General features: G+C 38.5%; 10 protein-coding genes and 2 long non-coding RNA genes across 14 annotated transcripts; 7 read left to right on the top strand and 5 right to left on the bottom strand.

The window, feature by feature from the left end:
- The first annotated feature begins 6,243 nt into the window (after positions 1 to 6,243).
- On the top strand, positions 6,244 to 13,425 carry cckar (cholecystokinin A receptor). Its single transcript, XM_056258921.1, has 5 exons — positions 6,244 to 6,594; positions 6,828 to 7,079; positions 8,701 to 8,959; positions 12,107 to 12,234; positions 12,793 to 13,425. Exons 1-5 carry the CDS (start codon positions 6,468 to 6,470, stop codon positions 13,368 to 13,370), a joined length of 1,344 nt encoding a protein of 447 aa, XP_056114896.1. The 5' UTR covers positions 6,244 to 6,467; the 3' UTR covers positions 13,371 to 13,425.
- A 20,168-nt stretch (positions 13,426 to 33,593) lies between these two features.
- Positions 33,594 to 86,796, bottom strand: rbpjb (recombination signal binding protein for immunoglobulin kappa J region b). The gene is made up of 11 exons (XM_056258916.1): positions 86,669 to 86,796; positions 56,676 to 56,714; positions 44,914 to 45,009; positions 40,812 to 40,977; positions 40,527 to 40,701; positions 40,182 to 40,319; positions 37,293 to 37,405; positions 36,929 to 37,069; positions 35,406 to 35,561; positions 35,197 to 35,300; positions 33,594 to 34,031 (listed from the first exon to the last, which is right to left on the bottom strand). Exons 1-11 carry the CDS (start codon positions 86,686 to 86,688, stop codon positions 33,695 to 33,697), a joined length of 1,485 nt encoding a protein of 494 aa, XP_056114891.1. The 5' UTR covers positions 86,689 to 86,796; the 3' UTR covers positions 33,594 to 33,694.
- An 850-nt stretch (positions 86,797 to 87,646) lies between these two features.
- LOC130091158 (uncharacterized) lies at positions 87,647 to 97,714 on the top strand. The gene is made up of 3 exons (XR_008807778.1): positions 87,647 to 87,696; positions 89,923 to 90,082; positions 97,439 to 97,714. It is a non-coding gene; the product is annotated as an uncharacterized LOC130091158 (long non-coding RNA).
- An 11,585-nt stretch (positions 97,715 to 109,299) lies between these two features.
- Positions 109,300 to 109,681, top strand: LOC130091164 (uncharacterized). The gene is made up of 2 exons (XR_008807781.1): positions 109,300 to 109,370; positions 109,514 to 109,681. It is a non-coding gene; the product is annotated as an uncharacterized LOC130091164 (long non-coding RNA).
- Positions 109,682 to 116,806: 7,125 nt separating this feature from the next.
- Positions 116,807 to 118,293, bottom strand: smim20 (small integral membrane protein 20). The gene is made up of 3 exons (XM_056258915.1): positions 118,107 to 118,293; positions 117,303 to 117,359; positions 116,807 to 117,029 (listed from the first exon to the last, which is right to left on the bottom strand). Exons 1-3 carry the CDS (start codon positions 118,213 to 118,215, stop codon positions 116,989 to 116,991), a joined length of 207 nt encoding a protein of 68 aa, XP_056114890.1. The 5' UTR covers positions 118,216 to 118,293; the 3' UTR covers positions 116,807 to 116,988.
- A 179-nt stretch (positions 118,294 to 118,472) lies between these two features.
- plaa (phospholipase A2-activating protein) lies at positions 118,473 to 132,359 on the top strand. The gene is made up of 14 exons (XM_056258914.1): positions 118,473 to 118,697; positions 119,847 to 120,040; positions 120,154 to 120,254; positions 125,026 to 125,146; positions 125,326 to 125,493; positions 125,584 to 125,719; positions 125,807 to 125,976; positions 128,540 to 128,691; positions 128,824 to 129,043; positions 129,159 to 129,224; positions 129,315 to 129,386; positions 129,472 to 129,579; positions 130,619 to 130,786; positions 131,598 to 132,359. The coding sequence occupies exons 1-14, from the start codon at positions 118,549 to 118,551 to the stop codon at positions 132,167 to 132,169; spliced, it is 2,397 nt and encodes a 798-aa protein (XP_056114889.1). The 5' UTR covers positions 118,473 to 118,548; the 3' UTR covers positions 132,170 to 132,359.
- A 1,404-nt stretch (positions 132,360 to 133,763) lies between these two features.
- tdrd7b (tudor domain containing 7 b) lies at positions 133,764 to 159,727 on the bottom strand. 2 transcript variants are annotated; one of them, XM_056258911.1, is made up of 17 exons: positions 159,583 to 159,726; positions 156,469 to 156,675; positions 156,239 to 156,383; positions 152,915 to 153,104; positions 146,937 to 147,019; positions 146,222 to 146,445; positions 144,564 to 145,132; positions 144,013 to 144,202; positions 143,371 to 143,482; positions 143,087 to 143,289; positions 142,227 to 142,361; positions 141,796 to 141,879; positions 140,488 to 140,622; positions 139,479 to 139,589; positions 137,688 to 138,187; positions 136,881 to 137,041; positions 133,764 to 135,536 (listed from the first exon to the last, which is right to left on the bottom strand). In XM_056258911.1, exons 2-17 carry the CDS (start codon positions 156,673 to 156,675, stop codon positions 135,316 to 135,318), a joined length of 3,270 nt encoding a protein of 1,089 aa, XP_056114886.1. In that variant the 5' UTR covers positions 159,583 to 159,726; the 3' UTR covers positions 133,764 to 135,315. The 2 variants fall into 2 exon arrangements, with proteins under 2 accessions (XP_056114886.1, XP_056114888.1); XM_056258913.1 differs by lacking the exons at positions 133,764 to 135,536; positions 136,881 to 137,041 and adding an exon at positions 137,534 to 137,611 and having other exon boundaries at positions 137,643 to 138,187; positions 159,583 to 159,727.
- Positions 159,728 to 164,899: 5,172 nt separating this feature from the next.
- LOC130091170 (SH3 domain and tetratricopeptide repeat-containing protein 1) lies at positions 164,900 to 185,847 on the top strand. 2 transcript variants are annotated; one of them, XM_056258908.1, is made up of 18 exons: positions 164,900 to 165,228; positions 165,963 to 166,028; positions 166,915 to 167,045; positions 167,130 to 167,235; positions 167,604 to 167,744; positions 167,836 to 168,034; positions 168,130 to 168,206; positions 169,452 to 169,644; positions 169,956 to 170,086; positions 176,189 to 176,221; positions 176,634 to 177,538; positions 178,276 to 179,035; positions 181,304 to 181,484; positions 181,938 to 182,088; positions 183,191 to 183,313; positions 183,502 to 183,652; positions 183,950 to 184,146; positions 185,409 to 185,847. In XM_056258908.1, exons 1-18 carry the CDS (start codon positions 165,087 to 165,089, stop codon positions 185,673 to 185,675), a joined length of 3,954 nt encoding a protein of 1,317 aa, XP_056114883.1. In that variant the 5' UTR covers positions 164,900 to 165,086; the 3' UTR covers positions 185,676 to 185,847. The 2 variants fall into 2 exon arrangements, with proteins under 2 accessions (XP_056114883.1, XP_056114882.1); XM_056258907.1 differs by having other exon boundaries at positions 169,449 to 169,644.
- On the bottom strand, positions 170,488 to 175,834 carry LOC130091172 (gametocyte-specific factor 1). Its single transcript, XM_056258910.1, is given in 6 exon segments — positions 170,488 to 170,584; positions 173,763 to 173,832; positions 174,191 to 174,274; positions 174,397 to 174,523; positions 175,472 to 175,569; positions 175,671 to 175,834. Coding segments are annotated over 6 exon segments (549 nt in total). The 5' UTR covers positions 175,744 to 175,834.
- Positions 185,848 to 187,486: 1,639 nt separating the features above from the next.
- htra3b (HtrA serine peptidase 3b) lies at positions 187,487 to 206,712 on the top strand. The gene is made up of 9 exons (XM_056258909.1): positions 187,487 to 188,198; positions 194,500 to 194,599; positions 196,327 to 196,549; positions 196,654 to 196,848; positions 197,699 to 197,731; positions 198,025 to 198,139; positions 198,275 to 198,332; positions 198,417 to 198,512; positions 206,439 to 206,712. Exons 1-9 carry the CDS (start codon positions 187,784 to 187,786, stop codon positions 206,605 to 206,607), a joined length of 1,404 nt encoding a protein of 467 aa, XP_056114884.1. The 5' UTR covers positions 187,487 to 187,783; the 3' UTR covers positions 206,608 to 206,712.
- Positions 206,713 to 214,217: 7,505 nt separating this feature from the next.
- On the bottom strand, positions 214,218 to 242,573 carry acox3 (acyl-CoA oxidase 3, pristanoyl). Its single transcript, XM_056258906.1, has 17 exons — positions 242,261 to 242,573; positions 241,091 to 241,324; positions 240,654 to 240,728; positions 239,993 to 240,082; positions 238,121 to 238,264; positions 237,943 to 238,031; positions 237,599 to 237,695; positions 234,625 to 234,807; positions 233,710 to 233,832; positions 233,474 to 233,594; positions 232,622 to 232,744; positions 232,292 to 232,405; positions 224,318 to 224,433; positions 218,571 to 218,745; positions 218,243 to 218,310; positions 218,048 to 218,134; positions 214,218 to 214,974 (listed from the first exon to the last, which is right to left on the bottom strand). Exons 1-17 carry the CDS (start codon positions 242,426 to 242,428, stop codon positions 214,855 to 214,857), a joined length of 2,127 nt encoding a protein of 708 aa, XP_056114881.1. The 5' UTR covers positions 242,429 to 242,573; the 3' UTR covers positions 214,218 to 214,854.
- A 4,938-nt stretch (positions 242,574 to 247,511) lies between these two features.
- On the top strand, positions 247,512 to 269,038 carry LOC130091157 (leucine-rich repeat and calponin homology domain-containing protein 4-like; the record flags this gene model as incomplete). Its single annotated transcript, XM_056258896.1, has 2 exons — positions 247,512 to 247,884; positions 268,894 to 269,038. Coding segments are annotated over exons 1-2 (317 nt in total), but the record flags the coding sequence as incomplete, so codon positions are not given.
- Positions 269,039 to 270,446: the final 1,408 nt, after the last annotated feature.

Below are 270,446 nucleotides of genomic sequence, written 5' to 3'. Positions count from 1 at the left end.
CCTTACTGAGGACAGAAGACAAAGATCAATTGGCAGAGGATCCACCCTCGGCCTCTACAGAAAGCAAAATATCTCTAAACTCTTAAAATCTATATTACCTTTTGGTTTACTTCTGTGGGAATGAGACATTTGTACCACTCGCACTGAGAGCGTTGTATGATAATTGTTCACATTAACCCATATCGATTTTTGGGTGAATTTCAGGTTATCTGCAGCATGGGGTGAAGGGGAAAGGACAATACTAAGGTGATTGACTCGAGGTGATTGACGATTGCATCTCTGGTGGGAATGCTCATTTTGTTAATTTCCAGAAATGTCGTTTGTTTTCTCTGAGAGCAGTCGTTCCTCAGTCCAGACGGCTCTGCATCTTCCAGTTTCTCCAGTCTTACAGATTAAACCTGAACATGTATAGACATGAACAAGCAAGCAGATTCTTTTTCTCTTTGCAGGAAGGCTGATAATGTCATGTGCACAAATATATCTGACAGCAGCTATCAGGAATAAAAGTTTTGGCCAGTGCTAGAGATTTTTAAGTTAACAAAACCTGCGTGTGGTCGCGTCTTCAAAACACTTACCTAGCCCTTTTATGTTTTACAACATATGTCTGAAAGCTGCATGTTATGTAGGCTACTAGCTTTACAGTCAGTAAGAAGTCTTAGATTACCAAATCATTAAAACACATTCTGTAAACTCCTTTTTACTAATTACCTATAGTCATCCAGAACAACAATTAAAGTCACCATGAAATAGACCATCTTACTTCATGGAATATTGCAGTATTTATTATAAATACAGTTGTACACAAAATTATTGAACCCCCATTGTAAATCAAGTTTAATTGTCAAATTTGGCGACATTCAGCTGTTTGCAATGAACAAATCAAACAAAATTGAAATAGCTCAACACAACAAATTTTTCAAGTGGATTCCCCAAATTCAACTGAAAATGCAACTTTTAATGACTTATGCAGTCTAAAATTATTCAGCCCCTTCATGACAAGCATCTTTAGTATTTAGTAAAACAGCCGTTTGCTGTTATGACCTTCTGCAAACGAAATGTATTAACCAGACACCAGCTTACGGCAGTGTTTCTGAGGAATCTTAGCCCATTCCTCATGAGCAATGGCCTCCAGTTCAGCAATGTTCTTGGGTTTGTGTGCTGTAACCACCTTCAAATCCCACTAGAGATTTTCTATAGGGTTCAAGTCAGGTGACTGTGATGGCAACTGTAGAATCATCCAGGACTTCTTCTGCAACCAGGCCTTGGTGGAATTTGAGGTATGCTTGGGATCATTGTCCTGTTGGAAGGTCCAATGACACCCAAGCTTCAGCTTCCTCACTGATGGCATGATGTTTTCTCCTAGAATTTCCTGATACTTCAATTAATCTATCTTGCCTTCCACACGCAGCAGGTTTCCAGTGCCAGAGGATGCAAAGCAGCCCCAGAGCATCACCGAGCCCCACCATACTTAACTGTAGACAAAGGTTTCTCTTCAGCATATGCTTCATTCTTCTTCCTCCAGATATACCGCTGATCCATAGGGCTAAAAATTTCCAGTTTTGTTTCATCGCTCCACAGAACAGAATCCCAAAACTTCTGTGACTTATTTTTATGATTTTGAACACTTTTCTTATGCTTTTGGGGTCAGTAGTGTTGTAGTCTTGGAGTTCTGGAACGTGTGTTTTTAGTACGCGCCTTACTGTGCAACCTGAAACCTCAGTGCCTGTTGCCACCAAGTCTGGCTGCAGGTCTTTTGTAGTCACTCGAGGGTTTTTCTGAACCTGCCTTCTCAGAAATCTGGTTGCAGCCATTGATAGCTTCCTTTTCTGCCCCGCCCAGGTAGTGTAACCACTGTTCCTTTAACTCTGAACTTGCAAACTATGTTTCCAATGGTGTCTCTAGGAACATTTAGTGCCTTCACTATCTTTTTGTACCCTGTTCCAATTGTTTGTGAAGGGCGATGATATCTTTTAATTTTCTGGACCTTCTTTTGACTTAGCCATATTTCTAACATTCAGTCCAATGTGACACTCAACAAACCTAGCCAGTTCAGATATTTAATGTGTTCTAGCTCAAGCACACCTGGTGCAACTAATGAAGCCCATGATAAGTTGCATCAGGTGTGCTTGAGACAACACCTCTTTTCCAGATTTGTGCTGTTGTGAAGGATTCTATTCAGGGGGGTGAAAAATTTTGAGATTGCAGAAGTCTTTAAAAGTTCCATTTCAGTTGAATTTGGGGAAACCACTTGAAACATGTGTTGTGTTGAGCTATTTCAATTAGTATAGCAGGCTCTTATAGTCAGTAGAATATCTGTTGGGGGACCATCAAAATAAAGTTTTAGCAGATATTAAGCATACAGTCTACTAACACTTTAATGACAGTTAGTTGAAATGTAGTTGCAAAGTACATGTATAGACCTGCGCCTAGACACAACCACAACGCATGATGTAGTCAGCCGGATCCGGGCCGTATCCAGACCAGATGGAGAACCAGCACCTAGACACAACCACAACGCATCCCTGAAGTGTTAGCAGAGATTGTGTCAACTAGACTCTCATCGAATGCCTCATCGACACGACAGCGACACTGATCAAACCCGTCTCCATCCCGGTGGGATGACTCTGATCTTAAAGTTGTCATATAATGGTACATGCACTTTTACAAGTTGATTGTACTTAAATGTGTGTTGGCAGTGCCTGTAACACAACCATCATATATTGATACAAATCTATCCAGTGTTTTTGTTTTAATCTCCTTATGTTTTTCCCTGCCTCAAATCGAGCAGTTCGACCGTGTGACGTCACACGGTCGGACGCCCCTCCCACGATTGTTGATTGACAGCAGCGTTTCAACACAGACCCGCCCTGAGCGAGCTGTCATCATAGTCCTCATTGTTGATACCTGGAGCAGAATGGCGTCTAAGCGATTGTGGTGTTCTGTTCTTGGGTGTAATAACGAACACAGCAGTCATTTTGATGTTCCTAAATCTGAACCGCTGAAGACGCAGTTTTTTTTATTTTAAATAAAGGATACTCTCATTCCTGCGTAATAATCAAGAAACTTTACTGCTGTACCATGAGCACAGCAGGCGCAGGCACTTAGTCCCGGTCACGTTGGAGGTTACCGAGCTGGGGACTATTTTCAGGCGCTGCGTCATATCATTACGCCTGCTGCACTCATGGTACGGCAGTAAAGTTTCTTGATTACGCAGGAATGAGAGTATAGTTCCTAGCCATATCAGCCTAGAAAATCGCAACTTTACATTTTCCGTCGGTCTTAGTGCACGATGTAACTACAGAAGAGTCGAGTTTTAAATAGGAAAAATATCGAAACACTTTGATCATTTATTTTTTAGAAATGCTAATGGTCTTGTCCACTTCAATGATGTATGCTAAGCTATGCTAAAAGTGGTATCGCCAGAACCGGAGATCGGCTGAATGGATTCAAAAATGGTAAAACTCAACAGTTTAACTCTGGGGAAGTTGTAAAATGAGCCTATTTCCAAAAAAAGTGGAGTATCCCTTTAAAGGCATATGCACTGAAACAGCGTGCTGAAAAGAGCTGTTTTTGACCAGGGAAAATTAGTGTTTTCGGTAACACTTTATTTTAAGGTGCTTGTAAAAAGCAGTAATTAACAGTTAATAAGACACTTATAAGACCTTATAAGATGCATATAAGATGCATATAAGCATTAACTAATGATAATAAATAAATTAAATAATAAGTTTCTCAAGGATCAATACATTGCACTTTTAGAACAGCCGAACAAACATAAATGGTAACACAAACTCCCAGTCACTTAAAAATGTACCTTCCCAAGAGGGAGTAGTTTCCCTGATCTCTTCAGGGCCTGGGACCTTTAATTGACCCTTATATGAAGTAGTTAATGCTTATATGCATCTTATATGCATCTTATAAGTGTCTTATTAACTGTTAATTACTGCTTATTACAAGCACCTTAAAATAAAGTGTTACCGTCTTGTCTTAATGAGAATTTTTAATAAAAGTATATTACAAAGTTTTCATTTAGACCCTAAACATTCATTTTAACTTGTACAAAAATAGCAATATATGACCCCTTTAAACCAGATGGAACTTGATAATATTCTGATTGTTCCAAACCAATCTGACTTCTGACTATAATGCTGCCTGAATCATAATCATACACTGTACGTTCATTGGCCAGAGGAGAACTTTTTTTGCATTATTTTCCTGTTATCTCTGTAAAGCTGCTTTAAAACAATCTGTATTGTAAAAAGCGCTATAAATAAATGTGGTTTGACTTGACTTTTGTTCGATTTTTTCATTGCAAATAGCTGAAAGTCTCAATTTTGCCAATAAACCTGATTTGCAATGGGGGTTAAAAAGTAATTTATCATTGTTTTCCATTTGGCCACGTAATCTTTCACCAAAGTAACTTCCATCTTCTCTTCTCTGATGATGTTAACTGGCACGAGGACGGGAGCAAACCACAACCATCCAAGAACCCAAACAATTCCCCATGGACAAAATCAAGTCCCGCCCTACATTTTTCTTGTTTGAGAAGCTGTTTCACTTGGATATACGTCACAATAGGGAAGAAAAGATAATCACAACTTCCATTTCATGCCGACTTTAAGAGTAGGCCTATGTCCATGCAGCTGACATTAACACAGCTGAATGACCGAAATCTGTTATTGCTGTTCTTTTGATATTTGACAGATTTTGGTCAATCAGAGTAAGCAACCCAAACACATTTAATCTGACATTGTAAATTCTGATTTGGACCATTTTCATATGTGAAAATAAATCATTGGCTATATTTTTAATTTTTTACAATGTGACGGCAGTGTGTGAACTGTCAGTATTAATAAGGTTTTTGCATCAACAAGGACAAAAGAAATAATTTAATCCACAACTACTCAACAAAGGTCTGAGGCATTAGATAGTTGTAGAATTGACAAGTTGTTGCAAACCTTTTGATATTATAAGCTATACACACACAGTACTCTAAAAGGGTTTAGCAATGTGTTGTAAAAGCTAAAATAAACCATTTAAAGTCTGTTAATTTTGCAGATCTCTTTCCAAAGCTATAAAGCATGTTCCAGGGTGTTTAAATTGTGTGAGAGCATGAGTGCTTTGTTCAGTGTGGAGAGGTCAGTGAATGACAGTAAAAGGGCCCTTAAAATCTCTTTCAGGATAATCAGAATAGTAAAACAGTATCCAAGAGAGAGTACCCAAACAACTTCACTTGTATAGTTGCTCGGTTATGTGAAAGAATAAGTTATAGCACATTTCATGACTTGTGTACAAAATAAATAAATCCATCCATCCATCTTCCAAACTCCTTGTCTTATTGCGTGTGTGTGTGTGTCTGTGGTGGTCCTGGTAATGTTATGGGGACCAAATGTCCCCACAAAGATAGTAATACCAGTAATTTTTGGCCTTGTGGGGACTTTTTTGTTTGTTTAACCCCTATGAGGAAAACAGCATTTAAATCATACGCAATAGATTTTTGAAAATGTAAAAAAGGGGGATAAAATGTAAAGGGGGATATAATATACAGTTTATGCAGTATAAAAGTCATTATGTCTATGGAAAGGCACCCATCATATATCACATAAATCAAAGTTTTTGGTGGCTTCAATATCTAGAGTTGTTTGTCAAACCGTCAAACAAAACTGACATTTGAATACAGTCAGCATAACAATTTGTGTACAAAAGAAAAAAAGATTTTACTTTTCTTATCAAGCTAAGGTTCCAAAATATGTTTTTTTCGTGTGGTGTCAAAGTAATGAATATTATTATTATTATATATTTTTTATAGGGGAAAATCTGAGTTGCATAGTTGCCGCAAACGCATCAAAATATTACATTTTTGGAGTTTATAACTAAAATAAATACAACAACAACAACAATATTATTAGCATTACAGCCTAAGTAAAAAATAAATTGGCTATTGTAGGCTACAGTATGTGTTTTTTTATGGTTCATTTTAGGTTATACAACAGTTTTACAATTTCTCAACAAAAAACAAAAGTTTTTTTCTTTAGCCTACTTCTAGTGTCATTGGGGTGTTGCCTACTATTCAAGGAAGGTGTTTTTTAAAAAGTGAAGGCGGGGTCTGCTGTTCTTTGGACGGCAGCACAGCACTGATCAACAGCATTACTTCACATCACAACTCATGAGCTGCAGCACTTAACGAAATACAGTCCTGGACGTACTTTAACTAACCTTTTTTATTTTTTATTACCTATTATTATTTTTTGTTTCTTGCTTTTGACATCTCAAAACTGTATCAGTTTTGTCTTGAATATATAGGCTACTTGTGTATTAAGATAAAACCATGTGCTTTACTATAGAGTGCAGCACTGTGGCATTATGGCAGAGCAAATGTTGCTGCACTTTTACCTCCAAGAGATGAAGAGACATTAATTTGGATATATATCTATATTGTGAAGGAAAGCGGGAAACAACAAACAAACATGGAGACATTTACAATTCAAGATATGCTCATCAATTCCACTGATATTTATAAAATATTATGTGGATTAGGAATCGGGAATTTGTCGGAATGTAAAAATGACAGTGACAGCACGTTCGAACCAAAAGGTAAAAAAAATTAACTTTTATATTTACATTTATATTTTATATAGACCTAAATAGATTTACATATATTCATATTGTAATTTTATTACCTTTAGTCTTTGCATTAGTGCAGGCATTTGTGTCGAGAGATGTGTGAACGAACCAGTTTCGTCTTGCCTGTTCAAAAGACAAAAACTGCTTGTTAAAACTTGTAAAATATGGTATTCTCATCTCGTGCTCTCGTGTTTGTTTGTCAGATATGAACCAGACCGTGCGGATCGTGCTGTATGTGTTGATCTTCCTCCTGAGCTTCATAGGGAACAGCCTCATCATCACTGTTCTGGTGCGGAACCGGCGCATGCGGACGGTCACCAATCTGTTCCTGCTGTCTTTGGCCGTCAGTGATCTGATGCTGTGTGTCTTCTGCATGCCCTTCACACTCATCCCCAACCTCATGAAGGACTTCATCTTCGGCAGCGGCATGTGTAAAGTGGCCACGTACTTCATGGGTGAGTCATTTTGATATGTGTAGTTCACAGCTTCCTCTGTCAGATAGTAAAAACACCGTAAACAATAGTGTTGGTTTAACTTAAAAAAGTAAGTCACATGGTTGCCTTAAAAATTTGAGTTCATTGAAATAAAATAAAAAATGAGATTTTAGTTTTTGGAGACTTTTACATTTTCAACAATTAGTCCAACTGAAAATGAACATGGGAACTTTCTCAAATAGTTGACCATTTTTTTCAGATTTTTTTTTTTATTATTTTTATTGTGAGTGGTGCCTGGTGATACAGGTTTAATTTTACTTGTGAGTTCTACACATTTGGTCTCTTTTTTTCTTTTTCTTTTAAAATATGATACTAATTATTCTCTTTGTAAATAAGGTAATTCAGATGACAGCAGATCATTTAACATACATTAATTTCATCTTGAATCAAACAATTAATTTTATTTTCTCCAAAAAAATATCTGAAGGCTACATGCTGTTAGGCTATATTGTAGCCCATAGTTCAAACAGGTTTTGCTATGGTACCAAAACTGGTTACACTTACATTTTTTTAACAGTATGTGTACTTACAATACTGGTAATATAAGGTCACTACATTCATTAAGGTTAGGTTTAGGGGTATGTTCTGGGTTAGTACCTAGTTATAACTCGGTTATTGTAATTCTTATACATGTACTTATTATATGCGGAACAAGACTGTAAAATAAAGTGCTACCATAGTAACTGTATTACTTTGAGTGTGAGTATCATGATACACTTCTGTATAAGAATGTCTAATATTCTCTGATCTGACAAGCATCTTTTTACCTTAAAAAAAAGGAAATCTGATAACATTAAACGCGAGAGAAGCAGACTATAAAGGGTCACTTAACAAAAGGAAATGCTTAATGTTCCACCTGCTTTTTTCTCGCATTTGGTTTGTAAAAAAGATTGATTTAGAGAAGTATTATTATTCATTAATGGGCTAAATGCAGACCACACACACAGTGAAGCTTGCACTAATAGAAATACAACGCTTTTTATTCTATTGTAAGCCTCAATTGTAACGACAAGAGTATTTTCTTTTTCCACCCTTGAGATTATAGTTTATTGGAAGGCACATTCATTTTAAATTCATGTTTATGACTTGTTGAATTGTGTAACAATTCTGAAAACTATTTATAGCCAGTTGGTTGCACACTTCCAGATGTTGCAAATGGGAAATGTAAACAATTTAGTAATTAGACAATGCCACTGTCTCTTTATTTGATGCATCAGCATGTTTTATGTGTTTGTTTTGTGGTATTCTGTAATACTTGTTCATGATAAAGCTGACGCAATTTATATGCTCTGTTGTTATTACTGCGTGTATGTTAACATTGCTGTCTAATTAACTGCTTTCTTACTATTTGCAAAGGGTGCAGTGTTACGCCATTAAGTTTATTAACAGTTCATGCCTTTGTTATCAGGGCTTAGAGATATTTGTTATGAAGTTTTCCTGTCTGTTCCCATTTTTGTGTTTACTGTTGTTTATAGACGCATATATATATATATATATATCAGACCTCCTGAGAATCAGTACTTTAACAAGCCCAGATTTATTTCTGTATGTGCAACTGAGTTCTGTGTGTCCAAACATACAGGTATTTCGGTGAGCGTATCCACATTTAACCTTGTGGCCATCTCTCTGGAGCGCTATAGTGCCATCTGCAACCCCTTTAAGTCCCGTACCTGGCAGACAAAGTCCCACGCTGCAAGAGTCATCACAGCCACTTGGGTCGTGTCTTTTCTGCTCATGCTGCCTTATCCGATAGGCAGCACCCTGGTGCCTTTCATGCGCAGTAACAACAGCACAGGCAACATGTGCCGCTTGGTTTGGCCCAGTGATGTCATGCAGACCTGGTAAGATTTATTAGGACTGTGTGTTTCTTATTCTTTTTGAGGATAAGGTGTTAAAGGGATAGTTGACCCAAAAATGAAAATTAGCCCATGATTTACTCACCCTCAAGCCATCCTAGTTGAATATGATATTCTTCTTTCAGACGAACACAATCAGAGTGATATTAAAAAATGTCCTGGCTCTTCCAAGCTTTATAATGCCATTGAATGGTCGTTTCCGTTTTGAAGTCCATAAAAGTGCATCAATCCATCATAAAAGTGCCCCACACGGCTCCGGGGGGGTTAATAAAGGCATTCTGAAGTGAAGTGATGCGTTTGTGTAAGAAAAATATTCATATTTAAACTCTATAAAGTAACATATAGCTTCCGGCCAAACGAACATATGGATTCTACTTAAGTGTAAGCGCAACTTCTGCGAGTTCTGCTGATATTTACGCTACGCCATGACGCACTTCGCTACTTCTGACGTCATAAGTTGCGCTTTAGGCGCAAGTAGACTGCGTATGGCTGTTGGCTGGAAGCTAGAATTTTACTTTGTAACATGTTAAATATGAATATGTTTCTTACACAAACGCATCGCTTCGCTTCAGAAGGCCTTTATTAACCCCCCAGAGCTGTGCACTTTTATGGACTTCAAAACAGAAACGGCCATTCACTGCCATTATAAAGCTTGGAAGAGCCAGGACATTTTTTAATAACTCTGATTGTGTTCGTCTGGAATAAGAATGTCATATATACACCTAGGATGACTTGAGGGTGAGTAATCATGGGCTAATTTTCCTTTTCGGGTGAACTATCCCTTTAAAGGAATAGGGACCAAAAAGAAAAAATTCTGTCATAATTTATCGTCATGTTGTTCCCACCCTGTATGCTGTTATGTTTTCAGCAGCAGTTATTTACACTAAGAGTAAAAAAGACTTGATTATATTTATACTGAGTGTAAATAGTGGTAGATACTGTTTGCACTATGTATAAATGCAAATAGGGACAGATATTCACACAAAGTGTAAATAGAACTAATATACAGTAATGTTTCTACTAAAGGTAAAACATCAGAGCATTGGAGTTAGTGAGAATTGCCGTTGCTAACATGATTATTTGCACTAACTGTAAAGACACTTTTTTCTATGGAATACAAAAGAAATTTCAAAAAACTTCATGCTTCTCTTTTATTCATTCAATAAGTTTTGTGTGACCATGCATGTTAAACCTTACAAAAAAATAAGTATACTTTTAAGTATACTTAAGTAAAGATCAAGTATATTTTTTAAGTATACTTATGTAGTAAGTATACTGATATCAATGTACAAGTAGTATACTTGTAAGTGTACTAGTACTACTTGGAATTAATTTGGCCCACCTTTTAGTGTATAAAAGTATACTTTAAATGTAAACGTTGAATACACAACTAGTTTACTATGTTTTAATTTCTACTGCAACTATACTACAAGTGAACTTATAGGTAAACTGGTAGTTTATTAGTTAATAGGTATTTTTTTTAGTTTATGAAAGTTCACTTTTAAGTATACTCTTAGTTAACTACTAGTTTAGTAGTTACTGCAAGTATACTTATAAGTTTTCTTTTAAGTGAACTTAACATCATACTAATAGTTGACCAATAGTTTTGCACTTTAAGTATGCTACTATGTTCCGATTGGTATTCATTTTTATACTTAATATAAACATTTAGCTTACTTTAATTCTTTCCCCGCCAGCGGGGTTTTTTTTTTAAGCTAAAAAAAAAATTCTTACCATCGCCAGCATTTTTGATAATTTTCACAAAGATTTTATGGTCCCAGAATATTTAGTTGTATGAATATATATCAAAAGAAAGAACAGAGACAAACAAACAAACAAAAAATTATAAAAACTTGAATGTGGGTAAGTAAAAAAATTTAAAAAGCAACATTTTGAACAAAGAGCTGAGAAAATCAGGTTTTTGTCAAAGACTTTGTCCGGATGGGATTCAGAACGATGATCAAAACACAGATGTAGTAGTTCGAGTCCATCAACACCCCCAAATCTTCACATTCGTTTCCTCTTCATGGGTTCGATATTTCATGCAGTAACGTTAGGCAGTTTTGATTTACATGCTGTTTAATGTTTGATGATCCCCTTATTTTACATGTGCACAAGCAATGCTTCTATCGCTGGTTTCTGCTTCTTCTTCATGTGCCTCATTGCTAAGATACGCATGACAAATTAAAACAATACTTGTTTTAAAATCGGCTCTGTTCATAGTCTGAAGGTACTAAAATTGGAGTGTGTGCCCAATCATGTAGTACCAGATTTTCATGGAAATCTGTTAACTCCCCAAAATCTGCAAATTGGCTCTGATTTTCAGCAAGTAGCATCAACAACTCCAGACTGCAAATCAGGGCAAACGCTGTCTAGTGTATTCCAGCCTTTAAGCTCCACTAAAATTGTGAATGTGGTCCAAAAACTCTACAAACCAATGAAGGTGGAAGTGAAATAGTGAATGGAAATCAGCTGTAAGATTCTTCAAAGATTCTACTTGACCAAAAAAAACAAAAAAAAACAAAAAAAAAAACAATTTGGAGAGGTTTGGAATGACTTGAGGATGAGTAAACCATTTTAATTTGAGGGTAATCTATCATGTAAATGTAAACATAGAAAGCTACCCAGCATTTGCCGTCTTAAAGGGATAGTTAACTTTGAAATTAATTTTTGGTATGTTTTAGCTTACCTCAAGGGCATCCAAGATGTAGGTGTCTTTGTTTCCGCAGTAGTTTCAATTCTGATATTTTTAGGTCAAACCGTTCTTGTCTGTCAGTCATATAATGCAGGTCTATGGTCACTTCCTCAAAGAGCATGCACAGAGAAGTCCAAATTAAACATGATTTAATGACTCGTAAATGCTAGTACACATTGATGGCCTAAGACACGAAACGAGCAGTTTGTGTGAGAAAACGAACAGTATTTATATCGTTTTTACCTCTTGTAAACACAGCCAGGTCCAAGTGATCTGAGGGCGCGGGCGCTTCGGTCTTTTCCGGCAAGCGCCGGAAGTGATCTCTCGCACGAACTATCCCTTTAAGGTTACTTTTCAGATAAAAAAAATACTGTCAACCCCATGTCTGACTTTGCAACTGACTTATCTCTCTCTCTCTCTCTCCCTCTCTTTTTAAGGTATGTTTTCCTGTTGCTGATACTCTTTCTCGTGCCTGGGATCATAATGATGACAGCTTATGGCCTCACCTCACTCGAACTCTACAGGGGAGTCAAATTTGAAATGGCTAATAGGAAGTCAAACAAAGGTATGGGAAAAAAAATCATAGACTTCCTGACCTTAATATTTCAAATGTGTAATTATCATATAAAAGCCTCTTAAATTGAGTTGTTCAGTCATGAAGTCAATTTGTAGGACAACCCAGAATGTGCCCTTCAATTGGAATCAGAATTATCATAAATTAGAGTTCTGAGCACCTAAACGACCAAGTGAAGTTGAATTTACAATGGAAAATTTGGATTCGGATATACTCTTTTTGCGCACTGTTTTTCGCGTACTATATAGTATGGAAATAGTCTATGAGAAAAGATGAGAATTCACAATATTTTCCCACTAAAACGTTATTCTATTTTTTAAACGTAATGTTATTTTGTAAAATGGGCGGTTATGAATAATGTGTGAAATAATTATTGAATAATTATTTACCTTGACTAGCCCTACTATGTTTTCCTTTTAGATCTATTGGCAGACATTTCTTTTGCATTCATTTATTTAAGCATAGTTGAGAAGCTGCTTTAGGATTACAAACAGAACAGCTTTATCTTGAATCAAATAATCACGGTTTCATCCTCACTTTGCTCACTAGAGAAAGAGTACGCCGCGTCCAATCTGAAAAATGGCGACAGCGACGGCTGCTACCTCCAGCCGTCTAAGAGGAAGCGCGCCGAACCCGTGACGCTCATCTTCAGCAACCCAAAATCCAAACTGAGAAGGGTTTGCAGCAACAGCCCCACAGCAAACCTCATGGCCAAGAAAAGGGTCATCCGCATGTTGCTGGTGATCGTGGCGCTGTTCTTCCTCTGCTGGACGCCGATCTTCGTCGTCAACGCCTGGAGAGCCTTCGACAGACGTTCGACCGATCGTCTCCTCTCAGGAGCGCCGATATCCTTCATCCACTTGCTGTCCTACACCTCCGCCTGCGTCAATCCTATAGTCTACTGTTTTATGAACAAACGCTTCAGACAGGGCATTCTGGCGACATTCACCTGCTGTAGGGATGATTTCGATGAAGTCAGCAGGAGCAGCAGCCGACGGAGCGCCAGAGGAGCTGGAGGGCTGGGAACGCGGTTTGGAGGAACCGGACAGACCGACGGTAACACGCAAACCTCAGGAACGCTTACCAGGCAGACTGACACCAGTATCCGTGGCTCGGCACAAGCGTAGCTGATACTCATCAAACCCTGAAAATTGCAGCGTAGGAAGCCATTTTGGTTTAACAAAGAGTTTATCTTGATATGATATCAAAATTGTTCAGACCTTGGCAGGGCTGTACACAGACATTTTGGGGGGAAGGTGCTCTAGTAAAAAAAAAAAAGTACCTCTTTTAAAATTATATATAAAAAGTAACGTTTCCTATTGTTGATCATCTTTTAAATAAATTACACTATTTAAAACTATTCCCTATAGGCCTTATACCAATGAACTGAAATCAGTATTATTATCGAAATCCATTTGACTGCAATTACAATTGCCTAAATAATGTAATGAGATTATTGTTTCTAATATAGAAATATGAAATGATACTATTATATATTAAATTAAAACCGACAGTAGATGGCAGCAAGTCGTAGTAAGTGAACCATCGTCCATTTAACCAATTCATTCAAACCGGCTGATTCATTCATGAAAGAAGTAACTGTCCGGTAAGTTTATGAATGGCTCATTGAATCATTGACTCCCCCGATGTGTTAATAAATGGTGAATCATTCAAGAACGAAACACCGCTGTGTGTTGCAGCTTCTCTGCTTTGTTTGGAACTTTTTTTGTTGGCAAAATAGAGGAAAAACATTCAAAATTGTCAATGTCAGTGTCTAAAAATAAACGTAATGTTTATCGAACGGCTAAATATTGCATTTTGCAATCGTGCTGATATTTGCGAAAATAGCCCTCCTGCTTGTGTGATATTGCTTAACTACATTATGTTATAAACACAAAATGCAAGGATTCGTACAAGGGCAATTGATATCTTGAATTTTGGGGGCATTTATGTTAATTTTGGTGGCATTTCCGAACACGATGGTTACCAGACTGTCACCAATGAAGGCAGGTCCGGGAGATGTGGATGCTGCTCGCCTTCCCTGCAGAGCCTATTAAGAATAAGTTGTTGGGCACATGCTGAGAATTGATTGAGAATGAATGCGACGGGCATAAATAAAGTAAAAAACAAATGTCGTGCAAAAAGGGCACTTACCTAGTCAGAGGCCAAAAGGGCAGGTGCTTGAACACCACTTGGGGTCTATCTGTGCACGTGCCTGGAGCTTGGTGATGTTTAGTAAAATGGCTGCTAGCTGAAAAGAGACTCTTTGGACTATTGATAAATGAGAGCACAAGCAATGGCTGCCAATAGCATCGAAATGCTGACAGAATCCAGTGCTTAAATTTAGTACGTCACTGTTAAACAAACAGCAGAATCAAACGGAGCAAGACTGTAGCGTCCTTATTAAGGCTATGACTTATAAATGTTGGGCTTTATATAAAACACAAGACTTTATAAATAAGTTTGTCAATTTGGCTCTCTAATTTTTTGGCTCACCTAGAAGACAAAGAGGAATTCCTTTGCTTTTCTTGGTATTTTACTTAATTTGTGTGTGTGTGTGTGTGTGTGTGTGTGTGTGTGCGTGTGCGTGTGCGTGTGCGTGCGTGTGTGTGTTAGTCAAAGCAATCATCCAGATGTTTTGAGAATAGTCTAATAGTGCTTTTACACAATACACTACCATTCAAAAGTTGGAAGATTTTTGAAAGAAGTCTTATGCTCACTATGGCTGTGTTTATTTTATCAGAAAAACAGTACAATTGTGAAATATTATTACCATTTAAAAGAAGTGTTTTCTGTTTTAATATGTTTTAAAATGTAACTTATTCCTGTGATGCAAAGCTGAATCTTCAGCATCATTACTCCAGGCTTCAGTCAGTGTCACATGATCTTTCAGAAATCATTTTAATATGCATATAATGCATTTTAATATGAAATCATAAAATATCTTACTGTCCCCAAGTATTTGAATGGTAGTGTATATATCAGACATCTGAGATTTTACAGATGCTTAAGAGTGTACACTGGGCTGTATTTTATATTTTGTTCATCATATCTGCTTCAGTAATGACCACACATATGATTCTCTGTTTTATAAATGTATGACACATACTTACACAATCAACAATAGCAAAACATCTTTGGATTCATTGCCAATACAACATGCAAAAATGTGAAAACTCTGTACAAAATGTACCATCTTGTGTCTATAGGTAGATGTGTAGCATTAACCATTTTCTTCTAGGAAAGTACACAGGCATGTCTTTATCTTGTGTTAGCAAAGCTGTACTGTTTGTACACTGTGACATAGAGTCTGTCCTTATCATTGCATGAGACTTTTAACACCTGTTGCGCACTTCAAAGAACCTACTCAAGGCTGCTTCTGACATCTGGGATATTTTCCCCAGGACACATGGTCATTGACTATATTTGTTTATAATATTTGTATATGCCAAAACTCACATTTTTTATTTCATCTCTCAATGAAATAAACAACTATTTCTTCCTTTTAATAGCATACTCATCAGCCAAGATGTTATAACGCACGTTCGCATGGTCCTTGATACTGGCAACACATTGTATGTCTATACTCACTGACATTGACACATTAAACCGTGTAACGTCTTAATCGTCTGTCAGATGTCTATATACCAGGAAATTGAACCACCCAAAATAATAAACATCTGTTTATTAAAGGAAACTTTTCAAAACCCTGAGGAGATTTGCATATGCCAGTTCACATATCATCTAATAATGAATATTTTAGGAGTGCTTTGTATGAAATGCAACCTGGGGGTCAGACCAAAATGTTCCTATTATTTCAGTTGCGTCATTGTATTCTTGTGAAGTGCATATATTATAAAAGTGACTTTTTTCATAGTTTTCATTGTTTTATTAGACAGAATGTAGGAAGTCAATAATTTTGAAAGCCATTGACAGAAAATAGCTAATGGGATGCTCTTGTATATACTATGATATTGTTTACATCAGTAGCATATGGTGGAGGCACCTGGTTAATGGGATGAAAATTCGGTCTTCGTTTTCTCACCCTCATGTGGTTCTAAACCTGTATGATTTTCCTTCTTCTGTGGAAGACACATAAAATAAGATATTTTAAAATATGTCTCAGTGTTTAGGGTTACACCTTTTGTGTTCGGGTCTGTTTTGACCCGAAAGTAAACTGGCTTTACACATGAATTATGTTTTTTTTTTTTTTTTTTACTTTTATTAGATTTGTCTCAAAATACTTCTGTAAAATCCATTTATTTTAAAATTAAAATAAAACGACAAAAACAAATGAATGTGTTAGTATAGAGCAAAAGTATACCAAACATTCTTAATTTGAAAGAGGGTTTGGAAAAGAAAAGGTTCACATTTCCCTTTGCTGCCACCTATTGATGAACCATTGCAGCATTGAAAAGGAGGTTCAAGCCATTTATCATCATCATCATCATCATCATTTTTTCATATGAAAGGAAACGTTTTTGCTGGTAAAATGAATATATATTTAGTTTGGAAACATTTCAGAGTAATATTGATGTGGTTTTGGTGTTGTTAATAGGTTTGCTAAATTTAAACTGTTATAAGTTTCAAAATGAATTTAATTAAATCTATTGAAATCCATTAGTTTGTACTGGTAGGGTTAGGGTTAACCCTACCAGTACAACCCTAACCCTAACCCCTAACCCTATCATCTAATGATATATTAAAATAAATGGTCTTTCTCATAAATATTGATAAAAAATATATTTCTTGCATCACATTGGATTTTGCTGTAGTTCTTGAAAAATTTGAAATTTCAAAGAATATTTCAATTTTTGAATCATATAAAGCGGTAAAAGTATATAGTAATAGCATGGTAAAAACATGGTAAAATTCCAAAGGTGTATGCCCATACAGTTTTTAATGCATGAGGAAGACACCACAACTGAGTGCAATAATATAAACAGTGCAATATAATTATATATATTTTGTATTTATTATAAATATTTTATATATAAAAAGTCTATTTACAAGCATATAATAACATACAATATTTAAACATCCCTAAGCAAGTAATATTGCAGATAATACAGCCTAGAGGGATGGTATAATAAATATTTTAAATATAAAAAAATTGAAACTATATACTACAGAGCCCCTAAAAGGACATGGTTTTGTTCTCTTACAAAAGTTTTTGTGTTCCTCCAATAAACAACGTAACATACAATATAACATCCCATAACAAGTAATTTTGCCAGTAATAAGGCCTATACTTTAAAACTATATTCAATATTTAAACATCCCTAAGTAATATCAGCAGTAATGATCTCTCTCTCTCTCTCTCTGACTGGGGAGAGAGAGAGAGAGAGAGAGAGAGAGAGAGAGAGAGAGAGAGAGAGAGAGAGAGAGAGAGAGAGAGAGAGAGAGAGAGAGAGAGAGAGAGAGAGAATTTTTGAATTTTGACAATCCTTTTTATTACACAAATATGACTATACAAAACATTCACAAAAAAAGGTCACATATTTTTCAATCTAATACAAAAAAACCTCACATCAACACTTCTGAAATAACCAGTTCATTATCAACTAATGAACACAGCACATTATCACAGCACCACTCAATTTCAAAAATATTCAATGTACTCATCAGTTTATAAAAATTAAACTCGATTACAAGTCGTGATTTTACCATTTTTTTAAAAGCTGATATAAGTTCTTGTTCTCCTTTCTGTTCAATTTTATTTCTCCTAGTTATATAAATGGCTAATTTTGCAATACCAACAATAAAATTAAGCAATTGACATTTGTATTTTTTCTTAATAGTATACATACAACCAAGAATAAAATCCTGCTTTGTAAAACATACCTCAAAAGATTCAAAAAGAAGCTCTAGAAGGCTAAACAAAAAAGAAAGTCTGTTACAAAACATAAAACAATGAAACACAGTCTCCCTTTCATTGCAAAAAGGACAATTCTCACTTACATTTGGGTTCAACATTGCCACAAAAGAATTTACTGCTATAGCCCCATGGAGTATCCTCCACTGAAGATCACCAACTCTCTTAGGTAAGGGAGGTTTGTACAGAATCCTCCACACTGGTTTTGTTGTTTCAGTAATCTCTAAAGTGTCTCTCCATACAGTATCACTTCTATTCTTTAACCATTTTATATTCATCACTTTCACAATACTTCTGTACAATGCTTTCCCTTTAGCTTCAAAAAAATCAATTTGCACATCAATTTCCTTTTTCAACCAGGGATTAATATCGTTAAATGAAATAAGATCAGGTACAATACTTATATCTGGAAAGAAATCTTCGCAGTCTGGGAATATACATTTCTTATTATACTCTTCAAGTAAAGTTATTTCTTGTACATTCAAAGCCCCCTGCAGTTTAACTAAAAACCGTTTAATGTATCGTGCAGATTTTACCTTTAAAAAGGCTGAAACTGCTTCTACATCTTTAAAATCAGGACCTGCATTATTTATAATGTGTTTCAACTGTAGAGATCCACTTCTGTACAACAAATATTTTAGACCTGGTATTTCGTCCCCAGATACATCGAGACGTGCTCCACACACAATGGGCTCTTCCAGGAGCCAGTACAGGGACATTAATGGTTCCATCCATTGAGGCTTAAACAGACTCCATATTTTAAAGAGACTTCGATAGAAAGCAGGAACTCCAAATCAAATTTTTTAGAATCCATTAAAAACAAAACATTGTCCAGGCCGAGTCCACTTATTCTGCGTAAAATGCATTGAGCCACTGGTCTCCATACAAGTCTTTCAGATCCCAGCATACATTTCTGCACAAACTGAAGACGATAAGCAGCACATCTACTTGCCAAATGCACTAGACCTTGGCCTCCATCCTCTTTAGCCAGAAACAAAACGCTTTGGGGGATCCAATGCAAATTGTCCCAAAAAAAGTTCACAGTTTCTGCTTGAATCTTTGGTAGGAGACCACTGAGGAAGCAGCCATTTCCATTTTTTCAAACGTCCTGTTACTTTATCTGCCATTCCTTCCCAGTTCTTCTGCATGAAAACTTCATTGCCCAAGAAAACACCAAGATATTTTAACCCATCTTTTTGCCATACTAAGCCTCCTGGTAGAATGGGATTTCCTCCTTCCCATTTTCCAATCAATAAAGCATCACTTTTTCCCCAATTTACAGTTGCTGAAGAAATATCTTTAAAAGCATTAACAACTTCTTGTAACATTTCAACATCATTACTATCATTTACAAAAGCAATAACGTCATCAGCATATGCAGATAAATAAAAAGCATTATTACACTGTGGCAATGTTAGACCCTTTAACTTGTTTCGTAACATAGAAAGCAGTGGTTCTATAGCCAGCACATATAATAGCCCAGACATGGCACAGCCTTGTCTAACCCCTCTCTGTACTGTAAAGGGGGCACACAAACTACCATTAATTTTGATCACACTCTCAATTTCACAATACATTGTTCTGATCATACCAATAAAACTTGAATTAAACCCAAAAGCTTGTAAAGTATGCCACAAATAATGGTGTTCAACCCGATCAAATGCCTTCTCTTGGTCTAGAGAAATAAGGCCAATATTTATACCAAACAACTTTGAAACTTCTAAAACATCTCTTATTAGAGTTATATTATCAGAAATTGATCTATTTGGTACACAATATGTTTGATCGTAGTGTATCACCTTCCCTATTATTTTACTCAATCTTGTAGCCAAAGTTTTGGACAGGATTTTGTACTCTGAGCACAAAAGAGAAACAGGCCTCCAATTTTTTATATTTTGAAGATTAACTTTTTTGGGCAATAGAGTGATAACTGCCCTTCTGCAACTGAGCGGAAGAAACCCATTAATAAGGCTTTCATCAAACACTAATAAGAGATCTTCTCTTAAAATGGGCCAGAAAGTTTTATAGAATTCAATGGGTAACCCATCGATCCCGGGGGATTTCCCATTCTCCATACTCATCATTGCTGTGTAAAGCTCTTGCTCTGTCAAAGGTTGTTGCAAACTTTCATTGCTCTCTTCATCAAGTTTTGGCAGACCTTCAAAAAAACTACTAAGTGTCATCTTTTCATTTATCAAATCAGCTGTATATAATTTTTTATAAAACTGTACAGCAACTTCTCTTATCTCAGAAGTTTTAGTTAATTCCTGTCCTGTGTCAGAGACCAAGGAATGAATTATTCTGCTTTGACTGTTTTTTTTTCTCCATACTGAAGAAAAATTTGGAAGGTGCATCCATTTGTGTGACTTTCTGGAAACGTGAGCGAACCAGCGCTCCCTGTGCCTTAATGTCCAACAGGTTTGCAAATAAAGTTTTCTTTGATTTCAGAGCTTCAATGTGTTCTTTTTTACCTGTAGATTCAGACAAACTGTACAAATCAACTATCTCAGTCTCTAAAATATTCAATGATCTAGTTATTCCTCTTGTTACATTAAGAGTGTATTGCTGGCAAAAAATTTTAATTTGTATTTTACCGCAATCCCACCATTGCTGTAAAGAGCTATATAAGTGCTTTTGTTGTTTAAAAACATCCCAGAAAAAAATAAAAGAATCTTTAAAATGTTGGTCATCAAGCAAAGATGCATTAAAATGCCAATAGGCACTGCTTGACTTCACATGGCTAACTAGGACAGAACAAAGAACTGCACTGTGGTCCGAAAAACCTACAGGATTAATTTGACAAGATTTAAAAATATTGAACTGGTGCTTAAAGCTATAAAACCGATCAAGACGTGCCAAAGACAATAAATTATCTTTACAATGAACCCATGTGTATTGTCTTAATTTGTTATGCATACATCTCCAAATATCACAAAGATCAAAAGTTTGAATGAGTTGCTTGATAACTCTTTGAGATGCAACATGTGGTTCTAAATGATTTCGATCTATTTTATCACTGTCGGTACAATTAAAATCTCCACCTAAAACTAAAACATCATCTGTATTTAGGCCTTTCAGAGTAGTGTTGACTAAATTTAAAAACAAAACTCTTTCCACTCCACTATTAGGAGCATAAATATAAAAAAAAAACCATAACAATTTTTTCAAATTTAACGATAACTTTTAAAAAACGACCTTTTTCAATTTCAACAAATTCATAAGATACTGGAGTCATATTTTTACTAAATAAAATTGCAACACCTCCACTAACAGAGGATTTATGACTAAGGAAAAGTTGTCCTCCCCACTCTCTTTTCCAATCCACCTCATTTCTTTGATCACTGTGCGTTTCTTGTACAAACATGACGTCAACAGACTTCTGATTTATAAATTCATACAACATCATCCTCTTACGAACTTCTCTAGCTCCGTTTAAATTGAGAGTTCCAATTTTTAGCTGACTCATTTTTTTATTTAGGTTCAACAAGAAACTAAGATGAGAAAAAACAGAGAGTGTGCATACGGTCAAAAAAACCAAGCTTAGGGGATTAAACCATGGCATTCTTCTCATCTCTAGGAATTTGTTTTTTTAACTTGTTTACAAACTTCCGTAAACGGTACACTTCGAGATCTGAGAAAGCCCCGTCCTTTATCAAATATCTGGTGTCTTTCACAAATTGTGCACGATTAGGAAAATAATCCTCAATCTGCACGCCTTTTAGCCCTTTCGTTTCCTGAAGAAAAACACTAATGTCTTCGGCTTTGTACAAAACATTTACCGCTTCATTTTGGGAACAAACAGAAATCTCTGAACACACAGAAACGCTAGAATCAGAATCATCATCATCCGAAGCTATGATTTCATCTTCAGCTGCGTCACTTTTTTTAATTTGTTTACTGATTTTATCGTTGCGACTCATTCTTCTTTTAATTGGAGTTTTGAAAGTAGATTCAACTTCCATATCCAATTCACAGTCATTCAATCTCAGATTTTCCTGTACAATTTCTCTGTTTTGTTCTACAAACACCGACGATAATGTACTCAACCCTACCGCGTTCTCGGCCGCCAGAGACTCCGCCACAACACCTCCATCATCCGCAGGAGAACAGGGCGCCCGCGCATCCGCGCTGCTCGCTCCCTCGAGCGGCTCGATCGGTGTAACCGCGGGAGTCGCCGCTGCACTAATCCCAGACGCGCAACTTTCATCGACAGCGCTCCCTGCTTTAGCTGCATCAATCAGCTCTGTGTTTTTGTTCACTTTATCTGGGCAATTACGACTGAGATGCCCAATTTTCGAACAACCAAAACATTTGATCGTCGTATCAGATGTTGCGAAGACAGCATAATCAAAGCCTTCTATTTTAAATTTAAAAACCAGGTCAAGTTCATCTTCGCCATTCTTCAGAATCATAAACACCTGTCTCCTAAAAGACACGAGATGTTTTACTAAAGGCGATTTACATCCGAGCGGAATTTTTTTGATGGGGGAAACTATCTTTCCATAACGGGACAATTCCTGCACAATTATCTCATCTTTCACAAAAGGAGGGACGTTTGAAATCAATATTTTCTTGGCGGGAGTACTCAGAGGAAACACCGGCGTGAGTGAACCTTTGATTACGACACCTTTTTGCACTATTTCGTTCGCTTTCTCAGTAGTGCTAAAAAAAAGCACAAACGCATTATTCATTCGCGAAGCGGACACAATGTTTTCATGACCCACAACATCTCCTACAGCCAAACAAACATCTTCCACGTTAGCGTTTGAATCAATCTTCACTCCATGACGCCGAGTTAAATTTTCAAAAGCCATTGTGTTTGGATTCGCCATGCTTCCCAGCAAATGCTGCAAGCAGACTATCCTCACAAAAACAAAACAAAATACCTCAACAACAAACAAAAAAAAACACAAACAGAAAACACTTACAAGAAAAAAGAAAAAGTTTGAAAAAAGCACTCTTACCAGCCACAGTCGGCTACCACTCACTTCCACACTCACCACGCTCCGCCCACTCACTCCCAGCATGCACGAGAGAGAGAGAGAGAGAGAGAGAGAGAGAGAGAGAGAGAGAGAGAGAGAGAGAGAGAGAGAGAGAGAGAGAGAGAGAAAAGGTGGTCATGATGGAGTTGTTTTTTCTGCCTGCATTCATATGTGATCTGTGCAAAAAGATGGGAGAGATATTTGATTATCCTCTTATACTTTACACCTGCTATCTTTGATCATTTGTTCTTTGATAAATATCTCACCCTGTGAGACGACATATTTGGACCAGTCGTTGTGGATGAGATACATATCGGCCAGTGGAAAATGTCCGTGCAGCATTGTGAACAGGAGCACCCTAGTGAAAACACTATTGGTTTGCGAGGTACCTGGCCCTTTCCAAATACTCTGGAGGCCAGTATGCTCCTGTGCCTAGAGGACAGAGATCGTCTCGGTTACGTATGTAACCCTCGTTCCCTGAAGGAGGGAACAGAGACGTAGTCGACGTGTCGACTGATTGGGATCATGCTTAGGGAGCCTGTCATCTTCGAGTATTGTTAAAACGAGCCAATGCACATTGGCGTGCGAGATTTGCATCTCACACTCTGCCCCGCGGCGCGTGTATAAATACGGAAGTGGATGCACGCACCAGTTGTTTTTCGCTGAGGAGCCGAGCGGAGGTTACGTATGTAACCCTCGTTCCCTGAAGGAGGGAACGGAGATGTAGTCGACTGATTGGGATCACCCTTAGGGAGCCTGTCATCTTTGAGTATTGTTAAAACGAGCCAATGCACATTGGCGTGCGAGATTTGTATCTCACACTCCGCCCCGCGGCACGGGTATAAATACGTAAGTGGATGCACGCACCAGTTGTTTTTCGCTGAGGAGCCGAGCGGAGCCCGGAGTCAGCGGTGGTCCAGCAATAGTGGCAACGGGACTACGTCTCCGTTCCCTCCTTCAGGGAACGAGGATTACATACGTAACCGAGACGTTCCCTTTCAGTCGCTTTCGTTCGACGTAGTCGACATGTCGACTGATTGGGATCCCAATTAAAACGCCACCTAGTGCTGCCACCTTCCAGTGCCTAGACAAAAGCCTTCTTATCCCCCTGCATATTGAGGAGGAGAAGGGATAGGGCTTCGGCCAGGAAAGTCACTGCTGTTCTGCAAGACCCACTCAGTTAGACTTGGAACACTGGGAAAGCGTGCCCTTTCGAAGGAAGGAGGGACGCTACGGTAGCCACGTCCTGCCCGAAGGGAGGTAACATGTGGAGAATACACATATGAACTGAGTGGCTCCAGCCTATAACAGAGGGGAGACTCAGCCGGACAGTGACGGCAGAAGAAGCTCTGCCAAGGGAAAGACACGAGCTCGCCGCAGGGAGCCGTACCGTGGAAGAATACACATATGGGATCGCTGTAGGGATTCCACCAGTGCATACGAGTGGTAGGCCTAGCATCGGACGCTCCAATGTCCAATGCCGAAGGGGTGTGGAGGAACTCAACAGGGTTCGGCTTAAGGGGAACTCAACTGGAGCAAGATAGGTCTCAAGAGGGTATAGAGGGGGTGCGAGGCGGATTCAGTCTCCTCGCTCCCCTCAGGAACCTGACGATCAGGTTGTGCTTTCCCACGGATCTCGGAGGGAGACAGCCCTCGCTCCAACCCATCTTGCAGGAAAGAAAGCACGGAACTGATCAAACACCTTCGGGGGTCTTCTCTGTGAGAAGAACACCACTCAACGAACAGGTTCAACTTCAGGGCGTAAGCATGCCTCGTAGAGGGTGCTCTCGCAGAAGAGATGGTGTCTACGACTGATTGAGGTAGAACACCTAAAACCTCTGCGTCCCATCCAGGGACCAGACATGGAGTTTCCAGAGGTCTGGACGTGGGTGCCATACGGTGCCCCATCCCTGAGAGAGAAGGTCCTCCCTCAGAGGAATGGGCCCAGGAGAGGCTGTCAAAAGGAGCACAAGTTCAGAGAACCAGGTCCGGTTGGGCCAATAAGGGGCAACTAGCAAGACCTGCTCCTCTTCCTCCCTGACTTTGCACATTAGCTGTGCAATAAGGCTCACTGGGGGAAACGCATACTTGCGAAGGCCCCGGGGCCAGCTGTGTGCCAGTGCATCCGAGCCGAGGGTGCCCTCGGTTCAGGGAGTAAAACAACTGGCAATGGGACGAGTCCGGAGAGGCAAACAAATCTATCTGTGGGCCCCCGAAGTAGTCCCAGATTAGCTGGACCACCTGGGGATGGAATCTCCACTCTCCCTGGGCCACAGGCTGTCGTGAAAGCTCGGCGGCGGCACGATTGAGCAGGCCGGGAATATAAGTGGCGCGAAGCGACCTCAGATGCTTCTGACTCCATAGGAGGAGGTGGCGGGCGAGTTGCGACATGCGACGGGAGCGTAGACCACCTTGGTGGTTGATGTACACAAGGATCACAATGTTGTCCGAACGGACCAGTACATGCTTGCCGAGCAGCGGCATTTTGAGGAGTCTCAAAGCAAGGTGTACTGCAAACAACTCGAGGCAATTGATGTGCCAATGCAGTTGGGGGCCCGTCCAGATCCCCACTACTGCATGCCCATTGTACGTGGCCCTCCAGCCGCTGTTGGAGGCATCTGTGGAGACCACAGCATTGCCTGGACACTTGTTCTAGGTGCAATCCGGCCCGGAGAAACGAAGGGTCTGACCACGGGCTGAGGGTTTGGCGGCAGGTCGGGGTGATTGTCACACGGAACGTGCCGCTCTGCCACGCCCACCTCGGGACTCGGCCCTGAAGCCAGTGCTGAAGTGGTCTCAAATGAAGCAAGCCGAGCGGTATTACTGCGGCTGCGGCTGCCATATGCCTCAGGAGCCTCTGAAAAAGTTTCAGTGGGACCACTGTTCTGCTCTTGACAGTCTTCAGGCAGTTCGGCACCGACTGGACACGTTCCTCTGTGAGGCGTGCCGTGAGTTGGACCGAATCCAGCTCCATACCGACAAAAGAGATCCTCTGCACGGGGTGAGTTTGCTCTTTTCAACTCGAAAAAGTTGACCTGAAGACCCAACTGGCTGATATGTTGGAGCAACAAATCCCTGTGTTTGCACAACTGATCTCGAGAGTGAGCTAGTATCAGCGAGTCATCGAGGTAGTTGAGGATACTAACACCCTGCTCTCTCATGGGAGTAATGGCAGCCTCCACGACTTTCGTAAAGACACGGGGCGACGGTATGACTGGTAAGACTGGTAATGGTAAGACTTTGTGCTGATACGCTCGACCATGGAACGCGAAGCACAGGAATGGCCTGTGTCGCCACAGGATGGAGACATGAAAGTACGCGTCCTTCAGGTCGGGGGACGGATGCATTCGAAAATGCGTCTCTGCGTTAGCATCTTGAACGGAAGCTTGTGAAGGGCCCGATTCAAAATTCGCAGGTCCAAGATTGGCCGTAACCCACCACCATTCTTGGGTACAATGAAGTACGGGCTGTAGAAGCAGATCTTCAAATCGGCTAGAGGAACCGGCTCTATCGCACCCTTCGCCAGTAGGACTGCGATCTCCGTGCGCATGACAGGGGCAGCGAGGTGGAGGACAGGGACCCGGCTCAGAAGGCCCGGGGGCGACCCGAAGCGGTGTCTGACTGTGCGGAGCAACACTCACCTGTCTCCACAAGGCAACAGGGGATGCGTGAGAAGGTGGATGACCGGGTCCTCGAACGCAGCGTGATGCCATTAGTACTTTGGCCTGATAGACCTGTAGCAACGCCATGGCAAGCAAAAAAGAGGCGGCTTGCCCACAAGCTTTGTAAGCTCTGTTCATAAGAACAGACGAAAGCTCACAGGCCTGTGGGGGGGGGGGGGGGACAAGTGTGCCGCGACAGCCCGCTCCACTGGAGGGATCACCTCGTAACCCTTCACCGCTCCTCCGTCAAGGGTAGTGAGGGAGGAGGGGCTCTCTAGGCAGTTTTCGGCAGTAAAAGGTGCCGTTCACGACCTAGTAAGCTCTCCATGCATTTCGGGAAAGAAAGGAACTGGGGCGGCGGGCTGAGAACCAGCGCGGCCTACCCCGAGAAACTAATCATCCAACCGAGACTGAGCGGGACACGGTGGAGGGTTCCACTGGAGCCAGACAGCCTCAGCGGCCCGTTTCAGCATAGCTGATAGCTGTGGATCTGGCTCGGGCAACGTTACACTCCCCGAAGGGGATAACGCAGCCAAGTCGTCATCTCCATAGATCAGCTCACCCTCCGATGCTGCAATCGACATCCTGTCCTCTGGAGAAACCCCTGATGAAACGTCTGGTCGGTCCATTACAGAGGGACCAGCGCGCTCAACAGAGGACTCCCATCAGCTGCGGTGTGATGGAGGAGTGAGGAGTCCACAGGGAATGGTTACCGGGCGAGACATCCATCACTATCCTTAGATCACCCATCCCACACGTCACCCAGGGGTGGGGCATGGTAATGGGGACTCGCACTTCGCGGACGAAGGCGAGTCTCGATCTCAACACAGAGACAGTCATATTCCCGCAATGAGAACATGAGCCATCCACAAAAGCTGCTTCAGCATGCTGTAAGCCCAAACACGTGATGCAACAATTGTGACAGTCAGAGGGGGACTGGGAACGACCGCATCCAGAAACGCACGGGTGGAATGACATCTTGAAAAAGTCGCAAACGCACCCGTGTTGCTCTTTCAGGATTTGAAAACCCTCACCAGTGCCGGAGCACACAGGGGAATGATTGCGGCAACACTGACAAGGATGGTGCAGCCTGTACCAGTGAAGCACTTACTCTCTTTGCCCTCAACCAGCCGTCAGACAAACAAACACACAAACAGAAATTTGATGCTGTTAAAACAGCAGTTGAGAGCTCAGAAAGCTCGCGACCACAGCTGTACTCGCGCTGTAAACCACCAGCACCGGGAGAGCCTTCCTGAAGAAGCACCGACACACTCACTTGTTGTAATAAACAACACTCTTCAGAGACATCAACATGAAGACCGATCGGCTCCGAAGCGAAAGACAACTGGTGCGTGCATCCTCTTCCATATTTATACCCGCGCCACGGGGCGGAGTGTGAGATGCAAATCTTGCACGCCAATGTGCATTGGCTTGTTTTAACAATACTCGAAGATGACAGGCTCCCTAAGCGTGATCCCAATCAGTCAACACGTCGACTACGTGAGCGTGAGCGACTGAAAGGGAACTAGCGGACTATATACTGGATGCATTTGAGTGAGCTAATTAATAAGCTAGCCTAGCAAAACGGTTAGTAGTGCATACCAGAGAAGTACTATGCAGAATCCTTCATGAGATCCCTTCATGATTGACAACCAAAGTCAATTATTTATTTTCCCCCTCCAGGTTTGGTTATTGATTATAAACTCAATTAAGAGTGTAAACAGTGAAAAAAAGCATAAATAAACACAATGTATACCAATATTAATAAAAAAAACTAAACAAACAAACCACAGTCAGAATAAAAAGTCATTTGTTCAAGCTGTTTATGACATATGTAATAAAACCATCAGAAACCAAATTTTACTCCCCTGCCAGGCCCAACTGTCCTAATTAGGACTGGATAAGAAATTACTCTCTTTAATATACTGAAAGAGTGGACTCCAAAACTTCCAAAACTTATTTGACCACTTCTTGAGGGAAACTTAATAAAATAAAGAACATCTGATAGCCAAAGAATGTGAGGGGGCATTTTGGACTTCCACTTCACCAATATTTGTCGCCAGCAGAGGGACAAAGGCAACATCTTGACCCTCTTTTTGACCCCTGGTCAAAAATGACTGCAATTTATTTCAATTAAATGAATGTACTATATTTTAGTTTGATAATGTTTTTTTTGTTTTTTATTTCATATTTTGTCATTTTAGGGGATTTTATGGTACTAAATTATTTTTACGCTGTATTTATAATCAACTTGATCACTTTTTGAGCATAGACCTGAAAATAAAATTTCCAACTTAAACTGTCGTAAATCTTGAATGCTTTAGAGCACAGACTGAAGTTTGATCTCTTTTCAAAGACGACACTTGGCAGATTATTGCTGAAGTGAAAAAAAAAGTAACAGAATTTTACGTTTATTGTTTTGAAAAATGTGCAAAAATACTATTTGCCCAATAATAGAACCTCAGGTTAGGTAATGCCTTGATGCCGAAAAATCTTGATAACATTATTAATAAGTGGACCTCAGAGAACATAGGTTATATATATAAAAAATGCAGTCCATGACCCTTTTAAGAAGTTGCAGTTGTAAAAAAAAAATAAAAAAAGGAAATAAATCTCACTTTTATTTCTAGATTTGTATGCCAATATTGCAGTTTTATTATTTAATGACATATGAACTGAGCAGGTGCAATATGTACAAAATCAAACATACAGACGAATGAAACGGAATTAATTCTCCTTGTTTCACATTGGGGCACATGATCCTAACATCAGCGGCCCATTAAGGGCTGAGATTGCTACCATACTGATACCTCTGAATATTATAACTAGAACAGACCAAGTAGGAAAAAAAAAGGGGGGGGAAAAGACACTGACAAACGTGAAGTGAAAGCGATGAGCTGCACACATAAAGCCTAGCACAGAGCATCAAATTAGGCACAGCAGGATTGCTTTACATGAAAAGTGACTATAAGCAACTAATCTAGACAAATGTGGTTTTCTCTAAGTGCAAAACCAGCAGAAAGGGTGAATTACCAAACTAAAACTGTCCTAGAGGCATAATAACTTGATACTATGCAGTACAACACTTAACTCTCCCGATGGCAAAAGAGAAAAAGTTGTGCCCTATTTAAGCCTTTGCTTAAATGTTCACGTCCAAAAGGCAAAGCAAGACAACGTTAGGACTGATTCAAGCTCTTTGTATGGAACTAGAGAACCGCTACTGTTTGTAAACAGTACATAATCATTTATTCCCATCCTTCTCTCGTAACTATTGAGATATCTTTGAAAAGCTGCCTCTGGTGCCATGTTTGAAAAGCAGTGCATGAAAATTTAACTATAAGACATTTGGCATATCACCTATACATTGATCGGAGCTCATTAAGCAAAAAAAAAAAAAGTTGTTTTTGGAAGAGCAAAGTTAATGGAGAATTATAAAACCAACATATAGACATAAATGACACCAACTGACTGACTATAAACATTTGTTCACTCAGATTTGCAATTAAATGTGTTTTTAAGGCTTGGCGCATGACCTCTGCATACATGCCTTGGACAATTACATGAAAAACATGTTTCGAGCTCTTCCATTGATTTATAACTGACAGAAAAATGATGTAATGCAGATGTATGGATTTTGTTATCCTCCAATTTTCTGTGCAACTTAAATACACAGCTCAACACGTCAGTTTGAACTTTGAACAAATCCTTCATTCTAAAGCTCAACACCTTCAAAAACTGTAAAAAACAGCAAGATTGTCAATTAGTTTGTTCAGAAAGAAACATAACGCACTTTACCACCATAACACCACGTTAAAATGGGGGTAGAGCTGAGCAAATCCACAATGTAAACAAAACGTGGAACAGAGGCAGCAATCAGAATGACGGAGCGGTTCAGAAATGTTCTCGCTATATAAATGAGTAAATGATGATATATTGTGCTGTGCTAACGAAAACATGATAAAATCAAACTGAATTTACGGTCTGAATTAATCGCTTTCTTTCGTTTGTGTAGGAAATGTTTCAATGATGCTGTATCATTTCAAGGCGGACTGGCTTAAAGCACTTGTTTTTGTCTTTTTTGGGTCGTGATCCCATATAAATCAAGGGAAGCACTTGAAAAAAAATGGGGGGGGGGGGGGGTCGGGGGCACATTGCTTGAATGGAAGCTCTCAAAATGACAATGACAAATAAAAAACCATCAAATATGTGAAATTAAATGGACTGCTAGTAAACGTTTAACAAGATATCTGTTAAAAAATGCATCCATGCTTTTGCCCAGTGCCATCTTCCCCCAAATGGAAGTGTGCGCTTATATGATTCTGAATAGCAAGAACACGGTAAAATGGAAGAAGACTGTGACGCGAGAATTCTGGGAAACCGAGTGCAAGAGCTTTAGGTTAAACTACCTCATGGAAGATTTTTGCAAAGTGTCCGTCAAGGACAGAATAAAGTCATTTTTAACAAAAAAATACGGATGATGATGATGATGATAATGATGAAAAGAAAAATTTTGTGGAGGCAACGAGTGATTTTTGTCTTTTTTTTTTTTTTTTTTTTTTTTGCAGAAACATTCAAGTTACAGTTTTTCCCGAAATAAACTACATTGTAGGCCTACAATGCTGGAGTATTGCCTTATTTGATGGGTTGCCTACTTGTACTACACTACAGATTTTCCAAGCAAGGAAGACAGTGCAGGATCCACGCAAAAGGTGTCGGATTAAATTAGTATGAAGGAGAGAAAGTAGAAGAAGGAGAAGTGTAAAAGAAAGTGAATATGACTCTAGTTGAGCCAGCTGTTCTTCATGACCACATATGTTGTGGATCAGGCTGGTGAAAAATCAGTGGCTATTTCCACAGACCAAGACACAAGTGACCAAGACCAAGTGACCTATACAGTATTGCTGTATGCTTACACATTTGAGAGACACACATTTAAAGGCCATTCATGTTTCTAGTCCCATGATGTCCATTTGCTATTCCGGACATTAGCATACAAGGTAAGGACAAACTCGGACACTAAACACCCAACCGTTTTGACGGGAAACACCAAGGACATAACTGGGGGTTAAGAGCCACAGACGCAAAAAAAAAAAAAAAAAAAAAAAATGGCTGAATGGTTTCTCTTTTTCGGTCTTTTTTTTCTTTACTTTTTTTTTTTTTTTTTTTTTTTTACAAATGGATGCATAAAATTCAAAAGTTAAATTACTGTACATAAAAAAAGAAAGTCACAAAACACTATTAGTGCTGGTTGATGGGTTCATTACAGCTTTTTTTTTTTTTTTTTTTTTTTTTGTCATTAATACTAGCTCAGACAGTAACATAGTGTTGGCCCAGATCCAGCTCACATCTGGGCCGCGTGGATGTGGGCCGGATCTGGGCCGACACTATGTTGCTGTCTGGGAGTCTACTAGTTGGTGAGACACCAAGGCCACGATAAACACATCAATGACCAACGAAGTAAAGCTTCCTACTTTTGGTGTGCGAGAGGCCACAATTCTCAACATACTCTTCAAATATTCAAAAAACAGAGACAACAATGCAATATAATATCTTTGGGTATGTTCGTATCTATTACACATTTAGATCTTCTAAATCCAAACGAAAAAATTGAAGTTTAGGGAGTTTAAATATCAAAAATCGCATGTAAAATGTTCAAAATGCAAGGCGTGGTTCCTCGGGTCGCGTTTGTTAACCTCCTTTTGAAGGGGTGAACTAAAGCGGGAACCTTTGTTCCAGTAAGGCCACATCTAATGGTAGAGCACGTCTCCAAATCATCCGTTTTTGAGAGCATTTCAAATTTTAGAAACTGCAAATGGATGTTCAGGAAGACAAACAAATTGATTTTTAGAAAGGAAACATTATAAAACGGCACTAAAACTGTAGGAGTCTAAACTCGGGTCAGAACTTGACCGTTACAAATATCCAACTACTGTGAACTTTCTGAAATTGATATGTGAGAACCGGATGTACGCCCTAGAGCAAATGAACTGCACTATGGCTACCGCATCGAAGAGACACGTTGCATCCAAAGCCTCTATATTGTGTTTTCTGGTTTATATTCCCAAATAAGACAGAAAGATGGCATTGTTCCTTTTTGTGAGATTTAGACGCATCGATCTATGATGAAATGCTTAAAGGAAGCGTAGCGCATATTGTAATGCAGGCAAGGCAGACGCATTGCTTAAAGCTCTTTTCTTTTTAAAGACTTCATAAAAAACGAATGATAAAAAAAACAGGCCCTCTGAGTTTCTCCCAAATGGAAAATGAAACTAAAGCCGAATGTAAAAGAAAAAGGACGGTATTACAAAACACAAAGTATCAAAACTGAAGGAGTCCAAGCGAACATATGTATATGGAACCATCTATATACAGAAAAACAAAAAATAAAAAGGTGAAGCTCAGAGGAGGAATAGAACCTATTTGGTAACAAAAGCGTACTATAATGTTTGATATAAAAAAGGTATGGAGGGAAACAAAAATGTACCTTTACTAAAGCTTATACAATATCCTTGGTCCATAAAAACTGTCAACTCACAATTTCAATGTGACCCTTTTCCTAAGAGTTTCGACCTCCCAGGGTATGATACATCTCACCCAATCGCACACACACAGAGCGGAAGGAAGAAACGTAGGAGACTAAACATGATTTTCAGTCGGCTGATGTATCATTGCTGTGGTCTTGTCTCCATGTCTTCTACACCCGTTGACAGGTGCTGGTGTTTCCTCTCAGGCATTGTCTATTGCTAGCACCAAACCGGCTCCTTAGAGAAAAACCACAAGAGGGCACAGGAGAACCATCTCTCAAATATGCTGTCCTCGCCACAATTTAGCCTTTTTTTTTGAAATTCAATACGCAGCACTTTTACAAACAGTTTATAGTCTTCTGTTTTCACGCATAGCTCGTAGTGAGTTTGTGAGCACTGCTGCGTGTGTTATAACACCACAGCCGCGGCTGCGTTAGAGGACGACGCTGTGACGGCGTTAGACGTGCTGTTGGAGCCGTAGGGTGTCGTTTCTCCGGTCACTCCCGCGATGTTGCCGGTCGTGGAAAGCAAGCTGGTGTTGCCCGTTCGTAGGATGGCGCCGGCCACGCTGCAGTGAGGACGGGGACCGGGTTCGGGAGTGTATGTGAACGTGAGCGTCGTGGAGTAGATGATGCCGTCGTTTCGGACCAGCGTCACGGGGACCTGCACCGGCTGCCGAACCCACCGCCAGCCCTCGCGGAACGCAGAGATGTCTGGGACGACGCACAGCATGCTCTCCCCGCACCTTCAGAGGAAATATAACGTCTATCAGTCTGTCACTGTTTTTACAATGTTTGTAATAAAAGTACATATTTTTCTTTAACTACTACATAAGGATTTAATACAGATTAAACAAAACATGTGGGGTCTTGTTCACTTCAAACTTTACAAGGCAGAGGCACTTCATTCAACCTACGACCTGTCAAATCTTAACATGTCTTTTACTGTTAGATTGAACAAGTTTGTAACGATTTATGAATGTCCATTTGTAGTGAACTTCAAATCTTCAAAGTATTTTTAGGAGATTTTATTTTGCAGTGTTCCTGTTGCACATTTTCATGTAATTATTAGAGTAATAACAGTAAATTATGTATAATTACAAGCAACTAAATCAAACCATAACCCTAATTTCGTTAATTAATATTACTCATACCTGCAGATAATATATTAATGACATAAAAGTTTAATGACTGTTTCTTAACATACTTAAGTACACTTTTAAAAAGTGCACTTTGTAATAGTGTCAAAGTTTTACTTTATTTTAAAGCAATTGGTTATACTTTCCTAAATTGCAATCATAATTACAAATGTACAATTGTTAATATATTTAAATACCAGACATACAAGTCTTGTATGACATTAAAGTATATTTTAGTTTACCATAAATTACTTATGGGTACAATTGGCAGTACATTTCAACCATATTTCAGGCATATGAAATGGCATTTAAAGTTGTAATTAAGTGGGTCAAAACATTACATTCAGTTTGCACTTATCACAGTATATACTATTAAAGTGTATTATTTCTGTAATAAGTACTTCTTTTGAAAGTATGCTAACGTGTACTTCTTTTTCACAAGTGACACACCGGATGTTAAACTGAAACTGAATTAATCCAAAGCCGATTTTACATTTTAGTAAAGGAATTAATTTTCACACTGATATGGATTTCAAATTTCTCAGATATAATAATGAAGTACAATATTTGAAGTATGTTACGGAAATCTAAATCAAATACAATAAATGTATTGTAAAGAACTTTAGATCCCGGTTTATAACTATTCAGCAAATAAAAATTCCCAGTATAAAATGATCTGCATCTGTAAAATTATACATAACCGACATTTCAAGTCCTCTTGGATTTATACTCCCTTTTCCTATATAGATATCTTTTCAAATAATATCCATACCTGTACATGGTTTCAGCCTCTACGTCACCGAACCACACGCGCAGACTTGGAGTGAAGTTCTGTCCTGTCAGCTCCAGCATCGCTACATCTCCTCCCCCATTTAACTGCTCACACACACACACATAGTGTACATACATTATCAACTGCAGGCAGAGACTTGTGAGTGTACACCAGTAAGAGATGCAAGCTTCTGTGTGTGTATGGGTTACCTGTAAGCTCTCGACCACAGGCACAGGTGTGACGGGGGTGTGTACAGGGCCCATGCCCTCATAGAACGTGTATTCTGCTTTATCAGTGCTGATGATTGTCCAGGAGGCACCATCATTTATCATCTCTTTATTTGGTTCCTTTGGGCATGGAGTAGCCTACACACACACACACATAAATACAGGGAACTCAAAAATAGCATTAAAAAAGGGATAATACACAATCAAATAGCCATTATCGCAAAATAAAAACCAACAATCAGGATACTTGTATCACCCTGAGAGGGTTTATTTTGTGATAATGACCGAATTACTTCATCCCCCCTATTAGATGGCTGATCTAAATACATAAACATGCCATCAATTTGATGTTTTATGGACTTGACTAGTTCGCTAACATTTACATCAAATGTATCATGTCCTCCTCTATTTTAAGTGCTCTCTCTCTCTTTGTGTCTCTTTCCGAATCTTTGTTTTTCTGGGTGATGGTTTTTTTTTTCTTACTTTACCTGAGACCTTCTAGCTATCAGTCAAAGGTTTTATGTCCACCATAAACTACCCTTCCAAAGTTTGGGGTAAGTAAGTTTTAGGGGTTGGGGGGAGAGTGTTTGAAGAAAGAAATTAATTTCTAATAAATAAATAAATAAATAAATTCAAATAAATTCATCAAAAGTGATAGTAAAGACATTTATAATGTCACAAACGATTTTTATGTAAAATAGATAAAATCTTAAATCTTATAAAATAAATCTTTTCATGAAAGAATACTGGAAAATGTATCAATTTCAACAAAAATATTAAGCAGTACAGCTGTTTTCAACATTGATAATAATAGTAATAAGAAATGTTTATTGACCACCAAATTATCATATTGGAATGATTTCTAAAAGGATCATTTGACACTGAAGACGGGAGTAATGATGCTGAAAATTCAGCTTTGCCATCACTGGAACAAATTATATTTTAAAAGATATTAAAATAAAAAAAAATAGTTATTTTATATTGTACTAATATTTCACAATAAAACTGTATTTTTAGAATAAAATAAATGCAGAGTTGGTGAGCATAAGTACGGAGCCCCGAAATGGACATGGTGATGGAAAAAAAATATCATATGGGAGGAAAAATTAAGTCTCAATGCTTTTGCGTTCGCTCGCAAATGTTTTGCGTTCCCCCAAGAAACTTTGCATTCCCTTGCAAAACGTTTGTGTTCGCTCACAAAGAGCAGAAAGTGTGCAAGGTGTCATTAATGTTGGAATGAAAAAAGAGAGACGCCACAGAGAGAAACCAAACGAACAGACAAATATAGTTTGGAGGTCATTATAAAAAAAATATTTCAAAAGCTTTCAATACACTTTCAATTTAAGAAAAACATCAGGTCTTGTGTACATATGTGATTTTAGAAGGATACATATTTCCAACAAAATCAAACTGCATCTCTTTAATAACATCACTGAAGTCATTATCAGCACATTGAACCAACGGTAAGAAATGCATTTCTCCAAAGTTTCCAGTGAGCTACTCACTTGAAATTGGATGATCCTCTCTTGAGAAAGGCACAGGTACATCCTCTCCGTATCCTTCAGGAAAAAGGCACACTTATGCAGCTGGGAGACGGGGTCATCTGCATCCAGCAAGGCGGTCTGCTTGTCCACTTTACGGATGATCTGTGTGTGCGGGGAGAAGGAAAGGGAGTTGATAAGAGTATCAGCAGAAGTATCATTAGGACGTCAACATTGTATTCTCTGCAGTGACTGATTGTGACCCCTAAAGATTTATAAACTGACTGTTAATTATATATACTGTCAGCAGATAGAAACAAAACAGAGGACAATAGAGAGAAATGATAACATGCTGAAAATCGTCAGATGAATAGAGACGGATTCTTACCAATCTAGGAAGAGCCATGCCAGTCACAGAGCACACGAGTTTGACAGTTTGGCCGTAGTGAATGTACCCGTCTCGCACAGTGAACTCCTCTCCCTCCGACTCTTCATCATCCACTGAAACATAATAAAAGAAGACTAAGCATATCCTCTGATCAGACCTCCATTATGGTTGTCAAAACACAGACAGTTCAGTGTCAATGGCATATACAGTATGCTTTTCCATTACACACAAATAGTTACGTTCAGTAATAAAGAAAAAAGAAATGAATCAAGAACACTGAGGAGTTTTATCTTTCTTTCTTGTCAATTTAATTGACATTGATGACTTAATAGACAGCAACGGGTCTATTAAGTTAATGCACAACAATGGCAATAGTTTACTCCGAATGACAAGCTCCAACGTGATTGGCTGGCTTTATGGAATTGAAGATAAGAGTTATTCCCTCTGCCAGGAGACAAAATCATGTCCAGTGTTAAAAAAGGCTGCTGCTTCTGAGAAAGAACTATTAGCTGGATTCGTAAATGTTTGCTTTTCTCTCTGTATCAAATCAATGAAATGCATAGCAAGTTTTGCTTAAAGTCCCAGTGAACCAGAAGCTGCAACTGACTATACTTCAGTGTTGTGACGTATTTCCAGGTGAAACGGAATATTGAATAGAGGGAAGGGTTTTATTTTAGCGCACCTCCTCTTCATCCTCATAGCAGACTGACAGAATGACTGTCATCATCAGAGAGGGAACGCCATTTCAGAGCGGAAGCAAAAGTTCAGATTTTGATTAAAGATTACCACGAAAAAAAAATCTTTTTCTGTGTATTAACTTGCACGGATGAATTGTTCACCACAAGACTAGTAATGTGCGCTAACAAAGTAAATAGGGTCAATTTTGATTTCACGACGACTTGACTAACCCTAACCTGTGTGGTCAGTTTTGCTCTCAGGGTTATATTTTATTTTATATCAGATTAACCTCTAGCCTGGTTAAAACCAGACCATTCTCAGTTGTAACTCAGGAATCATTTCCAGAGGGGCGTCACCAAGGGACGTCGCGGATAGACCTAAAACCAATCAGAGCGATGAAGGAGATGACGTATGCAAAGGGGCGGAGAAACATCTCCGAGTGTTGTTCTTTGCTCGGTTTTTAACAAAAAGGAAACGTTCAAATCGCTTAAAACAGACGCGATAGCTGATTCGAACGAGTGATGTTCGACGGCGGCATCCATCTTTGTAATGTAGGCTACAAAATCTGCTTCAAAATCCATAGACAGTAAAAGAAATGGACACAGCGACCCCGTTGATTTCAACGGAGAGAGTTGAAGCCCAACATGGGCACTCACTTCCTGATAGCCAAGCGTTCTGCGCAGGCTCAAACTGAGCTTGACGACGTAGTTGTCACGTGATCAACCGTTCTGACCTTCTAGTAGCTGTGCCGGGACAAATCTGAATTGAAATCAAACAAATCTGTTGTTGAAATATTTTGTCCCGTTGCTTTTATGAACTCTCTATCTATGGGCTTCTCCCTTGACTTTATGCCTCCATGTCCACCGATTGCCTCATAGACAGTAAACGATTGCCTACGAGCTTCTACTTCTGTCTATACGGTAATTTCTCTACTGTGCGACAGAGCGTCCCGTGGTTATGACGCAATTGTTAGCCTATTTTTACAAGAATGGCTTCTACGGGGCCATAACGTAAGATACAAAGTAATGGAGCCTTTTATACATTGTCGTGTTTCTTTAGAAATAAATAATGGACAAATGGAGTCTTTGGACGCCTCAGATGTAAAGTTATTCGCTGTCAAAGTGACGCCAAAATGAATGGGAGTCAATGGGATGCTAACAGCAGGTGATAGCCAGCTACAATGGCGGCCCCCGGAGGCAGCTTCAACTTCCGGCTGATGGATTACCCCCTTGTCAAAATCCCAGCGCTGTCGTCATCGTGTAAAGCCCGCCCCACCGTTTTTTTCCCAGGCTAATTAACCTCCTCTTAAACATCACAAACACCAAGTGAACTGTGGTTGGTCAGATTTCTAATAAGGCCAAAAAATAATATTAACAGAGAGTGTAATAGTTTAAAAACACTTTGTACTTTGAACTAAAGTGCCGCTCAAAAGTTTGGAGTCAGTACGTTGTTGTTGTTGTTTTTTTTATTTTTTATTAATTAGTTCTTTTCAGCAAGGATGCATTAAATTAAAAAAAGTGACAGTAAATACATAAAAAGACATATTGTTACAAAAACATTCTATTTCAAATAAATGCTGTTCTTTTGAACTTTCTATTCATCAAAGAATCCTGAAAATAATGTATCAGTTTCCATCAAAATATTAAGCAGTAAAACTGTTTTGTTTTGTTATTTTCAACTGTTTTTAACATTGATAATAATAAGAAATATTTCTTGAGCAGCAAATCAGCATATATTAGAATGATTCCTGAAAGATCATGTGACATTGAAGATGCTGAAAATTCAGCTTTACCAATCACAGGATTACATTACATTTAAAATAGAAAACAGTAATGTTAAATTGTACATCATAATACACAATATTATTTATTTTTTACTATCTTTTTGATCAAATAAATGCAGCATAAGAGACTTCTTTCCAAAAGAATCTTACCAATGGCAAACTTTTGAACAGTATTGTATATATCCAAGTTATGACAAGGATAGTGTCCCTTGAACAGTTCTTGCACAGACCGATCGTTTTGCTTTATTAGACCTTAATATATTGTCAGGAGCCTTTTTTGACTCTCAAAGACTTGGCTAAAAAAAAATCATCTTTAATGTTCTACTAATGAAAGAAAGTCACATTCAGCAAATGTTCATTTTTTGGTTATGTAGTCCTTTAACGATTTGACAATCAACATTACTCCACAGAATGTGTGTTGGACTTACAGAGGTGGATGAAGAAGGCTCCCCACTGCTGTGAGCTGGCGTGAAAGTTTCCTCCCTCTACGTGCAGGTAACGTGTGCTGACCGTTTGAGAGCGAAGCCGGTTAAATAACGCCACTTTCGTTCCTGATGCTATACAGACTGCACACGGGAGAGACACACAACTCTGTCAGAACACACCACAGAGACTTTAGAACGTGCTGTTTGAATCAATATCTCATTTCTATGTAAAGTTATTACACAACAGGATGTTATTATTATTTATCCCAGTTATGCTTTATTTTTAACAGTCTCAAAAGAATTGTAGGTGTTTCTATTGAGGGTGATATGGATGGTGAATACACTCACGGTCTGCATTTTTGAGGGACTGCTTTTTTTTCGAAGGTTTGGAGATGACCTTTATTCTCTTGCTGAGGAAGACGCCGATGTCTGCGCTGTTGCCGTAGAACATCTTTACTGACAGCATGAAGTGCTTCCTTTTGTCGGAGTCGGAGATGTATAATGTTTTGGCTGTGCAATAGTTCTGCGGGGAAGAGGCCAGATTTGCGTATTCAAGAGAAAAATAATGGTATGCTAATCATGTTGTTTTGGCTCTGTAGTAGCTCTTGCGGTTTGCATCTGTGCATGTGTTACCTTGCCCTCTAAGTTTAGCTGCTGCATCTCCTGATCGCTGTTGCCGATGCCAATGAAGGCGCAGGGCTGAGACTCCTGCTCCGAGCAGCCGTCTCGCTCCATCTGCTCTCTCTTCTTCTTCCATCCACAGCCCATCAGATACACGCATGGGGGAGGACAGAAAAACCTAGACAAACACAAAAATTAAGAGTGTTACTGTAAGATAGAGAAGTGTTTGCGGAGAACATACACTGTTCATTAAAGATATCAAAGCATGGCATATGGGCCATGCTCATTTATTTTTGGCCTTTTCAGAACAAAATGTGAGTCGTGCATCCATTGCTGGCACAAATTTAAAGTAGCCAATTTAGTATATTTAGATGTATTTAGACAGAATATCATACATACGCACGTACGGACGCAAACAATGGATGAGATGGAACACTTCATATATTGTGCGATGGATGGAAACAAACAGTGTATGAGATGGATGAAATACTTCATATATTGTGTGATATGATGGATGGATGGATGGAATACTTCATATTATGTGATGGATGGATGGATGGATGGATGGATGGATGGATGGATGGATGAAATACTTCATATATTATGCGATGGATAGATGTATGGAATACTTCATATTATGCGATGGATGTATGGATGGAATACTTCATATTATGCGATGGATAGATGTATGGAATACTTCATATTATGCGATGGATGTATGGATGGAATACTTCATATTATGCGGATGGACGGATGTGGAATACTTCATATTATCCGATGGATGGATGGATGGAATACTTCATATAATGCGGATGGATGGAATACTTCATATAATGAGGATGGATGGATGAAATACTTCATATTATGCGATGGATGGATGGATGGATGGATGGATGGAATACTTCATATTATCCGATGGATGGATGGATGGATGGAATACTTCATATTATGCGATGGATGGATGCATGGAATACTTCATATTATGCGGATGGATGGATGGAATACTTCATATTATCCGATGGATGGATGGATGGATGGAATACTTCATATAATGTGGATAGATGGATGGATGGAATACTTCATATAATGCGAATGAATGGATGGATGGAATACTTCAAATAATGCGGATGGATGTATGGAATACTTCATATTATGCGGATGGATGGATGGATGGAATACTTCATATTATGCGGATGGATGGATGGATGGATGGAATACTTCATATTATGCGGATGGATGGATGGATGGATGGAATACTTCATATTATGCGGATGGATGGATGGTGGATGGAAACAAACACTGCATGAGATGTATAGCTGGATACTTCATGTTATGTGATGGATGGATGGATGGATGGATGGATGGATGGATGGATGGATGGATGGATGGATGGATGGATGGATGGATCGATGGATGGATGGATGGATGGATGGATGGATGGAATACTTCATATATTTTGCGCTGGATGGATGATGGAAACAAACACTGCATGAGAGATGGATGGAATACTTTATATATTATGTGATGTGATGGATGATGGATGATGGATGATGGATGATGGATGATGGACGATAGATAGATAGATAGATAGATAGATAGATAGATAGATAGATAGATAGATAGATAGATAGATAGATAGATAGATAGATAGATAGATAGATAGATAGATAGATAGATAGATAGATAGATAGACAGACAGACAAAGTGGTAGATAGATAGATAGATAGATAGATAGATAGATAGATAGATAGATAGATAGATAGATAGATAGATAGATAGATAGATAGATAGATAGATAGATAGATAGATAGATAGATAGATAGATAGATAGATAGATAGATATTTAGAGCTACTTCTGGGCAGGATTAAAATGAAATAATGAATGAATATTTAAAACATAAACAAAAAAAAACAATCAAATAAATAAATAAAAGCTGCCATGGAACACAACTGTTCCATGAATGAATGAATAGCTGTACATTACGCATCAAGTGTACATGACCTATCAGAAGTACTTTAGATCAGCACTAGGTGGCAGCAGAACATGTGTAGTGTTGGTACAGCCTTCACTTGCAGGACAAACTCAAGAAACCACCATCAGATGGTCAATCTAAAACACTGAAAACCCGAACCTACGCAAAGCTGCACAGAAGGTACATTTCAGAACTCAGGAGCACGTCACGTCCTGCGCCCCACCAGAGTCTGGGGTCTATGTCATCTTTGCTCATCTCGTGCATATTGTGGCCTACATCATCAAAGGGATGTTAGAGCAAACAGATATCAATCAGCGTGACCTTGAATACGGAAGCACGGAATCTGCACTTGACATTAAACCTGTGATCTCTGTGGGTGACGTTATCAGCTCACCGCACATCTTGGAGAAACGCTTGTAAACGTCTAGACGTGAGGCGGGGGAATGCTCATGACACAAAACTGCAGCTGATATCTGAAAACTGGTGCAATAAAAGGGGAATAACAGCGGTTCCACATCCAGTCAGACTGAGAGATGCTGTAGATATGAGTTAGGGGACAGACCCAACCTCAAGAGTTGTTAAATCAATTTTTTTCTGTATTGGTGTCATTGAAATGAAAAAGGAAAAGACATGTCTGAAGTCTACTTTCACATCCTAATAGTGAAAGGCGCATGTCGTAGTCAGGACCAGTAGACGTACGAGTTTGATCTGTATCGATTAGTCATTGACAAGGCAGCAACGACGTGTTGGTTTAATCTACTGTATATAACATTTCTGATGTCATTTTAATGTTCACCACCATGTAAAACCACGACTTTACAACATACAGCTACAAAGACAACTTTGTAGTTTGACATTTTCTGATGGAAACAGTTGCACAAATCTGATCTCACCACCGAAATGCTAACCAAGCACGTACAAAATGACAAAATGCTGCTAACCAAGTACAACATGTTTGTTGATCCTGGAACAACAGTCCAATCAACCAATCAGATTTGAGGGACAAGTTTAAAGTTTGTTTACAAGTTTAGGCTTACAACCAGGGTTAGGTGCTTCTACATCCGTGTTATTCACATAGCATTTCCCTCTGATTTTAGAGATAAATTATGGGTAGGGTTATGTTTAGGGGTAGGGGTAAGATTAGGACTGTTTTTGGACAGGAATGTTGTTTCAGGATCAACAAAATATGTTGATCCAGGAACATGTCTTACAAAATCACAGTGACCCTAGGGTGTTTTGGGTGGTTGTTATGGCATTGGTTTGCAGGGAGTTGCTATGTGGTTGCTCTCCAGGGTGTAGCTATGGTGCCCTAAGTGTTAATTAGGGTGTACACAACAGTAATAGTAACCATTAGGAATTTTAAAAGAAGCAGAACTAGTGCAACAAGTCAAGTGCTTCACATTCATTTCCAATTGAAGCTAAGTGATACATTTCCTAGACATAAACCATCTCTGATTACAGAACACATGTATATGATTTCATGAAGCGCATAATTTTGCTCTCATCTGGCATTCTGTCGCTCTTGACAAGTGTCCAGGTTTTGGCTGTGCTGTTCACGAATAACAGTGCTGTCTCTCTGCCAAATGAGGCCGAGCGAGCTGTAACCGCGACATCAGTTCCCCAGACACTGTGTTTCTCTACAGTTATCATCTTGTCTCTCTTTCAGCTGACCTTCTCTTCTTCACTTCCCTGTCTCATATCACCTCACCTCCTTAATCATTTCTTTTCTCTTTCCTGTCATTATTTGGTTTCTTTACTTATCAGCTTCTCTCTCACTCCTTTTTTTCTTCTTAAAAATGTTCTTTCCTTCTCTTGTCCTTTCACCTCTTCATCTTACTCCAGTCTTCCCTAAAAACCCTAATTTTCCTAGTTTAAGCAAGAGATGGACAGCATAAGGGGTTTCACATGGGATACGTTTTTGTGCTCAAAAACACAGACGGAGAGCTTAGGAATGGAACAGGGGATAAAAGTGGAACTATTTTTAATGTGTCTTAAAATTGCAAAGCTCATGGCGTAAAAAATTGAAAAAAAAGTGAGACGCATTGCAACTACTAAAGATTTAATAATTATAAAAAAAAAAAAAAAAGTGATTTTCAAAATTTCATCCCGTGCATTTATCAAGATTCACAGTGGTCATTTACCTTTTTTCATTGCCGTATGATTTCTGTGCAACTTTAGCGTGGAGGATGAGCACAGTTTGGTCTCCTCGTTCCTTCAGGTAATTTCGCATGGCTTCTCTGAAATCACAGAAGGAAAAGAAACACATAAGACAGAAAATATTAGAGAGTAATGGGAATTGTGAGTAATTCTGTAGCCACACACTCGAACACATAATTAAAACCAACGTAATTGATTAAAGGTCAACTTAAAATATGCGTTCAAATTTAATATGGTGCAAAATCTCGACCAATTGATTACTTATGCACATCCAACAGACATCCACCTCTAACTAAAGTGGTATACGGCCCACACGTGAATATATGAATGGGAGAAAACGTAACCCTCAATGCAGTGGCTGTAGGAATGAAAGTGCTACCTTACATTTAAAAGTCATTCATTTCGGGGGTTTTTACACTAGAACGCACTTGCACATTAGCTGGAAAGGCACAAATGTTTTTAGCGTGATTTGAGTTCAAGCAGCAAAGTATATCATACTATCGATGTCAGATTTTAATCTTGATTTGATGTATGTTATTGAAATGTTCTTTCGACAAACCGATTTTGCTCTTTCCCCATTGCATGACAAGCTGCCCGATTCTGGCTGCCAAGTAACCTGACTTGGCTTAAATAAACTTTGATATAACATTATCATAGAAAAAAACTAAAATCCATTACTGAAACAGGCAAGATTACATTTTTGTTAAGTATTTTCATAAAAACGGCAGCTTTTCACTTTAAGTCCAATACCACGGTTTAATGTTTTTAAAACATGTCCTTGTGTTTCAGACCTGTAAATCTGCTTTAGAATTGCTATCGTAGACGGTTCTGGTAAAAGCATGTGTGCGTGTTTCTTTGAAGAGAAAGCTTTCTGAAGGCCTGTGTGTGCTTCAAAACCCAAATCTCCAGAGCTTGACTAGAAACACGGGCCCAAGTTTGATTAGCCAATTCTCTGGTGAGTGCAACTATGTGTTGCTTGCAGAAAGCATTGAAACACTGTGGCCAAAAACCTCAGCTTTCCAGCTGGGGGTCTTTAAAATAAAAAGAAGGGGAAGAGGGGGGGGTAAGAAAAAGGGCAAAAGGACAACAATGTGTGTGTGTGTGTACAAGTCAAACGCCACAAAAACTCTTAGCTCATAATCGAAGAATTCCGATTTCGTGTCAGTGTTCCGATTACCTCAGTTAACTAACGAAAAACATCCCAGCATGTGCAAACTTAAATTAGCTCTCTAAATGTGGAAACTCTGCAAGTGTGATGCATTTCAAAAAAATTAAAAATTGCTTCAAGGTTGTTGTTTAACGCAACAACATACGTGCTTTGAACAGAATCCCAAATGAAAACACTCTGATCTGTAACAGACCCTAAGTGTTGGATTAAAAAAAAAGGTTACGCACACAAAAAAAACGGCTCATTTGCACAGATGTCGGTGACACCTGACACGTCAAAATGCTCAGAGGGACACAGAGATGGGGTAATTGTGGGGGCAGCTTACACACACACACACAAGCAGCTTCCCTTTGCCACGCAAACGTCTCACACACGCTCAAGTTAGACAGGCTTTTGTTATGGAAAGCAAGGGGGCCCTGCGACATGAGGGTGGGAGGGGAAGAATGAGAGGGAAGAGAGGTGAAAGGGGTTGTGCTCTGAGACAAGACGAGAGACAGGCTCGCTGAAAACGTGCACCAAGACTAACAGGAGAAATAACGTTTAAAGGAGCTGTATGTAAGAAATTTATTTCAATTAATCATAAAATGGCCCTGATATGTCACTAGACATTAAGAAATCATGTTCATTTCAAATACTTATATCACTGACAACAGTAGTCCGGCCAGGATATTGTCATTTAAAAGTGCAGTTGCAGCCCTCAACTGATGTTGATGTTGTCATGTTGTGTTTTGGTCTGATGCTCCACCCTCCACCTATCTACCAATCACGAAGTCAGTAGTGTTGCGGGATCCGGGTTGCCAGCTCTGCTCTAGTTACCACTTCTTGGAGCAGACTACGTTCCTGCTGGATCCTGCAGCCTATCTGGCAACCTCGAGTCAGGGAGGAGGGGGAGGGGATACACCGCTCTACAGTAATTTGAAAGTGATTGCAGTACCAGTTTTGGCCACAATCTTACATACAGCTCCTTTAAGGTAAAAGTTACTTGGCCTAATTAAGTTTCCAGCATCAAATCCACCTCCCCACATTGAGGGCAACATGCTGTGTGAACCCACACAATCAGCACTGTTGTGTCAGCAAAAATTTAACTATCCGCTTTATATTAAAGGTGCATTGGGTAGTTTGGTGCTAATTTAAAAAGTATTACATATTAACAAATATATTGTGTGTTTTTTTTGTGAAGAGTTATTTGAATGGTGTACACTCACATGAGAAAATATTATATGGATAATACTATTGTGTTTTGCTATGTGGAAATGATGTGACCTGCAGTGTTTTACTAAATGTCGAAGAGAATCTTCACGCTCATTGGCTGCCTCTGTAGATACGCCAGTAGCATAGTGTTGTTTGGTGATGCAAAGCGTGCAAATTAGAATCTGTACCTGCCCAGATGAAAAAGCAGAAAAGGTATGAAGATAGAAAGACCAACATTAAGTTTTGCCTTGACCTGACCAACAAAAAAAACGAGCGTAAACATCGGCACATCATACTTAAGGTGGAAAGATTAGTGATGCCCAAGTTTCTTCTATTTTTGTTGGACGGTAAGGGAATTAATTGTGGTGTAGACCGCACTCCGAAACTCAAAACAGCAACTAACAGCATTGTGGTATCTGTATTAAAAGTACACGAAGAACAACGATGCTAACGCTAGCTAAAGAACGGAATGCTCCTTTAAATATTATGCACCTTTAAATAGCAAATCCATTCTGATTCCACAGACAATCAGAACATAATTGATATTGAATACAAAACATATCAAATTTCTGATTGGATGAGCTACATTTGAAGTTGTACACTACATACATATCAATACGCTAGGCTGCTATGTTGCCTGGCAACCATAAACAGTCTAACAGGCCGTTGACATAAAAAAAAGTTTTCACATTTTTCAAAGCTTTCCCATTGCTTTTCTATGTTAACATGCTTATTGAGTCCCGCACACGACGCAGTGATCTAAAAATGGAGCACTAAAGCTAAGAAAGTTCTAGACCTTAGGTGCATCGAAAAATCGCATACTGAGTAGATACTACATTTGAATTTACTTTACATCTGTTAAAAAAAAAGTATAGCTCTATATAAGTATATAAGTTCTATAAGGTATGAAATAGTATATTAAATTTGGACGTACTACATCTGGCATGTTGTTACTGTCATGTGACCTTCCAGCATCAGTTGCGTCGCTTCACTGCCATTCATAACGCTGCCTTCACATGATTTCCTACTTCCCATTTCTAAAGTCGTGATTACGAGCTTGACGCAATCAAGTGCTTTGTTGTCAGAAAGAATAGGAATTATGGAGAACACCAGGTTTATTCTTTCTTATTTCTTGGGGAAAGATTTAAGCCAAAATGTAGTGAAGATATTTCATTCTGAATAAAATGCAGCGTCCCATTCGTTTACATTTACCGCAAAATCGAAATGGTCAGCTTGCTGACGATTCTGGATTTTCTGTCAAATGCATGCTATTTTTCGCTGTGTATAAAACATTATGATATTCTTCAAATGGTTATGCACTACTTTATTGACAAGACAAAGTGATGTAGCAATCGTTCTCCCCTCTGTCATGTTTAAAGTTCATGGCATGTCCAACTTGAAAACTCAGGAATCAAAATTATCTCAGAAATTTCCAGTAGTAAATACACCTTGAGATGGCGTTCATGTCTAATTTCCGACTAGGAAACTTATTTTTTATTATAATTCCGGTAACACGTGTGAAGGCAAATCTTAAATCTTCTCTTCCTCATGGGAGAGTAAAGTCCATTGAAGTCGCACTCCAGAATCTCAGCGGAAGTAGTAAGTATTCGGACATACTACTCTTTTGGAATGCTGTTTATTGCATAATTTATGAGAAGTATTCGATTTCAGATGCAGAGCTTGCTCTTTTTTTCATTCCACTACCCTGCGTCTCTCATTTTTTGCATTTAAAAACGTAAGACACGTTGGAGCTGATAGCCTCGTGAGCAGTCATCCGATAATTTGGGACGTCCCGAGTTTGACCCTCCCCTCTCTCTCTCTCTCCTTCTCCCACTTCGCTTCGCTTCCCTTCGGTTCGGTCACCTACTATACTATCTAAGTAAAGGCCAAAAAAACAAGAAGCATGTTAGTGGGGGGAAAAATGTATCTTCCCAATTGCATATGCCATACTGATATTTACTCTAATTTTTGTCTTTGTTGTCAGTCACATTAATATAGTGCTTTAAATAATTCAGCACATGTTTCCGGCCCCAAAAGGGACTAAATATAAAAATAAAAAAATGAAATTATTTATTTTTATTACTATTGATTTCTGTTTATTGTTATTGTCAGCATTTTATAAAAGCAATAAGACTTGGGTCTAAGCGTACACAGTCAAATTTGTATTTTCCTTCATGCTAAATGATTTTACCGTCATAAAAGAACACTGAAAAAAAAATATCCTACCTGACAGGTTGCATACAGGTTTATCTATTATCTTGTATGTCAGTGAACCTTGTGAACCGAGTAAATACTAAACTGTGTTGAACCTCCCAGCCTCACAGGACACACACATACAGTGAATTCCTGCAAATCTGGTGATGTCATCTTCCTCAGGCCCATGTTATCTGAAACCTTTGATACTTCTAATAACCTTCCGTGTGTGTGTGTTCAGAAAAGGAAGACTCAGTGACCATCTCCGACATGGATTTGGATTGTGCGCTTCAGAAACGCGAGATCGAAATCTTTACTGAGCAGAGTCCTCCTCTCCTCTATCCCCGGATAAAATGTCCCCGTTTCCCCAAATGCTAGTGAATTCCCTCAACAGTGCAAAGACAAGCATGTGCAGAGCACATTAAATCAGCTGCACGTCTGAATCGTGATTACAGACAGCAAAAAGCAAGAACATTCAGAGACTTTCGACATTTCCGTCCAATGCTCAAGTGTTTTCAAATCAACAGGGTTCAGCTTTGATATCAGGCAACATGACCATTCACAAAAACACCAGCAGTGTTTACAAAGCATCTCAGAAGAGAGTTTATTGGTGGCCCTCGCCATTTACAGGGATGCTGGGAAAACCATAACACATCTTCTGTTCGCATTGTAATCAAAGATCTGACAGTATAGCTCTCAGATAAAATAGGTTGCCATTTGTTTCTTGAAAGTGAGGTCAACATGGTCAGTTCAGTACTAGTGACTGGTGAGGTCGACCAGTAAAATTGTACATTTGTCGCTTTAAAAAAAACTGTTTAGGCGACAATGCAAAAAGAGGCTTAAATTTAGGATGCAACTTATCAGAGAAAGGTTTAACGTGCCTATATTGTAACAGTAACTTCTAAAGAAGGTAAAACTCTTCAAATTCACCTCAGTCATCAAAGCACCAATTATATGACAAATTCACCACCTTCAACAATACATTTCAAGACCATTACTGTCAGACTTCAAACCACCCGCTGTGAGCAATGTGCATAATTTATACACCTCCATTTGTTTTCAAGGACTATTATAATGGTTTTGGTAATAGGTTAAAATCAGTTAGTCGTTCATAGTCATAGAAGGGTGCAAATACACTACAGTTTGAAAGATTGGGTTGAGTACGATTTTTTTTGACGATGAAGAAGAAGAAATTAACACAAGGATGCCGTCACGTAATCAGAGTAAAACGAGATTTCTATTTCGAATAAATACTGTTCTATTCATCAGAGAATCCTGAAAAAAAAAATAGATCACGGATACCACAAAAGCAAAACAGATTTCGACGTTGATAAGAAATGTTTCTGGAGCACCAAATCAGCCTATAAGAATGATTTCTGAAGGATCATGTGACACTGAAGACTGGGGTAATGATGCTGAAAATTCAGCTTTGCCATCACAGGAATAAATTTACATTTTAAAATCTATTAAAATAGAAAACTGTTCTTTTAAATTGCAATAATATTTCACAATATTACAGTTTTTACGGTATTTTACTGTATTTGATCAAAATACATGCAGCCTTGGTGAGCAAAAGTTTGTTTGTCCAAAAACATATCTGGAAGAAGTGTGTCTGGTGGACATTGAACTTTGTAATTATACAAAGCTTTCTAAAATGACTAGTTGTTTTGACAACCTACCGACAAGACGATTTTGAAAATATGCAGTTGTGTGTTCAGTTCAAAAATGTATTTAAAGATCATAGATCACTAAAAATACGCCACCCGAATGCTAAAGTGGAAATCATATGATATAGAAGTTGAGGTTTATTTCATTGGCCAACATATACGGGGAACATTTGAACCAAACTTGGCGTTATTCATGTCATGGTTTATTCCATCTTGCAGTGCTGGTAAAATAGGGTCATCAATAACATGCAACTCCATGCGAGCGGTCCTGAAGATCAATCAGAGTTTTCCTATACACACGCACATGCAAAGGTCTTGCACGCAAAGTCAAGCCGCTGGGCAATGTGACGTCATATGCTTAAGAGAAAAACCACACACAGATACACACGCACAAAGCCAGACACACATCGAGGGAAGAAGTGGATAAGCCTATGTGAGTCATCAGTTTTCAGCAACAGAATGACAAATATGGGCACTTCAACAGGAAGAGCTTCTGACACGCACACAAACACTGAACACGCACTGAAACACAAACACTGACACGCAACAGCGAACCCACAACACACGCCATAATAATCTACATACACATATTTTATTACGTTTCATAACCGCAGGACAAGACAGTCAAAACGCCACATAAGATACAATGACCAGAAAGATGAAAACAGTCAGACAGACCAAAGCTTTGCAATTGAATGTGGAAACCACAATCAGGAGTGGGCTACATAAGTCAAGAACCATATTTTCGGTGAGCTTTCTCTATTTGTGTCAGATGTGGAATTGAATCATTCAATTGTCTTTAAATGAATGGCTCCTAAGCTGAGGTTACTTACCATTTTAAAAAAAGAAGAAAAATAATTATTAGTAAAAAAGAAAAGAAAAGAAAAAGTAAGGTGAACCAGTGTAATGGCGCTGAACACTGACAACAAAAAGGTTTCAATATTGTTCAGATTTTAAACAATATTTCATATATTTTGGTATTTGTGAAATTGCACTGAAATGGCTTAAAAGAGCATTTTAATCAGGAAAAATCAACTGGATGAGAAAATGGTCCAAGTAATAGTTAAAATTGTTAAAAAGCAAAACATTATTCAGTACATTTTAAATGACTAAAAGACAATAAACTTATATTTCCAGTTCAAAACTGTTTTTCAAATAAATGAACAAGGACGAATGAGGTAATGTGCCAATATGGAACGTAATATATGTATAGAACCATAGACTTCCATGAACAATTGAGTTATTATGCTAGATTGCTGAATCAGTGTTTGGAACAGATTCATTTAAAAGGGATTGGTGGAAATAAATCAAACCTTCCAATGCTATCTGCATCTTTTACTACTGATGTACTCTTTCTTAAAGCTCCAACAGGTCATGATGCAAAGAGTTTTATGGTTTTGTCATTTATATCGATTTACTTTGAGGCCATCTAATACTACCCATCAAAAGTTTGGGGTTAAGATTGTGAATGTTTTTAAAAGTCTCTTATGCTCGCCAAGGCTGTATGTATTTGATCAAAATACAGTTAAAACAGTAATATTGAGAAAAATTATTACAATTTAAAATAGGGGTTTTCCATTTTTATATATTTTAAAACATAATTTATTTCTGTGATGGCAAAGCTGAATGTTCAGCTTTATAACCCCATGCTTCAGTGTCACATGATCCTTCAGAAATCATTCCAATATGCTCATTTGGTGTTAAGAAACATTCCTTATTGTATGACAAAAATTGTGCAGTGTAATATTGTTTTTTGAAAACCAAGATACGCTGTTTTCAAGATGCTTTCATGAACAGCATTTATTGAAATAGTAATCTTTTGTAACATTATGAATTCCGTTACTATCACTTTTGATTAATTTAATGCATTCTTGCTGCAGTATTAATTTCTTTTAAAAAATCTGACACCAAACTTTTGAATGGTAGTGTATGTGTTAATGTAAAAGCAAACTAATAAATGTTGGAATAACTATGCCAAATAAACGGGCATACACATTAACAGTTTTCTTTTCTCTTCAGATGAAAACTATTGGCGACTTATCTTGCGCTCAGGGACACATAAAAATATGTTTCTAATAAAATTCTGTCGAGAATTTGCATGTTCCCACTAGTAGCAACCATGGTTAATAGTTCACTAAAGAATATTTTAAAAAACACTATAGAGAGATAGACAGTCTTTGGACAACAACAACAAGACAAAAAAAATCAAATGACAGCTAGCAAACTATATAGGAGAAAAGGCTAGAAAATTGGAGAGAAAAGAGGGAAGATTGAACAACAAAATGCTCAAGTTAGTTCATGCCCACATTTTGCAGAATTAGTAATACTGCTTAAAACAGTTACTTGTGCCAAAGCTGCATGTTTGAATGTGCACGAGAAGAGAAGAAGATAGTTTGTATAATACTCTGCCAGTTAATTGAGACTGTAGAGGTTTAAAGAGGTTCATCTTCCTCTGGGCATGTCACATTATCTTTAGCAATTGGCTCACCGACACACACACACACTTCATCACTGTATCCCCTGTAGCCATCACACCATGCGGACATTTCATTAAAATAACTGACGTCCACAGAAAGCATCATCGAAATAAGTTTGACCCAAATGAATCTGACCTAATCTGCTCCTAACCTATGACTGAACAACACCTTAGTGAACCGTAAGGGACGGGGCCCAGCACAGACAGGGGCCGTGAAGCGGTGGCAATGTCCTGCCAGGGTGTGTGTCATCTGTGCCAGAATTCAGTCGTGCTGTGAGTTCACCGCAGGGCGTGTGGCACGGGTTGGGCGGGCAGCGCCAAACTCTCTCCTCTCTATCATTTTCCATGTCCCTCGCTTCTCCACTCAAAACAAAAACCGCTGACTGGAGCTGCTTCACAGAACGGATCGTCTGAAAATGTTTCGTTCCATATTTCTTGAGTGAATTTCTTGGCCTCTAATTTTGACTCTTCAAAAAAAAAAAAGTAAGTAGAGAAAGTAGAGCGAAACGATGGCGACAAAAAGGGACAGTAACTATGGAAAAACTCCACAGCAGGGTCGAGAGACACTAAAACCAAAGCTCAGTGGCCGTCCTGAGCCAACAGTGCTTTTATTTTCAGACCGGCCATTAAATAAACTGTAATGCCGCCAAAGATTAAATCTCAGACAAAAAGAATGTCTGATAACCAGGTTTATGTTGTCTGATACCCAATTTTAGAAATGACATTCAAATTTGCGAAGGGAAAACGGATTGCTTTTGCTTGATATACGGTTTTATGTTTTGTTTTTAGATACAGCAGTGTAGGAACTATTCGAAAACCTACATTGTAAATCTCAACAGTTTCACAGTTTTAAATGTCTTAGCCAATGATGCACTGACGTGGCATACCTTCTATAAGCTTAAACATAAGATTTTCGATAAATGTGCATACCTTTCTTTCACATTTTTGTCCACAACATTGTTGCAACAACGATGAATATATTTTTTTTGTTAAAATTGACTTGTATAATATAAGATTTTCCAAAAAAGGAAAATTTAATCCTTTCTACACTGTACAAAATCCTATTAAATGTACTGTAAAAAGGCTGTGGTTGGTAGAAATTAAATATAAACCGTAACAAAAAATGTACAGGATGGCATATTGGTGACTGAATATTTGATCAAATATAACCATATACTCACCGGACATTTTTTAGGTACACCTGTTCAACTGCTTGCTAATGCTAATGCACATATTTAATCAGCCAATCACATGGCAGCCACTTAATGCTTTTAGGCATGTAGACATGTAGACATGATCAAGACGATCTGGTGAAGTTCAAACTGAGCATCAGAATGGGGCAGAAAAGTGATACAAGTACATTTACATTTATTCATTTAGCTGACGCTTTTTATCCAAAGCGACTTACAATTGCTATATATGTCAGAGGTCGCACGCCTCTGGAGCAACTAGGGGTTAAGTGTCACAGTGGATTCGAACCCGGGTCTCTCACACCAAAGGCATGCGTCTTATCCACTGTGCCATCACCACCATATAAGTGACTTTGAACTTGTTGTTGGTGCCAGACGGGCTGGTCTGAGTATTTCAGAAACTGCAGATCTACTGGGATTTTCACGAATAGCCATCTCTCGGGTTTACAGAGAATGGTCCGAAAAAGAGAAAATAACCAATGAGCAGCAGTTCTGTGTGCGAAAATGCCTTCTTGATGCCAGAGGTCAGAGGAGAAATGGCCAGACTGGTTTGAGCTGATAGAAAGGCACAGTAACTCAAATTGTTAGAACTGAGGTCTGCAGAGGAGCATCTCTGAACTCACAACACTTCGAAATTTTGAAGCAGAAGAACACACCGGGTGCCACTCCTGTCAGCTAAGAACAAGAAACTGAGGCTAATTCACACGGCTCACCAAAATTGGACAATAGAAGATTGGAAAAACCTTGCCTGGTCTGATGAGTCTCGATTTCTGCCGCAACAGTCAGACGGTAGGGTCAGAATTTGGCATAAACAACATGAAAGCATCGATCCATCCTGCCTTGTATCAACGGTTCAGGCTGCTGGTGGTGGTGTAATGGTTTGTGGGATATTTTATTGGCACACGTTGGCCCCTTCGTACTATGTCAATCCCTTTATACCTTTATACAGTATACCCATCTTCTGTTGGCCACTTCCAACACTGGTTTCTTGAACATGACAATGAGTTCACTTATACTCAAATGACCTTCACAGTCACCAGATCTAAATCCAATATAGAGCACATTCGGGATGTGGTGGAACTGGAGATTCGCTTCATGGATGTGCAGCCGACAAATCTGCAGCAAATGTGTGATTCGATCATGTCAATATGGAAATCTCTGAGAAATGTTTCCAGCACCTTGATGAATCTATGGCACGAACAATTAAGGCAGTTCTAAAGGAAAAAGTGGGTCCAACCCGGTGCTAGCAAGGTGGTACTTAATAAAGTGGAAAGTGAGCATATATTTCATTAAATGATTTAATGTTAATATACCAAAATCTGCTTTTTAGCTTAAAATGTACTAATTACAACCATGATAATTCAGGTGATACAACAGAACGCCACATGACGAAACAGTTCATTGTAAGTCCATAAAACATGACCAATACTCATATAGACAGTGCACAGGGTCATTCAAACAAAAACAAAACACTAGGATAACACACAACGCTGAAATAATACAATAAACAAACTAATTAATACATACAAAACACTCTAGAGGGTTATTATTACTGATAGCAAAAAATAAGAAGAAACTAAACCGGGATTTGTGGAATATAATTAATAACTTTTACTTGCAAAAAACTTGCTAACATTTTATAGTAAAATTACATAGATGTGATGTTAAACAACTCTACATGGTTACGAATGGGTAACTGTAATAGTTAACCAATTTACAGATTAAAAAAAAGAAAAAATCTTTAAAAATGGCAAACATTTTCATGTAATCCACAAATGTAGGCCGTACCAGAGGGTGGAAAAGTTATTCATTTTTCTCATCTTGTTTGTTTGTTAATAGCACGTGAAGGTGATAAACGTACCTTGTCAGGCGCTGTGGTTGAGGGCGCTCCCCAAACTTCCTGTATAGAGAGAAAAACACTTTAGAAGAAATTCAACCACGATACAAACAAAAACATTTGAGAGCAAAAACACACAAATAATTGAGAGCAGTACTACTGTAAAAAACACAGTCCCGTTTCCCATCACTCAACGAGGGCCAAACACATTCACGCACTCAAATGTGCCGCAACGGGCAAACACACACACCTGTCCACTATTTGAGATTAGCAGGCTTGCAGCTGTTGTAGTGACCTTGTGAGAGCGCATTCACATGACCATGTGTACAAACACACACACAGGTGGCCGAAGTAAACCACTTTCCCATTCTGATTACATCCAACAGGCTAATTATCACAGGAAAGCCGTCTAAAGACACAGTTTAGTGATACCTGCTGTCAAACATACATCACTTAAACGAATGTTCCGGGTTAAACGCAAGTTTAGCTCTCGGCACAGACTTCACTTAGTGAAAACAAGCATAAATCACATTTACAGTAATGAACTTATAATGGAAGTCTATAGGGCAAGGCATTCTCTGGGATAAAGGTTAAAAAGTCCACAGTTTTGAAAGACGTCTTGTGTTAACATGAATATAGCATGATAAAATTGATAAATCTGTGATGTAATATCCAATATTTTAACCTTTATAGAAACCACAAATAACACATTGAATAAAAGATGACATTTTGAAGTATCAAGGCTGAAATAGTATTTAGGTTTCTGCAGGTTTTTTGAAGACCTTTTTAAGACCAACCAAAGAAATTTTAACGGATAAATTGTAGGGAACACAATATGTCAATATGTTCTTTAAATGTCTATAGGGAGAAACACAATAAGTTGTATTAGAAATATTCCATGAGATATCCATTTCTTTTTAATTCATTTTAGAAAAAAATAATCTTAATTCAAGATAGGCTACATTTAGTTTGTAATGCAAAGTCTCATCGGCCAATGAGCTCATAACTTAATTCAAATGGAAGTTTCCAACTCATTGATAGATACATTTGTCCTTGTTTTAAGCATAAACTTACTTAAAATTAAAACATCATTTTACATTCACATCTCAAGTAAATGTATTTTAATTTAAGAATGTTTAGATATTTGTATTGGAAAGCAAGACAAAAATACTGAAGATATAATTTTTTTCCAAGGCATGCAACATGCCATAACTTTATGAATGTAAGGCCTTTTTAAAGGGGTCATATAATGGTACATGCACTTTTACAAGTTGATTGTACTGAAATGTGTGTTGGCGGTGTCTGTACACAACCATTATATAATGATAAAAATCCATTAACTAATCCAAAAATCCATAAACCATGATTTTGTTTTAATCTCCTTATATGTTTTCCCCTGCCTCAAATCAAGCCGTTCGAGCCTGTGACGTCACACGCTCGGAAGCCCCTCCCACGATTGTTGATTGACAGGAGCGTTTCAACACAGACCCGCCCTCGCTCATGAGGGAGCTGTCAATCATAGTCTGCGCGGCGCGGACCGGCGCGCTCATTGTTGATATGCTGGAGCACTGTCTATGAGCAGAATGGCGTCTAAGCGATTGTGGTGTTCTGTTCTTGGGTGCAATAAGGAACACAGCAGTCATTTTAATGTTCCTAAATCCGAACCGCTTAAGACGCAGTGGCTGAGTTTGTTTTCGAAGGGAATATTCCCCACGAGCAACGTCAATGCTCTCATGTTTGCGCGAATCATTTCTCTCACCAGACTGCTTTATAAACGAGGATCAGTATAAAGCTGGATTTGCTAAGAAGCTGCTCATGAAAAAAGGATCGGTACTACCAGCTATTCGTGTTCCTGCTGAATCTCCAGAAGAACGGAAGTGAGTGTAACGTTTTATTAAACTTTATATTAACATATTAATCTTTGCAAATCGCTAGCTGCACGCTTCACAATGAATGCGTCTAAGGTTTACACTCAGGGTACATTACGGCATGTTTTCTATGTATGACGTTCTCAATATAATTCATAATCCCACGTTTATACTGAACAACGCGTTATGGTTATTGTGTTATTGAGTTACAAATGGTGTACGCACAGCACAGAGAGGCGGGGTGAGCAAAGCTCATTATGATTTAAAGGCATATGCACTGAAACGGCGTGCTGAAAACAGAGCTGTTCTTGACCAGGTAAAATAAGTGTTTTCTTACAATACTAATGAGAATTTTTAATTAAAGTATATTACACACTTTTAATTTAGACCCTAAAGAATCATATTAGCTTGTACAAAAATGGCATTATATGACCCCTTTAAGGCCTTTATTTGTGTAAGGGCGAATTAAGACTTTAAGACAAGCGGAAAGCCTGTTTCAAGTAAAACATACTCCAAAAATCGTAGTTTTATTTGCAACGTAATTTTTTTTTTTACTGTCAATACGTTTTGTTTTGTTTTTCAGTCCAAGTGCTAAAAGGACACATTCTTGAGTAAAAAAATAAAATAAATACAAGCTTCACACTTTTCTGCTTTTAAAACCTGCCGAATGTGTTCCTCCATAGACTAGAAGTAAATTCAGTTATTGTAAGTATTTTTTTTTTAACTGAATTATTTCCATGTCACTGATGCTGTCAATTAAGCTTATTTAGCTATAAATCCGGAACATTTCTATAAGTAGTAAAATGATCCCAATCAGAAAAGCAACACAGCAGTTTTAAGAAAAGCCCGATGATGGCCGCACATTCCGTGATATTTCACGTCAGGCAGACGAAAGCTTGTTTCTTCGAAATGTCACAGTGAATTGTAGAGTAACAGATCATCAGAGTACAGTAATGAGGAACATTGATTGTATTGTTTCACTTTTGCTTGTGACCTCATTTCAAAAGGACCTGAAGGCCTGTCGTGACCCCATCTGTTTGAAGCTGTAACTATAGAGACTCCACAACTGTTATTACTTCAAATCTAACCCAATGACTACCGTGCCCAAGACAATACTGGCCCCGTTCCAATCAGTTCCAATCCCAGAATCCAACGAAAAGAGCTTAGTGGAGATAATCCTCCAAATGAAATCAGAAAGAAAAAAAAAAAACGATGGTAACACTTTAGTTAGGAGTTCAATTCTCACTATTAACTAGATGCTTAATATCATGCATATTACTAAGATATTGGCTGTTTATTAGTACTCATTAAGCACATATTAATGCCTTACTCTACATGACCATATTCTACATCCCTTAATCCTACCCAATACATAAACTTAACAACTATCTTACTAACTATTAATAAGAATTAACTAGGAGTTTATTGAGACAAAAGTCGTAGTTAACTGTTCAGTTCCAAAGTGAGGCTCAGTGCATTTCATTATTATAATGATCAAATATTAGTTTTTTATTTAGCAGTACAATTGTGATTTACAATGATAAAATATTTCAGTCTTCATTTTTATACTACTACTATTGCTACTACTATTTTTAATATCGACATCAGAGAACAGTGAACATTGTGAATGTGTCAATAGTTTATTGAAATATTAACTTAAAATCTCTTAAGGTACTTCAATTAAATATTTTATGTCTAAAGGGGTTCAGCAGACAAAAAAAAAAAAAAGAAAGAAAGAAAGAAAAAGGGAAAAAGGGTTAGAAACTCCAGACCTATTGATGTAATATCATGAGAAAAAGAGTTCGAATGTATGAGTGTATCAGCACAGCTTAATAAAATCAGGTTCATTTCGGTTAGCAAGCTAGGTAACTTACTTGGAAAGTGAGGCAGCTACACACAGGTTTGAGCCAACATATGTTTCGCTTTGTAAATGACAACATGAGCATATTTGGAGCAAAATATACGTCAGTATTTTTGAGTAATTTCGCCATTCGCTTGTTTGACACTGTTTTAGTAAAGCAAAACACAGGGTCACAAGGAGCTCTGCTGAGGGTTGCGCCCGTGGCGTAGTCTTTACGGTACAGCTCATCCCAGGGGTCCGTGCTAAACTGACAGCAGCCTTGAGGCCAAAGCTGAGTGGAGACAGTGACTGTGGAGGGTTTAAAATAGAAGAAGAGAGAAAAATCAATGGCTGGAGCTTCCTGATCCAGCTCCACTGAACCTCAGGGACTTACAGGAAGATCTCAAATCAAGTCACGCAGCCACTGCCACGAGACCAGAGAAGACCACCGCAGACACAATGACAACAGCCGCATATGACAAAGTATTAAAGTACAAAAGTATAAAGTATTAAAAAAATATATGAATTGTATATTCCCCATTAATATTGCAATTGCACTTAATTTAGATTAATACATCACAAGATTTAGTATGTGTGTGTCAGCTGCATGCCATATTCTTTTATGAATATATCCAAAGAAAGTTGAGATGTGCATTCCTGAAATACACTACCATTCAAATGTTTGAGGTCAGTACAGTTTTTTTTAAGAATTAATACTTTTAATCAGCAAGGTTGCATTCAATTGACCAAAAGTGACAGTAAAGTCAATGATAATGTTACAAAAGTTTCTATTTAAAATAAATGCTGTTCTTCGAACATTCTATTCAAACTAATTCAGCATGATTTGTGAAGAATGACACTTAAGTAATGACTGCTGAAAACAGAAATAAATTACAGTTCAAAATATATTACATTGTTAAAAAAAACACTTATTTAAAACTCTAACAATATTTCACAATATTACAGTTGTTACTGATTTTTTTATCTAATAAATACAGCCTTGGTGGGCAGAAAGATTCTTTCAACAAAATCTTACTGACCCCAAACTCTTATAGTATTGTTCATACCAATATAAATTTAATACAGCAACTTTTAGCGACCAGTGGGAAGATATTATTTACTTTTACAGAAACTGAGTTAAAAACATGCAGAAATGGCAGCCTGAATCAAACATGACACATTATCTATCAAGTTTTCAAAAGCGATTCCTAAACTTGTCTGCTTTTGAAACATCTGTATGCACACCTCAAAATTGAACAAATGGTCGAGTCGACTTTAATTGCTTGAAGGATTAAATGTGTTAATCATGGCGGCCGTAATCATAATTTCATTTAACAGACAATCAATTGATCAGCCCTATTTTCTTGAGTTTCAACGTTTGAAACGGATCTTTGTAAAATTCTGAACTGAAGCCGACCTGCAAACTTGTTGCAACTTGACTGAATACCCGCATCCTGACTAGACAATTGCTCTGTTGTAATACATATTCAGAGAAATTAGCCATCTTATTTACTTGTAGACAAACAACAAAGCTTTTTCTCAAGTTTGGTAGAACACAAAAGGTCATTGCACTTTAATGAGTGAGGGAACATTGAAAAAGAAAGGGAGGGGAAGACGAGAAATGGGGCTGGAATTAGGGGAAGGGATGAGGCACGTGTGGGGGAGAAGAGGAACATAAGAGAGACAAAAAAGCAATTAAAAGGGAAGAAAAAAAAGAGCAAGAAAGAGGATCAGGAGCTCAGCAGAAAGATAAAATAAAAGAGTGAAGGAGAGAGTGAAGGAGAGAGAGAGAGAGAGAGAGAGAGAGAGAGAGAGAGAGAGAGAGAGAGAGAGAGAGAGAGAGAGAGAGAGAGAGAGAGAGAGAGAGAGAGAGAGAGAGAGAGAGAGAGAGAGAGAGAGAGAGAGAGAGAGAGAGAGTGCTAGTAGAATAATTATAGAGCTGTAGATCAATAAGGTTCCCACAGTGAAGTGCTGATGTTTGAGAGGATAATGGATACCAGCTCACTTCAAGCACATGCTGCTACTACCACAAACCCCACAATCAGGGGCCCATCTGGGGCCAACACCAGCCGCCTGCCCTGGATCTCCAGCACAGGGCTCAATTCATAGGGATTTGTCTTTTGGCCCCTTCTTCTTCCACATGCCTCACATATACACACACACACACATATATATATAAAATATTATGTTTTTTATTAAATATAAGCTTAAAAAACTTCAAGAACACTTTCTCTGGGAAAATGGCATACTGTGCAAAGACTTGTTCACAATACAAAAGCTCCTCCGTGTCCACCAGCTAAATAATGTTATCCTGGTGGCATTATCTTGTTTTACATCAGCACAATTCACAAAACAAACCTTCAAAACCAAATGTGACCCTGGATCACAAAACCAGTCACAAGTAGCACAGGTATATTTGTGGCAATAGCCAACAATTCATTGCATGGGTCAAAATTATCGACTTTTCTTTTATGCCAAACATCAGAAGGATATTAAAGGATTAGTTCATCTCAAAATGAAAATTTCCTGATAATTGACTTACCCCAATGCCATCCAAGATGTTCATGTCTTTCTTTCTTCAGTGGAAAAGAAATTAAGTTTTTTGAGGAAAACATTTCAGGATTTTTCTCCACACAGTGGACTTCAACGGTGAACGGTAACCAAATTGTTGAAGTCCAAATCAATGCAGTTTCAAAGGGCTTTGAAGTGCTTCAAACGGCTCTGTACGTTCCCAGCTAAGGAATAAGGTCTTATCTAGCGAAACAATCAATCATTTGCAAAAAAAATAAAAATGATGTATACTTTTTTAACCACAATTGTTCATCTTGTGCTGGTCTGTGATGCGCCAGGCATTACGTAATCACGTTGGGTCACGGTGGACGTAGGCAGATGTATATTGTGTCAGTTTATTGTTTAAAACGGTCCTTTCGTGTGCATATCCTGGAGCCGGTTGCACCAACAGGGCTTTACTAAGCCTGGTCCTAACTGCTAAGTAGGTCTTAGTTAAGACCAGTCTTTAGAGTTGACCTAACGTCGGTTGCACCAACCAAACTTAAGCCTAGGCTTAACTACGCCTGGTCTTAGCGTTGCGTGTTCATGTGAATGGCCATGGAACTCTAGTGGTTGCCTAGCAGCGTGTGTTGCTGGGTTACGCTGTAAACAATCTTCTGCTGTTTTGTTAACTTGTAGCCGTTTCAATGGAGGATCAAAGAAAAAGGAAAGGAAATTTAAAGTTAATAGAGCTGTACAGTCAGCACGTGACAATTCGCTTCATTCGCGGCAGCATTACGTCTGTCTCCTGCACGCGAGAGGAGAGGTAGAAGAACGTTGGTAATAAATGTCAGTTCAATTGTAAGTTCATTCTTTATGTGCTAAGGAGTGTGTGCTGTGTATCGTCTATGATGATATTGTAATCATTGTTTTAACTATGGACGAGGCACATTTGTTTCTCGTGCTTGTTTTCACTGCGTGATGTGTTACTGCAGTTATAGGTATGTCCCCAAATAAGTTTTTTGTCTTATATTTATATCATATTATGTTATTAAAGTGCCGTTTTCATGTGCACAATTGCAAATGTGATATTTATTTTTATACAACAGTTAAATTAAAAATAAGTTAACATTGTGAGTTACTTTTTAGACACAATATTGTGAATATTGTTTGTTTCCCCTTTATTTCGCTGACGAGAATTTCAAAATGAAACCATAGCAGTCTCCATGCAACAGACAGCGAAGATTGTTGACCGTTTTCAACGAATCATTTTAACGATTCAATGAACGATCACTTGCTTTTAGTGCAAAATCACTTCACTTTAACATTATCTGTCGGAAAACGGATAGGCCTATTAACGCCATTATATGCCTAGATTTTGACTTTACGCCTGCTACTGACTAGGCGTAAGATTTACGCCCGGTCTTAGCGAGAAGAGGACTTAAGCCTGGATGGTGCAACAGTCGTAACTATTAGGTCGGATTTAGAATGCTGAGTTAAGACCTACTTACCTTAAGACCAGGCGTAAGCCCTGTTGGTGCAACTGGCCCCTGGATGTTTAAAACAATGGGGCGGTACTTCCGCCAACGTCCAGCGTGACCTTTCCAACGTGATTACGTAATGCCTGGCGCGTCGCAGACCAGCACAAGACAATTTGGTTACCGTTGAAGTCCACTGTGTGGAGAAAAATCCTGAAATGTTTTCCTCAAAAAACTTAATTTCATTTCCACTGAAGAAAGAAAAACATGAACATCTTGGATGGCATTGGGGTGAGTAAATTATCAGGAAAATTTCATTTTGAGGTGAACTAATCCTTTAAGTAAACATCATGTTCCATGAAGATATTTTGTAAATTTCCTACCGTAAATATGCAGCTGCAGAGTGAATGCAGCACAATCGCGAACTTTAAACGTGATTTTCTCAATGTTTCATTTTTTTTGCACCCTCAGATTCCAGATTTTCAAATAGTCGTATCTCGGCCAAGTATTGTCATATCCTAACAAACCATACATCAATGGAAAGCATATTTATCTCAATTTTTTTTTTAAATTGACCAATGTGACTGGTTTTGTGGTCCAGGGTCACAAATGTTCAACTTTGCAAGCATAAAAAAATGATCAACAGGATGAATGTGTTCAATGGAACAGTAACATAAGAACTAGTTTGAATCTCTCTCTCACCAGCCCCAGTCCATCAGGCTGCTCTTAATCTGAAGTATCACAGTGACACGACTCTTCCCCTCTCATCAAATCATTTTAATGCAATGGTGCTAATTTGGTGCAATAAATCAAACTTGCACAATCCAAATACAAGTGAGGCGTTGATGCCAAGCAACTTTTATTCAAGTTTAACAGATTTTTCTACACCACTGCATTGTGCTCCGTTCACATTTTCCTTTAACAGTCCAGACATGCAGCTTTACAATCAACATGATACACTATTCACAACCCATTTCACTTTCACTGTAAACAAAATGTAAGGCATTGATGGATTGTATCCATTGGGAATCGATTGGATAGTGAAAAGTGGCCATTATGTTACAGAATAGATCCAGATCTGCATGAGGGACGTGGAGGCTGAAGGTCAAGTTCACCTTTGTGAGATCACCTTGATAATGTATCCCAGTGGAAATGTTTCTCAATAAATCTATCATTACTTGCTAAACTTTGTGACTTCCACGTATAGAGCAAGTTATTACATGTAAGATTGCTAAGAACACCTTTTTTTTTCTCTTTGGAATAACATGATGAATCATACACAATAAGACCAAAGCTGCATCCACAATGGCACAATCTTAAAAGTTGTGGAGTTTGACCATGTTTTTTTTACATGACCTTCATTTTACATCAAGAATTATTCAATATTTTATTGTTCAAATTTGAACAGATGGTATACTAAATTCAGCTCACTCTTACTGCAGTTGCTTTGGCATGAAAGTTCAGAGGACTGTTTGTTCAATCAGACAATTCAGGTTTCGAAATTCTACAAGAGAGAAAAAAAAGCTATTACGCTGAAGGGAAAACATACACTCACTTTCACAATTTTTCCACTTTAAATGAGTAACTCATTTTGCATATCAGCAAAGGATCGTTTCGAGTGCAGGCAAAGTTATGAGCCATCAGTAGAAGAATCAGGCATTGGCAGAGCTTTATATCTGAAGCACTGTGGTTAACGTGCACCTGTTACAAAAAAAACTGTTAAATTCTCCACAAATGCCAATATCAATATGTGCCACTTTGCTTAACTGACACATAGCAAGGCCTACTTCTGAGTCAAATCATGCACTTAGTTAAAAAATAACATAATTGAACAAAGTGTTTTTGGGTTATTCGTGTCTGTTGAACTCTACAGATGAAAAATAGACGTCAACATTTCTTCAAGCCAGAGAGACTTTAATTGGTTACAAGACCAAACATGAAGGCTGTGGAAGTCAATCAAATCGAGATCCCACCACATGTCAAGACGCTGGAAAAAGAGTTGTCACGAGAGAGGAGCGCAGAGAAAGAGCGAAGTGAAGTGTGAAGCAAGTGCGAGAGCGATAAAAAGAAACTATTTCGACGAAAAACCACCAGCATTTCCTTGAAGTCTTCCTACAGAGGAGTTAAAATGGGTGCGCCTTCAGAGGTGTTAGCATTGTCCACTGAGCAAAAGTGTGATGTCAAACAAATAAAGACTAAAAAAAAAAAACACTATCATACAACATACAACAATTCAACTTGCTGAAACTCTCCTCGACACGCCTCGTGAGATAATCAGAACACAAAACAATGACAGGACGCCCAGATTTTATTGTTTTGGAGCATATTTACGTTCATTTGATCCTGAGGAAAATATGAGGCTGAATGTGACTCAAGTGATGGCTATTCCATTTCACTGTCATTATGAGGAAATGTGTTTTTTTTTCCAGCTCGTAAAAAGTGATTAGAAAATGAAAAAAGGGCCCGGATTTTCAGCTGGAGTCTTATCCCTATTTACTCAGCGAGGTTATGCTGTAAGATAGCTCTCTCTCCAGCTCCCCCGCTATCTGTCCGACTCGACCCGTGGACGTTTCTTTGTGTCCGTCCTCATGGGAATGACTGACAGTTAAGAGCTTCACACAGTTCAGAACCAAGACAGTAACTGAGACTCAGGGTGCGCTAAGTACCAATTCAAATTATTTTCAGCTTTCTAAAGCCTTCCCCTGAGAGATGATGACCATTGGCCTCTCTGAAGATAAGATCACAACAAAACAGTGCCCAATTTTACTGGATCTTCAAAAAAAACTTTTTATGTCTTATGTAAACAGGCTATTGTAACTTTATGAAAAGTCCTCGTTTCAAGTCCAAACATATATTGACCATTTTTATGATACTTCTATGGTGAGTTTGTGTCCTTTTTGAGGCCTGGAAGCCCCATTCACGTGTTCCATGAAAAACAGAAGTTATACAGGTTTGGAACAACATGAAGGTGAATAAATAATGACCGAATGATCATTTTTCTGTAAGCTATTCCTATGAAAGCAGCTTGAAGTCATTCAATAGAAAGACAGCTGAGAAAATGAATGAATGGTGCTTCAGATGAGAAACTATGGACAGTTTGTATAGGCTGTGAGGACACATTACCACAGATATTAACATTACAAATCTAGTAAAGTTTTTCATATTTTAAAAATGTCAGTAAATGACCAAAAAAAAAAGAAGGAATTAACGCAAATGGAACTAGCAAATGGAAATACAAAAATGATATTTGCTGCCGTCTCCCGTTCACCGCTATAGAAGTTTACCCAACCATGACGACTTCCGCTTTTGAGAACCCCGGAAATGTGAAAAGTATCCATTGATGACTCCTTAGTTTAATTAGAACGTGGAAATGGTCATTTAACATTAAAATATGACTGTTTATGACAAAAAAAAACAAATAGACAGGACAATATTACCTCTTTAAAGTTGCATCGAAATGAAAGAAGCGACAGATCGTTTCCGTATTGTGACGTATGCACGGCTGAATCGCTCACAATAAAATCTATAACATTTATATAAAATAAAAAAAAATCATTTCATTGGGGGAATACAAGCAAAAAAAAAAAAAAAAAACTATTACGTTTAAGAAGAATGATGCCGGTGACATTTCCCCTTTCAAATGCCTGCAAGCTGGGCTCAATAGAGGAAAAGGAAGTGCTGTCAGAATTGTTTTTAATCTGTTTTTCTGCACATTATCCATTTTTTGCTTCCTTCCCTCCATCCTTCCGCTCCTTTCACTCCTGTATGTTCCATGACAGCACACAAGTAGAAGTTCCTCTATTGCTCAAGGTCGACTGAATCAATGAAGTATCACACTCGCTTCTGTGTTAGTCGACTTACAAACGCATATGACATTTCTTCAGTCTGTGGTTTAGTTTGCTTACTTTATTTGTGGAGTAAAAGTGATTCTGGTGTTAACCTACATAGATAAGCTCAAAGGTGACCTATATTTCATAACAGTGAACAGGGGTGTGGTCTATGTTTAAAGAGTAGGCACTTCGCATTACTTTGATGTAGGGATGTCAAAAGTAGTGATACTTCAGTACCAGTACTTCAGTAAGTTTTTCTAAAATAATGATAAAATAATTCTTCTTTATACATGAAGTGGCATGCCGCATGAATGATCAAAAAAATATATAATTGGATGGCCCTCCACTGTAAATGCAAATGCACACAACATTTTTTTTTTATCAAATAAATGCAGGACTTCCTTCAAGATGTTAAAAAAAAATCTTACAGATTCGGAACTTTCGAAAACACTGTCTGGCTGAAGAAAAAAAAAAATCACTGTTTGGATGTAAATTGATGCACCTCTTGATGGAAATAAATGTTTCCATCAAGAGGTGCATCCATTTTTGGTCAAGATCTTGACAATGCAAGAGTCCAGCACTCTGTAAAGTCTACTCCAGCACATCCCAAAGACTTTCAATGAATTTGAGGTCTGGATTCAGAGGTGCCAATTCATGTGTGAAAATCATTCTTCATGCTCCCTCCCAACCATTCTTTCACAGTTTGAGCGATGATGAATCTTTACATTGTCATCCTGGAATATGGCCATGATGTGTCTTCCTACATGGTTGTTAAAGAAATGAAAAGCAAGCAACACACTCCATCAATAAAGGTTAGAAGAACTGTTACCAAACATACATGCTAGAAACATAATAATCACAGCAATAATGATCCAGTCATAGACCCTTAAAAAAAGTATTTGCCTATTTAAATCCAAACAACGACTTTTTTTTTTTTTTGGTCAGGCGGTGTATATAAATAAAACTCATGCAGTGAAGAATATGCCAATAATATAACTAGGATGGCTGCATGCCATTGTTCTAACTTAATCTGTTGATTTTTTTTTATTATGCAATTTTCAAGGGTAAATTAGTTTGAAACGGTTGGTTCGAAGATTTAGTTTCTCTGAACCTCTTCCTTTCCGCAAACCTACTATGCTCTGATTGGTCAGATGGCCCAGTCAGATGTGATTGGTCTACGGCTTACAGCATGTCTCGGAAATGAAACGCCCATTTCCACATTTGAATTACAGCTCTGGAGGCTTCCTCAGCTCGATACAGTAACAGTATGATAATGGCGTCGGTTTTACCGTATCAATTCCAGCGCGAGTCCTCACCCTTTTGAAGTGCATTCAAAATGAATTTGAAGCGCTGAAAACAGCATCTTCTTGTCATGACAAAATGAACCAAACTCTTTTAGTCCTCAGCTACAACTACAGTGTTTGAGGGCGGGACAAAGTAGACATTATTCGTGGGCAGCCAATGAATGCCATAGGCTGGCATCATGCAAATTAGTTACATTGTTATGTAGGTATGTAAGAGGAAGTGAGATTGGAATTGCTGATGACTTGTTTCAACAGTTAGAAATCGATTCTTTCTTTTAGGAGTCAATAACTTTATTTGACGTGCACTTTTGAACTTTGCAGACCTTTTACATTCACAAACAGTTAGCCTATATTACGCTGCATGAAAGGTAATATTCAAAAAAGCATAATAGGGGCACTATAGTGTTAGCTTTAAAATCTAGAAAATATAAACTTAACCGGTAGGACATCCCTACTTTGATGGTATTTGACAGAGCCACTGACCTCAGTGCTGACTTCATATATCCCAAGGTCATTAACATCATAGAAAAGGCCTCCTGGAGTCATGATGGGTGCTGACGAACTAAATGTCTTTATTAAGTAGTGCAACAAGAAGTATTGACTCCCTGTTTTCCAAAAGGAAGTGTGGATGATGTAATGGTTTCATCAGCCAGAGCAGCAGGGAGGGTATTTCTTACATCAATAAAGAGTCAATCAGTCCTCAGTGGGGATTTTAATTTAGACTCTGCAGGCGGCCACAGATTTCACAGCAACATGATGGATGTGCCTGGAGCAAAGTTTTCAGAGAAAGAAATGATAATTGACCACTAGACACTAATATAAAAAAAGAGGACATTGTTCATCTGCTCACAACAGAATTTCTTTTTAAACTGACTAGATTTTAAAATTAGTCACTTCCCTTTTTCCAAAAGCATAATCCATTAAATGTGAAAAATGTCCCATAAACCTGTGGATTGTGCTGCCTGATGAAACATTGAGAGAGAAAACTTAAGATCAAGCTATTGCTTGGATACATCTCATTTAGTAGATTGTTTTTGGACTTCCCCAGACAGCCTCATGACAGCATGACTGACAGCTGAGCATATTTTCCCTTGTATTTGAAAAACCACACGCCACAGTGACAGAAATGGGAACTGTGATTCCTTAACCAACTGAAATCTACAGACGGGTGAATGTGTAAAACCTGAAGCAACAAATGCACGCACACCAACACGTCTATGAATAATACACAGTATTCTGTCCTAATAAAACATGAAGTGGTTGAAAATGGAAAATAAATCACTTTCAATCAGATTCTGTCATCATCAAAAGGGGAATTTACCCTTGCTCACCGCAGTTTTACTGAACTGTCACGAAAAGACCAAGTAAATACCCTCCAAGATGTGTTCAAAATGTGGAAATTAATGTGCAAACCCAATCAGATATGAATACGATCAATCAAGATACATGATGTTTCCTTACGCACGCATTCACATGTTAGCAGAATAAACCACCCTTTTCACAAGAACCAGTTCTGATAAATGCTATAAAAGCCACAACTGCTAAATGTTATCAAAAAACTAGCAGCATTTATAGCATTTCTCCGTTTTGACTACTGCATCACATATCATAATCCTACTGAAAACCAACAGAGATGTACGAGGAGCGACTAAAGCCAGAAGAAGACTCGTCCGCAGTTTTACATCATCAATCCGGGACACGTTCGGTGACTCTGAGCTGCATTTACATGTGGGATAGAAATGGTGGCCAGCAAACAAAAACAATCTCTAGCGCTAATTTTGATCAAGGCTTTTCTTGAAAAGAAAATGAAGAAGAAAAAGCGAAGACGTGTCGTGTGTGTGTGTCTGTGGAGCAAGTGGTGGTTTGTTGTTGTCCCACAAACTGCGTCATCAGGTTCGGTTCCCCCAATGGTCATCGTTGGAGAAGTCACACTGCAGGACTGTACCTCAAAACTTCTGACACCGCCAGAATTTCGTCTGAGGTCAAATTTGACAAACATGTCAAACTAGTGATCAAAGACTTCAGATTTTGACCCAGGATAAGAGGAATCTTTTAGGATTCTCAAAATGCGTCTCAGACGGCCGAATCATGGCCAAAATCGTACAGTGTGTACTCGGATTAACACGCTCAAACAAGCAAACTGTAAATCACAGAACATGATGTTGAAACCACATTTCTCAAGAGCAGCAAACTTCAACGGTTTGATTTTCTCTTTTTCTTCCTCCAAAAAACAAAAAAAAATTGTTTACTCAACTAACTTTGAGTGAAATTTGACTAAATATTATGTAAAAATAATATCTAATTTCAACAATTTTGTGTTCAGCCAAATTGTATTATATAAATTACATACAGATAAGTCTTGTCCATACTGTTTTCCAGATATTAGAGGCATCAGGTACTGAAAACCCCTTTCTGGGTTTGGACAAACGTAAACATCCCAAAAAAGAGAAAGAGCACAGCATATGACTGTGTTGACAGTATAAAAGTGTCTGGCACTCATCTCATCTCCCTAACATAACAACCAGCAACAACTGAACATCGGTATGGGTAGCTGTAGGGCCACAGGCAGTGACATCATCAAAAAACAGACAGGAGAGGATTAAAAGTGCAGATACCATTTCGACGCCTGTGGCGTTTTCTAACTGAGCTATCCACTGTTACCACTGCTCTATTCACAGCGTGGACGTGCATAGTTCAGGAAAACAGAGAAGTCCTGAAGTCATTCCAAAAGGAATGAGTCACAAGATGTGAAGGCTGCAGTCTTTTATTAAACGGTTGTGCAATATGTTGCACTGATAACAATAAAAACAAAATGTTTTCTTTGTGCACCTGAATTGGCTTCACAAACAGGGGGGGTGGGGAACACTTAACACTGAAATTAAGCTCTGAACCAGGAGCCCTTGAGGTCCACTGTCCTGCAGAGTTTTGCTCCAACCCTAATCAAACACACCTGAACAAGCTAATCAAGGTCTTCAGGATTACTAGAAAGTTAGGCTATAGGAAAGTGAGTTTGATCAATGTTGGAACTAAACTCTACAGGAAAGTGGACCGCATCACCTCGAGGGCCAGAGTTGAGAACCCCTGCTTCTGATCTATCAATGTCATGAACCTTTTTCACAGACTGTGATGACATTCATTGCAAATCTTGTAAAGATTTTTTTTTGTTTTTATAATACACATTTAAAACATTTATATAATGTGTTATATTACCTTTAGGGATGCACCGATATGAAAATTTAGGCCGATACCGATAGTTCTTTATATTTGAAAGCAGATAACCGATATATTGGCCCATAAATCTAATTTTTGAGAACCGGATTACAAAAACAAAAATTTCACCATTATAAATTATATCTCATTATAGTTTTATGTAGCCTGCCCTATATGACAGCACATGTTGCACTTAAAGGTGAACTAAGTAACTTTTTTACCTTAACCGAACAGCTTTGGAGTCATTGTAATGTTTATATTACTGATTTCGTGTTGAATGGTGGTCGTCTCGCACCCCCCTGGTGCCTGTGAGCCGCAAAACCACCCTTGCAACTTTGGGCTCGCCGGCCTCAGTGTTAGGAAGTATCGTGTGATATCAGGTCTCGCGAGGTAACGAATTGCTTTACGGCAAAAAACAGATCTGATAAAATTCTGATAAAATGAGCATCAAACAGAAATAACCTGGCGCCGTATACATGTGATGTTGGGCGCGCGCAGCTCTTAAAGGGGCCATACCTTATTTCCACTCGTTACAGCGTCCCTCCTACTGAACAGGTACCGGTGTGTACCGGTATCCGGCCGTGAGTGCGAGCCATCTCTGCGTGAGTGCTATTCACGACAGTACAAGTACTCCACAGCGACTCTAGGGGTCGCTGTTTGACAAAAATGGAATTCCTACTTAGTGCTGCTTTAACTGTATTTTCCTTTTTTGAAGTGATTCCAATCATATTTCAAGCAATTCAAAACCATCATGGCGAACAGTGCGCATCTGAAGTGCCTCAGCTGGAGGAAATAAAACATTATTTATCGCCTGTAATATATCGGCTAAATTTTCTTATTGGGCCGATAACAATAACATATCTTAACATATATCGGCTGATATGGTGGCCGATATATCATCCATCTTTAATTACCTTGTCAGTTAACGACAAAAAATGTATCAACACTGCTATGAGGATATATTGCCGTCTAACTGACGTAATCAATCTCTCTATATTGTTTCCCTAATTTGGAAAATCATCACTGATTTTTTTCTTTTTTTGCTATTGGAGCAAAATACAAATAATATATTTGCTGTCGTCTCCATTCACCGCTATAAAAGTTTACCCAACTATGATGACTTCTGCTTCTGAGAACCACAAAACAATATGAAAAGGGTCCACCTTCCTAATGAAATATTGCAGTCTTAAAGCTTAAGTGTGTAATTTCAACTGTTTTCAAATAGGTTTCCAAAAGCACTCCTCTCATGTGCAAATGTAGTCGCACCCAAAACTCACAGTATCAGTTGAGCTGCAAGTTCACAAAATGTCAGACTGCATTAAAAAAAAAAGTGTGTGATGTAAGTTTGATCATAAGCATAGCATGTACTGAACGCGCACAGACAGATTTTTCTAACAACTCGAACTCTGTACAGTCAGCTTGTATAATCGGCTGCACACACACGCATACAAGACCATTGGTTGCAATGATCATCAGTTAGGGGGAAAACGCTCTGAAAGTGATTCCAACAATATTGTTTTGTGTCGCTATCCACATTTTTTAACATAAAAGTGCACTGCTGACTATTTAATTCAATGTTTAAGACATTTGCTCTCACTCACTTCAAGATATTTTAGCTGCACGAAAATAATCCGTTGTGCTGCTTAATGTTGCATATTGTTATCATATTTTAATCAAAAACTGGTTCGTATGCAAATAGTTTTACAGTATTTTACTGCTCTTTGCTATTCTTCTAGTTAATGAATTTGAAGTCTCATACATTCACAGAAAATAGCTTACTTTCACATTGAAAATAAGGTGGATAGTTGTGATGTGGAATCTGTAATTGTCTTAAGAGTTGTTAGACGTTGTGGTTAGGAGGAACTATTTTAACATTAAAACAAAAATCGCACGTCATCTTTAAGAAAATGAATTCCTCTTTGAAAAAGCTAACAAGCACTAACCACAATGATGATTCATCTTTCACATTTAATTGTGTGTGTGTCCCGTCTATCATGAGTTCCCCGCAGGGCAGACAGATAGATTTCTGCGATCCCCACGACTACATTTACAGCGTCTTCTTATTGAGAAATACCATCTTCCTGAAGTCACAGCAACAATAGTCACACCACACCAGCACTACTGGACAACCTTGTGTGCCGGCAGGACCAGAGGCAAACAACCCCGTCTATAGAGCTCTGACACCTAATACTCTCACCTAAGAACCTGGATTAAAAAAGTTTACACACAATCACGTCTCGTTTGAATTCATTTCCACTCTTCCTTTTCAATTGAACACACACGCCACTACAATTTGATGCCGAGTGCTAAATATGACGGAGGCCGACGCATAACACCAGTGGTGTACCACAGCCCAAATGCAAGGCATTAGCCGAATCAGCAAAGCATGTTGTGAGTCATCTCCATTCAGTGTCTGCTTCGGTCCTTCCTCTACCAAGACCAGTTTGAACATATGGATTGACCTTACCTTTTATAGCGGCACCCAACCATTAGTTCATTCAGAAATAATGTACTGTTAACAGAGTTAGCCATGAGCAGCAGTTAGTTAACGCTCAATTGAGGTTTCCATTTCCTTCCTACAAAGTCATTACACGATACGGAGAGCTGAAAGATATTAACTTGTGGAAATCATCTGAGTCGAGTTAGCGGTTACCTCAAATTACGGAATTATGCTGACCTTTTGACAGCACCTAACAGCGAGCCGAGGGCTTTCCTAAATCTTTCAGTATGTGCTTCGTATACTAGACTACAACATTTGGCGAAACTTGTCGCTGGGAGAGGCCAGAGCTGTGCCAACATGTATCGGCCCGGGAGCCAACCATCACATTAGTGAGGATACGAGACTCTGAACAAACATTCTCACAACCCTCCCTGTTTGCCAAGCCTCCAAGGAAATCTGGATTGCACATAAAGAAAGAGAGGGAATAACAGGAGAAAACCAAGACTAAACGAGAAAGAGAGAGGAAATGATGGGAAAGGTCTAGAAAGGGGTTAATGGTGGTAAAACTGAACGACTAACTATGAGTGAGCCAAACCCGACCATATGCTTTCCTTCAGCCGTTCCATACGTACAGGAATAAAGTTCTTTTTGGTGGGACAAGTTCATCTGATTAATGTTATTCTGACTGGGCAAGGCTGGCTCATATTGGGCAGTGTGGCAAGTGCCATGACTGGATAATGTTTGACATGTGGCTGATCCGTTTGGAAGAATCTTGAGGTCAGCTCTGAAAACGGCCCATTAATTGATGGGTCAATAGTGTCCATGATGAAGAAATGGAAAAATCTTTTGAAAATCGATTTTAAAACATGTCAAGTTGACTTAATGATGTCATGTGGTGAGACCATTAAGTAAAAAGAGATTATATATTTTCTTACAGCTTTAATACATGCGAGTGAACATCTTTATGGTGGAAAAATGTTTTGAAATATATATGAAAAGTCTAGTTATTAGAAACATTCTTTGTGTTCATGTTTTATATGGTTCTGAAAAACTTCGTAATAAAAAAATAAAAAAAACGTTTTAATTTGTCATGTGGCTAAGTAAAAAGTAATGATATATTATCCTTCCAGCTTAATAATTAAAAAAAAAAGTTAAAATATTTGTTTTGAATATATTTTTTACAAATATCATAAATATATAATAAATATGAAGTTGTCTTGACCTTGACTCACATTAATGAGAGTCAAAATAGAATATCATGCCAAACTATTTTTCTTTTTTTAAATCATTGTGATATGAAGACATGGCCTTTATGCCCCCACCCAAAAATATTAATAGTAATTCAGAAATCATAACATGCTCAAAGAGGGGCATCCAAGTCATTTTATGTGTTACTATCCAATGCAGTTATGAATAAATGAAGAGAACATTATGTCATTGGACCATTATTTTGACATGTGGCTGATCTGTTTGGAATAATCCTGAGGTCAATCTGAAAACGGCGCATTAATGGTAAATCTCTGTCGTCACTCTTGTCAAAACTTTAAGAAGTTACATAAATCAAAGTAGCAAGTCAAGGAGATCAAGTCATAAGCAGGACCCTATTTTAAGAGAAGGGTGCTATTGAGACGTGGCCCTAATGCCTGCCCTTAAACGCCCCTGCCAACAGCACAAGGGAGGGGCTTTTTTTTTGGAAGAGGGACAGACAGGGCAGCTCTGGTTTGGTTGTTAGGTTGGGCCGAGTTGGGTCGCCTCGGGCAAGGCGCATATGGCTGAGCTCACAACGGCAGCTTTTTCTTTGACATGGGGATATTTTAATGACAGGGAAAGAGTCAAAGAAAACCTCCCTCTTTCTCGTTCTGACCACTTCCAACATCAAGCAGAGCCCATAGAATATCCATATGGGACTTTCTGGAGAGCAGTTTCGCAGCTGGTCGTTCGCCTAAAACAATCGTTCAAGCTCATGCGTTTACACACACAAACTCACTCATCTCTGAGTGTGTACACTTTTAGTTCAACTTAGACACACCAGAAGAGAAAAAAAAAACCCAGCATTCCCTTAAACGTCTGGAAGAAAGTCTTGTTTGCTTCATGCTTCAACCAGGGCTAAACCACACAAAGGGGAAGAAAAGAAAAGGACACTGACGTCCTATCGGTATTGGGTCACGGTGTATTTCACTGGTGGTTCTCTGACTGGCAGTCGTATGCTGGCGTTCACATTCAGGATGTGAGCTTCTGCAAATACTGAGCTTGCCTTGCGCTACCGGATTCATTTTAATCCAAGTCCCACAACTATAGCTGAAAGAAAATCACAGGCCTTACTCATCACTTAGTGGAAGCTTTTCAGCCAAAGAAACTTCAAGTACACTAATTGCAGGCCTAAAACCCCGGAACAACCTGAGGTTAAGTGTCTACCTCTACCTCCGAGGAACATTTACAATGCAGGAAACTAAAGAGCTTTCCAAAAGAAGGTTACCCTAACCTGGGACTGAACCTGTGACCTTTGTGTTGTGTTTCTTAATCATTGGGCCAACAGTTTCCCCTTTACAAAACATGGAAGTGCCTAAAATAACAGTTCTTCTTCATATAATATTTCTAGTTTTCATTCTGACTGATGGAAAGTGGACAGGATAGCGCATGAAGGGGAATAACAAGATTTGGGACAGGACACATAAAATTTGAAATTAATGCTTGTGGCACTGAAAGAATAACATGAATCTATATTCGTATAATGCATTTTTTTTTTTTTTCAACAAAACAGTTCGTCCTGGTAGTAAGCAAGTTATTACATGCCGTCACAATCAATAAAAAATAAATATGTCAAGACTACATCGTATTGTCATAAGCAATACACAAACATCCAACAGTTTGGGATTTTTTAAAAATCCAATAAAGAAGTCTCTTATCCTCACAAAGGATATGCATTTATTTGATTTCTTTTTTTTTTACAGACAGAAAAAAACTGTAATATTGTGAAATATTACAATTCAAAGTAACTGTTTTCTATTTTAGTATATTTTAAAATGCAATTTATTCCTGAGACGGCAATGCTAAATCGGAAATAGAAATCTTTTGTGACATTATTTATAAATGACTTTACTGTCACTTTTGATACATTTCATGCAACCTTGCTGAATAATTCATGAAAATAAAATGACCATGTGACCTCCAGCAATAGTCAAAGTCAATGTGATTATAAAAACACATAACCGCACTTTTTGTTTGAGGGACAAGTCCAAGCTATTTTTTGTGGGAATCTGTTATTCGGGAGTTAACGGGGGCTCGGGGCATCCAGTAAAGCACAAATGATGTCAGACTGTGCAGTAATATTCTGCAAGCTTTTCAAATCTTCAACTCAAGATGTGACTATTGTGTAGGCTGACCAACACAATAGTTGTTTCCACAGACAGATGAAAAAAAAAAAAAAAAAAAAAAAAAAAAAACTTTTCGTGACCGTAAGCTCATTTGCAATCTGAAGCTGGGTGAGGGGTTATAAGGTCCAATAGACAGGAAGGTGGTGATGTGTTGCCTACACATGTCAGCTCTAACTCACTGTCTGGTTTCTCTATGCGTGGTTGTATCAGCAGAGGAAACGCACACATTCAGAGCTACTCTTTGTTCCTCTTTCAGCTTCCTAACACTTTCTTTCCTTCACTCAAGTCAAATTCTGACTGAAGGAGCTCTTGAAGGGGAAAATCCTTCATCTATGAAATCCTCAAACAAATGAAGCCCTCAAGTTCATGTCCAAAAAAAGATAAAGACTGACATTATCTGACGTTTGATATCGAATAATTGTATTTTTGTTTTTAACACTTCACACTGAAAGTGGCAAGCTAATTAGAAAATTCACTTCCTTCACACAAAATAGCTCACAGGCTGATCTTTACAACGCATGGCATTCTGGCCAACGATGGCCTTTTCCTTTGCTGACAAATTTGAAGTATTTTGGAGCAATGAATCACCAAGGTCTATATATTATCGGCCTATATTTGGCATTTTTTTAAATATCGGTATCGGCCGACGTTTTTCTGTTTGGCCGAAGTGTCAGAAGCGGGACTTTTACTTTGACAGCGCTGAAAACGCAGTTTCTGAAGTGTGCATTTCTAGCCTTAATATTTAACACGTGCATTTTGTGATAAGGAATATAGATTATATATAAATAAAAAATATATAAATTAGATAATATATTTAAAAAATAGATAAAAATATGTTTCCTTGTCTTTATTTGAAGAAATACGATTCCCAGTGCGGCTTACCAGAAAAACACTGTGATAGGAGAATTAAGTCGTCTACATCATTCTTAAGCATAAATCTGTTTATTTTTTACAGATTAATTAATTTTCAAATTATTTAATTGTAACATATTAAATATTAAGTAAATGAATATGAATTATAAATATGTCGGCTTTGTATCGGCCACCCTGCTCTCTAAGATATCGGCATTGGCCACCAAAGAAAATCAATATCAAATATAATGAAAATCATAATCAAAAATAAAAATCATAAAGCTGTCAACTAATAGAAAACAACAAAACAAAACAGAGTGCAACAAGGGACGCAAGACCCAAAGTTACAACTTTAAACATAACACAGTCTCATAACAACACAGTATGGTGCAAGGTGGAAAAAAAACAAGGTGGAAAGAAGTCTGTCTGATGCATATGTAGAAACAACAATTAAAACATTTTAAAATAGCACAGAATGAGGGAAAGCAATCAAAGCATACGCTGTAAACTGCATTTGTTGCATTTTTGCTTATTACTTGACAAAAACAGGAAATGGCATATTTTCACTTACACCAGATGGTCCCAATTAAGTCTAACCACAACACAACACGGTGCAAAGATTTAAAAATAATCCTCAAAAACTGACATGATTTAGGCTTAGGTTTATAAATATATTACAAAACCGTTTGTTGTCAATAATAATAATTAGGCTATATGTTGGCAATTATCTGTGAATAACATATGCCAATATCATTATATTCATGTGTTTGGATTATATAAAGAATGATTATCAACATCTGGACGTACTGAAAAGCATATAAAAAAGACAAGACTGAGTTGCTGTTAGAATATTGCTAACAACCAAGAAATTGTCTCAAAGCAGTGAATTAAAATAATGACCTAGTAGTGAACTTATCAGCGAAGCACTTCCACTTGCTCATTTGATGACTCTGTCAAAGAAAGATTGTGTTTCTAAAGAACTGATTCCTCATGCAAGATGCAAGGTCATCCAGACCTTGCGATGTCATTCCTTTGCAGTCAACTCCCAAGTGCCAGCCACTTCAAGTGTCTCCTGTCATCCTTCTCAGATCTCTGAGGAACAGCGCTTAGCAGCCTAATAGATGTCCTTTTCCTGGAGAGATGCCGGCCAGGCTGCGCTCCACAGGCTCTCTAAATAGTGTCCTTCTCACTAAAAGTAAAGACCTGGTAGTAGCGGAATACAGAAATCCACACTGAAATTGGATGACAAGCTGATCAAATGGGGTTGTTGTTGTAGTTCTTTCAAATGTGGTTAGTGGCATGGAGGATCAAGATAACATTGTAGGGGAAATAAGAAGCTAAATATTAGGAATTCACACAAGCAGATACCAATTATTAGTGTCAGATTTTTTTTCCTTTTAAAATAAATTAATTATTTTATTAATTCTTGATCAAAGTGACACTAAAGACTTTTAAATTGTTACAAAAATAATTGATTTCAAATAAATGCTGTTCTTTTGATCTTTCTACTCAAAGAACGCTGAAAAATGCATCACAGTTTCCACAAAAGAAACATTAAGCAGCACCACTTTCTTCAGCACCATAATATTAGATTGATTTCTGAAGACTGAACAAATGGCAGCTGAAAATTTATCTTTGCCATCATATAGGAGTGAATTATACATTTTGAAATATACAAATAGAAAACATTGTACATTATTTCACAATATTATGTTTTTTTTACTGTATTTTTTACCGTATCAAATAAATGCATCCTTGGGTGAGTATAAGAGGCTTTAAAAAAAAAAACCATTAGAGATCTTAATTTAGTTAATTTAGACGAATATGCTTGCACACTGTCACTGACTAGATATATTTAAAATAATGTAAGCCGCTTTTGACTGGTAACATAAGACATTTGGCATTATCAGGACCCACAAATATTCTCCCATTATATTCAACATTATAGTATAGTTTAATGTAGTACTGACACTAAAACTTTTTCTCACACAGTAATTTTTATTTTGGGTGAACTATACACAATACTGTCACTATTCACGATACATGATATTGTTGCATTTTTTGTATTGTGATATATTGTGACACGATATATTGTTACACCCCTGGTACATATAGAATGATATCAGTTTCAATTAAAAAAACATGTTAATTTTACACTTCACATACTTAAACACTATTTTATGTGTTTTTATGTGTTATTTTACAAGCAAAACATTTATAAAAAAATGTATCAATTTATTTATCGATAAATTTTCCAAAAAAAACAACAATCAGTGAATAAACGATCGGTGCATCTCTAACTAAATAGCCCATTATTAGTCCATCAAACTGCTCTATTATTTTTGGGGGTTATAAGTTCCAACACATTCAAGAAATCTGAAATATATCAACAAAAAGTCACTGTCGCTGTGTTCAATTACAGGGCACACTCTTAAAAACAGCTGGACCACTAGAAAGTAAACACTGTCAATCAGTCACTCCACAGAGCTGAGGTCCTCCCCCAAGCCAAAACAAACAATTCATCAACGTGGGGCCATTTTCCTGTCATGGACAATCAGAGGCTTTTTTTCTGTCTAGCTTTGTTTCTTTTTCATAGAGAGGTTCATGAAGTCCTCAGACACGTTCATGCGTACCTCACAGGTGATAAAACCTATTTTACTCTAAACCAGGTTATCAAAATTCCAGATTAAGCATTTGTCCAACATTCGTAACTTCAGGGTAAATTAAGTCAGAAATCAAATACAAAACAGTCAAGGCAATCACTTCCATGTTTTCTGAATTAAACATCCTGGATGTTTGAAAAAAAAAAACTGCTGACAGTGAAGAAAGCAAAAGTTCCCTTGGCTATGCTGTAATCACAACCAACCGGCCAGTGCAAGAATGAGGAAATTCAAGAATAAAAGGGCACCACAAACACCGTAGCACTCGGGCTCTCTTTACCTCATACATTATCCATGCCAAGTCAAACACAATGGGGGATTGGGTTTTTTTTTTTACCCAGTTTTTCATCAAACCACAACAGCAATTCTTTGGCTCTGTATGATAATCCCATTCAGATCCCTACTGACAAAACTAAGACCATTTAAAACATTCCAAGCTCACACAAGTAAATAACATCTCTTGCCAATGAAATCAAGACCTTTTTGGCAAAGAGATAAACTTCTTACAAACAACATACATCCTTAAGGCAACTGACCAGTCAATAAAGAAAGAATGTTTCCAATGGTTTGAAACATTTCCAAAGTTTAATTCAGAGTGACAGCGGATCTTTTTCCACGATCATCAGACTGCACATAACAGTTACTGAATGCAACTCGTGGCAAAGGACCAGAACTGATGCTGGGTGCCATGCAGACTCTGAGCCAAGCTAAATGACTTCGAAATTTGCCGTTTCATCCTCTAAGCTCCTGGTGTGACCGTTGAGGAAAGCCCCAGCAGTCTTTGCCACCTCAAATGACCACATTTCAAACCGAGACCTTTGCAAATAGATGTGAGAACATGTGAAATTTACATGGGCAGCTGTCATAAAAAAAAAAAAAAAATCAGACAGAAATGATGCAACAGGCAAGTTTATTACACTTAGCAGAGAACTTCCCTTTTTTCCTTCCTTCATACACAAGCTCTTGACCGAGTCGGACCGACCACTCATTTAAAGTTAGACTTAGACCACAATAATGATGGCAACTCAAGGTGAGAAAAGCATCTGCCATCCAGCTAAAAACAACACGCCTTTCTTTTAATGGCTTACCTTTGCTCATTCTCAAGGCAGGAAGCAAGACAGCATGCATGCTCTCTTTTATGCAACACACCATCTCATTTCTCCTCAGCTCAGACAGGTCACAGAATGCCCCTCCGCTCTTCCCTCAAAACCCCTTTGCTTTCTCAGAGTGTCTTGCCTGCATAATGGGTATAAGGGAAGAAGAGAGGACGCCCCAGGGGAACAGGTCTTTCACGCACACACGCCTAGCCTACCTGTTTACCAAGGCACACACCTTTCATTGTCCCAAGCGGACAGACTTTATTGTGTCATTATACACTACAGAAAGTGGCTAAACTCCAAGTCTACATTGCATATGCTTTATCAAAGAAAGAATAGAGAGAGAAATTGGTCTGTGTAATGTTAAGTAAAATGTTCTTCCCTTGGAGCGTGATACAGGCTGCATTGTGCTGGAGGTGATTCATGCTTTCATCATTCAAGGTGATGCTGGGATTGTTTTTCCTCCACACACACGAAAGATCTTTCTTAAACCAAGGAATTGATAGTTTCCAATGAGCACCACAGCACATTTTCTGGCTAACCTTTCCAAAAGAAATAAAAACACAATGAAAGCACTATATAGCCTATATATCTATATAGATACACACACACACACGTACATATTTTGTGTGTGTGTGCATTTCTATATCTCTATAGCCTATATATATATATATATATATATATATATATATACATATACACACACCGCATATATATGTAGGCTGGGCGATATGGGCAAAAAAAATTATAATGATAAAAATGTATAAATGTCAAATCTTTATTTATTTCGAATTTAAAGGCAGATTTTTGCTGCTGAGTAAATGAAACCTGTGAGAACGAAACCTGAGAGAGTTAAACTGAGGTTTTAAACTATTTTATTTTTTTCTTGAAAAGTTTTTCAAAACCATATAAAACCCCAACATAAATACAAAAAGTACCTTTGAAGAAATAGGCACGTTTTAAACTAGATTTTCCCTTTTTATGTATTTATTTATTATTTTGAGTGAACAATTTTTAAGACCCATTAGTGACAGAGGATGGTGCAAAGTTCAAACATAAAATCTCTACATATACAGCAAACAGTGTCTTACTGACTGATGAATTATCTACACAATAGTGTGGCACTTCTCATATAGAAACTAAATCCACTACTATCGAAACGGTGATACACTAATACGTAAGTTAAGTTGGTACCAGGTGTAAACAAGGATTAAGAAGGATTACTCGTGCTTCACACTGAACGAGCAACCGACTGTGTAAGGCGCACACCAGACCCGTGGTCATTAGGCTAGCACCAGCCTCACGTGAGAAGCCCAAGCTTTATCAGGTCAAACAGGGAGCACCACACAAAAGGCTGTGTGCAGTGAACTGTAAAAGACTCGAATCGCTGCAGCCACTGGCACGATGACGATGCCCTCACACATGCCATCTCGAATTTCATTGGTGGACATCAGCTGGACAGGTGGCCAGTCAACCAGTCGTTGTCAAAACAGCGGCGGTTCAGGTCCGCTGGAAAGCCCCCAAACAAACAGTCTGCCACCACCTCCGCCCCTCGCTCTCTCGCCAAAAAAAGGAAGAGGAAAAAAAAAACCAGCCAGGGGATGTCTGTCACCTACTTGGCTGTCTACAAAGATGATGAAAGGTACCAGAGACTCTGTCTAAAGTATACACACACACACACACACACACATATTTACATACACATATATGTCTTTATAGATAAAATTCCCTGCGTGTCGTTCTAAATGTAGTTGACGGGTGCTTTGGTGAGTAGGCTATCTTTTTAACATGAACGTATCAACTTAAAAATACCTAAAAATTTCTACATCAACATTGCAGCATAAGATTACAGCATAATAACAACAACAATAATAATAAAGTGAATATAAAAAAACCTATAAACAACAATGACAATAATAATTGAATGGAAATTAGACACTGCAATATGTTACTTAACATGTCTAATTTCTCCCCTACTAGTGTCACGGAAAAGAATACCAAAAATGACTGTTTTCAAACAGGTTTCCCAAACGCTTCCCCCCTCTGTCATTGGTTGATCAAACAAATTGTCTCAAATGCACACCACTGAACCAATATCGCTGTGTCAGGCTCAAAAAAATGTTTTGAAAGCGCCACACATTTACAGGGAAATCAACAGAATAGCGTAAGGGCTGTTCCCACCAGGAAACTACAATGATATTGATAACTATAACGTTTAAATTAATCGTTCTAATTCTGTGAGAACAGGGAAGTCCACACCACAGCTATATCTACACAGGAAAACACTTTTTCAGGTGATGAAAGATAAAAACATTGACAGCCAGTCAGAATGGACCCGAGCTTGTGCATAGCAATTATAATAAACAGAACGTTGGTGTGGACGCTAAAATTATCTTTATTATTGTTCTATTGGATTATAGTTGACTAAGTGGGATAGGAGAAATATTTTGAAGTATTACGAAAAAAATACTTTCTACTAAGTTGTCATTCACAAACAAATGACTCCAATAAGCTTATTTTAAGGAACCGTTTAAACAACTCAAACGTTGGCAGTGTGAATCGGTCTAAGAATCGATTACTGAATCAGTCTGAAGACTACTTATCGATGCACTTATTGAACAACACGCTATTTCAAGTGATGTACATCTCGAAACGAAGCAACTTTTGTTTGTGAAATAAGTCTGTAATGCTGATTTCACAAGTCGACGCACAGTTAATATCTGCAACAAAAAAGTAAATATATTTTAATTAAAATATGTATTATATTTAATAATATATCTAGTGAAGGGTTGACGGGATGTCGTCCCCGCTACAGAAATACTGTCTGTCATTATCACAATATTGTTCACCGATGTCCCAAAGTGGCACAAGCGAAACACTGACATGCAAAAGGGACCTAAACGTTTCCATGCTTCTTTTTCCAGTCTGGGAGCTTCAATGTCCTTAGTTGCACTTGCCATTAAATAATCATTCGTCTGCACCGAGTGAGCGACAGCAGAGCCAGCGGCTCTGTTTAGTAAACAACACTTCACAATCGAGCACATTTCCCAGCAGACAATCAATAAAAACACATCTGACCAACGACAGAGCAACAAAAGCACACATTCAGAGGGGAGGTGTTTTCCACTCCAATCCCAAACGAAACCAAGCCTGAAACAAAGCCACTGTACTGCATTACTATAACCATACAATGTGACCATGTGTACTGGGGGCATTCCGTTAATGGGGATTTCCTTATACAGAGATGTATAAAAAAATTCCAATTATATTTCGGAACGTTGTGTGGTTAGAAAGACTGTACAAAACGGTCTGGCTGGCTCTCCATGCATTGCAAACGCACCGCGACGGGGCTCAATGCAACAACCCCACAACACACGCGCACTACACTCAAAATATAAAAACACACACTCTACATGCTCTTATAAATAGCCTGAGCACTATCATTCACAGTGGAAAGACAGTAAACGTCCATACCGGAAAAGAAAACCGCCATGCCTTCATTAAACCCGTTAATTTAAGAGAAAGTGTGTAAGAAGAGCTAAACTCCTGCAGCAGTCCTGAATCTCAGACTTACCCTGTCACAACAGGCGCCATCTTCCACAAACTCTCACCAAAACTCCAAGACTCGCGAGATCCTCTCTCCCAGACCCTACCAGCCGCCGAGACAACAGAAGCAGACTGGAGATTGAAGGAGCGAGGGAGAGAGAGAAAGGGGGCGGGTGACGAGGACAGTGGAAGGGAGGCAGGGTGAGTGAAAGAAAAGGGCAGACACCACAACAACAGGCGTGGGAAACTCTTCTGATCTCGCGAGAGGTGGAAAACTCTCATCATACAGCTCAGTGAGCGAGGCTCGTGTCATCGCGAGATTGGTGCGAGGCGCCGCGGATGGATGTTTTACAGCGCCGAAACACTGTTTACAAGCTCGTAAATAACCTCTTCGGGCGGAATTGGCAAGATATTTTGACGTGAAGGCTTGAGATTTCCCAGGCTCGGGGTCTGATAAGGTTTGCTCACAAGATAGTTGTTTAGTTATGGAGCTTGCTATCAAACCATGAAAATGACTAGTGTGCAGAATAGTCACATATAGGCTACAATGTTTTCCAAAGGGGGTGTCAATTATTAAATGTCCAGGAGAAGGATGCAAAAAGGAAATTACTAAATTCAAGTGTTAACGGCTCATTTGGTCAGCATGGTCACCAAAAAGTTGAGAAGAAACAAATATTAACTGCAAAAGACTTTTAAGAATTAAGGGGACCAATTAGGTGTGAAAGCATCAGGAAGCCTTTTGTCTCCAGTGCCACCATTTTCCAGAACTGCAACCTACTTGGAGTCTCCTGAAGCACAAGGTGTCAGGTTCTCAGAGATTTTGTTAAGGTAAAGAATCCTGAAACATGACCCCCCACTTAATAAGAATCTTGAGCTGAAGTGTTGTGAAATACGTGAAGACTGATTTTGTTTAAGGCTTTATAGACAGAAAGGTTGAGAGAGGCTTTTAAGGGACCAGCACCACTTCCTCTTGTACAACTGTTTGAAGAATGTATCTTCCAGAATCGAACAGTAAGTTTTGGGAGTTGATTTTGAGTCCATCTCCTACCCTGAAAGGTGCGTCTTGCTCATTGTTAGTAACAGCTCACAGCATGACTCCCTCGACACCCCTGCTGTTGTCTGACTTGAACTCGTGCCTCAAGAGTCACTCTCAACCTATCTGTCCATACAACTTTTTAAAAAATCAGTCTTTGTCTATTTCTTGACATATTTCAGCTTGTGATTCTTATAGGGTCATGTTTCAGGATTCCTTGGCCTAGCAAAGTCTCTGAGAACATGACACATTCTGAAAAATGGTGGCTCTGGAGACTGAAGAATTAAGGTGAAGAATTAAATCTGAAACCACCAGGACTTTTGCAGTTAACATGCATCTTTTCTTCTCAACCTGTTTTTTTTGTGATCATTCTGACACAATTGCTGAGCATTTCGCTGTTCAATGGTCACACCATAATTAAACAAATTCTATAGCATTTCTTCTCAAAAGTTCTTCTCATGGGCAATTTCATAAGTTGACTTGCCTAATAATTTTGCACATCTGAATATTAGGCGTTTTTCACTTTAAGCCCTCATCAACAATTACATCGCCTATTAATGATTATATTCAACCTTAATAGTAATTATTAAGATTGATGTGGTTTTCAATTGGTAAAATACTATTACAATATTAACTTGCCTAATAATTATATAGCCTTATGCACTGTAAATATATTACTGTGCTGTAATAGATGTATAATATGTTTAGATATATATTCATTTTAATTGATTCAATTCAGTTAATTTGCTTAATGTTGTATTTTATTTGATTTATTTAATTAATAGTTAGTTGAATTTTTTTTTTTTTTTTTTTTTTACGCTGTTTCTTTAGACTTTTCCACGGACCCCTTAGGACTCCCTTGCAGTGTTTTCAAGGAATAGTTTTGTCATCAGTTTCTCACCTTCTTATTTCCTGTACTGTCTTTCTTTCATGGCATAGCTAGCAGAATGTGCATACTGCTCTTTTACTAAGAATGAAAGAAAATGCTGACCATGGCTGTAAAGCAGGAAATTCATTGATTAGCCTGAATTTCTGTCCGTTCCACCCATAAACCTAACCATCACTGGAGCGCAAGATTGTATGAAAACGTGCAAAAAAAGATGAATCAAATGAATCACCAATTTGCCCAATCCTAAGCTATGCCTTTAAAATACTGTTTTTCAAACATCCCATCACCCATTCTTTATAATCCTGTTGTTCTGAAGCTAGAATTCCACTTTATCACCTGATTATTTCATGATCTCAAAACACACTTGACGGCTCATCTGATGCCTTTTGTGCTGCTTGGCTGTGAGATGCCTGAACTGTTCAGGAATATTAAATAGCAGTCTGACTCAAACTCAGGAATCTCACACCTGACCTCAAACTGACTTTAATCCACAGTTTTCCAATCTTTCAGAAGTATTATTGATTTTTATTTGTCTGACAAGACAGTGAGCGAGAGTGGAGGAGGACTGAGAGGAAAAGGAGCTTAAAGAAAGAAAATGTGAGAAGCAAGATAGTGGAAAAGAGCGACACGAGTACTATGGATAGGTCACAGCAGAGAAAAAGAGATTGGGGATTTAAAAAAAACAGGTTACACACAATCTGGCACTGAGCCTTCAGCCAAAGGATTCAAGGGAGGAAGCCTCATGCACCAAAGCCATTTTTCCATTCCTTTCCCCCGTCTTTTTTTATGATCTGAGTAAGTAACCTTCAGTTACTCTTAGAGTTTTTTATGAAAACTGTAAAGTTTCCGAAATCTTTTACAGATGAAACCAGTAAATGGCTGCAGAAGTGCAAGTGTTTGAGGGCCTCAACCATTGTAACAAAAGCCTCGAGATATGTGAAATTATGATAGGGAGTGAGTGTTTCCAAGTTTAACTATTGGTTTTAAACTTTGACCCCAACGTGCTATAAAACTAATAACATGTTTTATGGACACACACAAATATGATTTAACGTTTCCTTTAGGAATCCCCATAACTCTTTCCTCTTCCTGTGCACACCGTAGGCTGTCCAGCCTTGCCTGAGAGTTTGTTGGAAAAGTCTTTGAGACTTTGCCAAAGTTTGCCCTAAGTAACAACTATTATTTTTATCGCTTTTAAAACATCGTTCATTTTAATGTGTTTGAATAGCTCAACAGTTTCACCATCTCTTTTCTATTCTTTCTCAATCCATATGGTGTTGATTCATAATTTCACTTCACTTTTTTCTCCCTCGCTTTTTCTTCCTCCCTCTCCGGTATTGTTCTATCATCTGTCTTGCAGGTCCCAAGTGATTATTTTCAATGAAAGAGACCCATCTCAGGAGCTCGATGAAGCAGACAGCATGTGCCGCCAATTCAAGCAATCACGACTAAACCACAAGTGTGCCGCCCGTAAATCCAGTGTTGATGACTGCCTGTGTGTTTTGCCAAGAGAAAGACTGGTCTCCAAAGGCAAGTCTCACTCCAGCCCCCAACCAGATGATACCTTATAACCACAGACCTGTATAGTGTGTGGATTAAGGCCTAGGCCTTACGGATTTTCAATATTCACTTAGTACACACTCATCATAGTGGAAACAGCCCTCTGAGCAGTCACTGAGGAGGGAGAAACTTGATAGGAGAGACAAATTCAGCTTTCCCAATGTGGGTAATGTGGAGAGTCACATTCTTAATGCAGAGAGGGATATCATTTGCACACCAAAGTTATATTTTGCTTTCTTTTTGGGGTTATTTGAATTGTGGTGCTGACCCGATCTCTCTGCAATTCGTACGTATTTTACGAGGTGGCTAATTCGTATGAATTCGTACGAATGACCTACCCCTGACCCCGCCCCTAAACCTACCCATCACTGGGGTTTAGACAAATCGTACGAATTGGTCGTGATATGGTGTTGGATGGACCCACTTCTCCAAACACACACACACACACACATGGGTTTCCATGTTTTATAGTGACTTTCTATAGACGTAATGATTTTTATGCTGTACAAACTCTATATTCTATGCCCTAACCCTACTCCTACTCCTAAACACAACCCTTACAGAAAACCTTCTGCATTTTTACATTTTCAACAAACATCATTTACAAGCTGTTTTCCTCATGAGGACCCCAAAAAAAGTCCCAACAAGCTCAAAATTTACTATCCATACCATAACCTAAGGTTTACCAGGACCACACACACACACACACACCATGAGGAAAATCGGCAGCATTTCAAAAGTGAGGGTGCTTTGGGTAATCTGATAATATTTCCGTATCTGATAATGAATGCTAACGGGCATCACAAGACACCACTGACATTTTGCTGGGCTGGACTGACCTGTAGTTCAAGCAGTCAGCTGTATGAGTGTGTTCGCCTCGGGGGGCTCAAACACACATGCATACACCACAAAACACTAGGGAAAAACCCACAAGAAATAGGCAGTTTGACAAATGGAGAGTCATCTTCAAAAGAACCAGGCGTCGCTGGCTTCACAGGCAGCCATGGCCCAAATCAGTGCCTTTCTCTCTCTAAAGTAAGAGGCGAATGGAAAATCAATTGTAGTAGGTCCGAGAACAGCTTAAAAACAGTTTAGTGAGTCTCAAGTGAAATTAAAAGATGAGTTTAAGGCTCTGGGCTTTGAGTGTCATTCCCGAGTGCACATCCATGAATGTAAATTTGGAATATTACCTCTTTTAGTGGGAGTATATGAGCTAAGATGACAGCATCTGAGGAGAATTTTACACACACACATCATTATCCTATTTAATGGGTGCTCGACATTTTAAAAATATCTCATGAAACCAAAAATTTAATAAACTGACAAGTATTAAGCCCATAATTAGAAGTCTGGTTTTCCGTTTGTTGTTGTAGCAAATACGTATATTTTACTGTGTGAGAAAAACAGTTGATAAAAGTTAATGACTGAATGCGGTATCTCAGTGAGTTCAGGTTTAACCTTGAGCTTTTAGATCCACAAACCTGAGAAATTCATGGGATACTCCTCAAAATAACGTGGCGAAGAGGCAAGACACAAGGCCAATGTGCAACTTCAAACATATTTGATCCAAAAAAGATTATGTAAACACACAAGATTGCGATCAAGGAAACAAAATGTGAACACTTAGTAGCTGAGCTTTTTAATTAACACTGTCAAAAATATCATGTTAAATTTACTGTAAAAAAAAACAAAAAAAAAACAGCTACTGTGGTTGCCAGAAATTTACTATGAAAAAATATTGAGACAATGTTGCTGGTATGAAGGGAAGGCATATTAGTATGTTTTGCAACTTGTTATAACCGTATTTCATTAAGTGATATAATAGTAATAAGCCTACTTTTACCTTAAAACTACCAAAATCTACTTTGACCTTAAAATGTACAGATAACCAACATAATAATGCAGGTAATAAAATAGAAAGTCACACAATGAGTTCATAAGTGGCCTGTCCATAAAACATGACCAATACTGGTCGATGCACAGGGTCATGCAAACAAAGACCAAACACCCCCATTATGGTTTGCATTATTAAAATAATGCAATGAACATTAACTAACATGAAAATATAACACAAAACACTCTAATGTACATTACTGATAAAAAAAATAACTATTTAAATACAATATAATCATATGTAATGCGTCATACACGGAGTTCTGGGAATGTCCTTTTACTGTTTTTTACCGTAAATTATACAATAATTTCACTTGTAAAAATCATTAACTTGACATTACTTTAGAAATATTACATGCAACACTTAACGCCTTGTTAACCCATTTACAAATGTTCACTGCTGAGGTAACTTACGGCTAACCAATTAGGTTTTTTCTATAGCATTTATACAATTTTCTCTTTAAAAAATAACCAACTTGCATGGTTAGCAAATGTTGAATCTGACAAGAACTGAAAACTGGCTTGCCTAAAAATGTCATGGCATTTTATTAGTCTCCATCTGTAACATGCTTGGATTGGTTCTTCTTTCTATGGTGGATTCACCTGTTCTGCTTTTGTCCTTATCTTTAAATGATCTGTAAAACTTTCCACTTTAAATGAGGAAGCCAATAGCTTAAAGGACCTTTATTGTGGCCATGAAGAGTTGATGATCTGACTTCATTAACAGCCAATTCAGACATTCAAGAAGATCGGTTGTTTATTTAGGAAATCCCAGTTCTTCTCTGCCTCGCTGGAAATGTTTCTTTTAAAAACTCTAAAGGACCAATGCTGTTCAGATATCATTATAGTCTATGTAAAAGATTGTGCAGTCTATTCAACAATTTTTCTTTATAATTGTGACTACTAGCTGACTATTATTCCAAAATCATGAAGGAACTGAATCCAAACATGTGGTGACTTGTAAATTGATGTTCACTTTGGGTAACGTCATGCTCTAGAAAATACAAGCATGTGCAGGAATAATACAGTCTAACATTTAGATGTTTTCAATCTCATTTATTTATTTCTGAAAACCACTGTGAATGGAATTGTGTTTGTCATCAGGACGTGGTTTGAACATCAGGGCTGAATATGCAGTATTGTGGTCAATGCAGCTCAAATCTGTGTATTTGCATGGTTACTGTGTCAGTTAGATGAAATGAAAAAAATGTACGCCATAGAGCTGAACGATGTATCAGAACTGGCCTGTTTTTACATCTTGGAGATGCAGCGTCTCAGCATGTCTTGTTAAGGCTTGCACAGACGTCTTGAAACTCTGTCTGCTTTGCACAAACGTAACAATGGTGTGAACATATAACTGTGCACTGCAAGCTTTATTCTGTCGCGTTCCAGTAATTAAAACAGGCTCACACAGGCCTCTTGTCATCTGTTTAACTGTGCAACAAGGCCAGTGTCATATCAAGCTGTGAAGCACACGGATGCCTTTAACATTGACAGCATAATCACAGAGTCTACATGGAGATGAAACCCCGGATTTATGATACTTCATTAAAAGATATGTACTCAGTTATTATCCCCCTCATAAAGGCCCATCTATCTTTCTTTAAATGGAAAACATAAGTTAAAAACTCTATGTGATTTTAAAGTGAAAAGGTCTGTAATTTAATTAAAATGCTGGTCTGTAATACATACAATCACATGCAATACAGTAATACATATTATAATTAATTGACATATATGTAAATTAAAACAATGCAATCTACAAGCCTCACATTATAGAAAACTGAAGTTTTGCTTTATGAAATTAGCAATGGTGCATTGACTGTAAAAACTGTAAAGACGTATATTCATTTAGTTCATCAAAGAATACTGAAAAAATTGGTGGTAATAATTCAAAATGTTTCTTTAGCACCAATCATCATATTAAAATGATTTCTGAAAGGAAAATGTGACACCGAAGACTGGAGTAATGATGCTGAAAATTCCACTTTTTCATCACATGAATAAATTGGTAACACTTTACAATAACAGGGCATGAATAATCATGTAATACCTGAATTAATAGTTACTTCAACATGAACTCATGATTAGTGAAGATATTAACTGATCATGAACTAATGAAGAGCGATCCTTAAAGCTGCAGTCCGCAGTTGTTCCTCTTTGTCGCCATCTCTGTTCGAAATCTGCAATTGCAGTCATTCGCGTAATTATCAACTTTACGTGAGTTGTACTTCGCACGGCACAGTGCGGTGAACCAGCCCGTTCTCATCCTTTGGCGTCATACATGTGACGCTTTGTACATTTCGTTGAAATCTTACGCACATGGCATCCTTTAGCATCAATATGAGACGCAGAACCCAAGGCGTCATACAGGTGACGCTCGTCTAAATCCAACGCACATGGCGTCCTTTAGCATAAATATGAGACGCAGAACCCAAGGCGTCATACAGATGACGCGCGTCTAAATCCAATGCACATGGCATTGTTTAGCGTGAATATGAGAGGCAGATCCCAAGGCGTCATAACCGTACCCTACCCCAGACCTAAACCTACCCATAACAGTGCGTGTTATATTGATGCTAAAGGATGCCATGTGCGTAAGATTTCGACGAAATGTCATATGGCGTCACATGTATGACGCCAAAGGATGAGAATGCGTTGGATGAACACAATGTTTGAGGAGACTGTGAGGCTGTCAGTCACCGCGCCGATGTGGATCCTGTCCTTCAGAATCACAGATTATTCTTTTTGGAAGTATGACCAACATAATAATTTTCACCGGAAAATGTCATCTGAACAATTAAGAAATATCCACTTTTGTTCTGGTTCTGACATTGCAGTAAATCGCACTGATTAAATCTAACAATCGCTTATTGTATCGCTCAAAACTGTGCAAATTATACTTTGTTCTCAAATTGTTAATGTTAACAACGCCAGCATTGCGTGACTACATGTAATGTCCTTCCGATATGTATCCTTGTTTTCGCATGGGTCCGGTTGCAGTCTCTTTTTTTCTGAAGCCACTCCGAAGTCCGAACGAAGTCTTTTGCATTATACAGCGGGTGAGTCTCTAGTTGTCACTGGTGATTGTCGTTTGAACCTTTGTGGATCCGCCATCAAATTGATAAGTTTAATTATATCAAGTGCAGTGAGAAAAGGCTATAAATCTCCACCTCCAACATCCTCACACGCAATATAGTCTACTAGCCGAGACTCCTTCTTTATGTGTACAGATGTGACGTAATGATGCAAAGACATGCTGGAATCTCCCGCGGAAATCCACCAGTACCACTGGAATTAAAAACATTATTACAAGCTTACCGCTTTGAATCGAGCTAAGGCAAGCAGATAGTTTTGAACACTGGCTGGTTATGTATTTTCTCAAATCTGTATTTTGGATAATTTTTAACCCAAAAAAAGTTACGGGCTGCAGCTTTAACTACAATAGGGGTCATAATGAGTCATGCATTAAGAACAGCAGGCTTAAACATGTTAGTACATGTTTCATAGTTAATGCATTAATTAAACGTTTAGGGGTAAACTAAATCAATCAGTTCTACAGTACTAACATAAGGCTGCTGTTATTAATGCATGAATCATTATGACTCCTGTTGTAGTTAAGGATCGCTCTTCATTAGATCATGATTAGTTCATATCTTCACTAATCATGAGTTCATGTTGAAATAAGTATTAATTCAGGTATTAGTACAGGATTATTCATGCCCTGTTATTGTGAAGTGTTACCAATAAATTAAATGTAAAAATATATTAAAATATACATATTTTTAATAATATTTCACAAAATTACAGTTTTTGCTGCATTTTTGATCAGATAAATGCAGCCTTGGTGAGCATTAGAAAAATCTTTACCCCAAACTTCTGAACGGCAGTGAGTAGACGGCTTCAAAGCTAATGAACCACCAATTTTTTAATGACCAGTGCAGATAACATTTTTCAGATCATTATTAGGTGGCTGACTATACAGAGATGACAGAGAGGAGGATCCAAATTCAGTGACTTATTTATTAAAACAAAACAAGAAAAGGATATCCAGGTAACAAACAGGAGATTCCAAACACAAGATAAACAGAACTAAACAGAGCACACATACAGTAACATCCTAAAAGGACAACACTAGACTAAGGCCCTGTTTACACCTGGTATTACGATGCGTTTTGGATCACAAGTAGAGGAGTAAAAGATTCCCGTTTATACTTGGTGTTACCGTGTTTTAATTTCCTTAGTCCACTTTGACCACTTCTGCCCTGATTTCTTCGAGGGGAGGATCTATGGGTGGGCAATTTACAACACACCGAAGACAACGGAAAAACATACGGAGAGCAGCAGCTTTTACAGTTTTTACTGCTTCTTTCTACAGTTCACATTGACGCTGTGAGAACATTGTGCTTGGTTTTCGACTTCCTCTGGATGTGGTTGAAACTGGACAAGCTCAAAACGTTTTAGACTCTGTTTACACTTGTATTTAGCCTTGTCCACTTGTGAACCGATCAACCAAAATGCATCTTAATACCAGGTGTAAACAGGGCCCTAAGACCATGAAAAACATTGGGGATGGATACTGCGTTCACATCATGCTGTAATTACCGTATAAAGCTCTGAATGCTTTCGAATGGCTGTCGCGGTATATTTGATGTGATACATCGATCGGTCCGCGGTATATTTGATCATGTGATACATCGATCGGTCTGCACTGTGCCGAACACACAAATCTGCAGTGGTCAGATGCTACAGCTTCAAGTATTAGTATACAATACTTGTAGTATTACTACAAGTCATAGCTCTCAAAAAATTACGAGTTTACACATTGTGATTACAAGTTCTACAAGCATGTGAAGGCTTTTACAGTTCAAAATCATTACGGTAACTTTGACAAGGCGTGAAGGCAAACAAGGTAACATGGTATCAAGGGGCAAACAAGAGACATTGGAATTAACAATGTAGGCAATGAAACAAAGGTATATTAAGACAGAATACAGGATCAATGGGAACTCTACAAAACACAAATCCATAAAACAAAACCAGAACCACAAAACCAGGGCAACATGTAACAATCATAAAGAACCTATAATATTTTTGTTTTTTTCTACATAAAAAAAAAAATATTGCAGTGTTCTCTTCTGTCTTCGTTGTTTCGGGGAAGTAGAGTGTTTCCAAAGGCAGCATGAAATCGTTGACAGGCTCAGCAGCAGAATTTCCTCATGTAGGAGGTGGGGTGGGGAACGAGACGAGCCAAAAAGACTTGTCAAAACCCAGATATCCCTCCTTGAAATGCATATAACCAACATCTCAGTTATAGCAAGACCTATACTCAATTTACCACATTCTGTTACAATTTGCTTGTCTTTCACACTTGACATGCCATGTATTCGCATGTGCCTCATATTGCTCTGTTTTTCTCCCAGAAGTCACACACACACACACACACAGCACATACTGTGTGTGAAGACCTTGACCCTGCTGTTGGACAGGAAGAGCTGTAGTGATTATGATCGCTGTCCCTGTCTATGAGCTTTCTGGCTGAAGCTCTGCTGATCCTAAAAGAGGCCCCGGAAATTTCAACGGTGGGCACAAAACATCCCCTTTGCACGGAGAGGAAGAAGGGGAGATAGAAAAGAGGAACAGCCAACACAAATGAGAGGTGAAAATAAAAGTATATTTTGTGTGTTTTTTTAAAAAGAAAAAAAGTGGAAGGAAGTGGATAATTAAAATATATATATATATATATATATATATATATATCTTTTCAGAGGGCAAACTCCAAACAAAATGATTAATTAATTGTAGGTAATTATTTTGTTTTGTTGACTGGGCTGAGCTGGAGGTATCTCCATTCTCCTGATGAAGTTTAGGTTCCTTGCCACTGTCGCGTCTGGCTTGCTTATTTGGGCACACTTAATATTCAACAATATTATTGACTTGAATGCACCGACACTATCAAATGAGAACAGAACTGAGCTGGACGATGAAATCACTGTTTTCTCCAGAGCTGCTTTAGTTTAGATCAATTGAACACGTTCCATAATTTATTAACTTTACACAGTTACTAAACTCAACTGAATCAACACTGAACTGATTTCAGCTGAATAATGACTGTTAACTATTGTCTTTTTTAGAGCTGCTTTATAGCAGAATTGAATTGTGTTTGCATGAATCATTATTTTCTTTTCACTGTGTCTGCTTTGAAACAATCTGTATTGTATAAAGTGCTATACTCACTAACAAAACTATATCAGTTATGACAACATATGTTTTTACATTGGTTTTACATTGGCTTCGTTGTCGGTTAGGGACCTGGGTGTGCTCTTTGATACCAATCTTTCATTTGAAAGTCACGTGTCTAGTATCTGTAAAACTGCATTTTTCCATCTTAAAAACATATCTAAATTACGCCATATGCTCTCATTAACAAATGCAGAACAATTAGTTCATGCGTTCATGACATCAAGACTAGATTATTGTAATGCTCTACTGGGTGGTTGCCCTGCATGCTTAATAAACAAACTACAGCTAGTTCAAAACGCAGCAGCTCGAGTTCTTACCAGAACCAGGAAATATGAACATATTAGCCCGGTTCTGTCAACACTGCATTGTCTCCCTATTAAACATCGGATAAATTTTAAAATATTGTTGATTACTTACAAAGCACTAAATGGTTTAGCTCCTCAGTACTTGAGCGAGCTTTTAAAGCATTATAGTCCTTCACGTCTATTGCGATCTCAAAATTCCGGCCAGTTGATAATACCTAGAATATCAAAATCGACTGCTGGCGGTAGATCCTTTTCTTATTTAGCACCAAAACTTTGGAACAGTCTTCCTACCATTGACCGGGAAGCAGACACACTCTGTCAGTTCAAAGCTAGACTAAAAACACATCTCTTTGACCTAGCATACACATAATACATTATAGACTTCTATAATTCAATGTTAGGCTGCATAGATTAGGTCAGCCGGAACTGGGAACACTTCCCTTAAATCCTGATGTACTCGTTACATCATAAGAAGAATGGCATCTAAGCTAACTTTAGTGTCTTTGTTTATCCCGAGGTTTTCCCGCAGCCTGCTGGATCCAGATCTGACGAAGGACCTTCGCCTGGACCCGATGACAATGCAGTGCTGAAGTGTCAACTATCCTCTCCCTATGGAGGATCCCTTTCCCACTCTACAGATAAAGCGTTGTTGAAAATCCGGTTCGCGTACTCCGAAGTGATAAAATAAAACAAAATTCTTTATCAAATGTATAGGCAAGACAAGTAGTTTGTTTAGGCATGGTTTGTAGGTAAATTACAAACCTGCGCACACATATTCAAACGAATATAACTATAGAATCAATTTTTAATGCGCATGTGAACGCCATCAGGTCACAGGTTTGCGTTTAAAGTCTGTTTAGAGAGAACGCCGTCGTCTTAGTGGCCCCTAATGTAATATCTCCATTGTTAAAAGCGCTATATAAATGAAGATGACTTGACTTGACTTGACTTAACTCATCGCAATGTTTAATGTAATTTTAGTTGAAATGACACCCAAGTTGATTGTACTTAAAAATTTAAGGCTGCAACTTTTTTTTTTACAGTGAATAAAGGTGACTTGACTTTTTTACTCTTTTCAGAGAGAGATCTTCTCCAAACAAAATGTTTTGTAGTATTTCTTGTATATTCCATTATCGTTATTTTACTTTTTATGTAAACTGGATAAAAGATGTTGCAGCATGATAATGCACGGCCCCATGTTGCAAGGATCTGTACACAATTCCTGGAAGCTGAAAACATCTCAGTTCTTGCATGGCCAGCATACTCACCGGACATGTCACCCATCGAGCAAGTTTGGGATGCTCTGGATCGACGTATAGGACAGCGTGTTCCAGTTCCTGCCAATATCCAGCAACTTCGCACAGCCATTGAAGAGGAGTGGACCAACATTCCACAGGGCACTATCAACAACCTGATCAACTCTATGCGAAGCAGATGTGTTGCACTGCGTGAGGCAAATGGTGGTCACACCAGATACTGACTGGTATCCCCCCCCCCCCCCAATACAGTAAAACTGCACATTTTAGAGTGGCCTTTTATTGGGGCCAGCCTAAGGCACACCTGTGCATTAATCATGCTGTTTAATCAGCATCTTGATATGCCACACCTGTGAGGTGGGTGGATTATCTCGGCAAAGGAGAAGTGCTCACTAACACAGATTTAGACAGATTTGTGAACAATTTTTGAGAGAATAGGCCTTTTTGTACATAGTAAAAGTATTAGATCTTTGAGTTCAGTGAATTTTGTTGAGTTGAATTTTGTTCAGTGTATATATGACTGCTTTTGCAATCCAAATGTACAGGTTTGGTCTTGTCAATAAAATAAACTGAAATTGAGAGAGAGAGAGAGAGACAGAGAGAGAGAGACATGAACAGAGGTGGGGCGAGAGGGGGAACGTTTTCTCAGACAATGTGACATGGCACACGTTATTAATTCTGGCTGAGTGGACAGCCTGCCCCGCCATCTGCTTAGGTCACCCCCACTCGCTGGGGTCGGCGTCTCAACCCTCGCCTAACCCCCCCAACAGACAACGGACCATCGCTGCGTGCCTCTCTGCACACAATACACCCAACCTGCTCGAAAGGAAGAAAGAATGGAGGGAGGGAGGAGGCTGCCGGGTCGTGGAGAACAATGGCCTGTCAGGTGAATGACCGTCACAAGTTAATATACATTACAAAAGGCCATCCAGTCGCCTTTACATTTGAGCTTGGCGTTGCCGGCCGTGCTGTTATATTCTGAGGCACCTCCTCCCTCTCTTTCAAGCTCTCGCACACACACACGCTTCTATTCGCGTGGCAAGGCGTGTGTGTGGGCGGGGTGGGATGTCAAGGGGAAGGGTGTGTATGTGTGTGTGTCTGTGTGTGCAAAAACTCTCCACATTCATGACATCATCTGTTGTTCTCTCTCTTTCTTAATCACAATGATTTATGATACTGTTTGGGTGTCTATCTCAACCACATTTGAGGTTAATTAGGACTCTACTCTAAATTTTAATGACCCACCCATGTAGGTCAGACTGTCCTTATAAGCTTTTGGCTTGTCACTTCGGGTTGAGAAATTTCAAGGACACACAGGATAAGCTTTATTTATTGGGAACCTGCATGACAACATATGCCTCACAGGACTGATCCGCATACGCACACACACGCATCCGGACGCAAATCAACAATGTCGATGAAGCATTCGCCCCTGATGATTTAATGCCTCATTTTCTATATCGCAAGACATGCACTATCCATTGTTGAGATTTGAAAGGTTTTGGCAAAAGCCTTTGTTGTGGGCTTGTTTACAAACCACTTATTTGCTTATTTGATGGAGAGCGTTGATGGGACAGAGAATAATCTCGCACCAAATCTCTTAATCTTCTCAGCGGCCACGTCTGGGAAGGCAAAACAAAACAAAATGGCCAAATCATCCCCAGTCGGGTGCTGTTATTTTCTCCAGAAACATTTGCTTGTGAACCTTTTTGTCCTGATTTGATGTCTTGATCCATTAATGAGATTAATTGTTCACTGATCAATGTGATAATGAATTCTGGGATTTGTTTCAGATATAAAATATATGAGGACAATAACTCACTATGACATGAATGAAAAAAATAATCATGTTTGGAATGATGAACATTATATTCATTTTCTTGGAAGATGTTCCTGTTCTAAAGTGACTTTTCAACTGAAGTCTCCAAATGTGCTAGGCCAAGATACAGGTCTGAAATATTGAGCTTGCATGCGCACATGTTTGTGTTAACATGCTTTCATTCGACGTATGATTAGAAGAAACATCTCTGTCCAGTTTTAATGTATCAGAAGTGATGGTGTGTGTGTGTGTGTGTGTCTGTGTGTGTGTGTGTGTGTGTGTGTGTGTGTGTGTGTGTGTGTGTGTGTGTGTGTGTGTGTGTGTGTGTGTGTGTGTGTGTGTGTGTGTGTGTGTGTGTGTGTGTGTGTGTGTGTGTGTGTGTGTGTGTGTGTGTGTGTGTGTGTGTGTGTGTGTGTGTTGTGGCAACATGGGACAGTGTAGCCTGTGTTTTCAAGAACAGATAGCAGGTTGAAAGGTCATAGGGCAAAAGGTCAAAGACAGCTGGTGACACAAACAACAGCCGGTAAATCAGCTGAGCAACAAAAAAGAGAGGGAGGAAGACAGAGAGATAATCTTTATAACCTTGAAATTTTATTTGAACTTTACTGAATTATCAAAGAAATGAAGAGAAAGGTGATAAGTAAAACACCATACAAAGCTTGGTTGTCTAACACTTGCAAAATGATTGCCAAAATAAAAATAAATAAAAATAAAAATAAATTTGATTTATTGTCATCAATATCATTTTTCCAGTTCCTTTTAAAGGAAAAAATAAATGTGTGTAATATGTGCAAGTTATACACACATTAAAAAGTGTGGATATACAAAAAGAAACAAATAATATTATGAAACAATTGTGTGGAAAGACATTTTAATGCAATTAATATCCAATAAAGGTTTGGGTTACATTACAATAAGTTCTCATTTGTTAACAATAGTTAATGCATTAACATTAACTAGCAGTGAGCAATATATTCATACTGCATGTATTAACCTTTGCTAATGTTATATGAAAATTGTTATGTTCATGGTGTTCACAAACTGAACTAATACAACTTTTTATCTTAAATGCTGAGATTAACATTAACTATAATAGTGTAAACAAATGAAACCTTATTTAAACCTTATATAAAGCGTTACCACAATTTTACATAACCATTTTCGATTTTAAAATGGAATTTATTCCTTTGATGGCAAATCTGGATTTTCAGCATCATTACTCCAGTCTTCATTGTGACACGATCCTCCAGAAATCATTCTAATATGATGAATTGTTGCTTATGTCAGGGAACACCAGACTCTGAGACAGAGCTATTCAACCCAAACAGGTATTTATTGAAACAGGATAAACAACATAAGCAGGTAAATGAAGAAGTCTATGAAGACGTGAGAAGAGGATTGTGGAATAACCATAATTGTTTTCTTTACCAAGTTTTCAGAGATATTGACTGTGACTGGAGAGCAAACACCTCTTCAATGACACATGCCAGGTGAGTAAACAGGCGAGTAGGATTCACAGGATGAATAGAACATTTAAAAGAACTGAATTTGTTTGCAAAAGTCTATACTGTCAATTTAATGCACCCCTGCTAAATAAAATATAATGAAACATCTATAACTTCCTCCTCCTGTCATTCACCACTTTTCATCTCAAATTATGGATTTCCTTAAAGCTTCTCTTCATTTGAATATTCTACTCTAACTTTTGTTTTGTGAGCTCAATCGTGCTTGTACTTTTATTACTTCTTCCTCTCTGAAACAGTGATCTCATGAACCAACAACATGTGGAGTCCAACTGTCCACAGAGCATCGAGCATTTCTAAGATGTCGTTATTCTTCTTAATAGAAAAAATAAAAAAATTTAAAAGAGGAAAATGGAAGGGAAAAAGTATCTCTTAACATTTCATTTTTTCCTCTGAAAGTTTGTAAGAGAAGGGGTATTTGGGCGCATTAACCATAACATGGAAAAACTGAGATCGACATGTTGGATGGATGGTGCCAAATCCTGATACAGTCTGTTTGTTTTCCAGTGTTTTGATTCCTTTTTACATTTTCTCGGTCTCCCTGGATCTACTTAATGCAGTTTAGGGCTCAGTTCATATTGGCTTCCATTGAGTCTGGCTGGAGAGTATCTGAAATAGAATCGTTTAGCCTAATCAGGTTGTGAAATTGAAAACATCCTAGGTTGCATCATTCGGTGGATGTAATGTGCCAGCCGAAAGCCTGTAACATTCAGTGGACCCACTAATCTACGTCACTCCTCATTCCTTGCTCTCGTACATTGACACACACACTGGTAAATGAGTGTCAATCTGGTGGCAGTGTTGCAGGAAGAGGGCCTGACTGGAGATGTCTGGAAATTGAGCCAGTACTCACCTCACACCTAATATACAAACAGACATGGACACTGATCCAATAGACACATAAACCGTGTTTTGGCAATGTAGAAAAACAGTAGTTAAGTAGCAAAACCTGATTTCACCAAGTGCATCATGTTCCTGGATCAACATCTTTGTTGATCCTAGAACAACATTCCAATCAACCAATCGGATTTGAGGGACAAGTTTACAGTTTATTGCGTTTAGGCTTACAACCAGGGTTAGGTGCTTCTACATCAGTGTTATTCACATATCATTTTGCTTTTTAGGGATAAGTTATGAGTAGTGTTAGGTTTCGGGATAGGGATAAGGTTACAACAACATTTTCAGACTGGGATGTTGTTCCAGGATCAACAAAATATGTTGATCCATGAACGAGTCTAACTCAAAAATCAGGACATGCATGTTTGCACTAGGGTACTGCAAACTGTGCAGTGTATGTGCTTTCTAATATTTTTTATGAATAGTAGGCCTGTGAAATCGTACATATTGTGCAGCTTTTCCATTACAATGCACTCAAGTCAAATCAGCATTTATAGCAGATAAGCTGAATTAATACAATTCTTCAACTATCTGAGAAATCATCCGCTGTTAACGCAAATAAACCTCATACAGAGTTTAGAAGCAAGAAACAAAGTGACAGAACCTGTACTAAAGCTTGTACTAACATCATACTATACTTTTAAGCGATGGCGACATTTCAGAATTAAATCTTACACTGATGAGGACTTTTTCTTGCTTAAGATATGTAGTAAGCGTTATGTCGAATCCCAGCATTGGTTTACATTTTTTTTTATGTAATTTATTTTAAAACAATTGTTTTTAATGAGTCAAAACAGCAGTGGCAGTCAGTTAACTGCTCAAAATACATTATTCACGGATATTGCTCTATTTTTTCCTTACTTTTAGGAGGGGCAAATTGTGATGTAATTTGTGACATTCTCTCTGATAACAAAATCACCTGTAACCACAGGCCTCAAACCTCAGACCATTTGAAGACCAAAACAATGTTCGTCCACGAGTAACTTGGAGTTGAAGGCCTCAAACACTACACTGATTTTTTTATATATTTTTTCAAATGTACTTAAATTTTTCTTTGTCAAGTTTTTTCACGCATATTTTTTAAGTAAATTTCACATATGGAATTAAGTAAACTCTACTTAACTAAGTTAAGTAAAATTAACAAAGAAAATAAGTCATTTTAACTTGGCCAGTAAAAGGTTGAGTACCCTAATATCTATTTAGTTGAAGTTTCCTTTGCAATACACTTTACTCAAACAATATAACACTGAATTAAACCACACTTTTAAAGTGTATGCTTTACTTACTAAGTAAATAATACAATACATTTTGTGTAGATACCATATCAACATATTAGAAATTGCAGCACCTGAACACAGAGACCTCAATACTTGATACACAATACACAATGACGGTAACATTCGATGGATCGTTTTTCAGCAATGCATGTATCATTTTGAGTAGAAAATTAACTCCAAATGTCACAAAATGGCAATACTAAACCTAACAATGATAAAACAGTGTAAATACAACTGGAAAACAGTGAAAAATCAACCTTATTAATTATTAATGCCCCAGGATGGGAACACCAGTATTAGAAAAGTTGAGTAGTTTTACTTAATTTTATAACGTTGATATTTACGCATTAATATACAAGCTTGATTTGAATGTAGAATTTGCTTAGTTTTTTTTATTCTTGCCTAACTAATTTTTTCATGCAGAAATTACATTTGGGGTTTTTTTGTTTTGTTTTATGTAGTATTTACTGTAGTATCAGTTTAGGAAAAATATAGTCTAGCTTTATGTTAAAATCTTTTTACAGTTTCTTAAGAGGCAGGCACACTAGAATTTTAGACATAAAATTTTTCTTAAGACTCTGTAACAAACAAGATACCTTTTTAAAAGAAAAAAAAAACACACACACATAAATTTAACATAAAACAATAATGATTCCAAATGTAAAATACACAATTTCTCCATGTTTCTGCAGCAATGCAATTTCTGTGGTTCTGCAGCTTTAAAGTGGATGCTCTTTTCATCTGTGGTCACACGTCAAATTCACAGGTAAAGTTCACCTACCTTGAATATGGGAGGCAATGAAATGTGCATGAATTTCTTTGCATGAATATGCATTTCTGGTCTCCTGCATTCACATGCATATGGAATGCAAACTGTAGTGTGACCATCTTTTTAATCTAAATGGGTAATTTTTTTATAATTAGTAAGTAGATAAATTCAACTAAAATATTTATATTTTTAAACACCTAATTATTAACACTTGTGTCATTGTACTGTTTTTGCACATGTTGGTTCTTCCTCTTTTGTTTGCCGCTTGGCTCATCTCCTCACCCAGCCAGACTCCATTTGTGAATCATGGCAGTGAATTACAGCAGATTGGAGATTGGAAAAGCGGGCTGCGAACGCCCCCCGTGTTATTCCCCAACCACAGCTCACATTACAGTACCGGACCTCTCAGCCAACCGTCCTCCGCAAGTTTACATGGGCAAAGCCCTCTCTCCCCACAACAACCAAAAAGATTACCCAAGTACACTTATTCTGTGTTATTTTAACTGCTCTCTCATTCAGCCCCGATTCATCCAAACACTGCTGAAAGAAAGGATAACAAATAAAGTGGTATTGCTGTGTAAATTCTCTGCGTGCCCACATTTTTTAACAATGTCTCATAAAACAGTGCCTGCAAGTGGTCGTAAAAAATGTTGTCTTCACTCAGTTCCTCTAACTTCGGCTTGGCCTGTTTGTAGAGAGCATGAAAAAGTGCTGCGATCTGCGACTTTGTTTAACCCATTTGACATCTCTGTTTATTATCTTTGGGTGGGGGGGGGATGATACATAAAGACTAAACTAAACTGTTAAGTGTTATAAGCTTATGTTAGAGCTCGGTTATAATACGGCAGTTCATATCGTTCATACACACACACATACACATGCACAAACACATAAACCACCCTGATTATAAGCCCCATCAATTCAGTTGAGATCTATTTAAAGTGCACACACTCACGCCGTCCTTCTTTTCTCTCCGTCTCGTTCTCTCTCATCCTCAACGCAGCGCAGTAAGCCAACACCAGCGCTGTGATCCCAGTCTGTGCGGCTCTAAACCAGAGATGACATCACACACCCCACCAAACCTCCCTCCATTTTCTCAAACAAAGCAGAGTCCAAACCCAGATCTATAATTGCAGTCTTAATCTGTACGCTGCCAGAAGCAGTATAGACCTCGGGTTTGGGGCTCGGCCAGCCTCGCAAACACGCGCTCCCAGTTTGGGCCGAAAAAGGCCGAGGAGGATGGAGGATGGTCAGTCTCTGAAACCCACACTGAGAGCCAAGCATGCCATGGTGAGACCTGTTCAGAAAAAGTACAGATGCCATTTATTCGTCTGCATTTGTTCAGCCAAGAGTTTCGATAATCACAGCGAATTTCATATCACGCAATCTATTTGCCATTCAGTGCCCATGTAATCACCCTGTATGGACTGACATTTATAGCTATATATGGGGGGGAAGGCTGTCTCAAGACAGGAATTAAAGCCTCTAGCAAACATGACTGTAATTATACCCTTCCACTTGTGAGCGGCATTTCAAATGAAAATTTCTCTATAACGCGCTCAGGAATTTGCAGTGCTAGTGTTAGTGTCAATCTAGTAAAATTCCAAGGAAAACAAAAACGTTCTCAGACAAATATATCACAAAGTTGGTGTACGGATCCTCCAGTAAGAATAAAACACTATTCCAGCTACTGCTCTGAACTTCCTTAGAGACTGAAACAACATTCCAGCTATTAACCTGGAAAGCAACTTTTTGGTCAACGTGGACAACCCCTATTCCAATAGTGGGAAACTCATTTATGGTCCATCTCAGACAGTGTTTTGTGATGTTCTTCTCACCAATTCAAATTCACAAGTGCTCTGATGAGACGGAAGAGCATTATGCATGAGGATGCATCGATATGAAAATTGTGGCTGATCAGCTGTTTGTTAGGATTGTGTTTTGTTCTGCTTAGTTTCATTGTGTTTTGGTTCTGAGTTCCCTATTCTGGTTAGCCTGTGTTCCCTGTCATTGTAAGATGACAAAGGCTACGTTCAGACTGCCAGCCCAAATCCGATTTTTGTGCATATCTAATTGAAATTCGCTCAGATTTAGCAAGTGTGAACAACGACAACAACAAAAAAATCACATGAAATGATTTTTGAAATGAAATTCTGTTCAAATCGCATTTCTGGAAATCTTTTTCAGTCCGATTGCTCTGCGTTTCCCAAAAGTCCAAATCCGATTTTTGTGCATATCTGATTGAAATCCGATCAGATTTTTACGCCACATAAAACATAAACGTCAGATGTTGTTATAGGAAACATGCTGAAAGTCGCTGCAAACAAAGTTGTGTTACAAAGTGACGGACAAGCAGAAAATGACAATACTCATGTTTTGAAACCGGCGGAGGCGACAGCACGGAATAAAGCCGTATGCCTACCAATGCAACATCATCGCCAATGCAGATATTCCGGAAACCGAAAGAGCAGCATGAGCGGCACACGAATCGGATCTGAACAGTTGCAATACACAACTTTAAGCAAGCCATTAAATTGATCAAAAGTGACAATAAAGACTTTTCCAATGTTACAAAAATATTCTATTAAAATAAATACGTTCTTTTTGATAAATTAAATAATCCTGAAAAAAAAATCCACAAAAATATTAAGCGGCACAACTGTTTTTAACATTGATTTGATAATAAATGTTTCTTGAGCAGCAAATCATCATATTATAATGATTTCTGAAGGATCATGTGACACTGAAGACTGGAGTAATGATGCTGAAAATACTGCTATCACAGGAATAAATTACATTTTTTAAATATATTAAAACAGTTATTTTAAATTGTAATAAAATTGCACAATATTAAGGTTTTAAATGCATCATTGGAGAGCATGAATGTTTTCTTTCATTAAAAATGTTAAAATAAACTACTGAACCCAAACTTGTCACCGCCGATTGCAAGGAAGGGTGAAACAAACTCAAATCTTCACAAAACAGAATCTCAGGAACAAAACAACCAATGTATCACAACATAGAACTGACAATGAACTGAAAAACACAGGGCTTAAATAGACAGAAAACAAGAGAGGGCCAATTATTAACTAGACACACCTGAACAGAACTAACTCAATCAGTAACCATAGAAACAAACAGGGAGAGAACGGAGGTGAACAGAACTTAGGTTACGTTTACACGACAACGTTATGCTTAAAGGAGCTGTATGTAAGATTGGGGCCAAAACTGGTACTGCAATCACTTTCAAATTACTGTAGAGCGGTGTATCCCCTCCCCCTCCTCCCTGACTCGAGGTTGCCAGATCGGCTGCAGGATCCAGCAGGAACGTAGTCTGCTACAAGAAGTGGTAACTAGAGCAGAGCTGGCAACCCGGATGCCGCAACACTACTGACTTCGTGATTGGTAGATAGTGGAGGGCGGAGCATCAGACCAAAACACAACATGACCACATCAACATCAGTTGAGGGCTGCAACTTCACTTTTTAAATGACAATATCCTGGCCAGACTACTGTTGTCAGTGATATAAGTATTTGAAATGAACATGATTTCTTAATGTCTAGTGACATATCAGGGCCATTTTATGATTAACTGAAATAAATGTATTACATACAGCTCCTTTAAACCTGAGAAGTTTTTACTTAAAGGCACACTGTGGAACTTTTCAACCTTTATAATATATTACCAAAACCCATTGTGATGGTACATCGACTTACAATAGGTTGAATGACACGTCTGCCGTAGCCTGAAGGTGTCTGTATCGCTTTTACTAGCACTATGTAACTTCGGGTTTCGGGTAGGAACCCGAGCACAAAAAGAACTACAAAATTCGACCGCTTTACGGCATACGTCACTTCCCCCACCACCCCAACTTCCTCAAATTCTAACGTGAGAGCTCAACTCGCGTTTGATTGCCGGCGTCTGTATGTTGTCGTCATGGCTGAATCAACAGCTACTCGGAAGAAAGCGAAGAAAGCAAAGATTTTGTCAGAGGAGACCAAAAAAAAAAGGGAGAGTTTAAAATAAACATCGGCATAAAAGTGTATATAATGTAATATTTACTGCGAATTCGTGTAACAAAACTGATATACCGTAAGTCACAACATACTGCCGTATACAAATGTAAATGTAAATGTTTTTTTTCCTTTCAGCTCATATATGTTTGTATTTGTGTAAAAGGAAAAACAAACTGAAGACTACAAATAACGGAAATATGTAGTGAGTTATATCAGTTTTGTTACACGATTTCCCGACTACTCGATTTCATCTCCAACCCATTGCAAAGAGATCCTGAAGACGTTAATTGTTTGCTTCAGGTGTGTTTGATTAGGGTTGGAGATGAACTGTGCAGGACAGACGATCGGCAGGAGCAGGATTGGGCAACCCTTGTCAATGCGACTTACCTGATCAGACATTGTTTTCTACTTTTATTCAATTTGTTTTCTTTATAGGATTTATATTATTAATCTTATATTTATATTATTATTTTGGTCAGTAGTGAATCGATTAACTTTCTCCAACATACAAATCAAATGCCGTCTGCACACACATAAAGACACGGGAGGTTGACCGGTTGACTGTTTGTTGACTTTTGCGACAATGCTTGTGGCCTCTAGGGGCACTAGACGTGAAAATTACAGGTCGAGCGCACCCTAGTGGCCAAAAATTCCACAGTGTGCCTTTAAGGCGCTGTTTACACGACACCGTTTTCAACTAAAAATGTAAAGCTTTTTATGCGCTTTGGCCGTTCATTTACACTCCACAATGTGCCTGAAAACGCAAACTAAGTGCAAGTTTTTGAAAAAGGTGTAAACAAACAAAAAAAAAAGTTTTCCACGTAGCCTACAGACGACACCATTGTCAAAACGATCCCCAGTCACACGGATTCGCGAAAACGACTAAAAACGCTGTAGATTGCTGCCAAGCCATTAGATGGTGATGAAACACTATAGACTGAACACGTAATACGCATGTGCATGACATCATCGTTTTTAGAGATTTTTTTTGTTGTTTACATGGAAACTCGTTTTCGTTTTCAGGCATCCAAAACCCCACTGTTGTGTAGGCCTAATTGAACGGCCAAAACGCTTTTAAAAAGTTTAACGTTTTTAGTTGAATCCGGTGTCGTGTAAACAGCCCCTCAGACATTCACAGAACAGGAAAATAGATTCAGAAACAAACTCAAAACGTGACAAAACTTTTGGAATATTTAATGATTCCAATAAAAAAATATATCTTACATAATCTGTGATTATGAGATATGTTTTATGTGTTTCAGAATGATCTAAGAAATTGGGAAATTAAACATTTCTGAACAACCACTGAATCTCCAGTTACATGTGACCCCGAGGCAGGAAAAGCTTTGGGTCTAACTAATCACTAATTTTCATTTTTCAAAATGTCCTTCTTCCAATGGATAGGATCCTAAAAATTAACCTCCATCATTAATAAAATCTGAAAGGAAAACCCCCACCATAGGCTATTCAGTTTTTCTGACCACTACATAGCTTTTCGCAGTGCTTGTAGAGGTTAATTTCTCCACAGCAAACCTCATGATCGAGCACCATATTAAGGGTTCTTCCAAGGTCTTGCGAGCCAGCAGTGGACAGCATTGTGTTCCGTTACTTCTTCCAAAGTTCCACGACTTTTCCCAGAATCCTCGGTCCCTGCCAGGCCGTATATTGTGCTGTCATCTGTTGCACTCTAATGAAAAGTCATGGAAGACAGCGGTTGCATGTGTATACTTGTACTTTTAAAGGCTTAATTTATAGGCTGTGTTAGCGGACAATATGCAGCATTAATAAAGTCGCTACATATGCAGTCTGCTAATGTTCCTTCATATGTCTTACTCATATCTCCAGCATTATAATAAATACTGTGGGTCAGATTCTTCAGCTCTTAAACTGACAGGATTGTGTGGTTTGAATATTTACTTTCGACCGTGCATTGTGGGGGATCATATGTGCAGTAAAAACCAGTTCAGTAACTCAACAACCGACCAATGAAAACACACTGGTGTCCAAAGCAGAGATTTTAGAAATCAAAAATCTGATGTTGGGCATATTTTAAATAGCGTCTCAGAATATTTATTCACAATTCATATTGAGGTTAATTCTTTTTTTTTCCACGTCAAACATCCCCATTTTCACGTAGACACCTGATATATTGCCTGTTTATTGTTATTTAGCTCTTGAGGCCAATTTTGAAAATCCATGCCAGGATTTCTGAATTAAAGTCACTGAAACAACTTTACCCTTTGAAAAAAACCCTTTGATATGGATTTGATGTGTTTTCAAGGCTGAAATGGTCAGTTGTTAATGGGAGTTTGCTTACAAGGAGCACCTTGAGCCAGGCTGAAAAGAAATGTAGCCTGAGGCCCCTCACAGTTTATTACCCCACTGATACTAATCTGAAGGGCCTTATTAAATTCATATTGTGCTATTTAACTGACAGCCAGGTTATAGGAGAGGCAGTCAAGCCAAATATTTCTTTCTAAGACTACAGTCTGATTGGTCATCTTCCAATTTAAGATCACTAATTAAAGCAATATGACACAAATTTGTCATTTGCTATTGCTGTCTTCTGCACTGTAAAACATTATATGATCAATACGTTTAAAAAAAAAACAAATGTATAAGTTATACAAGATTCATCTTATTTAAAAGTCAGTTTAATGTAATTTAAGTTGAAATGACAAACATCCAAGTTGATTGTACTTAAAAATGTAAGGCAGCTACTTTTTTTTAACAGTGCATGTTTAGTAAATTAAAATTTAAAAATACATTTCTGGAAAACAGAGGTGCCACTTCCTTCCGACTGCAGCTTTGCTCAGTGATTCAGCACAGGTGGTAAACAGTTACACACACACACATTTACACCCCATTAGCTTTTCATTAATGAGTTGCACTTGTGTTTCTCATGCTGAAGATTCTCCTCCTGTTCCCAACAAGCCCCTCGATGGCTGGCCTGTGCCATCTGAGCTAGCAAAGCCTCCCAAAGCTCATTTTCCCAGACATTGCCAAATACTTATGCTGTCTGTTTCCACAAGGCTCCTTCAGCTGGTAACCCGAGAGTGAAACAATCGGTGCAATTATGTTGTTTTGAGAATAATATCATTGGGGATGAAGAATGTGAGTCATGCTTTGGTAAGTGTGTTTCTTTAACAGCGTGTGAGTACACGTTTACTCGAGGAGAGAGAAGTATGGTGAGCTGTAAATGTTTGGAAAACAAAAATACCTAACGAATAAGTAACTAAAGGGGTCATCGGATGCAAAATTCACTTGTATATGGTGTTTGCATATGTCTTTGCAGTGTGTGGACACAACCACCATAGACCATATAATGAAAAAAATCCATTCACTCCTTTATTTTTTTCTCCTCAAAAAGCCTAAACACTCTCAATAATCAAGCCGTTTGGGTTTTCTGAGCAATATGATGTCATATTGCTCATGCTCCGCCCACGACCACTGACGGACTGTCCCGTATTAGCATATTTCCGCCCTCAGCCATTTGTATTCTGTCAGCCAGGGCAGCACTTTACGTGTCTTGTGTCGACACACGGCCCATGGAAGAGAGGGGTGAGGTGAGCAGTTGCTCATTATCATTTAAAGAGACATGCACCGAAACAGGTCGCTGTGAACAGAGCTGTTTTTAAGGAGGTAAAAGGGGTGTTGTTTTACACAACCATTGAGGAATTTTAACCAATTTATGTTACAAACTTTACACAAAGACCCTAAAGAATCATACCAACTTGTGGAAAATGTATAAATAGAGTAATGGCATCACTGAAACTGAATCGAAGAGTGGTAGTGATTCAGTTTGATTCATTACAGCTGTTGACACTCCAACAGTAAAAACATGAGATGCAACTGTCTTTAAAAATGTTGCTTTCAGTTCCCCACACCATTGAATACTTACAAAAAATAAGTTTATTCAAGTGTGCTGTTAGTATACTTATTTTAAACTAATAATATGAGAGTATAGTTTCAACCTACTTATGTACTTCTGGACATACTTAAATTTATACTTAAACTTGGCTTATAAGTACAGAACAGTCTATTTTGTGTCAGATCCAGTCATTTCAATGTTGATTCAGTCCAGTTCAATAACAGTGTCGGTGTTGCAAAATTCATCAAATATGAAACAAAGTCGAATCAGCTAGAAGACAATAGTGTCATCATCCAGCTTAATTCAGTTCAAGTTTTGTTCTCATCCATCATTGTCAGTGTAGTCAAATCGATAATATTACTGAATATAAAGTGTACCTACAAGAATATGTAGAAAATACACTTGAGCTTTACTCAAGTTTACTTAATAAAATGAACTTAAAAGTATACTAGTCTTCTTATTTGTAAGGGAATACTTTCAAATACGAACACCAACTCATCCATGTCTATCCATGTCTGATTTTGGTTTCACTTATTTTTCCCAATGGAAATCCTTTCTGACATTTCCCAATAGCTTTGGCTGGAGCGTCGGTATGCGTCCCATTGCTGTTAAAAAAACTCTGACAAGTTAGAAAAGTGCAAAAGAGGCTTCAAGTTTGTCTCTTGAGTTCATATCAGCAGCACAATCTGTGGACAGCTGTACAAAAGAGCACCGCAACAGAGACAGTGACTTATGAAACAGCCATCTGACTCCCTGCTATGAGTGTTTAACTCTTTCACAACTAAACCCGATGAAAACCTCGATTCCTTAAGGAGGATGAAAGCCCACAAGCGCACTTAAAAAATGATTTTCCACGCACAGCCTGATGTGGAGGATTCCGTCGATCTTGTTTAGAGGCCTGGTTGTTGCTCTGGTCGATCTAGCACAGTATTTGAACATTTCCCCATTGTGTCGGCCTCTGCTCACATCCAAGGCCTTGTCGTCGTTTCAGGAATCTTTGAGGAATGAGAGGAATTTTGCGCTTTTCTCAGCCTCCGCTTCTCTTTACTTCGGGTTGTCCGAATGGCCGGGGCCCTTAAGTTTTTCTTTTGTTTTTTTTGAATGGCGACCAACAATAACAACATCCCATAAACAATGGAGTTGGTTGAGTTAATGGGGAGCGGGGGGGTGAAGTGTTATTGCGTTTGGCAGCTGCTGCGCTGGCAGGCTCTCGAGTGAGGGCTAGCAATGTGCTCTTTGTGGTAGTGAGGAGATATTATGTCAGTTCTTGGATATGCGGCAGGTCCCGCGGGACAGAGGACTCTGCATCCTTTAGTAAACCCCCTCTGTCTCTTCTCTGTTCCTTTCTCACATGCATTCATTTTAACAGACACAATGCCATTGACAAAGCACCTGAAGCACTAGGTCACTCACACATGGTTAAATAGCAAACTAACAACGCAAAGGTTAAACATTTTCCTGGTGTAGGCTACTTAATATTTCATTTGCTATATGTAAAGTGGCTGAGCATGATATCATCGTGTCATACTTAACGTTGTGTTTAGCCTGTGCAAGATCTCATTCATTGGACCCTCACACACAAAGCGCCTCGGTAAAAAGGGGCAGGGCCTTGGGCCTCGTCGATGCACAGGTGCTGTCCCGGTCCCGCTGCCATGACAACAGGTCTTGGTTGGCACAGGGTCCTGGCCGAGGTGTGCTGCTCTCAGGTTACAGATTTTGAAACTTTTGAGGGCCAAATGACTCTTCCAACTCTCAGTGCCAAAGTAACATAAGAAATCTAATCGGGAACAATAGCAACAGAACTATTACTAAAGCACAGTTTAGTGGTGAAAATGTCCCTAGTGAAAATTAAATGTACCCAAATGTATTTGAAATACATAAATGTTATGCTAAGTATACTACAAATACATTTACATATGTATCTACTTAATATAAATACCCTGCAATTGTACTTATGGTATATTTAAAGTCTGCTAAATTGGAACAACTAATTGTATAGGCTACTTAATGCACTTTAGTTACCGTAACCAGAAATAGAGCTGAGGTCCAACTAAAGATATACCTAAGTATATTTGATTGTGCTATAGTGGAACTATTGCAAGTATACTTTAGGTATACTTTAAATATCTTGCATTTAAAGACTGATTTTATACAGAGATCATACTATCCTTACTAATAGTGATATTAAAACACATTTTAGGCTTAATATTAAGAAATGTGCATTTGCATTGTGCAATAAAGAAGTACTTCACATAAAGTTTAATTATAATAGTTATTTCAGTAAGTCTCAAGAAATATGTCAGTATGTTAATAGGTTTGTAGTATAATTAGTATGAAATAAATACAATTTTACTAGGGGTATTAAAAAAGGTCTACTGTGTGCAAATAGCAATACTAACAGAAAACAAAGGTTTTGTGTCAGATTTCAGGTTTTTAATAGAGGTTTCTCACTTGTGTAATACATTTTCATGTAAAGCATGATGAACTATAACCAAAGGTCTGAAAATATTCTTCCCAGAAGGTGAAGTGTGACCGCCATCTAGTGGTCATATTTTTTCAAAACAAATAGGCAGGTTGAGGAACAGTTCCAAGATATTTTATTCATAATAGATATAGAATAATATTATGTCACTCTGTACATACACCAGAATTAATTAACACAACTCATTAAAGTGATTCATGAACATAATATTTTTAAGTGCTGACTAACAAAGCAAAAATTTTTTAGGTTGTTGATCAGTCATTCTAGTTTCAATCCTATTCCCACACAAAACACACACACACACACACACACACACACACACACACACACACACACACACACACACACACACACACACACACACACACACACACACACACTTAAAGCCTCATTTGCATGGTGGCAAATAGCTATTGTAAGTGTGTCACAAATACACAATCCTCCTCACTGAGTTACACATCAGTCCTCCTCATGTATATTCATTCAGTTTTCATCCACACATGTATCACTGGAATCATGATTTTGGCTTGTAGGGATCAGACCAGATCTTCACACCTAATTCAAATAGGACACATAACAGGACAATAATATAAAGAAACGATTGTCCGTTAAATAGCATTCATGTGGGCCTAATGCAAATAAACTGTAGTAGGCTATGTACTAGAATCTATATTCCTGCCAGTAAACAATCCTACTTAAAGCTTTAAACTACTAATCACATGTGTTATGTCAGGTATCACATTTATTTTTACAGCCCTACTTGCTAACAGTGTAATAAATCAAACTCACAACACTTAACAGATATCATGAAGAGTGAGCATGACTTACCAACAGGCTGCACATCTGCTTGATTGACTCCAGATCGATTCGTCTTCTGGACCTGCTCTGTAAACACAACAATTCAGACTCTAGAGAAACGCTGACGTTCAACTTTTTATTTGGTGAATCTTATAAAAACAAAACTTCCACTTTACTTTTGGGTTTCCTTTTTGTTTGTTTGAGCTCCCATTTTATTATTATTTTTTAAATGTTTAAAACAATTTTTAAAAAATGTGTTTTAATTTAATCTCAGTGTGGTATTTTGATGTATTATTTAAACATGTTAATATTTTGAATTATATAATATTTTTATAAATTTACTTTTATTTTAATTTGAGTATTTTTGTCATTTTTATTCGTTTTTGTTTTTATATGTCTGTATAGTTTTTATTAAGTTTTACTTTTTAGATTTAGTTTGTTATTGTAGTACTTCAACTTAAGCTAAAGAATGAGAAATGTTGTCTTGGCAGCTTGCAGAAATAAAATACGTTAAAAAAACCATTTAATTTTATTTTAGTACATGTTTATTTTATTTCAAGTAATTAATGTAATTTTTGTATGTTTTTTGTTTTAGTTAATTATAATATAAAGCATAGATTAAAGACGGCAAAACATTCTACAGTCAGTGACGTATAAATTCTTCACAAATAGTCTAATATTTGCATTAATGCTTTCCCTACCTAAACTGAAATAATGATTATAAGACTACGGGGTCAGAAAATGCAATATAATAGAACGTGATGTTATTTTAGATTACATAAATTTACAAACAACAACACATGTGCAGTGTCATAGTGAGTGATAAAGACTTACTGTAGTCTTCAGAGTGAGTGAGGGGATGGAAAAATATTGGATAAAAAGCCACAGCAACAGCTGCAATAAAGCCTCCAAATATAAGCGTTATCCTCTTATTTGTGGACATGATTTTGACAGATTCACCTCATCCGAGGACAAAAATCAACTCAATCTAGCTTTTCCGGGTTGAAGTTCACATATTAAAAACAAGTTCAAAGTCTTCTATTAATCGACAGTTGTTCTATATTAAAAGTCTGTATTCAAAATGATTATCGTTTTAAATATTATTTACACACATATTGATATTATACTCGTAAAATGTTAAATTTATGTGCTATCGGTATGGCAGAATAATAATTGATAGCGGGACTTTTATTCTGTCGAATGTTCTCCCGTCATGCAGTGTGTGTAGTGTTGCTGTGTCAGTGCGTGCAGTGATCGCTGTCTTTCATCAGTAATAATGTCCGGTAGTAACTCATACAGACTGCGCTGCTCTCTGCCCGCGCACGAGATGGATGTCAGGGGTCTCGCCGCTGCCGCCTTTCCGGACGGAGCCTTTGTGTCCGTGTCCAGAGACCGAACCGCTCGGCTCTGGGTACCGAACCCGAGGTACATCACCAACAGCTTCCTCCTCCTGCTACTGCTGTGTATAATATCGTTACCCGGTTTACTTTTGTTTCCGTTGTTTACTAAGCTAAGTGGTTTACAGTTTGTATAGTTAATGTATTGAGATGGGCTGCCTAATCAAGTGAAATTTGCCAACTCATGAGCATCATATCTGAAACGAAACTGACCGGTGTTGGTTTCCTGACATACAACACTCCACTAATGTAACGTTAACGTTAAAGGAATAGTTCACCCGAAATGAATAAGAAATTATTTACTCACTGTCTTATTATTCCAAACCTGTATGGATTTTCTTTCTTCCTGCATATTTTTTTTTCATATAATGGCCGTAAAGGGTGACTGAGGGTGTCATTTTGCCTTTTGTGATCCACCGAAGAAAGTCATACACATTGTTGACAGAATTGTCATTTTTGGGTGAACTGTCCCTTTAAACTTCTCCAAGCGTTCTCTGGATTCGATTCATATTAAATTAGACAAAAATTAAAAACAAAACATAGGTAAAACAAATAAATAAAATCATATATATACACTACAGCTCAAAAGTTTGGTGTCATTATTTTCTTTTCTTTCTTCAAAAAAAGGTGAAGAAAATAAGTTTTATTCTGCAAGGATGCATTAAATTGATCAAAAGTGACTGTAAAAACTTGTATCTGCTTACTTCAAATAAATGCTGTTCTTTTAAACGTTTTATTCATCAGATAATCCAGAAGAAAATATTTCACACACACACATATTAAGCAGAATACCTCTTTTCAATATTGATAACAATAATTTTTTTGAACAGCAAATTAGCATATTAGAAGGTTTTATGAAGGATCATTTGACACTCAGGACTGGAGTAATTATGCTGAAATTTCAGATTTGCTATCACAAGAATGAATTCTGTTTTAAATTGTATTAAAATAGAAAATGGTTGTTTTGTAATTCACAATATTGCTGTATTTTTGATCAAATAAATGCAGCCTTGCTGAATAAGATACTTCTTTAAAAAAACATTTAAAAATCTTACCAACCACAGACTTTTGAATAGTAGAGTATAAAGGATACATTTTAAAGGCATAATAAAAACAGTCCTATTAAAAATGACATAAACACTGTTAACATAGCTAACTCTTCTGTATTTTGTTGCAGTGAAAACCAGGCCTTTACTGAGATGCTCTGCATGAACGGCCACTCAAACTTTGTGTCTTGTGTGTGTATCATCGCTCCGAATGAAACATATCCCAGAGGGCTCATCGCCACTGGAGGACACGACAACAACATCTGTGTGTTTTCTCTAGACCGACCAGACCCTCTGTTCACCCTCAAGGGTCACAAAAACACAGGTACTGTCCACTGCTAATTATTTATTACAGTGGTTTAACTGCATGCAGATGTTCTTGAAATGCCCTGGAATGATTTCTGTACCCATTCCTGGTGTTTTTGTGTGTGTTTACAGTCTGCACACTCTCAGCTGGCAAATTTGGCACAATACTGAGTGGCTCATGGGACACTACAGCCAAAGTCTGGCTCGGAGAGAAGTGCATGATGACTTTACAGGTAAAATGCCAGGGTTCTTGTTCTTGCTATCACCACAGTAGGGCTGCACTATTAATCAAAATAAAACCGTAATCGCAATTTGGCTTAGTGTGATTATCATCAGGTCGCAAAGGATGCGATTTAATTCAATAAATATATGGCACTGTGTTCTTTTACACGTGAGCAGCTCATGATCTGATGTTTTCAGTGTTTTGGAGCAGCTCGGTTCGCAGTAAATGCTGCTTTACATGAACTCATCTTATCTATGCATTTGAGTTTTGGTCACTTATAATATCTATTGGGGAGCACAACATGTGCCGACTATCTTCCCAAATTGTGTTCATGAGCTCACACTTACTGTACATGCAATCGTATAGAGTTAAAGGGATAGTTCACCCAAAAATTAAAATTCTGTCGTCAATTTCTCACCTGATGTCGTACCAAACCCGTAAGACTTTCGTTCATCTTTGGAACACAAATGAAGATCTTTTTGATGAAATATGAGAGATTTCTGTCCCTCCATTGACAGCTACGCAACAACTACTTTGACGCTTCAAAATGTTCATAAAGAGACAGTAAAACTAATCCATATGAATTGAGCGGTTTAGTCCAAATTTTCTGAAGAGACACGATTGCCTTATATGATGAACAGATTGAATTTAGGCTTTTATTCACATATAAACATTCATCAACTCACACATCAGTTGTGGTAAACGGAAACTCAAGCATGTTCTCTTTGAGAACTTCAGCAAGAACGAATGACGTTCATCCTCGTGTTACGCAGCGTGTTTGAGCTTCGGCAAGAACCAATGAGGTTCATTCTCGTGATACGCAGCGTGTTTGAGCTTCGGCAAGAACCAATGAGGTTCATTCTCGTGATACGCAGCGTGTTTGAGCTTCGGCAAGAACCAATGAGGTTCATTCTCGTGATACGCAGCGTGTTTGAGCTTCGGCAAGAACCAATGAGGTTCATTCTCGTGATACGCAGCGTGTTTGAGCTTCGGCAAGAACCAATGAGGTTCATTCTCGTGATACGCAGCGCGTTTGAGCTTCGGCAAGAACCAATGAGGTTCATTCTCGTGATACGCAGCGTGTTTGAGCTTCGGCAAGAACCAATGAGGTTCATTCTCGTGATACGCAGCGTGTTTGAGCTTCGGCAAGAACCAATGAGGTTCATTCTCGTGATACGCAGCGTGTTTGAGCTTCGGCAAGAACCAATGAGGTTCATTCTCGTGATACGCAGCGTGTTTGAGCTTCGGCAAGAACCAATGAGGTTCATCCTCATGTTACGCAGCGTGTTTGAGCTTCGGCAAGAACCAATGAGGTTCATCCTCATGTTACGCAGCGTGTTTGAGCTTCGGCAAGAACCAATGAGGTTCATCCTCATGTTACGCAGCGTGTTTGAGCTTCGGCAAGAACCAATGAGGTTCATTCTCGTGATACGCAGCGTGTTTGAGCTTCGGCAAGAACCAATGAGGTTCATTCTCGTGATACGCAGCGTGTTTGAGCTTCGGCAAGAACCAATGAGGTTCATTCTCGTGATACGCAGCGTGTTTGAGCTTCGGCAAGAACCAATGAGGTTCATTCTCGTGTTACGCAGAGTGTTTGAGCTTCGGCAAGAACCAATGACGTTCATTCTTGTGATACGCAGCGTGTTTGAGCTTCGGCAAGAACCAATGAGGTTCATTCTTGTGATACGCAGCGTGTTTGAGCTTCGGCAAGAACCAATGAGGTTCATCCTCGTGTTACGCAGAGCGTTTGAGCTTCGGCAAGAACCAATGAGGTTCATTCTCATGTGTTACGCAGCTTGTTTGAGCTTCGGCAAGAACCAATGACGTTCATTCTTGTGATACGCAGCGTGTTTGAGCTTCGGCAAGAACCAATGAGGTTCATTCTTGTGATACGCAGCGTGTTTGAGCTTCGGCAAGAACCAATGAGGTTCATTCTCGTGATACGCAGCGTGTTTGAGCTTCGGCAAGAACCAATGAGGTTCATTCTTGTGATACGCAGCGTGTTTGAGCTTCGGCAAGAACCAATGAGGTTCATTCTCGTGTTACGCAGAGCGTTTGAGCTTCGGCAAGAACCAATGAGGTTCATTCTCGTGTTACGCAGAGCATTTGAGCTTCGGCAAGAACCAATGAGGTTCATTCTCGTGTTACGCAGAGCGTTTGAGCTTCGGCAAGAACCAATGAGGTTCATTCTCGTGTTACGCAGAGCATTTGAGCTTCGGCAAGAACCAATGAGGTTCATTCTCGTGTTACGCAGAGCGTTTGAGCTTCGGCAAGAACCAATGAGGTTCATTCTCGTGTTACGCAGAGCGTTTGAGCTTCGGCAAGAACCAATGAGGTTCATTCTCGTGTTACGCATCGCGTTTGAGCTTCGGCAAGAACCAATGAGGTTCATTCTCGTGTTACGCAGCGCGTTTGAGCTTCGGCAAGAACCAATGAGGTTCATTCTCGTGTTACGCATCGCGTTTGAGCTTCGGCAAGAACCAATGAGGTTCATTCTCGTGTTACGCAGCGCGTTTGAGCTTCGGCAAGAACCAATGAGGTTCATTCTCGTGTTACGCAGCGCGTTTGAGCTTCGGCAAGAACCAATGAGGTTCATTCTCGTGATACGCAGCGTGTTTGAGCTTCGGCAAGAACCAATGAGGTTCATTCTCGTGTTACGCAGAGTGTTTGAGCTTCGGCAAGAACCAATGACGTTCATTCTTGTGATACGCAGCGTGTTTGAGCTTCGGCAAGAACCAATGAGGTTCATTCTTGTGATACGCAGCGTGTTTGAGCTTCGGCAAGAACCAATGAGGTTCATCCTCGTGTTACGCAGAGCGTTTGAGCTTCGGCAAGAACCAATGAGGTTCATTCTCATGTGTTACGCAGCTTGTTTGAGCTTCGGCAAGAACCAATGACGTTCATTCTTGTGATACGCAGCGTGTTTGAGCTTCGGCAAGAACCAATGAGGTTCATTCTTGTGATACGCAGCGTGTTTGAGCTTCGGCAAGAACCAATGAGGTTCATTCTCGTGATACGCAGCGTGTTTGAGCTTCGGCAAGAACCAATGAGGTTCATTCTCGTGTTACGCAGAGCATTTGAGCTTCGGCAAGAACCAATGAGGTTCATTCTCGTGTTATGCAGAGCGTTTGAGCTTCGGCAAGAACCAATGAGGTTCATTCTCGTGTTACGCAGAGCGTTTGAGCTTCGGCAAGAACCAATGAGGTTCATTCTCGTGTTACGCATCGCGTTTGAGCTTCGGCAAGAACCAATGAGGTTCATTCTCGTGTTACGCAGCGCGTTTGAGCTTCGGCAAGAACCAATGAGGTTCATTCTCGTGTTACGCATCGCGTTTGAGCTTCGGCAAGAACCAATGAGGTTCATTCTCGTGTTACGCAGCGCGTTTGAGCTTCGGCAAGAACCAATGAGGTTCATTCTCGTGTTACGCAGCGCGTTTGAGCTTCGGCAAGAACCAATGAGGTTCATTCTCGTGATACGCAGCGTGTTTGAGCTTCGGCAAGAACCAATGAGGTTCATTCTCGTGTTACGCAGAGTGTTTGAGCTTCGGCAAGAACCAATGACGTTCATTCTTGTGATACGCAGCGTGTTTGAGCTTCGGCAAGAACCAATGAGGTTCATTCTTGTGATACGCAGCGTGTTTGAGCTTCGGCAAGAACCAATGAGGTTCATCCTCGTGTTACGCAGAGCGTTTGAGCTTCGGCAAGAACCAATGAGGTTCATTCTCATGTGTTACGCAGCTTGTTTGAGCTTCGGCAAGAACCAATGACGTTCATTCTTGTGATACGCAGCGTGTTTGAGCTTCGGCAAGAACCAATGAGGTTCATTCTTGTGATACGCAGCGTGTTTGAGCTTCGGCAAGAACCAATGAGGTTCATTCTCGTGATACGCAGCGTGTTTGAGCTTCGGCAAGAACCAATGAGGTTCATTCTTGTGATACGCAGCGTGTTTGAGCTTCGGCAAGAACCAATGAGGTTCATTCTCGTGTTACGCAGAGCGTTTGAGCTTCGGCAAGAACCAATGAGGTTCATTCTCGTGTTACGCAGAGCATTTGAGCTTCGGCAAGAACCAATGAGGTTCATTCTCGTGTTACGCAGAGCGTTTGAGCTTCGGCAAGAACCAATGAGGTTCATTCTCGTGTTACGCAGAGCATTTGAGCTTCGGCAAGAACCAATGAGGTTCATTCTCGTGTTACGCAGAGCGTTTGAGCTTCGGCAAGAACCAATGAGGTTCATTCTCGTGTTACGCAGAGCGTTTGAGCTTCGGCAAGAACCAATGAGGTTCATTCTCGTGTTACGCATCGCGTTTGAGCTTCGGCAAGAACCAATGAGGTTCATTCTCGTGTTACGCAGCGCGTTTGAGCTTCGGCAAGAACCAATGAGGTTCATTCTCGTGTTACGCAGCGCGTTTGAGCTTCGGCAAGAACCAATAAGGTTCATTCTCGTGTTACGCAGCGCGTTTGAGCTTCGGCAAGAACCAATGAGGTTCATTCTCGTGTTACGCAGCGCGTTTGAGCTTCGGCAAGAACCAATGACGTTCATTCTCGTGTTACGCAGCGCGTTTGAGGACAGAAAGCTCTCGGATATCATCAAAAAAAATCTTCATCTGTGTTCCGAAGATGAATGAAAGCCTCGTGCAGCCTTACAGCATAGCTTTTCTTAAATATGTCCCCCCCACACTGTCTCTTTAAGAGGGAGATCATATACGCTCATATTGCTTGAAATTGATTTCAGTACAGTGTGAATATGTGCTGACTGGTTTCCTCTGTTATTGCTGCTCCTCAGGGACACACGGCTGCTGTATGGGCCGTGCTCATTTTACCGGATCAGGGCTTAATGCTGTCTGGATCAGCTGACAAGACCATCAAGTTATGGAAAGCTGGTCGCTGTGAGAACACCTACACTGGTACATTGGCGCAACCGATACCTCTAATGCTTTTTACAAGACAACAGTGATGCTGAATATAGAAACTGTGGAGCTTGTTTAGTTTTTACAGCTCTCCAGAAGGGGTCACTATTTGTAAAGATTGTGGCATGGGTGAAATGCATTGTTTGACTGAGATATTTTAAATATGTGTCCTGCAGGTCATGAGGACTGTGTGCGAGGGCTCGCGGTGATAAACGACGTGGAGTTTTTCTCCTGCAGTAATGACGCCAGTATAAGACGGTGGATGGTGACGGGTGAATGCGTGCAGATTTACTACGGTCACACTAACTATATCTACAGCCTTGCTGTCTTTCCAAACGGACAAGGTGATTACCTTTAGTTTTGTCGTATGTTTGCTACATTTTTGTGCATAAAATCTCCCATATTGTCTTCTCTTTTTTTTTTTTCTGTCATAGACTTCATAAGCACAGGAGAGGACAGGACACTGAGGGTCTGGAGGAAAGGGGAATGTTCCCAGACTATCCGTCTTCCTGCCCAGTCAGTGTGGTGCTGCTGTATTCTGCCTAATGGAGACATTGCTGTGGGAGCAAGGTATACATACTATTTCTGTGTCATTTATTTAAACTAGTTGCAATTTATTAGCCTGCATGAGGCTGAGCGTTTCACATTTCTCTGAAGCGATGGCATTATCCGTGTGTTCACTGAGAGCGAAGATCGTGTAGCAAGTGCTCAGGACGTGCAGGCTTTTGAGGATGAGCTCTCCAAAGCCATCATCGATCCCAAGACTGGAGACTTGGGCGACATCAAGATCGAGGACTTACCTGGGAGAGAACACCTCAGTGAACCAGGTAAGCCTTGTACACATGCAGAGTTTTCAAGAACATTAAGCAGATGTGTTTGCTTAAAATGGATCTTTAGTTTGAATGAAGTATATAAACATAAAATAGACTACCATTCAAGATTATGGAGTTTTGAAAGAAATTCATACTTTTATTCACCAAGGCATTAATTAAAAGCGACAGTAAAGACATTTATGTAGTTACAAAAGATTTTTTAAATTCAAATAAATGTTGTTATTTTGAACTTTGTATTAATCACAGAATCCTGAAAAAAATGCCCATTTACACAAAAAATATTAAGCAGCACAACTGTTTTTAAAATTGGTAAAATTGATCTTGAGCAGCACATCAGCTTATTACAATGATTTCTGAAGGATCATGTGACTCTGAAGACTGGAGTAATGATGCTGAAAATTCAGCTTTACCATTTGCTGGAATAAATTACATTTTAAAATGTAATAATATTTCACAATATTACTGTTTTTACTGTATTCTTATTCAAATAAGTAGGATATCACATGCGTCTCATTCTCTCACTACTGTTACGATGCTACGTTAATTACGTTAAATATTTCTAACGCGTTAAACCCCAAAAAATTATTGCATGCGTTAACGCTGACAGCACTAGTTATGTTATATTATAAGCAGTGTTGGGGAAAGTTACTTTGAAAAGTAAGGCATTAAAATATTGCGTTACTCCTTTAAAAAGTAAATACGTGCTTTATTTAGTAACTTTTAAAGAAAAGTAATGCGTTACATTACTTTTGCGTTACTTCTCATCTGGGGTGGGCTTGTTTTGTTTTGTTTTTTTTACAAAAAAGTTCTAATTTTGTGCAAATGTTCTATATTTTGGCCACAATTTAAATAATAATGCTGAAGGAAATGCTAATTCACGCATACAGTAGAGGGCGCAGCTCAAACAATCCTTTCAGTTTAACTGAATCATCGAAGGTCAGCAGCAAGTACATTGGTCAATAAAGTGAGATTAAATGCATAAAAATATTTGTTTTATTTAACATAATTATTGGAGGTTTGCGTAGTATTCTGATTTTGCATTTCACTGATTTTATTCATTTTGAGGAATTCAGAATCAGTTTTTTTGCCAGTTAGATGCTCACATTTAGTCTAGAACTACAATAGCCATCAATTTAATCACGATTTCTCTCAAAATGAGGACAGGAAAGGTGTCTGTCATGAAATGGGAAAACAAAGTAACTTTCGTCACTTGTTTGAAAAAGTAACTCAGATATTTTGTTGCAAATTTAAAAGTAATGCATTACTTTTAGTGGTCCACGATATATCGGCCGCCGATATAATATCGGCCGATATGGTCAATTTTTTACACATCGGTATCGTTCCGATGTCAAAATAGGGCCGATGTGAACAGGCCGATAATCATTCCTGTGTATTGACGTGTGTGTAGATGTGAGTGTGGGGGCGGGGATGTTTGTTTTTGCATGAGCGCATATTACGAGCGCAAGTCCTGTCAGTTTAAACATCAAGCGGAAGAAGACTGGAACTTGCGCGCTGTTTTCTGTCAGCCTTACTAATGCATATTTTTGTCCCGCCAAAGCCTTATTTGACCGGTGAGTGATGTAGATGACTGACTGCTGCGCTTGTTTAACTGAGAGAACGAGCAGAGAGAGTGAAAGCCCCGGTCGCGCACGCGCCGTCTTTAAACTGTGTTGCTCTCTCTCTCTCCCTCCCTCGCGCATATTAATGAATTGAGTTGACTGAATATCTTTGAGAATACACGATGGTAAAAGGTCGGAAGACCGAAGTTTGTTTTTTTCTGAACTACCACTGATTGTGAATTGTGCTAAAATAACGTTGCCTTATCTTCTCTGAAAAGCTTTCCACACATTCAGATGACATAAACCACACTTTCAATAAACAAAAACAAAAAATCTATCTAGTGATGAAATGTTTTCTGTGTTGAGACAAATCTTGTGCGATGTCCTAAACTGCCTGGATAATCACACAACGTGTGCCGTGGTCCGTTGATGACACGTCCGATTCGCGAACTAATGACTCCTTTGAACCGATTCACTTTAATGAATGGTTAAATCAACTGATCTGTCCAACACTGACCTCAAGAGACATAAATCGGAAACACTTTACAATAAGGTTCCATTTATTAAAGTCTAGTTAACTACATTAGTTAACATTCTATTAATATCAGTTTCTATCAGGATTTACTCCATGACAAAACCAGTCATTCTAGAATGATTCATTCTTTCCAAATGGAGCTATTCAAGTCATCTGGTGAAATTGTTTTTATATCGCAGAAAAATAAAATATCGCGATGTCATTTTTTACCAATATCGTGCAAGCCCTAATCCTCGCTATGTGTTTTCTATACAGAGATATCGACATTGGTAAATATCGGTATCGGCCACAACAGCAATATTAATATCGGTTATCGGTATCGGCCACAAATTTTCACATCGGTGCATCACTAATTACTTTACTAGTGAAAAAAGTTACGTAACTCGAGTTACTGCGAGGTAATGCGTTACACCCAACACTCTAAATCTAAATGTTTGCTCCCTGTATTATGGTTTATTTTTAGGGAATCGTGATGGACAGACGCGGCTCATAAAGGAGGATTCTAATGTTGAAGCGTATCAGTGGAGCATGAGTGACGAACGCTGGGTGAAGATTGGAGATGTAGTGGGCGGGTCTTCTAAGCAAAGTTCAAAGCGAGTGATGTATGAAGGCAAGGTGAGACACTTGTAGATTTTGTCAGGTCTGTCAGTGGTTTGAAATTAATCTTTGTTTAATGTCGAACGTTGATACTGAACAGAGGTTAAACCATAGCTCATCAAGTAAGCTCTGTGCTTTCTCTGCCTAAAGGAGTACGACTTTGTCTTCACCATCGATGTGAATGAGGGCGGTCCACCCATGAAGCTGCCTTATAATGTGACCGATGACCCCTGGCTAGTAGCTCACAACTTTCTGGAGAAGAATGACCTGAGCCCCATGTTCTTGGATCAGGTGGCTAATTTCATAATCGAAAACACTAAAGGCCAGACTCTTGGGCCAGCCCCCGCCTCGGTCGCAGACCCCTTCACAGGTAACCGGATCACTTATAAATACCTGGTGTGGTATATATTCACGTACACAGACCTTGTTCGGTTGAAGGTAAAGACTGAAGTGTGTTTTATACTGTTTTCCTCCTGTGTTCTCAGGTGCAGGGCGGTACATCCCAGGTTCAGGAGACGGCAGCCAAGGATTTGGTGTTGATCCTTTCACAGGTAAGCTTTTTTAAATAGCACTTGTTATTTTCTAATATGAAACCAAAGGTTGTTGTAGATTATGAGAGATGTTTGTATTTGTTTGTGCAGGAGCTGGTCGATATATACCCGGGTCAGAATCCACAGGCACAGTGCCTTCAGGCGGAGCTGATCCTTTTACTGGTAAAATACATAGATATGTGGAAATACACAGCGTCACACTCACACATGGATCATCTGCACTAATGTACCTCTCGATCCTCTCCAGGTGGCAGTGCCTATTCCTCTTCCTCTCGCCAGAAAGCAACAACAAACATCTTTTTCCCCAATACCGATGGAGTTATGTTTGAACAGGCGAATATCACTCAGATTCTTGGTAAGTGACACTTTTACATCCGAATTTTACTTAATCAAAGTCTCGGCTTCAGCTCTAAGATGGGCCACAGACTTTTCAGGTTAGGCTAAAAAATGGCAAATAAGTGCTATAAAGTAACAAAAGTTTAGTTTTTTTAATTTTAAAGTCTCCCTGTCAATCATTTTATCCCTTAAAACTCATCTTTGATCACCAAAATGACATTTAAGCGTTTTTTCCTTGAAAAAAAATTATTCATGCCTTAAAAGCTTGAATGTAACTATACCCTTGTATCATTTAGTATACGCGGTTCTATGAATATGCAAATTATCCCTGCCTCCACTCACTCACACCAGCTCAGAGATCCACTCGTTGACGATCACACGTTGATGTGGTAGTTTGTGATGTCAGAAACACCAGCGACTTCAAACCACGTTTTTGAGACTGTATTTGGTTTTCATTTTATTTATTTTTTCATTTTATTGTTTATTTTTACAGGGACAATGCACAATTAAAAGTAATTGCACCAGAGTTAGCTAATAGCTAGTTTACATCTGCTGTCCTGGTTCACTGCAGTTTTAAGGTGAAAACACTTTTAATTTGGACATGGTTTGTCTCAAAGCATTTTAAAAACGCCATATAGACATATAAACAACATTAAAAATTGATTTTCACCACAGGGGGACTTTAAAGTTAGTAGTAGTAATTTTGTTGTATTTTTTTTTCCAAATATATCTATTTAGTTTTTAAGTTTAGTTATTTTTGCACTTCAAACTCAACCTAAACAAAAATGACAAAAAGCTGAAATAAAATAATTTTTATTTCAGGAAATTATTTTATGGTTTTAGTTTTTGTAAAACTTAATTATAGAAACCCTGCTATATATGTATTTATTCATGTATTCATGTGTATGCATTTAAAGTGTTTTTGACTTCATCTCCATGGGCGGCCCCTTATTAGTGTGCCCCTCTGGAGAGCCGGGGTGCTCAATCGATAATGTCATACTTGCTGACAATAACCTCTCCTGTTTTCCCACATAACATTTCCCCAATATTACGTATAGGTAAGCTTCGGGAGCTGAACAACGATGCTCCCGCCGACCATAAGCTGAGTGACGCAGCATTGGACTGTCTGGAGAAGTTGTTAATGCTAGTTTCAGACCTGAAGAGTCAGGAACAGCCCACAGCAGATCAGATCAGTGTTCTCTGGAGGACTAGCCACTGGCCAGAAGGCAAGACATTCAGATTACTTTAATAAAAACAATTCACTATACTACCAATGTGTAGGAAAGTATCACTGAGGGCAAGGGTGTCCAATCCTGCTCCTGGAGGGCCAAGGTCCAGCACAGTTTAGCTACCTACAACCCTAATGAAACCAATTATCAAGGTCTTCAGAATTACAAACAACTACTAGTCAGGTATGTTAGAGACTCTGCAGGAAGATGGCCCACCAGAAGCAGGATTGGACACCCCTGACTAGTTAGTTTGAAGCATTTGATTCTGAACCTGGGGCCAGTTGTATCTATACTTTTTTTGTGACCAGTCTTAAATAAAAAAAATTAGATACTTACTAAGGCTATGTCTACATTAATCCGGATACATTTGAAAATGGAGTTTTCGTTTAAAAGCGCTCTCCGTATGTTTTCAGTTCGTTTTCGTTAATAAAAACGCCATCTCAGTGTGGACGGAAGGCCAAAACAGAGAGAAAAAGATGCTTTTTCAAATGAAAACGTATTAGTGTGGACCAGGCCTAACTTGTAAGCTGTTTATGCAACTGGCCACTGGTTCGCTATCTCCTTTGAATTTGATTCGGTAAATAAGCTAAACTCCTAGTGTGCAAATGATTATAATTTTTTTTCAATAATCCATTACACTCTGATGTATGTCTTAATACAGAAGAAAAGATCTGTTGCTACTTCTGTTTCATCGTGAATTTAATCCAAGATTGTTTCTCTGTAAATCAAAATAGCCCATCAAACAGATTGTAGTAAGTACTAATAGTAAAGCTCAATCAAATTAATCAGTCATCATCTCCCTCCTCAGACATTGTCTTCCCTGTGTTGGACATCCTGCGCTTGGCTGTGCGCCATCCTGAAGTCAATGCCCAGCTTTGTGGCGGGACAGAGGGTGCCAGCCTTTGTAACCATCTCCTGGGTCTCATGACCCCCGAAGGCAGGCCTGCAAATCAAATGCTGGCGCTCCGCACTCTCTGCAACTGTTTCTCTGGGTCCCACGGCCGCGCTCTACTCTTGGGGCACCGTGACACAGTCCTGTCCCGGGCCGGAGACCTCCGTGCCGTCTGCAACAAGAACATCCACGTGGCACTGGCTACCCTGCTGCTCAACTACGCTGGAAGGTTGTACGGTCAACCCGCTGAGATCGAGGCCAAGGCACAGTGCTTGTCAGTGGCTAGCACTGCCTTGGAGGTCGTACAGGACAAAGAGGCCGTCTTCAGGCTGCTGGTGGCCCTGGGGACCACAGTGGCCGGGGACAACACCGCAAAGGACCTTGCACGATCTTTGGGTGTCAACTCTCAGATTTCTAAATACGCCAGGGTCTCTGAGCCGGCTAAAGTGGGCGAGTGCTGCCGACTAGTGCTCGATGAACTGCAGTGATGTCGGGAAGGTGTCAGGATGCAACCGTCTTCTCCTTCTATTACTACACCTCCATGATAAAACCACCATCTTTCAGATCTCTTAAACCTCAATCTCTATATCATTAGTTTGTATTTAAATTTTCACATTTTGATGCTGAATGGATATGAATGAATGCATGATGTGAATAAACACTGGTGATTAATCTAAATCGTTCTTAAAGCAAGACTCACGTTATTGATGTAGATTGGTGGTTCTCAACCTTTTTGACTCGAAGGCGCCCTCGTTGTCCAACACAATCTTTTTAGGCTAAAACCAAGTCTACACGCATGACGTAACAAAGTTAAAGAGAGCCCATTATAATCAGTGATACTGTCTACACTGGATGTGGCGCCACGTTACGACAGTAAACTGATGCCCTGTTCCATTTCTGATGTACTCCGTTCCATGCATTTGCACTACTTCCAACAACTGGACAAATGGATTTAGAACTTTCTCTTTTGACACGTATAGTAAGGACCTGGTGTAGACAAACTGTAAGATATTTCTGGTGTTTCTGCTTTAATTGACAAAGCTGCTTGTTTTCAAACTTTTTTTATTAACCGAAACTGATGTATTAAATGAATGAACCACGATCCATGTTGTGATTCCAGACGTTTCTAGAACTGTACAGTATGTTCTTGAATAAAGGCCAATAACTAAAATAGTTATTGTAGAAAAAAAAAGAAATGTCAGTTTACATTTAAATTTTATTTGAAAAGTTAAAATTATTTTAATAAAATCATCCTGTAACTTAATATTAATTAATAATATTAATAATCATCCCCTGGTTGAGAACCACTTACTGATATCTTTCATATCATTACTTGCAGTACTTAACATAAAGTCAAAATGAAACTAACTGCATTCAGATTTTATTTTCACAATGTGGCATATTTCTGAGTAAGTGGGCTTTTATTTGGACTGTGAGAAGTGATCTCTTTTTTTCAGGAGGTCAAAATAAGAGTATTTGGTCGCATCAGCTATGGGTGTGCGATATACCGATTTTGGATCGTGACCGATTAACGAAGAGAGATCGTAGTATCGTGCATTCTACCAGTTGCAGTTCTGGCAGCGGCCCCGTCCCAATTACAACGCCACGTACATCACGTTTAGCAACACAGCGTGACATTGCACTTCTTCATCATCACTAAAGTTTATTATTTGCATGCGGTTTAAAGCCTTGCCTGTTAAACTTTTTATTCACACTGTTCCAAGATACGCTTTTCTGAGCACATACCCAGAGCACACACACACTAAAAGCCTGTCACACAGCGAGTGAGTACTGGACTAGGTTCTCTTTCGCGTCTTATTGTGTTTAAACTGTTGAATACAAGGTAAACATCAACAGTCGTTTATTCTTAAGTGAATGTAAAAAGTTCGGATGCGAGTCAGTATATAGAATGTATTCGGTCTTAAAGTGACAGTAAGCCTAATAAACCTGCTGTCATCTGTGTCATTCATGTTAATCAAAGAACAAAAGACAACGAGAAAATCACTCACTGCTCTTGACTGGATAACTTTATCAGCTTTAATAAGAATCAGTGTATATTTCATTCATACAGTGAAGTCTATGTAGTGTTTTATTTGTATATTCAATTTCTTGAATGATACTGTCAAATACACCTACGGTAGCTGTAAAAAAAAATGAAGTACTGTTTATTTCATTTGTATCTTATATCTGTATTTGTCCTATTATTTGTAATTTGCATATTTATTCTTATTTTTAATAACAAATATAAAATAAAATAAAGTGAAATCATATTTTGGCCGCATCGCCCACCCCTAATTTGGCCTAAATGGTCTGGGATTTTGTTACCTTGTAAGGCTAAATTTTTTTAAATAGGGAAATTAGTTTGGCTGTACTGTTCAGTAACTTGCAAAACAGTCTTAAAACCAACATGAAAAAGAATCGTGATAAGATCGTCATCCTGCCTGAAAAATATATATTTTATACATAAATATATATATATACATGTATTTTTGCCATATCGCCCACCCCAAGCATCAGCTAAAGGAACAAGCTATTTAATTTTGATGAAAGATTACAAAGACATTTTTTTTTTCACAGTAAGACCAAAAAGGTATGTTAATAAAGAAAATTGGTTCAATTTTGATTCCATGTTGACTTTTAAGGTAAAGAAAATCTATTAAATTTAAATATAGGGCTACAACCAGTGATTTTTCCACCTTATCTCTAAAATATTAAGCATCTAGTTAAAACACAGGTGAAATTCTACATGCCAACAATGGTTTAGCTTTCAAGTCTAACTCATATTCAGGTAATAAAACAATGCCATTACTATTAAAATACCTTAAATACATTGGATGGTCACATTGTAGCAAACCCCAAACATCCCATGCCTTCACTATACTATTAGTAAGACGCAAATAAAATAAAAGCTTAATAAATAACGCTAAATCCAGAGCTCAAACACATACATCTAGAGCGTGGACGGCTTGTGCCGTTCCTCTTTTACACTATTATAGACTCCAAAAATCTTCTTCATGTAAACAGTTTTGAAATGACACTATCAGCTTTGTACATGTTAGAGCACTGTGTGTTGTTTACTCTCTTTTGGACCATAAAGTAGTAATATGTCAGCTTTGTAACATGCTATACTTAAAAGCATGAAGCATGCCTCGACATAACACATCATCTGGACAGTCAAACTAACATAATGTATTCACAGTTTTCAAATACATTATGGAAAATGATTGATCGCATCAGGGTTTGGTACAGCTGTAGTGATCATGATTTAACTTTAGGTCCCATAGAAGATGAAAGCATGAATTCACTGACGATGGATCTCCACAGCTATTTTGTGTTAAAGGCAATAGCCTATGGAGTGCATAACCTACTCTCTCGCCAAGAATATACCCCAGAGTTAACACTGCTAGCGAAGAGCATGAAAAGGTGCTGCTAGCCTGCTAGTTAAACATATAAATTGCTATAAATTGCAATACCTCTGTCTAAAAGTTGAACCTTTCAACTCTATGATTCACATTTGCTTGCGCAGATCTGCGTCCAAGTCACATTTTGGAAAAATAAACCTTTAATCTATAGCATACTAATGAACAACCTTACAAGAACCTTTCAAGAACACTCTAAAGTTTGACCAGGGTTTCTACGCTGCGTTGGTCATTTCATCAGTGAGTTCAGCCATAATGTCATGCAGCCAAATGTCCCGTTCTTCTTGTGAAGTGTCCACCAAGAAGATCACCACCTTCCGGTCCCAGGGCTGTGACGCCTCCTGCACCGATTCCAGCTGAGCTACCAGGGGCTTCTTCTCAACGTGGTTCCTGAACACAATGGAGGCTTCCTCGGACCACTGCCTGGGTTTCACACCTGGAAAGATCAGACACACTTTTAGATCTACTGCACTTTGGTTTTCGTTACATAACAGAATGCAAAAAGTCATAGTTGAAATCGATGCATGAAAACAAGGAGCAGTTCTGATGTGAGCTCTTTCAAGATTCACATCATGCATGCAGCCCATATGAGTCAGGGACTTTGACAAGGCTCTTTGGAAACGGGAGTGATAGTCCAAACAGCACACAGTCTGTTAAGTACTTTGAGTATTAATGTGTCTTTTCCAAATTCAGGTCACTAACCAGTCAACTCTCTACAAAAGCAATTCCAGTTCTCCTTCTAGTGTTGTTCTCCTTTGGCTTCTTTTGTCCTGCCAGGTATCTTTTATTTCACTCATTCAGTTTAAAAGAAACTAGCTTGATTACAATTTTGAAAACTAACTTTTTATTATTATTTATATAGTCTAGTTGAATAGGTTGGTAAGATCTTTGAATGTTTTTGAAGATGTCTCACAAAGACTCCATTTTTTTAAAATCTAGAATACAGTAAAAATTGTTATATTGTGAAATATTTTTCAATTTAAAATACATTTTAAAATATATTGAAATCATAAAAAGTTAATTTATTCCCGTGGTGGCAAAGTTGAATTTTCAGCAGCCATTACACATTTCTGTGTCACATGATTCCTTAGAAAACATAATAATATGCTGATTTGGTGATTTATTTCAGTTCAAAAGACAGCATTTTTTTTAAATGTGCTGTAACATAAATGTCTTTACTGAAATTAAATGTCTTTATGTGTCCTTGCAAAATATATAAATATATATATATATACATTTTAGGGATGCGAACGAGTCCGAAACGATACTTTCATTTTTGGTACTTGCCAATAACGATACCTGTATTTTCACTGCATTTGTAATTTTTTAAAAAATATTATTGGGTAGAGAAATCAAAAGAATATGAATCATTTTAGTTGGCTTAATTTGCTTAGTAAATATATATATTACCTTCAGTTATTTTCATGCTAAATTAAGCCTGCTAAAATGTATTGTATGAACTTCTGTTACTTTCACTGTTCATTCTATTGCTCTATCATATTTTATCTTTCATTTAATAGCACAGCACCTTTAGAGCTGCTCCAGCAGGGCTCAGAGCTAAGGATTGGGTCAGTGGTTCAAATGTTTAGATACCAGTGAAACATCACAATTCTCTATTACAATTTTGATACTACAGCAAAAACTACTAGCCTAAGTAGTTTTCAGGTACAGAAATTGAATGAAGTAATCAAATGTGAAATAATCCTGTATAATGAACAAGAAGTCTAAAACAGCCTTTTCAATAACTGAAAGAGCCTTTCTGACAGGAAATGAAGTGTACCAGCCAGCTGAGCAGTGATGGCCTGGAAGGGGAGCTGGCAGAACTCCTGGGTGAGGGGCCGGAGCTGGGTCCCGCTCACCAGCTCATGTTTGCCATAGTCCAGCTGAAACACTGAGACCAGACCATTGGTCAGAACTCCTTTCACCAACACACGGTACCAGCTGCAAAATAGAACAGAGGATGAGTGGTCAGTCACATGACCTCACAAAACACTTGAAATACCCCATGTCTCAGCGCAGGGTTTACATCAGACTTTATGCTGGTCGTCTACCTAGACCAGGGGTGTCCGGCCTAGCAGAGATCAGCTCTAGCCCAAATTAAAACAGTCCAAAACTGACAGGTCTTATGTTTTTATGTAATATTGCAGAATTTATTATAAATGATTTATCCATGCACATCATTATTTTTTTTTTATTCTTGTGCCCTAGTAATCGTTTAACAAAATAACTTCCCCTCCCCCGGCCCTTGCAACGACTTCTCTACTCTGATGATGTGTTTAACTACTGCCGTGAGGGCGGAAAAAACTGTCACTCACATGACATCACAGCAATAGCAAACCGCAATGGTCCAACAATCCAATCAATTCCCGATGGACAATATAAAACCCTGCCCTACATTTTTTCTAGTTTCGAGAAGCCGTTTAACGCGATAAAAGCTTCCATTTCATGCCAATTTAAATACACTTGAACCAGGATCACTAGAAACTTTCAGGCATATACTGTATGTAGGAACTCTGTAGGAAAGTTACCTCAGGAGCAGGACCGGACACCTCTGGCCTAGACACGCAAGCAAAATGCAGACACTTACTTGTTTTCCACCTTGGCAGCGCAAACCTGGTTCTTCTCCACTTTAAACGGTTTCTCCTCCATCTTATTATAATGCAGAATCATCTCCCCCATCAAAACCACCAGTTTGTACATATCCTGCCATGGCTGTAGCACAAAGTGGCCAGGATGGCACGCCACTGAAACAAACACATCCATATTCTGCCCAATCTCAGGCAACTCCAGCAGTGATGGAAGAGCCAGCTGTTTAGGCGGAGAGCCTGGAGGTGTGCCCTGGCTCCCCAGCGGTGATGACATCTTCTTGGGTGTGTGTGGGGCTTTATCAGTGCTGAGGCTGGAGGTCTGGATGGTGGCATGGACTGTCGGGGCGTTGAGGGCTTTCGAAGGCCCTCGGCTGCTTAAGAAAACATCCTTCTGGTGGTTCCACAGATCAGAGTCGGCCAGCTGTTGGTTTAAACTGAAGTTCTTGCTGGTGAAAAGATAAACATGAGCGAGACGTTTGTTCTCATCCACTTTAGTGATCTAGAAAAAAAAAGCATGAAGTGTTTTTAGTGCTTCTTTTCTGCAGCAATGCACATTACTTTGAGCGGCCGGATATATTATACAGTCCTAAACACTGCTAATCCTAAATTTAGTCAAGGTTCCTGGTTCATGAGCTGCTTGTTTCTGCCACTGAATAAAAAATTAAAAAGTCGTAATTGCGACTTTTCTCACAAATATCTTTTTTTTCTCGCAATTGCGAGTTATAAAGTCAGAAAAGCGAGATATTTTTATATATTTGTTAGATATCGCAATTGTTATAAAGTCCGATTCTGAGGAAAAAAGAATTGCGATTCTCAGAATTGCGAGTTTCTTAATTTTTTTTATTCTGTGGCTGAAGCTTCCATGCGTCATGAATGCAGTAACCCACTTACATATCTCTTCATGTCAGTGTTGTTATTGTTAACTAAAACCACTCAAAATATTTTTATGTAATTTAAAAAAAGCTGAAATAGAACTAAAATAGAAATATTAGATACTTAAAGTCCCCCTGTAGTCAATAATTGTATCCTTTAAAACTAATCTTTGATCATCAATATGACATATTAGCCCCGCCTCCAATCACTCGCACCAGTTCAGAGATCCACTCATTGATGATCACACATTGACTTGATTGGTTACAAGGTAGTTTGTGACGTCAGAAACACCAGCGGTTTCAAACCGCGATTTTGAGACTGACTTTGGTTCAGTTTTAAGGAGAAAATACTCCGCAATGGTGCTGACTTATGAATTTGCACATGGTTTGTCTTAAAGCATTTTAAAAACACCTCATAGACATATAAACAACATTAAAAACTGGATTTTCAAATTTTCACCACAGGGAGATTTTAAAATTAAAATATTAAACAAAAATTTGAAATGTTGCCATTGGGAACTAACTGAAATAAATATGTACAAGTTCAAGTACTAAAATGAAATAAAAATTATTATCAATTTGATATAAATTATTTAAAAAATGAAAAGCTAATAAAAATGACAAGTACATATAATTAATAAAATCTATGAAAATATGAAAAAAAGAAAAAAGACATTCAAATTAAATGCTATAATAGTATATATATATATTTGTTTTTTTCTATAATTGCTATACATCTTGTATCTTTTGTTTTGTGGGAAAGTACTTTGTAAAAGTAGCTTGAAACCTTTTCCCCCTTTTTTTAACACATTTTTTCTTTACAGGAATTTGCCTCAGTTTTATGCTTGTATCGTAAGTGCAAATAAAGTGAGATGAAATGTAAATGTGAAACCGGAGCAGCATTAGTATTTAACTGGCCTTCAAACTGCAGTCACTGCAGTGGAGAACCGTGTCTCTCAGCCACTGCACGGCATCAGGAGTCCATGAGCCTCCACCCACAGGCAGATCTGCCAAACAACACTTCAGTGCCTGCAGAGGGACAAACATAGACAAACAAGCTCACATATTAATCACCTAACAATTCAACTATACGTTCACTCACAAATTACCATTCTAATGTATTTAAGATTCTTCTTGTGGCTTGCAAAAAAACTATAACTAGGAACTGGCTTAAAGATACTACTTTGAAGTGTAAACAATGGTTTGGAATTATTGAAGAAATCCTGGTTATGGAGGAACTTACATATATTCTAAAGATGAAAAAAGTGCTTTTAAAATGGACTGGGAAAAGTGGTTGATATATAAAGAACGTAAAGACATCCTCAACTAAGTAAACAGTAATTGTTATAGGAATGGTAAACCTCCTGATTGGCTTTGTTGTTCTGTGTTTTTTTTCTTCTCTCGTTTGTATGTATGTATGTATGTATGTATATGTTCATTGATATTTAAGAATATGCGCTGATAATGTATTTACAAGTATACAGCCGTGTACGCTATGTAGCATATATTTGACATGTATTTTATCTAAAAAAAAAAAAAAAAACTATTCTGTCATCTTTCACTCACCCTCATTTTGCTCCAAACCAGTTTGACTTCTTTGTTCTCGTTATATTTATAGAAAAATGTCTATGCTGCTATTTTTCATACAATGAAAGTGAATGCTGTTCATGGACAGCTGTGGATAATATGAGAAAAAAAGCAGTCTGTACATTCAGCCGAACATAAAGTCATATTTAGGAACGACACGAGTAAACGAGAGTGTAAATGATGACATTTTGAGGCCAAATATCCTTTTAAAATACAAAATGACTGTTTACAAACAGGCTTCAGGCACTTAATTCAAATGTAACTAAAAATAACCCAAAACTGCTGGCACAAACCACTACACTTGTTAACTTCTCTTTGCCGTCATTAGCTGTTGTCTGACCTGGGTCGGGGTGGATATGAGGTCACGCAGTAAAGAAGGGGGGATCTCTCTCAACTCAATGACCTCTACCGACGCTTGGACGCCAACATCCACAAACAAGATGTCCAGCACCCGGCTGCCATGCAGGTTAGTTATCTAGGACAAAACCACAGTGGACACAGTTATAGTATGGATGAACACATCAGGAAGGATATTTGTGAGAAGTTTAAAGAGATCAGCTCAGATTATTTCAACAATAATTATTATTTTCAATAAAGCAACCAGACAATGATTTAGTGAATTTAAATTTGATCTCCGCTCACATTCACAATATGTTGGAATTACTATAATCAGGAGATCACTGACTTTGTCTTTGTCAAACTCATAATTACAGGTAGGAAACTCATAATTTTATGAACTTCTCTCGCTTGACCATTACGCCATCATGCAACAACTAACAAAATTATAGTGGCTTCAATAATTAAAAGATTAGTAGTTTGCTTTTTTTATGTTTGATATGTCATTTCTATAGTATATTATATATACAGAACTGCCCAAAAGTGTAGGGTCAGTAAGATGTTTTTATGTTTTTAAAAGAAGTCTCCTATGTTCATTAATCAAGGCTGCATTTATTTGATAAAAACTACAGTAAATAAGTAGTATTGTGAAATATTATTTAAAATAGATGCTTTCTATTTGAACAGTTTTGTGAAATATTTTTTACAATAATTATTTTTTTCTATTTTAATTTATTTTAAAATTAAATGTATTCCTGTGATCAAAGCTGTATTTTCAGCATCATTACTCCAGTCTTCAGCATCACATGATCCTTCAGAAATCGTTCTAATATGCTGATTCGGTGCAATAAGAAATTAAGAAACATTTCTTAGTATCAATGTTGATCAATGTTGTTTATTATCAATATTTTTGGGATAACCGTGATACATAATGTCAGGATTCTTTGATAATAGGAACATTTTAGTTGAATTTTGTATAATTTTCTTTCAAAAAATCGTACTTACCCCAAATATTTGAAAGGTAGTATAAGAGATTAATGTATGCACTAATGCAGCATTTTGATGTCATTACCAACAAAGCTACACACAGAACCATTTTGACATAAAAAATGTCTGAGTCAGCTAAATCTCTAAATTGTCATCTCACAATGTCAGTAATTCCGACACAATGTGAAGGCAGCATTCCTAATGCATGAGGGAACAATTCCATTTACAGTGAAATTTACTTACAGAATTTAATGTTTTAAACTCTGGTCCAGTAAAAAAAAAAAAAAAAAAAAATTCTTCACTCTGGAATTGATAGCAGACTCACCTCCACCCGGGACCATTTGCCTTTAAATCGAGCCAAACAGTTTTTGCCACAGAAAGGCCGTGAAACCAGTGACTCTGATGTGACCTTTCATAGGGAAAAAGATACGTGAGCATCTCCTGTCTGCCATACAACAGGAGGATACATATCATAAAAATGGGCATCACACCGCTCTACAGTGTGCTGATATGCAATATGCTGCAGTAAACAATGAACAATTACCATTTAAATCAATTTGATATATACATTGTTAGGCGTTCTTTCACACAATCTATGCCAGCAGGTAACTATTTACTAGGGATTATGTACTTGACGCCTGCTAATCCCATAATCCCAATCTGTCTATTTTGGCCTCCTCGCCTCCTCTGAAGAAGTCCCTAGCAACATATTTGAAGCTACACATATGGAGATTATGCTTGTTGCAATTGTGTTACCTGGGAATGGAAGTAGTTTTCAGTCTTCTCCAGAATTTCGTTGAGTTTAGTCAGGCCTCTGGAGGGCACCTGACAATAGATCGTCCCATCTGAACAAACACTGGTCACACTCACATTCATATAGGCACTGTTCACCTACGACAGAATACGAATACCGGTACATGTTATTTATATGTTAAAAGCCCAAAAATATAACTTAACATTTTTTTTGGCTTTAGTACGACTATGAAAGAAATGAATACTAATAAATATGAATGAATACTGAATAATTTATTCAGCAAAGTTGCATTGAATTGATCAAAAGTGACAGTATAGACATTTGTAATGTTACAAAAGTAGAATGTAAAAGAAAGAAAAAATGATCACGGTTTTCACAAAAATATTAAGCAGCACAAATGTTTTCAACATAGATAAATAATAAGAACTGTTTCTTGAGCACCACAACAGAATATTAAAATAATTTCTGAAGGATCATGTGACACTGAAGACTGGAGTAAGGATGCTGAAAATTCAGCTTACAAAGTACTTGGTAAAATGTCCACATGTACCAGACACACACACACACACACAGACACAGACACACCACACAATTTCCCCAAATTTCTGATTGGTAGTGTATTGATTATACAGCAGATCCAGTCCTCAAATTTGATTGGCCAAATGTCTTTCCAAAAGTGCTGATGTAATTGGTATAAGTACCATAGTAGTCTAAGTACTGTATGACGATATTTTCATGCTACCTTCGCACTACCATGGTACTCTTGAGGTACCCTGGCATCTGTCCCATGGTGCCAGCACAGTATATTTTGGATAAGAGGGTTTCATTTAATGTAATATCAAACACTTCTATTTTTGGTTACCTTTAAGGGACTCTCTAAGGATCTGTCTTGCAGAGCTTTCATACAGGCAGCATTGATGTTGATATCATCATCTTGTGATGTGTCATACAGCACCACCAGAGGCACTTCCTCGCGCTCTAATATTTCAGCCAATAAGATCTTGCCCGTGGCCATGGACTCAAACCTCTTCAGTACTGCCTGCTCATGACTGAATGACTCCAGGCCTGAAACATTAATATAAAGGCAACATTTGACATCAAATGTGAAACTATTTTGTCACAGGGAGTTCTGAATGCAAATCTTACCTGCCAGTTTACATTTGGTGGCTTGGAAAGGCAATCTATAAAACTTTTTATGTAACTCAAATAGTTTGCTCTTGCTGATGACTTCGGAAAAGCCATGATCCACGTAGTACACCTGTTTAAACATCAACATACAAGTGCAGTAATAATTATTAACAGAGCATTACCTTATTTATGATAAAGATATTTCACAAATTTCTCACAGATCAAAACAGTCTCAGTTCTTCACCAGAAAACCATAACAATTCACTGTAAACGGCACTAGACCAGTGGTTCTCAACCAGGGGACCGGGACCCACTAGGGGGGCTCAGCAAACTTTCAAGGGGGCCACTAGATAGCTTAAAATGATTTTTAATAAGACAAAAACTAATTTTTAAATGAGCTAAAACAGCTAAAAATCAAGATGAAATACCTCAACAACTGTCACTCAGAATTTTAAAAGTATGACTTCTAGACCTGGAAGTCATGGAAATTATTTGAAAACAAGCAGCTTTGTCATTACAGCAGAAATATCAAAAATATCTTATATGGGGGTCATTTGAATATTGTCTTGGACAATAGGAAGCCGTGGAGTTAAAAAGGTTGAGAACCACTACACTATACTACAATACTCATTTGTGATCTTAATAACGACAATAACGCACCTTGACCTTGTCGGCTATGACCTCACACACTTGTGCCCGGATGATCTCCTCCTCTTCCTCAGCACGTGCAGCAGTCAGCTGACCTGGTAATGGTGAGGTCAGAACCATCTTGGTGTTGTCCTGCCCATAGAACTCTCTCATTTCATCTTCTAACTTCTCCTGCGCCTTGGAGTAACCTTCCCCTATGTACCTACATATAAACACACACACACACACACACACACACACACACACACACTTTACAACAGTAGGTACAAAAGTGGCCGCCAACTTTTACAGTTACCTAACATTTTTTTTTCTCCCCAGGTTTTCCAAAAATTCTCTGATCCAATGCAACCTCTTCTGAGATTAATTGAAACATTATTATTTGATTTGAAGCAGAAAAGTGTTTTTTTTTTCTTGAGGAACCAAACTGTGCCACTCTGTTTACTGCCAAAATGCAAAATTTGTAACAATAGCATCTGTTTTCTAGTTCTATATCAGGTTTATCAAGGCATGAGAAGGGTCACACCTCTCATGAACTGCTTAAGGATTGTGACCTTAAAACGCACCTAAGAATGACGCTGTTTGTGTCACTTGCTTCAACCACCAGGACAGAAGGGTACTCCTCTCTAGGGATGACAAGAGGGGGAACAGTCTGGCTGCTCAAACGGAGCTCTGTTGTCTCTTTCGTCTCTGAGCCAGACAATCCCGACTGGTTACGGTTCTCATCCTCCACTACTTTTGCATACAGAATTGCTCTTTTGGGGTTGTCTGGCATGGGGTAGTCAATCGTGCATATATCTGAAAGCAGGGTGAGGTGGTCCAGCACAAACTCTGGTAGCTTACATTTATATGTGTCCTGATATAGTTTAGGCAGAGCGTGGGCCCACAGACCACTGCTGTATTTCAAGAGCAGCTCTCCAAGCTTCTGCTTGAGGTCCGAGGACAGAGCCTTGGGGGACGCCGGAGAGCTTGATTTGGAGGTGGAAGATGGTCTTTGAATCTGAGTTTTTTTGTGATGAGATGGGGATTTGTCATGTGTGGAGGGTGTAGCAGCACTAAGTGGTGTTATCTGGCTAGTTTCTTTAGCAGGGTACAGAAGCAACTCTTGAGGTTTGCTGCTGCATGGCTTCTCAACCTGTAAAACAAACAAAAAGACAGCATTATTATTCCGAGGACTAACTACACAGAGCTAATTTATTATAATAAATGTATCTTTTTTGGGGCCCTCTTATAGTTGAGCTTTTTGAGCCAAAATAGTCAATTTATTTTTCCTGACCTTTTTCCATTCTCTCTCCGACCCAAAATGTGTAGAGCTGTAAGTGCTAAACACAGCCAGGATCAACAACAGAACAAGGAAATGTGGGGTTTGGATTACTGGGTTTGGATTTCTGATTTCAAAATGATGTTTTTTTTGTCTCAGGACGTTTTCAGACCTGTAGATAGTTTGCTGTGCACTGTCTCCTTTATTCGGTTTACATGTTATGTTAAAGGCAACATTTCAGAGTGTCTCAAAATGTGTTTATGCATGTCACATGTAAGAAAAACTGTCCTAGACTGTCTAAGATGGACTGACATATTAGCTCAGACTAGCTGTCATTACATATGCACTAACAGTATAAATGTAAATAAGCCTTGATTCCCACTCTAATATTTATATCATATATAATTTATCAGTTAGAGCAGAAATTAGGGCTTTGTCGGGACAGCATTCTTCACCCGTATTGGACATTTTAAGATGAAGCAGTAATGTGCTCACCCACAGAATTAGACACTGCCGTTCTTTTACATAATGCATAAAGCTTGTTTGGTTAGTCTGTTGAGTTGGATTGCTATGTCACTACAAGAGAACTGCTCCAGAGTTTGTTTTAAATCAGAACGAGACTACCTTGTTCAGGTGATCTTGGACTGATTATTTTGGTGCGGATCCAAGTGTGATTGCCGCGTTAAATATTCCTAAACAAACCGAAGGGAAGGGAGAAAACATGCCAAGTTCTGAAACAAGCACTCCAAACGAGTCAGGTGTGAAAACGCCTTTAGTTTTAACATGGTCTTTTTGGTCTGGAGAGGACATTTTATGTTTTGAAAGTTACCATTTTTTACAATTTCATAAACAGATTCTCATGACTTGATCCCTTTAACTCCACAATTAATACATAATGCTAACTAATGTGTCCTAAAGGCATCAGACAGACTTGGGCTAATCAGGATATATCTATAAACTTACAGTACAAATGTGAGTCCAATTTTCCAGATCTTTAAGGGCTTCGCTGGGTAGATCTTGTTTATAATGCTCTCGATAAAGCTGAGGCAGCTTGGATACCCAGAGGCCATTGCTGTGCTTGTTAAGAACCTCTTTAAGACGGGACTGCACCAGCTTGGGACTGTAAGGCGCAGAATGAGGCAGTCTGGGTTTTGCTGGAGTTGTGTTTTCATTCAGGTTAGAAGGAGCTAGAAATATCAACAACATAAATGTTGCAGCTTAGTAACAATTCTGAATTGACAAACCATAAACTAAAAATATAAATAGATGCTTGAAATTTTTATTGCAGAATGAATTTGCAGTGAATCCCCCCAATAAAGTCTTATTCCTGTACATAAATGTGACAAATATGACTTTCTATTACTGACAATTTTCTGGGTGAACTATCGCTTTAAGATATAACTAACAGCAACATCAGAATTCAGAACTGAATGCATGTTGACCAGCGATGTCACTCTGTGTAACAGCAGGAGCTTTTTCATGCTTGAGGCAGAAGATGACTGTTTTCTTTTCATCCTTAATGAACATCCCATGCCTGGAATGTTTTCTGGGAGAGAAAGTTGCTATGGACTCCAGTATAATTGAATAACTCCAGAATAACCTTTAAAGGAGCTTCTTGTGAATAAGAATGTTTAGGCGGTCTGCATATCTAACACTTTTCCACCCAACGAATACTCACAATTGCTCTGCTGTGGATTTCGGGAGAGATGGGTATGGACTTCTTTCTGAAATCTGGAAGGAAGGGTCATCCTTTTGTCTGATCTAGAAAAAAAAAATCGTACTTGGTGTGAGCAGGTTTTTAGAATCTTTCCCCCAAGATTTCATTTGTTGATGGAGTGTATCCAATATTATAAAACAGCCAAGAACCAGACTCAGACCTATTAAGGTGTAAAAAAATAACCCAGTTCTGATTTTGGTCCAAAAGAAGGAACCTTGGTCCATATTTTTTACTCAGGCCACTAAAAATTATATTAATTATAATTAACTCTCTCTCTCTCTCTCTCTCTCTCTCTCTCTCTCTCTCTATATATATATATATATATATATATATATATATATATATATTAGGGCTATATATTTTTTATATCCAAAATAAAAGTTTTTTTTACATAATATATGTGGGTGCACTGTGTATAATTATTTTGTATACTGTATATATAAATACATACACATGCATGTATATTTAAGAAAAAATATTATTTATATATAAAATATTTATATTTATATATAATATAAATTATATATAAATCTATATACAGTATATACATGAAAATATTTCTTAAATATATACAAGCATGTGTGTCTATTAATATATATAAAATAATTATACACAGTTCACCCACATATATTATGTAAAAAAAACTTTTATTTTGGATGTGATTAATCACGATTAATCATTTGACAGCCCTAATATATATATATATATATATATACACACACACAATCTAAAAAAAGTTAATCAGAAAAATAATAGTTAACTACACCCGTTTCTGAATATTGCTTGATCAAGTATTGATATAAATAGTCTTTATAACGAAGTATGAAAACATGACAATTGTTAATAAAAATAATTTCATGTATAACATTTTATAATATATAATAAAGTTTTGTTTCAAAATGGATGAGGAAAATATAGTGCCTTGTAAATCTGCATCACGGTTTCATGGGCAAGATCTGGCTAATTGACAAATGAAAATCAAAAACATGACACTTGTTAATAAAATAATTTTATAAATACAATTTATTCATATGTAATATAATTTTATCTAAAAACAATGTAAGAAAAATAAAGTGGGTTGAATCCAAAAAGCTCTAAAGGATTTTTAGAATTGTTAAGACGGCAGCTCTATACCATTTAAAAAAGTTAAATATAGGCTTATAAAGTTAGGTTACAGCTGCATCTGTCTCTGAGGGGGGGAAAAATAGCAGCAATTTGATGTTTTTGATCGATTTGATGTTATTGAACTCTGAAACCAGAACGGATAAATTTTTTTGTCTTGAATGATTTGAATACATGTGTTTTCGGACACGTCAAAATGTGACTGGCTTGACTGCATATTCAAGGCTTACGTTCAAGATTGTTGCTATTTGACCGAACATTTTACTGTACCAATCTTTTTTATGGATCTTAAAGGGGTCATATAATGGTACATGCACTTTTACAAGTTGATTTTACTGAAATGTGTGTTGGCAGTGTCTGTACACAACCATCATAAAATGATAAAAATCCATCCAGTGGTTTTGTTCTAATCTCCTTTTGTTTTCCCCTGCCTCAAATCGAGCCGTTCGAGCCTGTGACGTCACAAGCTCGCACGCCCCTCCCACGATTGTTGATTGACAGCCGCGTTTCAACACAGACCCGCCCTCGCTCGTGAGCTAGCTGTCAATCATAGTCTGCGTGGACCGGCGCGGTCATTGTTGATACGCTGGAGCACTGTCTATGAGCAGAATGGCGTCTAAGCAATTGTGATGTTCTGTTCTTGGGTGCAATTAGGAACACAGCAGTCATTTTAATGTTCCTAAATCCGAACCGCCGAAGACGCAGTGGCTGAGTTTGTTTTCGAAGGGAATATTCCCCACAAGCAACGTCAATACTTTCATGTTTGCGCAAATCATTTCTCACACCAGACTGCTTTATAAACGAGGGTCAGTATGAGCTGGTTTTGCTAAGAAGCTGCTCCTGAAAGCCAGGATCGGTACCAGCTATTCGTGTTCCTGCTGAATCTCCAGAAGAATTGAAGTGAGTGTAATGTTTTATTAAACTTTATATTAATATTTATATTAATTCTTGTAAATCGCTAGCTGCACGCTTCACAATGAATGCGTCTAAGGTTCACACTCAGGGTACATTACGGCATGTTTTCTATGTATGACGTTCTCAATATAATGCATAATCCCACGTTTATACTGAACAACGTGTTATGGTTATTGTGTTATTGTGTTACAAACGGTGTACGCCAGAGCCGGCTCTTGTGTACGCATAGAACAGAGAGGCGGGGTGAGCAAAGCTCATTATCATTTAAAGTCATATGCACTGAAACGGCGTGCTGAAAACAGAGCTGTTCTTGACCAGGTAAAATAAGTGTTTTCTTACAATACTAATGAGAATTTTTAATTAAAGTATATTACAAACTTTTAATTTAGACCCTAAAGAATCATATTAGCTTGTACAAAAATGGCATTATATGACCCCTTTAAATTTTACATAGAGGACAAATGAGCTGCCCTGTGTACAAACCCATGGGCTTCGTCACATAAATGCATAAAATCGCCTTAATCTTCTGATTAACATTTTGTAATTTAATGTACTAGGCCTATTATTCGTGAAAATAGTAAGCGGTAAACTGGTGAATTTCAATTGTCTCATTACTCTCTGCATTTTACAAAATATTTGCGATGCGATTTACGCTTAATTATGTATGGAAATGACTCGAGGGCAGATTTTTTAGCGATACAAAAAAACTTATGCTACAATGCTTTTTTTTGGGATGACGTCATTACGCACACCATTTTATCGGTAAAGGGCCAATTGGATGGAAACAGGCTGGAGACAGCAAATTTAACAAAAATATTTTTTTACGCATATTAACTTTGTCGATAACAAAACTGGATGAAATCCAAAAGTGGATGGAAATTGGCTATTGTTAATGACTCATCCTTGTATGTTTAATTTTTTTTTTTAAATGACCTCCATTAGCTCCATTATTCCATTAGTTTAATGGAAATATCTTAACTCAATCTACCTTTGAAATGACAGATTTCTCTCTGATGATGTATACAAGACTTTCTATCTTCAAGATATATCAAGACTATCTTAAAACCTCTTAACCGTCTCCAGAGCGTCGGCGCACTGAAGCGTTTTTTTTTTTATTTAGTTCAAATATACTATCAGATTTAATGTTATACCTTGACAAACTATACATCATTAAAAAGATATAAGACTCAAGATTCAGTATTTGACCACTATTGTATTCTGAGAAACTTATAGTGACAGTTATGTCTTAATTTGTGTCAGGAGTTATGAAATTAAAAAATGAGTCGTTACCTTTAATATGAATTATGAGCATCAGCCGGTCTCATTCAGAAAAAAACTCCCGTGCGATCGTCATGACAGCGCTTGACAAAACAACGTCCCTCAGGGCTTTTAGCTCAAACATGTGCAGATTTGGAGAAATATTGATAGATTCTCATAGCTTTACATCAGACTTCTATAGACAGGAATAATATTTATTGAATTTATACCCAAATGCGTCGATGTAATCATTTTGAGCGCTGTATACTCTGTACTGTGTTATCAATTCATCCTGAAAGTGAGGGCGCTGTTTGCACAGAAGTCCATATATGGATCACATGAAGAAGAGCCATAATCATGTGACATTCAGGAAGTCCTGCCACAACAAAGCTATCCGAGATCGCTGTAAAGTGCAGATAAAGATGTTTTGAAGACAATAAACATGATTGCAATGATATTTGATTTACCTGTGTTCTTCGAGTCATGTCAGGTATTTTCATAATAATTGATTATATGTATAATGTAATGCTAATCGAGATAGACTTTCAAATTGTGCAGAATACAATAAAATAATATATTTTCTATCTGATTTTTTTATCTGAAGCCAAATCAGATTACAGAAAGTTATTTAAAACACTCGACTTGCGCTATAAAGTAAGTTTGGAGAACAAACATAGTTTTATTCTCATAAATTGTCGTGTATTGATGGTGTGCTAAGCTAACATGCTAGCTAGTACTGAGCACCTGCTACCTTACTTCGGTGTAATTTTTATGATTTTTTTCTAAATAAGAATGCTTACTGAAATGTTTCGTTTTTCAAAAAGGGCATTTGATACAGTTTCACTGTGAAGTGAGAACTTTTATAAAATAAATGAGGGATTGAAACAGTGTGAATTGCTAGTCGTTAGTGATTATAATGCAGACAAAAGAAAAGCATATTTAGAGCAATAAACTGGCTGGAGAGGTGTGAATATGTGCAGGGGAGCCTGAGACTGAATGGGACTCGTTTTTGCATCACAAAACAATAGAGGCAATAGACTGAATAGATGCTTATAAGAAAACAATAAACACCAGTCTAATCAAAATAAAGTCATATGACATGATCTTGAAAAACATTGAACTAAATACAGAGTTTTAGACTTATCATCTTCAGATTTTAAATATAACATGGTTAGACATGTGGCTTTAGCTGCAGTGCATTTCTAGATTGCTACAATGCCAACTTCAATTTTATTTTCATGAAGATGTTTCATAAAAATAAATGTATAATAACTTTACAAAACTTTGAAGCTATTTATAACTATTTTTTTCATTATGATAATAATTAATTCTACATTTACAATAAACTTCCAGGTGTCAGCTTTCAAATGAGATCTTACTTGTGCTTTTAGTACAAAGGGTTCATGAACTGTATCTGTTTAAGTTTGGGAATGCCATATCTGGGGATTTTTCAAAAATGGGCTTGAAGCTTAACAGGTTAAACGCCACCCCTCAATACATATATTACATATAACTTTAGTCACTAAGGTTTGGAATGACATAAACATTTGTTAAACATTCAGCTATGAGAGGAAAATGATGCAAAATAGAATTACGTTACAGAAATAATACTATTATAGCAAATACTACTTAGTGAATACAAATTTGCTTCTTAATACTTCATTATTGCTTGGTTATCCTCCTAATCGTAATTAATTGGTCAGCCGAATACATACAGCACAATAGCCTAGAACAGTTTTCATAAACTCAACGGACAGCAGCAATATACAACAAATGCAATGGTGAAAAGCAGACATGTTGGCAAAGTGCTGCAGCGTGATAAAGCAGGAGTGTGGAGGTCTTATATTGCATATGATTCTAGGTGTCAGATGAACCAAAATCCCCCTCACGGTGTGCCAAAGGGAAAGTGCTGATTCATTGTGGACTGGTTTAGAATGGCTAATCTGTGAGAGAATGGAGGGAGGATTAACAAACCCCAGTACACCCGCTTAACTCTGCCACCCTCATCTGTACCCTCACAGCCATTGTGTGTGTGCCACAGTAAGCGATACAGAACACAATTCTAAAGAGTGAGGTCAGTTGTTTGCTCTCAATGATTTTTGGCTGAAGTGATCTCACACTCACACACACACACAGGCAACATCCTCCATTCGACTGCTGAACAAGCACTGGGTTCAGACAACACTGAAATGCTGAAATGCTCTGTTATTGCCAATTAAATCAGACAGCATCAACGGCTAGAGACATCCAGTTGCTTAACTGGAAAATTAAGAGTCTGTGAAGAAATAAAGAGCTTGGCATTTCGGTTTACTCATTAGGACTTGATTTGTATTCTCAGCTACCTGCTCAGCAAAATGCTGCTCACACAATGGGAGCACTTCTATTAATATATATATATATATATACATACATATATATATATATATATATATATATACATACATATATATATATATATATATATATATATATATATATATTTTTTTTAAGAAAGTATCAGCTGTACATGGATCTTTCAATATATGAATTTTCATTTTCTTTCTAATTACTTAAACATGAATTTATCTCTTAATATGGCTATAATATATATAAGTTTTACCTATCAACTCTAATTGACATGCTTTTTTTTCTTTTGAGTCTTTCACCTTTCTGAAGGAAGGGAGGGTTTTCTTGTGGGTGTGTTTGGGGGTGTGTTGCGGGGTTTGCCGCCTTTCCCATCAGGCTGGGCGTCCCTCATGCTTCCTGTGCGAGTGTCTCCGTGCCCCCCTCCATGACTTCCACCTCGCCACACACGTCCTCGATGATCGGGCTGTCTCAGAGATGTCCTTGGCTTTGCTATGAAGGAGATGAGGTATGAGTAGCCTATTATACAAACTATAATCATTTCTCAAAATAATACACATAGTTTTGGGTCTATTAGGCCACATCCACAAGACAGAATTATGACAGAATTTGAGTCTCCTGTGACCCATTTACAGTGTATGATAGAAACGGTCTCCTTAGTGTCTTTTCTTACTTGTAATAACAATTTCTGTCAACATACCGCCATTAAAGCACACTTTCTCACATGAACAGTATTATTACAGGATATCACACTGTGTTTACACTGGATGCAAAATCTTCTCATCCAATGGGTGATAGGAGTGTAAACTGAGACCAGATCAGTCCAATTCATGCTGGTTTAGTGAACCAGTTCAATGGGTTCACTTAAAAGAAATCCAAAGAACTAAAAAGAACAAATTGTTCATGAATCAGATATAACTGCTTCTCTCATCAAGGAAAGCTATGTCAGGTATGTTATGGCTTAGATATCAGTCTGTTTGTTACAAAAACTGTAATATAGCTTCAAAAGACTTGGAATATTGTGCATGAATCAAATGAACCACTTTTATGGTGCTTTTGCTCCCTTTGTGCTCCATTTATCATTTTTGTTTCGTGGAAGAAAGAAAATCATACATGTTGGGAACAACATGAGGGACATTAAACTATTTTGGGGTGAAATATCCCTTTAAAAGTCATCAGACCAACTATAAAAACATTAGCTTTGTTGAGCTTAAATCTAGCTGATGCCTTTAAATCAAACAGGATTGTAAGCTAGAACAAACATTATGTCAGTGTGCTTCACAAACAATCAGTGCACTTTATCAGATAATCTAAGGTATTACTCTGCACATTCTACAGCAAAAGAACCATGAAGTTTCTGGAAACCCACTGCACAGCAGCATTATCACTAGAAATGAGGACATGAAACAAAAATATTACTCTCCTCTATATACATTCTTGGAAACAAAGCATTTGGAATGCGACAACAGTACATTTACATAATATCAGTCAACCGGAGACTATGACTTAAAACCCATATTGTCTCATATACACATTCAGCATGACATCATACCACTAACCTGACTGTAACAGAATGACATCGTACCTTCCAGCTGACTGCTTTCTAAAAGTGCGAGACGTCGAGGTGGCAGCAATTTAACACCTTTATCACTGTCTACAGCCCTCCTGAGATTCCACAGGCTGATAGTTTCTACAAGACAGCGGACAATGAGCTAAGAAGAGAAAACCAGGCAGAGCATCACCACAGCAGCGGCGGTTAAATAACAGATGAGGGAAGAAAGAAACAAAGAAACCGTTTCATACAATCCTCCCCTGAACAGCCACGCAGGCTCCGTTGTACCTCTCCACAACACCGCAGTCTCCAGACCTCCCTCTCTCTATCGCTTTCTCTCTCTCTAGGTCAATACAGATGCCGGCTTTCTGCTGTATCACGGCAAGCAACTGATCAGGAGACAGCGTGAGTTGGAAAATGCCGGAGCTGACTGTGAGTTTGCAGTTCCCAGAACTGTTGCAAACTGTTGTTAGATCTCAATGATCTAATGCAGAGCTATATTCTTAGTACATCCAGAGCCGTGCTCACATCCTCAGAGGAGTTTAAATAGGCCATATGCACAACCAAAAAAGACACAAGATGCACAGGACATTAGATAAGTCCTCTATGTAATGTCTTCTGGTTAACACGTTAAAAGAAGTGATGCGTCTACAGTCGCAATTGTGCAACAAAACTAAAATATAAACTAAAAAAAAAACTTAATATACTTGATGTCATGTATTTTAAATCCATTTGTAATTACACATTGGTAATGATTGAGTTGCAATTTAGTACATTTAAAACATGTTAACTTAATTGAATAACACGCTACAGTTATAATCAAGTACTTTAGTATGACAGTCAATACATCAAAATAAGTGTACTTCTTTACAGCACGACAAAAGATTGTTCAAACATAATGATTTATAATGTACTTTAAAGACCCACTCCGATGAAAATAATGTTTTTCTAGGTGTTAACATGTTCTTGTGGCATTTTTCTTATGTTAGAGGACATATCTTTAGAAAAATAAGCTCAAAGTTGTATTTCTGAGTATTTCTACATTCAAATGGCTGTGAATCAGTAGCAGACGCAAAAATGCCGTTTGAAATAGACTGGAGTTGTGACGTAGTAACTCCACTGGGCGGGGCCACAAGCTCATACTCCCCGCCACGCCCGCTCAGGTTCTGAGGAGTAGAGAAGACGATGGCGGATCAACACCTATGTGCGGTAGCGGGTTGCAATGCTAAGAGGAGAAATAGTGGTATTAGCTTTCATGCTTTACCAAAACATGTTGCTGTGAGAGATAGATGGATTACGTTCCTTGGTCACGGCAATGTTAAAAACCACACATCGGTTTGCGTTCAGCACTTTACAGAAGACTGTTTCACCAACTGGCAGGAGAAGAAAATGGGCTTCGTCAATAAATTGTTTTTGAAGCTGGATGCAGTGCCTTCCATCAAGACACTATCAACTTCAAAAAGGTTAATCTGATTAAATGTTTGGAGCATGTCCACAAACATATTTATTTACTAACATGTTATTAGGAGTTATTGGCCTGAAATAGTCAATTCAAGAGATTACAAAAACAATACCATTCTGATACATCCACTTGTAGACGACGACTAGATCTATGTACGTCCTCTTGTTCCTCGTCCGAGCTGGCATCTGGCTCAAAACTGTACGGCTGGATAGCTCCAATATTGTTCTCCATTTTTGTTGCACCGGTATTGACAGTTTGGGGATTTAAGCTAGCAGGAGAGACAGAGCTCTCAGCAACGGGGAGGGGGAGGGTCGTCTCCGTGCCAACGGCTCCGCCCACAACGCAGAGGCGAATTTCTAATGAGCTACTGCCGCTCTGCTGAAGCAAAGTCCCAGAAAACGGCACAGGTTTTGTGATTTTGGCTAAAAATGGCATAATCATAATTTAAAGACCACTGGGAATGTTTAAAAATAGCTCAAAAATATGATCGGAGTGGGACTTTAAGTAAAACCTTTAGTATACAACATCTATATGATGTCTTCTGGCAATTACATTACAAGAAGTGTTGCGTCGGTCCACCGTTGAAATAAACAAAACTGATGCGAGTCTCACCGTTCAGTACAAGAGGAGCTGCAAGTTTGACTCTCATTTGACAGTTCACCACCTGAGGTCGGCCGGTCTTCTTTGCCGTGCGCTGACGGGCCGCAAACTTAGTAATGTGGGCCATCTCGTTCCCTGTGGTAGCATGGCACACCACCTATGGGTTTTTAACCATTTAACATTTTAGTATTCACATTTACCTGCTCAATTAGTGAATTTGAAAAGATAAGTGAGAGTCTTACCTCTCCAGACTGCCCTTTATCCAGTTTCACGACCAAAGGCATGCTGTGCAGGAGGGCATCCAGTGTGGCATATCCCATCTGTTTATACGGTATGAGCTCACCCGTCATTTCTTTATACTCTACCTGCAGGTCGGACAGTGACACGCCACTCTTACTGGACTGGAGCACCGCCCGTACCATCTTCTTCACCAGTTCTTCGTCCGCCATCTTAAAAAAACAATAAAAAGTCACAGTGTTGGATTTGGTCTTGATAGACCTCCATTCAAAAGTTTGGGGTCTGTAAGACTTCCTAATGTTTTTTTGTTTGTTTTTTAAAGAAGCCTCTTTTGCTCACCAATGCTGCATTTATTTGATAAAAACATATAGTAAAATACAGTAATATTGTGAAATTGTTTCCTCTGTGGACTGTTTATTTGCTGTTCTCCTTCCGTTTACTTCCTGTGATTCCTTTCTGTTTCCTAAGTTACTGATTGATTATGCCTTAGTTTGAGTTCTAGCTGTGTTTGAGGCCTACCCTCATTCACTATTCCCTACATTTCTCCACTAATATAGTCCACTTAAAGGAGTGAATGAAAACGAGTGAGTGAATTCGAAGGGCTGCCGCTTTTCCGTAGTTTGTGCTGTTTAATAATCAGTGAGAATTGAAACTTAGCAAACTGGCAGCTCCAGTAGTAATGAAAAGATTGATCTTGAACTCTGTCATGGAAACTAACATGTATAAACCTTAATTAAACAATTTAATAATCAATTAAAATATTTATGTATTGTGTGATGTTGTTCCTGTGATTATTCCAGTGTTTTCCTGAGTTTTGTATAGTCTAATAAATACTGTTGTTTACATCCTCTTTGTTTTCTTCGTGCGCTGCTACCATCACACACATGACAGAAATATTATGCCAATTTAAAGCTGTTTTCTATTTTAATATTAAAATGTAATTTATTCCTGTAATGGCAAAGCTGAATTTTCAGCATAATTTCTCCAGTCTTCAGTCACATGATCCTACTGGGATCATTCTAATACGCTGATTTGCTGCTCAAGTAACATTTCTTATTATCATCAATCTTGCAAACAGTTGCTTATTTTCATGGAAACCATAATACGTTTTTTTCAAGATTCTTTGATGAATAGGAAGCTAAAAAAACAGCATTTATTCGCAATAGAAATTGTTTGTACCAATAGAAAAGTCTTTGCATTCACTTTTGATCAATTTAATGCATCCTTTCTTAATAAAAGTATTAACTTCTTTCAAAAAATATATTGTACTGAACTGACCCAAAACTTTTGAATGGTTGTGTACTGCACACATTTACATTTGATACCAATAAAACAATTTCACACCAACAGATCATTGAAAAGCCACATTAGAAGAACATACAAGGCTAGCCGGTCAAGAGGTCATACTTGACTGTTAATGGATTTATGAGTTAAAGCTTTAGGTCCTGCATTGATCTCCTCTATGCTGAAGAGTGTTATTGATTGCAACACATAGAAAGCTACTAGACAACAATGACATTATCTGATCGCTGACAAACAGTTAAACTCTTTTGAGTAAACCGCATCAAGTCTTTTTTGTCCAAACTAACCAATGGCTATTGACTAGTAAGATCATGCAATTGCCATTCTATTGTCATTTCATCTCATTTTATTCTTACATGGATATGGAGGTATTGCTGATGTGACTAATGAATTGAGCATTGCGCACATTGTATTCAGGACTAGCCGGTCACAACCAGTTACTCAGCATGAATGGATCATCACATTCACATTGTTAATTCTCTCATGTTCAAGAAAGCAAGAGTCAGAGCCAACCCCAGCAGTTTAATTTAGCAAGTATACATAGAGACCAGATTCAAACCCTTGCGAAAAAAAGAATAATTTAGCATACTTTCAAAAAGAGTACTTTTTACATAAATAATGCACTTTAAAATACTTGAGTGTGATCTGAATATGATGTTTTCAGACACTTAATTGCATATTGCAATTAAATGAAAATGTATTATATTTTACACATATTAAATGCAACCATATTGACTTATATTGTCTTTGAAATATGGTTAAAGTGTACTGTTGAATGTTCTGACAAGCATTTATGTAAACTAAAACATACTTTAATGTAATTTCTATTGAGACTTGTATGTAACGTATTTAAATATATTTGTAATTACACGTTTGTAATGATTAAGTTGCAGTTTAGTGCATTTATATATTATAAAATATATATTATATGAACTATAAATAACACACTACAGTTATAGATGATCATGTCTGTAATAAATACCATATACTACTACAATATATATTTACTAAACCATGAAGCTCCAGGTAATTGACAAGACATGCCAAATAGTGATAGGAGTGTCATGTTGTATGATAATTAGCCTAATATAACTTTTCTAAACAGCATTTAACAACTGGACTGTAAAACTTAGCTAATTGTTGTGACCCTTCCTTTCCTTTTACATCCATATACATTTTAATCTAAAATCTGAGTGTTGTATCCGTGTTAAAAATGTCCGTGTTATTTACCAACGTAGCACAACGAGAGCATCAATCGCATAAACTGAAAGAGAAAGTAATGAGAGTCGACAGGTCAGAGCTCGTGTGAACGACACGTTAGGGAACGTTGACGTACTGCTGTTTTCAGGACAGATAAGTTAGATAGAGACACACCCTTTATCGTTGACAGCAGTCGCCATCAAATACTATTTTATATAGTATATTTTACACAGACATTTTATACTTAGATGATTTGATGTAATTAACGTTCTATGTAAGTTAGTGTAGGCCTACAGCAGGATAGCTGACATAAAATGAATGGATGATCTGTACAGTGAACGTGTTAAAGAATTTGGCCAACTAACGTATTGTCGCGAGCGTTGTCCGCTCCCTAAGGACAATAAAATCCCGAATATCTCACTATAAACTTGTTTTAAATGCGTTTCAGTTTTATTTCAATGATTTGAACCGGGTGATTATTCGCAGACTAGCTCACTGTCAATCAAAATTACAATAGTAGAAATAAACTGACACTCGGACGCGCCTATTTCTTCCACCAAAGCTGCTTAATTATAAAGCGGCGAGTCCAGAAATTCCCACAATGTCTTGAGTCTTACCGCTCTATATGTGTGTGGCTCGGTCGTCCGGTTAAGATGACAGCGACTGGCTCTTTGACACTGATCGCGGCCGGTGTCCTCCTCGCGGTCTGTCCCGCAGGCAGTCCCGCTGTCTGAAAGCTACTCACAGTCACACCATCCCATCGGTAATCACACACAACGCGCATGCGCACTACACACAGCAGAAGCAGGTACCAGAACTGACAGCTTTACTGTACATAATTCAGACAATTACATATACTTTAGCATTGCTTTTATTTTTTTCTGCCGTACTGTACACTATTGTACTGTTGTTGTACGGTTCCTTTACTCTGGTAAAAAAACAGCATCAGTTGTTGGCATCAGTTTTGCAGACAGCAGGCAGATGCACATTAACCTATGATACGCAGCTTCCACCAGAGGGCGCTTCAGAAACGCAAATGCCCCATTTCATGGCCGTAGCCAGCTATGAGGTCACCGAGGTCCGTCAGAATTTGGTGTAAACAAAATGAAAGCATGGATCTATCCTGCCTTGTATCAACAGTTCAGGCTGGCGGTGATGGTGTAATGGTTAATGGGATATTTTTCACCTTTCTGGGCCCCTTAGTACCAAATGAGCATAGCCTGGCCTACCTGATATTGTTGCTGAACATGTCCATTCCTTTATGACCACAGTTAAGTTGGGTGAACTCAAAAATAAAGGAGAGCTGGATCCAAATGCAGTGAGTTTAATAAAGTAAACATAATAACAAAACCAACACAGAGAAGAGAACCAGAGAGCAGAATGAGTGCACCAAACATAACATGCATGTAGGACAAGACATCTACAAGGAACGCAAGAAACGCTGGGGTCTAAATACACAAGGGGTAATTGGCAAACAAGACACACCTGGGGAACAATCAAATAACAAATCAACAAGTAAAACTATAGGACTACAAAACATGGCACAAAACAGGACATAACATAAAAGTCCACACAAGACCATACAGGCTGGGATCATGACAGAGCCCCCACCCCCCTTTAAGAAGCGGATTACAGACGTTCCACAACAGAGACAAGAGTCCAGGAGGAAGGAGGAGCGGAGGTGGAACGGGGAAGGGACGGAAGACCAGGTCCATGGAATGGAGGAAGGACTGGAGACAGAGGAGATCTCTGGGCGGAGGAGGCAGTAGGAGCCCAGGGCGGAGCAGGCAGTGCAAGTGGTCAGGGTGGTGCTGATGGGACTGAAGATCCCCACGGCAGAGCAGGAGACCACCACAGCAGAGTAGACAGGGCTGAAGTTCCCCATGGTGGAGCAGAAGACCACCACAGCGTAGCCGAGGACCACCACAGTGGAGCAGGCATCACTGGTGACCACCGAGACAGAGCTGGCGGGGCCGAAGACCACCACGTCGGAGCTGAAGATCCCCAGGGCAGATCTGGCATTACTGGAGACCACCACGGCTGATCAGGCGACAATGGAACACAGAGTACAGAAAGGTTAGGGTTGGCCTCAGGGGGCATGTCAAAGCAGGCAGGGAGCTCGAGGGTGTCCTCTACGGTCATAACGGGACTGGCAGGGTGTTCCAGGCTGGTTTCTGTGGTCATGTCGGGGTAGACAGGAGAATTGAGGACGACCTCCGTGGTCTTATCAGTGCAAACAGGAGACTCTTGGGCTGAAGCAGGCTCTGGAGCAGACTCATGGGCTTGAGAGCAGGGACGTGCACAGGGGGGTTGCTCAGGTTGCCCGGGCAACTGCCCATATGCCCTTCAGGTTGCCCTTCCGAGGAAAAAATAAAATAAAAATAAAAAATCGTACAATGGATGCAGAATTTCACGTAGGCCTAGATAAAAAAAAAAACAAAAAAAATCGCAAAGCCTCATTCACTTCCATTCGGGCACTCAGCTCAACTGTTTACGTGGCTGCCGCGCTGCACGCGACCGGTGCGTAAGACCCCGCAAATTACTTAAGGCCCCGCCTCCATCTCGTGTCATAGCGCGTCAATTAATGTGTACAACATCCATGACAAAATGAAGCGAAACTATCCTTTTGGTCACGAAAAGAGGAAGAAGAAAAAAACCATGAGAGTGAATTGCGGGAACAACAATCAGGTAAACTTGTGTTCTCTCCTCTCTAAGTTTGATGTCAGCAAAGTTTGATGTTTTTCGGTCTTGCTAACCTAGCTGGGCAGGCAGTGCATCTCTTGCATCACTTTGTGCCTGACAAAAGTGAGAGTAAAATACAATTATTTATTACGTTTGTTTTTGATAAACGACAAAGTGCAACGGTGTTTGTTTACTGCAGCTCAGAAAACATAACCGCGTCGCGTGTGTTATCGTGGGTTCATATGCGCGTGCACGAAATGAAACGCGCATTTTTCAAGCAGAAATATGTGGAGACCAGACATATACACAATACATGCACGTGAATGATGGCACTCGCAATCAAAGTACACATTATAAAACAAGACAGTGATTATCTAGTCTCAGTGTAGTTAAAAACTCTAAACAACTGCACTAATTATGCAAGATAGAAAGCAATGTATTGACAATTTGACATTGATTGACTATTGATTTATAGGCTATATTGAATTTAAAATGTTGATTAGCTGGACATACTGGTCAATATGAATGCACATCCCTCAGTAAATAATAACCATACATCAAGAATTGCCTCAACATGCATAATATTAATAAAACAATCATACTGATGCCGAAAATACCCAGGCTGTAGAGAGAACCAAAGTTAATCCCAAAAGCCAAAGGATCCCAAGAAGGGAGGATTGTATTGGGAGCACTGAAGTGTCAGGTGTGACTGTGTGGCAATGGCAAATGGTTTACATAGCTCACGAACTGAATACGAGCAAGAAGCACAACTGAATGTACGGGAAGCCAAAAGGTTAAAAAAGGATTGTATTTTTTCCCAAAATCTAAGCGTTTTTTTTTTAATACAAGCGAGTTTTTCCATTCAATCCAGATTATTTCTTTTCAAATAAAATTAATAAATAAAAATAATTAAATAAACTAATATGAGGAACTCTTTTTCTCATGTACCTCATCTCTGACGCGGGGTGCCCTTTTTTCAGGTCAGAGCAACTGCCCCTCAAAATTCCTGTGCACGTCCCTGCTTGAGAGTGTGTGGCCCAAACACACAAAATGGCCATCGCTGTAACAGGGAGTGCAACTGCCTGTAGGACCACCTCTGAGACCCCCAGACCATCGCAGAGATGTCAGCTGCTCATACCAACGTAAGCGGTGTGTCCTCCAAACTGGAAGCCAATCTCAAACGCCTAGGAATCGCCTTGATAGCTTCCTGCGACGTTCATGATGACCAGAAACACGGATGTGTAATGCTAAGTTGACATAAAACTCTAATGTCCAACTATTTCGTGCAACAGCATAATTGAACTGAGCGACATGGCGTGAACATAAATATACGAAATGTCGTGAACGTATTCCACCCTCCGCTGAGACAAATGTCATGAAGAGGTCGTTTGGAGGGGGAGGGGAGGTTAATGCTTTTGATTAAAGATGAGCAAGTGCACAAGAGTTAAAAAAAATGATGTGCATGGAAAAATAATTTATAATAAACACTGCAACAGCATGTAAAAAATATTAAATAAGAATTGTCCATTTTGATTTGATGCATGGTGACTTTATAGTCGTCATGAAATGGAAGTTGTGATTGTCTTTTCTTCCCTATTGTGACGTGAAACGAGTGAAACGGCTTCTCGAAGAAGAAAAAGCATAAGGTATGACTTCATTTTGTCCATCAGGAATTGATTGCAACATTGTGGGTTGCTATACTGTGATCTCATATGAGTGACAGGTTTCCCGCCCTCACGCCAGTAAACTGTACAATGTAACTGATGATCTTACTAATAAAATGTATGTGATTAACTTTGAATAAGTTTGTTGACCTTACTGAGTTTAAAAATGAGAAACGTCAATGAGTATTGAAAAAATGAGTATTGTGAAATGGTCATGCGCAGTTCTACATGTAGGTGGCAGTGATCTAGATGCATATTATTGATGAATGCGATGTTTATGTTTCGACCATGCTTGGAGAATTCATCAGCAGGTCAACTGAGAGAAGGCCCACTTTTGGAAAAGTGTGAAAGCCCTTAGGAGGGCAAACTGTTCTTTTTCTGAATGCTGTATGATATAGGGGTCAATCAATTAGGCTTGATTTATTCATTTATTTCGTTTCATTTTCTTAACAATTATGCTGCATGTGTTTATCCAGTCTAATCGAAGTGTGCGTCTCTCCCCCGACTTTCCCAACAAATATCCCGCCCCCTCTCAGAAAATACATAAAACTGACATTAGGCACCGCAGGCAGGCACCCGCTAATTTTGGATCAACCCGCGCATTAGTAGGTGGAGTCAATTCACAATGGATTCTGAGGGGAGAAGCACATGGAAAGCAGGCAATTGGCTTTATGCACAGCAGCTTCACTACTTCCTGAACTTCAGCCAGCTCCTTTGTTTACTGTCTGCCATTATTGGACAAACTGATTAATCCAGGTGTGCCTGATTATTGTTACTGAGGCCAGGCACACCTGGATTAATCAGTTTGTCCAATAATGGCAGACAGGAAACAAAGGAGCTGGCTAAAGTTCAGGAAGTAGTGCAGCTGTGCAAAAAGCCAATTGGTTTCCTCACTTTTTTCTAAGTAAAGTCAACTTACATTTTATAGTAGCCTATGTGGCAGCAAGATGGAGGGGAGGTTATTTTGATTGTGAGCACTTTTTTAATGTGGATATAAATGCATGGATAAAGCATAAAATAAACACTGCAATTTTTCATAAACAAGTTGTCCATTTTGATTTATTGGCGTCTTTAATGAAATAATAATAATAAAAAATCTTAAATACGATTTAAAAAAAATGTGCTCAGGTTTATTTTATTTATTGTGTTAATGTTAAAGGTTTGCTCTTTTTTCATAGCAGGATTTTTGGAGAATTGTATTAGAATCCATTTAGGGTTAGGGCTTGACCCCACCATAAAAAAGTACAATAAAGGGGTTTTAAAACTCCCCTTTCCCTCAGTCTGAGCAACCAGAGAGGAAAGGGAAATGCTGACACTCTTCCTCTGAAGTCTTTTGAGTTCATCCAATAGGCTACACAGAGACACACCTACAAGTTTACACTCATAATACGGACCCCCAGTGATATTTTGCTTCTTTAAACTTATTGTTTACTCAGTCTGTGATTATTAACTTTTGCTAAAACGTGTGCGTGTCAAGGTCACATTTATTTTTAAAAAGTTACTAATGCCAAAATCACATAGGCTAACACCTCCGACAGGCGTGAAATGGACCTGTTGCCTCTGTTTTCAAGATGTTTTTCGGGACGTTCGCTGTCTCTACACCTTCACCGTTAAGAAGGACAACAGGAGTCACTCACAGCAGTCTTGTAATGATGTAACACGCTCTTAAAATCAGTTCTGCCACCTGTGCGCTTTTATATGGTGTCAGTGCGATGAGCGCGTGACCGAGAGCAGAGCGCGCAGTCATTCGCTTCTCCGCTCGGAACTCTGACGGGATGTCAGCCGCTACTCGTAGAAACTCGTCCAAAACCGGGAACGACGTGGGGTCCGATCCGGACAGAAGTCGGACGATACGTAGAGAGCTGTCGAATGAGTACACACACAATAAACGGGATAGTATGGAGTCTTCATTTAAAGGTAGGGGCTTGAGCTACACGACCACCATAGAGAAATAAACATTCTCTTTTGTTTGTAATACATTCCTATATTACATTCTTATATTGTAGGCCTATCATACATCCCCTGGTTACGGCCTTTCTCTCTCTCTCTCTCTCTCTCTCTCTCTCTCTCTCTCTCTCTCTCTCTCTCTCTCTCTCTCTCTCTCTCTCTCTCTCTCTCTCTCTCTCTCTCTCTCTCTCTCTCTGTCTCTCTCAAAATGCTTCAAACAAAACATGTTATCTCATGAATATTGTTTTAATTAGTAGGCTAATCATCATCCTTGTCTGTGTCCTTCATTTCACGTTCCATCCTTTTGTAAAATTGGCTACCTGTAACTAATCCAGGAAGTGACATCACATTTTTGTTGGGAAAGCAACAGCACAAACACAAAATTACCCAATTACTTTATAGATTCTGTGATGTTTTGTGGTAGGCTAATAAAACATCAAATAGCATAATTAGTTGTCATGCATGTTACCTCCATGTTAATAACCCATGGCTAACATTGGTTATTTATTTCCATCCTGATAGTTTCCTGTATAATTAGGTAATAATTAATAAAGTTTAAATGTAGACTTCACCATAGTATTTCTGAAAGTCGGATGTAGGCCTATAAAAAAAATTCCTTAAGACCCTTATAGTGAATAAGGAACAGAAATGATCCACATCATTGTAAGGGTCAAGATTAAGGGAGTGTGCAAATTCCTTTTCAGATTATAAGACCTCAAGAGGAAGTGTCAAAGGAACTTCAGGAGCTTCTGATGATAATATACCAACAGGTAACTCCAGCTCTCCATATACAAAATGGGGTTATTTTTAAAACTCATTTAATGCACTATGGCGGGTGGGAATAATTCTTGTTTATTGTGTAAAAGACCTCCATTTACCTTATATAATAAAAACACAATAATATCAATTAAGATACTAGTTTAGTTTATTTGTATAGCACATTTTATTTGTGCACATTTGTAGAATTTATGCATTTGCATGAATCTCTGCGTTTCCATCCAGCGTTTTTATATGATATCCCAAAAAAATAGGTGGATGGCAACATAGCTACTGAAGTGTTATGTGACAGGAATAGACATACTCTTTCATATACAGTTTTTCACCTGCTAGTAGGGAAATACAGTATGCGATTTCGATTGCAGCCGGAGACATTCCTCAAAATAACTTTGTTTCACAGAAGAAAAGGGTGGGTAAATGATGACAGAATTTTAATTGTTTGGTGATCTATCCATTTAATTGAACTCTGACCTGCTCTGGTGACACTCCAAAAAAAAAAAAAGTAACTTTTAGAGATCATTGGACTTTACAAAGCCCATTGACTGTCACTTATTAACCCTCTCTGTTAAACACAGCAGTGAAACATCACATGACTATGGTCAAATTCGAAATCTAAACTGTGGATTGAACCATGCATATTGCTCTAGAAATGAATGTTTTTTATTATTATTATTATAACTGACTATAGTAGAACTACATCTGGAATTTACAGCAGTATAAAGGCCAGATTGGTTTATGTCACCTTATATTAACTGACTACCCTCCTTACATCACCAGCTAAATCCTTTTCCCATACACATTTACTAGAGCTGACTGAAATGTTTTCCATGTGGAGGCTGGATGCAGTAGATATAATGTTGCATGTGTTTCCTGTTGCAGTGTTGGCTATGCAGCTGGCTTTGGTGGAGGGGCCAGATGGACTTCCTGCCGATGAGGGCACACAGGAAGTGCTCAGCAGGAAACTCTGTGTGCTGGAAGCTGACCTGTCAGGGGTCATGACCTTAATCTCTGTATGGGAATCCCAATTTGGAATACATCAAATATTCAAAACCTTAAACACACACATTTAACATACTGGTTTCCCTGTCTTGCAGGAACTGTCCGCTCACTTTGTATCCATCAACAGTGGGGAAAGGACTATATGTATCACTTTTAAAACCCTTGAAGAAATATGGAAGTTCAGCACATACCACAGAATGGGTCCGTTCTTGTTTCAGTGTCTCAAATATGTTGTATCATACTGTGTTTATTAATAATGGCAGTTATTGTTTTTTTGTGAATAGCGGAGTCCGGCACACTATACCAGGCCAAAGTTTGGAATTGAGATTTTTTTAATGTTCTTGAAAGAATCTCTTGTTTACCAAGGCTGCATTTATTTAATCAAAAATACACCGAAAACGTAATATTTTGAAATATTATTTCAAAATCTATTTTAAAATGTAATTTATTCCTGTGATACTCAGCGTCACACGATACTTCAGAAATCATTCAAAAACATCTTGGTGATTCTGAACTTTTGACTAGTAGTGTATATTAAAGCTAAATATCTCATATGACGTTTTCACCAGGCTTCTTGGGTCAGTGTATGGAAAACCTTCTCATGGACCAGGAGTTCTGGTTAATCTCCCTTGATCAGCATTCAGGAATTGAGATCTCAATTAAAGAGGAGACACTAAATCTGATGTATAAAGGCTTTCTAATGCAAGAAGGTAATACATATTGCTTATGAACACTACTTAATATGAATGAGATTTAAGCTTATTAAAGTTATTTATAATAAAAATGTTGTTTACTTTTGAGGGTCTTTCTTTGGATGCTGCACAGCAAATCAGATGTTTGACAGCTCTACTTCAGGTAGCGACCTTTATTTGGAGAAGGGGGATATCGCCCTGTTTGAGCCTCCATTCCTAGGGTCAGGGTGGACAGTGCTTTCACTAGCAGATGGGTCTAGAGGAACCAAGCCAAAAACAGCTTTGGAGCCAGTCATACCCTTTCATGAGTACGTGTCACCTTCTGAATTTCATCTGAACTTATAGTCATAAAATCAACAGAGCACCCAGAACTAAGAACAATTAATTTTCTTTACTTCCCAAGGTGGTTTCTAAAGTCCTGCCCAGAGACTGTATTAGTGGGTGGTGGAAAGGACACTAGTGACCTTCCATTACAGATTGGTGAGAAAACGTTAAAATAATTGTACTTTATTTTGTATATACAGTATACATTACCGGTATGCTTTTGAAAGAAGGCTTTTACGCGCCATCAAAGCTTCATTTATTCGATCATAAATACGGTAAAAACACTCATATTGTGAAATAATGCAATGTGGACTGTTATTTATTTCAGTGATGGCAACGCTAATTTTTCAGCATCATTACTCGTCAATGTCACATGATCCTTCAGAAATCATTCTGATAAAATGATTTAGTGCTTAAGAAACATTTCTTATTATCTATTGTTGAAAACAGTTGTACTGCATAATATTTTTGTGGAAATTGTGATATGTTTTCAAGATTCTTTAATGAAGAGTTCACGAGTTCGCATCTACATATAATTATTATGATAAAGATTGTGCGTACTTGGCGTGCTGTCCGGGTGGAGGGCTCCGAGCTCGGAATTCTGCCCGAACCCAGAGTACTCCCCCGTGGTAAGAGTAGATGGAACTAGAGATGGAACTGAAAGAGAGGAGATGGGGTGGAGGTGGGATGCTGATAAACTGTCAAGGAACCAGTGTGGGTTCTGCTGATATTATCCTGTCCTAGATTGATTACTGATTGCTCCCCACTGGTGCTGATTGGGTTAATTAACTGCACCTGCTCCTCCCGAACCTTGTTTATCAAACCTCATAAAGTTGAAAAGAACAGCACTCATTTGAGACAAGTATAGTAAAAGTCTTTACTCCCACTTCTGATCAATTTAATGCATTTTTCAGGATAATAGTCTTTATTTGTTTTAATTTCAACAACTATCACAGAATACTAAAGATAACTAAAAACTAAATTGCATATGATGTACAAGATTGGCAACTTTGAATTGAGTATTGAAATTCAAAAAAAAAAATCACAACCTTATTTCTTACACGTATGCACGTTACATGTGTCACTTGCAATGCTTGATGATTACGAATAGCATAATTGTATAAGAATAGAAAAGTAGAGCAAGAAGCTTTAAAGTTGTAAAAATAATAACGATTAGAAAATGATAGAGGATAAAAAAATCGGAAAGCTCTACTCAGAGATTTCTATATATGTAGACGGTTGAGGTTTTACAGTATATAACTCAATGGGATTTTTTGAGACTTAAAGCTGTAGCTATTTTCTTTTAGTAATTATATTTTTGCACAACAGTGCAAAGCATTGTCATCTTCCCAGTCCACTTATCTAACTCTACCCCACTTGTAACAATATCTCTCACAGCAGTAGGGGTCTGTGAGACCACAGAGGAGTACGAGGCGGACGGGCCAGATGAACTGAGTTTCCAGGCTGGTGAACGCATCATCATCCTGGGCCTGCTGGTGGCCTGTTTTGAATGGTTTATGGGAAAATCTGAGAAAACTGGGGATATTGGACTTGTCAAAAGCAACCTGGTCAAAGCAACCGGTTCATTTTGTGAGTAAGTGCTTGTGTGATTTTATGAATATTTTAAGAAGTCTGACTTCGCAGTTTGGGAACACTTTATTTTGCAACTACAATGTCAACTAACACTCATTATAGCTGCATTATATATGCTAACACCTTTGATGAGACATTCTTCTGACGAAGTTACTTTGCAACTACGTCAACTTATTCTACTAACCTGAACCCGAACAGTCTCCTAATACTCTAATGAGAGTTAGTTGACATGAAGTTGCAGTTACTTACAGTAGAATATCTAAAACGTCACAGTTAAGCTCACGATAACTTCATCGTCTGCTTCCATCATAGATCATCTGACATATTCTTGAAAGACGAGGACAGACAAATTATTACCTTGGATCAGGACAAAATTAAAGAGGAGACTATTTCTTTATTGAAGAAAATATGCCAGAGTGATGTTGGCACAAACTACAAACTTGGTAAGGCTCACAGGTATTTGAATCTTAACATTTATAAATTAAGTTTTATTTGCTTTTACCACAGTATCTGCTCTCTGATAAGCATTTGTCAAGGAAAAAAAAGGATGTCATTCCTAAGAGACCACAGAGGTAGAATTACAGGCACAAAGCAACTATGACAACACAAAACACGTCAACTGAAGTCTTATAAATATCCTGGTCGTAAGCTTTTCTTTTGTGTGGTGTAAACAGAACCTAAACCACCTCTATTGTTCCACCTTTGGGAAACTGAACTAAAGATTAGGAAACTAATTTATCACTACAAGAACTAGTGACCTATACAATAAAATGCCAAAACAAGCAACCAACACTATCAGTATTCATTGTGAATGAAAAATAGTAGTCTTGGCATTGTGGATGTATTAAAAAGCTCAAAAATCAGTACAGCTGCTCGTCCAGGGAAGAATTCGTGGCGCCCTGAGACCAGAAATCGCATTTCTGGAAATGCAGTTGTTCTCCCTAATATAAAGAGAGATGAGCAGTTCATGATTCCGTTGTTTTGCTGTAATATTTAACCAATCTGATCAAATGATGGTCTATTACCGACTACATTATCTAGAAGTCTAAATGCTATGGTATAACACAGTGGTTCCCAACCCTGGTCCTGGAGTAACCCCAACACTGCACATTTTTAACGTATCTCTTATCTTATCTGACCAGGGTTGGGAACCACTGGCATATGATTCAAGCTGCTCACTGGAGGTTGCATGTGTCGGCCAAATATGTCATTGAAGCTGCCTCATTTCAGTAAAGAAATCATTACATACAAAGTCATAAAGAAATTACAACTATTTATGCTTCACAAGGAACAACGGTCCTATGGCAAATGCGACCTCCGGAGGACGCAGCCTTCAAAATGAGACACAGCCTCAGTAACGTTGTTAGCTCTACATCAGGGGTTCTCATCTCTGGAACTCGAGTTCCACTTTCCTGCAGTTTTGCTCCAACCCTCCAAACACACCTGAAAAAGCTAATCAAGAGCCTTGTCCGAAATCAATCTATACCCTTAAATAGGGCACTATTGGAGGGGACAGCCATTTGTAGTGATGTCCGAAACCATAGTGGACGTTATCAAGTGCACTCATTCAATCCCACAACGCACCGCAATAACGAGTGTACAACCTATGTATGCTCAACGGCTAGAGAATACCCATAATGCACTGTGACGGTCACGCATAAAGCCAAATGAATGACTCATGTCTCGCCAGAAGATGGTACTCGCAACTGAATCATCCATCCATCCATTCATCCATCCATTTTCCAAACCGCTGGTCTAATGTGGCTATAGCATAATATTATACAGGTATAAATTCCCTTTTAATTGATTATTAAATTGTTTAATTAAGGTTTATACATGCTAGTTTCCATGACATATCTTACTGCTGGAGCTACCAGTTTGCTAAGTTTGAAATAATTATTAAACAGCAAGCACAAACTATGCAAAAGTAGGCATGTGACGGTATACAATTTTCATGTTGCGATAATTGCTGAAGCTTTTATCATGGTATACGGTATTATCACAATATTGAAATAAGTGTTGTCATACTTTAACAAGGTTTAATAACTTTTTTTTCTTAGAACAAAAAGAACTCTGAACATTTAAAAACAAAAGAATTATAAAGCAAACAAATGTTTCGAACAGATTAAAGTCTCAAGTTAGTTAATGCATTACCTAACATTAACAATGAGCAATAGCTAAATTTGTAACAGAAGTTATTGTTCTTTGTTAACGTTAGTTAATAAAAATAAAAACATTGTTAGTTCAGACATGTTACAGTAGCTCATGTCCGTTAAAAAAGTCACTTTGATTTTAATAATGTGTAATTAAATGTTGAAATTAAGATTAATAAATGCTTTAGAAGGGTTTTTTTTCCTTGTCAGTTTATGTTAACTAATTAATTAACTGATGTTAACCTTATTGTAAAGTGTTACCGAAGAATAATAAGGAATCAGAACATTTTCGATCAATACCTAGGGCATGTTGTAGCCTAATCCAGATTAAAAATGTAAAAATGTTTAAATTTGAAAATAAATAGCCCATTAAGTTTTTAAAGGGGTCATATAATGGTACATACACTTTTACAAGTTGATTGTACTGAAATGTGTGTTGGCAGTGCCTGTACACAACCATCATATAATGATAAAAATCCATCCAGTGTTTTTGTTTTAATCTAATATGTTTTCCCCTGCCTCAAATTGAGCCATTCGATTTTGTGACGTCACACGCTCGGAAGCCCCTCCCACTATTGTTGATTGACAGCATTGTTTCAACACAGACCCGCCCTCGCTCGTGAGAGCTGTCAATCATAGTCTGCGTGGACCGGCGCGGTCATTGTTGATATGCTGGAGCACTGTCTATGAGCAGTATGGCGTCTAAGCGATTGTGGTGTTCTGTTCTTGGGTGTAATAACGAACACAGAAGTCATTTTAATGTTCCTAAATCCGAACCGCTGAAGACGCAGTGGCTGAGTTTGTTTTCGAAGGGAATATTCCCCACGAGCAACGTCAATACTTTCATGTTTGCGCGAATCATTTCACACACCAGACTGCTTTATAAACGAGGGTCAGTATGAGCTGGTTTTGCTAAGAAGCTGCTCATGAAAAAAGGATCGGTACCAGATATTCGTGTTCCTGCTGAACCTCTAGAACAACTGAAGTGAGTGTAACGTTTTATTAAACTTTATATTAATACCGGTATTTATATTAATCTTTGCAAATCGCTAGCTGCACGCTTCACGATGAATGCGTCTAAGGTTTACACTTAGGGTACATTACGGCATGTTTTCTATGTATGATGTTCTCAATATAATTCATAATCCCACGGTTATACTGAACAACGCATTATGGTTATTGTGTTATTGTGTTACAAACGGTGTACACACAGAACAGAGGGGCGGGGTGAGCAAAGCTCATGATCATTTAAAGTCATATGCACTGAAACGGCGTGCTGAAAACAGAGCTGTTTTTGACCAGGTAAAATAAGTGTTTTCATACAATACTAATGAGAATTTGTAATTAAAGTATATTACAAACTTTTAATTTAGACCCTAAAGAATCATACTAGCTTGTACAAAAATGGCATTATACGACCCCTTTAAGTATTTGGTGCTGCGATGAACATCATTGCGAATACAAAAATCTGAATGGCTGTTTGAAACATTGCTTCTCATCCATGTTGGGCTTTTTTGCGCATATGCCTCTTAGATGGAGCATACAGCTGTGTGGTGCATTTTACCCAGTTGATGGGAAAAGTATTCTTAAAATGGAGTAATTCGTAATACATAATTATTCACGGTATTTTGAAGTGCCCACAATAACATTATTGTACATGTTCATTATCATCGTGATGTGTGTCTATGCAAAAGCAGCAGCCCTTCTGGCGCACACAGCGTCCGAATTTGCCGAATTCTCATTCACTCCCTCAAGTGAACTATATTAGTGGACTAATGTAAGGAATAGTGAATGAGGGTATAGGGGGTGAATTCAGTCACAACCCTGGTCTTCAGGATTACTAGAAACAGGCATATTTACATACAGTTATAGGCAGGTGACTTTGATCAAGGTTGGAACTAAACTCTGCAGGAAAGTGGCTCACGAGGGCCAGATAATGATTTGAGAACCCCTGCTCTACACTGACCTGTCCTGAGGAAGCGATTTGGACACATCCCTGACAAAAGATGGCGCTGCGGTTGCATGCTTGTCCACTTCTGTAAGACGCAGACATGATCAGATGTTAAAGTTTATACACCATACAAACAAATCTTTGCACATTTTGTACTATCAAAGAGTTTGGATCGTTGTGGTTTGTTATTGCTGTGATGTAATGTGAGAGTCAGGTTGTCGTCCCATCCTGCCGAAAAACATGTCAATAGAGATGTTGTTGCAAGAGGGAGGGTGTTTTCTTAAGTTGTTTTGATTAAAGATTACGAGGGCATGTGAATTAAAAAAAAGGATGTGCACGGATAAATCAATTATAATAAATACTGCAATATTCCATTAAAAAATAAGTAGTGTAAATGTTGATTTCATAGTGACTTTAACTCCGGATATGGGTCAGAGTCGTACCTTCATCCCAGTCTTCATCACACACGGGTGCAGTCCAGGTGCTCACTGGGGTTTGAAACTTGCTATCAGTCTTCTCACTTGCCACTTTTAACATTGCAAAGGAGACTGAGATCAGTTCAGTGCACAACTGAATGTCAGATTAATTATGCATGGAGTGTCTGCAGTAGTCAAATATTATGAAGGTGAAAAGGTAAAACTGATCTTACCGTAGGTCTCCCTAACAGCACATCGGTCCACACAGGTTAGGATGTGATGTGACAGCTCATCTTTTCTCATCAAGTGGCGTGCATTGAATGGACATGTCCATAATTCACTGATCAATTCAGGGTGATTCTACAAATAATATTAAGATCACAGACATCTATCAGCACTCAATACTTTTTGTTTTAACATCACGATGAAACAGAGGTAGTGACGGATCTTTTCTTTTATATTGTGATGCGCATTTGACTAAAACAGATTTTTGAAAAAGAATAAAAATAGGACAGAAACGTGGTTCTTTCCATCAGTTATTGATCAGGTAGAGGCAGATCTGAATGCAAGCTTGCAGTCGTTTGTAAAAAGGGGCAGGGTTTAACCAGACTAAATGCAAAAACATTAGCATAGGTGAATTCAAATTGTTCACAAGATCAATAATTGAATTAATAAAATAGGCAGGGGGAATTTTCATTTCATGCCAAATTTAAACTATCAGTTATTGATTTAACATCAGCAACTAGATTTGCATTATCAGTGCTTGCATTGCAACCACATACTGTTAAATATAAACTAAAAGTACAGAACATTTTGGTAGTAATCCATCGTCTGTCTAATCTGTGTCATTGAATGCTACAGATTTCCTCATTAATTTTCATACAAGTAGACAATTTATATTTTGTGGGCCTACATCTGAACTATTAGCATTTTTTAGCACTTTGTTACGTTAAAAAAAAAAACCTTTAAATTTAAATTCATCTTGTGACCCCCTTGGATGTTTGCTACCGTAGTTGAGTTAGCAGTGTTAAACGGATGCAAGAACTAAACAATACCAGGTAGGGTTATAGGCTACATTGACATCATACTTGTCATTAGATTTTTATTAATCTACTCAATTAACTTAACTATTAAACTTAAATTTCTTACCCATGTTAAAAATTAAAACTATACGGAATGGATTACAAAAACACACAGCAAACCTACGCCTAAAATGGCCTAATGAAAGCTTATTGCTTTACATCAATACATAAATAAGAATTTGGCTGTACTGTAATGATTGTGGAGGTTTCTGCACAGCACACACACCTTCCTGCATTTGATGAGGTGGTAGGGGAACCGGCAGGCCCGGATCAGATGATGTGGGTCATAGGGGCACAACAGCAGTTTGTCAGGGTTACAGAAATCTATTTAACAGGTAAAAATGAAGGCAATTGTAAATGAATGCAAACAGATGTGTCATTGTGTGTTCGTGCGCAATTATGTCGTGTCTGCTCTGCAGTTTAACCTTGAGGTTCTTCCCATCGTGGAGCTGAAATCCTCCCAGACTCGCTGCCTGCCGCCTTATATGCCCTCGACATCTCTGCCACACTGTCCAGCTGTTTTCAATGCTAAAACACAACGTCATTATCACTAAAAGCAGACGCATACACGATGTCGCGTCCCACGGGGCTTATTGGAACAAAACGTTTGTGCCCGTAGTGAGAAAATAATACTTTCGATTTTTCTTTTAAACCTTGTTGTTGGTTCATATTCACATACAAATTACACACAAAATCCATACAGCCAGGTTCACAACAGATTTGAACTTACAAGATCAAAGATGTGTCGTTTTCTTCAGCCGTGCAATCAGTTCTAGAAACTAAGCACCTGAAGTGTTTAACATTAATTCAGCCACTTGAGGCGCTAAAGAGGAACGAAAAGAAGTACCGTGACAGGAAATATGAATTGGCTTTAATTCCATTTAAATGTCCATTTCTCTATTAATCTGTTCCCTTTAACAAATGTTTGTTTTACATACCACAGATCTGGCGAAAGAAATTCCAGGACCAGTTCAAAGTAAGTCCATCCATCCGTTTTTTAATTAAAGGGATAGTTACACATCATTTAGGCCTATAAGTTACTCACCCTCATGTTGTTACAAATCTGTACGAGTTTCTTTCTTCTGTTGAATACAAAAGAAGATATTTTGAAGAATGTTGTTAATCAGAGTTGACTTCCATAGAATTGTTTTCCCTACTATGGAAGTCAATGGGTGCCGTCAACTCTCTGGTTACCAAAATTCTTTAAAATATAATTTTGTGTTCAACAGAAGAAAGAAACTCATACAGGTTTGGAACAACTTGAGGGTGAGTAAATGGCAACATTTTCAGTTTTGGGTGAACTATCCCTTAAATATGGGCTAAATAAAATAGGGATCTGTTTGTTTAATTTTATTTAATATATTTATTATTTTATTATTTGTCTTCAGACAAGACTCAAGAAGTGAACAATCTAAAACAGAAAGTCAACCACATTTTGAGTGAGGTCGAGACTCAAAGAAAGGACGATTCATCAGTCAGCATCAATCACCAGATAGAGATAGAAACTAATGATACAGAGGAATCCCACGAAACCCCCCGTTTTTCTGTCAGCTCTGAGCAGGACAGCACCAGTCCAGATGGACATCATGCTCTCCTCTCATTCTTGAGCAGTCGTGACTACCAGCCTGAGTTCATGCTCCTGTACAGCGCTTACCCAGAATTCCTCATCTCACATTTTGAGGGTCACTCTGATGAGGAGGATATAGTGGCGTATTTAGGTGTAGCCCGAGAATTGGCACGAAAGAAGTACGTCTCGTGGGCGCAGAGCCGAATCTGTTTTCTTCTCGGACAGCTTTGTGCAGGGAGGTCAAAGTTCTCTCAAGCTCGGGTTTATTATGAGGAAGCCTTGAATGTACCCAGGGATTGTTTCACAGACATGTTTCTGCTTTCCGCCATTTACTCCAACCTGGCACTCATCTACCTAACACAGAAGAACCATGACAAATTTTTCACTTCGTCAGAGCGCTTGTCTGCTTTGTTGATGGCTGTCCCTGATTGTTTGTTTGGCTGTGAGGACCCTGAGGTATTGAAGTATGTACTAAAAAAGGCCATCCTGGCCAAGAATCAGCCTGCCGAGGCCCGAGCCTGCTTCATCCTGGCAAAGCTCCACCTGAAGCTTAAAGACAGCATGAGTGCAATTCCGTTCATCGAAAGGCTTTTGATCCTTGCTGACGAGGTTCCTGAAGCATGTGATGAGACAGTGAGCCATGTTTTCCTGGTGTTAGCACGACTCTACAGCGAACAGAGTCTGCCACGTTTGGCTGAAAGCTGCGCACGGCGAGCATCACTTCAGGTCAGTGCTAGGCCTTGATAGTGTTTTCAGAGAGAACTCTAAATATATATTATTGAATGTGTATATATATATTTATTAAATATATATATTTAAATTAATTAAATGAAATGTGTGTGTGTGTGTGTGTGTGTGTGTGTGTGTGATATATATATATATATATATATATATATATATATATATATATACAACATTTAATATATATATATATATATATATATAATTGAATTCAATTCAATTAAATCCAAAGCTAATTAATACAATTAAATAAGTTTAATAAATTGAAAAATGAATTTAGATAAAAAAGTAAATAAATCATTAATTTGTGCATTTATTCGATCACAGGTAGGAGCCATTGTGTCAAATTTTATTTAAATTTAAAAATGAATAAAAATACATTTAAAAAAAAAAATTTAAACAAATGTTGATTAATTCAATTATTAAAGTTTATTTAATAAATTAACATTTAATTTGTAAATGAATATATTTGGGTTTTTATTAAGTAAATAATAAATTAATAATAAAATTCATTGATTTGTGCATTAATTCATTCTCTCTCACAGGTAGAAGGCACTATTTCACAGTGTAAATTAAAATTGAATAAAAAAAAAATAGTCAATTAATTAATACAACAAAAAGTGTATTAAAATAAATGGACTAAAAATGAATGAATACAAAAATTTAATCAATTAATCAAATTAAATAAATTGATTTGTGCATTTATCCATTCTCTTTCACAGGTAGGAGCCACCGCTTCACACTGTCTTTGTGGTGTCTCTCTGTTGATGGAAAACGCATCAGAGCTGTATGGAGTGGACATCCCAACACAAGTGGCTCCATACCTGACCCGTGCCGTTGCTTTAGTGTCCCCCGGCCAGGAGCCTGCGCTGGGTCATGTCCACGCTCTGTGTTTGTCCTGGCTCTTCCATAGACACAGCATGCCCGAGAGAGCTGTTCGCTACATGCTAACCGTCCTCGACCACAGAAGCATGTCCAGCGTTGGCCAGTCAGACACTACTGCTGCTCTCATTTGGATGGCGTGGCTGTACATCTGCAACCAGCAACCCGGCACTGCTCTGGAAGTGCTGGATGCTGTCCTGTCATCACTCCCGGAGCACTGCACAACACAACTGGAAGGTGTGGTTTACAACATGCGGGCCATTTCATACAGACATTCAGCGGACATCCGACAGGCAGCTGAGAGTTACCGGGCTGCAATCGAGATATGCGAGGAGTTTGAGGACAGACATAACTGGGCCATAGCGTTGGCCAACTGTGGATTCATGTGTTTGCAAATCAAGGCAAAAAGATTGGCAGGAGAATACCTCACTCAGTCAGTGGAGCTGTTCTCTGAGCTTGAGGATGAAGGGCATGAACTCAGTTTTATTTCAGTGCTTCTTGAGTCAGGGAGACACTTTATTTCCCAGGGAAAACATGAGAATGGGAAGATCTACTATGAATGGGCCCTGCTGACCGCCATGCACATCGATCACATGGATAGTAAGTGTTTATCATAGCTGTATTAGTGGAAGTGAAACCAAAGGACACCTAGAACATCTTGACGTAATAATTTCTCTATAGTGAGATATTAAGAGGTGGATTTTTGTTTCTGATTGTATTTAAAGTCGACATGAAATCACAACCTACTCTACTTACTTTCTTAAAGCAATAGGCTACTGTAGATCACCCAGAAAATTCTATAATCAGTACACACCCTCATTTCATTCCAAACCAATCAGACTTTCATTAATGTTCAAAGCACAAATGAAGATGTTTTTAATGAAACCTAAAAGACTTGAGAAAGTCCATTCCATCTAAACTTTGATGCTTCAAAAAGTTCATAAAGACTTAAATGTAATCCATATGATTCAAATGTATTAATCCAAGTCTTCTGAAAAGACACAATGACTTTATGATGAACAGATGTAATATAAACATTGATCAACGGCAACGCACATACATAGAGCACATCAAATATGGTCAACAGAAGCTCAATTGTACTTGCTTGATGAGCGAGAATAAACCTTATTGGTTCTTACGGTAGCTCCAAAATGCTTGCGTCCCACACCTCATTGGTTCTTGCACGTTTGAGCTGCTGAATGATGTGCTTGATGTAGTATGTCCGTTGATCGGTGTTTATACAGTATGTGAGTAAAAACCTAAATTAAATCTGTTAATCATATAAAGTTAATGTGTCTCTTGAATTAAAGTCTTGGATTATGTCTGCTTGATTCATATGGATTATATTTTTCATACAATTATTTTACCAACTTTTTGAAGAGAGAGTTTTGATGTTATGGACTTACAATGGAGGGACAGAAATCTCTCAGGTTTAATTAAAAGTATCTTCATTTGTTTGTTTTTTAAAGCGACATGTGAAGGCTGAGTATGGTAACCAATATTTGCAATTTGTCCTTTGCATTTAATCCATCCATGTTAGTGCACACTCATTAGGAGTTGTGAGTAGTGAACACACACGTTTAGGTTAGGTGCCTTGCTCAAGGGCACATCAGTCATTTCCTGCCGGTATTGAGAATCGAACCCGCAACCTTTGGGTTACCAGTCTGACTCTCTAACCATTAGGCCACAACTTGCCACAACTTGCCCCCATTAGAAAAGTGTCCCCATTAGAAAAGTGCCCCCATTAGAAAAGTGCCCCCATGAAAGTCTTAAGCTATGGTCACACTGCAACGGTCGTGAAATGATGTCATACTCTGCAGCATCGTTTTTATAAACATGAATTCAACATATAACATATAGTAATACATTCAAAATGTAACAATATACAATCTACTTGACTTTACTGCAAAAATATAGTTCTTTCTCTCAGCCAAGAGGTCCCACCATGACGTACCGATCTTCTACTGGTCACACGTCTTCATGTGATTCGAATTCACAGGTCAGAGTTCACCAAACTTGAACTTTGGAACACAGCGAAATGCAAAACTTTTCGCATGAGCTTGCGTTTCCGGGGAAACAAATACATTTTTGTACTCAGTCCGTTGATATTGTGCATAATTCATCTGAGCACATTATTCTGAATAAAACTTGCTCCGGCTCTCATTTACATTACATTTATATTTAATCATTTAGCAGACGCTTTAATCCAAAGCGACTTGCAAATGAGGAGAGCAATAGAAGCAGTTAAACTAACAATAGGACAACAATATGTAAGAGCTACGACCCTTCCCAGTTTAGTCTAACGCAGTAATTATCAAACGACATTCCTTTTCTGCTGATGTCACCAATTACTTCTACTCTTTCAGCCCTTCCCCTCCAACCACCTGGCTACATTACATGCCCAATTTTCATGATCCAATCAGTTCCACAAGGATAAAATAAATTCCCATACATTTTAGTATTGTATATACTATAGTTTTGGGGATGGTCTATTATCAGGTGTGGGTGCCTAAAAAAAAATCAAGCTTTTGAAAACATTTTCAAAGTGCAAGTTTTTGAAAATGATACCTTTATTGTCTCCATGTAAACTACGAAAATGCGAATTTGTGAAAACTGTGACATCATGCGCATGCGTATAACGTGTTGTCTATAGGCGTGTAGTTTTTCTTTACAAAGTGACATCGCCAACTACTGGCCTGGCATGCAGAATACAGCATTTTAGATCCGTGTGAACATGGATCGTTTTGACAACGTTGTCATCTGTACACGAAAAACGCGAAGGAAAAACTGTTGTCGTTATCAGGTTTGCTGGTCACCAGACTTATACCCTCATGCCTCATAATTATATTCTCATTTGCTTGACAACAGGCCAGCTGCAAGCCGCACGTCACCTGTGTCAGCTATACGAAGAGGTCTGTCCAGACGAAGCCCAGTGCATCATCTACAACAAGCACCAGCTGGACCTTCTCCGGCGGATAGGAGACAAGAGCTTAGAGGGAGAGATACTGGAGAAGATCAGCCAGCTGTACCTGAACCTGGCCACCGAGAAGTGAGACAACATTTAACAAAGATTGACAGTAATTGCAATACGATAAAGGGATAGTTCATGTAAAATTGAAAATTCAGTCATAATTTATTTAACTTCATGTCAATCCATTGGCTTTCTTTCTTCCGTGGAACATAAATGATTTTTGTTTCAATGTCATCACAATGAAAGTCAATGGTCACCAAAACTGGTTACCAACATTCTTCAAAATATCTTCTGTTGTGTTCTGCAGAAGAAAGAATACAGGTTTGGAATGACAAGAGGGTGTGTAAATGATGAAGTTATTTTCATTTTTGGGTAAACTCAATTTAACGTTTAAAATTTTCAAATATAATAAAGTGGTGGTTTAGCCCTAAGTTCTTTCAGTAATAATGAGTTGCCGGCAGTAAGACATCACATATTATTAAAAAGACTGCAGACAGCCTTGCTAAAATTCTTGGTCATGCCGTCTCACAGATCCAACAGAGCTGCTTTAGATTACACCAAGCAGAGCCTGGGCATCTTCATCGACTTGGGCAGGAAACGTAAGGAGGCTCATGCCTGGCTACAGTCAGGGAAGATTTACCACATCCTCCAGCAGACGGAGCTAGTGGACCTCTACGTGCAGGTGACTGACAACTGCCTTCATTCAGCGCTCCTTCCCTGCATTCTCTGGAGTTAGTGTGATTGGAACTTATATGTGGGGGCGAACACATTGAACATAAACTCAAATTCAGAATCTAAATCAAATTTAAATAGGATTAAGTGTATACATCTTTGTATCTAGTTTGTCTGTATGCATTGACTGACAGTCTTACAAAAAGGTTAAGAGATATAATGGTGACCACACAAATTTCTACCAAGCGCCCAGAATACACCTCAGAGTGTGCAGACTGAACAGTGTCATTTTAATATGATTTATGATTGTAGTATTATTCATATTTTGAACTTTTATTTTTTATATTTTCAGTTTTAATTACGGTAGTTTTTGTTGAATATTTCTATTTAGCTTGAATTGACTTTTATTTCAGTTTAGATTTAGTCATTTTAATACTTGAAGAAAACATTTTCTTATAATAATTCGGTTTGTTAAAGTTTGTTTCAACAACATATATATTTTATTTCGTTTTATGTTAAGTTCACAATAACAACACTGGTGCAGAGCAGTGGCTACTTGAAGAAGCTAAAATATTTTGATTTGATTAGCATTTTTGGTCTCTACATAATTCCCATACTTCTATTGTTTTTTTTTCCCCCATATTTATCCCCCATTGACTTAAATGTAGAAATTAGTAATAATATGGACTCTGTGTGTGGGTGTGGGTGTACTTAACTATATTTCGGGGACAAATTCGTACCCAGAAGTGACCAAAACCTGACAAAATGTCCACAAACCTCCCTTTAGGGACGTCTTCATTTGTAAATCTGGTATAAAAATAAAGTAATTAAAGTTTTTTTTTTTTTATTTACAAATGCAGAAAGTTTTGTGTGATGGTTAGGTTTAGGGGTAGGGTTAGTGTAAGGGGAGACAATATACAGTTTGTACAGTATAAAAACCATTATGTCTATGGAATGTCCCCATTTAGATAGCTACATAAACGTGTGTGTGTGTGTGTGTGTGTGTGTGTATTAAGCAATAGGGACTCAAGCAATTTGACTGCATGACTCAAAGTTCCATTTCCTATGATAATGGTAACTGGAAAATTGCTTGAACTTCCTCAATGTAACAGGTAGCCCAGGACATGGCCTTGAGCACAGGAGACACACTCTTCGCCCTGGAGATGTTGGAGGCAGCAGGGGATGTTTTCTTCAACAGTTCACAGGACAGAGAGAAAGCCATCTGTTTTTACAGGGTAGGTCATGCACACATTGTTGAGGAAGAGGGAGGTCTATCGCACTGTGTTGTTATTGGACTCTGTGAATGTCAGGTCCCTGTAATTTCCTTTTTCTTTATTGCAGTATTTATTATTAGAAAACATTCATCACCATCCTAATCCTTCACTGTGTTTGTGCTAAGAATGTGTGTGTATCTGTTTTTAAGGACCGAGCCCTTCCCATCGCAGTGAAGACGAGCAGTGTGCGCTCTCAGCTTCGGCTGTGTAACAAGCTTTCAGAGCTTCTTCTGCAGCTGGGACAGTGTTCAGAGGCCATTGAGTTCACTCAAACCGCATTAGACATTAGCGTGAGTCTGGGTAGGTGAACACGTCTGCACATCCTTTTTTATTTATTTATTTTTATTGATCAATACTTTTATTCAGAATCCTTGTGGCTTCCTGCCTGTCTGTTTTTGAGAATACAGCACATGTACGTGTGTCGGCCCGGATCCGGCCCACATCTGGGCCGCGTGGAATCCATGTGTACCAGATGTGGCCCGGATCTGGGCCGACTTATGTTGCTGTCTGGGAAACTCATGTTCACAACAGTTGACAGCCGAAAACCTTTAGGAGAGACAAATAACAGTTTTCGTTCGTCTGTGTATTTTCTTACAGCTGACCATTTAAACGAACGCGTGGCTTTCCATCGTCTCGCCACTTTGTACCATTGTGTGGGTCAGTTTGAAATGGCAGAGCACCACTTTCTGAAAGCCCTGTCCCTGTGTCCCTCACCCCTGCAGTATGACGAGGAAGCCCTGTACTATGTCAGGGTTTACCAAACACTTGGAGACATCATCTTCTATGATGTAAAGGTAAGCTATGGACATCTGCCATTGGTTTGATGAATAGTTAGTCCCGCTCCAAAACTCACGCCATTACCTGAAGAACGACGTAACTCACTTATTACGGTAACTACAATTGTACGATGAATCATTGGAGAAGCTAACTAGCTAGTCACGACTGTTTCATTACATTAGACATTAGTGATGTCACGCAGGTGGTGAATGCTGACTACTGCTGATTCACCAGTACAAGATCAAATTAATGTCAGATTGTTGCTGTAAATGATGAATGCAGTATATGAGGAATACTTTTTCTGTTGTTTTGCTTTATTTACAGATGTTGAATTAAATCACGTTCCCTCTTATGTCATACTTTGACGTACTATGACGTCCCCAGCATACGGCACTTATTCTTTGCACAAATTAAAAGAAGTATAGTGAAATTTGCTTCTAAACTATGCTATGCTTCTAACCACAGGTCCAGAGCTGTAGTTCAAACCACACAAGTTTGCGATGATGTTTGCAATGTTCGTTGGAACTATGGTTTCGGGAAACACTGAATTGTTGAACTATGTTTGTAACAACCAAACTTGCGATCATAGTTGGTTAATGTTGCTTTTGGGAAACACACCCCTGCTTCAAACAAGCAGTGAAATATTTTGAAACCACAATTAGAAATTACTCTCAGAGTAAGAGTATTTACACTTTTCTGGGAAATCAGTGTACTTAGTTACTTTTTTAGTAGCTTACTTGGTTGTCTCTACATAAGTTGGAACAGGAGATGGTATTTAAAAAAAATACACATTACTTTTAATTACAGATTTGCAGTAAATCTGAAATAAACCAGAAGATGGCAGTCTAAGTACATACTGAATAAATTATTTTTTTATTCACACCTCATTCACAAAGTAGAAAATATAAGTGTAGTCATATTCAGAATGCAAATTTATGTTTTAAATATATAAAGCACATCTTATATCCAGGCATTTCATCAGCTAAGGACAAAAAAGAAGGGAAACCTGTTTTTTTCTCATTCAGTAATGACAATAACAATAAAAACAGCAACAATAAATAATAATAATAGTAATAATAATGATTATTATTAGGATTATTATAATTATTATTATTATAAATGATGTTTATTATTTAAATTAAATGAATCAATAAAGAAATATATTACCCTTGCATTAATACGTACTTCCCATACTTCAGGAAATATGGAAATCTGAATAAAACACAAAATCAGTTCTCTGTAAATGAACTGTAGAACCTTCTCTCCCTCTGAATCCCAGGACCCATTTGACGCCGCTGGCTATTATCACTTGGCGTTGGCTGCTGCTATGGATCTGGGCAACAAGAGATCTCAGCTAGAGCTGTGCACTCGATTGGCCACTATCTACCACAACTTTCTCATGGACCGTGAACTCTCGCTGTTCTTCTACCAGCGAGCGCGAGCTTTCGCTAATGACCTCCACATTCGCCGTATCAACCTGGCTCCAGACTACAGTTTCAGGACCACAGCCCAGTACAAAAACACAATAACTGGGGCAACAAGATAGAACTGGCTTCTGATGGGATATGACACTTCCGCTGCATGTTTCGATTTGACTTGTGTGTGAATTTTCTCTGTTTACTTTTATTCGCCGGATGTTATGTGTATTTGTTGATTTATTTTACGGAATGTCTGACTCATATAACATGTTGATTTGTCCAGCAAGTGTTTACTGGAGTGTAAGCCATGCAACCTTCAGGCACTGTTTGCTTTGCATTCATTCTTAAATGTTTTGGGACTAAAAAGACTTTTATGTGGTCTATTTGGCACGAAGTCCCATGATGGATAACCTTTTTTTTCTTGTTCTCTAAAATTTATAATGATGATAATCTGAAGATTTTATTGTGCCTGATTTTCCATTCTTTAAAAATGGTATTACGTTTGGTTGACCTGTGGAAGTGATGTCAGTGAACACGTTTTTACCTCAACAAGGGCTGTTCTGTTTGTACTAAGTGCAGAAAAGAACAGGCGTTGTAGTTTTAAATAAACATGTTCATGCCTGGTGAAATACATGAGTTGGTTCAAACCCTCCCAGTTCAGTGAAAACAAACCCACTGGCACTGTAGGGTCTAGTGGCTTGGCGGCATTCAAATGTATGTGCCAAAAAGAGACCATGTTGGCACTGATTATCAATAAAATTGGATTTAATACTGAATTTAATTGCTTAACAATATGAAGTTGCAAGCTTTCTTTGAATGGCCAAAACAAACCTTGAGTACAAGTGAGCCCTTTTGTTTTTTATCCTAAAAATAAATCTGTTCTATCCAAACAGTTTATAGCAACCCATTCTGGATCAATTAAGAATGACAATCAGGGGACTAAGTACACTGGATTTGGCAAGAGTAAACTGATGATGATGTTTTTAATTCATGATCTTTACAGATGTCGGATCTTTACAGTCATTTGTGGGAAAAGACACTTTACTTTAAAAAAAGAGATCTATTGAAGGTACAATATGCAGGATTTTTCGCCACCAGGGGTCGCTAACCTCTTACAATAACAAAGGCGTATATTAATGAGGTATATTCAGCATTAAGGAAAAATATATTTAAAAGAATGTACTAAGTGTGAACTGAATGTAATGTTTTCACACACTGAATGATTTATAAATGAATTGTTAATGAATGAATAAAATACAAATTTATTATAATTAAAATGTATTTGAAATGCACTTACAGGTGTGTGTTTTTTTTTTTGGACAACTTAAGTGGGACTTAAGTAGACATTTTTCTTTGTAATTTCATACTTACAATGTCATGTTTAAATTGTACTGCGGAATGTTCTGCCAAGTATTTATGGTAAACTAAAATGTGCTTTAATGTCATTTCTATTAAAACGTGTATGTCATGTATTCCTATTTTGTAATTGCACATTTGTAATTATTCGTTGCAATTTAGTACATTAAAAATACATTAACGTTAAAAACCTGCAAGTAAATTTGTTTATTTACTTTAAATTGTTTAACAAGGCTACATTCAATACATTTCAGTGGAGTTCTTTTTCACAAGGGATTATTCGGACGACTCACTGTCTGATAAAACCGAGATAGCAGAAATGAAACGTATAGGCTAAATTACACATATAACACGTTTAACTTTAAATAAACTGCATAACCATTTTCAGTCGAGAGTAAATTAATTTTAGTAGGCTACTGTTTATTGTTAACTTTGTTTTTGAGCTCCAAAAAGAATAGATGAATGAATCGGTTCTCTGAAATGTTCGAAAGGAAATGAGTCGGACTTCCTACATGTGAATACGCAGCGATTTGGGGTTTACGAAATTCCCCGCCTCCTCTAGGGAGAAGAGAAAAGCAGACTCCAGTCGAGGATGTTGAGATGGTCGACAGATGCAGAAGTAACAGCACCACACACACATCAAGAGGCTTCACACACTGTTTTAATCATTTACACGTGGAATATACCACCAAGAGATCAGATTGGCCGCTTGGATAAGAAATATTCCTCTTTCTGGGACAACCTCTTCACACTGGTCTTTCAACTGAGCCTACAGGAACGCACACACATCTCATCGGAAATTCGCTTTTTGCTTTGGAAATCTGATGCGTAATGGTGATCTCCAGAGGGCTGTCTGAGAATTAATACGTTTTCATTTAAAATGCAGGTCATTCTGTTCGTTTCGGTAGTTTCTCTTTACATTTTAAATGCTGTTGCGGATACTAAACTCAAGTGTCCGGAGCGCTGTGATGTGAGTAAGTGTCCTAGCCCGAGCTGTCCGAGCGGGTATGTGCCGGACCGCTGTAACTGCTGTCTGGTGTGCGCGCACGGAGAGGGCGAGCCGTGCGGCCGCAAGGACGATCTGCCCTGCGGGGACGGTCTGGAGTGCAAGCACCCGTTTGGAAAGAGACTGTCCAAAGGGGTCTGTCAGTGTAGGTACAGCAGTAAAGTGTGTGGCAGTGACGGGAACACGTACGGTAACATCTGCCAGCTGAAGGCCGTGAGCAGGAAAGCGCAGCAGCAGGGTCTGCCCGCGGTCACCAATGCGCACAAAGGACCCTGTGAAAACAATCAAGGTAAGTCATTTGTGTATAGCAAGATATTTGACATAATATCAAAAAATGTATTTATGCTGAAAATGTAATCATTAATTAAATGGGATTTAACCACAAAAATACCACAATGAAATAAGTGTTTTCTATAAAAATCTTAATAAATGAATACAGGCCTTCTTGTAAGAATATTTTTTTTATAATGTAGGCCTATGTATTTGGTTAGCAAAAGTTATCACAGGTACAGTAATTGTAAAAATGGTATTGTGGTACATTTTTGGTGTGAGAAATATGGGATGACGATGACATTAGGTTAAAACACCTCTTCATCAGCTTCTAGAATGCCAAACACTTACATCATGTAGCAAAGAGTAGCAAGTTATTTCAGTGTTGATTCAAGTAAGTTCAATAACAGTGTCGATATTGCAAATTTCACCAATTATGAAACAAATTCAATTCCGCTATAAAGCAGCTCAGAAGACAATAATGTCATTGTTAGACTCAATTTAGTGCAGTGTTGATTCAGTTTAGTTCAACGTGTTGCAAAGTTAATCAATTCTGAAATGACTTCATAGCAGCTGTACATTGTTCAGATCAATTTAGCGCAATTTTATTCTCATCCAATAGTATCAGTGCAGTTTACCTCAATTCTGGGGACAATTTGGTTAACACAGACACACTTTAAGGATTTCACAGAAGAGCAGCTATCTCCTTCATCAACACCATGATGACTGTGTTTTCGAGTCTCATTATTCCTGCATTCAGAAGATACTCCATCGAGCTCCTCTAGCGACCATCACATAGCATAACTCCACTGATAATCAGATGAGCCATCATGGGTATTTTGACCGATGGGACTGTGACCTCAAACTTGACGTGCAAATGGGAGCTGCAGAGAAGTTTGGAAATAGAGCGGCTTTGTGCTCTGTAGAACAGGCATGATTTCCTCTGCGCTTCTCAGTGGAGGTTTGCCCTTTTGCTCTGATTTTGGATAAGACCTCAATACCAACACCCTTTACTTTATCATTAAAAGGAAATATCAAATTGCTTCCAGATCAGCAGTAAAACGTTATCTCTATGCTGACAGGAAGAGGGAGGAGGCACCTATTGGAAATGGTATAGGCCTACCACCTCTCTGGAGACACATTGAATTAAAAGGCTACTGATGGGGTGAAATTATGTGTATGAAGACAGATGACCTGGTCAGCTTTTTAGGTCTGTTAACTCCATAAACACAACAATAATTGAGCAAAACCAGGTTTAAAGGAGCCAAGGTAACAATCATTTACCCATTAGTTACTGTTGGCCCCTGCAATGCCACTAGCCACTATAGTTTATATATTTGGGGCAAGTGGCAAAACTGTAAGCAAAAGAACCCGCAGAAATGCCTATTTGAAGAGAAGCAAATCATTACAGCATTAAAAGTCACATAAATTATAGTCTATCATTCTATACAATTTAGGCTACTAAAACCTCAGAATAAAACTATACCCCTTGCAATCATTGTATTAAGAAACCCAGTTGCTCAGAAACAGATGCTGGCCAGATTGTGTGATCAGCTGTTCTTCCGATGTCTCGTCTCTTCACCATTTCAGACTGGAAAAAATGAATGAGGAAACCATTGAGACATTCATCTTTGGTTTATGCCTGGCTGACTTTGGGTTGAGTGGCGTTTTTCAATATTATATGTAATCGTCTAAATGAATGTGCACACGTTGCCAGTGGAAGTTGACTTACTTGGCAGTTGTGAAATCTTAGAGGTCACGGCTCCGTGATGCAGCCATACTGGAATGTGCTTTTATATGGGGTGTTGCATTTGATTAATGATTAGCAGTTGAGTGTAATTTTATTGAATGCTTCTTTTGGTTTCTCACAGCTTCAAAATGATAAAGCTTAAATACTTTCATCCAGAAAGCCAGAAATAAAGCTTTACAACTTTAAACAAAATAGCTTTACACATATATTAACCCACTACCATGTTTGGTACAAAAAATTTTTTTGGGGGTCAGTAAGATTTTTGCTTTTTGAAAGAAATTATTCTTTTATTCAGCAAGGATTTATTACATTAATCAAATATGACAGTAAAGTGATTTACAAATGATGTTACAAAACAATTAAATATTAAGTAGTACAAACTTTTTCTGAGGAAGCTTGTTTCTGCTAAGGAAAAAAACAAATTAAAAGATAATTGTGACTTTTTAATATCACAATTCTGACTTTCTTTCCTCACAATTACGAGTTTACATTTCGCAATTGAGATTTTTTTCTAGCAATTGCGAGTTTATATCTCGCAATTCTGACCTTTTTCTCAGAATTGAGACTTTACATCTTGGAATTCTGACTTTTTTCTCGCAATTGCAAGTTTATATCTCGGAATTCGGACTTTTTTCTTAGAATTGTGAGATATTGTTACAAATATTCAGTTGTGTTTGTTCTTAGTTTTGTTTTCATGGACTTTTAGTTTGTATTCATTAGTTTCCTGTGTCCCTTTGTTCTTTTCCCGCTTTTCTTGTGTTGTCATGGTTACTATGTCATTAGTTTGTTTAGTGTTACGGAGGGTGTTTCTCAAAACCAAGAATGCAAAGAACGGACTTGTGTTCTTGGGGAGAAAGCTCTTGCTAGTTGTTCTTGGAAGAATGAACTCACAAGGTGACGAACACACAGAACGCTGCTGACAGTTTGAGACGATGTGTTCAATATTTGAAATCTACACAGTTGATTTCTCGCATCAAATGTTCTCAGAAGTGAATTTAGTGGTGAAATAGCGTACGTAATTGTAGAAAAACGAATTACTGTATTGACCTGCCTCTCCTTCCTCGAATGCCGAATTGAATGCTGGGATATTTCTGCCGTCAAGTTCACACAAGTTACCAACCGATGCATCCTCGGTAAAATGGGCGTGTCAAGAACACATCCGGTATTTTTATCCGTTCTTGCCAAAATGCAAACTTGTGTATTGGGACAGTACTTGGGCCACAAAAGATGACGTTTCACAAGAACACAAGGACACAAGTACAGACAAGAACACAGATTGAGAAAGGCCCATTAATTACCTCATTTGTCAGCATACTTTTGTTCAGCCTTTTCCTTCCTTTTGTTCTGTTTTATGCTCTGGATTACTATTAAAGACTCGTGTTTGAACTTTATCCTTCTTCATCGTCTGTCTGTACAACGCTTGCTGACAGAAGACCGGATCACAAGAAATGGATTATGCTGCTAAAATTGCAAACTTTTTAATTTCATGGAGCAGTTAGGCCGTCTTGCCATCACCTGCCCCTACAACGACGAGACCATTGAATCGCTGTTCTGGATCGGGGCGGACCAACACCACCCTGTAGACCTCCCAGACACCTCAGAACTTGTCTGTCCCCGATCCAGGACACACCCAGAGCCCAGCCCACCACCACCCTTAGACCGCGGAGACTTTGCTAGAGCCTCTCGCAGACGAAGAGCAATAAGTGAGCCAAAGATCGACGAGGAAGGGAAAGCGCCGACCATCGCCCCGATGCCCCAGAGTGAGTCTGACCAGGGGTGTGAGCCAGCAACAGCAGCAACAGAGGGAATACTGGTGGAATTGGACTCAGAGGACTGGCTGATCGATTTGGACACGAAGGTCCTGCCTCCCACCCTTTCCCACCCTGTATTATCTGCTTGTTTTCATCATTGCTGTTTCAATATAGCAGTGAAATGGTATCATCGACCTGTTGGGAATTTGAATTACCATTATTGATCCCATCAAGGGATCTGTCACAGTAAAGCTCAGCTAGTCCTCCAGCCCAACCTCAGCTGGATACCTGGAGCCCTTTGCCTTCCACGGTGACGCCTTGCAGCGACCAGCCTCACCTGAGCGAGAGGATCCTTTGGCTCCGCCTCCGGCCTTTAATCCCTTCGCTCCACCTCGGTCCGTCGACTTGTCGGCTCTGCCTTGGCTTCTCCCACCCTCGACTCCACCAGAGACCCTCGGCCTTGCGGCTCCACCGGGTTTCTTCGTCCCACCGCTCCACCTCGGTCAGTCGTCACTCTACTTTCACAATGGACTAACGAGCCTTCTCCAGCGCTCAGTCCTTCCACCCCTATGGCTACAGCGGGTTCCTCCTTCACTCCAGCTCCACCTCTGTCCTCCGTCACACCAGCTTCGCCTCAGTACTCTGGCTCCACCTCAGACGCTTGTCGCCGTGACTCCGCCATGGTCTCCAGTGCAAGCGGTATCGCTCAAGTCTATTGGATCTCGGACTGCGCCCTGGGATCCATCGGCTCCTTCTCCGTCTGTCGTAGCACGGATGTCGTCTGTCATGTCACCACCTTGGCTCCTACCTACCTCGACTCCGCCATGGGCTGTCGTCACTGCTATGCTCTGGGTCTGCTTCAGCGGGCATCTTCCAACATTGCTGCCAGGGTTTCATCGTCCTCCTGTCACCATCCCTCTGCCGTTTCCAGTCACCATCCCTTCGCCATCTTCACATCCTCCTCCTAAGCCGCCTCCTTCTCCACTTCACGCTACAAGGGAGGGGGTGTTATGTTCTCAGACTGAGTTTGTTCTCAGTTTCGTTTTCATGGACTTTTAGTTTGTATTCATTAGGTTACTGTGTTCCTTTGTTCTTTTCCCGCTCCTCTTGTGCTGTCATGGTTACTATGTCATTAGTTTGTTTAGTTCAGCTGTGTTCATTACATTAACTACCTCATTTGTCAGTCTTTTCCTGTGTTTAGGGTCCGGTCATGTTTGCGTTAGAGTTTTTTTTAGCGTTTGGGTCCGTTTTATGCTGTGGATTACTATTAAAGACTCATGTTTGAACTTTATCCTTCTTCATCGTCTGTCTGTGCGACACTTGCTGACAGATATAAACACGCAATTGCGAGTTATAAAGTCCAATTCTGAAGAAAAAAAACTTTGTGATTAAAAAATGTACCTCAGAATTGTGAGAAAGTCGCAATTCTGAGAAATAAAGTTAGAATTGCAAAATACAAACTCATGATTCTGACTTTTTTTCTCAATTCTGACTTTTTTCTGAAATTCACAATGCGAGGAAAAAAAGTTGTCTGATAAAAAGTCGCAATTACCTTTTTTAAATTTTTTAAATTTATTATTTTTTATTATTCAGTGGCAGAAACAAGCTTCCATAGATTTCAACAGAATATTAAAGTCCCCCTGTAGTCATTTCCCCCCTTAAAAGTCACTTTTGATCACCAAAATTACATTTTCAAATTATAAAACAGTAAAATATTAAAGTAAAAAAAATGTATTACTGTTTTTTACTGTTTTTTGATCAAATAAATGCAACCTTGGAGCATTTTGGGTCATTTTCTGTTATTGTTTATGTATTAAACCAGCCTGTTCTCACGTAAATGCCTCTCTATAGCACGCATTGTGTATTATCGTGCAATTTATACTCGAAAATTAGTTTTTACGTGCAAATGATACGCTGTTTTCGCGTGCATTTGATACGCAGTTCATTTGCGTGTAATACACACGCACCCCACACCACTAATTCTACCCAAACGTATAATACACACGCACCCCACACCACTACTAAACCTACCCTAACCAACTCATGCATATCCTATGCACGTATAAGCTCATTTTCGCATATAAATTACACGATAAACACACTGCATGCTATAGAGATGCATTTAGTGTGATCGGGTTGATTAAACACATTTCTGGGGCTTGCAACAACTCTTAATTACAGCCTAAAGAAAACTTTAATTAAAAAAAATTAACTATTAATTAACAGAGACAGTGATCAAAGCCAAGTACAATGTAAGCGATAGCCATAAGGTGTAATATGTAAAGTACTGAAGTACTAAACAAGGTTTTAAATAGTCTTGAATCATCAATGACTTCAAATTTTAGGTTAGTAGGACAAAAAGGGTGTGCACGCAAAAGAATGATGGTGGTGCCAACACGGCCAAGAGGAAACAGCAGTCAAGCGAAAAAACCACCCTGATGTTTGCAGAAAATAACATGCCCTAATTACTATATCTTTACACACTGAACACACTTCACTGCACAGTGCACACCCAGCACAACTCAAGCATGCATGAGGATAAAACCCACCTAGTGATTTTAGACCCAATTATAGAGGAACATTTCCTGTGTTTGAAAAGACTTTCTCCAACTATCATCACAGTACAACTATCATCAACATAAGATCTGAATCTGCAGGAAAGAATTTAAACACTCATGCCTGCTAATCATGCCCTCTTGAGCCAGAACAGGCTATGTGGGGCTATAAAAAGACAGTAGTAGCATTACAAAAGAAAACGTGGTGCTGGTTTTTGACCATAGTGTGATTATTAACATGAGTAATTCTTTCTGCTAGTATAGGTCCCACACACCCCAACAGCCCGAGGTACAAATTCAACTTCATTGCTGACGTGGTGGAGAAGATCGCCCCTGCTGTGGTGCACATTGAGCTGTTCCTAAAGTAAGCCCGAACACTTGCAAACACTTTCATGGTGTGGCAGCCATCTGTAGTGCTTTAAAACTGTGGGGAAGTGAGGAAGGTTTCGGCAAACACATCTGTGGGTGAGAGTCATTGCTGTCTGTAAGCTCAACATATGCACTACTGCTTTTGCCACGGCTATTCTTTTGTAAATGATGACAAAGAGTGTGGCGTGGAGAAATTGGGTACAAACAAAATGTTTTAGACTGATATTTTTCTATTATCTTGCCTATTCATTTATAGAAAGTGTTGTGGTGATTAATGTTTTAAAATGCAATAAACCCTTGTGGAAAAGAAGTGTGTTTCATTGCATTGGTTGTGCACTTGTAGTGTACTTCAAAGATTAAAAGCATATTTTTCAAACATTTTACTTTCAGATAATATAATATTAACTTTCCCTGCCATTGACAGAAATTTATATATATAAGACACAACACTTCCATGACATTGATCATATGTTTTCACTGTTATACGGTAGATACTGCAGATAAAAGCATTATGTTAAATAACACGATCATCAACATTGAAAGTTATTAAATGAAGTTAAGTTAAGTTAAATGAAGTTAAGTTAAGTTATTAAATGAAATGTCGACTGAGGAAGAGGTGTAGGACTGTGCAAGCTTTGTGTTGATGGACGCGATCTACTCCATCTGTGTTTTGATCTTCTTTCTGAATTTCATCCAGACTTGACAAAAGCGCAATTTTCTCCGCTTTTTGTTCAGAATGTTGCTTAATGAAACTTGCCCACATTCAACAAATATTTTTTAAATATTACGTTAAAAAAAATATATATATTTTCTTTTTTGATATATTGCATACAACAAAATAGTCAGGGGGCCGTGGAAGTTTTGTGAAAATGGTCAAAAATGCTGGCGGTTTCTGGCAATTTTTTTTTTAATGGCAGAGAAAGAGTTTATGAAATAAAAGGCCAATTAAGTATACTTCACTTCCATGACAATGTTTCACACTTAAAGCAATAATTACAATTTTAAAAAGAGCACTTTGTAACGATGTAAAAGTTATACTTAAAAGTACATTTTAAAGCATTATGTTTTAATTTTTTGTCATGTTTTAAAGAATTACACTAATTTCAACATGTACAGCACTTGATTACCAATGTGATGTATATATTTCAATATTACATTTAAATTTAATATATTTTAAATGTTATAAATTACAACTTATACAACAAATATATGTAAATACATGACACAAGGTACAATGGAAATGACATTAAAGTATATTTTAGTACATACTTGTCAGTACAGTACATTTTGCAGTACACTTTAACCATATTTCAAAAAGTAATTATGAAATTACATATAAAGCTGTACTTAAGTCATACTTACAGTAAGTGGGTTGAAAAAAACACTCTTAAGTTCAGCTAACTGCATTTATTATAAATTGTATTTATAATACAATTTTCATTTAACTGTGATTAACATGCAATTACGTTTCTAAAAACGTATATTCATATATTATCTCTGTAATGAGTAGTACTCGAAAGTATAAAAGTATGTGAAAGTGTACTTCTTTTTTTACAAAGGAACAAATCAAAACCAAATTTAATACCAAAGTCCAAAAAAAACCAACTTAATTGGAGTTTTACATACGTTTTTGAATCACTCTGAATGTTCAATGCAAAGTGTTTGGAACTAAATAGTGTGAATTTTGTCCGATGCCTTTATATGTTCACTTTTTCCCCCTAGCCACCCCCTCTTTGGTCGGACGGTTCCTCTATCCAGTGGTTCTGGTTTTGTAATGTCAGAGACTGGGCTGATCGTGACTAATGCTCATGTGGTGTCCAGCACCACAGCTGTTTCGGGTCATCAACGACTTAAAGTACAGATGCGTGATGGAGATGTGCATGAGGCCACTATCAAGGACATCGACAAGAAGTCTGACATTGCCACTATCAAAATCAACACACAGGTAAGATAAAACTGAAAACTGTTTTTATTGCACTCAAAGAGCAATCTTCATCATACAAAAGTCAAAGTGTGTTTAATCACAACTTTCTACAACCCCTTTGGTAGAAAAAGTTTCCTGTTTTATTGCTGGGTCACTCTGCAGACCTGCGCCCGGGTGAGTTTGTGGTTGCAATCGGCAGCCCGTTTGCCCTGCAGAACACAGTGACCACAGGAATTGTCAGCACCGCACAGAGAGATGGAAAAGAACTGGGTCTCCATGACTCCGACATGGACTACATCCAGACTGATGCCATCATCAACGTAAGACACAGAATAACCAGGATAATGCATGTTAAGAGTCTTACTGGGCGTTGCATAAGAAGTCTAGACAACTTCTGAAATTCATTTCTAAAATCACTTTGCATACAAGTAATGCTTACTAGTTATTAGTAATTGGTCCATATTATGGAAATGATGATAAGAGCTGTGTTAAATATTTTGAACATAACTTCAAGTATTGAACAAAAATATAAATGGTGGAAAATAAACCCTTTAAACCAGAAAAATATTATTCTATATCTTTAATCTATTAAAGTCACTCGTCTTTTTAATGGTTATACTGCGTCCTTTTTGATAATCAGCATTTTATGATTGCATTACCAAAGTTTTCATAATTGCTGCCTGTTTTATTCTTCTTTAGTTTACTTGCAGTTCTGGCAGTTGGTTCTCATTAAAGTGATAGTTGATTTCAAAATTAAAATTCTGTCATTATTTACTCATGCTCAAAAACTGTCTGTTTTTTTTTTTTTTTTTACATTAGTTTACGTTTTGGATTTATATTTTTGTCCAATGCTTGAATATGTATATATTCAGTACTTTTGGCATATATCTAACCCCATAGATAAGTTATGTAAAATAGTTTGAGCACCAATAATAAACATAAATTATTATTTCATTTGAACTTCTGAAAGTAGGTTCTTATCGAATTTTGGAGTGATTTTAAAGTGGAAGTCAGATTTTTACTTTATTTTATGTTTTGGATTTATATTTTTGTTTAATACTTGAACATTTATGATCAGTAATTTTGGCACAAACCTAGTCCCATATAGATACGGTATGTGTAAAATTGTTCGAAGACCAATAATTAACTAAATTTTTTTTCTGTTTTCAGTATGGGAACTCAGGTGGACCACTCGTTAATTTGGTAATTATTTCATGATATTCTGTCAATGTTTAATCTCCCCCATGTTTTATTTTCTCTTATCTTGTGGAGCACAAAAGATGATTTTTTTTTAAGAATATCCACTCTTTTCAATATAATTTGAATATTTCAGTCTGTACCTCAATAATTCACCTTTTGTGTTCCACAGAAGCAAAGACATGGCATGGAGTTTGAGGAAATTATGACATGTAGCATTCTCATTTTTAGGTCTCCTTTTAATACTCAAACACACTGATCTAGTATTTAATTTTTCTTTTTGATTTGTCTTCTCTTAGGATGGAGAGGTGATAGGAATCAACACCCTCAAGGTAGCTGCAGGAATCTCATTTGCCATTCCCTCAGACAGGATTACTCGATTCTTAAATGATTCATTGGGAAAGCAAAACAAAGGTACATGGGGCAGCTTTTGAACAAGGGAATTTGAAGGGGAGGTCAAAGTATAAATGATCTGATATTAAACGTTTTATTTTTGAGAACCATTCTTGCTGGACTAAATGTGTTAAAACGTTTTACATATTGTTTCAGAGACAAGATCAGTGAAGAAGCGTTTCATTGGAATCCGAATGCTCACCATCACAGAAGCGTGAGTGAACGCATGTAAATGAACACCGCTTTGCTGTTCCGTCGTGTGTGTGTGTGTGTGAGGCATTCTGTCTGTCTCCTCCAGTCTCGTGGAAGAGCTGAGGCAGCAGAATCCAGATTTCCCTGATGTCAGCAGTGGGATCTTCGTCCATGAAGTGGTTCCTCACTCCCCTGCTCAGAAGTAAGCATCAGCCAAACCAGATGATCTGTGGTGTTTCAGTTGTGGTTGTGCTTCAGAACTCCCAGCCAAGAAGTTTGATCTCTGTCTGAGCTCTGTGGATGACAACATTTTGAAGACTAAAATCAAAAATAAATGTCAGATTTGTATTATAAATGTTTATGCAATAAATCTACGGAAGCTATTATCATTAGCATTTCTATACATATTCTAAAATTATGATAAGCTTTGAAGAAGACATAGGAATGTTGAATAAATTCCTCCAAACATGACACTGTAATTCAATTTGTTACACGACCCTCTGAGATATTTCCTAATATCTGCCGTCATCCATGGCGACACTGTTGCCTATTTCAGACTCCACATCTGGGGCTACTTTAATGTTTTTTTTTTCTTTCTGTATCACACTACATACTTCCTCGCTCTCCTTTAATAAAAAAGCAACTGGCACCATCTTGCATCTCAGTTAAAGATTTTAGTGAAAATGATTTAAAGCTGCCAACAAGTGACAAATGACAGACTGGAAGTCCTTCATTACTAAAGGAGAGTTGTAAGGGAGCTGTGTGTAGTTTCAACCATTTGTGTATGCAGGATTTTTTTGGTGCTTTAAACTTTGGTGGCAAGACCCGACCCGATGTGATGTATTCAGACCCAGTTTATATTTAGTGTCTATAACTGCTATGTAATCACATTTAAATTAGCTAATAATTTGTTAAATGTTGTTTAAATAGCAAATGCATTTGAACCTATTTGTGTAATGCCCATGGGCGTGCTGGTCTGAAAACGAGGTGTGTTCAGTCGCATTGTTGGCGTGTTGCTATTTTGAGACAACTGAAATAGACTGTGCCATTGGCCAACTGAAATCGTAATATCTTACGCTAGGGGAAAACCTCTTTTCCACGAGATATTGAAGCCAAAAATTATCCTTCATTTTGAATTAAAGTAAAACGCGTTGCGGCAGCATGCAGACATAGGCAAGACGGCTCGCGTGCCTATTGGCAACTGCAGCAGCCTATCGAGAGAGGCCCTTGGTGATGTCAGATCCAATGAGGGCGCTTTCTGCCCACTACGTCACATTCCGCCGAGACGGGCGTGGGCTGGGCCTATAAATAAAGCTCGATGGGCTGATATAATCTGGTTTTTCATCGCTGAAGCGAACCAGAGCGTGTTGCAGGCACGGCAAAGATACGCAGTACTCGTTCCCTCTTCTAGAGAGAACCGAGGTTGCGTTAGTAACCGAGTACGTTCTCTTACGAGAGGTTCTCTCATACTGTGTAATATCTTACGCTAGGGGAACACAATGTAAAACGCTGTGCGTGCTGGGATCCAACACCAAAGTCCCAAGGGCAGGTGCCTGGGGCTCATATAGTGCATAATCACCAGGGACACACAGAGAGTCTGAGAAGAGAGGCTAGAAGTGTCATTCCCAATAAGTAGCATCCTAAGGGAGCTAATCACATCAACAGTGTTCCACACAGTCAGGGTGAAAATGTTCGGCCTGAACTGGGTAACGGTTTTGGTCTTACTTATTGCCCACTGAGTTTTTTTTTTTTTTCAATCAGCGAGCGGTGCTCAAGCGGTTTCAGTATTCTGAGCCGAAGCAACGGAGCAGACAGTACGGATCTTTAGACCGAAAGTAGTTTAGCCTGTAAGGCAGGTACCTCTAGGTTATAAAACCTTATAAATGTAGACGGGGAGGCCCAGCCTGCCGCCATACAGATATCCTGTAAGGTAATCCCGCTAGACCAAGCCCACGACGAGGCCATGGAGCGCTCTGACACCAAAGGACAATGCAAGAAGTGTACGCCAGTGCTATGGCATCAACTATCCATCTGGATAGGCTCTGTTTTGATGCGGCTAGTCCCTTAGCACGTCCGCTGAACGAAATGAAGAGCTGCTCAGTCTGTCTGAAAACAGACGAGCGAGACACATAAGCTCTTAATGCCCTGACTGGGCAAAGGAGGCTCGAGTCCTTTTCCTTGTTGTAAACCGACAGGGCAGACAGGGAAATAACCTGGGCCCTGAGCGTGTGTTGAGGGATTTAGGCTTGTATCCGTGTCTTGGTTTGAGTATGACTTTCGAGTCATTTGGCCCGAATTCCATACAGGTCGCGCTTGTAAGTTCCCTATGCGCTTCACTGAAGCAAGAGCCATAAGAAACACTGTCTTGAACGACAAATGTTTCATGTCTGATAAATGGATTGGCTCGAATGGGGTACCTTTCATGGCTTCCAAAACCGTAGAAAGGTCCCACATGGGAACTGAAGGGGGTCTGGGAGGATTCAGCCTCTTAGCTCCCTTAAGGAAGTGGATGACCAGATCGTTCTCCCCAGTGACTGGCCAGTCGCTGGTTTAGTAAACGCTGCTATGGCCGCCACATAAACCTTGAGGGTGGATGGGGTTCTGCCCTTCTCCAGTAGCTCTTGAAGGAAGGAGAGAACCTCCGTGACCCCGCAGTCTAGGGGTGAAAAGCCTCGAGCTTTGCACGAGCCAGAAAACACAGACCATTTTGAGGAATAGAGTCGTCTAGTAGACAGCGCTCTAGCCTGCATGATCGTGTTTAACACTCCCTCCGGGAGGTTAGCGGGTACCCGTTGATGGCCCATGCATGCAGGGACCACAGCTTCAGGCGAGGATGCCAAATCGAGCCCTTGGCCTGAGAAAGGAGGTCTTTCCTCATCGGTATTGGCCATGGGGCAGTGCTTGTCAGCTGCATCAGAACTGGGAACCAAGCCTGGTTTTTCCAGAGCGGAGCCACGAGTAGCACTGAGCATCCGTTTTCCCTGATTCGTTCCAATACCTGAGGCAGGAGCGAGACGGGAAGAAAAGCATAAAGTGGGCAGTGGGGCCAGCGCATCCCTGCTCTTGGAGAAAAACTTTGTACAGTGAGCGTTCTCTTGGGACGCAAACAGGTCTACCTGCGCTCTGCTGAATGTCTCCCACAGCAGTAGGACCGTCTGCGGGTGCAGAGACTATTCTCCTGCTGGAACATTGTTTCTGAAGAGTCTGTCTGGTCCCAAATTCAGGTGACCAGGCACATGTGCTGTTCTCAATGAGCGCAGATTGTGCTGAGCCCAGACCAGGAGGCGTTCCGTCAGCCTGTAAAGGTTTGGGGACCTGTCATAGACAACGAGTCCAGTTCTGTGCCCAGAAAAGATATTCTCTGACTGGGAGACAGCGAACTTTTCGCCCAATTCGCCTTTGGCTAAGCCACACCCTAGAATGTAGATTGACCAATCACAGCGCAGCCAAGAACGAGCTCCCACAGAGGTCTGACACTTTTTCACAGCGCTCCATTGACTTTAACACAGGCGTTTCATATTTTTGGTCTCGACAGGCTATTACCGTCATAGTTTTATCAAAAATATGGTTAAACGTTGTGCCTGGGGCATTTGTAACACAGATACGCGTTTCCCAGAGAGGTTGGAGGGGGGTGTCCGTTTTTTCCCTTCCCAAAACCGAAGTAAAATCCTGACAAGTGTCGTCTTTGGATTAAACTGTGTGGACGTCTTCACAGTCAGCTAAACCCCTCAAGGATCAACAAGCACACTTTTTGCTAACCAAAACATCACCTTGTCAGCTAACGTTAATGTTACCTAGCATACCGGTTGTTGATACGCTAGCACACGCTGCTAATAAATACAACGTTATACTCGCGAAGTCCGTTTGCTTTGTAATAACGATTATAGAAGTGAATAGAGACCTACCTAGCTTTGCATGAACAGTGTTGATCCTTGATATTGTTAGTCCCAGCCTCCGTCTCGATTAGTAGGATATGCGGTGGTTCATTTTTTGACTGTGACCGGTATGCTTTTGCCTCTATTTGGATGCCTTGTTGTTCCTTGCGTTTCACCTGTATGTCATGAATATAGCCTTCGGACGTATATTGCAGCCCCTTTTGCCTACTTCTTTTGCCTACTTCTACTTCTACTTATTTGCTGCTTTATAAAAGTTTGATAAAATTTCAGCAGGAAGAGCTGTCACAGCATAAGCCATGTTGATACCAAACCAGAGCCCAGATGAAGTTTGTCGGACGTAGCAACAGTAACTAAGGGGGGGGGCGGGGCTTAGCCAAAGGTGAATTGACTTTGAGACCTAGATTCTCGAGATGTTCGAGTAATATGGTCCTGTGTTCTATGAGTGTGATCGAGCTAGAATTAGCCAATCGTCCAAGTAGTTCAAAACTCGCATGCCCCGAAGTTTCAGGGGTGCGAGAGCCGCGGGTAGCCTGGCCGCGCTCAACTCCCTCATAGCAGTTTGCTGAGAAAGAGCGAGCGGGGCAAACCCCGTGGGGCCTAACATGTCTGTGAGTGAATGTGGGCGCAGGACAGCGGCAGCCGGCAGAGCGAGAGCATGGTCTCTGGTCCCAGGCTTCACGGCCCTGTGAAGCGACGGCAGACGGAGGCTGTGAGCTTCGAGCAGACGGCTGTTTAGGGCGACCTGCTGCGGAGCTAGAGCGCTTCGGCAAGAAGTGCTTCATAGCCTGTGACTTCTTCTGAACCTCGGCGAATCTATCCGCAAATTCTTGACGGATGATACGAAGAGGCCAGCTGGGGAGATGGGCGCGTCGAGAAACTCAGAGCGCTCCGAGTCCGGCATCTCCGATAGCGTCAGCCAAAGATGTCTCTCAGCAACGGTGATTTCGTGGCGCGAAGAGCCAAGTCCGTAGCGCTTCTTAAATCCGTCACGCTGATAGCTTCCGGTCCTTCCTTATCCAGTTTATGGAGAAGGTCGGCCTGGAAGATTTGCAGCACGCCCATCGAGGGCAACGCCGAAACAGCCTGTCCAGCAGCGGCATAAGCGCGACCGTGCATGGAGGAAGTAACACGGCAAGCTTTAGAGGGTAGCGCCGTCTTAGCTTGCCGTCCAGCCGAGGGCGGGCAAAGATGGGCCGCTACAGCTTCTTACACTGGGGGAAGAGAGTGGTATCCTCTGTCTTTAGTACCGTCCACCACGGAGAATGCTGCTGAGACAGAGGTGCGCACTCTGGCTGAGAAGGGGGCGTTCCAAGACTTTGCGACTTCTTTGTGAAGCTCCGGAAGAAAAGGCACGGGCCTAGAAGACGGCGGGGCGCGGCCCCTTTTCAGGAAACATCCATCCAGTCGGTTGTGCGCGGGCGCCTCCTACTCAAGGCCGAGGCTCGCCACGGCGTGTGAGAGCAGACGCATCAGCTCTGACTCGATGCTGGCCCGTTTCCCTGACGACTCGCGGGCAGAGGTGTGTGTGGGGGGGGGGGGGGGGGTGGTCCACAGAGCTCGCCCAATCCTCACTGTCCGACGCCAGGATAGAGCAGCTGGCCTCCTCCGCAGATGCAGCTGCCTCGTCGACATGAATAGCGGAAGCGGCGGCGGACGGCGCCCGCTGTCCGTCTGTGAGCGATCCAAGTGAGGCTGGTCTTTAAAAAGACGCTAGCTCTTTTAGTAAAGAGAGCTCAATCCTCACTGTCCTTTAGTAAAGTGTAGTAAAGTGTAGTAAAGTGTAGTAAAGTGTTGGGCTCTCCTTTAGTAAAGAGAGCCCAATCCTCACTGTCCGACGCCAGGATAGAGCAGCTGGCCTCCTCCGCAGATGCAGCTGCCTCGTCGACATGAATAGCGGAAGCGGCGGCGGACGGCGACCGCTGTCCGTCTGTGAGCGATCCAAGTGAGGCTGGTCTTTAAAAAGACGCTAGCTCTTTTAGTAAAGAGAGAGAGAGAGTGTGAGTCGCGGCAGTGAACAACCACTTCAGCAGAGTTAAAAGGATATATGCGCCGGAAAGCGTAGCAGGTACGGCGACTGAAGGCGGCGAGATGAAGGCCAGCGGCTTCAGGTACAAAGGCTCGTCCCGCAGAAGGCTTTTTCTCAGACGGTGCGGCTTCACTCCGTATCCAGCGATGCGTGAGCTTCGCTGAAGAGATGATAAATCAGATTATATCAGCCCATCGAGCTGTATTTATAGGCCCAGGCCACACCCGTCTCGGCGGGACGTGACGTAGTGGGCGCCAAGCGCCCCCATTAGATCTGACCTCACCAAGGGCCTCTCTCGATAGGCTGCTGCAGTTGCCGCAGGACAGCCAATAGGCACGCGAGCCGTCTTGCCTATGTCTGCATGCTGCCGCAATGCGTTTTACATTAATTCAAAATTAAGGATAATTTTTGGTTTCAATATCTCGTGGAAAAGAGGTTTTCCCTTAGCGTAAGATATTACGCAGTACGAGAGAACCTCTCGTAAGAGAACTGGTCTAAAGTCAATGGCGCAATATTTTTTTTGTTAGGCTACTTAAAGAGCGCGTTAGTACTTTTTCTCTGGAGATGCGTTCAGTCTTTCCGCTTGCAAATTCCGCCATGTAAATAGCGAATCCGCTATGGCGCGAGTGCAACTGGATTTTAAAGGGAATGGGAGTTAGAGACTCTGATTGGTTTATTGTACATAAAGCCCCAAACACACCCATTACTCATTAAGAGAATAGGGACAACCCTTTCAGACCATGCGCCGGGCGCGCCGAGCATTTTTCCCGTCGTTAAACTAGCAAAAGTGGATTCGGACACGTTCTAAGTGCACTTGCACTTTGCGCTTTAGACCATGCACTTAGATCGTTAAAATAGGGCCAATAAGTATAGTACTTAACAATTAATTATTTTGGACATAAGTGCATAGTTAAAGACACCTTAAATAAAATGTGACCCCTATTTTGTAAAATGCCTGAATTAATTATTTTAAAATTATTGCATAATTATTAACGTTGATTAGCCCCATAAAATCCACTATGCATTTTTTTAAACGTAAATACATTCATTATCCATTTGATTTTCTAACATATGAATAAGCTGCTTTACAACCAATCTAAAAGTTCTATGCGAATGCCAATTGATAGAGGACACTTTGGCCAGTTGTTTTTTCATACATTATAATTATTACAAACCGCTCCAAGACTTGAGTTGAAGATCCAAATGCAACTTTATTGGGACAATCCAGAATCGTAATCCATATAACGAGCAAAGGGTCAAAATTTAAGGCAAACAATCCACATAAGCAACGTGGCAGAAAACAAAGGCAAAAAAGGTAATCCAGAACACAGGCAGAGAATCAAACAACCAAGACACAGTAAACCAGGATAATGCTCATAAATGCAGTGTAACAACACACAAGACTTCACAAAGAATGAGTAAAAACACAGGGCTTAAATAGGCAGGCATTAACAAGATAATGAGACACAGGTGGAAGTAAACAAACATAATGAGTCCAGGCAATGGGTTATGGGAATTGAAGTTCATGATGGGAAAGCAAGGGAGTCATGAGGATGTAACAGTAACAGTATATTAAAGTCCCCCTGTAGTCAATAATTGTATCCCTTAAAACTCATCTTTTATCACCAAAATTACATATTTAAAAGTTTTTTCCTTGCATTTTTTTTCTTCATGCCTTAAAGGAGCTTGAATGTAACTCTACACCCTTGCCTAATTTAGTATACGCGGTTCTATGAATATGCAAATTATCCCTGCCTCCACTCACTCACACCAGCTCAGAGAGCCACTCGTTGATGATCACAGGTTACAAGGTAGTTTGTGACGTCAGAAACACCAGCGATTTCAAACCACGATTTTGTGACTGACTTATGAATTTGCACATGGTTTGTCTTAAAGTATAATGATAAATAAATAAATAAAATATAAAATATAATATAATTTATAAAATATAAATAATAAATAAACCGGTGGGATTAAACGGGTTAAAAACACCACATAGACATATAAACATTAAAAGCTTTAGTCCGCAGGGGGACTTTAAATAATTTGAACTAATCAATATTTCATATTTACGTATATTTTCATATTGCCCTGATCACAACTGCCGCCGTTTATTTTGTGATAATGACCGACTGCTGTATGATATTTTCTTTACAAATTTAAGGATACAACTGACAATTGTATAATTTCTCCAAATGTATTTCAGAGGGGGCATCAGAGACGGTGACATCATCGTTAAGTTAAATGGAGAGCCACTGATGAACACCAGCGAACTGAAGGAAGCGCTCAATCGAGACACGACTCTATTGCTGGAGGTGCGCAGAGGCAACGATGACCTGCTCTTCAACATTGAGCCTGACATCATCATGCAGTGATGTCATCAGCTCTCAGAATGTGAAGCATCAAACTTTCATCTTGTCAGTCATGCGCTGTCATGACCAGAGGAATGTCTAACCATCCTTCTACGAAACACCAAGGACCTCTTTTACAAGCTGAGAGGTATCTAACCTTGAGCTTTCGCAATCTCAGTCAAGTCTGCCAAGAGATTTTATATGAAAAGCATTTCATAACAGCACGCTCTCTTTGAAGCAGGTTTGAAGTGGAGAATGATTTTTTCATGGTAAATTTGAAAACTTGCAGTACTGTATAGAAGAAGACAAAGCTGGTGATATTTTTTTAAGTTTTGTACCAGAAACAGCCAAAAGCCAAAAATTAAATATTAGAATATTTCATAAACAATTGAAATTTACATAAATAGCCACATAATCATACACATAGGCCTACTTAATAATAAATAAATTATAATAATGAATAAATAAACAATATACTAATAAATGACATTAATATTTTTTATAAATATTATTATTATTTTTTAATCTTATAGATGTGGATTATCTTAATAATACTCAAAGTTATATTCATTGCTGAAACTTTATTGTAGCACCAGTGGCAAGAATCAATTGCTGTGCAAGGTTGTTGTTTTTTTAAAATACATTTTCTTATGACTGTCATGATGAATGACATTTTTATATGGTCATCTTGTCCAATCAAATGTTGTGTGCTTTTTATATGCAGAGATCACAGTGAGATTTGTTCATGTAATCTGTTTATCAGTCTGTATATGCTCTATTCATGTTCCTGTTTGTCTAAAATGTCTACAGCATGTCATAGGACTTGATTACCATGCTTTTAAATATGCTCTTATTTTTGGTTCTCTTCAGCTGGATCTATGAACGTTGGACCTGAAATAAAACTTTCTCAGAAAAAAATAATCACTTGGCAAATTGGTGGATGATAAAGTAGGCTATGTGCTGGATTTTGAAAGAGCAGTCAGTTGAAACTAATGTAAAGAAGAGCCTAAATTATATTATTTGAGATAGATAATATAAAAAAGGGAAAGTCTGTCAGGTTGACTGATTTCTGATGTTTGGGTTGGAAATTCATGGATCCAGAATACCCTTCAGAACTTTCCAGTACACAAAGCTTTTTCTCCAGTTCTCACAGTCGGGACAGGAACTGTGGATCACAAAATCCAGACATGACACACAGCTGCATATTTCAAGCTGCTTATGCTGATTTTACAGCTTTACCTTATTCATTAAAGTAGGCCTGTCTCTTTGAAGAACACCGTTAAGATCTGCACATTCAACAACGTCTTATGCTATTAAGATATAAGGTGCATCCCAATTTATATACTTATGCATTATACAACTCCATATTGTAGTTATGTGTTCACAACAAGAAAAGTGCACTTCAAATACCCTGCTGATGCAATTATTTAACCGAAAAAACAAAGTGTGGAATGTTGGACATTTCATGCAATCAACAGTCGCAGCTTTCCTTGAGTAGCGGTGAGCTATTGGGCTATAATGCTGGATAACAAAATAACCTACTAAAATTTATTAGACAGAGTGCATACATATTATTTGGGACAAAACTAAAGACTTGTGAGCTGAATATGATTGTTGACTCTTTACCAATTGACTACTAAAGAGAGTTTGACTGTACAGTAAATCACCATCAGTGGTTGTATAAGAAACCCAAAAGCACATTTGTTTTAACAGTGTATTTTGAAAAAAGCAAATTGACATAGCTAAGATGCAAAATGGCTGCCACCATTGTTTGCTGTAATTTTTCAAGAACAAGCTACAATTTTGTGTTTTCTAAGATGAGGGGCTTTAGAAAATAGCTCTATAAATAGAAAGCTTGTCATGTCGCAGTCTGTCTAAAAAAAAAAAAAAAAAAACATTTTGGGGGAAACCATGACCCCTTTAGCTGACTTAAAGGGGACATGACATGAGAAATAATATTTTCCTTGATCTTTTTGACATATACGAAGTATTATGTACCATTAAAACATTACGCAATTTTTATAGCTTAAAACGTTCCCCTCAGTACAAAGTTAAAAAAATGGCTTGTTTGGATATTCGATCAATAACAAAACAAAGAGAGCTTTGGTGACAACCAATTGAATATTTAATACTAACTTTTCGCTATAGAAATGTCATCATAATTGGTAAAAATTGGTAAAAAATGTACAGAAAACTTACTCACATGCAATAGTGTGGACTGTGGACTATAGTTTGGACTACTTCATATGCAATGATGTTAGCCATTTACTGACAAGCCTGAAGGGAGCCGTCCCTTAAAACTGATCATTTCAGACAGAGTGGAATGAGGGTTGAAAATAATTTTAGCAAATATATGACAGCAAAAAAAAAAAGTTTATAAGTTTATCTCAAAGAACATTTTAAAATAATTTAAAAATACATGTCATGAAATCTTTAACATTATTTTCCTCAGAAATGTAACATCTTATCAGATTTCTCTTTGCGCAGTTGTCAAACATGCTGATTTAATTTGCTGTTAAATCTGACTAAAAACCACAAACACACACTTATACAGTCATATGAAGTCAAAAGCTATGTCATTTGCGCTGAAGTCATGTTGTGCTGAAGCACAGCATTCAGGCCAAACCACATGTGACCATGGAGGAAATCAGAATTGAGTCTTCCAAGAGTTAGGATAAATAGAAACTTGACATTGGGTCAACAGATGACTAGCTCTGTTTGGGTTTAGCATATTAGCATGGTGTTGTGGCTAAAGTGCTATGCCAACACACCCAAGTGGTTCAACTCGGAACGGATCTTGCTGTCTACAAGCTGGGTAAATAAAGAAATGGCACGAAAAAATAAATTAAACAAAAATGTGTTACACAGGGTGTATGTCCTGTAATAATAATAATCTATGCAGCTAATTGCTAATTATAGCTCCTAAAGTGCATTCCAGCCATTGGTTTCCACACAAAAATCAAGTCTAAACGTGTTGGTCTGAGACCAAAACAAATTATATCTTTCAGTATTTCTATTTTTAAGGGAGATTGCCTTTCAGCCATTAGGACTACTAAAAGTACTGTGGTGGTACAGTAATGTATCAGAAGGTAATGTACATGTATATATCCCACAGTACTGAATTATCATATCCATAACTTCAAAGAACAGCATTTTATGGTAGAAAAACCATAATACTTTTTAGTAAGTGAAATAGCTAATGTATATTGCAGAATATAAAACAAATAAACTCATCATTGTTTGACATCAATACACATTTCATATGGTTTCATTCAAGTTCATCTACTGTGAATTAGTGTCGCAATGTCTTGCAGGCTTTGGTCTCTAAACCTGACCACACCAATAAAAACAAACTAGCAACCCAAAGAAGCCACAGGCTATAGATTTGTATGTGTGTGTAAGAATGTTAACTCAATGAGACACGCTCCTGCATAAACACAAACACAGACTTGACAATGAAGTGCACACTTATTCAGGGCTATCGCCAGAGACCTCACGTTACTGTGTGGAACGCAGACACATTCTCTCCGTTACACACATAGTGTAGATAGGGACACAAAGAGTGCACAAAGGAAGACAACAGAGCAACAAGTTCTGAGAACAGATAAAAAAGAGGACAAATACACAATAAGATATTCTGCTAAATAATTATCTGCATATAAAGGCATAAATGTTTGGCAATGTAGGAATTGCACAATAGTTTGGAATTGTTGTCTTTGGCTTTAAACCTGGTTCTGTATCTAAATAAGGCATGGCAACAGAGGTCAAACCTCAGGATAAACCATTAGATTCCCAATATCAGTTTAGGTTTAAATACCTTTGTAAGTCGCAAGATTGTAAGTTTAGAAGTACACATTCCAAAATCACATTACATCATGACATTTTTTTGAAATAGCATTAAGGTTACACTTTTACGTGATTGTAGGGCTGAGCAAATATGGACAGAACTTTACTGCCCTAGTTCTTCAAAATATCCTTTTAAAGGTATACATGTGAATAAAACGTGGAACAATGGCCTTCATCATCACAGTATGCTAATGCCTATCTAGTGCAGACGAGTCATTTGCACCTCAATGACACGTCTGTACCATTTGCTTCACAGGACATATGCTTTCAACTACTGTTTATTTACTAGTGTGTTCTAATATGTAACTATGTCATGTTCGGTCTCATCTGACAGTTTATAAACTGAAATGAATGGTGGTGAACTTAATAGAGATAGTAATGTACAATCTATTGGTTAAACATGCATTGAGGAGAATATGTTAATGTTCTTCTCCCCTTCTTGATCACTACCCATTTGCCACATCTTTTGGTTTCCCGTCGGTCGGTTTCGGTGTTGGTATTCCACTCATGTTTAACAATGCTTTACTCAGGGTATAAGAATGAAAGGTAACTGTTGATCTAGGAGAAAGGCTTGTGCGTAACCTCAAGAAAGGTAACATTATTTGTTACAACTAAGATTTCTATACAGTATGTCGTTCCATTCTACTGTCTGTATATTTAAACATGTAACCTAAAACATAACTTCGCCTGCTCTTAAGGCTTAGAGAAGTATTCTTTTTATCACTGATGATGTTGAAAGCTAAAGTGATCATAACTTTCGTTATCTAAACGTTCAGGTTCAATCCTAAGTTTTCCTATCAGTTCTATAAGAAAGACCTTTACCTTTAAAGAATAAGAGGTTCAAGAATAACAACAAGTTTAATGGAGTCTGATTATTTATATTGGAGTCAGATAAATATTTGAATTATACACGACACGTCACCATTCAACTGCCTTTTGTTCCGATTATTGGTTCAAAATAGCAGTGTAAGCTTACAGTCTTACAAGATGAACAGCATTTAATTGATAAGAATGGACTTTAGGTGATTGGTCTGGCCAGACTAGATCTGCTGGGCTGATGCTGCTGACATAAGCGAAGGTTTACTGCTGAAACATGCTCAGAATTACAGGGATTAGGATGCTGTTGCTGCAATGTATAGAGAAAACCTTGAAGCAGACCTAGACAAGTGGTGCTGGGGAGGAGGAGAAAAATCCCATGGCGCGCAGTACCGTGCTGCCCCATGGTTGGGAATAAATAAGGTTGTGTATATATATATATACACTCACCGGCCACTTTATTAGGTACCCCATGCTAGTAACGGGTTGGACCCCCTTTTGCCTTCAGAACTGCCTCAATTCTTCGTGGCATAGATTCAACAAGGTGCTGGAAGCATTCCTCAGGGAGTTTGGTCCATATTGACATGATGGCATCACACAGTTGCCGCAGATTTGTCGGCTGCACATCCATGATGCGAATCTCCCGTTCCACCACATCCCAAAGATGCTCTATTGGGTTGAGATCTGGTGACTGTGGAGGGCATTTTAGTACAGTGAACTCATTGTCATGTTCAAGAAACCAATTTGAAATGATTAGAGCTTTGTGACATGGTGGAAGTAGCCATCAGAGGATGGGTACATGGTGGCCATAAAGGGATGGACATGGTCAGAAACAATGCTCAGGTAGGCCGTGGCATTTAAATGATGCCCAATTGGCACTAAGGGGCCTAAAGTGTGCCAGGAAAACATCCCCCACACCATTACACCACCACCACCAGCCTGCACAGTGGTAACAAGGCATGATGGTTCCATGTTCTCATTCTGTTTACGCCAAATTCTGACTCTAACATCTGAATGTCTCAACAGAAATCGAGACTCATCAGACCAGGCAACATTTTTCCAGTCTTCAACTGTTAAATTTTGGTGAGCTCTTGCAAATTGTAGCCTCTTTTTCCTATTTGTAGTGGAGATGAGTGGTACCCGGTGGAGTCTTCTGCTGTTGTAGCCCATCCGCCTCAAGGTTGTGCATGTTGTGGCTTCACAAATGCTTTGCTGCATACCTCGGTTGTAACGAGTGGTTATTTCAGTCACTGTTGCCCTTCTATCAGCTCGAACCAGTCTGGCCATTCTCCTCTGACCTCTGGCATCAACAAGGCATTTCCGCCCACAGAACTGCCGCTCACTGGATGTTTTTTCTTTTTCGGACCATTCTCTGTAAACCCTAGAGATGGTTGTGCGTGAAAATCCCAGTAGATTAGCAGTTTCTGAAATACTCAGACCAGCCCTTCTGGCACCAACAATCATGCCACGTTCAAAGTCACTCAAATCAACTTTCTTCCCCATACTGATGCTCGGTTTGAACTGCAGGAGATTGTCTTGACCATGTCTACATGCCTAAATGCACTGAGTTGCCGCCATGTGATTGGCTGCTTAGAAATTAAGTGTTAACGAGCAGTTGGACAGGTGTACCTAATAAAGTGGCCGGTGAGTGTATATACACAAAAGAGAGACTGATTGGCTGCGATTTGAATAGCTGAACCAATCAGCTACTCAGAAGTGAACATGACATTTACACAACACTGGAAGTCCTTTTTTCCCCAGACAAAACTGAGGTTTGTACACTCTTAAAAGGTTCTTTTTTTCTGCCATTGATGGATCCATTACGAACTCTCAAGTCAAATTACCTTTATTTATATACCACTTTATACAATACAGATTATTTCAAAGCAACTTCACAGTAATTACTAGGAACATAACAGAACCAGTGATGAAAACTTCATCAATTATGAGACAAATTCCAATTCTGCTGTAAGGCATCTCTACAGATGGTGTCATTATTCAGTTCAAGTCAGCTCATTGTTGGTTCAGTTCAGTTCAATAACTGTGTAAAGTTAATCAATTATGAAACTATCGTTCAATTCAGCAAAAGACAGAAATTTCATTATTCAGCTCGAGTCAGTTGATTCAATCCAGTTCAGCGTCGATCAAATTTGATTCAGCGATAAAGCAGCTTTACAGTGTCACCATACAGCTCAATTCAGTTTAAGCTTTGTTCTCATCCGACAGTGACTAATAGTGATACTATTACTGAATATGAAGTGTCTTTTGAACCCCAACTAAGCCAAAAGCGATAGTTGAAAGGAACCCAAACCCATCAGGTGAGAGAAATTAAGAAAAAACCTCGGGAAAAACTGGATTCGCCAGTTCTCCTCTGGCCAAAAGAACGAACATGGTCGGATGTTCACAAGTCGGATTTGTGAATTGGAAACTTTCCATTGCACAAAATGTTCTTTATAGTAGAAAATCATTCTTCAGATTATTACAATGTTTTTACACTAAGAAAAAAAAAGGTTAATTTAAGATCTGTTCACTGAAAGGTTTTTAGGGTAAACCAAAATGGTTCTTCTATGTCATTGCTGCAATTTAAAAACCCACTTTTGGAACCATTATTTTTAAGAGTGTACCGCACAGTATCACTCATTTGTAAAGTATACAGCTTTGTTATAATGAGCTCTCTCTCTTTAGGTTGCAGTATAGATTCTCACCTGCACTTGCACACAACAATGGTCCATCTTCACCCAAATCCATGAGATGACAACAACACCTGTGTTAAGTGTGCTAATGACCTGCACAACAATCTTTAAATGGCGAAAACCATCTGAATCAGGCATCTCAATTATTAACAGTTTTGAGGTGAATATGGTTTAATTTGATATTCAAGATGTCAAACTACAGTGTTATTTTACTGCTTCAACATGGGATAATATCCCATACAGATGGACCACATTCATGTCTAAATAAAAATACTCCAGTTCAAAGCATTTAAAGTATTTATTTTGATAAAAAGTAACAATTTATTATAATTACATTCTTGCATATTATGACATATAATGCATTAAACAATCATTCATCATCCATAACGGCATTATATAAAATAATCAATCATACATATTCACTCCTAAGTAGATCTAGATGAATGCAGTTATCCACATGACAAAATGTTGTAAAATTAGTTAGCCTCTGAACACTGTTATTGAGGGTTTTGTTATGGTTAAGTTGTTTGTGCATTCAAACAATAGGTCTGACAGCCTATAACTCAAACCTTTTAGAGTCAAACCAAACCAATGAGTTGGCACAATGAATTAGAAAGTGTTATGAGTGCTCTTGTTAATGTTTACAGTACACCACACATATTACTTTAGGCTGATCTTAGTACATTTTAGTGTATCTGTTCATAATTTTACACTGTGATAAACATGGTTGAGATTCTTCTTGGACTTTTTAAACCTCCCTGTCTTTTTCCATAAGCTCATAACTTAATCAAGGCTGAATTTATCAATGCAAACTGTATGACAGTATTATAATATCGTAAAACTGTTTGGCGTTAAGGACAAACAGACGAATGTCTGTAACAATCCTGTTTTCCAAACAGCTGACCACCGTGAGGAGTTACAGTTTGGCTCGGAAAGATCCGACTGCAGGTTTGTCAGAGCAAAACTCAGCCCACCAAGATGGCCGTTCCAAGACGTTCTTACCCTGCATGACTGTAGACCACAGGTTTTTGTAGAGCTGAAAAACATGAGAAACAGACAGACACTGAATCGCAAAGTCATTGATTACAAAAAATACTTGCATTGCTGGACCAAAATAAGGTCAAGCCATGCGACTTCCAATCAGTAACAAGACAATAATCGTCAGAAAACAAGCATGTGGAGAGCTTTCATAAATAAAGACTTCACTTTTATCAGAACCAGAAAAAAAATTAACTCAATGCCAAAGTGAAGAGTTCATTTCCAGTAAGCATGTCTCCGACTGTAAACATGAAGAGTGTCTCACTCAGCAGGGGAATCAGTATAAAGGTCTGTGTGTCAGTGGGGCGTGTATGTGACTGCTCTGTCTAGTGTTTCAGTAAGACACTGTTTTTTCTTAAACTTAGAGAAACAAATGGCCTGCCAAACAAGTGCTGAGAGAATACGACTGGAGGAATGAGTCAGTGACCATAATGTCTAGTCAGAATCTTGTTTCTGAGGGATAATGAATTAAACCCCCTTAAAGGCAGTGTCTTGCACAATGGAAAACCCTCCGGCTTTTCCAGTTTGTTTTAATTAGCTGGACTGTTTTCTTTTTGTGACAAGAGGAAACAAATGCACCACCCAAAGTTCTAATAATTGTTGATTTTATTAAGTGATGTTAACTTTACCCCCCTTGTGTGACACATTAAGCTGTAATATTTTCCAGTAAATATTGCATCATCACTAGCTGTCAGTCTCAGTCTCAACTTATTTAATAGACTAGCAGGGGAAATTATTTTACTTTTTATATTTCCAAATCTGTAAACAACTTGTATAGTTTGAAGGTATAATTATGTTTTTTTCCATAAAAAAGTTTAGTAAATACATGTACAGTACTGATAAATATGATTAAAACAATATGTACACTCACATGAATACAGTCATAACAGTGGCCTTCATGTGTGTGTGTGTGTGTGTTTATACATATACAGGTCCTTCTAAAAAAATTAGCATATTGTGATAAAGTTCATTATTTTCCATAATGTAATGATACAAATTAAACTTTCTTATATTTTATATTCATTGCACACCAACTGAAATATTTCAGGTCTTTTATTGTTTTAATACTGATGATTTTGGCATACAGCTCATGAAAACCCAAAATTCCTGTCTCAAAAAATTAGCATATCATGAAAAGGGTCTCTAAACGAGCTATTAACCTAATCATCTGAATCAACTAATTAACTCTAAACACCTGCAAAAGATTCCTGAGGCTTTTAAAAACTCCCAGCCTGTTTCATTACTCAAAACCGCAATCATGGATAAGACTGCCGACCTGACTGTTGTCCAGAAGGCCATCATTGACACCCTCAAGCAAGAGGGTAAGACACAGAAAGAAATTTCTGAACAAATAGGCTGTTCCCAGAGTGCTGTATCAAGGCACCTCAGTGGGAAGTCTGTGGGAAGGAAAAAGTGTGGCAAAAAACGCTGCACAACGAGAAGAGGTGACCGGACCCTGAGGAAGATTGTGGAGAAGGACCGATTCCAGACCTTGGGGGACCTGCGGAAGCAGTGGACTGAGTCTGGAGTAGAAACATCCAGAGCCACCGTGCACAGGCGTGTGCAGGAAATGGGCTACAGGTGCCGCATTCCCCAGGTCAAGCCACTTTTGAACCAGAAACAGCGGCAGAAGCGCCTGACCTGGGCTACAGAGAAGCAGCACTGGACTGTTGCTCAGTTTTGCATGTCATTCGGAAATCAAGGTGCCAGAGTCTGGAGGAAGACTGGGGAGAAGGAAATGCCAAAATGCCTGAAGTCCAGTGTCAAGTACCCACAGTCAGTGATGGTCTGGGGTGCCATGTCAGATACTGGTGTTGGTGCACTGTGTTTTATCAAGGGCAGGGTCAATGCAGCTAGCTATCAGGAGATTTTGGAGCACTTCATGCTTCCATCTGCTGAAAAGCTTTATGGAAATGAAGATTTCATTTTTCAGTACGACCTGGCACCTGCTCACAGTGCCAAAACCACTGGTAAATAGTTTACTGACCATGGTATTACTGTGCTCAATTGGCCTGCCAACTCTCCTGACCTGAACCCCATAGAGAATCTGTGGGATATTGTGAAGAGAAAGTTGAGAGACGCAAGACCCAACACTCTGGATGAGCTTAAGGCCGCTATCGAAGCATCCTGGGCCTCCATAACACCTCAGCAGTGCCACAGGCTGATTGCCTCCATGCCACGCCGCATTGAAGCAGTCATTTCTGCAAAAGGATTCCCGACCAAGTATTGAGTGCATAACTGAACATAATTATTTGAAGGTTGACTTTTTTTTTGTATTAAAAACACTTCTTTTATTGGTCGGATGAAATATGCTAATTTTTTGAGACAGGAATTTTGGGTTTTCATGAGCTGTATGCCAAAATCATCAGTATTAAAACAATAAAAGACCTGAAATATTTCAGTTGGTGTGCAATGAATCTAAAATATATGAAAGTTTAATTTTTATCATTGCATTATGGAAAATAATGAACTTTATCACAATATGCAAATTTTTTGAGAAGGACCTGTATATATATATATATTTATATCAGTCCTGAAACTAGAGGATGCTGGCCGATGCTGTCTTTACATGCAAGAAATCACATCACATTACTGCATGGAACAAGCTGATTGTCCTTTGCATCTATTAGTAGTAGCAAGTCAATGACAGTTACTCTTTTACAGCTAATTCTGCACCAACAACACCAAACTAAAATGAATGTGACTGCTTAAGATTCAACATAGCATGCGCTATTTATTCAAAAAAGATACTATAAAAACACTTTTCATATAAAACTTTTTTTTTTTTTTTACATAAACAAACCTGTAGTTACTCAGCAAGGACACCTGTGTGAAATTAAAGGAACTGACTTCATTCAGTACATCCACTTAAAATCACCTTGTGACCAGTTGATTAAAAGTCACTGCAAAAATGGATGAGAAAATTCTTTCTGGAGTCACTGTAAATTAGATGATCACTTCTGCAGCTCTTGGAGACATTTGTCTGTATAAGTGATTCCACAGTCACAGTGGAGGGCTGGTGAGTAGTGTTCTTCATGTGCACATGTGTGCCTGTGTATGTGTTCTCTTACCTCACCATCTGCTTTGCCAATGGGCGAGTTCAGGATGAAGTCAGGAGGAGCGATCACATCAACCAACGCCACAGCATCATCCTTCAGCTAACACAGAGAGAGTGTAGTTCAAAAGCCTTCCTGATGTTTGCATTGTCATGCACTTATTAGTGAGGGTGTCTGTATCTGAACTACAGCTAACACAACAACACTAACCTGCCCACACAGAATGAGAATGGCTGTCTGGATGAAGTCAACCGGCTGACGACCAGAGAAATAACCTCCTATAAACACACACAAACAGACCATAATCAAACTCAAGAAACCTTCAAAAGAGCTCCACTACCATCCAAAGTGTTGGGGTCGGTAAGAATTGTGAATGTTTTTGAAATTAGTCTCTTATGTGCATCAAGGCTGAATTTATATAAAAAATACAGTAAAATCAGTCATATTCTTGTGATGATAAAGCTGAATTTTCAGCAGCCATTTCTTCAGTCTTGAGTGTGACATGATCCTTCAGAAATCATTTTAATATGCTGTTTACCTTGATACAGGATGGCCATATGGTTGGTGAGAGTCCACAGGCCATAGAGAGCACAGAGACGCCCCAGCACTGATCTGAGAGCAGCTGGAGTCTGTTCATCCTTTATCAGGTCATGGAAACGCTGCAGCACTGTGTGCTCAATATAGGCAATAGCCAATGAGCGACAGTAATACACCTACAGAGAGAGAGAGAGAGAGAGAGAGAGAGAGAGAGAGAGAGAGGGGGGGGGGGGGGGGGGGGGGGAGAGAGATGAGTTACAGAAAGAAAGAAAGAATCTCAGGACACAAACTCAAACATAATATATATGTATATTTACACAGTATATAGTAAGAGTGTTTATGGAGTAAAGGGGTAGATGAAGTTGAATGTTCGACCCACATGATCACAAGCCAGGTCATGACACACAGACTAGACACTAATTGGGATGTTTATAGAAGGGAACAAATTCAAAAGAAAAAAAGATTCACGACCTTAGCTTGTGCTTGTGTTTGTGTCTGGTTGCTAGAGACAGAATGATTCTCTGTGTTTGGTGGTTGCTGGGTCAGTATTGTGTGTGAGGGACGTCTGTTTTATTAATTTTGCTCTTGCTCTCACTGCAGGTTTTAGGACAATTTAATCATTGGTCACATACTGTAACCTGCTCGATCCCATTCTGTCTGTTTCCCTTCTATTCTTGTTCGTCCCTCCAAAAAGTTAAACTCACTCTCTTATGTGTCAGAAAGCTCATTTTATGACATTATAAAGTGGAAAGTGGACATTATATCATATGGCCTTTAAATGACTACATGTTTTTAGCTAGACTAGACCCTCATACTACGCATATAGACTAGGGGAATAATTAAGTAAAAAAAAGGTACAAAAGCTGTCACTGGGGCAATACATTTTCAAAAGGTACACTTTTGTACCTAAATGGTGCATACTGGTACAGTAACTTAAGGTACATATTAGTACCTAAAAGGAACAAGGACAAGAGTGTAGTGATAATCATTATTAAATAATAATCTATTTTGTTGTTGAAAGAAGTCACTTATGCTGCATTTATTTGATAATAAAATGATGGGTCACTGAGAACAAAAATTATGCTTAAAATTGTTGATTGGCTCTAGTTTTCAAGATATGCTATTGGTCAGTATATAGGACCCTTGACTTGAGAATGGCGGAGGATAAGCGAGTAATAAAAGGAAGTGATCTCAATTTAAACCAGAAATGACTGGATCTAATGAATAAATCTATGACAGTTTTGGACAGTACTTGCTCCATAATGGCATTCATTTTTATATGAATAAAAAATTCAAAAGATTTTTTAAATGGTAAATGTCAGTATCTAGGCCACTGTATGTGTGTGTGGTGTAATGGCTGTGTTTCATTACTGTTGATGCTTGATTTGGTCCTACCGTGATACTTTATCATTATGAGAAACGTGATGCGAGTAGTGTTCACACATCCTGCATGTGACTCTGAACCCATGGAGCACATACATTGATCTAAATGAATCTGATATGCCAGAAAGGGTTTAAATCCTTCAAGAGGTCAGACAGCGGCCCTTTGAAATGCTCAGTGTGATGTAGATTTGTAGCTCAGTGGAATATATATTAAGTAAGGGATATGCCTGAGCCAAGTGTCTGTTCAGTGTTTAAGACATGTATGAAGAACCAGAGGTCTGTTTTATATTAGATAGAAGTCAAAAACGGGACGGGAATGTACAGAAGGTATTAATGGGAAATGCAGGGTGCGCTTTCCCAATGATTAAGCCTGATACTAAAATATATAATCAAAAACAACAGATCATTCTCCCATGAATAACAACATTAAATCTACATGGTGAAACATGATTCTTGAATGGATATTAATATAGGATAACTATAACTTACAGTCAAAAGTTTACTTTCAAATAAGCCTCAGGACTTTAAGACAACAGTAAAACACTGAACATTTACAGTACATGTGTCTATGGTTGTGCATGTCTATGGTTCAGGTAAATTGACCCAGTTTTTGACATGACATGACTGGCCTACATACAGTAGATGAATACATAGTACTACTCAGCATACATAGTTTTTTAAAACCTGACAAAACAAGAAAACTGCCATGCTGTTTTAAAGGGGTCATATAATGCCATTTTTGTACAAGCTAATATGATTCTTTAGGGTCTAAATTAAAAGTTTGTAATACACTTTAATTAAAAATTCTCATTAGTATTGTAAGAAAACACTATTTTACCTGGTCAAAAACAGCTCTGTTTTCAGCACGCCGTTTCAGTGCATATGACTTTAAATGATAATGAGCTTTGCTCACCCCGCCCCTCTGTTCTGTGCGTACACCGTTTGTAACACAATAACCATAACGAGTTGTTCAGTATAGACGTGGGATTAGGGCTGAGCGATTTTATCGATTCTGCGATATAAATCGATATTTTTTTTCCCAAGAAAGTATCGATTTTTAGGCCGCGAGTATCGATACATAAGTCCCATTCAAATCCCCTGTGTTAACCCCCGTTCGCGTTGCATGAAGAGGGATTTGGTCAGCTGCGCGCGTGCATCGATATTGACGAAAATCCAGCTGTATTCTAACAATAACTTAGCTCTCCTTGTTGGCTAGGCTCCTTTCATGCTGGCTAGTAGCGTTTTTAAAAGCTGGGTCTCCGAAATTGACAGCGCTGTGTTGGACAGATTTGTGCAGCGGTTTTCCCTGGTGAGAAAGTGCGCGAGGTACGGATGAGTGTGTGTGTGTGTGTGTGTGAGAGAGAGAGAGAGAGACTGAGAGAGAGAGAGAGCGAGGTAGTGCTGCGCGAATGCGCTACGGCGCTCTGCAATCGAATACGATTTTAAATGGGCTTAAAAAAAAAAAAAAAAAATCGTATTCGGTGGTGGAAAGCGCCAGCTTTAGGCGCATGGTGAACGCGATGGAGCCCCGCTATCCTATTCCAACCCGCGAACACCTCATCAAGGTGTACATTCTGTACACTCGGACAAGAGCGAACGTCAAAGCCTCCCTGGTCAGCGCGCGAGAGTTGCCCTGACGTGCGACGGCTGGACCTCGCGCACAACTGAAGCATATGTCACATGTTCAGTGTCAAGCTAAAAAAGCTGTCAAAGAAAATGCAGTGCAAAGAAACTGTTCAGAACAGGCCACTTGCTGCACTTTTTAACTCTCCATTGTTAATTGCAATACTGCACTTTATTTACTTTTCAAAGGCTTGTAAGCTACAGTTTGCACTATTGTGTTTCAATAAATATAACTAATTTTCTCAACACATATTTGATTCATTTTATCCAGCATTTGCAAGCTGTACTCTCTGTCCAATCAGAGACATATATTGTGTAATTGATGTTTTCAGTTTTCAGTTCAATTAATTCAATCCAAGTAAATGGGAGACTCACAAGATGTCACCAAAATCACTCTGTCCCCTTTAAATCTTTCAGAAAATGATGTAAGTGTATCTAATTATATCGAATCGTATCGAATCGTATCGTTGGCTGAATATCGTGATATATATCGTATCGTCAGCCGAATATCGTGTATCGTATCGTATCGTGAGATTAGTGTATCGCTACAGCCCTACGTGGGATTATATATTATATTGAGAACGTCGTACATAGAAAACATGCCGTAATGTACCCTGGGCCCTATTTTAACGATCTGAAACGCAAGTGTCAAAGTGCAAAGCGCAAGTAACTTTGTGGGCGGATCCCGGCGCTGTTGCTATTTTCCCGGCGGGATAAATGCCTCTTGCGCCTGGCGCAAATCTAAAAGGGGTTGGTCTGAAGTAGCTTCATTATTCATAGGTGTGGTTTGGGCGTAACATGAAATAAACCAATCAGAGCGTCATCTCACATTCCCTTTAAGAGCAGGCGCGCTTGTTCTAAAGCGGATTCCTATTATAACGGCGGATTTGCCAGGCGCGCACCAGGAGCGGTTCACAGCCGAGGAGAGCAACGTTCTCGTCAGGGCCGTAAAACACAGAGAAGTGACATTGGGGATGGAGAAACCCACCCAAATTAACTTCTGTTAAACAGGCGTATGATAATTTGGGTAAATGTGTAAGCTACATGTATGCTTTTATAATAAATTGTCTATCTATCTGTCTATCTGTCTATCTATCTATCTATCTATCTATCTATCTATCTATCTATCTATCTATCTATCTATCTATCTATCTATCGTAATAATGTATGATTTGCAAAAATTAAAACTGCTGCTTAGATGAGAGAATCAACGTGTATGCGCGTTGTGCACACGCTACATTGATTATGGCCAAGCATGCGCCCTTAAAATAGCATAATGAACAACGCGCAACGCGCCACTGACTTTAGACTAGGTTTTTTCTGGTCAGTGGCGCAATTGTTTTATAGAACAGCAAAATAGCATGAGGGAAAGTTTGCGCCGGAACACGCCTCCTCTTTGCGCTGAACCGCCCCGGGGAGCGCAAGTGTATTTCTTAGTTAACCGACGTGTGTCTGTGGAGGGAAAAGTCCGCTTTGCGCGGGTGCAAAATAGGAATGATACATGCGTCAGTGTACAAAGTCATTTGCGCCGGGTGCAAGATAGGGCCCCCTGAGTGTAAACCTTAAACGCATTCATTGTGAAGCGTGCAGCTAGCGATTTGCAAAGATTAATAATATTAATATAAAGGTTAATAAAACGTTACACTCACTTCAGTTCTTCTTGAGGTTCAGCAGGAACACGAATAGTTGGTACCGATTCTTTTTTCATGAGCAGCTTCTTAGCAAAACCAGCTTTATACTGACCCTCGTTTATAAAGCAGTCTGTGTGAAATGATTCGCGCAAACATGAGAGCATTGACGTTGCTCGTGGGGAATATTCCCTTCGAAAACAAACTCAGCCACTGCGTCTTCAGCGGTTCGGATTTAGGAACATTAAAATGACTGCTATGTTCGTTATTACACCCAAGAACAGAACACCACAGTCGCTTAGACGACATTCTGCTCATAGACAGTGCTCCAGCGTATCAACAATGACTGCGCGGACTATGATTGACAGCTCGCTCACGAGAGAGGGCGGGTCTGTGTTGAAACGCTGCTGTCAATCAACAATCGTGGGAGGGGCGTCCGACCGTGTGACGTCACACGGTCGAACGGCTTGATTTGAGGCAGGGGAAAACATATAAGGAGATTAAAACAAAAACACTGGATGGATTTTTATCATTTTATGATGGTTGTGTACAAGCACTGCCAACACACATTTCAGTACAATCAACTTGTAAAAGTGCATGTATCATTATATGACCCCGTAACTCTGACCCAGTCGCCTTGCCATTACAATTTGGCCCTTGTCAAAGTCACTCAGATCTTTATTCCTGTCCATTTCTCCTGCATCCAACATCTTGCTTATGAGAACTGATTGTTTGCTTACCATCTAATCTAACCAGACCTTAATATGTGGCCTTATTAGCAGATGATCAATGATATTCACTTCATCATTGATATTGTGACTGCTCATAGTGTTTTGGCTCATCATATAGATTTGAATATGAGAGAGAGAGAGTGACCTGTACAAGTGACCTGTACTGTATAAAAGATAACTTTCTATGATGTTATTAACCATATCTGGTATAAGATGTACTGTAACATATTAAACACACTTAGAGTGAGGTACAGTATAAGGCAGCTGGGTAAATGTACATTTTATAAAACTATAGCATACCTCACCTACCTCTGAGCTGCCAGTAAACATAGATACATGTCATTTTAAAGTCTGATGCTATTAAAGTCAGGATTAAAACATACTTGGCTGTTGTTCCGTGCCTCAAAGTCTCCCAGTCCAGAGGATTTCTCATGAGACAGCTTCCTCTGGCTCTCACCCAGTAAGAAACACACCAGCCACTTATACACTGCCAGAGGCACTGAGGAGAGGACAGAATACCAAAAGATATTATGAAATTAAAAAGATGGGAAGATAATGCGAAACATTGAGTAAGAGATAAAACAAAATGATATGACAGAATCACTGATATGACAGTGGATTTATTGTTTAACCATGACAGTTAAAACAAGCTGAATAGTGTAATGGACTGCAGCTGGGGAATACAATTATGTGGAAAGGGTCCTAAAAGGTTCACTAAACAAGATAACTGACCAAATATTAAACAGATATTGGAGCTATTGTTGGAAAGGGGTCTGTTTGGCAGAGGTTTGGGTCACGCACAGATGTAATCATGGATTAGGTATCTGGGTGGGGACTGTGACTAAAGAACAAGGAGTCTCGTGTTTTGGATGGCTGAGGTTTGGACGTAATTCTCAAACACATGACGCAGAAGTAACCCGACCTCTAGGTCCATAGAGAGCTATAGTAACAGCATGAACTGATGAACTACGCAAAAATCCAGATCTACTGACCAAGACTACATTAACCTAATCAGTTCAAGCTCAGACATCCATGACATCTCTTTGGATTTATAAACAACAAAACAAGACCAGAAAACTGCTTTCCCATCTTATAAAGGAACTAATAAATCAGGAAACAACCAACAAACCTCTCTAAATAAGAGAACAAGTTTGTGAAAAGAATGTTGTGAAACAAGACCACACAGAGAATGAAACTCTAAGCAAATATCTTCAACACCCGATCCAGCAAATAAGTTCTGAAGAGTATGATAAATATTTGAATGCAAATATTTATGATGGTATTGATGCATATAATGACACTGAGTCTTGATTGTTTTTTTTAGATGGATTTAAATGGTCTCTACTAGTGTCAGTGGCCCTCATTTATCATTCTTGCGTAGAAACGGGCGTATATATTGGCGTAAGATTATGCTTGCACTCCTCTCACCGCCTGATTTATGAAGCTGTGCGTACCTTTGAAATCCAGGTGTACGCAATACCTGCCCTTGATAAATCCCGCGGCTGAAAACGATCGTCATTAGAATAACACGCCCCTATATATTCAAGTCTCCGCTTCCCCCACGCCCTCATTTTACGCCATGTACTCACGGAAGACGGCAAAGAAGAGAAACTTCTCTGACGTGGAGCCGAAATGACCTATCACAATGCAATATTTTACAGCACGTCTTTTGAAACAATTAGCATTCAATTTCGAATCACGTCACATGTATTGGGGTGTACAATAGTGATGATGATGATGTGATGTGGAGTACCATTCATTCACATTAATAATTGCATGACAATTTGTAATATTCTTCTTATTATTATGATTTTTATTATTAATGACGCTTATTGTTATTTAGAAGAAGAACGTCGTTATTATTATTTGTATTATTATTATTATTATTTAAAAGAAGAAGAATGTATTTTTTATTATTTTGTCAAGTCTGAATTATTTTTTGGTCATTGAAAGCCTTTCATTACCAAACCCAGTCCGTGCGCACCTGCCGGGCCAAACCCTGAAACGTCAGGGTAAAGCGCACAGGCTCGCAACTGAAGGAATACATATGGCTACAAATCAAATGGTTTGGTAAAGTCACACAAATTAAACATTAAAGTCCATGTTGCACAAAAATAAACACTGAAGTTTATAATTACTATGTTGTTGTTGTTGGTCATAATATATCACATCTTTTAGTTTGTCAGTGCGTTTTGTGGTGTTAGGAATTGTTTTTCTGCGCATTTCCGCACTAACTCAAAACGTGCGTACACCACCTCCTGAGCTGGCGTATGATTTGAGCGTGCCGTACGCCAACGTCCATATTGATAAATCTCAAAGTCACCGTGGTTTTGGGTGTACGCCAGGTGTACGCTGGAAATTTGGTGTACGCACTTTTGATAAATGAGGGCCAGTGAGACTTTTTTTATGGCAAGAACAAAAAAGCGAGATCAAATTGCCTAAAACCTTTTAAAATTAGGGGCACAAATATATATTAATAATTTATGAAATCAAGATATTCTTTTCTAAGCCCATTTAGATATGGGTTTAGCCAAAATAATCCCTCAAAATAACCCTATAAAAAAGCTCATTTAAGACATTCACCTAAACATCTTTTGTGTTCCACGGAGCAATTGAAGTCAGTAGCACTTTACCTGAAGCCTTTAAGTATAATGCATTATAAATGTATTCATAATGAACATTGTAATTCATTATATCTTTTAATAAATAATTGTAAAATGCACTATAATATTTGCAGGTTCTTTGTTGCGTCTGTAATTGTTTGCCATCATGCGTTTCAATTCATTATACTTCCTAAAGGTGTAACAATGGATAGATTATATAAAGTATACAACAATGAACAGAAAACATTTATGAGCCAAAACATTATGACCACCGGCCTAATATGCTGTTGGTCCCCCACGTGCGGCCAAAACAGAGCTGACCCGCTGAGGCATGGACTCTACAAGACCCCTGAAGATGTTCTGTGGTTATATGGCATTAGACATTAGCAGTAGATCCTATAAGTCCTGTAGGTTGCAAGGTGGAGCCGCCATAGATCGAACTTGTTGGTCCAGCACATCCAACAGATGCTCAATTGGACTGAGATCTGGGGAATTTGGCGGCCAGGGCAAGCTTCTACTCTTCATGTTCCTCAAACCATTCCTGAACAATGTGTGTAGCAGGGTGCATTATTCTGCTGAAAGAGGCCACATCCATCAGGGAACACCATTGTCATGAAGGGGTGTACCTGGTCTGCAACAATGTTTAGGTGGTACATGTCAAATTTATGTCCACATGAATGGCCCGACCCAAGGTTTCCCAGCCGAATATTACCTAGATCATCACACTCCTTCCACCGGCCTGTCGTCATTCCACAGTGCATCCTGGTGGCATCACTTCCCCAGGTAAACGGCGCACATGTGACGTAAAAGAAAAAACAGGCGACCTTCTTCCACTGCTCCAAGGTCCAGATCTGACATTTGCATTCCCATTGTAGGCACTTTCTACAGTGGGTCATCATAGGCCCTCTGATTGGTCTGTAGCTTTGCAGCAGAGTGTGATCCACTGTGTGTGGTGACACATTCCTCCCATAACCATCAATCAAATTTTGTGTGACTTGAGCAACAGTAGACCTTCTGGTTTGTCTCTCCTCGGACCACTGTTGATGGATTCTCACCACTGACCGGGAGTACCCACAAGCCTTTCCATTTCAGAGATACTCTGACCCAGCCGCCTTGCCATAACAATTTGGCCTTTTTCAAAGTCGCTCAGATCTTTATTCCTGCACATTTCTCCTGCATCCAACATGTTGATTACAAGAACTGATTGCTTGCTTACAATCTAATCTACCCAGACCTTAATTTATGGCCTTGATTGGAGATGATCAATGATATTTACTAGTCACTACTACACCTGAGGCTGGTCATAATGCAGTGTACCTGTATATCATATATAAAAGGTACACTATATATATCCTAAAAATTAGAATATCGTGCAAAAGTTCATTTATTTCAGTAATTCAACTTAAAAGGTGAAACTAATATATTATATAGACTCATTACATGCTAAGTGAGATATTTCAAGCCTTCATTTTATATAATTTTGATGATTATGGCTTACAGCTTATGAAAACCCCAAATTCAAAATCTCAGAAAATTTGAATATTGTGAAAAGGTTCAGTATTGTAGGCTCAAAGTGTCACACTCTAATCAGCTAATTAATCCAAAACACCTGCAAATTAATTCCTGAGCCTTTAATTGGTCTCATAGGTCCTGTTTACACGAGAACGCTCGCAGGTGAAAACGTACAAATATTTTATCAGATGTGCCTTTCGTTTACACAGCGCCGGCGTTTTTGGGGTATAAAAACGCAAAAAAGTGAAACCACCCTCCAGAGTGGAAATCTTAAAAACGCTCCACCGTCGCGTTCCCGTCTAAAGGGTAAAAACGCAAAAGTCTGCTAGTCTGCTGTTGTTGTGTGGCAGTGCTTCACATTGCCACCTAGCTGCCTGGAGTGTATACTACATCGAATTTCACACACCATAATTTTGCGTCACCATATGCACGCAGATTTTCCACCCATAACGCTCGTCTAAACGCAGAATAGAAAGTGATAACGCAATGCCACTTTTGCGTTTTCTCTTCCGATCGTTTCCGTGTAAACATAGCCTCAGTCTGGTTCAGTGGAATTCACAATCATGGGGAAGACTGCTGACCTGACAGTTGTGCAGAAAACCATCATTGACACCCTCCACAAGGAAGGAATGCATCAAAAGGTAATTGCAAAAGAAGTTGGATGTTCTCAAAGTGCTGTATCAAGGCACATTAATAGAAAGTTAAGTGAAAGGGAAAAGTGTGGAAGAAAAAGGTGCACAAGCAGCAGGGATGACCCTAGCCTGGAGAGGATTGTCAGGAAAAGGCCATTCAAATGTGTGGGGGAGCTTCACAAGGAGTGGGCTGAGGCTAGCCTGGCAAGCCAGACCCACATCAAGATGTTAGGTCTGGGAACTCACCATTGGCATGCCTCAATCCCAGGGGCGGGATAAACGGTTGTCTTTCAAAATCCCTCTGCACGCAATAGGATAGCGCCACAACCAACCAGAGCAACGAACGGTTGTGGATGAGTGAGTCTCATGCGTTTTCCCACCAGGGTATCCGGTCGTCAAAACTCTGAACACATCTTACTTTTTTAAGTATGACTTAAGTGGCGTTCTCTTAAGTGACGTTCTCTTAACTCCAAGTCCTCCGGAGTCGCGACCAAAGCCGATTTGAAAGACCGCTGTTCGCCAGCAGCAGCAGCAGCATCTTCTTTGTTTTCAAGTAACAGGGAAATCACGCGGAACCGTCACAACTCTGCCGTCATTATGTTAAGCCCGCCCACCAACTGTATACATGATGTGATTGGCCTGACTAGAGTTTGGTTTTTCCAGCTCGAAAGCCAATGGAGAGTTGCTAGACTACACTGGCCGCAAAATAAATGTTGCTGCCACTAGGGTGCATCTAGATTTCTAGGCTCGACTGAGGCTGGACCCGTCTGTGTGTGGTGGCTCTTGATGCAGTAACTCCAGCCTCAGTCGAGCCTAGAAATCTAGACTACACTGGCCGCAAAATAAATGTTGCTGCCACTAGGGTGCATCTAGATTTCTAGGCTCGACTGAGGCTGGAGTTACTGCATCAAGAGCCACCACACACAGACGGGTCCTGGACATGGGCTTCAAATGTCGTATTCCTCTTGTCAAGCCGCTCCTGAACAACAAACAACGTCAGAAGCGTCTTACCTGGCCTAAAGAAAAAAGAACTGGTCTGTTGCTCAGTGGTCCAAAGTCCTCTTTTCTGATGAGAGCAAATTTTGCATCTCAATTGGAAACCAAGGTCCCAGAGTCTAGAGGAAGAATGGAGAGGCAAACAATCCAAGATGCTTGAAGTCCAGTGTGAAGTTTCCACAGTCTGTGTTGGTTTGGGGAGCCATGTCATCGGCTGGTGTTGGTCCACTGTGCTTTATTAAGTCCAGAGTCAACGCAGCCGTCTACCAGGACATTTTAGAGCACTTCATGCTTCCTTCAGCAGACGAGCTTTATGGAGATGCTGACTTCATTTTCCAGCAGGACTTGGCCCACACTGCCAAAAGTACCAAAACCTGGTTCAATGACCATGGGATTACTGTGTTTGATTGGCCAGCAAACTCGCCTGACCTGAACCCCATAGAGAATCTATGGGGCATTGCCAAGAGAAAGATGAGAGACATGAGACCGAACGATGCAGAAGAGCTGAAGGCCACTAGTGAATCATCCTGGTCTTCCATAACACCTCAGCATTGAGGCGGCCCATGCAAAAGGGGGCCAAACCAAGTACTGAGTACATATGCATGACTATACTTTTCAGAGGGCCGACATTTCTGTATTTAAAATCCTTTTTTTATTGATTTCATGTAATATTCAAATTTTCTGAGATTTTGAATTTGGGGTTTTCATAAGCTGTATGCAATAATCATCAAAATTATATCAAATAAAGGTTTGAAATATCTCACTTTGCATGTAATGAGTCTATTAGTTTCACTTTTTAAGTTGAATTACTGAAATAAATTAACTTTTGCACGATATTCTAATTTTTCAAGTTTCACCTGTAAGTAATATAACGTATTATAACTGTGGTTACAATTAATTATGAGATCTTACAATGTATTAAAAGGTGCATTACAAGGCATAATACTTTTGTAATGCATTATATATAAAGGCTTCAAGTAGTCATAAAGGTTTGGGACGACATGAGAGCGCGAGTAAATTATGACAGAATGTTTAGTTGAACTATTTCTTGAGTGTGTCATACGTAGTTGGCCTGAAGTGGACTGATTGAAGACATGCACTGTTATAGGTATAGAAGAGAGTATTCAAAGTTTTGATGTAAAATAGCTGGGGTGAGTAATATTAAAACTGGTCTAGCATTTAAAAACTCCCTTGGTGCTTGTCACATGATGCGATAGGTGACACAAGTCAGTTAAAACCCAAACAGTCCACTCCCTGTCCTCGTCCAATTAAAACGATGATCCTCTGACCCTTGTAACCAGGCAAAAATGATTTGAGTCACCAGCAGAGGAATGAGGTCAATAAAGAGCAGATGTTTAGCAGATGTGTAGCTCAGTTGAAGAAGTAAAACTCTCCCACTGGAGCCGTCTGCAGCATCAAGGAGCACTTTTAACAGTAATCCACACAAAAACACAGCATGACGCAGATTCTCACATTCTCTCTGTGTGCGGTGGAGGTGTGGCGGTTTATGTATTAGATAATGTGCTCTCGAAAACAGCATCGCACACACAAACATCTTGTATTACACAAAACCAGCACCATGAAAGTGGGATATGAAAATGACACATCATGAGGCTCAGCTTGTTTATTTGGCTTGATCTGAGTGAATGAAAAATGACTCTATTAAACAAAACTAATGCTTCACTAGCTGAGTAACAGAACTGAACTAGATTTGCAGTTCCTGAAGAAAATACTAGTACTTCAAAAGAAAAGTATTACAATTTTGGGTTGTGTAAATTAACTTCTGCACTAGAGCTATACATTTGATAGAATCAACACAAAAATGTTTTGAACACCATAACAACACCATGCTTACAGTGTTTATGTGGTTCAATAGATAAGAGAAAAGATCAATACCAATATGGAGAGATCTTAATATAGTATGGAAATATTACAATGATATAATCTTGCTTTGATCTTAATCCGTCTTTAAATTTTAATCTTAAATTTCCTAAAAAATAAGTCTGAGAAAAATAATGTGTTAATTTCTGGAATTAAAATTATCTGTGGCAAATAATGAACACAATACAATTCCTGAAGTAGCTTTGCTAAAGTCTTTTCCACACATCTTTAGGCTAGCATTAAATTACATCAAAAGAAATAAAACATAGATACAGTGTTTAGTAATTGTTAATAAATTATACTAAATAATTACTTATTTAATTCAGTATCAGTATTGCTATCAGTGATAAGGCCATTAAAAAAATGTCATTAAACAAACGTTTAAATCAATAATTTAAAATGACTGTCTTTGTTGTTTTTACATTAATTTGGAGATTCAATGCGAAATATATTTATAATTACAAATTTTAAAGTTAAGTGCTATTTATCAGGATTAAATTACAGAAATCTGAGCGATTAATACATTTTTTTTATTGACCAACAGTCCTACTTAAAATCCTGAAATTATCCGTAAATTACACGGTTTAAACTGAAAAAAAAAAAGCTAAAAAGAGCACCAGAGGAACAGAGGTACCTGAGGTGAAGTGAATGCTAGATGAGTAATGTGGTTTGTGCGTGTGGTTGTGCATATATGTGTCTCTGTTATGGAGAATGTAGTGTTAATGTTGCGTACCGGCTGAGTTCATGCACTCTTCCACTGAGCCAACTGTGAACTTGCTCTGCAGAATGCTGCTCATGTCCTCTAAAAAGTTCACAGTCTCAAGTGGGGATTCAATCCTTCCTTTACCTAGATTGAGGAAAAGAAACAGAAAAAGCAAGACATTTCAAATCTACTTCAGAAGAATTCTTCATATTCTATATAACTCTAAAAAAAACAGCATGCAAAGAATGATCTGGATGTCATGGTTAACAAACATTATACAACTGTCATTACTTCTTTCTATTGAGACATTGTTGAGAAACCATGAATGACTATAAAGAAAAAGCTCTAGTGTGTAGAGACCTTCCTGTTTGTGCTGGAGCCAGCTGAGCAGATAGTTGCTGGTCTGCTGCAGGAGAACGTTGTTGTCTCCCTCATAAGTGCAGTTTGGGTCATTGTCGTCGCGCATGTCTCCCAGCCGGTTCACTTCGAATGAATAGATAATCAGATTAACAGGTAAACACAAGCTGAACTAAAAGCATAGTTCACCTCTTCTTTTGATATTTGACGTGGTGTTTATTACAGTGGCCCAGTAGCGCACAAAATAACGACACAACAAGTTTAAATAGCAAACATAAGTTAACAACATAGCGGAATCAAGCCACAACACAACATAAACAAGACACAACACAACAAGCCACAACCCAAAGGAATTGCCACGAACAACAAAAATGGTCCTATGTGCACACACACAAATGGGGACTATATATATACTTTTACTGTACCGGGCTTTTTAAATTACACTTTAAATTCACATAGTTATAAATAACTTGGCTAATTTAAAAAAGCAATAAGTGCAGTTGAAGGGGTTATGAAAAAAAGGGGTATACAGTTAAAAAAAAAGTCCAAAATACGGATTATAATATTAGACCATTACCTATAATATAAAGTCCTTAGCATTAACGCACGCTGAGAAAGGAGCAGGAGAATTTCCGTTGTGTTGCGGCGAACTCGTTGTGTTGTGACATGTTTCTGTTTTGGTGTGACGATTCCGTTGCATTGTGACTTGTTTCCATTGAGTTATGTCTTGATTCCGTAGTTCTGTTAACTTGCATTTGTTTGTTTTTTATTTTCATTGTGTCCTGCACTACTGGGCCACCGTAGTTTATGCTTCCATTAACCATTTAGTTTATGAAGATTTTAAAGATTCCTTACTGGCAAGGTAGCCGTGTCCTCCACAAGCCTCCCGACATTCCTGAATGCCTTGCTGGGCTGTCCACGATCCCAGAGGTTTACTAGCGCATGACATGGCATGGATCTCTCTGCCCAGTTCAGCCTGAGGAGTGACACACAATCTATATGTGATCAAATACTAGAAGATTACGACTTTCTGAACTTCAGATGTTTTGTATGCTCATATTTTCAGCATATTTAAAGCATATGATCTATACCTGTCTGTCGCTTTTGTCCTTCATTAGGAGTCCAATTTGAAATTCGACAAAGTTCATGGAGAAGGATCTGGTGAAGTGCTCCAGCGCATACACGGCAGCCAGAAATGGGATAAGACGCCATTGCTGAAACAGAGGATGAAGCACATGAACAGGATGGGTCAAAAGACAAATAGCTTAAAAGCAGTGAGTTTGATCTAAGAACTACAAATGAATGCTACCTTCAGTGATACCCAGAAAATGAACACTGAGAAGTGGAAGAAAACACTCTCCAAAAAGATTACTGCAGGTCATATCCCTACAAAGGCCTATTAAATGTTTAGCACATTTTTAAATGTTTCCAATATGCCAGTTTCACTTTTGGCCATTTAGTGAATTTAATAAGTATGAATTTTGATAAATATATAGTGTGTGTGTGTGAGTGTGAGTGTGAGAGATTAAATATCTATGAATATATCTATATGTATGTATCTCTCTCTCTCTCTCTATATATATATATATATATATATATATTTATATATACATTTATTTTAAAGTTAATTTATTTACAGTCACTTTATTTACTGTAAATGCAGTTACAGTGGAATACGAGAAAGTAGTTATGCAAGTACATACATGTACAACAGTACTTTTAAACAAAGTGTTACCATCATTTTTGTGTATGACAAATACTAAAACTAATAAATATGCTCACATTGGATTTTTGTTTATTCTAATACATTAAATTACATTACTTTTCAGTTTCATTTGAAATTATTTTAATTAAAAGCTTCCATTTTTTTATTAATGATAAATTAAAGGCAGATCATGACTAAACAAAGGCAGATAAAACAAAATAATTATCACTTATCCACAGTCCTTATGATGTAGTGAAGAACTCTTGAAATGTTTCCACTGGAGTGTGTGAGTATTCTGTACCTGTAGCTGATATTCCAGCACCGGAATCTCCTCGTCCTCTTTGGGCCCGAACTGTCTGCGTGTGGCGGAGAATCGCACAGCCACAGTCACCGCCAGCTTCAGATTGACCAGTGCCATCCTCGTAATGCCCACCCTGCCTCCTGACAGAGCCCCTAAAGACGCCCCAAACCGCTTATTGGGGTCCTTATAGGAAAAAGACAGGATGGAAAGACACATGAAGTAATTGAAAACGCATAGCAGAGATGACGAGACCAAACCACAGAATAAAAGAATGTGAGGAAAAAGAAGGGCAAATGAAATCTCATTTATTCATCCTCGACCTCTCGCCTTTGTTTGTTTTCAGAAAAACCCCTTTATGTCTTTCTGTCAGTACCATTGGCTGACGGCCTGGCTTTTCCTGTGATTAAAAACTCCTTGTTTGTTTGAAATGAAAGCATAGGGATTCCTTCTCGTACATCTTGCATAGCACAGCACAGCAGCTGGAATAACAGCCACTGCACCACTGCGTTCTCTCACTGCAGAGCGACCAAAGGGTTTATAGCTTGCAAGATGTCTACACGGATACACACTAAAATGGCTCTATTATTTCCCATGTTCATCAATAAAATACTGTTGCATTGCACCTAACCTATATACAGTCGTGCTCAGAATTAATGGTACCCCTGGTAAATATGATCAAAACTGGCTGTAAAAAATAAATCTGCATCGTTTATCCTTTTGATCTTTCATTCAAAAAATTCCCAAAAATCTACCCTTTCATTGAAGTAAAAGAATTGAAAGTGGCGGGGAAATCACATTATGAAATAAATGTTTTTCTTCAAAACACGTTGGCCACAATTATTGGTACACCTAGAATTTTTTTACGAGTAAAATATCTCTGAAGAATATGCCCATTAATGTTTACCTTTTTTAGCACACCAGGGTGAACATGAAATTGTCCAGCCATGACTTCTTGTTTCACAGGAGTTTAAATATGAGGAAACACAAAGGCCAAATTCCCTTAATCATCCACCACAATGAGTAAAACCAAAGAATATAGTTCTGATGTGCAGCAAAACATTGTTGAACATCACAAAATAGAAGGTGGCTGTAAGAAAATAGCTAAAGAGTTGAAATCCTCAACTCTTCACAATCTGAGGTATCCTCAGATTGTGAAAATCCCTATTTTGACCATCAGGGCAATAATTAAGAAGTTCCAATCAACTAAAGATGTCACGAATCTGCCAGGAAGAGGACGTGTGTCTATATTGCCTTAATGGATGGTGAGGATGAAAGTTTGAGTGGCCAAAGACTCTTCAAGGATCACAGATGGAGAATTGCAGAGATTACTTGAGTTTTGGGGTCAGAAAGCCTATAAAAATAATAATAAAATAAAATAACCCCTACATCACCACATGTTGTTTGGGAGGGTTTCAAGAAAAATCTTCCTCGCTCATCCAAGAACAAACTCCAGCAAATTCAGTTGTCAGACACGACTGGAACTTCAAACGGCACAGGATTCTGTGGTCAGACGAAACTAAAAATAGAGCTTTTTGGCAGCAAACACGTGAGATGGGTTTGGTGCACACAAGGATAAAAAGTACCCCATGTGTACAATTTAATATACCGTTGGATCTTATGTTGTGTTTATCTTATGTTTAATGTTGTGGGCATATTTTTCTGCTGGAGGTCCTGGACTTCTTGTTCAGACACATGGCATCGTGGATTCTATCAAATATCAACAGATAAAAAATCAAAACCTGACGCCTTCTGCTAGAAATCTTATAATGGGCCGTGGTTGGATCTTCCATCAGGACAACAATCTAAAACAAACATCAAAATCAACACAAAAATGTGTTACGGAGCACAAAATGAAGCTTCTGCCATGACCGTCCCAGTTCCCTGACCTGATGAGTGGAGTGAATTGAAGAGAAGAAGCACCAACATGGATCTGGGAATCTGAAGGATCTGGAGAGATTCTGTATGGAGGAATGGTCTCTGATCTCTTGTCAGGTGTTCTCCAAACTCATCAGGTATTATAGGAGAAAACTCAGAGCTGTTCTTTTGTCAAAAGGAGATTGCAAAAAGTATTTAATAAAAGGGTGCCAATAATTGTGGCCAACGTGTTTTGGAGAAAACCATTTATTTCATAATGTGATTTCCCCGCCACTTTCAATTCTTTTACTTCAATTTAAGGTTAGATTTTTGGCAATTTTTTGAATGAAAGATCAAAAGGATAAACGATGCGGATTTATTTTTTACAGCCAGTTTTGATCATATTTACCAGGGGTGCCATTAATTCTGAGCACGACTATATATATTTTTTTTTGTTTTAAAAGATGTGTTAAAGTTAATTGGTAACAATTCACAATAAGGTTCAATACATTAACATTAGCCAATGCATTAGATATCATGGGCTAACAATAAACACTAATTTTGGTAACACTTCACAATAAGGTCTCATTTTTTAATATTAGTTCATGCATTAACTAACATGATCTAACAAGGAGCAATATACTTTTACAGCATTTATTAATTTTTGTTAATGTTAGTTAATGTTCATGTTCATTTTAGTTCACAGTGCATTAACTAAATGTTAATAGATACAACTTTTAATCCTTAAAAATGTATTAGTAAATGTTGAGATTACCATTAATAAAGATAAAAAAAGTATGTAGAAGTATTGTTAGTTCATGTTAAGAAATGTAGTTAACTAATGTTAACAAATGAAACCTTATTGTAAAGTGTTACCATACTTTTTACAGCATTTATTAATCTAGGTTAGTGAGAAATTAAAATATACTATTGTTCATGATTAGTTATTTTTACTGAAAACAAACAATTAATAAATGCTGTTCTTTTGCAATTATTAATGTTTATGTATATAGTCTTATTTGCAAAGAGATAATACAGATAATAATTTCTACAGTGTAACTGCAATAAAACATTGAGCTTTATGTAACTATTTATTAGGCAATGATATAATTTTGCTTACTTTAAAAGGTGAAACGTAGCGGCCATCAGGCATAACATCTCCTGTTTTGTTAAGCAAGTTTTCCCGAGGTATCCTCAGATTGTGAAACACTGCAAAACTGACAAAATCGCTTATTTATTATGCACATCAAAATAAGTTTGTTTTTTTAATGCTTACATTGAAAAGTATAATGAAGAATAACTTTTCCATTATATGGGCACTGGGCAGAGGGATATATTACAGAGATGAAGTGAGACTCCGAGTCAGATGGAAATATCCATTTATGATTTTCTATTACCGCCCTCTAATGACCAAATACTGTAATCACAACATCTCATCAGTCCACAGTCCAGCATTAAACTCACCCATTGTCCAGACCGTTCTGACCCAGTTTCTTTCCCATATCCCCAACCATCACTCCTGGCATTGCCAGCAAGGTCTTTGGGTCCCTGACCTATTAAATTAAATGACATTAAAACTGCTTTAGTCACAGCTGCTCTAACAAGACAAGAAAATGAACTGAAAATGTACTTTCACACATACTTGGACTACAAAAGAGTGAAGGCCGTGACATTGTCCATCAGGGGTGTAAAGCTGTGCAAATACGACTGAATGAGTGGCTGTCTTTCCCAAGTTCCCTACCCAGAACTTTGCTGCTTCAAAGTCTGGAGAGTTGATCACAAACTCCTGCGGATTTTAAAACAACATACATTAGCTGCTTTAGGACCATCAGGCATAATAAAGAGAAGAAAAAAAAAAGGGGTAAAAACCAGGTCAAAGAATCATGAAAGAAAGGTGGATTGAGCTATAAGGCTACGTTCAGACTGCTAGTAAATGTGGCACAAATCCAATTTTTTGTTGTTGTTGCTCACATGTGACTCAGATCTGTTTTTCTCATGACAGTGTGAACAGCATAAATCACAAGGAATCTGATCTTTTCATATGGAAGTAAAATAATGCCAAATGTTTTTGAAACAAAAAGCCTGTTGAATTGCACTACTTGAAAAAAATATGCATTGCATTAACCCTGCTTGTATTTTAATGCATTGTATTTTTAGGGCTTGCATTTTTATGTGCTGAAATTTAGCATGGTTGAATATTTAAGCTGTGAATATATCAATTCAAAACATTTCAAACACATTTTCATTAGTAAAATTTCAATAATCCATATTCACCTTTCATAGTTCACTTCCAAAATATTCAAACTGATTAAAAATGCAACCTATAATATTCAACAGGCGGGTTTCAGTCCATTTTATTTCGCTTTGCAAATTCGCTTCCAGAAATTCAGTGGTTCAAATGGTTCAAATTCAGTGGTTCGACAGTAAATTCAATGTTGGAATTTACAGGTCAGATGTTTTGCAATGTGACCTCAGTATGAACAGTCATATCGGAATTCATGCAACTTTTACGTCAAAGTCACTCTAGAGCAACATTCGTCACAACTCATGGGAGTCAAAGATTTTACATGCCCAAAGTTATCAAGACAGTTACAAAGGGTAGTCAGTGGAAGGACAGTGATGTGCCAGAACTCACATGTATTACAGTGACAGCTCTATATACAAGCAAAACATAAGGGCTTGTCTCATAAATGTTTTAAAACTCGGCTCTCTTTTTTCACATCCTCATCTTTGTTTTTTATATTGCCTGTGCATAAATTCCCTGGCTTCGGTGTCAGATCACACTATAAATAAACGAGTAATCACTTACTTTAATGTCCTCTGTGTTTACATTATAAGTAATGTAATTTCATACCTTGCATTAAAGTAATGTAATTTCATACGTCTTTTTATCGTTCTTTTGCACATACGGGTCATCTATTCACACTGTGATCTGTTTACACTGTAATCTGATATTGGCCACATTTAAAACAACAATTTCAACAGCTATAAAAAAAAAACGAGCTGAGCAATAAATCAGAATTGAGCACTATAGGTCGCAGTGTGAACGTACCCATAGTAGTCAGAGATATGTTCTTTAAAAGGCTCCATATTGTCAGATTTTGAATTGAATTATTCAGATAATGTGAATTAAATATTTTGTCATATTTTGTCACTAATACTTCAGCTATCATGAATCAACAATGAACCATAGCATTTATTATCCATCCAATACTATTTAAGAATAGCATTCATTATTATGCCATTGGTATCTTATTTTGTTTTTATTATATTTACTAGTTCAATATTTATTACTTATTATTAAATCAACATTTACCAAGATTAATAAATCAACAGTCGATGTCCCATTATGATTTGTATGGGCATATTCATTTAATCTCATTCAAAAAAAGTTATAAGCAATGTGCTTTTCAGTGATATGCTAAATTTATGCAATGTGTTGAGACTTCTGTTATATCTAGGTATGGTTACAGGTAGTGGACTGTTCACACCATCGCATCTGGTAGTAAAGTACCTGAGTGCTGGGGTCATATCTGGCTGTTGTCCTCAGGGCTCTTGTGTTGCTGCCATGGCTCAGCTCTGTCAATGAAAAGCATCCAAATGTCTAAACAGAGAGAGACAATGTTAATTTGCTGTCAGTGGTTCATGTGGTTTTCCATGAAAAATGTCAAAGGCAACTCGCTAGTTTTTACACGCGCACACACACACACACACACACACACACACACACACACACACACAGAAATACGCAGCACCTTGGAACTTCCTGTTTATGGCCTACTGAGCTTGTGTTTCAAAGTGTTCAAGTTGAATGGAAGGTGAATAATGACATGTGAGACAGTCATAGCCATCATAAAATCATACTATAATACTCTGAGCAGCCAAAATATGATAATCTATAAAAGCAAATAATAATCTTACATTGATCTTTAAAAGCAAATATTAAAACAGCATTTTCCCTTAAATAGTAAATTGTAAAGTAGTGAACATCATTATGCCAAGCCATCCTATATTTTCTATGAATGCAATCAAGATATAGTGCACATTTACTCAGTACACTGAAGCTTTCAGTCAAGTTGTCCAACAAATATTTCATGGCTGATATGGTTTTATATGTGCTGCATTAAAAAACTAAATAAATAAATAAATAATTAAAAACTACCCAGATCATTTACCATCATTTGCTCAATGTCCTTCACGAACTTCAGGTGCCTCTGAGATCCTGTGCTTGCCACTGTGGCTCCAAACATCTAATACGTTTGAAAACAAGGGGTTTATGTTTAGAAATTGTTTTTTTTTAAATAAATAATCATCACAAATAATAATAAACAATAATAAAGAGAACACAATTATCCACAAAAAAGCAAAATATGAGTATCAAGCAATCACTTCTGTGTGAGCTTTACTGTATATTGGGTCATTCTTATTTTGTAAGGATTATGTACAAACTATTCTGGGGAGGGCAGTGTGTTACCATACATTTTTATCATTCCAGAAGCCATTTCACTTAGATATAAATCACAATAGGGAAGAAAAGACACTTGCAACTTCCGTTTCATGCCGACTTTAAGCTTTGGGCGTCTCTGGAGGGCATTTAGTGAAATGGGCTCACCCCTTTGTTAAGGAAGTACTTGGCTCCCAAAGACCAGTCATACATTCCCAGGCAGTCACTGAGGATTGTCATCTTCCAGGGATTCTGCATGGCATCATCACGTGTTAAAAAGTCATACTTAAATAGCTGTTTACAGCGGCGGAAGGTGAGCTCTCGCTTCTGCTCCACTGGGACGTCCTCCCCGGGCTGCCGGGCAAAGAGCGGGTCACTCTCCAGTGTTCTGAACACGTGCTGCTGCTCAGAGAAAGAGAAACAGAAAGAAATCTATATCAATAACTATGGACAAGTGTTGGGAGAAATAAAGCTTTTTGAAACAATGCTTCAACAACTGAACCAACTGTTTAGCAAAATGAAGAGCTCAAAACGCCACAGGTTGGCAGCGCCTGCTGGTCAAAGCACTGAAACGCAAAGAAAACTCAGCCCAAACATTTAGAATTACAGCTTTTACAAACCAAATGTTTTCATGAAAGTGTAATCAATTAAATGTAATCTACAAATATAACTGTTCTTTTATTAATGTGTAGTGCTTATTTTGTGTGTCATTAGGCAGGCCTTTTTAAGCAATTCAATATTCTCCTTTTTTATTATACAAGGATAAGTATGTATAAATTCATTACAGTAATTAAAAATTAACCCACATTATAAAACTGACATGATATCAGTTAAAACTATTAGACACTTGTTTATGGGTTCACTCGATCACTGAGCAGCGAACTGTTCGAATTTTGAAATGCTCGAAAGGTTCGAAACTGTATGACGTAACGAAGACTTATTTGCTGAAATAATGACTTGTGAGTTTGAAATGGGCTCCAAAGCACCGATTCTAAACAAAATATTTGTAAATGTTTCAAAGCTACATGAAGCAGTGTTTCGAAAGCGCCCATCACTACTGTGGACATTCTCAGACTGGTCAAAAGGAGGAATCATTCATTTGAAATTCAGCTCAATCCCAATCCAAAAAAAACTTTTACTTTTTATTGATAAAGTGGACAACTTCCCACTTTATATTGTGTATAATTGTGCTGTTTAAAAAAAGGATCTTTGGAACATTATTAAAATCAGGACTTGGTATGTAATGTTATAACAGCAATCTTAGTCACTAAATGTGTACTATTCTTGGACATAAAAATGTAATAAAAGGATGAGCAAAACATAATCATCTTACTGTACCTTGAATGCAATGATTTCATCACCCTCCAGAAACCGCATCATGTCCTTCCAGCTGAAAGATGCTCTCTCCCTGTAGATGTCGAGTGGACCACTGGGAAGGTCTGGGATCCCCTCATCCATGTTCTCTTCCAAAACGCATTTAGCGTCTGTGATGGCTGGCACACTCATGTCCTGAAACACAAAAAGACAAACATATTCAAATCAACAATATCCACAACATTTTTCTAAGATGATGATTTTCTTAAGGCAAGAAAACGTTTCCCTTTCCTATTGCAGTATGTTTAGTAATTGTCTGAATCAACTATTCCCTCATATACATTTAAAGTAATTCAGGGTTTTCCAGTTAACTAATACAATCAATATGTCAGCATATTCTTCTTATGGTCCATTTTCTGGATACCAGGAACAGTAAATTATTTCATTGCACATTATTTTGCCATGGAATTTAGCTCAGACTTTACAATACTTTATTTCACAAACTAACTTTATTTATCATGTGCAGCATTTTGTGCTTTAGTTAGCTATCAGGTCAAAGTTCAATGTCAGTTACAACACTCTCACTGTCACAAAATAGATCATCAAACACAACACCAACACGTTTTTTGGGATATTTATACACTGTTTGGGATGGGTTAAAAGAGTAACAAGAGTTGCAAAAACATATAGATAGATATAAATGAGCTCAATATCAAAACAAACATAAGCACAACCGACCATTTATTACTGTTCTTGCACGCTATTTAACGTCAATGTCATTTAACCACACATAAACAGTAAATAAAATGTTTTAAAAGTGCATGACTATGTATCTTCATATCATTAGTTTGAATAGTACTGAAATGAAATAACATTAATGTCTTACAGTGGTCTTGTCCCGTAACCTCCAGAGGCAAGAGCTACTAAACACAACAGCAGAGCACTGCACTGCCCCTTTGGAGGAGGAAGTGCTCATGTGACCACATCCAACCAACCAGAGAAGCGCTGCTGCTTAAAGGCGCACTGCACCAGAGAATGTCTATGAACCCATACCAAACACCTGCGTGCTCGGTGAATGTGAAAGCCAAGGAAAGAGGTTTCTAAAGGTGTAGACCTGCAGGAGTGTGATACTTTTGGGATTTTCAGTGTGTTTCATATGTTGCCAGACAGAGGCATGTTGTAAGGCAAGGCCAGACAATTTTATATTTATTTATATAGCACATTTAACACACATTCAAAGTAGTACTTTACATCAAAATTATTATTCTTTAAAAAAAAGAAGATCATAAACAGATAAATAACAGTTTTGAAAGAAATTAAAATAATTAAAAGTGTAAAATAAAAATGATTACAAATGTATTTTGCACATTTAGAAGTAAAGAGAAGAATATAAGAGAACACAGGCCGAATCACAGTGCTCATTCAGTAAATACACAGCACAGCTGCACAGTATTTTGGTCTGGTAATAATTAATAATAATGCAAATCACAATTTTTTTTAAATATTAAATAATAAAGCAAACAAACAAACAAATAAATAAAGCTATTATAATAAAAGTCTTGTTGGTTGCTTTGAGATAGATAGATATTCAGTTCAATTCAGTTTATTTGCCAGACTCATGTCCAAAAAGCCACGCAAGACAGGACAGATAAAAACAAACAAAAACAAACAAGCAAACAAACAATAAAAAAAGAAGCAAATACAATAATTAAAATACATACAGACATTTCAGCCAATGCACTCTCAGTCTGGATGTGTACCTGCAGCTGACTAAGGGATTTGAGAGTGCCACCATGATACTGTTGGTAGACTCATCCAGACGTTGCATAAACTTAAACATCAAATTTCTTAAAAAGTGCTTTCAGTGTGATTACTCATACAGATACAAACATCTGACTAGCACTCCCTCCTCTGGGAACCTTGAGTAAGATTCTCATTGCATCATTGTAGGCAACTTTTAACTTCTGCATGCTGGATTTTTTGTAAGAAGACCACAGATGGGCAGTAAAGAGTGGTGTACAGTAAGCTTTGAACAGAGCCACTTTTACCTGAGTAGAGCAGTAACTAAACTTACGTGCTATGGTGTTTGCCTGTGCATATAACTATATGTCATCATCATCATCATCATCATCATCATCATCATCATTCATATCATCTGTAATACAATGACCAATGTATTTAATCTTTTTGCAGACCTCAAGACAATTATTGGCTAGCATGAACACAGGAAAATTAAGCCATTTATCCTGTTTCGTTCTGCATATTAAAACAGCACTTTTGCTGGAATTATATTTTATATCAAATTCCACCCCATAGTCAGAGCATATATTAAGAAGCTCCTGCTGCCCAGGACTACTCGGACTAAAAGTAAGGTCATCTGCATACATAAGATGATTCACCAGCATGCATTGCCACCAATACAGCCACTGTTGCAGTATAGGATAGCTAGATAGATAGATAGATAGATAGATAGATAGATAGATAGATAGATAGATAGATAGATAGATAGATAGATAGAGTTTCAAAATTATTCATTCATGATAGATTTCGCTGTTTTGCGTTGTTAGCATGTGACAACGACAGGGGACGCTGTGTTATGCAGCTCTAAAGAAAGACACGAGTGATATCGGTATCGAAGTGCACTACATTTACTTAACTTCTTTTGGGTTCTGGACTTCCAGCCTTATATCATGATATGATTAGGCCTACTGTAAACACAAGGAAGGGAACTCTGGAAATAAAATGTGAGATTTACATCAAGGGAAGATATGCCTGGCAAACAATAATTTCAAATAATCTCTTATTGAGTCTGAATTATTTATTTAGTATTAGTAAAGCATAAAATTGAGGCTATCAAATTATTTTATTTTGCTGCGAAATGAAAAAAAAAAAAAAAATCAGAGCCAATTCCTCCGTAGCCTATAGCCTATTAAACATTCATGTTCAGTGCCGTTTGACTAGGCTACTTTAAAATAATGCCCATTAGTCTAAAATTAGCTCATTTAGAGAAATATTGGTGTATTTTCGTATGTTTACATAATCCTTGTTCACTAAAAAAAGAGGCTTGGTTGTTTCAACCCAGATTTTGGTCAAAATGGGCAAACCCAACAGTTGGGTTAATTTAATTTAGCCCAACGGTTGGGTTTGTCCATATTTGACCCAAATTTGAGATGAAACAACCATGCCTTTTATATATGCATCATGCTGTAAATAATTTCGTTAGTAAATCGGGTATTTAGAAAGCCAATTCGGATGTGTGTTATAGTTTTTCTGACAGCTAGATGGTGCCAGAGCATTAGCCTACTATTTAAAAAAAAAAAAAAAGCATTTATTTAGCTGTCAACGAAAATTTGGTTTTAAATTTACTTACTGACAATTTAACGTGTTTAACGAGTTTCCCTTTTCATATGTATATTCGTTTTTCCTAACTTGCAGGTTTTTTTTTTTGCAGTTTAAGAGTGAATTCATGTTGGGACACTTTTTGCCATTGAGATAACTGGGGAAAAAAATGTCCTATTCAACCTGAATTCACCCCTATAGAAAGCTGTCAGTGCACCTTGCATACTGAAAACCATTGTAATTATTACTTAAGGTTATGGAAATGTGGTGTTTTTTAAGAATGCACTGACAGGGGCCCCTTCACAAAGTTTTGCCCAGACGTGTGGCAATGGGAAAAATATATATATTTTGAATATGTTGATTTTCTTGGTGTCATGTGATGTTATTTTATGTTTCTATGTATTTTAGAATGTTTTTTTTTTTACTATTTATGGACAGCACTTTAGTCCATTCTAATAGTTTTGAAAGTGCTTTATAAATAAAAGTTGAGTTGAGTTACAGCTTGTTTTTGGCTTCAAACATAATCTGAAGAAGTCTGGTTCGGTTATTGAGTTGCTGGCCAAAGCTGCAGTGTTACATGAAGACCCTTCCATGGTCATACATGCAATATAGTAATAATCACTTCACTTCACTACACAGAGGAAGGTTATCAAACAAATAAATAAACAAACAAATATATAATAAAGTCTCACTAAAGTTGTGAGCCTCATATATATTCAGTGGCACCAACAATACAGGAATCCTACAATAATACATCCAATACAGTCAATGTTAAGAATAAATTCTTAATTAAACTATTAATTTAGTTATTCCTAAGTCATGTTTCAACACAGATCCTGGTATCAGCTTCACATGATGACCTCACTTTTTCTCACGACCTCTCATCCCTTCTCTTCCTCTGGACTCACTCAATCCCTCTCTTCCTCTCTGTTTTGTTCCATGGAGAGTAATGACACAGAATAGTGGATAATTTTGTGACCCACTTTGTGCCCCTGTCAGGCCTAAAACAGACATTAAGCATGCATGGGTAAGCAATAACTCGGTGAAAGCTTTGTGCATATTATGGGCAAATGTGCCCCTACAACATACAACACAGCTAAAAACAAATAGTGGTCTATGTAGGCATATCCATTAATACAATATGTCAAGAAGGGGGGAAAAAAAAGGCAATTACAGTTTAGGAGTGCACCTTCTTCAACAACTTTAATGTCTCAGGTGATTTTAGATTTTCTGCTTTTTGAAGTTATACATTAAAACTGACTTTTGCTGACTATTTTCACTAAATTTAAAATGGCCTTTAAGTGTGTAGATTTTAATAACTTTTAAAAGTTAGTAGAGAAATCAAACTTTTGTAGGCCACTACTTTTTTGAAAAGTGGATTTTAAAACAGGGCTCAAAGTTGAAAAATGCACACACAGAAATTTGTTTTCCTATAATTTCATCTCAATGTTTTTTTTTTTTTTTACATTATGTTTTAATAATTTTAATACTACTTTTGGAAGTAGGATTATTATGAGGCTGAGCCCAATCCAATTTTTATGGTTAGCTCAGTCCAGACAACCTGTCACATCCATAAAACCAAGTAAAGGTGAACTAATTCTATAATGTTAATGCAATATTTATGTCTTTCCTCTCTAAAGTGCACGTCATTTCAATGGATCTGGAACAGGGAAATGCTTTGATATCCATTAGAAGCTTCCGCTAGTAGCCTACTATTGTAAATCTTTTCAGTCTTGCTATCTGTATGCAAACAATGCAAAAACTTCGAAGCAGTGAAGCTTCAACAATTTGTATTACAAAACCTCTGAATGACTCAAAAAACTTTATCATTTCCCCCTTCCGATAAGAGCAGCGCTTTTGTGTTGATTTCCCGAGCTCGTACTGGGTGTGTCCGCTCTGTCAATCAAGACTTACTCAATCCCTAAGCCCCGCCCCTTCTGCTCTCAGCTCCAGCACACACGCACTGTCAACTCACCCGCGCAACTTTACTCGATCACTGGATTTTACATCACTTTTGGAGTACAAAAACTTACTTTCCCGGTGTGAAACGTTATTGGACCTGCGTTATAGGACATGGAGGTTTAGAAGGGGCGATTGTCGTTGTAACGAGTAAGATTTGGGCCATATTTCGTGTTTGATGGCTGCTGGGGATGGAGCCCAGCTGCCGGCGACCGTAGCGGCCAGCAGGAGCGTGGAGAAGGCGCTGGAAGAAGCTGCGTCCAGCGGAGCGCTCATCCTCTCCAACCGCAAACTAAAAGAGTTCCCCCGCACCTCCAAGAACTATGACCTGTCCGACATTACACACGCAGGTAAGACTTTAATAAAGCGGTCAGAGGGGGATCAGTGAAGGGGGGGAGGGAATGTATCAGTACATTTAATGTCCTTTGTTTGAGTGTCTTCTTCACCTGCGCCCCTTCTACAGGGGTGCACGAGCACCACCACCATCACGCCCGACCCAGGAAAAGCGGATCTTTCACTTTTTATGATCTGTGTAGGAAGCCGATCATCTGATAAATTCGTTTCTGTACTCGCTTTCGTTTCCAAAGAACTACACCACTGCCCATTCACCACTTTATTCTGTTTTTTAGTCAGGTTGTTGAGTTTGAGATTGGTGTGTTTGCTTTAGAAATTGTAGACATCTGAGCTGTGCTTCTCTTCCTGTTGTTGAGGTGGAAACTACACTCAAGCTGAGCCGTCTTACCACAGACAACACTGTAAAACTTCACATTTGATCGCAGTGCAGTGGAAACCCAGCGGAATAGTGATACAAAATGTTATTGTTGTAGTCAGCTCATTTGAGTGCACTCTCATTGGTAGGGAGCTTGTTGAGATCCATCTTGCCAGCAGCACTAATATGACCATCTGGTCCTCTCTCATACAAAGTGGGTATAAAGCAGTTTGTATTTGAGCCATCCAAACCCCCACACGCACATGCTCTGAAGGAGAGTTGTTGCAGTGCATTTACTATTTAGTTGGGCCTAAGCACAGATAATATCTGCTGCATGTGGCATTTCATTTTCCTTTTACCGTAATTTCAGTTCTTGAACCTCTTTTTGTAACTTTTTGACCCACATCTGGTGTTATTGACAAGCTTGAAAACAGATTCTGCTCTAAAATTCACTTAAATGCATTTACAGCTTTTTAGTTTTGATAAACAGTACAAAAACTATAAGACCTTCCATTAGGGTTGCACGATATATCAAAATGATCGAAATATCGCAAATGTACATCGCAATAACTGCATGATTGTAATACTCCAAAAGATAACAAAAAGTTTAAGTTTTAGGTCGACACAGACCGCAGAGAGTAGACTGGACACAATGAGTTTACATACGTGTGACATGTTTAATAACATTAAATGTTATAAGCGAAGTATCCACGCACACATAAAGCCTCCTCTCGGACAGCGTGTGCTCCAGGCTTCAGTTCTCTTCCACAGCTTAGGCTATATGGCCAAATACACACAAAATTATGTCAAAATGCCCACCTTAGTGTGTATTCATGTAAACACAGTCAATTATGTCTTAAGTGGACTAAACAGTTGAGAAAGAAAGCGCGCATGTAACAATATATTGGATCTTAAAGTGACCGCAGCCTAATAAACCTGCTTGTGTGCTTAATGTTAATCAAACAACAAAATACAAAGAGAAAACCACTCACTGCTCTTAACTGAATAACTTATGAAGCTTTAATAATAATCAGTATTTAATTCATACAGAGAAGACTAAGCAGTGTTTTATTTTTTACATTTGATTATTCAATTTCTGTTGTTAAATAAACCTTATGTAGGCATACACGAAACCCTAGACCCCTTGGTTTACACTGATGTTAAATTGAGACTTGCTTTTTATGTAATGCTTCAGTAAAACACTTCAGAAGTTGTAGGAATGCTTTCTTCTCACAAATAGAATGTGAAACATGTGTTGTTGGTTATATCATTTTCAGTTTTGAAATATATTTAAATATAATCTCAATTTATTTTACACACTTTATTAAGATTATCACTTTAAGTTTATTGAATTTATTAAGAATAAGTATTCCCGTTTATTGTATTGTTCAGATTTTTGTGTAGAGTCACTGTAACTGAACATCCCTTTTTATGTGCACATGTCCAAACCAAGGTCATTCTGTTTGATATTAGAAAAAAACTGATGTAAAAAGCTGAGCTACTGAAGAAACACATTTGTTGAGCGATGAGAAGGCCTGGGTTTATTTGTTACTCATTGTGCTGTGGTATGCCATTGTTAAGGACATGAATGAGTGTTCAGACTCAGAGGTCATTAAATTAAATGCAGCATAATAAATGACAAGAACAAGCCTCTCCAGTAGCAAATGAAGGAAACATGTATTAGTTCATTTTGAATATGCAGATAAAATGTGGAAAAATCAAATACTTTTACAGAATAAGGCCTTAACCAAAAAAATACTTTAATCTGAAAATGATGTGCAAAATGGTAGGCTAATTGAGAGGAACACATTCAGATTAGTAGTCAATTCATTTATGTATTGTTCCCGCACGGTCCCACCTCATAATCTTGAATATTTGGTGACATAGTAGAAAAAAAGTATTAATTATTAGGAATCTTTTTTTAGAATATTGACTTATATTTAGAATATTGATACCGCTGATGTACTCTCAGGCGCTGACAATAGTTCACTATTGGCGCTTTTCCACTACACAGTACCAGCTCGCCTCGGCTCGGCTCGGCTCGACTCGACTCGCCTTTGTTTGGTTTTCCACTGTGTAAAAGTTGTACCTGTACCTGCTTTCGGGTACTTTTTTTCGTACCACCTCCGGCGAGGTTCTAAGCGAGCTGAGGCGAGCTAAGCCGATACTAAAATGTGACGTGAAAACAATGCCGACTGCTGATTGGTCACAGAGAATCTGCGTCATCATTGCACGCGCCAGATGGAGTATCCAGAATAACCCCGCCATTTTTAAATAGTTTGGCCAGAGATAGTTACTAAACTTACTTACTAGTATTATGGCAACTCGGAAGAATACGCCGTGGTCAAACGAGGAGGTGCAGACATTCCTTTGTTTGGTTGCCGAAGAGAGGATCCAGCGAGAGCTTGATGGGGCAACGAGGAACGAAATGCGTCGCTATGACGACCGGGTACTATTTGTGGCGGTACTTTCTGCAATGGAAAACGGAGCGAAAAGCGAGCCGAGTCGAGGCGAGCCAAGGCGAGTCGAGTCGAGTCGAGCTGGTACTGGTAATGGAAAAGCGCCATATGTCAAAACCCTCTTTTGGGTTTAGCTAGATGGTCTAATCTCTCATTTTTCTGTGGAGGGTTTTTCACATCAATTTTCTGCGTGGATAAGTATGTTGCCTTGGAAACCGTACTGTACATCTGACTCTCAGAAACCCAAGCCACAGTTTGGGAGCAGTCCGAGGATGTGGAACAGTTTAAGAGAACTAGGCCTGAAACTGCCATATTGTATAAATGCTATAAATCCAAGCATAGTCCCAGTGTTTAAAAAAAATCATGCCATAATAATCATGTTTCATAGACACACCTACTGTAAAGTTGGAGAATGATTACTAGGTGTTGCTCATATATTACTGGTTGCAGTTGCAATGTGTATTTTAAGTGTGCTTGAAGGTAGGAGGAAGATGATAGTGTCTCTTTTGCTAAGAGACCTATTGAAGCAAAGATTGATGCGCCTTGGTTTGTTCTTAGTCTACACACACTTTCTCTCCTGAAGACTTGCTCTCCAATATAGAGTAACTTCCCCTCAGGAAGGTCAAGGGCTCAGTCTTGCCGAAGGTCCTGTTCGGTAAATCCCAGTCTCATCAATCCACCGAGACCCCTTAATCTCATTCTGCACTCATTCAATTCAAAAAGTTTATTTGTATAGAGAATGATATGATTAAAAAATATTAGGTTCATTTTTGAAAGTTTTGCGTGTCAATCCAAAGTTGCGTCATCTGAAATCTTCACAATTGTCGGCGTTGCCTGAAGACATTGCAAAGGCTTTATGCAAACTGGAGCTGGCGCAATCTAAAATTACTCCGGGACTCATAACCTGAGTAATAATACAGCCACTGTTGACTTACTGTATCTCCACAACAATAACACAAGCTAGACTGTGTCTCAGCACTTTAGGGTGAAATGACATCCCAGACTGCGATTCTTTTCACCGTCCCAGAGAAATGAAATAAATTCAGTTATTTAAAAGAGGTGCTGAAAGATGGATGTCGAGAACGCTGGATAAGAGAGATGGATAAGAGTTCATGAAAACAAAAGGACAACCGTAGAAGCAGCTTTGGGAGGAAAATGCTCTCTGGACATGGGCACCAACAGGATCCTCCAAATGAAATCACAGTCAATGTGTTTTTGTGTGTGCGTAGATGAAAATATTTGTTTCCATCCGGCTCCCACACTTGTGAGCATGCCTGGGGCATGAATGTCGTGTAGCCCGTAACACAGTGTCTCATTCAGAGGCACACTCACTCCATACCACAACTAAGCCTCACAGCAGCTGAGAGAAAGAGGGGAGGGAGAGAGCCCTTTTCTTGATAAAACAGGCTCGTGGGCTGCTCCCATTGTCATGATATTCCCGAAATAGGGTCCCTCCTCTTTCCCCCCCCAACTGGAGTCCCATTCGGCAACACCCCTCCTCCTTGTCTGAGGCAGGCTTCTTCTCTCTCCCACTTGCTCTCCCCATTTCCCCATCTCTTTCTTTTCTTGGTCGGGTGAAGATTCCCTTCTATCCAGGTCATCGTAGAAGGTCTTGAATTTGGGGTCGTTTGGATGATTTTCAAAAGATTTTCTAGAGATGACCCATATTATATTCTACAAGACACTTTCCTCATGGCTTATTTCCATTGATCTGTTATCCCCCATCAGTAATGTTTCCTGTCCAATATTAGCCTGTAGGCATGGCTGTGTCTGTGGTAGTGAAAGTCTAGACTGTCTGGATATTGGCCTAATAATGGTTTAGTTTTTTGGCATACATGCAGAGTTGCATTTAACTCTCTGGTCCCTATTTTAACGATCTAAGCGCATGGTCTTAAGTGCACAGCGCAAGTGCACTTAGGACGTGTCCGAATCCACTTTTGCTAGTTTAATGACAGGAAAAATGGATGGCGCATGGTCTAAAAGGGTTGTCCCTATTCTAGGGCTGGGCGGTATATCGAGTTTGTATGAGATATCGATATCTTTTTTTTTTAAACGATATGGAATGAGGCAATACCTTCCTTTATATCGATACAGTATAGTTTGATATTACGAGTCGAGCACATCTGAAAAATAGCCGAGGACGCAGTGTTGAGCTGCTGCAGTGAAAGTACAATTTGTCCTAAACATGACACAAGCTTTAAGGGCTTCAAAATAACTGGTAAGATATAGTTAACATGTTTAAAGCAGCTTGGCCTGTCAGATGCTCTGACAGATACTGTTGCTGACTGACAGATAAATACTTGCGCTGTTTAATGCGTTTGAGATGTGGCGCTTTCCTCAGTGCTTAACTTACATTTCACAGGTTTCTCCGAGCCTTCGGCAAGTGAATCTCCGCTAAAATTCAAGCTTCCGTGAATGAGCGCACCAAACAGACGGAGCACAATAGAACAGTAGCGCAATAATTCTGACTAAATTATACAGATTGCTAAAATATTTGTTGTTGGAGACAATAAATGTGCCATATGTGGAATTTTAAACCTACAAGTAGCCTATATTTTTATGAAAGTGAACATTATGGGATCAAATGTAATCAAATGCAGGCTAATATAATTAGTTTGTGCTTTTGTTTTTATTTTCATTTTTAGTTTAGCATTTAGTCAATTTAAAAACAAAAGCATTATTTTTAATTTTTAGATTGTAATGTTACAATGTTAGAATGTAATGTGATTTTAACCACCTTTTTGCTCATAATATATTGCATATTAGCCTACATTACATTCACTATATTTGTTTCCATATCCTTTAATATCAACATTGTTTGTAGGATATCATTGTGCAGGATGTCAAATAATATATATTTTTTAAATAAATACAGATTTTCTTTATCCAAATAGAAAAACGTAGAAAGTACCGATATATCGTCATTTAAAGGGTTAGTTTACCAAAAAATGAAAATTCTGTAAGTAATTACTCACCCTCATAGGCTTCTAGGTATTTGATATCTGCCAGACCAGAAAAGTTAGTAAAGACATCGTTAAAATTGTCCAAGTGACTACAGTGGCTCAACCTTAAGTTTATCAAGCGGCGAGAATACTTTTTTTGTGCGCAAACCCCCCCCCAAAAATAACAACTTTATTCAACTATTCATTTTACACTACGTCAACAGCTTAGGAGAATGACATGGAAGAGAAGAGATGGTTGAATGCAGCACCAATGCAGATTTAAATGTTCCGGTATGATTCTGTCAAAGGTTTAAGAGACATAGCCAAATCGTTGTCATTTAGGAAGGAGATTGTGTGGCTGTTTGAATCGAGATTACAAAAAATGTTTTATCGATTAAGCATACAGCTCTACTCTTAAAGGGATAGTTCACCCAAAAATGAAAATTCTATCATCATTTACTCACCCTCAAATTGCTCCACCTGTATGAATTTATTTCTTCTGCTGAACACAAAAGATATTTAGAAAAATATGGGTACCAAACAACAGTTGATGGGCCCCATTGACTTCCATAGTGTGGAAAAAAATACTAAATATCATATTTTGTGTCACTTTCATCAAGACATTGTAAAAGTAATCCATATGAATTGAGTGGTTTTAGACCATTAGTTCACCCAAAAATGAAAAATTATCCCATATTCTCCATGAAACCATCCTGGGTGTATATGACACTCTTCTTTCAGCCAAACACAATCAGAGTTATATTAAAAAATATCCTGGCTCTTCCAAGCTTTATAATGGCAGTGAATGGTACCTTGGTTTTTGAAGCTCAAAAAAGCACATCCATTCATCATAACAGTAATCCATACGGCTCCTGGGGGCTTAATAAAGGCCTTCTAAAGCGAAGCGATTAATATTTGTATGAAAAATATCCATATTTATAACTTTATAAACTATAATTATATAATATGTTTTTTATTATTTTATTTTTATTTTATTGTTGTTGTGTTATATGTTGGGTGTTTTAAAAATTGGACCCTGAGTCTGTAATAAAAAATTGATTGATATAATTAATAAAAGGCTTTCGGTGACGGCCATAGTTTTCCGGCTTTCGAGTTCCGGCTGAAGAGTGACCTCTGACCCGACACATGACGTAGGATGTCATGCATCGTATCGTAAACTTAGGTTACAGTTACAGTAGACGCATCTCGCGGTTCAAACAAACAGGGCTGGGCAACAAACTCAAGCTCCTCCGACATTTCTCTTTAAAAATTTGTCGTTTCAGACTTCTAATTTGTGACTGGTGTTTTGTTTTGCTCTATCCTCTGCGCTTCCGCGTTCGTCATTACGTCATGCTTCGGGTCAGAGGTCACTCTTCCACCGGAACTAGACTCACGTACATAAGCCAGTGATTATAGTTTATAAAGTTATAAATATGGATACTTTTCTTACTAAAATGCATCGCTTCGCTTCAGATGGCCTTTATTAACCCCCTGGAGCTGTATGGAGCACTTTTATAATGCATGGAGGTGATTTTTTTTTTGTGCTTCGAAATCTTCTCACTCCCATTTTAAAGCTTGGAAGAGCCAGGATATAACTCCGATTGTGTTTGGGTGAAAGAAGGAAGTCATACCTAGGGAGAGTTGAGGGAGAGTAAATCATGACATTTTCATTTTTGGGTGAACTATCCCTTTAAGACTCATTAGTCTAGATAATCACACTGGCTTCAGTGAACACTGACCTTCTTATTTTATTGTATTTTATAACATTTTTAATTATTTAAAAACAACTTCTATGCTCTGTGGGTGATATGAGTTTAGAGAGACATGAGAGTGGTTAGATGATAGAATTGGAGCAAATTATCTGCGTAAGATGAGAATTTATTTGACTGAACAAATTTAGACAGGTGAAAGTTGCTTTCAAAATCCATTTTACTTAGAAATATGAAAGGGCACTTTCCCGATGAGTCTGCATGGGCGGTCATTTTTCCAGATAAAGTGTTAAGTGGCTTTGTATCTTTTTTTCTTCTTCTTTTGGTTATGTACTTTTTAATGCCATCATGCTTTAGATTCTAGTGTACCTGGGCATCTTAAATCAGGTTCTTTTTTAGGACTAAAACAGTTTGAAGCGTCCAGTCCACACCCGCACATTCATGTCATACACTGACAACCAGGAAGTAAAAATGACACTGACTGCCTTATAGGCTGCACAGTGACACAATGACCATTCAATAGGAAAGTTGACGTCTGCAACTTATTAATGTGGCTTATGCAACAAATCAGCACATCTATACAACAAAATCTTTTCACATTTGTTGTTAGCAAAACATCAACAAAAAAAAACTAGTGAGCTGCCTACTTAGGCTACATCTTTTTGGTCGTGTGATGTTTAAAAAATGCTGTCTAGGTAGGCAGCTCACTTGGTTTTGAGACGATCTCTTCTCTTATGTTGTTTGTAGGTCATTCAGATAGACCCTGGCGCTTGAAACTGAAATCATTTCCTGCTATGTTCGGATGTGGTCAACCTTTACTGATAAATATTGAACATGAGGTCATATTTTGCTTAAGCAAACGAGCCTCTCAGATTCAGGGTTGGAGAGGATTTATTATGAATTCAGCTCTGCTTGGAACAAGCTCAAGTTTGTGCGTGTGTTGGTTTAATGTCATTATCTTTTGAGTGTTTGCCAGCTGTGTTTTGTAAGAGTGTGTGCTTCCTTTGTGCCAGCTGTTGGAGACACTGTTTGCATGAGTATGTTGCGTGGTCATTTATATTTGCAGTGCATATGTGAAAAATGTACATAATTCTCCATAAGTGAGAACAGGAGTGTGTCTACTCTGCATCACCAGCTGTGCGAGAGAGTCAACACGAACCCTGTTGCACAGTGTTGTTCTGTTTCCCCTTGCAGTTGCATTTCCACCACACACAGCCACCGGATGTGGGCTCCTCGACTTCAACTTCTGCTTCTCCTCAGCGACAAACTCTCAGCTCTACTCCCTCCCTCTCTGTCACTCTCTTCCTCTTCCTCTCCTTTCACTTAAAGCACAACAGATGGTCAGAAGGTCTCGAATCTCGAGAGAGGAGCACAGCTAGAAACCCTTGGCTTATAATTGCTATGGCGTTTTTTTAACGGATATCAGTTATAATGTAAAACAAGACGGAAGGATGTTTCGCTGTCACTCATTAAAACTGAAATCACACAGATGCTGTATTATCATGCTCACTCTTTCTGCTGCAGAAACAGATTCACAGGAAGTCTTCTCAGATGTATTCCCATTCCAGATTTATTCCTTGTAGAGTTGTAGAGCTAGCCTGGATGCCAGCCCGAACCCCGCCCACAACATTTTTTGGTCGGGAAGTTCAGTCTGGACTCGATCCATTGAGGAGTAATTATGATCGGTTCAGAATTAGTCGGGCCAATCAAATTGCCAGGGCGGGCTTTATACGATGATAGACAGATGATCTGCAGTTACATAATCATCACGTTATCAAAGAGCGCTTGGGTTGAACTGGTTTCCCTCAAAGGTGACTGCAGCTGGAGAATTGAGATGTATAGATTCCGCTATTGCGTCTGTCGTAAAAGAAATCGACAGCGCATTCATTTTAAAAGACGAACAGAGAACTGCAATTAAGGCATCTGTCGATCAGAAAGATGTGTTTGCCGTCCTTCCTAGGGGATTCGGCAAAAGTTTATTTTATCAGCTGGCTCCGATGGTCGCTAAGAAGATGGGACGCAATGAAAACCCTGTGGTCGTTGTGGTTTCTCCTTTGGTCGCACTCATGGAGGACCAAGTAAAAGAAGCAACACTCATTATTTTACTACTTCTTCAAGCGTGCGTGTAGTTGAGTTCTATTGACAACTTTGCGTATAGCTCATAAAAAAAAACACTTACTGCGTTGCTCTGATTGGTTGTAGGTCTATCCAATTGAGTGCAGAGTTTTTTTTTTCTCTGGTTCGGTTAAGACACGCCTCATAATCAAAGCCCTATGGAGCAGTATCAGACTCACATTCTGACTAGAATATGAGTATGACGAAGTCAGGCTATTGTAGAGCTATTTTTGCTGTAACATTGTTTTAATGACACTTTTCTGGATTAGTTGTGTTGGGATGGCTGGCACTTTCTGCTGTTATTGTATGAACCTAGCTTTGTTTACGCAGCTGCAATAAGGGTTGAGTATGTTGTGAAATGAATGCATTTGCAATATTGAAGTTTTGTATGTCTCAAATGGACTTTATCCTGTTTTTTTTTCCCAAGCATTTACACTCCCCGGCCAGAAAGTCGCTGTTTGGATGTAAATAGGCAAACACCTAAGAGTCTATGACTGGATCATTATTGCTGTGATTATTATGTTTCTAGCATGTATGTTTGGTAACAGTTCTTCTAACCCTTATTGATGGAGTGAGTTGCTTTTCATTTCTTAAACAACCATGTAGGAAGACACATCATGGCCATATTCCAGGATGACAATGTAAAGATTCATCATCGCTCAAACTGTGAAAGAATGGTTGGGAGCATTAAGGATGATTTTCACACAATGAATTGGCACCTCTGAATCCAGACCTCAATTTCATCGAAAGTCTATGGGATGTGCTGGAGTAGACTTTACAGAGTGCTTGTACAAGATCTTGACCAAAAATACCATCAAGAGGTGTATTTTCATAGACTAATTTTAAAGTTTGTAGCATAAATGAGCTGAATCAATGCTGCTTTGTGCGTTTGTGTGTTGCTGAACACACAAATGTTGGGGAAAAAGGAGAAAACATGTCCAGGTGTAAATGTTTGTTGAACGTTCTCTGAACCATGCCATGCTCCATTCAAACACATTCAGCACACAATCTGAGCTAACATCAAGCACACATGCACATGGGGAGATATCTCACTGCACACATAGACGTATTTAATGAACACAAAGTTTGTAACGTGTCTCAATATCTGATGATCTGAAATCTGCTCCTCCCCTTTCCACATAATCATGCTCGATAGGATATGAAAATTCAAATCTGATTGAGATTCAACTGTTTGATAAACACCAACCCTTGATAAGTTATGTAACGTAACCCGTGTCCAGATGGCAGAATCACCATCTCTCTTTAGGCTTTAGAGAGGCTCCGGGGTGATTACTGTGTGTGTGTGTGTGTGTGTGTGTGTGTGCGCTTGAGAGCATGGTGAATGTTTGATTGAGCACAAGCGAGACCACACCAGACCTGAGTAGACTATTTTGAGGGAGAACATTCATTGAGGATTATCACACTGACAGTTGGTGTTGGTTGATTGTTTTTAGTGAGTTTGGCCAAACCTGCACTGAAGTAAAGTGTGAGTTGTACTTGTCCATGCAAAACTCCACAATGCGAGGGTGTTTGTTTGCCAGGGAGTTGCCTTGTGGTTGCTGAGGTGTTCGGAGTGGATTTTACTGTCCTGTTGTGCGGTTGCTACAGTGTTTTGGGTGGTTGCTAGGAGAGACATTCATGATTTATTTATTTAATTTCAGCACAAATAGGCATTTTTTAATTTACAATTTTTAACTGAATGGTATACAAATTTATAGTAAACATGGCCGACATAGTTCAGGTATATTTGTTTAAATGAAAATGAAAAAGTAGCCTACATACATGGTTTTTGAGTACTTCACATGCATGCTGTGGTATTAACACCAAGGATTAATCAATTAGTTGATTGTCTATTTTAATGACATGATTATTAAAAGTTCAGAAAATTTGACCTCTTTAATACAGTAGTTTACCTGGACTCGAGTTTCGCTTTCAATGTGTCTGGAATTTTTTTTTTTTTTTTACAGTTGTGATGGTTAACCATGATTGTTTTCGTTTTGATCAGTTTAACTCTTAAGGTGCCATCACACAGGGGCGTAGAATTTAGTAGGGACGCTAGGGACGTGTCCCTACCAATATCCAGTGACACTGATATATCCCTAGCAATATTTTCGATCAAAACTTTAAATATATTAAATATTGATGTCCTGTCCCCACCAATTTCAAAATCAAACCTACGCCACTGCCATCACATTTACCATCGTTCTGCTTTTTTTACGGCAACAAAATCTAGTAATTTCAATAGAAATCCACGTGATCAGAAATTTTGCATGAAACTGTTAATGAAAATTATTTTGTTAATGTGATGGCACATTTAGGATTATGGGTTTGTTAAAATCTAATGTAAAATTTGAGCTAGGCTAGCAATGTGATACTTGCCTTAGCAAATACCAATAATAATTACCATGTTTTCAGGGTTGTTTAGCTATTGTGAAGTGCCACATCTTCACCGGAGAAAAGCTGTTTAACAACAGAGCTCGAACATGCATTTCAGATCAAAATTGTGCAAGTTCTCACAACCACAGCACAAATAGGCATGCCTTCTAAACATGCATTCGACTACTAAATTGAACATCTACTTTTCAGCATTATTACATTACGTATTTTTTTTAATAAACAAGTAAATGCCAGTTTGATTTGATTTCTTATTGCATTGCCTTTGTTTTGACACATGATGATTTGGTTGTTATGGTAACGGAACACATCCGCTAGCCTCCTCTTGGTTGTGTGAGGTGGATTTCACCGCACTGACGCTGCTTCAGTCTTGTGTAACAGATACGAGCTCCTGGCGTATAGAGCTGAGACTTCAAGCGTCTTGAGTCACCGCTCAACCACCTCCACTGCAATGAGATCAATGGCTCAGAAAAACACATCATAATCTGATTATGTTAGTTGTGTTTATGGTTTAGCAACAGATCCTTGAGTTTGCTGGTGTTGATACAAAGGTTTTTTCCAGTACAACTTTACCTGCCAGCTTGGAAAGTTTGCATAGATGCTGGTATACACACAGCAAAAATGGCATATAATAGTTTTCATTATTGTATTCTTTATGTAGGCCTAATGAAAGTTCTGAGCACTTTACACCTCTCAAATGCGTTACATTAATGTGTCAACTCCTTTGTCTAGCTTAGACTCATTTCACAACTTTTTATGCACCCCAAAACTCACAATTACAAAATATTTTCACACTTTTTGCATCATTTGACAAAATTACAGCTTGACCAAAAATTATGAACATAAGTGATATTTACCTTCACACATATTTATAGTAATATATGAATATTTTAAATGAATACCTTTTGTATTTTTAATTTCTCATTTTAATTTAAAATTTTAAGTTATTGTATGTGCTTTTGTCAGTTTAATTAATTTTTAATATTTAGCTTTAATTTATTTTTTATTTCAGTTGTAGTTTTAGTACACTTTAATTTTAATTTGTTTTATTTCGCTTAGTTGCCAATGCAACATTTAGTATTTCTAAGTATTAATAGTTAATAGTTTAAGTATTTTATTTAATTTTTTCTTGTTGTTGTTTTTAATTTCAGCTTTATTTCAGTTAATGATATCAATAACACCAATTTTAGAACATAAATTATGTGCTTAGTTGATGAAAATTGATGCCACAACAGTGGGAAATTCGTTTTTATACAATAAAAATTCAAATGATTTGTTTAGATTTAAAACGTAATAATTCAGAAGCAATATCAGTTCTGCTGCCCCCTTATTGTCACTAGACATAACAGATCATACGAATTTAAATGGGATCCTTCGCACTGTAACTCAAGCATTTGGTTGTTTCTGTTCACCATTGATTTACTCATTTAGCTCTAAAGTAAGACACTTAACCCCATGTGGCTACAGATGAACTGTATTGTGGTAATTTAACTGCTTGTCAGTTTAGAAGGTGTCTATTAAATAGTAAGTAAACATGTGGATGTTTAATTAGGATTTTCATAAAACGGTTTATTGAGAGAGGTAGAAAAATCATTAGGTTTTAAGGTGATGGAGGTGTATTTGTATTTGAACACAAAAGGCTGGTAGAGTTGTGTGGGATAACTTGGGGGGCCCCCTAAATGTTTGGACGGTTAAATCCATTGGCTTGACCTTTTGTGGCCTTCATCGACTTTCAAAGACAAAGATAACACTGTAGTCAAAGTGCTGGGCCGTTGACCGTCGATTAAACAGGATGCACACAGAACTCTCTGTTCATTCGGACCGTTTGAAGACAACGTCCCATAGACTCCAAAAGTGAAGTGATAATGTCAGTGGGGGTTTTACTGTTGTAATTGGCAATACTTCACACAGAAGAGATTGGACACTCCCTAACCATGAGTTTTCTAAAGCATCAGTAACACTGTTGATTGTATTTAGGATGAATGGAGGATGAGATTTTGAAGCCCCAAAAAAGTGCATCCATCCACCATAAAAGTGCTCCACTCGGGGGTTAATAAAGGCCTTCTGAAGCGAAGCGATGCTTTTGTGTAAGAAAAATATCCATATTTAAAACGTTGTAAACTAAAATATAGCTTCCGGCAGACGGCGGTATGCATCGATTTACAGCGAAAGAGTAACACTTGACCTTGACGCATTGACAAACGCGGAAGAGCAGAGGATGGAGCAAAACACCGGGCACGAATTAGTAGTCTAAAACAACAATTTGTAAAGAGAAATGTCGGAGGATTTCAATATAAGAGAAGAGGATCTTGAGTTTGTTACCCAGACCTATTTGTTTGAACCGTGAGAGGCGTCTAAGCTTACGCTATTCCTACATCGCGTCAAGTGTTACTCTTTTGGCTTAAGTCGACTTGCGTAGGCCGTCTGCTGGAAGCTAGTTATTTTAGTTTTTAAAGTTTTAAATATGTATATTTTTCTTACACAAACGCATCACTTCTCTTCAGAAGGCCTTTATTAAACCCCACAGAGCTGTGTGGAGCACTTTTATGATACATTGATGCACTTTTTTGGGCTTCAAAATCTCATCCTCCATTCACTGCCATTATAAAGCTTGGAAGAGCCAAGACATTTTTTAATATAACTCGATTGTGTTCGTCTGAAATTAGAAAGTCATATACACAGCTTGAGAGTGAGTAAATCATAGGGTAATTTTCATTTGAACTATCTTTACATTTAAGTACAATCAGCTTGGATGTTTAAGTCATTTCAACTTACATTACATTAAACTGACTTTGAAACAATGTGTTGAATCTTGTATAACTTATAAAACAAAGTTGAAAATTGCTTAATTTATATGAATGAGTTAAAGCTGTGTAAAAACATTATGTTGTCATAACTTATGCCTATTGATCATATAATTTTTTACAGTGTAGGGTTGGGAATCAACCTGTTTCAGAACCAGTTAAAAAAACTGAACAAAATCAAACAAATGAAACTTTTTATATATATATATATATATATATATATATATATATATATATATATATAAAATAATTATTAAAATTGTTTATTTTATTATTTTATATAACTTTAAAACCAAGAACCATTATTATTAGTATTATTATATTGTATTAGCCTATGTGTACTACATACATAGGCCTATAATTCAAACAAAACATGGAAGGCTTACGATATGATTTTATATTGTTAGAATTCATTATTTGGCATTTCCTTAAAAGTGCTTAAAGACTTGTTTATGAGACTTGTTTATTGAACCATTTAAAATGGAAGTGGAATCAAAACCGCACTCACACCACTTACATTTTCCTTAGAAAACTACGAGTCTCTCAGGGAAAAACAACAGAAACTTGCTAAAGCTCTAGGCTTTCTGAAGAAACTCCTGACTGCCATTTATGCTGTTGTTTTGAAACTAATACTGTTGGACCTTGGCATTTGCTAAAAGCTTGTACAAAGTAGGCCTGTCCTGTTGGATTATGGAGTTTTAACTGTATATGATTCCATCACTGATATGTTAGAGCCTTTGGAGACTGAGGTCTGAAAATAAACCTCAGTTTTATGGTGCAGCAAGAAATAATGAAAAGGACGTGGCACACATTGGTGTTTTGATCGATTCGGTCAGTGCACTTAGCTCTCTAAAGTGCTTGTGAGGTCAAATAATCAGCTTTTTTTTCTGACCGTAAATTCACTGATGTGCTTGAGTAGTGCTCGTGTGCCGAACACACACACACACACACTTATATGTTGCCTCCAGTGGTGCTCTCTTGAATGTGTCGAGTCATTCTGGCCCGTGTGTTTTTGTTCCGTCACCCCCTCGGCTCAGGCCGGTATTCATGCTTTCACTGCTATTGTCATGCTGCTGTTACTCATTCACTCGTCCCCTTTCAAGATTTGCGCTCCTCTCCCCTCTCGGTCTCTCCCCTCCCTTTCTTCCCCTCTCATTTTTTTTCTCTGCCCCCATCTCAAGTCAAGTCAAGTCAAGTCATGGCACAGTTTATTGTTGTTCCTGCTTCAGAGGAGGAGAAGTAATGAAATGCTGTTTCTCTAGTGGCACTGGTGCAAATTTTTGAAGGTGAAATGTAAATTTTTTCCCCCAGTATGTTATCATCCATAATTCTAAACCTGTATGACTTAAAGTAGAATGTCCAAGCAAGCTATTTTTGTCCATACAAAGGAAATTAAAGGGACTTTTCTTACTCCAAAAAGATAAAAAAGTCAGACAAAAGTAGTATATCCAGTCAGAGCTGATTCAGGTGACCTGAGTTTCAGTCATTGTCTTTTCTGATCCCATTCTCCTTCTCTCTTTCTCACTTCACTTTCTGTCTGCTCTCTGTGTTGTGTAAATAAGAGCAAAAAAAGCAAAAAATAAATCTTAAAAGGTTGACGGTACATGCAACGTTGGCTCTATTTTCCATGTCTTCTGAATCATTTCAATAAGTTAAGGTGAGGAAAAGTCTAAATTTATTAAAAGTATACCCCATCTCCATGTGTCTCAAATGATTTGGTCCTTGTGGTCAATTCAAAACATTGTTGCAGACATGGGAAAACTCTGAAAACAGATTTTTGATGTCATCTGTCTGTTATGATATGTTTGAAGTGTGAATTTAAAGTTTATATTGCTACAGTGGAGGGGAAGATTTTCAGTGAATGATAACTTAGATTTCAATCTTTTGCTCACATAAAGCCATCGTATACCTCCCAAAGCCACTAGTGCAATATCTTTTAAATTCACTTCTATTTATTCATATTATCCGTAATACTGCATATGTGTTCATAATCTGTGTGTGTGTTTACTGTACATTGTATTTATACTTTCATATTTTAATTTTTTAATTTTAAAGGGTGCCATTTTAAATTTCAGGCCGTTTGTCATTTCAGATTTCAGGCTTATATGTGCCCTCAATATTTTTACAGAGCCACCCAACAGTCAAAGCGGCATTACATCACGAAAGCGTGGACTCTGAGCAAAAACACGAGGGCTTAGGGTGCCGTTTGGGACATTAGGGTTCTATTTTGGAGCTTGACAGTTACCATTCACTTTTGTTGTATGGAAAAGAAGTCTAATCTTATGCGAAATTCACAATTGCATTCCTATTGAAATTCCTGGCATTCCTAACAATGATAAATGTGAATGCATCTTAACAGTAGGTTGACCTTCCACTGTGTGTAAACACTAGCGATTTTAAAATATTTTACATATGATACTGATTTATTTTTGTGAGTTTGGAATGGGACCACATGTTTGTCCGAACAATGGGATAGAGTGGGAATGTTCTGGAAACCTGTTTGGGAAATGGTGCTGAAATGACAGGACATTAGTGTTGCACGGTGCACCGATACTTCAAAAGTATCGCGATACTCGGAAATTAAAAACTTCACGATACCTAAATTTATTAGTATCGATACTTCTAAGAATGACCGCGTTCCAGATTTGTAAGAGAGTATTGCATGTTGGTGTGTGCAACGCACGCTTCCAGTGCCTCCCTATGGACGTCTGTGTTTTTCTCCTCATGCGCGTGTGACAGGGCGCGTGAACTGAACGAGCAGAGAGAGAAAGAGAGAGTGAGAGTGAGCGAGCCCCGGTCGCGCGCGCGCACTCTCTCTCTCTCTGCGGAGCCAGGCGAAAGTATAAACAAGGCTTCACCGTCTCAAAACTAAGCGCTGTCTTGCTCTCTCTCTCTCCCTCGCACATATTAATCAAAATAATTCGACACGATGGTAAGGTCGGGAGACTAAAGTTTCATGTGGAGCATTCGGAGTTTTTTTTCTTTTTTTTTTCTGAATTACCGCTGGGTGTAAATTGTGGTAAAATACGTTGCCTTATCTTCTCTGAATCGTTCCGCACATTCAGCTGACATAAACCACACTTTAAATAAACGAAAAAAACTATCCAGTCATGAAATGTTTTCTGTGATGACAGTGGGATGTAACCGCCTGGATAATCACACAACGCGCACACGTCCGATAATGACACGTCCAATTCGCGAACTAATGACTCATTTGAACCGATTCGTTTTAATGAATGGTTAAAACAACTGATCTGTCTGAATCGGTGTATAACTAATCGTTAACACTTTGTAATAAGGTTTCATTTATTACATAAATTACATAAAACAAATAAAAACACTTGTTTTTTCCCCCCGAAAAAGCATATGACTACTTTTTTCCACACAATGCTATCATGAATCGATAAGAGAATCGTTAAAGAATCGGATCGATAAGCAGAATCGTCAGTGGCATTGATATTGATAAAATCTTATGTTTCTTATGATAACTGAGATAATGCTGCTAAATTTATTTATTTTTTTACCTTGAATGTCATTGCTCTAATTTATTTTTTATATTTTTCATATTTCATATTTTGTTCAAATGATTATTATAGCCTATCTGCTGTTCAAATGTTCATTTATTAGTGTGTTATGATTGGAATGTTGTCCCAGTTTTAAAATAAAGCACAGCAATGATATTTGAGAGTGTTTCTCCCTTTTCAGGAAAAGTATCGAAAAAGTATCGAAATCGCAATTCTTGACTTGGTTTTGGTATAGAAACAATAATTTGGGTATCGTGACAACACTACAGGACATACATTAATAATAAATGAAAATGCAGCACAAATGCTTGTTTTTATTCAGATAAAAGCGAGTCAGTGCCTGACACATCAGGTCTAGTCAGTGTGTTGAAACAAACACAGCGTCACGTTTCAGTTAATCCCAGGGATGACTATAGCTCCTGGCAGCAGGTACGAAGAAGACAAATCTTAGCATGGCACCTTCACAGAGACCTTCAAACAACAACACACCTCAACTGTTGTAGAAGTAGTCATTTGGCTATCAAATTTTATATAGAACTTACTTGGAGCTCACAGTATAATTAGGTCTTGTTTGTGTTGCTTTTGTGTAAATGTATGTCTAAAATGAACTGTAAGGGAGTCTGTTGTTATCCCGCAGGCTAATCGCTGTAATCTCCTTCTAGGGCTAAAGGAGGATTGGAGGGTGTGTGTGCGTGTGTGTTGATTAACACTCTCTCACACACACCAGATGCAAAAGCAGCTTTAGTTACACCAAAGAGACGCTAGCAGGCAGAAGAACGTTCAGATTCCTCAGAGAGCAAGAGAGAGGAGGGGCTCAGTAGACCAACTGCTACTCTTAAGAAGTCTCTCTCACACACACACACACACACACACACACACACACACACACACACACACACACACACACACACACACACACACACAGAGTGAGACCTTCAGGACATAATTGAAATACAGTCCTACTTATTAGCTAGGGACTTCTGTCATGCCATAATAATGATTTGAACGTGTCATTAAGGCTGGGCACAGCTGGAGACCTCACGCAGGAGGTGTTTGTGAGCCCCTGTGGAGAATGTGATACGTCTAGGCAACTATTTCTAGGAACACAAAGTAAACATGACCAGAACAGAAATAAAAGCATTGCTACTCAAATCAAAATTCTCTTTAAAGATGAAGTGTGTGATTTCTGTGCCACTAGATGAAATTGCCATTGGTGGAGTTAGTCTATATACAAACATTACCCCACCCCCCCCCCCCCCCCCCCCCTTTTATTTTTACACATTTCATATATAATCTAATCTAGTTTTTTAATAAAAGTATAAACAAGTATAAATAAACCTGAAAATCCTTACGAACTTCTATACACCATTTAAGTATTTAATTAAATTCTTAATTATTTTAATGAGCGATATTACCATAATCACCTCATAGAGTGATTATGGAAGTGTTATTGATCAAAGTTTCATAAGTGTATTCAGACTCGTATATCATCTTTCTCCATGATGTGGGCACACTGGTATTTCTCCCATTCTCTACCATGTTAGGCTGGTGTGAGTGCAAAGCAGTGCAGGGGATTGTGGGAAATGTGGGCTGCCCCTGGGAATCTTTAGTTCTTCCCACTGGGAACGGAGAGGCGGGAAATGCTTCCTTGCCAAATAAAACAGCTGAACAAAAGATCTGGAGAAGGAGAGCGGATTGGACAATTGGACAGTGCAGGGAAGAAGAGAAAGAAAACGCACGCACACACTTCCACACGCTATTGTTCTCATAGTGTGAAAGTAACTTTGGTTTTATTTAAGATCATGAGGAAGGTTATGGAGACTTGAATCTGAAAGGCCTGAAATTACACTGTACCTGTGTGCATATAACGCTAATGTAAGGTGAAAACGGTCATTTAGCCTTAAACTCTGTGTTTTGGTTGTTTCTTCTGTCTGGTTTGTCTCTCTAGTGACATGGACTTACACTCACGTTCACACACCCTGTTCTAAGCTTCCTCGGCCCTGTAATTAAAATCCTCCCCTCTCCAGAAATACATCTTGACCCCACGACCAGCGCCACTGATGGGAGTGTGTGTTTCACGTGTATCTGGCGAGTGCAGCTTCTGTCTGGAATGAAAATATTGAATGGAATTGGAATGGTTTGAGCTATATTCAGACACAACGCTCACATCCTCAATTGCTGTCAAAAACTTGGACAAAATCTGAATTCCCATAAAAAAGTCTTTGTTCACTTTGGGAAACATCATGACTGTTTACGCGTTTCCTGTCCCTGGCTTCTGTCCCATGGATATGGATGCATAAACAAAGTGACAAAAGATGCTTGTCTGTTGCTTAGGATGCATCTATAGTCTGACCATTGCCATTGAGTGCGACTCAAACAGAACGTAAACGTGCTAAATTATCATAAAAAAGAATGGCATAATACATAAAAAAAAATAAAAATATATATATATATATATAAATTATTAAATTAAATTAAATTAAATTAAATGTTTTAATTCAAATAAAAAAATATATAATTTAATTAAAATGTTAAATGTAATTAATTGTTTAAATTGAATTGTTTTATTTATTTTTATTTTTTTTATTTTACTGGTAATATATAATGTCCTCTATGGCTGACCTCTTTGTTGTTATCATGTAAAGGTGTCTGTGGTCATTAATTTATTCTGTACTAACAGTGATTGGTGTTTCTCTATCTCAGACCTTTCAAAGAACCGGCTCTGTGAGGTTCCAGAGGAGGTGTGTCAGTTTGTCTCTCTGGAGACGCTCAGCCTGTACCACAACTGTGTGCGATCCCTCACGCCCAGCCTGTGCCAGCTGCCAGCCCTCACCTACCTCAACCTCAGGTACACACACATACACACACCCACTCCAGATACAGGGCCTGTCCAAATACCCACACTTGCGGACTCGACAGGAAGTAAGTGCGGAAGACTGTACCATGTCTTAAAAATGCCAAAGCGCAATGCCCTGAACTCATACTAATAGCGCTTCGGAGTGGTATTCGAGGCTAAGCGTATCCCATCATGAATCATGTCCGGGAACTCTCATGCTCTAAAATCGCGAGATGTCTTGGAAAACATTCAACTGTAAGTTAAATGAATTAGATATTACATATAATTTGGTAGTCAAACATAAAGTGTTGCACATTTTATTGGTGCAAAGATGAGTAGGCTATGTGTATTTTATACAATTGCAGCTGCTTTTAAAATAGTGTCTTTTGTTACATAGGGACTACTGAACAGATATTTAGAAGTTTATTTTAAAATGCAAAGTACTGAAAATCAAAATAAAGCTCTGTAAACACTTGCATTTTTGCAACACTATAAGTGTGTCCCATTGGGTAATCAAATGTTCTACACACACTTGCAGTCTTCATGCCTACTTGAACACTTGGGCCAAATTTAATAAAACAAGTTGTCAAGTGCAAATGTTGGTATTTGGACAGGCTCAGTGTCAGGTGTACAGTATCTACACAATCTCCAGTGTGCAGCTTGCCTGAACCAGAGCAAAATACATCAGGCCCTCATCTCAGTATAAGCTAAGTAATGTACTGGTCAAAAAGTTGGGGTCAGTAAGATTTTTTTCTTGGAAAGAGTTTAATACTTTTAATCAGCAAGGATACCAGTAAAGACATTTAAAATGTTACAAAATATTTATATTTTTAAATAAACGCTGTTCTTTTGAACTTATAAATTACATTAAAAAATATGTACTTATTATTTACACTTATTTATAAATACAAAAAAAAATCCTGTAAAAATATATCACGGTTACCACAAAAATATTTCGCAGCACAACAGTTGATAATAAGATATGTTTCTTGAGAACCAAATCATCATTAGAATGATTTCTGAAGGATCATGTGACACTGAAGACTGGCGTAATGATGCTGAAAATACAGCTTTGCTGTATCACACATACATTACCTTTTAAAAATATTAAATCACATCACACATACATTACCTTTTAAAAATATTAAAATTAAAAATATATAAAAAAGCAGTTATTCTAAATTGCAATAATATTTCACAATATTACTGTATTTACTGTATTTCTTATAATAAAAAATGCACCCTTGGTAAACATCAGGTCTCCCTGAGTGAAATTTCAGCCTCTTTGTGGCTAAAGATATTGGAAGGATTGTATATACAGTAAGTCTGTCAGTGAGTGTTTTGTACCGGTGTTAGATTGCATTCATTTAATTCTCTCTCTCTCTCTCTCTCTCTCTCTCTCTCTCTCTCTCTCTCTCTC

The sequence above is a fragment of the Rhinichthys klamathensis genome, unplaced genomic scaffold (genome assembly GCF_029890125.1).
Source record: "Rhinichthys klamathensis goyatoka isolate OS25496 unplaced genomic scaffold, OSU_Roscu_1.1 h1tg000161l_1, whole genome shotgun sequence".
Lineage (NCBI taxonomy): Eukaryota > Metazoa > Chordata > Actinopteri > Cypriniformes > Leuciscidae > Rhinichthys > Rhinichthys klamathensis.
The sequence above is the reverse complement of the archived record's forward strand: the minus strand, read 5'-3'. Positions and strand labels throughout refer to the sequence as shown.

What these genes read in the sequence shown, in the direction of transcription:
- cckar (XM_056258921.1), top strand. Translation starts at nt 6,468, where the DNA reads ATGGAGACATTTACAATTCAAGATATGCTCATCAATTCCACTGATATT. An exon ending in CAGCACGTTCGAACCAAAAG is followed by an intron (nt 6,595 to 6,827) that starts GTAAAAAAAATT and finishes TTTGTTTGTCAG; the next exon opens with ATATGAACCAGACCGTGCGG. An exon ending in AGTGATGTCATGCAGACCTG is followed by an intron (nt 8,960 to 12,106) that starts GTAAGATTTATT and finishes TCTCTTTTTAAG; the next exon opens with GTATGTTTTCCTGTTGCTGA.
- smim20 (XM_056258915.1), bottom strand. Translation starts at nt 118,215, where the DNA reads ATGTCCACAAATAAGAGGATAACGCTTATATTTGGAGGCTTTATTGCA. An exon ending in CACTCACTCTGAAGACTACA is followed by an intron (nt 117,360 to 118,106) that starts GTAAGTCTTTAT and finishes TTGTGTTTACAG; the next exon opens with AGCAGGTCCAGAAGACGAAT. An exon ending in AGCAGATGTGCAGCCTGTTG is followed by an intron (nt 117,030 to 117,302) that starts GTAAGTCATGCT and finishes TATTTGAATTAG; the next exon opens with GTGTGAAGATCTGGTCTGAT.
- htra3b (XM_056258909.1), top strand. Translation starts at nt 187,784, where the DNA reads ATGCAGGTCATTCTGTTCGTTTCGGTAGTTTCTCTTTACATTTTAAAT. An exon ending in AGACTGATGCCATCATCAAC is followed by an intron (nt 196,849 to 197,698) that starts GTAAGACACAGA and finishes TTCTGTTTTCAG; the next exon opens with TATGGGAACTCAGGTGGACC. An exon ending in CCTCACTCCCCTGCTCAGAA is followed by an intron (nt 198,513 to 206,438) that starts GTAAGCATCAGC and finishes AATGTATTTCAG; the next exon opens with AGGGGGCATCAGAGACGGTG.
- tdrd7b (XM_056258911.1), bottom strand. Translation starts at nt 156,675, where the DNA reads ATGGCGGACGAAGAACTGGTGAAGAAGATGGTACGGGCGGTGCTCCAG. An exon ending in ATAAAGGGCAGTCTGGAGAG is followed by an intron (nt 156,384 to 156,468) that starts GTAAGACTCTCA and finishes AAAAACCCATAG; the next exon opens with GTGGTGTGCCATGCTACCAC. An exon ending in GCAGTGACTGCAGTTTGAAG is followed by an intron (nt 138,188 to 139,478) that starts GCCAGTTAAATA and finishes TTTTTTTTCTAG; the next exon opens with ATCACTAAAGTGGATGAGAA.
- LOC130091170 (XM_056258907.1), top strand. Translation starts at nt 165,087, where the DNA reads ATGTCAGCCGCTACTCGTAGAAACTCGTCCAAAACCGGGAACGACGTG. An exon ending in TATGGAGTCTTCATTTAAAG is followed by an intron (nt 165,229 to 165,962) that starts GTAGGGGCTTGA and finishes ATTCCTTTTCAG; the next exon opens with ATTATAAGACCTCAAGAGGA. An exon ending in AGACATTAGCGTGAGTCTGG is followed by an intron (nt 183,653 to 183,949) that starts GTAGGTGAACAC and finishes ATTTTCTTACAG; the next exon opens with CTGACCATTTAAACGAACGC.
- rbpjb (XM_056258916.1), bottom strand. Translation starts at nt 86,688, where the DNA reads ATGGCGCCTGTTGTGACAGG. An exon ending in CAACCACAGCGCCTGACAAG is followed by an intron (nt 45,010 to 56,675) that starts GTACGTTTATCA and finishes CTGTGATTTCAG; the next exon opens with AGAAGCCATGCGAAATTACC. An exon ending in AGCTAAACTTAGAGGGCAAG is followed by an intron (nt 40,702 to 40,811) that starts GTAACACATGCA and finishes TCTTCCCCGCAG; the next exon opens with AACTATTGCACAGCCAAAAC.
- acox3 (XM_056258906.1), bottom strand. Translation starts at nt 242,428, where the DNA reads ATGAGTGTGCCAGCCATCACAGACGCTAAATGCGTTTTGGAAGAGAAC. An exon ending in AGGACAAAAGCGACAGACAG is followed by an intron (nt 233,595 to 233,709) that starts GTATAGATCATA and finishes GTCACTCCTCAG; the next exon opens with GCTGAACTGGGCAGAGAGAT. An exon ending in AGGCACGGAACAACAGCCAA is followed by an intron (nt 218,746 to 224,317) that starts GTATGTTTTAAT and finishes CTCTCTCTGTAG; the next exon opens with GTGTATTACTGTCGCTCATT.
- plaa (XM_056258914.1), top strand. Translation starts at nt 118,549, where the DNA reads ATGTCCGGTAGTAACTCATACAGACTGCGCTGCTCTCTGCCCGCGCAC. An exon ending in GACATTGCTGTGGGAGCAAG is followed by an intron (nt 125,720 to 125,806) that starts GTATACATACTA and finishes ATTTCTCTGAAG; the next exon opens with CGATGGCATTATCCGTGTGT. An exon ending in GAGTGATGTATGAAGGCAAG is followed by an intron (nt 128,692 to 128,823) that starts GTGAGACACTTG and finishes CTCTGCCTAAAG; the next exon opens with GAGTACGACTTTGTCTTCAC.